The sequence below is a fragment of the Pristis pectinata genome, chromosome 25 (genome assembly GCF_009764475.1).
Source record: "Pristis pectinata isolate sPriPec2 chromosome 25, sPriPec2.1.pri, whole genome shotgun sequence".
In the NCBI taxonomy this organism is placed as follows: Eukaryota; Metazoa; Chordata; class Chondrichthyes; order Rhinopristiformes; family Pristidae; genus Pristis; species Pristis pectinata.
This window is the reverse complement of record NC_067429.1, coordinates 15,300,471-15,588,828: the sequence shown is the minus strand read 5'-3', so window position 1 is coordinate 15,588,828 and position 288,358 is coordinate 15,300,471. Positions and strand designations below refer to the sequence as shown.

The 288,358-nt window shown below is 40.6% G+C and overlaps 4 protein-coding genes and 1 long non-coding RNA gene across 6 annotated transcripts; 1 reads left to right on the top strand and 4 right to left on the bottom strand.

The window, feature by feature from the left end:
* Positions 1-69,988: 69,988 nt before the first annotated feature.
* LOC127582825 (cyclin-dependent kinase 6-like) lies at positions 69,989-90,523 on the bottom strand. Its single transcript, XM_052038391.1, has 7 exons — positions 90,303-90,523; positions 86,718-86,853; positions 84,111-84,278; positions 81,114-81,223; positions 79,260-79,310; positions 77,056-77,191; positions 69,989-70,078 (listed from the first exon to the last, which is right to left on the bottom strand). The coding sequence occupies exons 1-7, from the start codon at positions 90,521-90,523 to the stop codon at positions 69,989-69,991; spliced, it is 912 nt and encodes a 303-aa protein (XP_051894351.1).
* A 1,691-nt stretch (positions 90,524-92,214) lies between these two features.
* Positions 92,215-114,209, bottom strand: LOC127582921 (all-trans-retinol 13,14-reductase-like). The gene is made up of 11 exons (XM_052038573.1): positions 114,013-114,209; positions 113,139-113,321; positions 110,775-111,016; positions 106,800-107,001; positions 105,239-105,436; positions 105,015-105,134; positions 102,777-102,915; positions 101,125-101,234; positions 100,285-100,451; positions 99,505-99,664; positions 92,215-95,086 (listed from the first exon to the last, which is right to left on the bottom strand). Exons 1-11 carry the CDS (start codon positions 114,173-114,175, stop codon positions 94,941-94,943), a joined length of 1,830 nt encoding a protein of 609 aa, XP_051894533.1. The 5' UTR covers positions 114,176-114,209; the 3' UTR covers positions 92,215-94,940.
* A 10,087-nt stretch (positions 114,210-124,296) lies between these two features.
* LOC127582998 (protein HEG-like) lies at positions 124,297-193,963 on the bottom strand. Of its 2 annotated transcripts, none has more exons than XM_052038674.1 (12): positions 193,705-193,963; positions 159,383-160,129; positions 156,014-156,127; positions 148,631-148,740; positions 147,531-147,589; positions 144,045-144,187; positions 140,704-140,838; positions 138,421-138,463; positions 137,392-137,429; positions 133,894-133,981; positions 132,237-132,414; positions 124,297-130,351 (listed from the first exon to the last, which is right to left on the bottom strand). In XM_052038674.1, the coding sequence occupies exons 1-12, from the start codon at positions 193,790-193,792 to the stop codon at positions 130,229-130,231; spliced, it is 1,866 nt and encodes a 621-aa protein (XP_051894634.1). In that variant the 5' UTR covers positions 193,793-193,963; the 3' UTR covers positions 124,297-130,228. The 2 variants fall into 2 exon arrangements, with proteins under 2 accessions (XP_051894634.1, XP_051894635.1); XM_052038675.1 differs by having other exon boundaries at positions 159,383-160,093.
* Positions 193,964-235,853: 41,890 nt separating this feature from the next.
* LOC127582948 (uncharacterized) lies at positions 235,854-267,861 on the top strand. Its single transcript, XR_007958190.1, has 3 exons — positions 235,854-235,944; positions 260,600-260,646; positions 267,744-267,861. It is a non-coding gene; the product is annotated as an uncharacterized LOC127582948 (long non-coding RNA).
* LOC127582947 (zinc finger protein 281-like) lies at positions 255,793-279,775 on the bottom strand. The gene is made up of 7 exons (XM_052038603.1): positions 279,593-279,775; positions 274,465-274,862; positions 270,399-270,524; positions 267,741-267,861; positions 267,456-267,539; positions 267,169-267,287; positions 255,793-265,591 (listed from the first exon to the last, which is right to left on the bottom strand). The coding sequence occupies exons 2-7, from the start codon at positions 274,816-274,818 to the stop codon at positions 264,032-264,034; spliced, it is 2,364 nt and encodes a 787-aa protein (XP_051894563.1). The 5' UTR covers positions 274,819-274,862; positions 279,593-279,775; the 3' UTR covers positions 255,793-264,031.
* Positions 279,776-288,358: the final 8,583 nt, after the last annotated feature.

Below are 288,358 nucleotides of genomic sequence, written 5' to 3'. Positions count from 1 at the left end.
ATATCTTTATTAGTCACATGTACATCGAAACACACAGTGAAATGCATCTTTGCCGTAAAGTGTTCTGGGGCAGCCCGCAAGTGTCGTCACGCTTCCAGCACCAATATAGCATGCCCACAACTTCCTAACCCGTACGTCTTTGGAATGTGGGAGTAAACCAGAGCACCCAGAGGAAACCAACGCAGACACGGAGAGAACATACAATCTCCTTGCAGATGGTGGCTGGAATTGAACCCAGGTCACTGGCGCTGTAATACTTGATTCAATAATGAGTTCACCCACCTTTTCAGTCCTGTTTAATACTTAAATCTCATTGGTTTGTTCAGCAAGATACCCAAATGCTCCCTTCACTTGCATGAGGTTATCAGTGCACAGTTGCAGCTACTTTGTGGGCAACAATTTTTAAAACTCAAACATACATGAACAAGAACAAGTATCCTGTGAAAGCTCACTGTCCAACATACCATGAAACCATACATTTATAAAGTACTTCATCATGTCTCCCAGGAATCTTCCTCAGTACCTCACATAAATTGAGCTATTTTGAAGTGCTTTGTCAGCAACTAAAGCTGATTATCACAGTCAGCAAAGTTCCAAGAGTAACAACGAGATGAATAGTCAGCTAATCTTTTTTTGGTGGTGAAGGTTCATTAGAGAAAGGGCACCAGATGAATTTACTGCTGATCTTCACAGAGTGGTAATGGACATATCCAGCTGAACAATCAGATCAAGTAAATGGGCCTCAATTTCAGCTTTACCCAAATGAATCCTGACCCAGCTAAAATTAGCAGTAGTTGCCTCTGCTAGCCTACACTTATCAGGACATGACACAGTCAGCGGTTCTCTCTGGCACTCTGCATCCAGGAATTGGAAATACTCAGCATTTGTGAAGAGAAAAATGGTTAATATTCAGGGTAAACGGCCTTCCCTTCAGTTGGTGGAGTCCTGAGAACATGCTGTTCCAGTACTCTCACAAAGAAGTGATGTGGTTTATGAATCACAATTCAAGGTAATGAGTTAACCTGCACCACCAATCAGCTGTGCAGCTTCTTGATGTATACAGACTCCCAGCACAAATTTTGAAATTCTTACCCTTGTTTTCAAATCCCTCTGTGGCCTTGACCTTTTATTGCTCAGCAGCCTCCTGCAGCCTTACACTCTCTATCTCTATCTTCTTGGACACCCAACTTTGGCAACTTGCTTTCAGCTTGGCCTCTTAGCTCCAGAGCTACCCACCCCACTTCCCTTCAATCCCCAATCCTCTTCACCTCTCCACTTGTCTCTTCTCCATGAGGTGACTCTGTTAAAATCCGTTTCTTTCACAAAGCATTTCCTCTCGCTCCCGATTTTGCCTCCTGAAGCTCAGTGTCAGTAATTCTTTTATCAGTAGTGCTCATGCTAAGTTTCATCATGTTCTAATTTTACAATGCAAGTCTTTCTGGTCGATGGTGATAATGGAGAAAAATTAACTTTTAATTTAAATGTTTGCATCCTGTTTAATGGCTGGAACAAGGATATCTTTCCCTGAGAGCAAATTCAGATTTAAATTGGTAAGCTGGTAAAATTTAATAATTTGATTTATTATTGTCACTGGTGAGCTTTCTTGGCCATGGCGTCTACACGGTTGGACAGGACAGGCTATTGGTGATGTTCACTCCGAGGAACTTGAAGCTTCCAACCCTCTCGACTTCAGCACTGTTGATGTAAACAGGAGCATGTGCAGCACCTCCCTTCCTGTAATCAATTGACCAGCTCTTCTGTTTTGCTGACATTGAGAGAAATATTGTTGTCATGACACCATGTCACTAGGCTCTCTATTTCCTTCCTATACTCTGACTCATCATTATTTGAGGTTCAGCTTACAACGGTGGTGTCATCTGCAAACTTGTAAATGGAGTTAGAGCAGAATCTAGCCACGGAGTCATGAGTGTATAGGGAGTAAAGTAGAGGGCTGAGGACACAGCTGTGTGGGGCACCAGTGTTGAGGATAATCACGGTGGAGGTGTTGCTGCCTATCCTTGCTGAATTTAAAACCATTAATTATTTATCAGTTATGAAAACTATATGAACTCTGATCTGTGTGGTCTCTTTCCATATAACAAAAATTCTTATTGCTTTGTTGTAATGTTGGGATTTCAGCTGGCTGTAAGTAGGATCCTTTATGCATATCTGATGAAACTATTGGATATTGCAGTACTAAGTTTAATAGCACTGTTTCCAAACAAAATGTATTGCAAGCAAGGTGTGTGAAATTAGACATAGTTATAAAGGTCAGTGGACAATGAAATAAGTGTCTTTCTTTTTATAATTGTCGAATACTTCTATTCTTGACACAATTAAGTTTCTTACAAAATGACATGTGATGAGTATAGCACCAACTGAATATATTGATTGTATTATGAAAATCCTTCATGATGCCCCATTAAACTGTTCACCCACAGCTTAACAAAACCTACAGGCAACCAATCTGTCATTGTGGTTCTTGTATTCTAACCAGTCAAAAGTGGGCACTTTATTGCCTACACCACAAGCCAGAATTCAGGAAGGCAACCCCCAGGCAGTTACACGGAGAAGTGCAATCCTCCTTTAATTATGACAGTGAGTCTTTGCTGCAGGCAATTATATTTCAGCCTGAAAGTTATAGCTTGCTGCTCTGTGACTGATGTTCAGGGAGTTGCATTAATTCCATGATATAGTGATTTCCTGGTAGCATTCAGGAGCCCTGTGGCTGTAGTTCATTAAGGTCCTGTGGTAATTTTGTGCTATAGTTTGCAATTAATATCTCCGCTGGCTTGAAAAGCATTTGGATGTGATAATTTACAATGGTTTATGGGCAATTTGGCCTCATCAAAGATTTGAAATGATTCAATCCTTACTACTCCAGTGTGAAGACTTAAGAAAGTTGTCAGGTTTGTCTCTAAGCAATGAAAATGCTTTTGGAACAGGTGTATAATGCGTTACAGAACTTTGTTTGTGTTCCCTTAAGGTTAGTTTATATTAGATACATAGGCTGGTCTTACCTCAAGGCTCAGTTTTATTCAAATATATGAGAATTCAAAATCTAAAATTTAAAGACCACTTTCCACTTTGCAAAATGAAGGTCCTGAAAGCTGTCAGGTGCAACAATTCATCAAAAAAGTTTTGTTGATATCATTGCAACAAGCACTTGCATTTGTATAGCCCCCTCAACAATAGCAAGACATCTAAATGTGCTTTTACAAGAACATTATCAAACAAAATTTAACTGGATTAGATGTAGAGATACATGAATAAATGACTAAATGCTTGCACAGAGCTGAGGTGCACACTTATCATTTCCATAGACGAGTTTCGGGGTCTTAACTTTCATATGCACAAAGTAGGACAGGTTTTAAACTTTCCCTATGTTAAGTAGAACATGGAACAGGACAACACTAGACAGGCCACATGGCCCACGATGTTGTGCCGATCTTGATGCCAATTTATATTATATGTCCTCCTCATGTGTATCATCCATATCCCTCCATTTCCTTCATATTCATGTGTCTATCTAAAAGCTTATTAAACTCCACCAAACTGCCTGCTTCCAATACTACTCCTGGTCACCTATTCCAAGCACCTACCACACTCTGCGTGTTTTTAAAAAACACCTTGCTCATCGCCTTTTAAACTTTCCCCTCTAACCTTAAAACCATGTCCTCTGGTGTTTGGCATTTCTACCCTGGGGAAAAGATTCTGACTGTGTACCCTATCTATGCTTCTCATAATTTTAAAAACCTCTAAGATAATATAAGACAACTTTATTATTCACATGTATGTTGAAACACACAGAGAAATACATCTTATGCGTAGAGTGTTCTGGGGGCAGCCCGCAAATGTTGCCACGCTTCCGGCGCCAACATAGCATGCCCACAACTTCCTAACCCGTATGTCTTTGGAATCAGGTCTCCCCTCAGCCTCCGACACTCTAGGGAGAACAATCAGAATTTGTCCAACCTTTCCTTAAAGCTCATACCCTCTAATCCAGGCAGCATCCTGGTAAGCCTCTTCTCCACCCTCCTCAGTCTCCACGTCCTTCCTAATATGGGGTGACCAGAACTGCAGTATGACTTCCTTTACTATGATACTCAACACCCTTACCAATGAAGGCAAGCATGCCATATGCCATCTTTACCACCTTATCCACCTGTGTAGTCACTTTCAGTAAACTATGGACCTGGACTCAAGATCCCTCTGTACCTCAATGTTATGAAGGGGTCTATCATTAACTGTATGCCTTCTTCTTTCATTTGACCTCCCAAAGTGCAACACCTCACACTTGCCCGGATTAAACTCCAAGTTGACTCCAAACTCCATGTTGACTGGCAGCCCTTAGTGCAAGGGGCTTAGATGGGGCAGAATTTGTTGATTATGTCTCAGGAGAGATTTTTGAGATAATATGTAGTGAGTCCTACTAGAGATAAGGCTGTACTCCCATCTTATCTCAGGAAGTGAAACTGGGCAGATGGTGGAAGTGTTGGTGGGGAAATACTTTGAGAATAGTGACCATACTTCTGTAGCTTTCAAGGTAGTTATGGAACGGAAAAAGATTGGTCCTCAAGCTAAGGTCCTCAACTGGGGAAAGGATGATTTCAGTAGTGTAAGAGAGGACCTGGTGAAAGTATATTGGGAGCAAATACTTGCAGTTAAAACAAGATCTCAACAGTGGGAGTCTTTTAAGAGTTAATAAGAAATTCAATCGACTATATTCTGGTAAGAGTAAAAGGCAAAACGGCAAGATTAGGGAATCTCAGATGACAAAGAATATTGAAGGTCTGATCATGGGGAAAAAAAAGGAAGCATATGGCAAATATGGGCAATTGAAATTGAGTGGATCTCTTGACGAACATAGAGGGTATAGGAAAGAACTTAAGAAAGAATTAGGAGGGCCAAAAGGTTTCATGAAATATCCTTGGAGGTAAGGATCCTTGGAGGTAAGATTAAGAAATTCCCCAAGAAATTCAATGTATATTACGAGCAAGAAGGTAGCCAGGGTAAGAGTGGCTTCCCTTAGGGAACAATGGGGTAACCTATATGTGGATCCAGGGGATGTGGCCAGGTCCTAAAGAATACTTCTCATCTACATTCACCAAGGAGGAGGTCATGGAAGATAATGAGTTCAGGAAGGGATATGTTGGTAGTCTGGAACAGGTCAGTATTATGAAGGTGGAGGTACTAGACGAGATCTATCCCAGGATAGTATGGGAAGCAAAGGAGGAGATAGCTAGGGCCCTGGTAGAGATTACTGCATTTTCGTTAGCCACAGTGAGGTGCTATAAAACTGGACGATAGCTAATGGTTTTCCATTAATTTATAAAGGCAGTAGGGACGGTTAGGTAACTACAGGACTGTGAACCTTGCTGAAATTAGAAACACAAGTCGATATGGTGGGGAAGAAGGCATATGGCACACTTGCCTTCATAAGTTGGGGCATAGAATATAAGAGGTGCAACTTTACAAAATAGTGGTTGGACCACACTTGGAGTATTGTGTACAGTTCTGATTGCCATACAGTAGGAAGGATGTGATTGCACTGGACAGAGTGCAAAGGAGATTCACCAGGATGGGTTGAAAGACTTTAGTTATGGGCAGAGATTGGATTGGTTGGACTTGTTTTCCCTGGCGTGAAGGAGGCTGAGGGGTGACCTGAGAGAGGCATATAAAATTATGAGAAGCATAGATATGGTAGATGGTCTGAATCTTTTTCCCTACAGTAGGGCATAGTTTTAAGGTGAGAGGAAGGAGTTTTAAAGAGAATTTGAGGGGAAAGCTTTTTGCACAGAATGGTTGACATCTGAAATCCACTGTCAGAGGAGATGGTGGAATCAGATACAATCACTGGATTTAAGAGGCATTTGGACATGCACTTTATAGGCAAGGCATAGAAGGACATACACCTAGTGGGGGCAAATTAATTAATCACACTCAGGCATGGATGTGATGAACCAAAGGGCCCATTTTTGTGCTGTATGACTCTATGACTATTAGTTCAATGCTATACTAAATATCTACAAAACCAGGTGATAAACATAATCTTGATCAAAAACATGTATTTCATTTAATAATAATAATAAATAATAATTAATAATAGTAGCTGAAGATGTTGGAATCACTCATCAGGTCTGGCAGCATTTGTGGACCTGAAATGATAACTCTTTCCCTCTCGGCATGGACTGACTGGGTCCACGTGGTCTGGTTGGGCCGAAGGGCCTGTATCAGTGTTATCTCCGGCTTGCTCTTTATGCCACCTGATTTGCAGAGTGTTTCCAACATTTTCTCTCTTTATTTCAGATGTCTACCATCTGGAGCTTTTTGATGTTTATTTCCTTCAAACCATTTTAGACAGCACTCTTGCATCCCCCTTTACTGATCAAAGTGAAATGAGTCCAGAAAGAAGCTTCTCTTATTCATCCACCAAAGTCCAGGCTCCTTCCAGTGGTAGGCACATTGGTATTCGTTTATTCAGTGAAAGGTGGTAGCAGGATCGGTGACAGGGGAAGAATCCCAGGATGTTGATGGGATGCTTCTGCTGTGGTGCTGGAAAGCGACTTGAGTTACGTAATTCAAAGAAATGAATCACTGTCAATTTGGAAAATTTACGGGTGACTTTAATTGGTCCAGAGGATCTTTCTTTGCACTTAAAAGTAACCTGCTATGTAGTGATCATTTGATATTGTACCTGCTTTTTCAGTAGTCTGTTCCTTATTCCAAACTTAACTCTTGGCTGTAATTTCCAACCATTGCAGTCTTTCTGCAAACAGGTTGGCATGGACACTATGGGCCCAAGGCCCCACATCTGTGCTGTATGACTCTGACTTTTATCAATACTAACAGATTTAAGGCACCTCTGGAATTTTTCTCCATTAGTTCTATACTCTAAATTTTCTTGCCAAACTGTTCTTACTGCTCTCTCTACTTCTACTGCATTGAAATAAAGATTCCAGGTGGTGTTACACAAAGCAAGTGTGTAAACTATAGGCAAACCTGGAACCTCTTGTTATTTTTCCCCTGAGCCTTCTGTAACTAACAATGGCTACCAGGGCTCCAGTGACTTGGGCAACAGCTCTACATCACACAAGGTGAGATTGAATATATTTTATGTTTTAATTTCTTCAGTGTGTGAATTTGGTTTTAAAATCCCATCTTCCACCTGCTTCCTGTCTCCCTGTTCACACTACTTTAGCCCCAGTCCTGCTCCAAGCTATAGTCTTGAGCTTTAGGCCTCTAGTTCTCCATCCCCTTTCTCACACCCCAGATCCTGTTGGGCAGCATCCTGCAACTTTCTCTCTCTGTTCTCATTACTGTGTCGTCCACAACTGAAGTAAATGGTTCCTCACACCCTCTACTGGGGAGGGGGGGTGGGGAGGTGGGGAGGGAGTCAATTCCTCACACACAATATGTATTTGGCTGATACCAAGGCTATAGGTGAGATGAGGGCGTTTCTGGAGGTGGTGTGTTTAGTGAGCTGTTAGACCTCAGGAAAGAGAAATGGAGAAGAGCAAGGTGTAAGGGGAAAGAGGGACACTTAGTTAATTCTAGTGTACCTGAGGGTATACTTAACGAGAAGAGCAAAAGGAGGTCAGTCATCTTTCACCTTCTGTTGAACACCATCACTTATACCTGATGCCCAAGGGCTTGGATGCAAATAACCAGGTGTTGCACCATTTTTGGAACTATGCATGCCAGAAGGTTGGCGAACAGGGTTGGTCTGGGGATTGGGAGGGGGTGGAGTTGGTAACTGGAGTTTACAGTGGGGGTGGGGGAGGAGATGAAGGAGTTGGACTAGAGAGGGGGTTGTGGGCCTGTGGATGAAGATAAGCCATTCACTAACCTGGTAAGCACCTTAGTCCAGTGCCATGCTGATAAGACCATCTTGTCCCGGAAATGACCAGCAATGGGCATTCTCAGGATGACAACATCCAAGTTCTCCTGTAATGCTCCAGTAGGAGACTTGCATAAGTGATGTTGTCATCTCTAGTGCCCATGATGTGGAAATCGCATTAGAGCCACTTGAGTTGGCAGACGGTGTGCAGTGGAATTTCTGGAGTGACAGAATTCCAGATTTCAGGAAATAAAACAGAAAGTGGATTTAAGTATCAGGATAGAGATATCTGGAATTCTCAGTTTCTCCAATTAGTCATGACACTTCACAGGTTTCAGTGACCTAGACCTGAACTCTGGGTTACTGAGGGTGAGCACTCAGCATCTTGTATTTTTTGTTAAACTGGTTTCTTCAGTTAGTGTGAGTTGAAATCAGGTTACTGTTGACCTCTCTGCTAATCATGTGACAGGGAAGGTGGAGCTAGAAGGAAGTCAAGAAATCAAAGTGGGACCAATGTTCTGGGATACATGGTCCATTGGCCTGAGTGTGGCCAGTTTCTAAGGTACATAGTCTATTGGCCAGAGTGCCAGCAGCTTCTGAGATAGGTAGTCCATTGGCCAGCAAATGCTTTCCCTGCATTCAATTCTCCTACACTTGACACAGTTCTCCGGTACTCTCACAAAAAAGTACTGGTCCACACATGTGTGATCACTCTCCTTCCACATTCCTTGTCCACCACTGGGACCACAAGAGGTAAATGATAAATGATCTACCTGCCATCGCTGCACAGCTGTAAAATATATATTAGTATTATGTTGCACTTTTGTCCAAGTATTTTTTCAAGCAGGGAAAGTGTGACAAAGTATTGCTGAGAATTATTTTTAAATCTTCTTCTCAGTAGTCTTGGTCTTTCTGAATCCAAAATTTCCTGTATGAGAGAGCTCTCTATCCATGGTCGGGATGGAACTACCTGAAAGGTGGTATGGCTTTACAAAATTGTTGACCTTTATTGTTTTTAATCAGGAACACTCCCTGGCCTGTAAAAAGTAAAAAGCAAGGAAACAGTTCAAACTACAGAGAGGAAGGAGATAAGCCAGAAAGTCAAACTGACTTGCTTAATGTGGCAATAAAATGACCTGAGTGAAGAAAATTTACTTGTTTTAATATCTATTCTGTATGTCCAGATAACCGTTTAACACAGGCAGTGGGCCTGTCTTAATATGTTGCAGTAAACTCTTCCCTCCTTCTGACAATTCACATTTTAAAGAGATGGCTTGGAATCATTCATTCTTGTTTTACCTCAGCTTCTACTTCTTTTGTTTTTAAAGTTTGGCAGGTTTTCTGCTCTGGACCTTGACCCTTTACTTTAGTTTCATGTAAAAAAATAAATTCAGGGCGGTTGCCGGGGAAAGCTTCCATAAAAGAGCTCAGCAGTTGTAAAAATCCTTCCATCTGCTACAGCTATATTTGGATCTCCTTTGACATTTGCTCTTAAGATGTTTGAATATTTTGCAGAAGAGCAGTTTTCAGCATCATTATATCATCAGAACTTATGGCAGGCACAAGTCAAAACACAGTCTTGTTCAGAAGGAAAGCCTGAAGCTAAAAATAAATTACCACAAAACACACAGAAATCTTGTAGCCACTTGTTTATATTGGATGAAAAAGTGGAATGTGTTTATTAAATTGTTCTAGGACCTGGCATTTTTTAATTTGCAATTAAGCAATCAGAATTCCTTGCAAGTTCCTTATAAGGAAGATGAGAAAATTACATTTGGGTACCGTGCCCTCCTCAATGCCATTTAATTATCAAAGTTTGGGCACTGTTTTTAAGCAAACTAGCCTGTATGAACCCACACATACCATATTAAAGCAGTGATCAGTTAGTATTGTCGTGATTGTGTTGGCTGAAGGAGAAGTAGCATGTATGTTCTTCAAATATTTCCATTGGATCGTGCACATGCATTTAAGCAGGGAGATAGTTGTCTAGAAGTTTGATCATGAAGCAATGTTTTTTCTCAGTACAACATGACTGAAGATGCAGTTTTCTCAGAGTGATATGATCATTTCTGTGCTGTTAAACTCCTTTTGGAGTGATGCCAGAGAAATTAGACAGCTTTATTCCAAGGAGTGATCACTGTTGGTTACTATTGGAACAACTAGTGTTGCTTCAGACTAGGAGCTCACTAAACCAAAAACCTTCATATATTTCAGACCACAACACTAACTCAATCCCTCCTCCCTGCTTCCTCCCATCCCTCACTCCTCGACCCCAAGCCCAGTTAGGTCTCTGATTGTTGGCTCTTCCTATCCCCCCAAGATCCAGCTTCATTCCAGACAGTGCTTATTCTGCAGTACACAAAGTAAGAAGATTAAAACAGATTTTGGAGAGTCCAAAGCCCCGGGTACCACTGTATTTTGCAACAACAGGTCCATGACTGAACTGGTCAACAGTGTGCTAGGCAGTGACCATTTAATATGCCTGTTATGGTACTAGGGCAGTGTCCTGTTTCAGTGAAAAATGGTGACAGAAATTTATCCATGGTTCTCTAATCATGTGCACCTACAATTATATGGTACTTCAAGTGCAGAAACACACCATTTGGTCCAACAGATCCATGCCAGTAATTATCGCCTACTTCACGTAATCCTGTCCATATATCTTACTTGTCCTCAAACAATGTGAGAAAATAGATGTGAAGTGTAGATCAGTCAAGTTCCACATCTAATGATGGAGCACAATGAAAGGCCAACTGCTATTTCTTTGTCCAACGCCTTATTGAATTTACATTCACACTCTCAAAGTGTTACCTGTGACTCTGTTGGGAGCACCCTTGACTTTAAGCTAGAAGGTCATGTATCCAAGACTCAACCCAGAAACCTGAGCAGCAGCACTGAGTCACTGCTTCAGTGCAGCATCAAAGCAGCACAGCAGCTTCAAACACCCCATCACATAGATGAGATTCCAAACAGAAGCTGATGGACGAAAAATACCCAATGGAACCTTCTTATGGAAGAGTGGGGGAGTTATCTCCAGTGTATCTGCAACACCCATCTCCAAATCAATCTCATCCAAACAGACTACTTGATCAGTACAAGGCTGTGGGAACTCACCATGCACAAGTTGGCTACCATGCACAAGTTGACTTCCATGCTCCCAACACTACACAGCCACACTTCTGTGGCTAGTAACTGCCCAGGAATGCCTGAAGCCATGAAAGACACCACACAATGTTACATCTTTTTTTTCCTCTGCCCATTCTGCGGAACCAAATTTCAACAATGTTCATAAGCTACCTTATTGCACATTTAATGGAAGTGATTAAGGACACATTTCTAGACAGGTGCCAGCGAATGGACTAATGGACTCATTATCACAGCTGAGGAAGTAAATTCAGCTGAGGAAAGAAATTCGGCCAATATTGGCTCATCCATCAGGAAGGGTTTATCCAATTGCAACATTCAATTGTTTCTTCCAGGATTTTGTATCCACTACTCTGTCTGAGTGTGTGCTCCTTGTGCTCATCAGATTTTGTTTGGAGTGGTTCCTGATATTATTTGGTGTTTGACTTTTACTTATTAGAACTTACTCCTGATTCCAGTCCCTCACCTTAATTTCCAGATCTTCCTGTTCCATATTAATTATGATCATACGTTACTCTGGAAGATCACTTTCAGGAATGAAATACAGATTCAGATCTAGAAGACCAAGGAACAGCCTTGTGACATTTCCCTACATTGCCTCTGATGAACATTCTACGCAAAAGATGTATTTCACTCTGTGTTTCGATGTACATGTGATTAATGAAGATATCTTATCTTATTTAAATGAAACAAAAGTGCAGATGCTGGAAATTGAAAACTAAAGCAGAAAATGCTGGAAATACTCAGCAGGTCAGGCCACATCTTTGGAAAAGGAAACACCGTTAATGTTTCAGGTGACAGACTCTTCCTCAGAACTAGGAGGGAGACAAAAGTTAAACTGCAGGGAGGGTGGGAGGGAGGGTGCAGTCTCAGATGGAAAAATCAAGATGACTGTGGGAATAAGCTGTAAACAAGGTTATCTGGTCAATGAGTGAATGGGAACAGTCAGAGAGTGAGATCATAGACAAAAGAATACTGATAAAAGAATATAGGAGTTGAAAAATGCAGAGCCAGAAGACAATCCCGACGGGTCAGGTTGGCTATGTCCTCTACTTCCAGACAAAAAAAAAGAAAAAAAGGAGCTAAACCAATGTCATAGATGGGTGACTGATACAGACTGAAATCAAATTACCTGAAGTTGTAGAATTCAATGTCAAGTCCAGAAGACTGCAACATGCCCAGTCAGAAGATGAGGTGCTGTTCCTCACGTTTGCATTGGGCCTCATTGTGATAGGGCAGAATGTTTAAATGTCTGACTGGGTAATGTGCAGAAATCCTAGAAGTGAGTCAGAGATAAACTGATGTTTTAGCATTTATCATATGATTTTAAGCTCACTGTGAGAGCTTCCGGTCTGCTGGTGAAAATTGAAGTCTTGTTTAAAGGAAAAGTAATCATTGGAAATTTCTTCAATAGGTTCTCCACACTGGATGCAGTAACTTTGTCTGAAGATCACAAGAGATCAGTCCATGTTTGAGTGCAGGACCCCAGCCGATCTTTGGCCGAAGTTATTGCCCATAAAGAAAATCCACAAGGAATTTCTTGCTTACTTTAATTTTTGTCAAAATAAGGACTTGCTTAAGCTGGAGTTACCTTTTGAGTGCTTGCTAATGATAATTTTCATAAGGTTCATTTTCTTTTCATAATATGGTTTATTGATTAACCTGAAAATTGAGTGTTTGGTCCGTAGTATCCTTGGTTCAATTCCTGGTCTGCCAAATCAGCTAGTCTAAACCAGCGTGACAGCCAGAATGCTGTAATGGGCTTCAGCTTCCCAGGGGACAAGGTTACTAGTCAGCATTCCCTGCTGGAGATATGCAAATATATGTGTTTGGAATGAAAACAACATACGGTTTATTTGCAACATCTCAACATTAGGAACACATTGCAAAAATCACCTTAAGGATTTCCTAAGACACCAGCACCCTAGCAGGCATGGAAGAAAGTTCCTTCAGAACATCTATACTAGATCTCTCATGGAATAATATCTCTAGGTGAAATTATTATAAAGGTCACATTTAAAAACCCTCCTACCCAAAGCTGAAGATTAAAGGAGTGCAGTTGTGACTGCAAAAGTCATGCCTTCTTATAATGGCTGTCACAAAACTGGTTTAACTTATATTTTTTACCTGAGCTACAGATACCAGATTGTATTGTAAACACATTCTTCTGCAGATCTGGTTCAGGTATGCATCATACTTCTGCAAGCACTCCCCAAACATGATGATGCAATGATATAAAGTGAAAAAAGGGCCTCATAATTGGGAAGTGACATGTGTTCGAGAGTGCTGTATTAATTAGTCCTCCAAACCAATGGGTAAATCAGAATAATTTGCTCTCAGTTCCCTAAAGGAATTATAAATACACTTTAAATATTCGAGGTATGTAAATACCAATGATGATTGAGGAGTCTGTGAACTAAATGATGTTGAACATTAGTCTTAGGTCCTCAGTTCCTCCTCCTAGATATATTCGGCTGAATTATTGTTATTTTCATTTCCTTTCGCAGAGAGTAGTGATTTATGCTGGGCTTTGTCTCAGCGAGCAATGGATGGTATTCAATCAACATGTGTCCGCAGAGAATTCACAGACACTAGAGCTATGTTCTCATCCTCTCCTCTCTTGACATACCCAGAATGTGTGGCAGCACAATGACCAGGAATCCTGGGACTGAAGCTGACTATAAATTCCTTTCACTCTCCAGACTGAATAAAGCCGTGTAAGGAATGTGGTTGTTCCATTCCTCCCTTTTCCAACTTGGATTAGAGAGATACAGCACAGGAACAGGCCCTTAGGCCTACCAAGTCTATGCTGACCACCAATCACCCATTTACACCAATCTTACATTAATCCCATTTTATAATCTTTCTAAACAAAACATCCTGTCCTCACCTACATCCCAAAGCAGCATTTGAAATGCAAGTTTTAGAATCCAGTAACCAAACCATTATAACGTCAGGCCCAAAATCTAATCTAACACAACACCATATTCTGAGTTATTGCTTATGGTCAACAGTCACCTTTCCTCCTCCCTGAAAATTCATGCAGCAGAAAAATAGTCTTAGAGACAGGAGGAAAAAAAGGACTGGCTGTGTCAGAAGATTGCATTAACTCTAAGGCAAAAACAGAAAATGCCAACTGTTAACCTGGAACATTAACCTTGCTTCTCTCCCCACAGATGCTACCCGGCCTGCTGAGTTCTTCCAGCGTTTTCTGATTTGGTTTTGGATTTTCTGCATCTGCAGTTCTTTTTTTGCCCCACCTCCAAAACTCATTAACTTGGGGTATAAGCTGCTGAGGAGAGGGAGCGAGAAATATATTAAATAGTGTTATCCCAGGGTCACAAAGCCTATCAGTGTGTCTGGACATATTGTGGGCTTGTTGGAAAGGAGAGTCCGAAGATGTATCTGCTTTCTAACAATGTAATAATAACCAGAATACTCAGTCTGTAGCAGGGGCTTGAACAGTCAACATGTTAACAGATTAAATGTTTTGTCTCGCTGCACACTGCCACGGCAGCACAGTTAGTAGAGCTGCCACCTCACAACTGCAGTGACCTGGGTTCAAACCTGACCTTTGGTGTGATGTCTGGAGTTTGCACATTCTCCCTGTGATTGTGTGGGTTTCCTCCGGGTGCTCCAGTTCCCTCCCACATCCCAGTGATGTCCAGGTTGGTTGGTTAATTGCCCACCGTAAATTGCCCCTAGTGTGTAAGTGAGTTGTAGAATCTGGGAGGTGGGATTGTTGATGGGAATGTGGGAAATAAAATGGGTTAGGTTAGGATTAGTGTAAATGTAGGTGCTTGATTGTTGTTGTGGACTTGTAGGGAAAAAGGGCCCGTTTCTGTGCTGTATCTCTCTGTAACTCTATGATTCTTAACCACTGCCTCTTTTGATATATGTGTATAATGCTTAATGCATTTGTGAAGACATTATCCAGTTAAACTTCACACTTGGAGTTACTGACATGGACTGAAGTTTGTAAATCTGTTAATGTCGGCTTGAAATCATTTCAGCACAAAAGGAGGCCATAAGGTTCATTGAAACCTTGGTGGCCCTCTGTAAGAGTAATCATGTTAGGCCCATTCTCGAGCTCCCTGTGGCCCTGCAATTACTTTTCCTTCAAATATTCTCCATTGTAATGCTTCCAAATTTATTTGTATAAAGGCTCTTTCAAATTTCCCCATTATTCTTTTAAATTCTTTAAAATCTGCCTTTCTCTACATTTCCCTTTTTCAATTCTGACTTTTTGCACCTCTCCGTTGTCATCACTCCACCTCTGAGGCAAACACTTTCAGCTGCCCTAGTCATTGAAATTCCTACCCAAAATTCAGCCCCAATCTCATTTTAAGACGGTTCTTCAAATCTACTTTTTGAGCAAAATCTGGTAATCTGGCCTAACGTGCCTGTATATGGATTGGAGTTAAATTAGCTTTGATAAAATTATCGTGCAGGGCCCTGGGATGTTTCACAGCATTCATGATGCTATACAAATGCAAGTTCATCTTTGTATTGATATCATGTCTTCTCCTTATTCTTTGCCAGGATCCTAAATTTCTGGAACTCATTATCTGAAGTCAACTCCATTCCCCTGCCCCCCTTGAATTCTGAAGGGCAAAAATAGGTTCAGCATCAATTAATCATTATTCCTTCTTCCTCCTCCTCCTCTCTTTGGGTCCAGAAGAAATCCTGCACCATGGCCTTCCTTCCCTCAACTTGCTCTGTTAACATAAAGAATTATTTTTCTATTGATTGTGATCAGCTAGAAATGCAGGGCAATTTTTTTTTATTTAGTTAATGTTTCAACATGTTTAGTAAATGCTCAACATTAATTAGGCAAGCAGAGAAAAACATCAATTTTAAGTCCAACACATCGAATATTGCCCAAATAAAATATTATTCCAGGTCAAAGATTGTTTGAACTGATATATCTGAACATGACTTTAACAAGCACAAGGTTTAACATCAAATAGCCTGCATCACAGATCAATACATGTATTAATGGGATTGACCAATGCTGCAGGGTTATTTTCCCAAGTATTCTGGAGATTTTACTGCTGTTGCTAAAACAAATTAAAATATGAACCTGAATGATTTCTGTTTCAGTGTAGGTGTTTAGGTATGGACTTTATACTTAGTATATGTTCTTATCTTTGTTGTACCTTAATTTTTGGTAATGCTTATAATTACGTTTTAGATTTATCAATTTTTACAGTGATACTGTAAAACCATGAGTAGTCTAAGCTTTTTAACATTTGTATTATATGGGATAATTCCCCTGTTACTCTGGATTCCTTTTCTGCCATTATGATTATAATTCAAAATTATTAATTCAGCATGGCATCAGCATAGATCCTTGTGGAAATGTTACTTTCTATCTTCCAGTCTAAATAACTAACCACAGTTCCATCGCACTGTTTTCTCTGTTTCAGCCATCTTTTTCAGCTCCACACACATTAACCTTTGTCATAAAAACTTACAAAAATAGGAACAAGAATAGGCTACTCAGTCCCTCAGTCCTAACCCTTCATTCAGTTTGATCACGGCTGATCTGCCCCAGGCCTTACCTCCTCCACTGTGCCAGTTCCCCATAACCATCAATCCTCTGATCTTTCAAAAATGTATATATTTGCTCTTTAACTACCCAGTGATCTAGCCTCCATAACTCTCTGGGGTAGAGAATGCAGGAGATTCAACAACCTCTGTGAGAAGAATCAGCGAACCATCGTCAAGAACGTTGAAGGCTTATAGAAAATCTGAACATATGATCTCTACTGGATTAGCATTATCTATTCCTTCTTTATCTCTTTAAATAATTTTCAGGTAAATAAAATAACCCAAAGGAATAATTTCAGCAATTTTTGTGAACCCAAATTTCAAATATGGATGGTATTTTTCAACTCTATTTTGCCCATATTAAAACAGGAAGTAGGGAGGATATGTTATAACATTGGCTTAGCATTTTAGAAGGCCATTCCCTTGGATGTGCATTACTCAGCATCTAAACATAGAGGAAAAGGCAGTAAGCACATTTTCCAATTTGGACAATGGTCCCCACTAGAACCAGGGTACTAAAAATACTAGGTTAACTCTGAGCTGGAAAATTAGTGGAGAGCATAAAATATATCACCCAGGAATTTCTGTGAGAGGTCCAATTAATTTCATTGACTATGCCTCTCATATTTTATCTGTCCAATGAGCCTAAGTAGCTGCTGCTCTGAGAAAGTCCAGTCCAGGAAAGAGTTCTGCAGGTAGGAAGTAAGGAAGTTCTGGGTTACAGAGTCCTGATTTTTCCTTGGGAAAACATACCTGCTCTGTTTAGCAAGTCTTCTGAATTGTCTCAAGGTCTTATGAATGAAAAGATCCAATTTCCATTTATTTAAGACATATTGTGAGACTGACATGTCAATCACCCTGTGTTGAAGCAGTCATGGGTAATATGTACCTGGCAGAAAGTACCAAATTTAACTCTTATCGCATCAATTTCTGCAAGGCCACAGGAGTGAAAATTGTCACTGTAGATTCATTATGCCTGGAGACAAAGCTAGACTTCTACTTCCAATTGTGCAGGATGCTAATAGCTAAATTATTAGGTTTATGTTGAAAGGGACAGTAGTTCATAACTTCATTGGAAATAGGAGTCAAAGGTGCCTGCAAAGAATCCTGTTCAGAAGCACAGGCTGATATCGTGGGAAGGACCCCAGTGGATTCTTGCTGAGAAAGAGGGAAGTTATGACATTCCACTCCAATTAAGACTTGAAAGTACCGATAACAGACCCTAAACTTAAACAAGAAATATTTAATTTCCCTAATATCTGGCTCTGTGGAATAAATGATGTTGGCTTTTAGAAGAGCTAATTAACATTTTGTGTAAGAATTATAGAAGGGAATTGTCCAGTTGCCAAGAAAAAAACAAATTTGTCAGCCCAAGGGAAGCATAATAATGTCAAAAGGTCATAGGAGACTACTTTATAGCAACTCCTTATTAAAGTTTATTACTCTAGTTGGAAGATAAATGCTACAACGAAGACGATACATCGATAAGATACTGGCAAGATGCATCTGGGGGAACATAGAATAAAGCTTGTACAACTTGAACATAAAGTTTACATTCTTGCAAACTCATAGTTTACCATGTGCATACAAAACATTGAGAAAATGGGTCAAAATGCAGAGGGGAAGCATTCCATTAATCTAGTGCCAAAATTGCATGCTCACACTGTAAATTAGTGACAATCAAAACATTTCCAATTTCAACCTTCAGAGTTAGAAAAATGAGCTTTTGTTAGTCATGGGGCTGGAAAGCATTATACATAAAAATCAATCACTGATGTAGTGAGGAGGGAGATAGGTAAAACATAATAATTTATAAGATGTTCTTGTGTAGATACATTTTAGTTATTTTACTTGTATGTTGCAGTTAGATATTATAAATGTTTAATATTATTTCTCTATTGGTAGCCCCCTATGTAACACAAAACTGCTTAGCCATTTAATTGTTGCATCTAAGCCAGTCTGAAATGTAAAAACTTTATTTGGAGATTATTATTCCTTATTTTCATTAATTCTAGCCAGTTCCTTCTTTCCCCTAAGTGTAGCAATAATCTATAACGTACCACAAAGTTATTTTAAATATTCAACAGTAAAAATCACTTGTCTATCTATAAAATAATTAACATTTTATTGAGAGCTGGAGCAAACTCACAATACACTGTGGGAGCTGCATTTCGCATCATAAACTTTACATTTAAAGCACTCAACCTGAGTAACAGAACATTAACGGTTGTTCTGATAATTTCTTCCAAATGTGTCAATCAAATGCTGTCAAGGTGTCCACAGCACCAAGTTTAAAGCACTCAGAAAGTGCTGCCGTTTCACTCTTACTTAGAGTGACTTGAATACTGCATTATGTTATTAACCACAGGGTTTTACTGTTATAAAAGCATACATTTAAAGTCATTCAGCAGTTGTGTCATGTGTGTTCACACCAGCTACAGTGGAAAACTCCACAGGAAGAAAATAACCTTGGCTGATCCTGCAGCCAGCTCAAGAAAAGGAGAACCCTGAAATCAAGTTAATTGGCTTCTGCTTTGATGGATGAAGGTCTCCAAACTTGGTAAATGTAATTGCATAAACATTGACAGCTGGAATTTTGGTGATAGTTTCTCTACATTCTCCTCTGATTTTAACCTTGACGCCAATTTTTCTTGAATTCTCTGATATCACCATCCCATTCCTCAGTAATCCTCCCTTTCCTTTATAAATTCCTTTATTATTCGTGACCATCCTACACCCCATCAGGATGGCTTCTTCATGCCTGTCGTCTCTATTACTAATGTCACCTCCGCACATAGCCTGGTTTCTGTAATCTCCTGCATTCCCCACTCTGTTCCTCTCTATCCACCTATTTCCTCAACTCATTTACACGCAAACTATGTACATGGTGGTAAAAATTAAAAAAAAAGCAGTAGCTGCTGGAAAACTAAAACAAAACTAGAGAATGCTGGAAATACTCAGTAGTGGGAAGAGAAACTGGTTAATGTTTCAGGTTGGAGTAGTTTGAGAATGAGAACATAGACAAAAGAATGTAGAAGTTGCAAAATGCAGAGCAGGGGAACATGCCCAGCAGGTCAGGCTGAGCATGTCCTCCACTCTCAGAGGAAACAAAAATATCTTAATCTTACCACTCTCTAACCATTCCTGTTCACTCCTTGACTAGGTAACTTTGTTTACTGCCTATCCCCATGGTCACCCTGATTTTACCCTATCAGAGACAACCCCTCTCCCACCATCCCTACAGCTTAACAAGCTTCTTTTGTCACCTTCCCAGTTATGACGGAGGGTCTTTGACCTGAAACGTTAACTCTGTTTCTCTTCCCACAGATGCAATCTGTCTTGCTGTGTATTTCCAGCATTTTCTGTTTTTATTATATACATGGTAGCCTTTAATCTTCCTGGCACAATACCTGCATAATACCAGCCACTATAACTGAATCATTATTAATATGTCCTGACCATTCCTTGAGCTCCACCTATACCCAAGTATAAAAAGTTTCTTCCATCCAGCTCATTACCCAGCACAATCCCACCTTTGATCTAAGAACATGGAACTTTTGAGCATATCTGGCACATCTATCTAAGCCAGCTGTGGACAGATATGGTTAGAGTAATACCAAGGTATAACAGGCCTAGTCTTCTGTTGCCAAAGTTGTCCACTCTGGCATAATTCTGAAGAGAAAAAAAGAACATTCAGCTGAATTTCTTGCTGACCAGTCACATCCTTGAGACTCTCAGCTGACCCTCATGTCCTCCTTCAACAAAGGGACCGATGGATTTCACTGTCTTTAAGACAGAGATCCTCCAAATAGCTCTTTCTGCTGCATCAACCTTTCCATCCTGACCACCAAACTAAATATCCTTCCATGTCCTCTGTCTTATAGTCTGTCCCCTCCTCTTCAGTTTCTCTCTTTTCTTCTATGTAATGATACCTTCTGTTCTGAGACCATCTATGTTTGTTTCCCTTCCCTTCCTTAACCTCAGCTGTTACCTGACCCTTACTGGCATCAGCCACAAACACAGTCAACATGTCTGTAAGTGACTCTCGGTTTGACTAGTCCACACCCCCTGCTCCAACAGACAGCTGGCTGAACACTTTGTCCATGAAGACTATCAATTGGAGACAAAACTACTGCAGTGTAATTATCAGCCGCCGCGCCCCATCCCTCCCTGGCAACTGCCTAGGGTTGATCAAGACAGTTTACAACTTCAGTATTAAGTCTTTTGGAAACGATCATGATAATTACTGATAAGGAAGATTCTCATCCACAGTAACTCTATAGTCATCCAAGATAATTCTTTAACGATTCCAGAATTTTCAACTCCATTTCTCTAGCCGGAATATCCTGCCACCTGTTGTTGGCTCTTAGGTCCAAGAAGTGTTGGCAGCCCTCTACCAATCATTGGCAAGTGGCCATTCTTCTGTTGTGAGGTCAACCAAGTGTTAGACTAGATTCTACAGAAATCATGAGTGATAGAGTGCCATTGAAATTGACAAATGTACATAATGTTATTTGGGCACGCCTTCCTGCTCATTATTGCCAAATGTTTCTAAGTACCTCACAGCATCTTAAACTGCAGTGTGTTCTTGTTCTCTGTCTACTATTGAAAGATGCAGCTGCATTTTACACAGATTTGCAACAGTGTTGTGTCTGTATTCAAAGCAATCCTATTGGGATGACATGTTTGCCTCACGAGGATGTGTACAATAACATTTCCAGATAGCTCACATCCTCTCGTTAATGTTTCTTTTGCAGGCTGGCTTCCCGTGCTAACTCTGATCTTGAAGGAAATGTTGTCTGAGGCTCAGTGGTTCCCCTCTCCCCTCAAGGTGGGAGGACTGTATATTAAAGTCCACTTTGGAGATATAATCTAGGTTGGCACTCACACACAGGGTTGAGGGAGTGCTATGTCGTTGGAGGTGCCAGCCTTTGAGTTTAATTCAAAGCCTGTTCATCCCCTGTGGTAAATGTAAAGGATCCTGGAGCAATATTCAGAGAACAGCCAGGAACTCTCCTGATGTCCTGCCTAACATTTTCCCTCACACCCATTCCTGCAAAACAGATGTTCTGGTGATTTATTTCATTACTGTTTGAGAGAGACTGCAAACCGGGCTGCTACATTTCCCAAATGAACTGCAATTCAAGATTATTTTTAAGTATAAAATGCTTTTGCATGTCCAGAGATTGTGAAAGATAGCGTACAAATGAAAGTCTGGGTAAAAAGCAGGGTTTTGGGACTAATTGGAGAGCTCTTTCAAAGACATGACGCAGTTTCCTTCTGTATGGTATCTTTCCATAATTCAATGAATTTTTCTTTTTTGTCGGAGCAAGGGGAATCCTTTTTTTGTCTCAGCAGGGTGGAAGGTCCACTGCAATATTTGCAGTTCTTTGTTCCAGTTCCTTTCAGTGTAGCTTTTACCAATGAGTTAAATATTCCCTTGCAAAATTATTCAAAAGCCTAAGTAAATTGTATTGTAAACTAATTTCTCTGATACTTCACTTGAAGCAAATGAACACAGCAAATTGATTTACTTTAGGTAATGGTAAAAAAAATGTATTTTACTGTGATTGGTTTTGACTATTCCCTGAAACATGTAATGAGGAATGTTTGAATAATCCCCCTCAATTACTGTCACTTCTTAAAATTGAGACTCATCGACAATATTTTAATTTTGTTTTTCAGTTTTAGAGTATTTCCCAAATCTGGTTCCTCACCGAGAACGACTTGTTAAATCTCACCATTCAAATGATTGCAATTTGCACCTGATGCCTTGAAATTCTGCTAAGCAATATTAGTGATAAAAGTGTTAACATGCGCATTTGAAATTTCTCCGTCTGCTGATTTGACCAAGATTTTCACCTGTTTAAAATAAATTTAGAATGCAGGAATTTCAAATAAATGCAATTAAACATTTGAGAGCAGAACGGTGAAAAAGAAAATTAAACTCGAATGTCCCTCTCTCCATAGAAATCAAACTACTTAATTATTTTCCCTTTTGATAGTACAGCAATTAGAATGAATAAAATGATCACCAACAAACAGGAACTCAGTGGCTTACATGCATCCAAGTGGGGCCTGTTGCATAACTCATGAGGTCACATTCTGCACCACTACAGTTATGGTGAGAAGAGATTTAGGTCGTTTTCTCACTGTAAGTGCATGGTCAAGTGTGATTACACAATGCTACTGAATAATTAAAACATGTTCTGAGGGTCTTCTTTGTGAGAAGCATTGACCATTAACAGAAAGTTGAAGTCTATACCTGTTTAATTATATTCAAGTTTCAGGTACTTGGTAATCAGATTAATCATGAAACCATTGAAAATGTATAACACAGGAGGGTATTCAGCGCATTTATGTCCATATCGGTCTACAAAGAGCTTCCCTACCTAATTACACCTTCTGCCACAAGGTCCATGGCCCAGAAAGCCACAATGTTCAAGTACACAGCCAAGCATTTTGATGAAGATTTCTGAGCAGAGTCAGTATGGATTTATGAAAAGAAAATTGTGTTTGACTAATCTACTTGAGGATGTGACTAGTAGACTAGATAGGGGGAAGTGATGGATATTGTACATTTGGGATTTTCAGAAGGTTTTTGATCTTATTAAACATACATAATTTTACAAAATTTGACATGCTGGTTGCAGGGAGGATGTTTCCCCTGGAAGAGGAGTCTAGAACCAGAGGTCACAGTCTTAGAATGAGGGCTAGCTCATTTAGAATTGACAAAGAAATGTCTTCATTCAGAGGAAGGTGAATCTTTGGGAGTTTGCACCCTGGAAGGCTGTGGAGGCTCAGTCATTAAGTTTATTCACAAGATCACAAGACAAGGGAGCAGAAGCAGGCCATTTGGCCCATCGAGTCTGCTCCAAGGAAAGGGAACTAGAAATGAGAAATGGGGAATGGGGGAAGAAGAAGAAGAAGAAGAAAAAAAACTATTCTAATCCCAATTACCAGCCTTATCCCCATATCCCTTGATATCCTGACTATTTAGATATCTATCTATCTCCTCCTTGAACGCCCCCACTGATCTGGCTTCCACTGCTATACGTGGCAAGGAGTTCCACAAATTCACCACCCTCTGGCTAAAGAAATTTTTCCTCATCTCTGTTTTGAAACTGTACCCTCTAATTCTAAGATTGTGCCTCTGGTCCTGGACTCACCGACCAAGGGAAACAGCCTAGCCACATTTACTCTGTCCTTTCCTATCAATATTTTAAATGTCGCTATGAGGTCCCCTCTCATTCTTCTGTACTCCAGCGAGTACAGTCCAAGAGCCGACAAACGCTCCTCATACGTAAGCCCTTTCATTCCTGGAATCATTCAGAACGGAGATCCATAGATTTCTGGATAATAAGGAAATCAAGGAATATGGGGATAACACATGAAATGAAACTGAGGTAGAAGACCAGCTATGATCTTGATAAAAGGTGGAGAAGGCTCAAGAGGGCAGATAGCCTGCTTCTGCTCCTAATTCTTATGTGGTCACAATGGAAGCAGGCTCTCATAGCACAAGAGATATGGACATAGTGCAGGAAAATGACATTGAGGTAGATCAGTCATGAACGTGTTGAATGGCAGAACAGGCTCGACAAGACAAATGGCTTATTCCTGTCCTACTGATAAGGTAAGATAAGATATCTTTATTAGTCACATGTACATGGAAACACACAGTGAAAAAAATCTTTTGCGTAGAGTGTTCTGGGAGTAGCCCGCAAGTGTCACCATGCTTCCGGCACCAACATAGCATGCCCACAACTTCCTAACCTGTACGCCTTTGGAACATGGGAGGAAACCGGAGCACCCGGAGGAAACCCACGCAGACATGGGAAGAACGTACAAAGTCCTTACAGACGGTGGCCAGAATTGAGCCCAGGTCGCTGGCGCTGTAATAGCGTTATGCTAACCGCTACACTATTGCTTATATTCTTGCAAGATCCATTCTCATTCTTCTAATCTCCAATGAGTGTACGCCAATCTTCAGACTGTCCTCGTCCGATGAACCTTCATCCCAGGAACCAATTAAGTGAATCTTTGTTCTGCTATTATCTCCAAGGCAGGTGAAGGAGTTCTGTTGGAGAAATCTACCCAAGTGTTCTGTATATTGCCATATTAATCCTTGACTGACTTTTCTCACTGCTTCGCTGACAATTGTCTTCAAATTGTGAATCATATGAAATGTCAAGATTATAAATCCAAATCACATTCAGTTTTGTACTAACCCCAATGATGGGGTGAGGTGGAGTTAAAATTTCTCCTTGAGTCTTTTGCAGTTGAACTAATGTCCTGGATTTGATGGGCATTGAAAATTGTTGCCCAGCAGTGTTCAATCTTGTTGCCACCTTTTTATTTTCACCTGTAAATGTGTGACATATTATGTCAAAAAGTGAATCTTATGGCCTTAAATTGGAAAACAGCTCAAGTCATTATCTTCTGCTAATATAAGAATTCTATGTTATTTTCTGCTCATTCCTCTGGCAGAGTGACAAACCTATGCTGTGTAGCTCGGTCCTAGGAGTAGATTGCTTCTGATTTGATGTCTTATTTTTCTGCTAGCTGAAATTGATTCACAAGAACAAAAATTATTTTACATTATAGGAGACACAATTACATTTTTTGTTAGCCTGAACAACTATTGCAAACAGGCATTCAACCTACCCAAACACATCTAGTGAGTTAGAATACAGGGACCTGGGAACTCTCCATATTTGACCCAGAATTTCCATAATTAATGAAAATTACTCACACTGTGGGGACTTTGGAGTGGATTGTGAGTCAGTGGGATGGTGAGTCCCACCACAGAGCAACAGTGATATCTCCTCTGTCATGGAACAAGCAGACTGACTGAAGAAAAGTCACAAGATAAGGCAAAAGGAAAAGAAGGTGAAACCGACAACAGTTCAGCCTCCCCACTGCTCTCGGGAGAGAATTCTAAAGATTTAAAACATTCAGGGAAGAAATTTCTCTGCATCTTTGGCTTCAATTTACATTGCAGATCTTCACAGTTTGCCCACTTTCTGGAAATGAGGTGCAAGATCAATGTCAGGTGGATCTTGGACCTCACCAATCAGGCACAGGAAGTGCACCCTGTATCTCCCCTGTACCCAAAAATAGACAGATATGGGTTTCTAGGCCATAACACTCCACATCATTTCTGGTGAAATGTGAGCTTTAGTTGCAGTTAGTTTAGTTGGCATAATATGTCACACATTTACAGGGGAAACTAAAAAGGTGGCAACAAGATGTGAACACTGCAAGGCAACAATTTAGAGCACCCATCAAGAACTATATATTGTTATGTTTCAGCACATTACTTAGTTGTTGTTATATTCCATCACTCACTGGTACACTAGATGGTATAAATATGATACAAATCTGTATCACCGAAGACCTCTGCTGCTTTTTCTCACCAATTGAAACCTCCAACAGGCTGTACCTGATTCAAAATGGCCCATAGTTCCCTACAACATATTGTAGTGTCATTGTTTATAATATTGTAAACATCTGTTGGCTCAGATGTGGAATCTCTGAACAAAAAAATTCAATAAATTATCAGAATCTTCCTTTGCAAGTAAAAGCAATACAGATTCAAAATTATTGATGCATAAATTAGTCCCAAATTCAATGAAGCAAACTAGACATTTGCCCTCTGTTGGCAATCGGCTGTTCTTGCAATGTGAATGACCCAGCTTGATGAAGGTGTGGTAGTGCAGGCAATTATATTAGATTCCAAATTCAGTTCCCTGGGAAATTAATAATGCAGTTACAACAAAATCTGAATTTAAACAGAACTCTTAAATTCTCTCCTGTGATTCACCACCATATAATCTCATTGATATTTTTGTGCAAGTTTGTTCCAGCAGATATTGTTGGCTTTTTAGTCAAGCTCATAACATGTGCCAAATGTCATAGGAGACTGTGTTCCAGAAACTTTTGTCCACGGACAAACATTCTGGCCTTCTGTTCACCACAATACTTCTGTTGTTGATTTACTCAACTGCTCCCTTATCTCCATCTTTGTTACTCTTGACCCCAACAAAACCTTTACTTTCCCTCCCCTCCCACCCTTCCTGCTGGTAGGGAAAAGGGGCAGCAAAAGGGGCGCAATGCTGAATGTGACACACAGTTGGTATAATAGACGCAGCCACGTGAAGTGCTAATGAGCTGGTCAACTGAAACTAATCATTAGTCACCAAGACATAGTAGTCTGTTGACCAAGTACTGGTAAATAAGGTTAGTGTAAATAGGTATTTGATGGTCAGCATAAACATGGCTTGTGTCTGATCTGTATGACTCTATGACATTAATTGAGCAGAGGTAACTTCCATCCATTTTCACAGCTTTAATTGTTACATTATTGTAAATGTTATATAATTGTAAGAGTGAATAATGAACAATATATTGTTATGTTTCAGTATATTACTTAGTTTTTGCTGTACTACATCACTCACTGGTACACTATATTCTAAGTACTAAGTACATATTGTATCACTCAGCCAACACTTGGCATGACAACTGAGGAATAACCAAGTTGCTGACGCAGTCCAGAAGCCTACCTAATAAACAGTGCCCTGGAACACAAGATGTTACATCCGCTAGTCCTTCGTCGCTGCTTCCAGTCCTGTCACCAATACACGGAGATTATTGGTCACTGAGACTGAGGCCTTTACTGCTTCTGTTGCTTACTCTTCCTCCATCCCCCTCTGCAATGTTCTCCCCTATTCAACTAGGCCTCTGAAGGCTGTATTGGCAACTTGAGTCAGTGTTCCAGCATGACAACAAGAAGAGAGGTAGCACCCTTACATTCAATGGGAGGGAGGGAAAATCAGCCCAAGAAAGGTTAGGCTCAAGAATGAGTCACAGCAGTCACACTTTAACACCACATACTAGCTGATGTGGTCACAGGATGATACAAGATGTGGAGATGGCTGTGGTTGCTGGATCATATTTTGAGCAGCCACAAATGTTTCAACGAAAAATAAATTGAGATAAGATGCATTCAAAAAGTATTTCTTAGAGGTGTCATGGCAGCTGAGTGGAAACACAGTAAGTGCTGGAGGTAAATAACAGAGACGTTTGCTCTGCTTGGAGCCGGCATCGACTTGATAGTCCAAACAGTCTCTTCTCTGGCATAATTAGTAAGTAAGAAGAAAGTACAAGGGTGGAGAAGCAAAAATGTATGATAATATGATATTAAAAACAGAAGGTCTATTGATCCCTGTTAGCCTTGACAAAAGGTTGTCTAGGCCAGGTGGAGGTAAGTGCCAGGCACCCATGCTCTAATCAGCAACTGAGTCACTCCCTTCAGAGCAGAATGCTGCAGTAAATTTTTAAAAAAATTGTTGCCTGTCTCCAGGGCAGAAGTAGTTGTTGAGTTACATCAGCTTGTATCATGTAATCATCTTGACCTTCCGCAATAAAGAGTAACAATCAGCAAATCTCCAAATTTACATTTTCTTCGAAACAGTTCAGAGTTACCCCCTGTGGAATCCGTGCCATTTGATTCAGTTTCAGTTTGATGTGACATCTTTAAGGTGCTGGACTAAAACATGCTTGTCTGTTTGTTACCCACCATTTCATGGCTCACTTCTACTCTTATGCCATCTTACTAGACTCAGTGCTGTACCCTAACTTTTATCTTCCACTGTTATATCTTAACTCTGCAGTCTTCTTGGCAGCAAGCAGCTTCCTGCCATCTGACCCAGCCACTGCAATTCAGGCTGCAAGTTTGGAAATGATCCTTAATAATGATTCCATTGGACATGATCCAACTCAGCCACTTTTCTGGGGAGAAACAATAGCTTGTTTTGTGGTTGAAGCAGGAGCCAGTGCAGAATGACTGGGCTTTTGGTGTAAAGAAACAAAAAACTTGCATTTATACAGCACCCTTCCCTTCCCTTTCAGGATGTCCCAAAACATTTTAGGTCCAATGAAGTAACTTGAAAGATAATTTCTGTTATTATGCAGAAAACACGGCAGTTATTTAGAGCACAAGAAGTCCCATAAGCAAGATTGCTGCAATGACGTAATAATCCTTTTGAGGGTGAAGTATTAATATTGCCCAGAACACTGCTCTTCAAAATAGTCCATGGGATCTTTTATGCAGACATGGCCTCAGGTCAGTCTCTTCTGAAAGACGCCACCTCTGACTGTACTCGGCCAGAAGGACAATTAGTAAACTAATTGCATGCAGATTTCTGTAAGTGGTTCATTTGCATGATTATATACAGCTTCCCATATAAATCTGGCATTGTGCAGTGAACAAACCTTATAGAAGAGCTGGAGGTCTCCCTTTAGGGGAAATCTAAACAAATGTGAAGACACAAGGACATGGATGATTCCAGCTTTATGAAAGGTAATTCAAATCATTGTCAGCTTCAGCCAATCCTAGAAAGGGCAGGCAGTAGGGAATGTGGGAGAACAAAATGAAATTCAGATGCAAATGAAGGAGAAGTCCTGTACCTGATGATGCATTTCATGCTTTTCAGAATGTATATGATATTGTGTGAGGTGCGAATGTTTACCATGACACTCTCCTTGTGAGTCAGCAGTGTGGTTCTCTTCTAATGGGTACAATATACAAAAAGCAACAAACGAGCTGCTGGAGGAACTCAGCTGGTCAGGCAGCATCTATGGAAGGAATGGGACAGTCGAAATTTTGGGTTGAGACCTTTCATCTGGACTCATCTGGATTCCAGTGCCTGCAGTCCATTGCGTCTCCATACAAAAAGTCACTGCTGAATTCAGAACTGGCTGTGATGTGCTTCTGTTGGAGTTTGGTTACTGGGCAAATTAGAGCATGCAGGGCAACATCGTCACTGGTGAACCAAAAATGCACTCACAAGGTCATTTATGGGCAAATCCAGTTACACTCTTTCTTGAGGAATGGGTGGGTGCAAATCCGCATGTAGTGCAATTTTGCCCGTCTATCAGTTCTCCACTGTTCCTTTTCTTCTGGCCTGTGAGTCAGAAACCTGTGGCTGCTAGCCCATTCCAAGATAAACACACAATCCAGACTGATATGTCAGTGCAGTACTGAGGGAGCTTGCTGCACTGTTGAATATGGAACGTAGAACAGTACAGCATAGGACAGGCTCTTCGGCCCACAATGTTGTACTGACCCAATTAAACCAATGACTCCTAATTAATCTGATCCTTCTTCCCCCCCATATTGACCATCTCCTGCCCTTCTCTGCGTATTCACTTGCCTATCTAAGGGCCTCTTAAACACTCCTGTGCTATCTGCCTCCACCACCACCCCAGGCAGTGCATTCCAGGGCCCCACCACTCTCTGTGTAAAAAAATCTTGCCTCACACATCTACTTTGCACTTATCCCCTCTCACTTTAAATACATGCCCTCTCGTATTAGACATTTCAAACCTGGGAAAAAGATACTGGCTATCTACTCTATCTATGCCTCGCATAATTTTTATAAACTTCCATCAAATCTCCCCTCAGCCTCCACTGCTCTAGACAAAGCAGCCCCAGCTTGTCCAAAATCTCCTCACATGTCCTCCAAATCAGGCAGCTTCCTGGTAAGCCTCTCCTGCACCCTCTCCAAAGCCTCCACACCCTCCTGTGATTAGGTGACCAGAATTGAATGCAATACTCTAAATGTGGCCTAACCAGAGTTTTATAAAGCTATAACATGACATCCTGGCTCTTGAACTCAATGCCTCGACAAACAAAGGCAAGCATGCCATACACCCTCTTTACCACCCGATCAACCTGTGCAGCCACTTATAGGGAAACATACATATGTACCTCATGTGAGGTGTTAAATCAGGACTCCCTCTGGCCTCAGGTAAAAATAAAATCCTTGGCAGTATTCTGAAGAAGAGTAGAACATCTCTCCAGTAATATATTTCCACTCTATTCCAGCTCTGTTACGGGAAGAGATTCAAGGATGTGCAAAAGCCTCCCTGAAGAAATGCAACACTCCCATTGACTCCTCGGAACTTCTGGCCTATGATGATTCCAAGCAGAGAATAAGCATTCATGATGGGATTGAGAACCTCGAGGCCATGCAGTGAGAGCACACAGAGGTGCTGTGTAAGTGGTAGAAGGAGTGCACCACCTCATAAACTATCCACTCACCCAACCCATCAGCCACTTTCGACCTTATTGTGGAAGAGCCTACAGTTGGCCTCATTACCTACCTCAGGAATCAGAGAACCAGAATGGAAGTAAGTCATCCTCAATCCTGAGGGACTGCCTCAGGAGAAGAAGCAGGAGCCAATATTTATCCCCTATCCACTAATATCCACAGATATGGTTATTTATCTCAGTGCAATGAGCATGTGATTACGTTTCCAATAACCAATACATCTCAAAATTACTACATTGACTGCAATGGGACAACAATGATTACAGCCCTAAGGTTCATCAATGTAATTGTTGTCCCCCAAAGGAAGATGTCCCATGAACAAATCATTTCCAGATTGTTGGACGCTCTCTGAAATATGGCAGTGTCAAACCATTTGCCATAAACAAACATATGCCCACACATCAAGCCATATTACACATGTAAACTGGTTCAAAGTTAACCAGTAGGGGTTACTCATTGAACCTGTACTGGCTCTACGCAAGAACTGCTCTCATTCTCCAAAGCCCTACAAATGTTATCAACATAATATTATTCCTCCATTTTAATACAGCACTGAAATGAATGTCTGCTGAAAAGTTATGTGGCATATCTTATTGCCAGGGAACCATTATCACACTGCCAGTTTAGAGCAATTGACCATAGCCTGGGGCATGGTGGGGGGGTGGGAGAGGTGGGGGGTTAGTGTGGAGGATGTCAGTACACTGTAGGAATATGCAATTTAAAAATTTCTCAGGCACATTCAGTATTAGTATAATTTAATTGAGCTCAACTGTCAACCTTCTCTTCATCCACTGGGAATTAATGTGGATTATAAATAAATCAATCCACACATTATCCAATTGGGCACAAGCCTTGTGATTTTATTTATTCAGCACTAGAACATTTTATAAATTTTATTTATATTGAGATAAAGGAGATTTTGATGAGGTGAAGCTTAAGAAGAATCAGAGGCCAAGCAGAAGAGACATTGGAAAGTAGAGGCTTGAGGTGATGAGGGTTTCAGTGTCAGGTGGGATATTTTATGATGTGAACCTGGGTGTTTGAAAGTGCTGTTGTAATTAATAGTGGGAGGGTTTTTTTCTGCATCTGAGGATGAATCCTGGAAGAACTGACATTAGAACAGGGTGAGTGAAAGAATGGTATGTGTACGTGTGTGTGTGCGTGTGTGTAAGGATGGAGATGGACAGACTTTGTTGGGGTACAGTGGTACTGTGGTTAATTTCCTGGACTAGCAATCAGAGTTACTGAGACAAGTTCAAATCCCACCATGATAGCTGGGGAATTTAAATTCAAGCAAATAAAGAAACCTGGATTTTAAACAAAAACAGTCTCAGCGACAGTAGTCATGATTGGATTGATATAAAAACTCAACTGATTCACCAATGTGTTTATTCTGGGCAATATATGACGTCAGAGTGTTAATTGTCTCCTTGGTTTGGGGCAATTAGAGATGGACAACCTATAGGGGCATTACCATTGATATCCACATGCTGTGAATGAATAAATCAACAAAAGGCATAACACCCTGCTGTGCCACTCTGCCCCAAGTTCACCTGGCATAATGGAGCCAGAAATCCTATCTGCAATGGCTTGCCTCAGCAGAGTGCTCCATCTGGTGGACTGATTGATGATGGCCAAGCTTCAATTCAGTGAAAAAGCAAATAATAACTTGCGTTTAAATAGCACCTTCTCATAGAGTAATAATCCCCAAGAGAAATCAGAGGGTAGAGAAACTACAAAATTGGGTTGGGATCTGACACATTGGTTAGGGTTCATGTGAGATGATTTGACTACACTACTCTTTGGAGATTGGCCAGCAATGATTGGTTGGTCTGAAATACTCTTGTAAATACCTCTAACCCTGCATTGTATACCATGCTTGGTTCACGGTGCACATCTCTCTTTCTCTCTATGGATGTATGTCCCATTTATGCTGAAAATGAAGTGGAACTTGCCTCTAACCCTAGAACTTGGAACATGGTTAAGAGTACAGTTTGTGAGAGGGCACAATTTCCACCCTCAAAATGCCCTCTGTGACACTTCAGTTCTTAAAGATACAGTCCCAGAGATGCTGACAGTCCCTTCTCACTTAGCCAAAGTAACTTTTGTTCTTAATATATGCCTGCAGGACATTTGATTCACACCTACCATCCTACATTTCAGCACTGGCCAGTGATGAAGAGCTGGAACTCCTGGGCAATGCAACTGCCCCTGCCAAGGGCCACTGAGGACTATTTTGGTACTTCCCTACAACATCCTACACAGTGGAGCAGGGATCTTCCTGGTCTGGCTGATCCAGTACTTAATTACATTGAATATTTAATCAATTCACCTCTGGTGAAGAGACCATGGCTTTAGTATGTCCCCCACATTATAGCCAACACTGTGCTGGCTTTTCTGATTTGAAGACGGTTGTAGTCTTGTATGGTTGGCCAACGTCTTAACTGCAGTTCTGAATTTGTACAATAGACTCCTGCATACAATAATCACAAGTGGCCTGATGTGATCTCATCAGGTTGGCTAGAACAACAGTGACATTTTCACCAGTGTTTCTTTCTGTTCAAAACATACTTTCTGTAAAATAATCTTATAGGTAGTTTTATGCTAAAATTTCAGACCCTGCTTTCACTATTTTCATCCCTGCCCCTCCCATAAATCTGTAGTCATTTATCTGAAGCCATTAGAGTAACTTAATGATTAGAGATTGAATAACTTAATGACTGAATTGTTTTAAGTAAACAAAGCTGCAGGAACAAGTTCAATACAGCTGTCAAAGACAATCTTACTACCTCTCCTGTCTACACAACACCACTGCATCCAGGCAAGAGCATTCTGCCTAACAATCACCATGGTAACATGCCACAACCCAACAAAAAACAATTTGGAAACTTTTACCTCAAGATCGTTTTTAAACTGTGCATCCAGAGTAACATGAACCAATCTTATTGCTTTCATGTTCAGGCATATTTACTTTGAATCAATGCAGCTTAAAGCTTGTATAAACTAATAAGTTTTTAGCTTTCCTACAAAAAAACACCTTGTTTTAGATGCCAGCAGACACTGACCCACAAACAGGTCCATACTTCCCAGAAGCGCAGCACAGTGGCTCAATTAATACAGTTACTGCCTAATAGATCAAGTGACCTTAGCAAAATCACTCCATGTCACTGGTGAATGTTGCAAATTTTGTGAATTGTGTGTCACTTTGGTCTCCTTACCTAAGATAGGATATACTTGCCACAGAGGGATTGGAGCGCAGATTCACTAAACTTGTTCCTCGGTGGCTTTGCTGTATAATGATAGGTTGAGTCGTTCAAGCCTTTGTTCTTTAATTTTTAGAAGAATGAGATCACATTAATATTTACAAAATTCTTACAGGGCTCAACAGGCTGCATGTAGGGAGGATGTTTCCCCTGGCTGAAGAGTCTAGAGCTGGGGTCATAGTCTCAGAATAGGAGGTAAGCCATCTAGGCTCACATGAGGAGGCACTTCTTCACACAAAGGGTGGTGACTCTTTGGATTTCTCTACTCTAGAGAGCTATGGAGGTTCAGTCTTTCAGTTTATGCAAAACAAATCAATGATAGATTTCTGGATATTAGGGGAATCACGGGATATGGGGATAGTGTTAATAAATGGGATTAAGGCAGAAGATCAGCCACAAATGACAGCACACACTGGAATAGCCATATGGCCTATTTCTGCTCTGGTTACTTATGTTCTTGCAATCTTTCAGATAAATTTATAATGGGCCCAAGGCTTTTGGAATAAAAACAGAAAACACAGGCGAATTTCAGTAGGTCAGGCAGCATCACTGGCAAAACTTGTTGCTGCCCTACATACAGATCATCTCTTAACCTAAAAACAGGAATCAGGAGTAGGCTTTTTGACCCCTTGTGGTTTTCTACCATTCAATAAGATCATGGCTGATGTTTTACCTCAGCACCACTTTTCGGCACTAACCCTATATCCCTTAACTTCCTTAATATCTAAATACTTATCAGTCTCTGTCTAGAATATACTTAACGTCTGAGCTTCCATTATCATCTTAGGCCGAGTATTCGAAAGGTTCAATACCTAGTGGAAAGAAGTCTTCTCTGCTCTGGCCTTTTATTTTGAGATGGTGACCCCTTGGTCTAGACACTCTAGCCAGGGGAAACACCAACCCAGCATCTATCCCATCAACCCCCTTTGTTATCCCAACCTAATCTTCAACGCTGAGGCCCAGTTTGACAGCAAGACCTTGCAACTGTAATGCCATCACTTGGTGGAGGCGGGGAGAGATACAAGTCCATGTCCCATGAAACAGCTAGAAGAAATAGTGCAATGTTAACAAATTATTTTGGACACAAGGACACAAGAAAATAGGAGCAGGAATAGACCACTCGGCCCCTTAAGCCTGCCCCATGGTTCAATATGCTCATGGCTGATCTATGCTGGCCTCAACTCCTCTTCTGCACCAGTTCCTCATAATCTCAGTTCCTCAATCTTTCAAATATTTATCTATCTCCACCTTAAATATATCTAATGTAATCTATTTTGTAATATAATTTATTTTGCAGCAATGTCAATGTTACATTGAGGGAAAATGTAATAACCAGAGTGTGCATGGTTTTGATTTAATTTTCAATTTATTAATTAACACTTACGGATAGTATTTAGAAACAATGAACTACCGAGTGATACTAAACTAGGAATGTATCACACTTGTCGTCGTGGTGGCTATCCCTCAAGGTTGAGGATGATGGTCTTCGTTCCGTTCATCTATTTATGGGCTCTCAAGTGGCTTATGCTTTCGTGCCGGTTCTTGACTAGGAGCTTCCAGCCATCACATTGCCTGGTCCTGTCACCCTCCCCCGATCACCGAAAGACTTGAGAAGTAGCCCACAGAGCGAAGACGCCTTTGCGTGTATTTGTTTAACGTGTACTTGATGTTGCACTGCAAAAAGCACACGATACTTCACAAATCAACCAACTGATTCCAATGGCGTGGAAACCACGACAATTGGAGCTGATGGATTTGTTGCAGCCTTCATCCACCTTCAGAGCCGTTGATTTGGTAATAACTTCGTCCGCCTGTTCCGCCGTTGAGGTCTTGGTTGGATTGTTCTTTGTCAGGGACCTCACCATCGACCTTACCGCCATGGGCGACCCTACCGGGAGCATAGCTCCAGACGGCATCGCTCTCGGGATCTCAGGACCACACAAGCTTCTCCACCACTACAAGGTGACAATCCATGGAGAAGGTATCACACTATGGCCTAGGATAAGACAATATATGGTTTGGCTCGTTACTTAACACTAACTACATTTAGAAAAATGCAACTACTCAAAGAATCAATTAAAACATATTTAATAATATTTAAAATTGCAAATATTTGCAAACTAAAACACCAAAAAACACTTTGAAACATCTAAGCGAATACAATTAGATGAATAAAATGCATACTGCCTAATACCTGCATTCTTCCCTCAGAGACCTTAGGAGTCAGTTGTGTGATTGGTGGTTGAGATATCCAAGAATTTAGCTTGATGGGCTGAAGGAACTTATTGTGTTATATTTTCATGTTATGTACATTAACATACATTAATGTAATGGACTATACCAAGTGTTAAAACTGTGGAGGAAACTGCATTGCTGAATTGAGTGCATATCACCAGCATCAATAACACAAGGAAGTCCACAATACCTGGCACTTAAATTAGTGAAATTATCACAATATATTATTTGTATGCCTAGAAATTCAACTGCATAAATATGTTCTTATCAGTGAAAATTAACTTTGATTAAAATGTGATAACATGGAAATTTGACTGGGCACGTCTTTGAATGACCTCTACTTTAGTCACACATTGGATGATGGCATTCCTTATGCAACATTCCTTCTGATACATCATGGGGAAACAGACCATGTTGTCTTAAGAGTGGCCACCATTGGGCAGTCTTGGGGACAATTAGGTCTTTGGACTATTATGTGGATTTGACACCCACTTACAAATCTTAGCCACCCCTCTCTGCCCTAACAAGACTACATTGACCCTGCAGCTGACCCCTGAGATCTGTGACAGAGTGCCTGATTTCCAACCCGCCCCATTTCGCATGCCCAACCCTCACAACATACTTGATCATAAGTACAACCTTTGATATCCTTTCTAATATTTGGCCCTGACCTCAAGAACAAATCAATCCAAACTCCACTCTGGTTGCCCCACCCACTACCCAAGGCAGAAATTGATCCAGATCTCCCTGCTCCAATCCAAGGTCCTGATTTTTCTTCCCAACCTCCCTCCTGCCATCTACCCCAGCTCCACCATCACCTTCAATGGCCTTATGACAGCCAAACTCCCTCCACCCACACAACCCAGCCTCAGTCCCAAGTGGCATCTATTCAAATGCAGTAACGTGCAGGGTCCCACGCAGTTTCCCCAGAGGTTTGGCACTCCACTGCAATGTCAGTCGACAGCACCCTTATATGCACACTATAATTAATAGGCAATGCCACGGAAAAGCAGTCAGCAACAGATTATTATTATCATAGAGCTCTGAAAGGAAAGACTCAGAGTGGAGTGACAACAAAGATCCTTTGGGTGGTTGGCTGCTGAGAAGATTGTGGTACCTCAGCCACAGTGGCACGGCCTTGTTGGATCTCTGAGTATGTTGAGGAGTCCTGATTAACAGCACCTTGCGCTGTTCACTTGTTTAAGGATTTCCACCTTAAATAAGACCTACTCTGATTGATAATGTGCAGCCTAGTAAATATTCTCTGATTCACAAAAGGCTTCGGTCAAATCTGAAAGATCAACATTAATTGTGATGAAGAATGAAACAGTTAATCAAAAGGATGGGTATATTCTGGGTGACTTTGGAAAGAGAGTAAAAGATCTGGTAGATAACAGTACACTGTAAAGGCATCCCATGATGTGATATACTCAGAGAAGGTGACTGGCATTAACCCACAAAACAAAAGCATTAGGTTTGTTTTACTAGCTGTTCTGTTTAACCATAAATATTGTTATCGAAAATGAATTCTTTGAACATAAAAGGTAACATCAATTGTTGACCACACTTGCTCTGAATCTGAACCCTCAAGGAGCCCCGAAGTCCCACAGGTACAAGAGCACGAACTGATCAAAGACTACATCACCCAGATTAGAAGATTCCCAAGTTCGATTCTCATTCTGTGATGAGTTAATGAACTCTGGCTAGCCAGAAATCAGGATTGATATGCGAGATTAACATTCCTGGGCTAGTGATGGGTAAAATTGGCCATTCTTCTCAGCCGTTTAGTGACCTGCTGAAGTGTCTACATATGTTTCCGTGTCCAGTGAAGGCATCACTGGGACTCCTGGCAATGGTGCCCAAGACCAATGTATTGTTTATACAAACTCATACTTGGATGAGGCGCAGGAGAACAAGCAGTTCCTGAACCAGTAAATGTCAGCAACGTTAGGACACCAGTAAAAGTTTGAAAAATGCAACTTTGAAGCCATGTTTCTCATGATTGCAACAATTAACCACAATTTAAAGGTGAAGGCTGAAAAGGTGTTTGGGGTACACAGTGGATGACCCTATTTCAGAGGTCATGGACAATGCAAGCGGTTGTGGTTGTACACTTGCATCATTAGGATACACGAATGGAGCCCAATCACCACTCAATACCAACAGGAGACCACAGATTATCAAAAAGGGTATGTTGCTGAGGCAACAGAATAACATTTAGAATGCAAGTGTGCTGAAACAAAGATTAAAGAAGATACACTTCATTGTAAAGCTTCCAAAATGAACCTCCAGTGGCTGGAGGTTTGAGAGCACCTCAATGGGTGTGTGGATGTCTGTAGCAGTGGGATACTGATGACTCCTTTGGCCTCTCCACCCTGAGCCCAACCTCAGCTGCATTTGGCACAACTGACCGGGCACATCACACTTCCAGCATCACCAAGCTGCTGCCCAGCTCTCCTGGAGGCTGGGTTCAGCAGGGATGGCAGCTGCAGATGCTGATTAACTGAGTGCAGTCAGGTAGTTGACGCGGGACAGTGACGGTGTTTGGAAGGTGGCGAGGGAGTGATTCGTGAGCATGGCAATGTTTGAGTTTAATTGCAGAGCATCATAATAAAGGGATCATGGCCTGCGACCTGGGATTTGAGGAATAGGATAGGTAAATTGTTGACGTATTGGAACTGCATCCTAATCTGGCACTGAGCTAGAAGGTTTATATTATCCTGGCACTACCCAGTGCTCCCTGATCTCTTGGTCAAGGTTCCCCTGCCATGTTCCAAGATGAACATTAGATAGGGAATAATGTCACCCCATGTGGCCCAGCACAGAAATCATGTCAGGCCTGAAATGATTAAGATTAAGATTAAGATTTCTTTATTAGTCACATGCACATTGAAACACACAGTGAAATGCATCTTTTGTGTGGAGTGTTCTGGGGGTAGCCCGCAAGTGTTGCCATGCTTCCGGCGCCAACATAGCATGCCCACAACTTCCTAACCCATACATCTTTGGAATGTGGGAGGAAACCGGAGCACCCGGATGAAACCCATGCAGTCACGGGGAGAACGTACAAACTCCTTACAGGCAGCGGCCAGAATTGAACCCAGGTCGTTGGCACTGTAATAGTGTTACGCTAACAGCTACACTGCGGTGCCTGCCTGATGCCTCATGTTGGCTGAACTTCTGGGGTGAGATAATGAATAGTTATCATTGTTTTTCATTCCACAAAAAGAAATACATTTTCAATTGGATAACAATGAAAGAAGCACTTTACAACAGAATTTCTGGGTACTAATTTCTTCAAAGACCTGGGTGCTGAGAATAAAGCTTTTTGAGACTGTAAACACACAGAAATCATGCTTCATATCATTCTGAACATCAGATATTTGAAAAGGTTTTAACCACATTAGTTCTGAGGAGACAGAAGACCAGCCAATCTTGAAAAATAATCCTGTGCAACAAACGTAATTTCCATTCTACAGAGTCATTTTCTTTATGGATGAGACCATAGAGGGTTCTGGTTATGTAAGGGTTAAACAATAACAGCAAGCTGCTACTCTGATTGGTCATGGAAACTGTGAAATGAAATCTCTGACAGACTAAGCAAGTACAGGCCTGTCGTTTAATCCAAGCAGTGGGTGGGAGTTGCATTTAACTCTTTGCTTAGAGGAGTTCAAGATTGCTATTGTACAATTATAGCTAAGGAGTCTTGGCAATCAGGCACATCTAGCCCCCATTACTGTGCAAGTACATAAATAGATTGCAGAGCACTTAAAACACAGCAAATAAGATGTGTGAAGTTAGATTTGGACAAATGTCTTAATGAAATTATCTTATTTACTTTTCAGTCCCCTGAATTCTTCATGTCTATAACTTTTAAAACAGAAATCCCATTCCCAGTGCTGCCAGTGCATTGGCTTCAGTGAGGTACATGCAAGGTACATGCATTGGCTTCAGTGAGGTACATGCAAGGTACATGCATTGGCTTCAGTGAGGTACATGCAAGGTACATGCATTGGCTTCAGTGAGGTACATGCAAGGTACATGCATTGGCTTCAGTGAGGTACATGCAAGGGTGTGGGAGGGTAATTGAGTGGAATTGTGCTGACATTCATTTCAGCCTGGTGTGGTGAGGAAATCAGACAGAAGGATATGGATGAACACTAGTTGTCATGGGTTCGTTGGCTTTGTTGATGTGCCTTCCATCTCAAAAGCCTTGCACTCTGGAACTTCCCTCCCTAATCTCCTCTGCTCTCCATCTCCTTTAAGGTGCTCTATTAAATCTGGCCAAGTTTTAATAACTTGTAACATTTCTTAAAGTGGTTTGGCATTGTTTTGTTTTTCATCATGCATTTCTGAAGTGCCTTGGGATGTTTTACTGATATATAGAGCCACGTTAGAGTTGCTGTTGGAATTTACATTAATCCAGGGTTATAGATGAACTAGGCTGAAGTTCGTAGGGGTACTGTCTGTGCTTGATTCCTCATGACACTAGGCTAGCGAACTATAAGTTGGCATTTTTACAAACTTCCAAGTTCTATCTTACAATCCCAGAAGTATGAAAAGGGATTAGAATGGTTGGTTCTCTAAATTAATCATTTTTCTTTGTTCCAACTATGCACTGAAATTGCGAGCCTCCATTTAGGTCAAACATACTCAATGTCTCAGATCATAAACTCATTTCCCAGACACACTGAATGGATGTGACAACCTGTGCCAGTGTATAGGAAGGAAACCAATGTGTTAGGAAGAAAGCTGTTTGTACCTAGGCGGAGCATTGGTAATGGAAGACTATACCTCCAAGGAGTAATGTGCACATTCTAGGAATAGTCTATCTTGAGATGGGAAGATGCTTCCATGGCAAGAGGTCTAGTGTCCTACGTCATGCCCTGCAAATGTAAGCGTAGAAATTCAATCTGATAATGCTGATGTTACTCCCAGAATGAAGCAAGACGGTGACCCTTTTCGGGTTGTTTCATGTCATTCCAGGAACTGATTATATCTGGCTGTAAGTCACTCTTATATCCCAGATACACATCATATGTCAGCTACACTTGGAGTGACATCACCAACACTTCTTTCGGAACATTATGGGAAACAAGCTGATCTGGCAGTCACCAACATCGCGCATTTGTGAGACAACTTGATCTTCTCTCTGCGATGCTGAAGTAGGACCCTTACCTTCCATCTGTCAAACTCCTCCCACCCCTCAGCTCACAGTCCTGTCCCCTTCTGTGCCATCACCCCCTCCTGCTGAGCCTTCTCCGATTATTCCAACCCTTCGCACATCATCACTTGAAAATAAAAACCTGCAATAGTCAGACATTTGCATTTGAAGCCTTTGGGCTTAAGTGCAATTGAAACTTGTAGTGGGACGGGTGGTGGGTGGTTGTGCCCAAGGTCAAAAAGATTGTTAGCATCCTGTTACACTGCTCCTCTAACACACCCATTTGTATTTGGATGCTTCAGAATTTCTAGATTAGGTTATCATAAGGGCAGGCACAGTAGTGTCGCGGTTAGCGTAACATTACCAGCAACCCAGGTTCAATTCCGGCCACTGTCTGTAAGGAGCTTGTACGTTCTCCCTGTGTCTGCATGGGTTTCCTCCGGGTGCTCCGGTTTCCTCCCACATTCCAAAGACGTACAGGTTAGGAGCTATGGGCATGCTATGTTGGTGCCAGAAGCATGGTGACACTTGCGGGCTGCCCCTAGGACATTCTACACAAAAGATGCATTTCACTGTATGTTTCAATGTACATGTGACTAATGAAGAAATCTTATCTCATATGCAGCATGAATTGCTGTCTAAGTATTGTAAGGCCTATTCAACAGGCAGTGAAATGCTACTGGGCAGATCTTTTACTCTACATAAATCCTTCTGCACAGTGATGTAGTGAACTAATTCTCATTTATCTTAGTGCTGAATTGGAATTTGTTTCCACAATGATTGTGGTACGAGTGAAGTCACCAATTAATGCACAATCTCTTACCTCCATTTGGCTCAACAGATCTATCCCGCAGCCCTATGATTGCTGCTCTTTCCCCCACCTACCTCCTCACTCCACTTTTGCCTTCTGGGTCCTCCTTTTTATTCTTAAGGTCTCTCTCCAGTTTCCATGTCTCTGTTACTGGGTTGGGAATACACATAAAGTCTTAGCCACAAACAATCTGCTGGAGGAACTCAGCGGGTCGAGCAGCATCGGTGGGGGAAAGGACTTGTCAGAGTTCCAGGTCGAAACCCCACAAGGAAAATGAGTCAACAGCCCACAGTGAGTGGTGGTGGTGGGGGTGGGAGGCAGCGAATGGGGGTGGTGGTCTCCTTTCATCTTATTAGCCTTCTGTTTGTCCACCTCAAATGGGGAACTGAGCACAGAGAATGACTGGACTAAGAGCCTCACATTCTGTTGCTCCTAAGCTTAAAAGGGAATGCTTATGGAGTTAATTTGCTTTTCAGTCCTAAACAGTATACAAATGTTATGTAAATATCTCCACATAATCCTTACTTTCTGCACTTGTGTATTTTGTGCTGTAAAGCAGCTTGATCCAAGTTGGAGAAGGACGTATGTTTTGGTCGAATCTTTTGCTTAATGACCTCATGGATTGGGATCATTGCCCACAGGCCTCAATCTACAACCATGACGTCACCTCACACAAGCCACCCCTTCTCAGCTTGCTCATTGTAGAGAGCAGAAATGAAATGTTAAGGCACAAACAAAAGGGAAGACTGAGGTCTCAATGTGTGCAATGATTTACTGTTGCAATGGTCACAATTATGCAGCAGTAGAAAAATGTGAAATACCCCATGTTTTTCTCTCTCTCTCTACAAATCATTTCTATTTTTGGTTTAGGATGCAATAATTGAGCAATTGAATGCTACATTACATCAACCAGGCTTTTTTTTACTGCTAACAGGAGCAGTATCAACATAAAGTAAAAGCTGTACGCATAACTGTCCTGGTTTATACAAGGATTGAGCATTCGGAGACCAATTTTAAACACAACAATAATTTTAGCAATTCCTGCATTTTAAAGTCACTTTTTGGATGTTGCTGTTTGACCTTCAATACAGTTGCAAAAAAAGATTCAGTGTAAACCAGCAGGAGTTTACTTTTAGATCCATTTTTCAGCAGATGTCCTGATTCTCATCCATCTTGCAAAGGCTATTAAGAGTGTGTTGGTGGCAGTGCCATTACAGTGTTTCAAGATACATGGTGCATGGAAGCACTGTTATCAATGCTCTGTTTATTTGACATGGCTAAAATGTCATGGGCAGTTCATTGTGAGGCCAGCGATACAACTTAAATTCAGGACAGCAGTGCTTGTGGCTTCCTTTAAAGCCAACTTGTAACGGAAATAGACCTTGAAATTCAGGGCTGCCTGTCAGTTGAAAGTGTTCATCACAGCTGCACAAGTTTAATCGGTTCTCAGCTGGGCTCCCGAATGGAAAACAAAATGGAGAAGTTCAATGTCAGTGAAGGGAGGGAGGGAAGAAGTGTCGACCTTCACCCTGCTCCACTTCACTGCAGCAGCAATTAATTGATCACAGGTTTGCTCTGACTGGCCTTGGTTACGAGGTTGTAGGGAGTAAAACCAGGGGAGATACTGAGTCACCAAAAACCACAAGAGACAAACTAGAAAGAGAAGCTTGTTGCTTTTTTATTATTTCAGGCTTCCAGCACCTCAAGTATTTAGCTGTTGTGAGAAAATTATGCAATATTTCATCTAAAAACATCCACTAGAACATCTTCAACAAGAAACACAAACTTTCATTTCTATAGCATCTTACATAATCTCAAGGACATCTCAAAGCAATTTACCAGCCATTGAATATTTTGGAATTATAGTCTCTGTTGTAGTGAAGGATACACAGAACAAGGGTGCTTTGATCTAATTAGCTGTTCTTAAAGGCGCCATTGGAAACAGCAACTAAAAAAGTTAGCTTTTAAATAACTTACATGTTTAAGAGGTGATACCATGAGGCTTCAGATGAAGGTACTGGGCTGACGGCAAATATTGTTCACCCGAGCTCTTCCCTTTGACATTACCCTTAGGGCAGAAATTGGTACTGCTGGTCTGCACGTTCTATTCTAATGAAGGTGGTGGACCAATTACTGCTGCATCAGAGACTGATTCGGACACAAAACAATTTCTAGGACCCTCCTGATCAAACTTTAAATAGCCTGCACTTTCTACAGCCTTAAAATTCCATCTTAGGTTTGTCATTGTTTTTTGTTTAGCTTAGTTACAGAACCAATTTGCAGTCTATTCTGGAATTAAAGGAAATCTCAAGTCAAATTTAATGGCTGTAGCATAGATTTTTTTCAAATACAGGTTACAGTGCTACTGGTGTTCAGTCAATTGAAATCAGCCAATATCACATAAACTAGGCATCAAATTTAGAGCCTTACTAGCTCAGTTTCACACCAGGTGGTACATTTTCTAATTGAATTATCAAGGATTAAGGATTAATCACTGGATCAACTAGTGAGATACTAACAGCAAACAAATTTACAGTTCCTGGTGTTGACAGGACCAGCAAGCAGAGGCCTTTAATACTTACTGTAAGTATGGCCTGTGAGAGCGTGTCTCAACTGTACGATTCAATGGAAAAGTTTCACTTCAGAGTTTTCCACTTATTTCAACCACTCTTGAGGATGACTGAAATAATGGATACACAATCAGATACCTGAGATTCACAAGAATTCTTCCATTCCCAACAACAATCATACTGATGCAAAATATAGATTCTTTAATTGACTCCCAACACTTTAAGTTAAAAAAGTAATTCAATGTTGAAACGTACATATCATTCAAATAGAATGTGGGTGTCATTAGATTTCAAATTTGGAATTGATCAGGAACAGTGTTAATTATACCAGAGCTGTCACATTGCTACATGAGTTGTATTGTAGACTTCAGCAAAAGCAGGGCATGCCACTTAAATATCTTTTACAAAACTCTGACATGTTATTGTGTATTGCTCCAGATTCCAGGATCTGCAGAATTTCTTGTGTCTCCGTGTTACTTTTACAGCAAGTGATCCATTATTAAGGTTGTATTTCTTCTGAATGTCAGCATTTGTGTTACTGCTGGCATGAAATGATCCATTTGCTGGCACATATCTTTTGGCATTTACATGGAGACAGATCCTGTTGGCATTGAAAGTGTTCTTAACTTGTGTGGTGTATGCTGGGTGCCGGAGGTACAGTGATTGCAGCCAGTCCTAGCTAATGATTCCCCAGACTGCGACTCTCTTCTTTAATGGCTTATTGTTTAAAAATAATCTTATATTGTGAGAGAACCTCCCCTTTTCTCCCCTTCTTCCTCTCTGCTCTGTCAGCATTCTATTCACCTGCTTAAACATCTGCTCCTGGTACAATTGATGGACTATGGCTTCAGTATGTGTTTTCTCCAGGATTTACTGAAGTCACTAGCCACTTCCTTAGCAACAGCTTCCAAATTATAATCTCTATCAGCTAGAAGGGGGAGAAGTGCATGAGAAGTGACTCATCTACGAATTTCCATCATGTTGCAAAGCATCCTAACTTACACATGTAATTCCTGTTCATTGTCACCAGGTCAACATCCTGGAATTTCTGATGAAGCAGGATTGTGAGGGTACTTTCACCACATGGACAGCCAATCCCCATCCTACCATTACCAGAACAACCCATTCCCCTCCAAAACAGCCACCTCAAAGTCAATAATAACACCTGGGCCTCTTCTGTGACCCCCATATCCTGAGAATTCATCCAAAATGGTTTACAGAGAAAGAACAGCCAAGGAACCAGACTGATAAACTATGATAGGGTCTTTGCTAATAGTGCTGGGAAATGCCAGTGCCATACCTAACGTCATGCCTGAGCAGCCACTGAAGTGTTTTGGAGATTGTTCTTCTTTGCTATTCTTGTTTGCAAGCAGTAACCTACATGTTACTTCTGGGCCACAGAGCACTGGTTGTTATAGATTCTGACTTTCTTAGCACAGTTTGTTAAGATCTTTAGGCAATACCTTTGCTTTCACCCACCCGGTTTCTGCCAGTAGAAGTTCCCAACAGTCAAAGAGCAAAGGTCAGCGACACTGTCAAAGCAAAGCTGCAGAATTTTTAAATTGACTTCTGCAAACGATTCAAATTAGCTGACACTTAGAAGAAATATGTCAGGTAGATAAAGTTGCTTAGTTTCTGTATTGGCCTTCTGTATTGTGCCTGTAATGGGCAATTATATTGTTGGGGGAGCTTGGATCAGAGTGAATGTTTTGGCAGTATGTAAGCATGTGAACAAAGTGGCCTGTCCTTTGGGCTGACTGAGTGTAGTTAGGATATCAATGCTGGGGATATTAGTTTGGGAGAGGGCATAGATGTCAATAGATGTGGAAGATTTTGTGGAGATGTCAGTGGTGATATCTCTCTCCAGTGCTTTGAGATATCTGCTGCAGGTACTATGTGCCAGGTTTGAGCTCTTGATCTTTAAAAACTCCTTTTGTGGGCTATGGTGGTGCCCTGAAGATGCTGGTGAATTTCATTTTCAACATCTACCTTGGTTGAGATGTGGTTCCCAAGGTATGGTTCATGTTTTCAGGAGCTCATTGTGGGACCTTTACTGCTGGTGTGTCTGGGGCAGGTTAGTGGAGGACCTTTGTTTTTCATAAGTTGAGCGTAAAGTCCATTTTCTGGCATGCATCAGTTGATGATACCTTGGAGTTCAGCTTCTGAACGTGTGTATGTGCAACTGTTATCTGCATACTTGGTGAGCAGTTTTGGGCCCCATTTCTAAGGAAGGATGCGCTGGCATTAGAGAGGTTCCAGAGGAGGTTTACAGGAATGATCCTGGGAATAAAAGGGTTAATATATGAGGAGGGTTTGTTGGCTCTGGGTCTGTACTCGCTGGAGTTTAGAAGTATGAGGGGGGATTTCGTTGAAACCTACTGAATATTGAAAGGCCTGGACAGAGTGGAAGTGGAGAGGATGTTTCCAGTAGAGGGAGAGTCTAGGACCAGCGGGCACAGCCTCAGAATAGAAGGATGTCCCTTTATAGATGAGAGAGTGGTGAATTTGTGGAATTCATTGCCACAGATAGCTGTGGAGGACAAGTCATTGGGTATATTTATAGTGGAGGTTGATAGGGTTCTTGATTACAAAGGGCGTCAAAGATTACTGGGAGAAGGCTGGAGAATGGGATTGAGAGGGAAAAATTAATCAGCTTTGATCGAATGGCATAGCAGACTCGATGGACTGAATAGCCTACTTCTGCTCCTATGTCTTACGGTCTTGGTGACTGAGGCTGGAGTGAGCTTAGTTCTGGAGTGACTTTGATTCTGGTGTTAGGATGTGGAAAATAGTTCGTTTGGTATTGTATATTGTACGTAAAAGTAAAGGGAAAGTTAACACAAAAATTAGGAGAGCACAAAAGAGACAGAAGAAATAGTAAAGAAGGTACTTCAAATTTAAACATCTCCAGCAATATGCAATGTGGTTAAAATTAAACACAGTTATTCTCTTAGCAGGCCAAAGAGGTTGATTGGCTATGCAATAACAATCATTACATTGATCTTAATTACCAGGCATAATTTTCTGTCATGTTTAATGGGCAGTTAATGTGCCAATCCAAGTCAGTCCTTAAAAACAACAGCAAGGCTCAGGCAGAAGTATTGTTTAAGAGAAGCAACTGGATGAGCGACATAAATCGAGAAGTAGGTTCTGGAGACTTGCAGCTCGCAGCACTTCTGTTCAGCCCTGAACTTATTGAATGATATGCCTGATATCGGCTGACATTGTTAGCAGACCATTATTTTTCAGCAAAGGTCCAACCCCAACAGTACTGAGGCAGATTTCCACTGATTAGGTGCAATTGTCCTATTCTGCTTTACACTGTGATTACCAGTTATTTATGACATAATTGTTGTCAGCTTTGTGCATTGGACATGCAGCCAGCAGAAACATGATTGAAATTAGTTAAATATACTTCATGTAGGATATTTACAGTCTGCAGAGAGGCCACTTTCAGTGCATCAATTTCAGTATGCAACTCGAGTTACAAAGATGCAAGAGTTGTGGTGTTCAACCCACCAAATTATTTCTAACTTGCCAACCAAACGAAGAATAATGCTGTATATTATATTACTTGATTACATTGCATTCCTAACATTATTGGAATAATTACCATCTTTTACAGCTAGTTCAGAGGTAAACCTTTGTTAACAAATTGTCTTATCCTGGCATTCATATACTGTTGGCAACTTGGCAATGCTTCTTCCGTGTTTGCATTGCGACCATGAAACCTGCAGAATGCAGGGAGTTCCCACAGCAATAATAGCACTAGGGCCATGAACTCAGCCATTGATTATTCATCTATAATTCTTATATTTTCTTAAGCAGAATGATGGGATCAAGTGGGTGTTTTGTCTGCTGCAGAATATTCCAATTAGGGGAAATCTTCTACATGACTGGTAAAACACAAGAAGAGGTCACCCCTAAAAGCTGATCAGTTGTTACGTTTGATGCACTGCACACACCCATCCTTGCAGTCTGTAAATGAATGGAACATCTATTTGTTGCACTGCATTTAACTTTGCCCTTGACTGATTGCACAACAGCAACTTCTACAGAGTCCATTCAGATGAAAGGCAAAGTGGTTAGGAAAGGCAAAGTGGTTGACACATTAATTAAAGATCTAAATTAAGGATGTAAGGAAATTCAATCACGGAGTGAATGAAATATAATTCCCCCCTGCTTAAAATAAAGAGACAGATTGAGAAAAGATTTTCTCTTGTTGCGGCGTGCTGTGTTTAAGATACCAACCCAGCACCATCCTCACCTCTAAATTTGAAAATTAGGGATTGAAGTCCACTCTCGGGATTTGAACATGATCCAGGCAGAAAATGCAGCTTAGTGTTAGAGAGTGCTGCACTGTCAGAGGCGCAGACTTCTGGATGAGTTGTTAAACCCAACCTCTGCAGTGCCTTCTTAGACTGATGCAGAAACAAAAATCTACAGAACCATTTGAATGAGCTCTTCCTGTTGCCTTGCCCAACGTTTATCAGTCAATCAAAATCACCAGAGTTGAAATGATAAGAATGTTTTTGTTTGTGGGAGCTTGCTGTGCACAACTTGGAGCATTAGTGTCGTACAGCGCAGCAACAGGCCCTTCAGCCCACCATGTCCATACTGACGATCAAGCACCCATCAACACATATCACATTTATCAGCACTTGGCCCATACCCTTCTATGCCTTGGTCATTCAAGTGGTAGTCAAGATACTTTTTAAACATTGCAAGAGTACCGGCCTTCATCACTCCCTCAGGCAGCATGTTCCAGATTCCAACCAACCTCTGGATGAGAAAAGTCTTCTTCAGATCCCCTCTAAACTTTCTGTCCTTTATCTTAAACCTAGGTCCTCCAGTTTTAAACACCTCTGAATTGGGGAACAGCTGTTCACTTTCTATCTTCTCTATGCCCTATCAGGTCCCTCCTCAGCCTCTTCATCTCCAAGGACAACACTCCAACCTACTCAGTCTCTTCTCATATCTGCAATGCTCCATCCCAGGCAACACCCCAGTGAATCCCCTCTGCACTCTTGCCAGTACTATCATACCCCTCCTATAGCATGGCGACCAGGACTCCACACTGTCCTCCAACTGTGACTTAACCAATGTTGTATATAGTTGTATGATAACCCTCCTGCTGTATTTCCCACACTGCAAGACTCACCTTTTCTTTCAGCAGTAAAATGCCTTGGAGTTTTTTTTATCCAAAATAAACTTTATTCATAATAAAAGACAAACTATATACAATAATAAAACAATAATAAAACAGTGCAAACCTTTACACTCATGTACAGATCAATTATTAGTGTTACTTTTTACACAAACGACAGCACTGATGCCACTCCTGTGGCTCCCTGGGGTGCTACCCCAATCCTATATTTACAATATTTAAGGGGCTTTCTCGCCTGACCCCGCCCCTCCCTCTCCTGTGGCAGAAGAACCCTAAACTGTCGTCCTTCCCCACCGAGCCCTTGCATTGGCTGCACCCAGCTTCAGTTCGTCCCTCAGCACATAGTTCTGCAGCCTGGAAAGTGCCAGTCGGCAGCATTCCCCTACGGACATCTCGCAGTGCTGGAAGACCAACAAGTTTTGGGCAGCCCGAAGGGCGTCTTTCACCAAGTTGATGACCTTCCAGCAGCAGTTGATGTCCGTCTCTGTGTGCGTCCCCGGGAACAGCCCGTAGATCAGAGAATCCTCTGTTATGCAGCTGCTGGGGATGGTGAATTTATTTTTTTATTTCAAAATAAACTTTATTCATAATAAAAGACAAGCTATATACAATTATAAAACAATGCAAGTCTTTACATTCTTGTACAGATCATTCATTAGTGTTACCTCTTTATATAAAAAACAGCACCAACGCCACACATGCGGTTTCTTGGGGGCTACCCAGTCCCATATTTACAATATTTAGGGGCTTTCCCGCCTGACCCCGCCCCTCCCTCTCCTGTGGCAGAAGAACCCTAAACTGTCGTCCTTCCCCACCGAGCCTTTGCGTTGGCTGCACCCAGCTTCAGTGTGTCCCTCAGCACGTACTCCTGCAGCCTGGAATGTGCCAGCCGGCAGCATTCCCCTACGGACATCTCGCAGTGCTGTAAGACCAACAAGTTTCGGGCAGACCAAAGGGCGTCTTTCACCAAGTTGATGACCTTCCAGCAGCAGTTGATGTCCGTCCCTGTGTGTGTCCCGTAGATCAGAGAATCCTCTGTTACGCAGCTGCTGGGGATGAACCGTGACAAGGACCCTTGCATCTTTCGATGCTCATAATGTGGTCTCCTCTATAAATAGAGGAGACCAAGTATAGACAATGCAACCGTTTGGCAGAGCATCTGCGCTCTGTACAGAATGGCCAGCTTTAGCTTCCAGTTGCATAACTCTCCTTCCCATTCCCACACTGACCTGTCTATCCTCAGCCTTCTCCACTGCCAGAGTGAGGCCAAACTGAAACTAGAAGATCAGCACCTCATGTTCCACTTGAGTAGCCTACAGCCCAATGGCATGGACTCTGAGTTTTCCAATTTCAGGTGACCCACTCCTCCTGAGTTCCTTTCCCACTCCTGCCAGTCCACCTGGGTTCTCTATTCACCTTTTCCATTCCCCCTGCCCCCCCCCACCCATTACCCAGACTCATCGCCCAATCCCATCTGGTCCCACCTGGCCATCAATTCCTCCTTCCCACCTCCCAGTCTGGTTCCACCCATTGCTTACCAGCCTCAGTCTCACCCCTCCCTCTGACTTCTATATACTGGTTCTGTATCCTGCCTGTATGCTCTCAGTCCTGATGCAGGGTCTTGACCCGAAATGTCTCTTTGCCTCCGCAGATGCTGCCTGACCAGCTGAGTTCCTCCAATAGTCTACTTTTTTGCTCCAGATCCCAGCATCTGCAGTCTCTTGTGTCCCAATAGATCATCTGTGATCATATTAAATAGTGGGGCAGGCTCAAAGGATCTGATGGCCTATCCTGCTCCTATTTTCTTGTGTTCTTGTGCTCTTTTAATCATAGAGCTGCCAGCTCAGTTCCAAAACAAGGCAATGCACCTGTTGGTTGTACAATGAAATTTTAAGAAATCAGTACTCGGCTCAAGCACTAGTATGAAGTGAGATGAATGTCTCTGGACTTTACCCATTTTGAGTGTAACTTATGATGCTGGAGGAACTAAGCAGGTCAGGAAGCATCCGTGGAGAAAAGCAGGCAGTCAACGTTTCGGTCAGGACCCTTCCTCAGGTCTGAAGACAGGAAAGGTGGGGGGGGGGGGGGAGCCCAATATATCGGAGGGAAAAGCAGAGCAGTGATAGGTGGACACAAGAGGGGGGGCAGGGTGGGCACAAAGTGGTGATAGGTAGACGCAGGTAAGAGATAGTGATAGGCGGGTGCGGGGGAGGACAGGAGAGCAGATCCACCGGGGGGGAGGGGGGTGGGTAAAATGCATCCTGCCTATCACTATCTCTTACCTGCATCTACCTATCACCTCCCTGTGCCCACCCCACCTCCCCTCTTTCGTCCACCTATCACTGCTCTGCTTTTCCTTCCTATATACTGGGCTTCCCCTTTTCCTATCTTCAGTCCTGAAGAAGGGTCCTGACCCGAAACGTTGACCGTCTGCTTTTCTCCACGGATGCTGCCTGGCCTGCTGAGTTCCTCCAGCATCGTCATGTTTTTCATCTAGATTCCAGCATCTGCAGTCCTTTATTTCTCTTGGGTGTGACTTACCTACCTGCAAACGAAGTGTTAATAAAGGATGACTATTCTTTCTTTGCTTGTAATTAAGGAGAATGGCAGAGGGACAGGAAATGCAGAAATTGCCTGCACCTCACATTCTGAAAGTACATCATTTACTTAAAATTTGCTTTCATCAGAAGTGAACACATTTAAAGGCATCCAGTGAAAAAAATGTACCATTTGTATTATAAAAACATGCAAAATAGTAAATGAAAATGATCATTTTATTAAAGGTAAGTGGATCATGTTGTACAAGACCTTGCCGTTGAATTGTTCCATTATCCTGGCCTTACTTCAGCTGTTCAGACATGACAGCTTGCTGTTGGCCAACATTAAACCAATTCAGTTGCTTGAAGAAGTAGTCACGTGATCACTGGGGACTGGAGTCTAGGTCTCATTCGCCCTCTAGTGGTAAGTACTGCAGTCGGCAGTAACTTCCACAAAAGCGATGGCCTTGAAATTCTTGTGCTCCCACATCGATGCCCTAGATTGGTGCGGTAGCAACTACTTCAAATTTCATTTGCGCCCAAGACCCAAGACTTTGCATACAACTCAGTGGCACATCTTATTAGGACAAGGATGGGGATGAGGTAGTGAAATGGGAGCAGGAAGGTCAGGAGGTTCCAGCAGCTGGAGGAAAATGACCGGGGCGTTTAGTTGGGTTGCAGAGGAGGTGGGTGGCAGTGGGGACAGGAGTCTGGAAGGACTGGGGCTTGTGCTTAGCAGGGTGTAATGTTCAGGAAGTATTGTGGCCTTGGGGCAGGAGCTGTGATCAGGTAAATGGTTGGGGGTGGGGATTGGTATAGGTATTGGTTTATTATTGTTATTGGTTTATTATTGTCACTTGTACTGAGGTACAGTGAAAAAATTTTCTTGCATACCGGTCGTACAGGTCAATTCATCATACAGCTTTGTAGAACAGGTAAAAACAATAACATTACAGAGTAAAGTGTCACAGCTACAGAGAAAGTGCAGTGCAATAAGGTGCAAGGTCACAACAAGGTAGATCGTGAGGTCATAGTCCATCTCATCATATAAGGGAACCGTTCAATAGTCTTATCACAGTGGGATAGAAGCTGTCCTTAAGCCTGATAGTACGTGCCCTCAGGCTCCTGTATCTTATACCTGATGGAAGAGGAGAGAAGAGAGAATGACCCAGGATTGTTAAATCCAGTACCTGAGCAGTGAGATATTTGGAGGAGAATGGTTGTGGCCTAGGAGGATGGTCTCAGTGGGCATGAGAAGGATGATTGGAGAAATTTTAGAGACTCAGAGGATCAAGTGTTGGGCAGCAGGGTTTCAGCTTCGATGGGTTGGAGGCTTCGTCAGTGGGGGGAGGCTGACGTAGAATGAAGGTCGGGGAACAAATGGATAAAATATGAGTAAGGTATTGGCCTATTATGGGGCCCACTCCAGTGAAGGTAGAGTGGAATTACAAATGACAGTGGTCAGTCCTTGGACAACTTAGTGTAGGTTTCCACACAACACTCCAAAAGGCACGTTACAGAGGGAACGACCTGCTCCCATGTAGGACTGACATGGAGATCCTCTCAAGGTTGATTCATTTCAGGAAGTGCCCCGTCACCTTCCCTGAGTTATGCAAAGAGACCCTAACACATTTTTTAACACAGTCTTTAACACATTTTTTTTATGCCACAATCTCTTTAGTCCTCTGCATTATTACAGATTACCCCTTTCTCATTTATCAGGATCCCACCCCTTCAATGTTTTTCCATGGTTCACTTGCTTATAACTTACGGGGTAGAAACTATTCTATTCTTGTAAGTACTAAATACATGACATAGTCATATTTGTGTGTTGGATTATTTTTCATATTTTCTCATGTATAGAAGAAGGCCATTTGACCCATTGACGTCACTCTGTGCCTTTGTGATATAATTTGACATATTGACAATAGCAACATTTAAGAGGCATTGAGACAGAAATATGAACAGGCAGGGAATAGAGGGATACAGACCATGTACAGACAGATGGGATTAGTTAGCAAGGCATCATGGTTAGCGCAGAGATGGTGGGCTGAAGGGCCTGTTCCTGTGCTGTATTGTCCTATGTTCTATGAGTCTATGCCCATCCACTGCTACGAATTCTGCTGCCTCCCATCAACACTAGGACAATTTACAGACACCAAGTAACCTACCAACCATTACATCCTGAGGATACAGCACCCAGGGATACCAATGTGGTAACAAGGAGAATATACAAACTTCACACAGACTGCATCAGAGGTCATGATCAAACCTAGGTCACTGGAGCTATGCACTGTTCTGCTCTTCGTGCCACAGTTCCATCCTGGCGTGGAGATGTGGATAATGGAACACTGTTAATACAATGGAACAATGTGTTGGCAACAATGGAAAAAAATTTCAGCATGCAGCAAGCATACGCCACCATTTTACATTTAATACATACAACAGAGGACAAACTTCCAGCTTGTCTCACTAGATTCCTCCAGGTCTAGCAAAAGGTCATCAACTTGAAAAGTTAATCCTGTTTTGATTTCTACAATCACTGCCTGCTCTGTTGTATATTTCCCAGCATTTCTGTGTTTAGTGTGATATCATTTTTCCTCCATTCATACATCGTCTGGTCCAAAATATTATGAATCATGTTGAATGTTTGTATAACATAATGCATCTTTCTGAGTCTGTGTATGAAGCTAACATATAGGCCTCCTGGTAGCAGCAAGGATATTGAGGAGCAGATCAGGAGGCATGTTTTGGAAAGGTGCAAAAATGACAGGGTTGTTATCATGGGAGACTTCAACTTCCCAAATATTGATTGGCACCTCCTTAGTGCCAAAGGTTTAGATGGGGCAGAATTTGCTGTACTGTTCTATGTTCTAATGTGTGATTTCAAGCTTCTGCCCTTACAGCTTCTGATCTGAGAAAAGGTTCTAAATTGAATTGCAAACCGCTTTAACATTTGGGAAAGTTGTGTGTGTGTGTGTGTGTGTGTGTGTGTGTGTGTGTGTGTGTGTGTGTGTGTGTGTGTGTGTGTGTGTGTGTGTTCAGAACAATGGCAGTCTGCACATGTTCACTATAATTTTTCTACTGTAAACATGCTTACCATCAAGCTGATAATCTAACTTCTGTAGTCCTTTCTCTATAGTGACTGAGTTGAACTCCCTGGTGTTCAAATATAAAGTGCACAACTAATTCCTGGTAATGATGAATTGAGAGAATGATAGTAGTTGGATTTCACCAGTTAACGAGAAGATGACTTGCTGTTGTCCAGGAATCCTTTTATCTAGGCCCCAAACATATTCAAGTTCATATTTTTGTATAAAAATAATTCTTGTTTTCTACCAGACATTTTTAAACCTGCATTTGCAATTGTTGTAACAGAAGAGCAAGAGAGGTCTCACAGAAACATCTCTACTTCTCGCACTTGAATGATTCTGAGTTTCTAAATGAACAATTTTAGAAAGGATTTATTTTATTCTCGTCGGCATTTATTGTCCATCTTAAATATTCTTCAGAAGGTGGTGGTGAGCCGCCTTCTTGAGTGACTACAGTCCTTCTTGCATAGGTGCTCCCACAGTGCTGTTGGAGAGGGAATTCCAGGATTTAGACCCAGTGACCATGAAGGAAAGGCGATATAATTCCAAATCAGAATGAGGTGTGACTTGAACTTCAGAATTCCCATGCACTCACTGCCTTTGTACTTCTTGGTCATAGAGATCAAGGGTTTGGGAATGTATTTTGTAGATGATACACACTGTAGCCACTGTGCTTTGGTGGTGGAGGGAAAGATGAGGTGCCAAATAAATAGACTGCTGTGTCCTGCATGCAATTGAGCATCTTGAGAGTTTTTGGAGCTACACATCCAGGCAAGTGGAGAGAATGCTATCCCACTCCTGACTTGCTCCCTACAAAAAAAACTTTGGGGTGTCAGGTGGTGACTCAGGAGGTCTCCTGCTCTTGTAGCCACAGTATTTATTTGGCTGGATCAGTTGAGTTTTTAGTCAATGGTGACAACCAGAACATTGATCGTGCGAGCATCAACCACAGTGATGCCATTGAGCGTTACGGGTAGGTGGTTACACTCTCTCTTGTTGGGGTTGGCCATTCCATGTTATTTCCTTGGTGTCAATATAACAAGCCACTTATTAGCTCATGCCTGAATGTTGCCTAGGTCTTGCTACATGCAGACGTGGGCTGCATTGTTTCCTGAGGAGGTGGAAGAGAATTGAACGTTGCATGGTCATCAATGAAGACCCCTATCTCTGCCATTATGATGGAAGGAAGATTAAGCAGCTGATGATGGCTGAGCCTAGTTCACTGCCATGAGGAACTCCTGCAATTGCATCCAAAGTCTGGGATACAACCTCAACTACCTTCCTTTACTCCATGTATGACTCTGATTGCTGGAGTGTTTTTAACTTGCTGCCCATGTTTCATTTTTCCTTCCAACATAGGAGGTCATTTGGCCCTTTTAATCTACGCCAGTTGCCAGAACAACTTCAGGAATCCCATCAATCCTCCTCCCACAGTTATCCACCTGCAGCCTATTCTCTCTCACCTGCCCATTAGCCTCCCCTGATTCTCCTACCAGCCACCTACACTAGAGGTAACTTACTGCAGCCAATGAACCTACCAGCAGGCCATCTTGAGTTTCCGGTTGCAGGCCATTTCAACTCTCCTGCCCATCCTCGCACCCACCTGTGTCCTCGGCCTCCTCCACTGCCAGGTTGAGGCCAAATGCAAACTAGAGGAACCACACCTCGTATTTCACCTGCGTACTCTACAACTCAAAGACACGAACATTGCATGTTCCAAGTTCAGGTAATCCACACCCCCTCCGTTCCTTTCTCTCTCCTTCTGATCCACCTGATCCTCTCACATACACCCTTTTTTCCCAACACCCCAACCTGTTACCCAATTTCCATCCCTTTCCTTCTACTTATCACTCACACACTCAATCCACCGAGTCCCCTATCCCATTCACCCCCACCTCCCCTGTCCCCATATGCCCACCATCCCCCTCTTATCTGGTCCCACTCATCACCTCCCTTTCTTATCAGATTCCATAATCTGCAACGCTTTGTTGTCCCAATTTATCACCTCCCAGCCTCTGTCACTATCTCCACCTCTCCCTCCCACACCTGAATCCATCTACTCATCTACCCTTTCTCACCTGGATCCACCTGTCACTTGCCAGCTCTTGCCTCACCCTTCCCCCTCACCTCTTTGTACTGGCTATCCCTTCTTTACACTCGCAGTCCTGATGCAGGGTCTTGACCCGAAACGTCAATGATCCCTTTGCCTCCGCAGATGCTGCTCAACCCGCTGAATTCCTCCAGCAGCAGCTTGGTTTTTTTGCTCCAAATTATAGTATCTGCAGTCTCCTGTGTCTCCAGCCTACCAACACGTCTCCAGGATGTGGGAGGAAACCAGACTACCAGACTGCCCAGAGGGAACACATGCATTCACAATGGGGGCATGCAAACTCTACACAGGCAGTACTCGAGGTCACAGTTGAACTGTGCTTTCCCCTTATCAAGAGCAACTCCTGCAGTGATGCAATTTGACTTCATTTTACCAGGGCTCCATGATGTCATCAAACCGACATTATACAAATTCCAGGAGATGAGAAACAAAGGCGAAATGCAAATCATTGTTTTACAATAGATTTGGCTGTTCTTCGATTGCATTCACAATTATATTTCAATCCACTTTCTATCGAGGCACAGCAGAGATCCATCACATTCCTCGACTGAATATAATATAAATAACTGAGATAATACACAAGCAGCCATTCGCTCACAGGGACTAAATTATTAAGTACAAGGCTCAAAATCATATTACATTTTGGAAAAGTAAAATGTACTATTGTGTAGAATGAGCAAGGCTGGACATAATTTCCTTCTATACCTGTCTGTAGATTGTTTATTTTATGTAGATTATATACAGCCTTTGATAGTCTGCCTCATCAGATTAACCTTGAGAAGAAATCACTTATCCAAAATTTGGGTTCATGCTGATATATTAAATCCTGAGGTATAATTAACTCGGATCTGCAATCTCAGATCTGCCAACTATGAAGATATTAACAACACTGAAAAATCTCTGTTCAGCTCAGTGGAGAGTTCAGCTTGGGATCTCAATGCAGTGGAGCAGAATATTAATATGGAAAAGTATGTTGTAGGATTCCGATTCACATCAGTGGATGAATCCCTACATTTTCTTAATCTCATGCTCTTCAAGGACCCTGAGGGGGACATCAGCTGAGGGGGACATCAGCTGACCCTGAGGGGGACATCAGCTGAGACTGAGGAGTCATTCGCCCACCTTCACTTGGTAGCCATTTACAAATTTGAGACACTGGTGCACAGTGCAGAGGCATGGAGAAAGTAGATAGTCCAGATCTTTTTTCCATGGTAGGGGTATCAGGAACAAAAAGGTATAGGTTTAAGGTGAGAGAGGAAGGAGCTTTGAAGGGGATTTGAGGGGAAAGTTTTTTTTACACAGAGAGTGGTTGATATCTGGAACTTGCTGCCAGAGGAGGTGGTGGAGTCAGATACAATTACTACATTTAAAAGGCATTTAGATGAGCACTTAAATAGGCAAGGCAGACCTAGTGCAGGCAAATAGGATCAATGTATAGGGGCAAAAGGGTCAGCATGGATGTGATGGGCAGAAGGGCCCGTTTCTGTGCTGTATGACTCTATGATGCTATGACAAGTATTTTGAAAATAAATGTAAGTGAAGATTTATTCTTAATTCTTGACATTAACCCTGCTTGTCTAAAGCAGACTTGCATCAATCCATAAAAAACCCTTGAGGTATGTATGGTTACATCTAGAATATTGCACAGGGGCAGCGCACTCAGTAAAATCAGCATTGATCATAAATGTTATAGAAACAACTATCTAAGATCAGTGCAATAAAATAGGAATGGTGTCAGACACTGCTATATCTGACTGATCAGTGGGATGTTGGTTGCATGGATTTATGATGGAGGGGAGAAATTAGCCTTAGTTTCACAATTTTACCTTCAATATAGTCAAGAGTTGGAAACAGCTAGCAGTAGTGGTTGCTGAACTGGCAAGTCCCGTCATTGTTGCCAACAGTTAACTGGGAAAATAATTTAGCACCATCTGAAGAGGTGGGGCCAGGATGACCACCCATCCCTAATTGGATTGCATCGTTCTGAAATGCAAACTTCGTTTGGTCCTCGGCTGAATGACTCTGGGGCAGAATTTGTTTGCATTTCCTGCAACATGGGACAAAGTTACCACTCAACAAACAGTCCAAGCATAGCAACCGCATCCCAGTGTAAAGCCCCACTCTTGCAGCATCATTCACAATGCTTATACAACCCAGAGTGGTCCAAATACCAGAATAAACATCCATTGAAGAACAAGACACGTTGGTAAATAGATAAGTAAATTTTAATTTATTAAATATAAATACAAAACGTGCACATTCACAACACTCAGGTCATCAATCATCCCTTGATTTTTTTAAATGGTTTGTGATTTTAGTATATTGAGGAAGTGCTCATTTTTATGGCAGCACATATAGAGACACAAGGGACTGCAAAGGCTGGAACTGGAGCAAGACACTAAAATTTGGAGGACCTTAGCAGGTCAGGCAGCATTTAAGGAGAGAAATGGACAGTTGACAATTTGGGTTGAGACCCTTCAGCTGGACTGAGGATCTCTGCCTGACTTACTGAGTTCCTCCAGCTTTTTGTGTGTGGCAGCACATATATATCTAAATTGTTATCAGAAAATTGTTATTAAAATGTTATGCACAAAGATATAAAATGTAAAACGTTTCAGGGAGAGGGAATAATGTCCATGGACTGAAATACCAACAAGGTGTTTATTGACCTGTGCCCATCAGTAACTAGGCATTCCTGGCGTAAATTGTATCCGATGTAATGAAAATGTGTATAATTTTGTGTGATATACATATTTTGTATGTGTAAAAACCAGGCTAGAAAATGACAACGAATTGCACCTGACAGGATTTGTAATGCATGCATGCAGAAATAGTTCATATAAAGTGCAAGTTATTCACCAACCGCATGCAGCAAAATAAAACGTCATCATTACAATTCAAATTACGTGGTTCTTCAGTTAAAATGTGATAACTTTATTATGCCTCTGGTACTTTGTGTAGAACACTTGATGGCAGTGCAATACTAGTTTAAAATGGAATGACCTCTGCATACAGTGTAAATTAACTCCGGATGCAGGACCTTTCAAAGGCATATGATGACTAATAAAATATAGGAGCTTTGCTCTGCTTCTCTTGACATTGCCCTTTTGTACCTTGCAGCCTGGGTAGGCTGGTCACAGAGAAGCAGAGAGGTATGGCTCTGAGGACCATCTTGAACCTGATACTTCAACGCAGCGGAACAGAAGTGCTGCAGTGACCTTGCCAGCCATTCCAAGAATTTAAAAATGTCACTCAGCTCAATGCAAGAACTTCTCACCTCCCTTTATCATTATCAATAAACTGAACAGCCTGAACTTTTGATTTCAGTTCCAGGAGAGTTCCAGATGTCCATTTCTTCATTTTCATTTATTTGTTGGACGTGGACGTCTCTGGCAAAGCCACATTTATCGTCCATTCCTAAATGCCACAAAGAGAGGGCAATTAAGTGCTAATCACACCGTCAGGTCCAACAGCACATAAGGAACAGACAAGGATGCCAGGTTTCCTTTCCTTAGGGGCACTGGAGAACTACACAAATTATTAAGATAATCTGGTAGTTTCATGGTCACTATTACGGATACCTAGGTTTTCATTTCAAATTTATTTAATTAACTGAAATTAAATTGCCAAGTCACCACCCTCCTGTTTCCAAATCATTGACCAAGCCTCTGTATATGAGTCCAGTAAATGAGACACTCTGCTCCCTTCTGTTCCTGGCCTGACTGCTATATCAGAGAACTTGTATCACCCCCAAGGCAAGGCAACAAAGGCCTGTGTATTTCATGTCATTTTTGATTGAGCCTGAATGCATTTGTCCCATGAGGGCTGATTTATTATTTTAAGGATTGACATTGCATCTTTTTAGATTGTGCTTACAGTCCTTCTGCTGTCTCCTACTATTGTATGTACAGTCTTCACTGGAAGCAGTTCTTGAAGAATTGTTGAGTCAGGTTTGCTTCCTCTTACATCTTAGATTGGGGAGGCAGTGTGACAGAATGAAAATCTGTCCTTCTTAACTTCATAAAATAAATGATGTGGACATCTATAAGAAGAATTTATAGTTTGCTCATATGGCATTAATTTATAAACAGTCTTTTCAAAATTAATCTATTTTAAATGACTGCCCACCAACAGCAGAAAGCTGTGCATTTAATTTAGTACTTTACCTGCACTCCTTCCTTTGGGAGCCTCCCATCAGGCTCACAATCCTCAGCTGAAATCCTGCCACCTCCTGATCAACCAAAACCCCGTTCTACCAATCCCACGACCCAGCTCAGCCAATGAGCTACGAAGCCTCTGTGTGGTATGACCCCTTCTCAAATTCAACAGTCCTGGTGGACCCCAACCATCAACGTCCCTCCTGCTGCGAACCCCTGGACTTGGCCTCATTCCTGGACTTACCTGCCACTTTCCTTCAATGTTTTAGGTCTCAAGTGCTACTAAATTTTTAGGCAGAGGGTCCATGACTAAACTGGTCACTATTATGCAGATTAATAGCAAATATATGCTAATGAATTTCCACACATTCACTCATGTATAGCCCTAACGATTGAGCAGGTTTGTGGAATATTGTTAGTGATCTGTGTGTCTCTGCAATAGGAGCTACTTGTTAGAACCACCAGCCCAAATCAGCCTGTTGTTTCAGCAGTTAATTGGTTACCCATTTTGTACACATCAGCGTATTCAGGTTGAACTAAGTGCACACAGTTATTCAGTTGTTTGAGTTACTAAGCTCTTAAAGTGGTAGGCCTTGAACATTGTGCACTCCATTACCTATTCATGGGGTTTATAATGGGATCTTTGAATCTATTTTTTGTTGGCAACTTTAAGTATTATCATTATTTGTCACTTTGTTATAGTGCTTTGAAATGACTGTGGTAAGTTTGGGTTTGCACTTGAACTAAATCTGCGCTTTAGCATGGGCTGCTGTTTAAAATTACTTCATAAAATAATTGATTTGAGGTATTCAGTCCGAGCCATGTGTGCATCATTAGCCACAGAAATCCAGAGTCTCTGCTAGACACTACGTTATTTCCTGTGTGTGTCTTAGTAGTAAAAATTACTGACTGGTGGAATATCCCAAATACTGTGCCTATAAGTTCCACCATGCTTTAAACTGTGTGCTAAAACAGCACCACAGAGGAGACCCACGTTTAATGGTTTCCATACATACAATATTAAGTGCATCATATTTATAGCAATCACAATACCAATATCAATACAAAGCTGAACCTTTGTGTTTAGAACTGTACAAGCATTGCTTTGCATCAAAATTTGAATAAGCAAACTTAACCCTAGCGGCACAATCTCACTTTGGAAAAGACTGCACTAGGTCATGGGGATGATTTGGGACCTTTGGCCACATGGCAGGTGGGAGATTGGAGTGGGCATTATATGCCTCTGATGACTGATGGTGCAATGTCTCCAAGGAAGTGGGCACCCTGGTCAAGGATCAGTAGGGTTGCCCCGACCCACACCACCCCACCCCAAAACTAAAATAAAGAATGACTTGCTGTGTTATGAAGGCCATTGGCATCTGTGATGATTCCAACTTTGTCAACCATCTCAGCAGTTTAGGAATGGGCTCCTTATGCTGGAAAAGACCCTTTCATTCAGGCGCACTCCAGCACTGGTGTCCTTGCTATCTCTTAAACAAATTAGCACGGTACTGCACTCCCATTTATCTCATGTCTGTGTGCCCTGCAGTCACCAGGTGTAAGTGCACAGAGGTGCTGATCACTTTCAGTAACTACATGTTGCCTTAGAACATTGTGCCACACAATAGAATTTCTAAACCTTTGTGTTTAAGTTCACAACAGAGTGAGAACATGAACTGGGCACAAATAGAGTCTTCAATTATAACAAGTATTGCTACATGCCTGATGTTGCCATGGAAATAAATGCCTTATGCCAGATGTGAAGATAGTTTCCCAATCACTAGAGAAGGTGACATCTCATTTCAGCGTTGCAAATGGTGCATGAGTGTGCAATTAATTAGTCGCCACACCTGTTAGTGTTCATTTACTGGAGGATATATTATCAGGCTGCAATTGATTCCAATGAGTCTTGTAAATAGAATCTGCATTTAATTTCTCACTGAACACCAGGATTTACCTGTACCACTGGAACAAGCTGCGATTTCTGTCACTCACTACTTTTATTGCAGACTGTTGGTTATAGTCAGTAAAAGGTCAGCTGATTTATGGATTGGAACGAAGGGCCGTGTTTGATTTTTGGCAGGCTTTGTGAAATTCATGTTAATCCTTTGCTCACTACAGGCAACCTTATGAGCCCTCTGGGTAATGAATAAGTACATTAACACCACTCTGGCCTTCAGAAGCAAAATATTCAGAGTCTAAGTATTAGTGTATTTTTCCAAAGAATAGGAGAGATAAATTTACATTCAGTGATGTAAGACATTGCCCACTGTTGACCTGGAAGAAATTGCCTTCATCGGACGGTGCATTGGGTACAAGAGTTGCAACTTCATGTTATAGCTGCATATGACCTCACCTGAAATATTGTATGCATTTCTGGTCGCCACACTATAAGAAGGATGTGATTATGTGAGAGTGGGTGCAGAAAGTTTTCACAAGGATGTTGTTAGGATTGGAGGGCTTCAGTTATGAGAAGAGACTGGATAGGCTGGGACTATTTCCCTGGAACAAAGGAGACTGAGAGGTAACCTTATAGAGGTTTATAAAATCATAATGGGCATAGATAAGATGGATAGTCACAGTAAGGGAGTTTAAAGCCAGATGGCATAGGTTTAAGGTGAGAGGGGAAAGATTTAAAAGGGATCTGAGAGACAAGATTTTCACTCAGAGGGTGGTGGGTACATATGGAACGAGCTGCCAGAGGAAGTGGTGAAGAGGGTAAAATTACAACATTTAAAATACATTTGGACAGATTCATGGATAGGAAATGTTTAGAGGGATATGGACCAAATGAAGGCAAATTGGACTAGTTCAGGAAGGTACTTTGGTCGGCATGGAAGAGTTGGGCCAAAGGGCCTGTTTCCATGCTCTGTAACTCTAAAGCTGCATGCCAAATTCTAGCCATTTCTGAGATACGGCCTTCTGTTCTGGTAACTTTAATTGTAGTTGGGCATCAGTTCTGGACAATCACTGGTATCCTGTAACAGTGATGTCATCAAGCTGGCTAAACCGCCAGTCACAATGAAGAATTCTGGCACCCAGCAAACCAGGAAGCAAAAAGGAATGGTTTTTAATTAATTTTTCAAGCATATTACAGATAGCAAAATAAAGATTGGAATTAAGATAGAAGGTGAAACGTTATAAATTTATAATCAATTTTCATTTCTCTTTAAAAATTTTTAAATATTCATCTGAGAAAATCATAATCTGAATAAGTGCAGTTAGTATTTTTGCTTAGTAAAATGACAAGATATTAAAAACAGCTTTTCATTTCATGGAGCAGGGTATATAACTACCTAGAAATTAGATAGCTTTGTGTACAGTGATCCATTGTTTCCAAAATAAATGTGAATGAAACCAGAACTGTCTTCATAGAATGTTGAGATCCACGATTGTCAGTCTGGGTTCTCAGTGCATCAGCTGTATGGAAAACTATTCCAACTGTATGTCCTACACATCTGGATGCCACTTGTGGCACTTTCCATTGCGCTGGAGTGGTCCCTCCTGTCTGCAGGCTACATCTGCACAGGCAAGCTTCTAAAGACACCTGCGGAGCTTCCTTCTGTTCAACCTAAAGGAGAACTCCTTGAGCAGGTCCTAGCCCAGTGCTGGGAACTCGAGACAGGTTCAAGTTATTTACCTCCTGGCTCTCCTTTGACTGCACTACACCAATCCCTCACGAGCTCATGACCCTCACCCAACCCCATGCTTACCTTGTTCCCTGTGCTTCCAACTGCATGTTCTCCACCCCCACCTGTCACTAGCTGCTGACCCTTGACCTAGCTTCTCCCACCTCTGGACCTATGACCTTCTGACCAGAGGCCTCCCTTCCTTACCACTTCCCAGGCCAGGCTCTGGATATAATTGATTCCTTAGGAAACTTTGCACTGAGGCAGCACACAAAGGCCTCACTTCATACAACTCAGTCGTGCCCAACGCTAGGGCCTTGGGCAAGATTAACTTTCATGTAAGCAGGCCCAACACTAAAGCTGTCATTAGTCTATAGTCAGTGCGGTGACCATTTAATGGGAAGAGGCAACATTTTCAGGGCATTTCACAACAGGAATAGTTTGTAAATTATTGTCAGGTTTTCAAGATTACATTGGACAAGACTGCAAAACAGCCCAACCCTTGGAGAGGCAGGGAATGACTGAATTTAAATTGGCATCCCTGTTATTCAGAAGCTACTGCCTGTTTGATGGTGGTAAGTGCTGACGGCTTTGTAGTAATTACTATCCAAAATTTGCCTCATACCCAGGGCACAAAGTCAAGTAGAACGTAAATACAAAACAGAAAATTAGGGAGTGAGATGAGAGGGAAGGGACAGAAGATTAACAATTGTTAGCTTTGATTAAAATTGTTTAAACATTCTTGTAGTTAGGAGATATTTTTGAAAATAAAAAGTGCCTCTTTATTAAGACAATGGAAGTATTAATTTCATCATTACCCAAATATGTAGACCCAGAAAACGGCTATTTCTCTAGATTTTCTGAGAACATAAGGGTTGAATATAAATTGCTAATCTGAAAGCTTATTTTTAAAATAGGCTATCCATGAATTGGAAAATCTGAATAATATTTCAGAGTTGATTCTTACTAAATTCTGATGAATCAGAATGATCTTCTGCCAAACCCAGTAGTTTCTCAGCCAAAATGCACAGGAACAACCCATTATGTTTTGGCATTGTTCAATGATAAAAAAGCAATCATTTCTTACCTGGTTTGTTTTGATGATAATTTCCACCTTGTACATTAACTCCAACAGATAAGAATCACAACAATAATTTCATTCAATAAGTCAACTACACCACCTTAAAATGTTGCTCTCTGTTGCATCAGCCATGGTTTATCCTTGAGGCATCTGAGATACTTGATAATAAAACAATCCTTAAACTTATTCAACACACAAAGGAGCTGGAGGAACTCAGTGTGTTAGGCAGAATCTATGGAGGGAAATGGACAGTCGATGTTTCAGGTCAAGACTCTTCATCAGGACCGGAAAGGAAAAGGGGAGATAGTCAGTATAAAATGGTGGTGGGAGGGGGTGGAGCAAGAGCTGGCAGGTGATGGGTGGATCCAGGTGAGGGGGGTGGTAGGCAGGTGAGGGAGGGGGAGAGTGGGAATGATGTCAGAAGCTGGGAGGTGATAGGTGGTAGTAACAAAGGGCTGAAGCAGATGGAATCTGAGAGGACAGTGGACCACGGAATAAAGGAGTGAGGAAGGGAAGTGGTGGGAGGAATGTGTGGGTGATGGGCAGGTTGAGAGGGCAGGGGAGGGGAAAGAGATGGGGTAATGGGACTGGTGGTATTTTCTTCTGTCATTGAGATGCTAGCAGGGCTGAATTCATTGGCCGCCCTGGTTATCGGTAGGATGACAAGTCGCCTTTAAACCACTCGACCCTTCAGTTTATGGTTCTGTCTGCTTCCCGTTGTGGTATCTTCAGATACAAACACACCATTCAACCTGCTCAATAGTCAGTCTGAGGTATTCCTGTCCCTTTTTATAGACTTGGCTCTAGTGTGGCTTTATAAAATCTTCAATGCAAAATGATTGCCTGTCTTTAAAAGTATGACTCTTCCAGTCCATTCACTGTCATAACACATAACTTTCAAATGCAGTCAAGAGTTTAGCTGCCAAGAAAAATAAATGCAGATCAAATTACTCTTTCATGTATCTTTTACAAGTTTATTTGAAGTTACTTTCTAGCATAAAATTGTTTAGAAAACATCTAAGAACAAAAAGTTGTATATTCCAAGTAAACATTGCAATACGTCAACACATTTTCACATATGCACCTCTAAAGAAAGCACAAAGTCTGTTTACGATTATTAAATGTATCCTCCGAATTAATGGACTCCAAAGCCACCCTGTGACAGTGTGTGAGAAATCCTAAATGACCTCAATATGTGAACTGGAAAGTTTTAAGTTGTGGGAAGTGATTTCAGGGCCTGATCAAAAGGAACCAGGGTAGAAAAGGGGATATGATTTTGAACTGCTCTGTGAACAGAGCAAAACACTGAAGTGGTCAGCATGAATACATTTGCAGAAGCCATACTTACTAACACTATATTAGCATCGTTCCATCTTCTTTCAGCTTCTGTAGGAAACCTATGTATTTTGTTAGTTGTTCTAAAGGATGCAAACCTTTTTGAACCTTTCAACCATCGAACATTCTGAGGTTAATTTACCACCAAGCAAGGGTAACCCTGGAAACTTGCTGGTTTCTTGGATGTGAAATTACAAAGGTGACAATGGAACAGAATGAATGTGGAATGTTAGGCGGGTATCAATGGCCTTTGACAAGCTCTGCCTGAAACGCCCAGTATACTTCCACCTTCTACAAATATCTTCATTCAGCATACAGTATATCTATACAAAGCCACCTAACACATCCCTCAGCCCCTCCCTGTTCACCGTTGATGATCTGTGAGGTCATTTATTAAACAATCCAAGATATCTTTATTAGTCACATGTACATCGAAACACAGTGTTTCACATCTTTTGCGTAGAATGTTCTGGGGGCAGCCTGCAGTCTGCTACCTTTAAGAGTCAATAAGCTGGAATATTTTCCCCCATACTTACAGAGCTTGTCATTATGGTGATTTTACTGATATCCAAGAGGGAATGTTTTTCATTTTCTTCCCCTCTTTCTTGAGGTTGGGCTGTTGAGCACCCAATGAGACTACAATGAGATCGGTTAATGTGGGTCAAAGCAATGTATTGGATGTGTAATCTTCCTACTTTCAAGGACTCAGTCTCACACAAAGCTTTTTGCTTAAGTATTTTACGTGAGCACATTTTGAAACTTACGCGCAGAATAATATTTTCCACTTTTACTGAACATTCTTCCAACTTCCTCTTATTTTTATCAAGAATCTTTCAGGTAGATTTAAACCATACTTGGCTGTGTCACGGTCATTGATTTGGGGAAGCAATCTCCAGCCAAGACCACAAAAGGCAAAAGAAATTAGTACATCACGAAGAAAAACAATCCTTGCACAGCTCAAGGGGGAGTGTGGCTGCAGCGTCAAACACAGGTGCCCCAACTGCAACATCTATTATGTGTCTGATTGCACTGAGCTTTAAATGTTAAATTCTCTCCCACAAAGGGCACCTAGCAGCACTGATCAAGAACAATTTCACTGTCTGATGTAGTCTATCATTCTAATGGCAGTGTACTGTTTCAGGCCCTAACACGCAGAGTAAGGGATGAGCTGGCATTGGAGGATCTTATGTTGCACTCATTACAGATTTATGGCAATTGTTGTCATATATCGTGGCTTTGCCTGTACTTATTTTCACAAAATGTTCATCAATGGCTTACTTGTAGATCCTGTTTAAGTGGTTTTAACTGAATGGAGAATTAATGAACAAAGAATGGAAACGATGGCAGCTTGGAAGTGAAGATTAATCATATTTATTTATGATTACATTTTTCATTTGTTTACTGAAATTGTTCACTTTCCCCACATTTAAGTGTGCTTAAAACTTGTCTTTCAGTAATGTTTTACTGTTGATCAGTTATTGACCCATGTTCTTTAAGTCTCTACAACAAGTCTCATGTCTATTCCTCCATCATCCACTTGCGACCAAAGGCTCATTGTCAGAGTAAAAACCTGCTCCCGTCACCGGTGAGTCAGCTGCTAGTTGTGACTCACTAGTAACAAGAAAAAACTACCTGTGTCTCTTCAGATGATCATGCAACACTCAAAGGTGAACAAGCATGGTGGTTTAACAATAACAAAACATTCTGGGCTAGAAATTCATCTTTAGTAACATGTGGAAAATATGATAACATTAGAATCTTGAACTCCACTTCCAATTTTTTTTCCATGGATCAAATTGAATGTTTAATGCATGTGACCAAGAATGAATTTCTGCCTCGATGTCTGGCGTTTTAACTCTGAATCACAAATAAACCTAAAAGTTAAAAACTCAAAACATCTGGGTTTTCTTCAGATTAATTCCTTCTTCCTCATCGAAAGAAAAAGAAAAGTGACACTTGATTTTCTGAGGTGCCATTCACTATTTAAGTGTGTCCCAAAGTGTTTCACAGCCAATCAAGTCCTTCTGAAGTGTTGGAGCATGGGGAACAACTTCGGTGTCCACGGATTGAGCTCACTGTCATTCTTCTCCCTGTGATTTCTGTAGCCAGTGTGGTTTTTAATCAGAGGGGTGTGCCTCTTCTCAGTCCAATACAGGGCGTTCTTTTGTTCACACGTGAATGCAGTCCTAAAAATGTTCCGGCGTGTCCCTGAAATATGGATGGGCAAGAGCCTCGTAGGTGGAAGTCCTTTGGTCTGGACTAAAGCGCAGGCACTTCTGAAAAAAAAAAGCACAATTAATTCAACCCACTTGGAAAAATCAAGAGGATAAAACTGACATATCTTGAGCATGGGCAAAACCAATAATCATTTCTCTCATAAGGTCGATATACAACATAATTTGGGATCACAGGTAACAAAATATTAAATATGTGTGTGGTATGTTTTGGAGCTCAATGGAGAGGAAGGTCTGGTGCCTTTTGTGTCAACAAAGCAAGTACCACTGGGCTACAGTCATTGTTGCACAGATAAGTGTGGTCGCTAAATTGTAACACAGCAAGATCCCACAAGCAGCAATCCCTGTCTGTAAGGAGTTCGTACGTTCTCCCCGTGTCTGCGTGGATTTCCTCTGGGTGCTCTGGTTTCCTCCCACATTCCAAAGACGTACGGGTTAGGAAGTTGTAGGCATGCTATGTTGGCGCTGGAAGTGTGGCAACACTTGTGGGCTGCCCCCAGAACACTCTATGCAAAGGATACATTTCACTGTGTGTTTCGATGTACGTGTGACTAATAAAGATATCTTATCTTATCAGATGACCAGTTGATTTGGTTGAGGTACAAAAGCTGTTTGCTATAGTGCCATGAGATCTATTAAGGCTGCTTACAATGGTTTCCCATCTAAACAATTTTTCTTAAGAAGGGCATCTCAAACACATTTCCCTTTGGCTTAAATTATGTGCCAAGGCCTCAGAGTGTACATTTTGTCTCATTGGGAGGTGAGGGTGGGCCACATATAGGTGATAGAATTCCTAGTGTCCATAAGCCTGTCTGACTGCAGGACCAGTCATGATTGGAAGTAACTCACTTATTACAACAGAGAAGGAGGCCATTCCACCCATTAGGTCTATGCCAGCTCCTTGCAGATCAATCCCATCAGCCCTATTCCCCCCCCTTATCTCCCCTGTAAGCCAGCCACTTGTTCTCTCTCACTTGCCAACCAATTCCCCTTTGATTTTTTTTGCCACTTAGCTACACTAGGGAAACTTACAGTCGCCACTTAATCTACCAGCATATCTTTGGGATGCGAGAGGGAACCAGAGCAGCTGAAGGTCACAGGTAGTACATGCAAACTCCACACAGACAGTAGCCAGGGTCTGAATTGAACTCAGGTCCCTGGGGCTGTGAGGTAGCAGTTGAACACAATCTTTGAGAGCTGGGAATTTTAATGGAGATTGTAATGGTGCAAATTGCATTACATCTAGTGGAAGAGATGGAGTTAATGGCGAGGTGATTAGCTTTTCCTCTTGGGAGACTTGGGAGTTCAGAAATTGTAAACTTTTCCAGAAATTTTGGATTAGTTTACTAATGTGCATTTCTACCACTGTAATCTTTCTTACTGAGCAAATCTTAAATCTTTGGAAAACCCTAATCCTACAGCAGCAGGACATTCCAATAATGAGCGGTTTTAATCGCCATTTGACCCCTGGCCAACTCCATAAAATGAGGCCTGCCGCGTGTGGTAAAAACGTTAAAACCTGATAGCCAGTTGGAAACGGGAGCATAAAAAGAGCCAAGTTTCGTGATCAACAGGAAACAGATGTTTACTTACTGAAGAGAAATCCAGAACTCTCTGCCTCTGGTGTCTTACTTCGAAATTTGTCCCAGTCCGGCCCAACCCCAACACCAACACCAACCGGAACTAGAAGCAGGCTTGCACTGAACGGCTCCTGAAGGTTTCTCTGCCCTTCAATATCATGGCTGCTTCTGCCTTAAGTCCATTTCTCAGCCCTATCCTTGTATCCATTGATTTCCCCTATTGTTCAAAGTTGATCTGGGCCCTGGATGCCCTCAAGGAAATCTAGATTTGCAGCTCTCGAAGAAGCTTTTGCTCATCTCAGTCCAACAGGGCCCATCTCTTATTATGTGACTATAGATGGAAGCCTGGGACAGATCCTGAAGGTGGAGAGGCCTGACCCACATGTGTCAACAGGCCTGAAGCTTACAAACTCTCTGTACTTTAAAAACAAATGTCAAGGGCTAAGTTTGATTTTAGTATCTATTTCACAGAGTCATAAGTGGGCCCTTTGGGCCACCAAGCCCATACAGATCTATTTGCTTGTCTACACTGATTCCATTTGCCTGCTGTGCCTTGTTTACTTAAGTGTCTAAATGCCTCTTAAACACAGTGATCGTTTCTGACAAACACAGCAACTGTAAAGATTTCCATCTTGAAGATATCTTTATTAGTCACATGTACATCGAAACACACAGTGAAATGCATCTTTTGCGTAGCGTGTTCTGGGCAGCCCGCAAGTGTCGCCACGCTTCTGGCGCCAACAGAGCATGCCCACAACTTCCTAACCCGTATGTCTTCGGAATGTGGGAGGAAACCGGAGCAGCTGGAGGAAACCCACGCAGACACGGGGAGAATGTAAGAACTCCTTACAGACAGCGGCCGGAATTGAACCCAGATCGCTAACACTCTTTATATTATCTAAAGACTACCTTTGGCAGGTACTGGAATGACTCAGGATTTAGTATGTTTCAATACCATCCTCTCTCCAGTTTCTAGGTTTGAAAGGATGGAGCCAATCTGCTCAATCTTTCCCCATAAAAGAATCTATTTATCTCGGGAATCAATGATTAGCTTCCCTTTGGGGACTGTAAATTTCTTCCATTAATGTTTATACCAGAATGGTGCAATATTCCTCACACTACACAGAACAGTACAGCACAGGGACAGGTCCTTTGGTCCACAGGATGCCAATCTAACCTAATTCCATCCGCCAGTACATGGTCTGTATCCCTCCAATCCCTGTCAGTTTGTGTGTCTGTCTAAAGAAACAAACACTACTATCATATCTGTTTCCACCATCACCCCTGGCAGCCCATTCCAGGCACCCACCACTCACTGTGTAAAAAAAACTTGCCCTGCACATCTCTTTTAAACTTCCCTCCTCTCACCTTAAATGCATGCCCTCTGGTATTTGACCTTTCCACCCTGGGAGGAAGACTATCTACTCCATCCGTGCCTCTCAACTTTATCAACTTCTATCAGGTTGCACCTCAGCCTCCGACACTCCAGAGTGTGTCCAGCCTCTCCTTACAGCTAATACACTCCAACCTAGTGAATGTCTTCTGCACCCTCTCCAAAGCCTCCACATCCTTCCTATAATGTGGTGACCAGAAGTGCACAATACTTCAAATGTGACCTAACTAAAGCTTTACACAGCTGCAAGTGACTTCCCGACTTCTACACTCAATGCCCCGACCAATGAAGGCAAGGCAGCCATGCCATACTCTTTCTTTACCACCCTATCCATTGGTGTTGCCACTTTCAGGGAGCTATGGATTGGCACCCCAAGAACCTTCTGTACATCAGTGCTCTTCAGGCTCCTGCCATTTACTGTATACTTTACCATTGCTTTTGATCTTCCAAAGTATAACATCTCACAATTGTCCAGATTAGACTCCACCTGCCATTTCTCCACCCAAATTTCCAACTGATCTATACCCTGCTACATCCGTTGGCAACCTTCCTCACTATCCACAATTCTACCGATTCTCATGTTGTCTGCAAACTGACTAATCAGACCACCTGCATTTTCATCCAGATCACTTTAATATATCACAAACAACAGAGATCCCAGCACTGGTCCCTGCGGAACACCACTGGTCATCGACCTCCAGTCAGGAAAACACCTTGTCTCCACTACCCTCTGTCATCTATGACCAAGCCAATTTTGCATTCGACTTACCAACTCATTGTGGATCCTATGTGACTTATCCTTCTAGATCTTGTCAAATCTTTACTAAGGTTCATGTGGCCAACATCCACTGCCCTTCGTCACTTCCTCAAAAAACTCAAATGTGTGAGAAAGGTTCTCCCCCACACTCCCCACTGAAGTACAACAGGAACAAGTGGAAATCTTTAGTTGCTGACGACACAGTTATTAGGAAGCAAATTTAGAAATAGCATTATTTTTTGATCAAATGCATACAATCTATTCAACGGTTTCACTGACAGGTCCAAACACCTCATGCTGTTACTGCCTGGGGTCTGGAATACACTGCTAGAGGCAGACACTGAGGTACATTCCATTTTGGCATTCAAAAGAGAAATGGAGAAGTACTTGAATGGAAAGAGTTTGCTGAGGGATGGAGTGTGGGACTATTTGAATTGCTCTTGCGGACAGCTGGTATGGAAGTGATGGGCCAAGTGGTCCTTTCCTGTGTAATCTTTCTGCAATTTTCTACAGTTGCTTGTGATGATTGCTTTCACTGTGTTCCTAGTGTTTCATCTCCTGAATCTCCTTACAATGCAGGATGGAGCCCTGGATTCAAGGGTTAACTTGCTAGTTTATTACAGAGGCTGAAATATGGCTGACTGCCTCAGAAGGAGAGAGTCATGCACGCTCCCAAGCCTGGGTGCGGAGTGTTGACCACCAGGATCTGCCTACAGTGACACATTATTCACATGTCACCAACTGCCTGTCTTGGTCTATCTACGTAGAGAACACGGCCAAGAAAGTGCACCATCGCCTCTACTTCCTCAGGAGGCTAAAGAAATTCGGCACGTCCCAGTTGACCCTCACCAATTTTTATAGAAAGCATCCTATCTGGATGCATCACAGCTTGGTGTGGCAACTGCTCTGCCCGAGACTGCAACAAACTACAGGGAGTTGTGGACACAGCTCAGCGCATCACAGAAACCAGTCTCCCCTCCATGGACTCTGTCTTCTTCCTTGGTAGCCAACATAATCAAAGACCCCACCCACCCCAGACATTCTCTCTTCTCCCCCCTCCTATTGAGCAGAAGGTACAAAAGCCTGAAAGCACATACCACCAGGCTCCAGGGCAGCTTCTACCCCACTGTTATAAGACTATTGAATGGTTCCCTTGTATGATAAGATGGACTCTTGACCTCACGAACTACCTTGTCATGGCCTTGCATCTTATTGTCTGCCTGCACTGCACTTTCTCTGTAACAGTAACACTATATTCTGCATTCTGTTATTACTTTTCCCTTGTTCTGCCTCGATGTACTGATGTGATGAAATAATCTGTATGGATGGCATTCAAAACAAAGATTTTCTCTAGACCTCAGAACCATGTGACAATAATAAACTGATTTACCAATTTACATTTAGGGAGCAGCACGGTAGCGTAGCGGTTAGCGTAATGCTATTACAGTGCCAGCAACCTTCTGGTCGCTGTCTGTAAGGAGTTTGTACGTTCTCCCCGCCTCTGCGTAGGTTTCCTCCGGGTGCTCCGGTTTCCTCCCACATTCCAAAGACGTACGGGTTAGGAAGTTGTGGGCATGCTGTGTTGGCGCCGGAAGTGTGGCGACACTTGCGGGCTGCCCCCAGAACACTCTACGCAAAAGATGCATTTCACTGTGTGTTTCGATGTACATGTGACTAATAAAGATATCTTGTCTTATCTTATCTAAACAGCCCATTATCCTGTCATCAAGTTAACATTACCATGTGGAGCGTGTAACCCCCAATCCCGTTTTTGGTCTGTCATCAGTTCCAGGGAAAATCCTGGCAATCGGATGGAGTGTTTCAGTTATGAGGAGAGACCGGTGAAGTTGGGTTTGTTTTCCTTTGAATGGAGGAGCTGAGGGGGAACCCGATACAGGTACACAAAATAATGAGAGGCACACACAGGGTAGATAGGTAGGTAGATAGATACCTTTGCTTCCTCAAAGCAGAGGTATCTAAAACTGGAAGGCATATGTTTAGGGTAAGGGGTGAGAGGCCTAGAAAAGATCTGAGGAAGAATTTTTTCACCCAGGGGATGGTTGGAATCTGCCTGAGAGGGTGATGGAAACAGAGATCGTCACAACATTTATGAAGTAACTGGACGAGCACTTGGATCACCAAGACACAGAAGGCTACATACCAAGTGCTGGTAAAGGGATTAATATAGATGGGTTCTCGATGGTCAGCATGAACATGGTGGGCCGAAGGGCCTGTTTCGATGGAGCTGGATGGCAAGGAGACCATGAGGAAGCTGCCCTGTAACTTACTGCACCCTGATCCAATGTGTCATATCTAAGGCAGCCAGCGATTTTGCAGAGGAAAATCTGGTCCCACTGCATCCTTCAGTGACGTAATCCATTTTGTGACTATTTCTTTTATGGTCAACAACGTTATAAATTACAATGACAGGGAAATGAGAGGGAAGTTTGCAGTGGATTGCTCAAAGGGTAATGTGGCTCAATGGGGCCCTCCAGTGTCTAAATAGGATATTGCAGCACCAAATCAACCTTGCAAAAAGCCTGATGACTTCATCATTTCAACAGTGCTCGATTTTTCGCCAGTGTCGCTTCAAAAGATGTCTCTTCCTCTCCCACACAAACTGACCTTCAATGTATTCAATTCATCATATGATGCTGATTGATTCTGACAAAGGCTCAGTACACTGGATTAATTCTGTTCACGTACCAAAATATAATAAAATGTTGGTATTAATTCTAGTTAGGGTGACTTAACCAGCTGGGGATGGGGAATTCAATGGAATGTGAGTGGTTTGCAAAGCACCCAAACTACTTCTGCAGCATAAGAAACATTTCAAGGCACTTCACAGCGGAAAAGAAATAATGGCATTGTTAGAGATTTAGAGAATGGGATCAAACAGCTGGTGGAAAACTGAATTTCAGGAGGTACAGCTCTTGGCTATAGTAAGGTAGTATAGTATATGGGAATGAATAACTACCTGGGGTTGAAATGCCTGAGAAGGAATACAACAACTGGGGCTGTGGCACTATGACAGTCGAAGTCCAGTAAATATAAACACAAGGAACCCAAAAATCCCTTCTAATCCAGTCAAAAGCAACAGAATGCTCAAGTAAATCATGCCAGGAAGGGTGAAGACAAAAGATTCTGCAGATGCTGGGATCTGGAACTAAAAAAAGAGAACCCTGGAAGAACTCAGCAGGTCAAGCAGCATCCGTGGAGGCAAAAGGTGCAAGTCTACATTTCGGATCAAGACGCTGCACCAGGACCCGGTTTAAACACTCAAACTCACAAGTAGTAGGTCTTTGCCCAGTGAATCAATCCGCGGTAATAAATCTTCAATAGGCTTCACCAGCCTGGGAGTGAAAGAGTTGTAGGGCAGTGGGGCATTTGGAGGCCATTCCTCTTCAGCCGGAAGACCAAGAGCACTGAAAAGACAAGGCCAAGGTTACTCCAAGAACTAGTAGCTCATTAAATATTAAACACTCTGTAACAGTGTGCTAGTGGACAATCCAAAGACAGATGCTCCTTGAATTGTTTTCGTGCTGAATTCACGCACTGCAAATGCACAACCCCCATCTACTGCCTGCCTCCCACCTTAGCCTAAGTGCCCAATGCACTCTGGTGTTTGTCTCTGCCAGTGCACAACTGAGCACTTTTACTTTAATCTCTCGGCAAAGAACGTGACTCAGTTGTAACTCTGCCATCTGTTGACATCAGGAGCAGCAGAATCTGGGAGGAGCCTGTGGTTTGGTGTCTCTGTCAGTAATTCTGGTGATTTAATTGAGGGTCAACTGCATGTCCACCCACAGAAATAAATGAGGAAATTTGCCCTGCGCTACTTGCATTTTTAAATGCAACAATGCACCTATGAAGCACATGCAACCTCTGTTCCCACACCACATATTCCAGGTGACTTGATTTTGGGATTCACAGAAATGGATGTTGCATTTTTGGTTTGGACCTACAAACCCACTGGCTCGGGCATCCTTCATCCTGCAGGAGTCCAGGGATGTGACTTCCACATGAGAAAATACACCACAGAAATTTAAAACACCACCCGCCATTTTAGTGCTCAATACTAGGGATCGGCAGCAGCATAGCTCAGTGAGATTTCAGTCACATCAATAACTGTACTGTTGAAGTAACAAAGGAAATTTCAACAAGTAGCAGGTAGACGGGATGGTGAGGAAGGCTTTTGGCACACTGGCCTTCATCAGTCAGGGCACTGAGTATAGAAGTTGGGATGTTATATTGCAGTTACACAAGACGTTGGTGAGGCTGCATTTGAAATATTGTGTCCAGTTTTGGTCACCCTGCTATAGGAAATTTGCCATTAGGCTGGAAAGAGTGCAGAGAGATTTACAAGGACGTTGCTAGGACTCGGAAGACTGAGTTATGGAGAGTGGTTGAGCAGATTGGGACTTTTTTCATTGGAGCGCAGAATAAGCGGTGATCTTATAGAGGTGTATAAAATCATGAGGGGCATAAATAGGGTCAATCTTTTCTCGGGATTGGAGAATCAAGAACTAGAGGGCCTAGGTTTAAGGTGAGAGGGGAGAGATTTAATAAGAACCTGAAGGGCAACTTTTTCACCCAGAGGGTGATCAGTATATGGAATGAGCTGCCAGAGGAAGTGACTGAGGCAGGTACTTCAACAACATTTAAGATATATTTGGATAAGTACGTGGATAGGAGAGGTCTAGAGGGAAATGGGCCAAACACAGGCAAATGGGAATCTTGGCCGGCATGGACCAGTTGGGCCGAAGGGCCTGTTTCTGTGCTGTATGACTCCATCATTTGGAAAGGAAGAATTTTGCATTCACATAGCACCTTTCATGACTTCAGGATGCCCCTCTGAAGTATGATAATGTGGGAAACTACACAAACTATTAACAAACAAAGTCCTACACCCAGTAAGGTACTAATAACCAGACTTTTTTGGTGATGCTACTCAAGAATAAATACCTCAGCTTTCTAGGAGACAGAGCCAGAATACCTTTCATCGAGGGCCCTCAGTTTAATGCTTCAGAAAAAAAACAGCACAGTACTACCTGGACGGTCAGATTTCTTGTGCTCAAGCTGTTGGAGTGGGACTTAAACCCATAAATAAAGAGAAGCTGTCAGCATCTCTCTGGAGGCAAGACAGGTTCATGTTTTAGGCTAGGAGCCTTTGTTCAACTGTGATCAAAGAACCTCTGTTAAATGAAATTTACCACAATGGCAAAAATGAAAAAGTGCACAATAGAATTGTTGCACTTTACGATCACACAGTCCAGTATATCTATAAAAGTGCAGTCCAATTAACTTCCACACCCCAAATATTTCCTACTAACCTGAGTAACTAGTTGAGGGTTACTACAAGTCGACAGCACTACATATAATCAAAGGGGAAATGAGAAAACCCCACCAACAATTTGCTTGTTAGATTTCATTTGGCAAGGGTTCTAAAAAGATAAAATTGTTCAGAATCTGTACACTAGCCCTGGTACTTACTCAAATATTTTTTGAAGCTGATTAATATCTGAAATTCCACAAAGGAAGGGTCTAAAAATAGAAAAAGAAGTCAAATGATCCTCTCACTGTTAGATTTTCAGCTCTAGAGATATTAAAACACATCTTTCCATGCATCTCAACACCATCAATTCCCTGAGTAATAATTGAGCGTTCACTGCTCTCTGCACTGTCATCTCATTTAGAGCACACCATGTAATTTATTTCTTCGAACTATGCTTTATCTTTCACCTCTGTTATCCACTCAGCAGTTAATCTTTTTTTAAGAATTGGATGCTCTGCTTGACAGCAGAATTCCAAAGGCTTGATTTCCACTCACTACTGCAGTGTTAATCTGCTGTTAAGAGCACCATCATGGTCTAGATTCTGCTGGTGTAACGATGGCTAAACTAACTGTCAGTGTCTGCCGTCAATACACTGCAAAACTGACAGCAGCTTCTGGACTCTACACAAACATGGTTAAACAAGAATATCCTGAAGCTGCTGTCCATAGTTCCCTGCTCGTCCTCCCCCCTCAACCTGTCCCCACACAGTTCACCGTCCCTTGCAGCAATTCAGCAATTAATGAAAATTTCACCTTCTCACAAATAATTCTCACTGTAAGATGCTTGAAAATTTGCTTTTATGTAAAAGATGTGAATTTTTAATTGTATATTAGGCATAATTTCAGTTTGGTAAACTCTCAGATCTTAAACAGAATTATGTGCATGGATTATAGTTCTCTCACATAAATATTTCAAAATATAAAGGATTTAACGTATTCTTTTCTTCAGTTTCTACCTCAGTGTCGTATGTATTCAAATCTTCTGAATGCAGTAAAAGTTTAACATTTTGTTAAGGATCCCGCTTTTTTCTTTCTGGTTTGCGGTCTGTGAGAAACATTCAATGAGATTGGCTGTTCAGCCTACTGAACGACCACAGTAGCTGGAAAACCAGTGATCCTCTGCAGTGGATTCCTGACAGCAGTAGGGTCTTTCCACAGGGATCACCAGAGCTACATCGGCAGATGTGTCTGGCATCCGTGACTGCAATCACCATCAACTGCAAAATCCAGGCCTTTTGGAACTTTTATTCTTTAATAAGAAACTGTGGCTGGATTTATTTTCAAGCAAACCCTCTGGGAAATGAGATGTGAATAGTTCAACTTCTTTGCCTTACAATCGGAGAAATTAGCTCCACGATAGTGCTATGCACAAATTCAGGTTTCACAGAATTAGGAATCATCTCCCTAAAACACTGAGCTATATTTCTTTTCCTGCTCTGAAAGAGCAGAGAGTGGGACGAGGGGAGCGGATAAGGGTTGGTGCTTGGGAATGGTTGTATCACATGGGATTACAGTGCAGAATGAGGTTCCAATGTGGGACTCATTAAGTTAAGGTGGTGGACAATGATGTTACATGTAGATTGTGGTATGCTAGATAATTTAGTTGTGGTACAACAGAGAACAAAGTGAAATGGCTTTACAATTTGGCATAGAATGAGGTTACAATAAGACAGAAAACTGATCAAGTTGTGGGAGGGACTACATGATTTCTTATTTATCTAAGGCTGGGTTATGTAATGTTATGGCAGAGAATGGGGCTGTCCAGTGTTCCAAAATGGCAAAGGTTGAGGTTATGATACAAGGGGGAATGCAGTTACAGACGGTCATATATGACAGAACTACTGTGAGAATGGGCCTTCGTAAGCACCACCCACCTAGGGTGGGAAGGTCATGAGGGTCTGTACATAACATAATAAAAGTCTTTAAAGCATCAGTGTTATTATACAGCGTTAAGTTCTCGAAGAAACAACTCTAATTCTGGTCTAACTCCCCATATCTGTTAGTCAGCTTACCTCAGTTGGAGGATTTCAGCAAAAATGCAGCCTGCACTCCAGATGTCGACAGCTGCTGTGTAGCGTGAATACAAAAGGACTTCTGGAGCCCGGTACCACAGCGTAACAACCTAAACAAGAGGCTGTTGGTTAGAAATACTCGACTGCAAAATAGGCTCTGAAAGTTTATGCGTGTTTTTGTTGACCTATTCCTGCACAGGATATGGGTGTCACCCCGGTGTCCATTAAGCTGGTGTTGCTGAGCTACCCTGAGGCGCCACTGTGTGGTGAAGATACATCCACTGCCCTGGCAGTGGGAAGGTGCAGGGTTTTCAGTCAATGATGATGAGGGCAGAACATCACATATGCCCAAGTTGGCAAAGTGTGTGAGTTACAGAGGAAGATGGTGGTGTTTCCATGTCCCTGCCTCCCTACCCTAGGCAGTATGTATTCTCCTATAAGAGAGGTGACCATTCAGTCCACTGAGTCTATGCTGGCTCTCAGAGCAATCCCATCCATCACATTCTCCACTTATTGCTTTGTACCCTATTGTATCTCACCTGTCTATCAACTCCCATTGATTCTCCTCCACCCAGAAGTAATCAATTAACCTATCATCACTTGCTAACTCTTGCTCCACCTCTTCCCCTCACCTCTTTAAACTGGCTATCTCCCTTCTATCTTCCAATCCAAAGGAAGGGTCTTAATCCAAAATACTGACTGTCCATTTCCCTCCACAGATGCTGCCTGACCTGCTGAGTTCCTCCAGCAGTTTGTTTGTTGCTCCAGATTCCAGCATCTCGTCTTTCTCAGTGTAACCAACCAACCTGCATGACCTTGGGTTGTGGGAGGAAACCCAAACACCCGGGGAAACCCACGTGGTCACAGGAAGAACATGCAAACTCCACACAGACAGTAGTGGAGGTCAGGACTGAACCCGGGGTCACCGGCACTACCTGCGTTACAGGCTTCTCAGAGTCTGTGGAAGGAGCATTAAATGGCCATTGTGCTCACATGCCTGCGGCCAGTAACTTCAGAGGTCCAAGATGTTGGGCAATACTGAATATGTCTTATACAAGGTCTTCCCTTCACATACTGTGCCAGTGCAGAGTGACCAGAAGATAGCAGGCAGGTTCAGGCCCTGTGAAGAAGAGCTGTGGGTCCAAAGCAGGTTGAGGCAAGGTTCATCAGCAGGAGTTTGGTGGAGCCTACAAGTGTCCCTTGGTAGTGGGTCGGTGCCACTGACTGATGGACTGGGGGGGGGGGGGGGGGTGTCAAGTGATAAGTGCATCTTTTACTGGGGGGACAGGAAGATTGGTGCTCAGGAATGGTTGCATCAGATACATGTGTTGGATTCCTGGCGTTGGTCTGGGACCTGCTCAGCGTAGTCCTCTCTTAGTCGGTTGAGTGATCAACAATTGACACGCTTTGGGTCAATGCAATATAATTTCACCACGCATGTCCATCATGGAAAATGGCCCATTTACCCAAAGGCATTTCCCCAGGTGAAGGTGCCTTGAGGAGCAGCAGTGCAATCATTTTGTGGCCTGGGAAATGTCCACGCTGCAAACACTGGGAAAAGGCAACTCCACCTGACTGAATTTTAATCACATCAGCTTCCTTCTGGGCTTGTGAGGGGGATGTCACCAGTACACTGGGCCCTCATCATTCACTGCCTTACTTTCTGTGGATCCAAGGTGAGCCGTGTCTTACTGGGATTGTTGGTAAATATTATATATTCCTCCAGGACCCTCCCCTGTGGTGTCTGGTGAATCCTGTTTACTATGAGATGGATTGCTTTTGATGTCTTGTGCTGGGCAGGTAGTGTCCTGAGTCAGGGTCAGGAACATTGGAGGGGCGAGGGGGAATCAAAGTCAAAATCGAGTTTATTGTCATATAAACAAGTATGTGTATGCACAGGTGCAATGACAAACTTACTTGCAGCAGCATCACAGGCATCAAATACACAACATTCACAAGAGAAACATAAATTAACTATAAATTATACACTTTTTACAAGAAAGAACACAACTAGAACCAAATAATAAGTCCATTGTAGTGTAAAGTGATCAAAATGGTCATGGTGTTGCTATACTGAGGTAGTGATTAGGGTTGTGCAGGTTGGTTCAAGAACCAAATGGTTGAAGGGAAGTAGCTGTTCTTGAACCTGGTGGTGTTGCACTTCAGGCTTCTGTACCTCCTGCCCGATGGTAGCTGCAAGAAGATGGCATGGCCTGGATGATGGGAATTTTTGATATTATTGCCATCTTGAGGCAGCGGCTCCTGTAGATACTACAGATGGTGGGGAGGGATGTGCCCATGATATATTGGGCTGAGTCCACTACTCCCTGCAGCTTCTTACGTTCCTGTGCATTGGAATTGCCGTACCAGACCATGATGCAACCAGTCAGGATACTTTCAACATTATATCTGCAGAAGTTTGTTAAACTGTTCGTGACAGGCTGAATCTCCTTATCCTTAAAACTTGAGTAGGCTTGACGATGGAGCCAGGGGCCGCAGAACGGGCTGCGTATGTGGCTGGAGCCGGGATCAGGGGCTCCGGGGAAGGGGGGTGTGTGTGTGTGTGTGTGTGTGCGTGCGTGCATGCATGTGTGTGTAACTAGGGTTGGGGTCCTGAGCAAGGTGAGAAGCTGAACCTTACATAGAAGCTGTTATACTGTATCCATGGAGAAGTTGACCACTGTACATAGAAGATGTTCTATCCATGGAGAGGTTGACCACTGTATGTCATTGCAGCCTTAGTGTCACTGTCAGCAACTTTACTGATGTCCACATGTTTTGTTATTTGCAGGAGGTCTGTGCCCTGATCCCTTGCGAATACCAAGGACTTGGTGTAGTCATGTGCTTCAACCAGTTCACAGCACAAATCAGCATTCTCTCAATGCCTCATGTTTTCGGAGTGGAATCCAAACTAACTTCCCAGAGCTTCACAGGGTCTTGTGTGTCAGGCACCAGCAAAACCACACCACAGAACGAGAGAACAGTCTAAAGACTTACCACAGGCGTCAGAGCCATGTTGAAGCTGTACACTCGTGCCAGACCAAAGTCTGCCAACTTCACCTGGCCGCTGCTTGAAACCAGAATGTTCTGTGGCTTCAAATCTCGGTGTACCACACGGTTTGAATGGAGAAAATCTAAGCCTCTAAAGAGCTGATGTATCATATCCTAAATGCAAAATGGGACAATGTTAAAATCAGGTTTAGGAAAAATATTACTCTGCATTTCCTCAATTCATGTAGAAATTTACACACCAGCATCTTTCTGACTGTTCATGTGTCAGACGTTAATAATTATTCACTGAGGTTTTTACTTTAATGAGAACTCAGTCAATGCAGCTTTGAGTGGCAGTGTGGTGGCTCCTGGCACTTATCCAATCTCTGGTTATTAGAACAGTACAGCACAGGAACTGGCCCCTTCAGCCCACAATGTTGTGCCAAACTAATTAACCTAGTAATTAAATGCCTAACTGAAGTAATCCCTTCTGCCTGCACAATGTCCATGTCCCTCCATTCTCTGCACATTCTTGTGCCTCTCTAAGAGCCTCTTAGGCATCCCTATCATATCTGCCTCCACCACCACCCCTGGCAGCGCATTCCAGGCACCCACCACTCTCTTGGTAAAAAACTTGCCCTGCACATCTCCTCTGAATTTATCCCCCTCTCACCTTAAACGCAAGCCCTCCAGTATTAGACATTTCGACCCTGAGAAAAAGGTACCGGCTGCTGGATACTTGCTGGATTAATCTTCACCATTTCACAGACTGTCCCCTACTACGTGTCTGAGCCGCACTGGATGATCAGCATTTCCAACCGAGATCACAGAACATCTGAAGAGATGGGGAACGTGTATTGTGGTGGCTGGTCATGCTTGTGTCCAAGGAGTAAAGGGAACCTACTTATGTTGGTTCCCAGTACCAGGCTAGGCTCTGCTCAGGGATGTCCCCTTTAAACTGGTTGTGAGTGACCAATGACAGACATACTTTGGATCCATGCGATTTAACTGCCTGAAAATTCCTGGTCTCCTGCCTGAGAATTCCTCTACAACACTGGTGAGGTTGGCCTTTGAGCGCTGTGTGCGGTTCTGGTTGCCACACTATTGGAAGGATGTGATTGTGCTGGAGAGAGCACAGGGGAGGTCCACCAGGACATTGCCTGGATTGCAGGACTTTGGCTATAGGGAGAGATTAGATAAGCTGGGTGTGCTTTCCTTAGAGCGAAGGAGGCTGAGGGGTGACATGATAGAGTATATAAGATTATTAGAAGCATAAGTATGGTAGACGGTCAAAATCTTTTTTCCATGGTAATGTTATCAAAAACAAGAGGGCATAGGTTTAATTGGAATTGGATTGTTATTGTCACGTGCACCGAGGTACAGTGAAAAACCTGTATACCATTCATACAGATCAATTCATTACACAGTGCATTGAGGTAGTACAGGGTAAAACAATTAAAAAAAAGCAGAATAAAGTGCAACAGCTACAGAGAAAGTGCAGTGCAGGTAGACAATAAGGTGCAAGGTCATAGCGAGGTAGATTGTGAGGTCAGGAGTCCATCTTATTGTACTGGGGAACCATTCAATAGCCTTATAACAGCGAGATAGAAGCTGTCCTTGAGCCTGGTGGCAAGTGCTTTCAGGCTTTTGTATCTTCTGCACGATGGGAGAGGGGAGAAGAGAGAATGTCCCAGGTGTGTGCGGTTTTTGACTATGCTGGCTACTTCACCGAGGCAGCGAGAAGTATAGACAGAGTCCATGGAGGGGAGGCTGGTTTCGGTGATGTGCTGGGCTGTGTCCACAACTCTCTGCAGTTTCTTGCGGTCACAGGAAGAGTAGTTGCTATACCAAGCCATGATGCATCCAGATAAGATGCATTCCATGGTGCATCGATAAAAATTGGTGAGGGTCAAAGGGGACATGCCAAATTTCTTTAGCCTCCTGAGGAAGTAGAGGGGCTAAGATGAGGTGATTTTTTTTTACACAGAGTGTGGTTGATATTTGGAAATATGCTGCCAGAGGAGGTGGAGGAATCAGATACAATTACTGTGTTTAAGAGGCATTTAGACAGACACTTAAATAGGCAAAGCAAAGAAGGATGTGGTCCTAATACAGGAAAATGGGTATAGTGTAAATGGACAAAATGGTCGGCATGGCCATGGTAGGCTGAAGGGCCAGTTCCTTTGCTGTATAACTCCATGACTAACACAGAAAATGCCTAATTTGTGCAAATGCAATTCATGGCAACAACTGACTAGTAAATTTCGAGACTTAAAAGGTAGTGATCCATGACTCAGGAAATCAGGGCAATCCTCACTATTCTCCCAAAGTACAACACCAGAGATCTCCAAGTACCTGAAGCGGCACTCCAGCACCCCAATGGATCTCTCGATGGATGGACCTGGTTGACTGAGGATGTGAAAGGCATCATCAGTTGGTCATTACTGAAGCTAAATGGGCCACACTTGGGAGGGAGAGGGGGAGGGCAGTACATCCAACAGTATGGGATGCATTTACTGCCGATTATCACTGCTTGACCATTTTACACAGTCTTCCAATACACAAGGACTCTGGGTTGAGAAAACTGTTCCAAATCCACGAATACCGACTTACCTTTACTTTGTTACGAGGAAGCCCTGGCTCCTGAACTTTTGCAAGGAAAACTGATAAATCCTGTTCAATCAGTTCAAACACTAGCGTCAGTTTCATTGTCTGATCCGTCTGGTGACCAAGCTCGACATCAAACAACCTGAATAACAAGAGGGAGAGTCTTCAATACAGCAAAACTTGATTTCGTCTCATTTTGTTTGGACACTGAAGCGTGATGCGATATACATAAGGCATCATGTACATACAAGTTGTTCCTTGTAATAATGGCACAGTGTAAGCTTTAGGTAACAGACGTTTAAACATGCTGATCGAATGCAGATGTTGTCTAGAAATGAACCATTAAAGCTAGAAATATAGTTGTGTTATGAACCAATTGTTAAACCTATCTTAGGGAGTACTCTCACTTATTCAGCTCTGTTGTAAGGAAATGGCACAGGGTCTCAGCCAGTGGAGCTGTTACTCCACAGCTCCAGCGATCCAGGTTCGATCCTGACCGCCAGTGCTGTCTGTGTGGGATCTGCACGTCCTTCCTGTGACAATGTGGATTTCATCCCACATCCCTCAGCCATGTGGTTGGTATGTTAACTGGCCACTGTAAATTGTCGCTGGCGTGTAGTGGGTAATAAAATACGGAGTTGATGGGAATGTGAGAAGAATAAAATGGGACTAGTGTAGGATTAGTGTTAATGGGTGCTTGATGGGCAAAAGGTCTGTTTGACTCTAAGAAATAAGGATTAAATTTTACACTTAATTTTTAGCACAGACCTCTGCATCCCATAAGCAGTTCCTCTCACCCATCCATCTCACCCTATCATAACATCCTAACATTTCCTTAAGTGCTTTTCCGTCTTCTGCAGAAGTCTTAGCTTACTGTTGAACTCACACATTGATGAAAAAGCTCTTGATATGCTGCTGAGATCAGAGTTGTACAAAATGAATTGGATCTGTCACTACCAAAATTTCAAGATTCTTTTGCTGATCACATGCTGGCCAGATTAATGGGGCAGTATCATGCAAGCCTCGAACGAGGGCTGAACACGTGCTGGTAAAGTTTAACCAACATCTGCTCCAAATTATTGAAATAAAGTAGGCTTTGTGCCTGCTTCACCAGTCAGTAAGATCATGTCATTCCCTGCACCTTAAGTCCAATTTCCTGCCTGATCCCCACATCTGGAATTCCTTAGTGTTCACAAATCTACTGATTTTAGCCTTGGATATATTCAATGATCACGGCTCGCTGGAGAGCAAAGAAGTTTCTCTTCAAACCAAAATGGCCAATTCCTTATCTGGACTAGGCCTGTCGTTCAATACTCTCCATCCGAGAGACACTAACTCCTGTCAGAAATCTATATAGCTCGGTGTGATTATCTTTCACTCTTCTGAACTCCAGGGTGATGGATGTCACCACAGAACAATGAATGAGGTTTATTCTGAATCCTTCCCAAGGAATGTGCCTCCATTTCTTTTGATTTGGTAACTGGAAAAACTCAAAAATGGGATATTTCTACGTAAACTGTGAAGACTGGGCAGAGATTCAGATTAAGAATTCAAGTTGTGGAAAAACAATTTCTTTGCATTATGAAGCACAGTCAAATAAAAATCAAAATGATTCTAACTAACCTTCATGCACCCACAGTCAATTTAAAATGAGAAATTTCAAAGAAGTTAACTTCTATCCCCTGAACTAATAAAACATGCCCTTTTTACAATATATAATAAAACTGCAATAATCTGGCACCTTCAGGACTTTGAAGTGCCAGACTAACAGATTTTCAGAACTATTGGACTTTACTTCCGATAATAAAACAACACTTTTAATTCACCTTTTTTAAAAGTATAATAGCATAATAATTTCCAGTGAACCCACAAGAGTTCAAAGGGAGCATAGTAAACAGGACCTGGTGTGTGCAAAGGGAGCATGGAACCAGGGTCCTGGTGAATTTAGAAGCCTGGGAACTGGGGCCTCAGTGAGTTTAAAGGGAGTGTACGAACCAGAACCCCAGTGACTTTAAAGGAAGTAAGGGAAAGAGAGCCCCGATGAGTTGATGTCCCTAGGGTAGGGATATGTTCGGCACAGCTTTGTGGGCCGAAGGGCCTGAATTGTGCTGTAGTTTTTCTATGTTCTATGTTTCCATGAGTTTAAAGGGAGCGTGGTAATGGGGCCCTGGTGTGTTTATAGTGACCGGAGGAACGGGGACCCAGTGTACTCAAAGTGAGCATGGGACTGAGGATTCAGTGAGCCACTTGCCAAACCATCGGGATTTCCCATCAATGGAATTGTGGAATATTGGCATTTTGCTGCATTTGGATGGTGGAATTGAAGAAATTATTTTCCTGAAACATCAGGGGCAGTTGAGAGAAGGTTCACCAGTTTGATCCCTGGGGTGAAAGTGTTGTTCTTTGAACAGCTTGAGTCTATATTTGTTAGAGAGTGAGAGGTGACCCTGTTGAAATATATGAAATTCTGAGGGGCTTAACAGAGTTGATGGTGAGAGATGCAGATTTTTGGACTACAGGGGAATCAAGAGTAATGGGGAACAGGCAAAAAAAATGGAACTGAGCCAAGATTAGATCACCCTCAATCTTACTGAATGGTGGAGAAGGCATGAGGGACCTACGCCTGTTTCTATTTCTTATGTTCTAAGTGAAATACGAGGGATGATGACCCAATGGGTACCTAGCAGTAATGCATGCTTAATTTAAACACATCGAGGCCCATTTCCTGTGCTCCCTTTAAACTCACGTCTGCTTCCACTCCCTTTAAAATCATTGGGTCTGTTTCAACACTCCCTTCAAACTCACTGGGACTCTGCTTCCTGCACTCCTTTTAAGCTCACCATACCCCATTTTCCGTGCTCCCTTTAAATTCACCAGAATCCTGGTTCCATGCTCCTTTTGAACACACTGGGGCCCTGATTCCTGTGGTCCCTTTGAACTCAGTGGGTTTATGGCCTCCTGGCTCCGCTCATTAGGACTATATTGTTCCTTCGGCATCACAGGGTCTGAACTCTGGAATTGTCTCCCCGTCAGCCTTGTGGCCGTACCTTCAGCAGAAGGACTTCACTGGTCCATCTCCATCTTCTCAAGGGACACTTAGGGATGGGAGATAAATGCTGATCTTGTAAGCCACAAGTTCATCCCCAGAAGATGGAAAGTCACTACTGCAGTGCTGGCATCCTAAATTCACACAACAAGCTCTCATAAACTGTACAGCAACAATGTGTGTAGTGGTGCTGGCAAGTATACAAATAATAGGTTTAATATCTCATTTTAATACCTCTGAAAATGTAGCACACCTTCAGTACTACAGTGGATTATCCATCTTGATTTAGTGCTCCCATTTCTGAGTTGGGACTTGAAACAATCACTTTCTAACAGAGGCAGGGATTCTACCCACTGGTTCACTGCTGACACTTCCACCAACTTCATCGCTCAAAAAGCACTCCTGACTGGTTGATAAATGCTCGCTGTGGCCTGCAAGTCTGACTATTCCATCTTGCTGCTCAAAAAGGGGTGCATTAATATTAGCAGTAGGGGAATAAAACAGGAAAGAAAGTCAGAAAGGATTCAGTATGTTAGTAATCTTACCTGATGATGTTTGGATGGTCAAAGAGTTCTAATTGTTTTAACCAGGCCACTTCTCGAATGACAATGAAAGGGATCCCCTCTGGCGTTCTTGGAACCGCTATTCTTTTCAGAGCCACACATTTCCCGTTATTTTCCAGGTCTCTCGCCTTGTACACTTTTCCGTAAGCTCCTTCCCCAATAGCAGCCAGGAGCTCATATCGTACAGAATGACTGTTCTCCATTCTTAACTGGTAATTAGTCGAAGAGCTCTATGTCACCACCTGACGTAAACAAACCTCATTATCAGTGAAATCCAAAGCCACATCCAACTCGCCATTCAAATCTTTGAAAATGTTTTGGAACAACAATGAAGTATTTAGTGGAATCAGGTATTTTACATAAAGACTATCAAAAAGTAGCTTTTGCCTCTTAAAGCTGTAGCTGTAAGATAGCCAAAAAATGAGGACTCATACAAACTAAGAGGTGAAAATCCATAGTGAAACATGTATAAACCAATAATAAACCAATACCAATTGACACTGAACTTCTAAAGATAGGAAACACATGAAATCTGTTTTACTCAATTGATTGTTTTTATTTACGAGAGTTGTCAATCTTTGGTAAGATTCCTGAATCGCCCCCAGTCTCAGCAGTGAACTGCTGTAAACACACTATCTCAGAACCAAGGCAGTGTCATCAAGTCCAGAGCAGAAATGTTCCTCAACCTGCTCCATTAAGTCTCTTTGATCCCCAACTCCACTCAGCTTGGTTTGAACACGAACAAGCCATAGACACTGCAACATGAGGGTTCAGCAATTCAAGGAGTGCTGTCAACAACTGCAAAGTCTGACAACTGCCAGCTGGAGACAGAGAACCAAGCTGCTGATGAAGATACAAGAGGTGGTGTCTTTTCAGGGTTTATCAGTGTTCCAAGACAGTGTTCTCAAATAACAGGCACCAACTAGGTTCAAAGTCTCAGTTTAATCACCTCTGAAAAAAGCAGTATGCCATCATTTAATTTTAATTTAGGCCTTATGTTTGCAAAACTTACAACCACACATTCTAGGTATGTAATGCTTGTGTAGGTTAAAAGATAGTGCTACCATGGAGTTCACTAGACTACCAGCAAAGTGAATTTTCTCTCATAAAATTATATGGGGAAAGAGTGAACTAGATGGTTTCTTTTCCCTGTATTTAATGTGGATAATCTGATTAATATCATGAATTTAAGAAGGATTGGGAAAGCTAGATACCAAGAAATTGTTCCCCTTGCAGGCAAGAACAAAAATTGGGTCATATTAAACTGGAAAGAAGATTTACAAGAATGTTGCCAGTTACAGGGAGAGGCTGGACAGCTTAGGACTTCTTTCCTTGGAGCGTAGGAGACTGAGGTGTGATCTTACAGAGGTGTATAAAATCATGAGGGGCATAGATAGGGTGAAAGCACTGTCTTTTTCCCAGGGTTGGGAAATCAAGAACTAGAGGGCATAGGTTTAATGTGACAGGAGGAAGATTTATTAAGGACTTGAAGGGCAACTTTTTTTTACACAGAGGGTACATGGAAGGAGCTGCCAGAGGAAGTGGTTGAGCTAGGCATAACAAGAACTTTTAAAAGACATTTGGACAGGTACATGGATAGGAAAGATTTAGAGGGATATGGACCACATGTGGTCAAATTGGACTTGCTTGGATGGGTAATTGGTTGGCATGGACCAGTTGGGCTGAAGGGACTGTTTCCATGCTGTATGACTCTATAAACATTCCCAGGTTTCATGGAGGAAGCGAGTGGAGAGGATCCACAGGTTTGGTGAGTAAGTTAGGAAGGGCCTCATCACTTTGGATTTCATGAATTACCTCTCCATTTATTACTGCCTGTATTGCAGCTTTCAGTACTAACAATGAAAACATATTAACACCCATAATCATATTTTAATTCAAAATCACCATTCATATCTCCATTTTATTTTTGCAAAATATATTTTGGAAAGATGTGAAATAACAATACTGTAATTTTCATGGTTTAAAAGCGATCTGTGCTCTGCAAACGCCAAGCAGCTTACAATGCACGGAAATAAACGTTTTGTTTCCACTGCCTTTGTTGAACGAAGTGCTCCAGCTGCAGGACAATTTGCAATCTATTTAAATGCAGATTCCTCAGTGATTTTAATGCTGGACCTCAAATTTGCAAAATGCAATTTAAATAAACGAGTCGTGGTTTCAATCAATCTTCAATAACATTTCTTTTAGAAATATGTTGACACATCCTACCCCAGTGATACTAATAGTGTTCAAAACCGACAGCTTTTATTCAGTTTCTGCAAACTTTTCAAATTATTAGTAATTCTGATATTTTGCAATAATTTCAATACACTAAAAAAAATCAGGTACTGCCGTTTGTCTTGAGACTGCACCAAGACGTTGCAAAGGAATTCAACTTCATACTTGAATTAAGATTTGCAATTGATTTTGAAAGGCTAACTGTTCTCCAAACCATTCATTTTTATCATTTTGCATAAGTTACAATTAAAGGGATTATTTACATGCATTATAGACGTCCTGTTCACTAGATATAAAGAAATTACTTCCAGAACCTTACCGCAATTGTTGGAAATAAACCAACTTGCAAATTAAAACATTGATTTAAATGTTCTTACAGATTCCAACTTAAAGATTTAACTCGACTTCTTGATTTTACACTATGCAATTCCAAGAAACCTGATTTGAAAATGAAAATTCCAATATACAGAAACTCCTATTACTGATTAAAACCCCGAAACTACCGTTGCAAAAATCACCGTGTCTTTTCACTTTGGCGACGATGCAAATTAGCTTCAATAACCTTAAGATTCTTTACCCTCCTCACCGACTCCGCCCTCTCACTACACGTGTTTAACCTCCCTGAAATCTTAATTAAAACACGTATTTTTCTTTTACGTTAATGTTAGTCCTGTATACAACAGTGGTGTTTTGTAATTACACGAATGACATTTTGGATATTTCTGCTGAGATGATAAAATATTAAGTAGTTTCATTGCTTGTATCGTCAGTCATCTGCCCCCGTGTTTGCTTAAACGTATGACTGTGTTGAATCACATCGTCCTCTTTTGCAACAAACAATCTGCTGGAAGAACTGAGCGGGTCCAGCAGCATCTGTGGAGGGAAATGAATTGTTGACGTTTTGGGTGAAGACCCTGCATCAGGACTCAGTTTGTTGCTCCAGATTCCAACATCTGCACTCTCTTATGTCTCACCCTCTTAAGTGCTGGAATGAGAAACTTTGCCTTGCCAACAATTTATCAGGCACCTCTTAGTAAGACAGTTGAGAAACTTGGTTGTTGTGAACTGGGTAGTTCAGCTCTCAGTAAAAACCCAACAAATGCAAGGCAACACACCAAGGAGCTGGAGGAATTCAGCAGGTTAGGTTGACTTCCTCCAGCTTCTGTGTGTTGTGCCAGATTTCCAGCACCTGCAATCTCTTGCATCTCCAAATGCAAGGCAACCTTTGGACTGGGGTAATCAGAGTGGGCTCCTACCCCTTGATTTTAAACTGCAATCACTTAAAGTTAACCACAGATAGTGCAAAGCACTTTCATGGTGACCACCAACACTACATCAATCAAATAAATCTGGTATTCTGCAAATTTTTCCACCCACTGTAAAATTAAAAAAATATGCTTTGCACTGCCATATAGTTATATATAAATGGTGGGTGTAGATTTGGTAGTTGTTTAAATGTGACTTTAAATTCAATGCTTGATTGCAGAATGGGGTGAAATCGCACTTGTCTTTGCCATCATCCAGGACATACACAATAAAAGGCACCACCAGTGTAAAGTCAAAACTATTGTATTGAATCTAAACTTGTGGAGTACCATGTACAGTATCAGTCTCCTTAAGGAAGGACATTAAATGACTTGGAGGCAGTTCAGAGAAGGTTGACAAGACAAATCCCTGTAATGGGAGTTGTCTTGTGAGGAAAGGTTGAAAAGAGGCAGAACTTGCATTGTTGGAGTTTACAGGTGTGAGAAGGGATGATTGAAACATAAAACACTTTGAGGGATCTTAAACAGGGTGGAAGTGGACAAGGATGTTTCCTATAGTGGAGAAAATCTAGAATTAATATTCAAAAACAAGGGGTCACTTTGGAAACAATGTAAAGTAGCCTGTGTTTTTTTTGGAAAGTATCTAGTGGAGCATCTGGACAATTCACGAGATCTGTGGCTGCTTCTTTCATGCGTGAGCTATCCCAGCTTACTTAACAAAAGAGTTGATTCTCAAGTTTAATTTCCCAAACAACTCAATTCTTTGCAAATTATCGCACATTAAATTTTGCATTAATAATCTGAATTGTGAATTGGATTCTGAGAATTGAAAGCAAAATAAAGTTACAGTTTGCATATGATGATGGATAATCTGGATTAAAAATCAGTTGTGTGCACACTGCCAATAGATCCAGATTTGTTATGCAAAAGGTTACTAGTTCCCATTATTTTCTGTACATAGGCTCAAAAAGCCACTTGTCTCAGTGGCAAAATTGTAGTCCCACAAACAAATCTATCTGAGGCCTTTGACTTCCCTCAGGAACTGAATGTCAATGTTGGTTATCGCTAAAGCAGAATTAAAACCTTAACAATGCATTGTTAAGGTTTCTCTGCACTGTTAAGCTTCCTTTTTGGCCTTGTCTTTTTTGATGTTCTTCTTAAGGTTCATGATATCCCTGTACAGATTGCGGTGAAGAACTCCAGATGCACAAATAAGGGCTCCATGGTTAGCTCCAGAGAAACCACATGAAAATACATCCTGACCTGAAATGATAAGGGTGAGAGTCAGTAGGAAAATTTTTCACAGTACGACCTTCCCTTGCATCTGTTTTTATGCATTCACTCCTATTTCTTCACTACACTGCAAACGAACCATTGTTTTTAAGTGGTTGCTTTAAAATTGAGAAGTTGGACATTACATGATAACAAAATGTTGCATTGCAACTCATTTTACATCATTTTGTGAACCATTTTGACAATCTGACTAAAAACTATATTTTTTGTTTATTCATTCACAGACCTCATTGACAAGGTCAGTATTTATTGTCTATCCACTTGAATTGAGTGTCTTGTTGAGCTATCAGCCATGGAGAGACAGTTTATTATCAACCATATTGTTGGATCTAGTGTCACTATCAACCAGAGTATATAAAGATAGCAGATTTCATTGTCACAGTCTGTTAGTTTTTTGATCAACACTACTGATACCAGTTTTTTTATTCATATTTTATTTAGTTCCTCATTCTTATCTTCCCCAATAAACTCTCATCTCCAGATCAATGGTCCAGATCTCTGGATACTGTTCCAGTAGCTTAACCACTGTGTCCAAATTCCAACTATCTGTTTCTTAAATCATTCAGATCTTCAAAAAAATAGACCATGAATGCATATGTTGTTAATATCCAATATATTACAGGGCATATCCATGGAAAGCCTTCAAAGACGAAATTTTGAGAGTGCAGAGTTTGTATGTTCCTGTCAGGATTAAAGGCAAGGGTAACAAGCATAGGGAATCTTGGTTTTCAAGGGATATTGGTGAGCTGGTTAAGAAAAAGAGAGAGGTGAATAGCAGGTATAGGCAACTAGGAACAGATGAGGTACTTGAAGAGTATAGGAAATGTAAGAAAATACTAAAAAAGGAAATCAGGAAGGCAAAAAGAAGACATAAGGCTGCTTTGGCAGATAATGTGAAGGTAAACCCAAAGGGTTTCTACAGGTATATTAAGAGCAAAAGGGTAGTAAGAGACAGAATTGGTCCCCTAGAAGATCAGAGTGGTCATCTATGTGTGGAGCCTCAGGAGATGGGGGAGGTCTTAAACAGTTTTTTTGCATCAGTATTTACTCAGGAAACTGGCATCGTGGATATGGAAGGAAGGGAAACAAGCACTAGTGTCATGGAACATATAGAGATTAAAAAGGAGGAGGTAATTGATGCTTTACAGCGAATAAAGGTAGATAAATCCCCAGGCCCTGACAAGATATTTCCTCGGATCTTGAGAGAGACTAGTGTAGAAATTGCAAGGGGCCTGGCAGATATATTTAAAATGTCCTTAGCCACGGGTGCAGTGCCAGAGGACTGGAGGATAGCTCATGTTGTTCCATTGTTTAAGAAAGGCTCGAAGAGTAAACCAGGTAATTACAGGCCTGTGAGCTTGACATCAGTAGTGGGTAAATTATTGGAAGGTGTTCTGAGAGATATGACATACAAGTATTTGGACAGCCAAGGGTTGATTAAGGATAGTCAGCATGGCTTTGTGTGTGGTAGATCGTGTTTAATGAATCTTGTGGAGGTTTTTGAGGAGGTCACTAAGAAAGTAGATGAAGGCAAGGCTGTGGAAGTTGTCTACATGGACTTTAGTAAGGCCTTTGACAAGGTCCCACATGAGAGATTAGTTCAGAAGGTTCAGTCAATGGGTATTCATGGTAAGGTTGTAAACTGGATTCGAAATTAGCTGAGTGGGAGAAGACAGAGTGGTTGTGGATAGTTGTTTCTCAGATTGGAGGCCTGTGACTAGTGGTGTGCCTCAGGGATCTGTGTTGGGGCCATTGTTGTTTGTGGTATATATCAATGATCTAGAAGATAATGTGGTAAATTGGATTAGTAAGTTTGCGGATGACACTAAGATTGGAGGTGTAGTGGACAGCGAGGAAGGCTTTCAAAACTTGCAGAGGGATCTGGATCAAATGGAAAAATGGTCCAGAAAATGGCAGATAGAATTTAATGCAGACAAGTGTGAGGTGTTGCATTTTGGAAGGACAAATCAAGGGAGGACATACACAGTAAATGGTAGGGCACTGACGAGTGTGGAGGAGCAAAGGGATCTGGGAGTTCAGATACATAATTCCCTGAAAGTAGAGTCACAGGTAGACAGGATTGTAAGAAAGGCTTTTGGCATCCTGGCATTTATAAATTAAAGTATTGAGTATAGGAGTTGGAATGTTCTGGTGAGGTTGTATAAGTCATTGGTGAGACCAAATTTAGAATATTGTGTGCAGTTCTGGTCACCGAACTACAGGAAGGATATCAGTAAGATTGAAAGAGTGCAGAGGAGATTTACAAGAATGTTGCCGGGTCTTCAGGAGTTGAGTTACAGGGAAAGATTGAGCATGTTAGGACTTTATTCCTTGGAGCAGAGAAGAATGAGGGGAGATATGATAGAGGTTTACAAAATGATGAGGGGCATAGACAGAGTTAATGCGAGTAGGCTCTTTCCACCTAGATTAGGAGAGATAAGTACGAGAGGACATGGCTTTAGGGTGAAAGGGGAAAGGTTTAGGGGAACATTAGAGGGAACTTCTTCACTCAGAGAGTGGTGGGAGTGTGGAATGGGCTGCCATCTGATGTGGTAAATGCGGGCTCACTCTTAACTTTTAAGAGTAAATTGGATAGATACATGGATGAGAGAGGTCTGGAGGGGTATGGGCTGGGGTCAGGTAAATGGGACTAGCAGAATAATGTTTCGGCACAGACTAGAAGGGCCAAATGGCCTGTTTCTGTGCTGTAGTTTTCTATGGTTCTATAAGTTCAAGAGCATGTTTTGCGTGATTCATTATTGAAATTGGCTTTACTTGGAGGGAGACACATTGACGACCATTTCTAGCTTGTTTTGTGTCACTCCAGAAATTTTCCAGTGATTCACCCCTGACCTATGTTATTCCCACATATGTTGTGCACAGGATGCCTCTGCTCCTCATGCAACGTTCCTTCTGGAGCACCGTTGGGAAACAGACCAAGTTGTCCTGGGACAACCATATTTTAATACTGCAGTGCTAATTGGGGCCCCTACATGGAATATCTGCTACTTACCTTTTATCTTATCCCCTACTCTATCCCTGATCTCACTCCTGATTTTATGACTCCCAGTACTCTAGGCCACTAGCATTCCAATGTTTATGCTCCAAGGCCCTCTGATCCCTCAAATTTTTCAAGGGTTCCCAATCCTCCAACATGTCTATGTTCCAAGGACACATGACCCCATGAGGTTCCAAAATCCCCAATTCCCCTCCACCTATGTTCCAGGCCTCTGATACCACTCATCTCTTTGACCACAAACTTGGCCCTTGTCCTTGGCCTATGGCCAACAGGCCTGTCACTGCCAGTGCTAGTGCCTGGATCCAGCCACAGTCTTGGGCAGCACATTTTCCACAGCAGTCCTGAGCTCCATTAAACAATGGGTCCATGACTCAAATAATCATTAGCATGCCACTACAGCACCCACTTGGGTGCATTAGAATTTCTGGGCCAGCAAACTTTCCCATTATATCCAGATTAAATTTAAAACAGTGAACTTGATTAATCATCAAATGGGAAAATTCCAAATCTGTTCAAGGCCACAACATTTTACTGGGAATCAAGCTCAAACAATTTAAAAATTCTTCATTAAACTGCAAACCTGAAAATGACCGGCAATCTTCCATCTTCTTGTCTGTTGGCCCTAACTGACGCTTCATAGCTGGTACTGCAGTACCCTTTAGAGAGTATGCATTATGAGGAGAGACTAAGGGAGCTAGGGCTTTATTCTTTGGAGAGGAGGATGAGACGAGACATGATAAGGTGTACAAAATATTGAGAGGAATAGAGAGAGTGGACAGCCAGCACCTCTTTCCCGGGGCACCAATGCTCAATACAAGAGGGCATGGCTTTAAAGTAATGGGTGGGAAGTTCAAAGGAGATATCAGAGGAAGGTTTTTTACCCAGAGTGTGGTTGGGGCATGGAATGCACTGCCAGAGGCGGTGGTGGAGGCAGATGCATTGGACAAATTCAAGAGATTACTCGATAGCATATGGAGGAATTTAAAATAGAGGGATATGTGGGAGGAAGGGGTTAGATAGTCTTAGGCGAGGTTTAAAGGTCGGCACAACATTGTGGGCCGAAGGGCCTGTATTGTGCTGTACTGTTCTATGTTCTTTATAATGGGTGAAGTTGTGCACTGTGTGTTGTTATCAAGAATGTAACTCGCAATCCTTGATGACCACAGTTGTACTTCAGTTTATCACTGTCCAGTTCTGGGCACCTCACTGCTGACAAATGTCCTCACTTTTTACTTCAGATTTACTTTGCACCCACTGGCTCTTAGTGTGATGTTGTTCAATTGTCAATGTTTTAAGCCAATTGGAAAAATCTTACAGCCTCCGGATTGGATGATAAATTCTTTTTACCGTAGGATGTAAGGTAGCATACCTGTTAAGTAAAGGTTTTTGATTGGTGTTTTTGCTCTAAAGGAGGCAATAGTCTCTGGAGCGAAACGGGACAAATCATGACTAACACCGTATATCTCTCCACGTGAAGCAGCAATGTAGAACTGATTGGTAAGTGGAGAGCCAACCTTGATGTACTCAATCTGGAAAGTATTCAAACATGAAGACATTAAGTTAGCCAGAAGTAATTGGAAAGTAGAAATGACAGCTGCAGTTTACAAGTATTTGTACACTTGGCACAGATAGCAGAGTCATAGAAGCTTATAGCACAGGGGGCAACCATTTGGCCCATTGCATTTATGCTGCCATGAAAGAATTTTTGGTCCATAGACCAGCAGATTACGGCTCATCCAAGTACATAATATGTAAAATGCATTATTGATCTCTGCCTCCATCAACTTTTCAGCCAGCCATTTCCAGAGCCCTGCCACTCAATGAGTCGATCAATTTTTTTTCTCAATCCTCTCAAACATATTTACCAATTAACTTAAGTCACCTACTTCTCTGCTAACAGAAAATATCTTCTCTTTTACACAAGTATTTTTTTTCTCGTCCTCAGTAAAATCTCACAAAAAAAAATCCCAGTTTAGGATAATTCTCCCTTTAACTGTTAACCCTTCAATCCATGCAAATATCTTACTTTAAAATGAACTAATATAATTTTTTACCCTTACAATATATCTATGAATGCAACTTGCACCATTTAATATTTTATCATTGCAAACAAGCTAGTTTGTTGGTACATAATGCTAGGTAAACATACCCTGTCTTTGAGTTGTGGAAAGTACTCAGTAGTTTGGTCTATCAAATTCCTGGCAAGAGCCATCTTTAAATTTTCATAGTCTTCTCCTCGCTTCTTCACACGTTCATCTTTCCATTTTTCAAACCACTCGTAGCATACAAAGGTCACTATAACCATACTGGATTTGCCTTCAAATATAAAGTAGCATTTTTATTAATTGAGCAAAAGTGTTCCTTTGAACTGTATTTTAAAATTAGCAGAATTGACCTTGGGGATAATCTCATGCATTGAAACTTAGAGACTTGCATGCCCAAGGATTTAGTCATCCCTGGCAAGTTCAGTCCTTCCTCAGGTTGGTGAAGTTACTCCCGTGTGGCCTTCTGAAGTTATGTTTGTGGTAAGGGGAACATGGTATCTATTTTAATAAAGCTAGGAATATAATGGTTGTAGTTCATTCCTCAATTGCCATAATAGTGTTGAGTCTTGGTGACATGGGGTTCCATGCATCCCAATCTGAACACCTAGTTACTTTTCATGTGCGAGCAGTAGGTATGAACATAGTGGTTAATTATCACTGCATCTGTACCTGTTCTTGTTTTCACCCAAAATCAATGGATGGCTTCCATATATCATAGACTAAAACCTGGGCAAGATTGTCTGATATTTCCTTTCCAAGTATTTATAGGGTTCCTGACGCCAGATTGAGATCAACAAATCTTGTGAACAAGACATTAAACTAAGGATCTTTTGAAATATGTTCAACATTATGTCATGTTTTCTTAACAAGCTATTGGGGAGAGACAAAAATGCATCGTGCAATATTGGTGTAAAGTTTTTACATTAATGCCTGCTGCCAATTACCTGCAAATCTGTCATTCCAAGTAGGATCTTTAGCTGATGGAAAGGAGACAAATTTCATTGGACATCCTTCAGTGAAATCTTTATTCTTGAGTGACAAGTATTTCATGAATCTGAAATAATACCAATTGAAAGTACAGCTGGCAGTTTATTCAGTTAACAACCTTGGAATCTGCACAGTGCCTTGTCATTTCAAAATCTAAAAGAAATCATTTATTTCTCTCAATCTATCAAATCCTCAGGATATTTGAAACACATTACTTTCAATAAGCTTTGATGTATGGCCACTGTTAGTAAGTCACCTCCAAGGGTTCTCCTCAATGTGTCTGCTCATAAGGAAGATGAAAATTGGGATATCAGGATCACAGGGACAGGAGATGGCCACACAATGCAATCATTGCTGATCAGCTTCTATCATTCCCCTTACACGAGGGAAATATCAGTCTTGGTAACTTCTGAGCCATTTCCATTTTGTTTTGTGGTTCTCAATAAGATTATGGTTTTACATAGCTTATTTCTCAGTGTCTAAGAAAGCCACCTCCGTGTTCTACCCCATTGCTCAAGGTTTTCAGTTAATTGTGGGGTATGAGTGTGCTTGATTCTACAAACTAAAGCACTGGCCAGTTTTGTCCATGAGTCCTGCCACCTGTCTGTCATTATTTTGAGAATGGCATGCCAGAACAATGGGAGGTGGCTGGGTGGGGATTGTGGAAAAGAAACCAAATGAAATACTTTCTGGTTCCAAATCTTGACAGGCTCCAGCTGCAATACTACGGTAACAAGTACCTTCAGTGGTATTTGTATGTAGCAGAAAAGAGGGTGGTAGGTGTTGCCTGCAATGGAAGCTTTACTTGACCTTAATACAAAACTAGCACTAAACATGTATGAGGAATAGAGCAGGGTTACTGATATTCTGAGAATGACCTGGAATCTCCAATGATTTATATATTTTAACCTTGTCCTGCTGTGAGCAACTGGGAGGAAAATTGTTGACTTATTAAAATAAAATTTTTCCCATTTGCTCCTTTCATTTTCTTCGAACACTTTCATCTATTGGTTATAAAAATATTAAACACAGGAAAAAGTAGCTGGTTAACTGGGTAGAATGGATGGAACTGTGCAGTCATGATGAATCCAATAGAAATATGCCTAAACAATGTTGCCAACCCAAGGATGGAGAGAAATGGACAGAATGAGGGAATTCAGCACACATTTTACATAATTGGAAGGAATACAAAAGGTCCTGTTGATGGATTATTTTATCTACATTTCTCCCTTGCTGTACTTGCTGTTACACATACTGGCACATCAATGCAGAAGTGCATGTCTTGGCTCTTGAACTTTGAAAGTTCAACCATTCCCTGCACTAATCTAATTTCAATTCTACATATTCCACATAATTTACACCCCCATTTATGAAAAATAACAGATTTAGAGAAGTACAAAATAAATAAATCAGAGATTATGGATGTAAGTTGTACAAATAGACAAGCACAAAGGTGTGATCAAAACACACAGAGTCACATATATCCACAGGAACAGTGTGCTATACTTGTGAACCACATTCATGTTATTTCACAACATTGAATCTAACAAATAAAGAATTATCATTCACTGGAAGTTTTGTCATAATTTAAAGTACTAAATTGACTTACAGATCATCAATGTTGTTTTCCTTGAAGAACCAGTAATTTGCTGCTTTCAACCCCAACTCTTCCTTTGAACCATTAAGGCCGACAAATACACTGAATCCTGCCACTCCGTGGTGTGCTGAGCTCACCTGTGCCTGGATTGCTGTAGAGCCGACAGAAAGATCAATTATCACTGAATCTGTCTACTGCTGAAGGAATTATTTTCATGCTTCCAGATATTGGCAAATGTTAACGGGAACAATTTTTTCTGTTGCAATGATCTGATGCCATCAAAACACTAATAGATGATCAAGGAATCGTTGCGAGTTCCGGGGAACTGGCTAAGATGGAACTCAACCTGAACAAGGTAATGAAGAATAAAGGTTGGTCTTCTATCGTTGCATATCTTTAGCGTCTTTCACTGAGAGAAATAGCTACTTCCACACTAAGTTCTTCTTTCTCCTTTTGTTAGTAATCATATGCTGTTGTTATTTGTACTAATATTCATACCATATTTGTGTATTAATCATGTGCTTCATTTTCAGAGTGCAAGTTAGTTATTTGTACCAAGATCATGCTTCAGGTGACTGCTGGATCAAGTAAAGCATGCACCCTGGAATTTCCCCACAGACTCAACGACGCCTCATTCATAGTAAAACAGCAATAAAATGCCCAAAGAGTAAATCGTGTGAAGAGCTACAGAGGCTTCTCAAAACTTCCTCCACCTCTCTTCCCACACAACTGCAAATGGTTTTCCAACCTTCTCATTGCTCACAACCTCCTTTGACCACACCTTTCTGCCACTGGGGAATACATATGATGACAGATAACCAATCTTCTCCTCGCCACTCTCAAATTCCTGACACGGGGAATGCCATTTAAGCAGGCAGATTTGTAATTCAGATTCCTTTTTATAAAACAGTGAATTGAAAATTGATTTTAAACAGTGCACTTCATCACTACCAGTCTCTTTACCATAACAATTTTGTTATTTTTTTTCCCATAGTATAAATGGCTCCTCTACTAGACAGTGTTCTTCATATGCTTCTACAACTGGGACACAAGAGTCCAGCCAATTGCTATCATTTCCATTACTCAATGAGCCCAGTTAGACCGGCTTGCCAGCCTCACACTATGACCCTTCTGAACAATAACCTGTCTAAAGTCGAGTTTATTGTCATATGCACTGGTGCAATGAAAAACTTACTTGCAGCAGCATCACAGGCACAAGCATCATATAAGCAGCATTCACAATGAAAACATAAACTATACACAAATTTTACAAGAAAGAACACAGAACAAAAAAAAAGTCGATTTTAGTGCAAAGTGCAAAGTGGTCATAGTCTTGCTAAACTGTAGTGATTAGGATTTTTCTGGTTGGTTCAAGAACTGAATGGTTGAAGGGGAGTAGCTGTTCTTGAACCTGGTGGTGTGGGACTTCAGGCTTTTGTATCTCCTGCCTGATGGTAGCTGCAAAAAGATGGCATGGCCCGGATGGTGGGGATCTTTGATGATAGATGTTGCCTTCTTGAGGCAGCGCCTCCTGTAGATACTACCAATGGTGGAGCGGGATGTGCCCGTGATGTATTGGGCAGAGTCCACTACTCTCTGCAGCTTCTTACATTTCTGTGCATTTGAATTACCATTCCAGACCATTATGCAACCAGTCAGGATACTTTCCACAGTACATCTGTAGAAGTTTGTTAGTGTGTTCGGTTACAAGCCAAACCTCCTTAACCTCCTAAGAAATTAAAGATGCTGGCGTGCTTTCCTTATGATTGCATCTATGTGCCGGGCCCAGGACAGGTCATCCAATATGTTAACACCCAGGAATTTAAAGCTGCTGACTCTCCACTGCTGATTCCCCAGTGTAGACTGGAATCTTCCCCCTCAGGGAGACTTGCTTATTCTCCTTCATTACTGAACTATTACAAGTTACTTGATTTGAACCTGGCCAGGTGATTGGAATATTTTAAAATAAATAGATTAGTAATAAATCATGAGATCAAATACCCAAAATCATTCATATTCATTTTCTAAATATGTGCTAGTTTAACTGACCCTTCAGTCAAACAGAACATAGGAAGAGAAAGTATGTTATAGCTAACAGACACGTCATCATTATTTAACATCAAACAATTGAATAAGCGAGAAAGATTCAAATAATCAGTCATGTCCCAGTTGATCCCAAGTTACGGGCTTTGTTATATTTGCTCATTTCTGTATATTTCACAATAAAAAAGAAATTAACTATCCACACACCTGGTTTACTTTGCACTTCACGTGGTAACAGTTGCTCATAGGTATTAAATATTCCCGCATCAGAAATCACAATAGGAGCAAACAGGTTTATTTCATCTTCCCCCTTCTTCACAGTAACACCTACCAAGAAAGGATAAAACTTGATTGGCAAAAAAAAATAAAAGAAATACACTTTGTTTGTCTCACTTCTCTTCTAGCAATGAAAGCATTGAACTCATACCTACCGTATGCTTCACCATCTTCATTTACTAGTATACGTTGAACAGGTGCCCGCATAAGGACATCTCCTCCACTTTTCTTAATAACTGGGATTATGTGGAAGGCAATCTCACTAGCCCCTCCTTTTGGGTACCATGCACCTTTTTGGTAATGCTGGACAACTAAGGCATGCATCACAAAGCTGGCATCTCTAGGCATGACTCCTGTGTAAGGAAAACACATTTCTAGCAAGAGCAGTACACATTGAAAATATACAATGGGTTTACCAAAGGTTCACAGTATCCAAAGTACAGACTATTTACTGAAATGCAATTACATATCTGAACCAAAGTTTCGCAGCTTTTTTTTCCCTGTATTATCCATTACCCCAGATCATTGAGAAACAACTGTGTTTGCATAATGTAAACCATGTACAATTAGCAGCCAAACACATACAAATTTAAGAGAATAAGTCACACAGCATTACTAAGGTTTACTCCACCCCCAACCTCAACACCACCCAAGCTAATGACACTGCAGTGCCTTGTAGGTCACTAAATAATTCAGTAGCATTTGCACTATTTATTTTTTGTTTGCACTATTTATTTTGAAATTTATAGTTTTTAATGTCTTTGCACTGTACTGCTGCTGCAAAACAACTAATTTCATGTCATACAAGACAGTGATAATAAACCTGATTCTGATAATTTATCCAAGCCATACAGGTCCTCCCTAGGTTACAAATGCCCGATTTATGGACAGTCCATACATAGGAATGAGTGTTTGGGAGACCGTTGGGATGGATTTGCCGGCTACTGTGGGGCTGCAGGCATCTTCTGCCCTGTGGGCACTTGGCTCACAGCAGTATCATTGCATCGTGAGGAAATCTGAATGGGTGAGTTAAACGCACCAGTTTAACTACACTTTGCCCTTGGTTGGCCCATCTTTTATTTAAGTATATTGCCGCAATTCTGACTTGCAAATTGTTCAGCTTACAAGCAGTTTTCAGGAATGGAACGTTGTCGTAACCTAGGAATGAGTGTAATGAGTTCTAAGAACTACAAGGCAGAGGTAAACAGGTGAAGAAAGCAAATGTCAACTCATGAAAGGAAGACATCATTGAAAGCTGTAGTTATTCTTGCTAAGCTTACTCCTCACATCGAGTCACAGTGAGTGAAAATCCTGCTCAAGTAGGGATAACACTTGTGTCTATCTACAAGATTCAGAAACCATCCCATTAAGAGGCACAGTTAAGTGGTGCAGCTAATAGAACCACTGCTCCACAGCACCAGAGACCTAGGTTCAATCCTGACCTCAGGTGCTCTCCCTGTGGAGCTTGCACATTCTCTCTGCATCTGAGCACAGACAGAGAGCACCCGGGGTCAGGATCAAACTTGTGTCCCTGGAGTTGAGGCAACAGCACTTACCGCTGCACCATCGTGTCACCTTGACGTATGTATTCCACATAGGTCAGCAAAAGGATTGAATAGGTCCATCAGGATTAAACACACCAAGAAAAGAATGTTAAAGTTAAGTTTTTTTACATAGTGAAAAGCATTGCAGACAGACATAATGTAAGCATATTACCATAATCCCCGCAGAGGTAACACATCACGGTCCGAAGGTCATTATTTTTTGTCAGGTTATTAACCACATCTGAAAGTGAGGTAGAAGCCAGCTTGAAAATTGATGTGAACCAGTGGATGATTCCAATCCTTATGAGGAACCTGGCCAGTTGAAGAGGGATCACTTTTATTATGACTAACAGTGGTAATCTTTTTCCAATCATCTACAGAAAAATAGCAAAATATGTGTTAGAAAGATCACATCCCTCTTCCAAACACAAAACAAAGGAGAGGAAGTCTATGATAATTTCCATCTGCTCTTCAGTATATTTTTTATTTGTTCACATGATGTGGATATCACTGGCCACGCCAGCATTTATTGCACATGTTCGGTCACCCCTGTTACGAATGAACCACATTGATGGCTCTGGAGTCATAACACAAGCCTGAGCAGACAAGGACTGCAGATTTCCTTCCCTCATGTCATAAGCCAGCTGGATTTTTAGGACCTCAGTGGTTTTGTGCTTATTCAGTCTAAAATTTAAATTTTATTTAAATTCTATATTTATTTAACTATTTGAATTTAAATTCCCCAGTTGCTATTGTAGGATTCAAACTCACATCTCTAGATCAATGGTTCAGAACTATACCAGTTAATCCAGTAGTTTAACTATTACATGACTGATGTTTATAACGGCTGTCTTGTGTGAAAAAAATACTTTCAATTTACAGATACTTAATGATTTTTAATGTGCTACTCAAATCCAGTCCATATTTATGAGGTGAAAACTTTATCTTTACCTTCTATTTTGTAAAGGTCTAATGTGAAAGGGGCAATGCATATGTGAGGAAGGAATCAAGGAGGGATCTTTGGGAATTTCTGGAGGTGACTGACGTTTCTCCACGAAGCAAGCTGGGGACATTCTAATATAAATTGTTGTTGTCAGATGGTTAAAACAGTCGTCACAAAATAGAAGAAAGGACCATGTATACAGCCTTCACCAACATTTGCAAGTTCCCATATGCAAGAATGGTTAATGTTCTGTAAAATTTTCTGAGAATGTTGAGAAAATATAAGCAAGGAGATTAATAATGACTTAATTGAAGGAATGAATCTCCAGCATTGATGGATCACAGCACGAACTAGTCCTACATGAGATAAAGGACAATACCCCAACATAATATTACTCAGGAGACAAGAGATTGCAGTTGCTGGAATCTGGAGCAAAAAACAAACTGCTGGAAAAAGTCAGGCAGCATCTATAGAATGTACAGTCAACATTTCAGGTCAAGACCCTTCACCTGGACTTGAAACATCGACAGTCCATTTCCCTCCAATAGATGCTGCCTGACCCACTGAGTTCCTCCAGCAGTTTGTTTTTTTGTGTAACATTACTCTCCTTCCTTAAGCAGCAGCCATTTAATGGGAAGTTAGATTGCTTTACTAAGACTCAACATCCCAGAGGCCTAATCAGTTGGGAAGTGGCTGTGTAGTTGTATGAGATAGCACACAATGGGTCCACTCTTAGATATCTGCAATGGCATTCAAGCCTTCAACAGTGGGTAGAAGAGCCGACTACTACTATAGTAATAAGAAACAACTAGAGGTCTAGGTTAAGACAGTGTAATACTTAAGTGATGAAACTTGTGGGGAGTGAGATCCTGGTATGAAATGAAACAATCAATTGTATTCTCCACTGTACCTAATTGGCTCAGTACCAATAAGTTGGATGTTACAGAACTAGTGAAGTGGAAAATGAAGGTGATACCATAGCAAGCAATAGTCCAGCTGCAATGGGACAAAGGAGGACATAATAGGTTGGACTTGGCCAGGACTATCAATATGGTGTTGTCTCACTGAAAGAGAACAGAAAGATTAGAAGGGAGATGGGTCTTGAAAACTGATTTAAGTGCTTACCGAACCCTGAAACAGTACAAGATTTCATAGAGAGTGTCTTGGACCAATACTAGCAAGGAGACATCTGGGATTCAGAGGACAAAAGGAAGCCATAAGTCTGACCAAAACTGATCACTCCATGTCTTTGCGGGTAGTGAACAGTGCAAGGTTGTGAGTGTTTGTAATTAAAAGTTTAAATGAAGCTTTCACCAGTTGTCAGTGGTGCATCTCTAATACAAGAGTGAATTCAGCACAAAAAAGGATGACAGAGATAAAAACCTACACAATATATCTTGAGAGGCTACAACTAAATTAAAAATTATTTCAACATCCATTGATTCTGAGGCACAAGTCCGAATCCCACCACAGGAGCTGGGAAATTTAAATTCAAATAATTATATAAATCTGGAGTTAAAAAGCATGTTATCAGAACAGTAATTGTTAAACTACCATTGTCTTTTAAGTCTTTCTGGTTCAGTGATGTTCTGAAGGCAAGGAGATCTGCTATCCTTAGCTAGTCTGACCTTTATGTGACATCAGACCCACTGATACTGTTGCCTCTTGATTCCTCATTTCAATTGATGCTGGCTTCACCAGCAACATCCACATTCCATGAACCAAACAGAAAATAACTACCACCCCACTGTAACTCTCTTCTCCCTAAAATCTTAAGTATGTATTAATGCTCCCCAGCTTCCTGCCCTTCCATCAAAACTCCATCCCTCGCTAGTCCAAAGTCATTAATGACTTCTTGCTAACTGGTCTGTTATCTCTCCTTGAAGCATCATTTGACAGTGGCCATGCTATCCTCCTCCATCAGTTCACCTTCGTTGAATCACTTCATACGATTGCCCCCAGAAGATTCATATCTATACATCAATAACAGGTGTGGACTCCAGTGTCCCACCCATACTACTGTACCTATCACCAAGTATGATGATTTTTGGGGGGGGAGTTATGCACGGGTTTGAAAATGTTATAAGAAAGAGGGATGTTACGCAAGAATAGGAAACCATTAAAGAGAACTGTCAGCTACCATAAAAACCATCCCCAAATCCTTGAAGTAAACAACTTGCTAAATTCTGGGAAAGCTGCTAAACACAGTTTTCGAACAAAGCAGAGAGGCCTTTCTGTACTTTAATTAAATAGCTTAGTTCCCAGGAAACATTAGATATTTTAACTGAAGCAACAAACAATCTGCTGGAAGAACTCAGCAGGCTGAGCAGCATCTGTAGGAGGAAAGGAATTGCCAACATTGAGTCGAAACCCTCCATCAAGACAATACCTTCCCCCCCCCCCCCAAATGCTGCTTGACCCACTGAGTTCTTCCAGCAGTTTGTTTGTTGCTCCAGATTCCAGCGTCTGCAGGCTCTGTATCTCCAGATATTTTTACTGATTGGGATGACAACATTGAGTTAGGATAGCATAAGATTTGTTTGTAATTTTGAATTTTAACCCCTTATGCAGAAGGTAATACTAGCCATGTATCACTTTATTTAAACAAAGCAGCTTTTCTATTGCTGCATTAAAAAAAAACAATTTTAACTTAGTTGCGGCCACTCAAGAAGAATGTCAGCATCCTCACCTAACTGACTTGGTCACATTTATTGCTCACTGAATTGGAAGCACACAGCAATACTTTGAGGAGCTCAGAAGAGAAGTAGGAACACTACTCAGAATTCCTGCATTAATTAGTGGACTGGCTATGGCAAATCATTAACTAATCTTAACACAAACTATGATTAGAATTTTCTGCCGGCAGTCTCAGGTAACAATTCCCTGTTTGTGATTTAGGCAGAGGAAATAACCCTTCCAAAATAGATGGTTCACGGAGAAATGTCACATAACTACAGAGAGGTTTCCTTCTCTCATTAATGCCACCATGGTAACTCCACTGGATTTTATGTCCCAGTGCAAACCTTTAAAGAAATCTCATGCAATCCAACATGTTTAGAAACTATTAACATTTTAATCTCCTAGTTAAAGTAACTCATTCAGCAACTTATTACATTCAAATTTCTAAAGTATGCAGATTATGGTGTTATGATATTTTAAACAAATACTTAAGAAATAAATCCAGTTTCTGGTGGAAAAAGTCACCTCTATAAGCTTCAGGTATTTATTAATAGCTTCTTTTTCCTCAGGGAACTGCGTCTTCAAATGACGTTGATAATTTTCCTCCCCGCTGCATAACTGATATGTGCGTAAACTCTGATGTTCCCCCAGGATTATGTGGTCAAAAACATCATCCATTTTCACCCATTCCAGTTGTCCATCTGTGATCTGGTCTAGTAAAGTCCGCAGTAAGGACCCCTCGTGGAGTCTTCCTATGTAATGGATTCCTGAAACAAGCAAAATGGGAACAGTCCCGATACTAATGGTCATGCAGAGAGATCACTATCACTTCAATCCACAATCCATACAGCCAGGTCATTACCTGATGCAAGCCCGCTGGACCCGACTACTTGTCAGATCAGCCATGATTATACAGGCAGATTTGAGGGGCTGAGTGGCCATCTCCTGCTCCTATTATGTTTTTATGTCAACTGCACGTGGCAACGCAACTTGAACAGCAGCGTGATAAATGACCAGCTTATAACTCTTTTGAATGGCATTTGTAGAGAAAGGCACATCAGCCATGATACCAGGTGAAGTCTGTTCTGAATAGAGCCAGGGGAACATTTGGATTAATCTACACCATTGGAATAGCCAGAAAATGCTGATGTCTTGTGCAAAAGGTTGGCACCCTCCACCAATACCTTCCTCACTTAACACTCACCTGAAACAGCAACAGAAATTATCTACTTTATGTTCTGGACTTAAACCCATGGATTTCCATTTAAGGGGCCAAGATGCAACTTGAGTAAAACTGTTGTTCTATTGGCATTCCATTTAATCAGCGTTCAGAGTCAGAGTAATACAGCAAAGAAACAGGCCCTTCGGCCCAACCTGTCTATGCCGACCAAAATGCACAACAAAGCTAGTCCCATTTGCCCATGTTTGACCCATATCCCTCTAAACCTTTCCTGTCCACATACCTGTCTAGAGAGATCTAGGTGTTCTTGGGCACAAATTGCAAAAAGAAAGCAAGTGTTATATTGGCCTTTATTTCAAGATGACTATGTGAGATGATATTTCCATCTAGCTACCTGCTCAATTTTGAAGAGAAATGATATGGAAGCTTTATATGGAATTAATCTTACCTTAGACAAAGGTGATTTCCACTTCTTCCAGACAGTTGACAAGAGTGAAAGGACTAGAAATCTACCCTGAATGGAAAATTAAAACCTGATCTACCCATGGCCAATTTGAATCCAAACCAAGCAGGAGTATTTATAATTTTATTTTGCTACCCAACCCATTTCATTATTTCTGAACCCCAACTCTCTTGTAATAAAGACCACTATACCATTGCCTACTTTTTGCAATTCGTGCACAAGAGCACCTGGATCCCTCTGGATTTTGCTCATCTGCATTCTTTCTCTGCTTAGATAACAGTCTGCCTTTATGTTCCTTTTACCGAAGTGCATAACTTGCACCTTCCCACATTAAACTCCATTTGCCAAGTTTTCACCCACTCACTCAACCTATCTATATCCAGTTGCAGACCTCTAAAACCCTTATCACAACATGCCCTCCCACCTAGTTTTATGTCATCAGCAAACTTGGACACCTTGCACTCTGTCCCCTCTCCAGATCATTAACACAAATCGTAAATAATTGAGGGCCATGAACTGATCCTTGGGAAATTGCACTAGGAACATCCTTCCAGCCTGAAAGAGACCCATTTATTCTGAATCTCTGTCTTCAATGCGATAACTAATCTGCAATCCATGCTAACATACTTCCCTTAATATCATGAGCTCTTATGTTATGCACCAGCCTTTTATGTGGCACCTTCGTCAAATGCCTTCTGAAAATCCAAATAAGCATTTACAGGTTCCTTCTATCAACTCTACTCGTCACATTCTCAAAGCTGCCTGAGGGAGTGGAAGTAGTTGAGACGGGTACATTAACAGCATTTAAAAAGGTACTTGGACAGGTACGTGGATAAGAAAGGTTTAGAGAGATATGGGCCAAATGGGACTAGCTTAGATGGGAATCTTGGTCGGCATGGACCAGTTGGGCCGAAGGGTCCACTTCTGTGTTGTATGGCTGCATTAGTAATAGTGCCTGGGCTTAATAGTAACTCATTGGTGGACAAGTATTTTGAGACTATGAAGGAGTCTACAATAAAAGCAGAGTTTCCTTCTGTAAAAAGATATAATTTTACTTCCCTTCAAACTATCCATTTCTTGAATTAAGTGGAAATCTTCAAATCAGCAGCCAAGAGAGAGGAAGCACAATGTTTCCATTGGTAAAACAGTTGAAGGAACCCCAGAGTGAGAGAGGAGGAATGGATTTAAAGGTCAAAAAAAACTGTTCTCGTTTTGTATAAAGTAAACGTCAAGCATGAGCTCTTACCGATATCAAATTCAAAGCCTTTTTTAATAAATGTGTGACAGCATCCCCCAGCTTGGTCATGCTGTTCCAGCACCAAAACACGCTTGCCAGATTTTGCCAATATTGCTGCAGCAGTTAGTCCACCAATTCCACTGCCAATCACAATGGCATCCAGCTGTTCTGGCACTTTATTTGCAGAAAAACCTAAATAAAGTCACAAAGGCCTATTAGAAACACTTAAGGCAACTTTAAAGAGTCTTTGGAACCATAAACACAAATAACCACTGATCCACAATGGGAATATTCCATTAGTATTTTCAGCACTCAACAAATGATTTTCTACAAACATGCCTACTGGTCAGAATGCAGGGCCTAAGGTCCAAAGAACAGGAAGGAGTCAAAGCTGAAAAAGAAACTCATTAATTTACACTCCTTCCTCCTTTTCCAGGAATATTATAAATAAAACTTTTAATTTCTCTACAAGATTTAAAGTCCATTCAGTTCTCATATACCAAATTTTTTTTGAACTTCTAAAATGCTCATTGTAATACTTTACAAAATATCTGTAAGAGATTATTAAATTTTCCTCGGGACCTCTTATTTCTGACATTTTTAAAATATCACAATTGATTTGTAGCACAAACAGAAATAATCAATGTCTAATAAACCTAAACTTAAGGGGTTATTTAAGGACATAACCAGCAAGATGTCAGATCTGGGTGGAGTTTTAACTATCTGTTAAGGAACCTAATTTAGGAATGTCACAAGTTTTTAAAAAACTGACACCCTAAAGAATTGTGTGCACCTTATCCCTGCTGCAGTCTCCCAAAATTACAAGGGCAAAGTTAAAAAAACTTGTTGTCGGAGTGCGGGGTCTGAGCATAATTTATAACACCTTTGTGGAGAACTTTCTTCCTTGCTTCTTCATCTGTCACCAGAGGCTCTGGGGGTCTCCTTGTATCCACAGCAAAAGGGTTCGGACTCGCGGTTGGACGGCGAAAAGACCTGACTATAAAGTACAGAACCAGCAGCAACAATAAACCCACCGACAGCCACATTACCCCTCCAGTGAGCCACTGACAGTCTACAGCACGGTCAAAGTTTACTTCCTTCTAGATTTAAAGGAGACCCGAGAAATTAAAGGGGAAGTATCAGGTTTAAACTATTTCTCTCGCCAAACAACAACCAAAGGTCGGAAATGAAGGATAGAGGTTTAAAAAAGGTGTTAATGAACAACTAGCAAGATAACACCAATTTAGACTTGCTTGCATTTAATGGTGTAACACCTCATTATAGCATTTGTGTCAATTTAGGTTACTGTCTGATTTTGAGAATCTAGTGGGGTGTCATACTGCAATATTTTGAATACTTTTGTCCACATTGCCTGTTCTTGTGTGGTCAAGTTTCCCAGAAATGGTGAGCAGTCGCTGTTGGACGCCACTATATGTGTCTGGGCTCTTTTTTGTTCCTGGGGCATTGTATATATTGAAGGGGTGGAAGGAAAATTGCAGACTTTGTAGAATTTGCAGTAAGTCTGTGTAAAAGATTTGTCTCTGAAATTGAATTGTATCATAACCAAAAACAGTGCCTTATGTTTCAACTTCACGGCTCTTTGTTTCTCTCCACAGGTGCTATCCTATTTGTCGAGTTATTTCCTGCATTTTCTACATTTAGTTGTATGCTTGGATGCTAAACAATTGAACTGTCTCATTTTGAGAATCTGCTTCAGTCTACATTTATAATGTCATCAGCAGTACAAGTGAATAGAGCACTGTGAACATTAAGGAAAGAAATTCAGGAACAGAATCAAAGTGCAGAGGTGTGTACAACCAATGGCCGATACTCTTGAGCAAAAATCAATTTGCTGAAGAAACTTGTGCATCTGGGGTGGGTGGGAAGGAAGTATCAACATTTTAGGTCAAGACCGGGTCCTGATGTCGGGTTTCGACCTGAACTGTCGACAATTCCTCCCCTCCCAGGTGCTGCTCGACCTGATGAGTTCTTCCAGCAGATTCCAGCATCTGCAGTCCCTTGTGTCGGCCAATACACTTGTCCTGGCAACCAAAGTTGAATTTCTTCCCACCTGAGTTTTCCTTAACAAGTTGTAGAGATACGATTGAAAGGATCAACAAAGGTGTCCAACCAGAGGAAAAGTATGCAAATTTTTAATTTTGATATGGATTTCTGTTTAGGGCGTTACAAACATGATATGAGGATTGAGTTACAGTTCATAAAATTGAGTGTCTAATGTGAATTGTCTCACATGCCAGTTATGTTACAAAACTCTCTTCCCTAATTTCCCATAATGCACCTGAGAGTGCCAGAAACAAAAACTGAAAATAAAGTTGTTTGCATTGGGGTAAGATTGATGAAACAGCTGGTGTTTCCTTTCCTAAGATGTTTATATGTTTTTATTTGGATTCAGGAGAATGGTTCAGGTACAAGATGAACATTGAATGGGTGGAAAAATAATGGAAAAGTATATTATTTTTAGAAGCTGTGATAAATGCCAATTGCAATAACATGGAAAGATACCCAATGTGGTAATTATTCAGAAAGAAAAACACACAGAATTCAAGCTTATTTCTAATTCTGAACGCAAAGAAAAGTCCAGGGATTTTTTTTGTAAAATCCAAACAGAAAAATCATTCCCTACTGTGTAATGGAAGCAGCAATTTAGCAACTAATTAACATGTAATTTGTGATCAGAAGCAAAAAAGAGATCTACCACCCACTGTGTGAATGAATTGGTCTGCTGATTGTTGCCGGGGGATGGAAGAGGAAGGAGTCCTTCTTCCTACACGGTTAAAGTCAGCAGGCCACCTTATTCATATAATCAATCTGACAAACACGTTGGGATTTATTTTTAATCTAAAAATGTTTGCTCCCTACTGTGTTTGTACTTTGCATTTTTTTTACTTTCAGCATCAATGCGATAGCAGGAGCCAGTAGGCAATTCCACAAAATGTTCACGGTTTATTCTTTATCAGTTCTCTTAAACAATTCCTTTCTCTTCCTGTTTGAAATAAGTGAGCAGGGAGGTTGCCTGCTGTTGGTATTACCATTGTCACTTTTATTGCCCTATATAAATGAAATCACTCTCCACATGAAAAATCCCTTCAATCCCAGCACATTGAATCTCTGTCCCCTGGACCTTGAATATTTGCTAAAGGGAACTCATCTCCAGATGAAGGGTTTTGACCCGAAACATTGACTGTCCATTTCCCTCCACAGATGCTGCCTGACCTGCTGAGTTCCTCCAGCGTTTTGTTTTTTGCTCCAGATTCCAGCGTCCACAGTCTCTTGTGATCTCCCACTGTTTATATGAGCCAATCATGATCTTGTAAACCACTATCAAATACCCAGTCAGCTTTCTTTCCATGAAGGAGATCAACCTTAATTTCTGCATTCTAACCTGCAGCTCATTCCTGGATCATTCTCTTCAATCTTTTCTGCACCTTGTCCAGCTGATCCTATTGTCCAATGACTAGAATTGGGCACAATAGTCTAGTTGTGGCCTGAAGGTTCAACATCATGCCAGCAGCATCCCTCTCCCTGACAATCCCCGACACTGCTCCGTTTATGAAACCCATGCTCCCCTGTGAAAATAAGAATATCAGAAGGAGGAGCAAGAGAAGGCCATTTAGACCTTTATGCCCAGCTCACCTTTAAGTAAGAGTCATAGAGTTATGCAGCACAGAAACAGACCCTTCGGCCCAACTCCTCCATGCCAACCAAGATGCCCATACAAGCTCATCTCATTTGCCTGTGTTTGCCCATTTCCATCACTGATCTTTATCTCAGTGTGATTTTCCTGCACTAACCCCTAATTCCTTGATTCCATTTATATCCAAACAGCTAATAATCTGTCTTGAATGTATAATTTGTCAATCTTTGTTACTAATCATTCTGTCAATATGTCCTACCAAAGATCTGTATGTATTTACACTCAAGTCTCTCTCTTCCTGGGGTCACTTTAGAACTGTGACAAGGGTCTCTACATGAGTCTCACTCAAGTTGTGTGATGTCTCGGCACATAGTGCAGTATTTTCTGAGATACACTGTAAACCGTCCTTGAACTATCTTGTCCTTGACAGCCACTTCCTGCTCCCTTGACTTCATTCCCACTTACTGCCCACCTAATTCTGCTTGCTGCCCCTATGTTAGCTGAACTCGTTCTTTGGTCATTGCCCCTACTTTTCCTTTACATTTGCTGTCATCATTTCTCTCCCCTATAACCCCCATTTCACCACCCTCCAAAACCCTTGCAAACTGCTGCCCCATCTCTTTTCTCTCCGAAGTTCTTGAATATGTTGCCTCCAAAGTTCGTGTACATCTCCAGGATACCATGACTGGGCTGCTGCAGCCATATCTGCACCACTTACACAGTACCATTATCAAAGTTTCCGATGTCATCCTATTTAATTGTGAATGAATTGATCTATCCTTCCATGTTCTTCTCAACTGCCAACAGCCTATGACATACATGACCACACTGTCCTCATACAACCACAATCATCCATTTGAATAAGATTACATTCTTAGCTACCTACTCGCAGACAGATATCATCAGCAATGGCTAGGTTCCCGGTATCTACACCATTACCACCATCTTCCCAAAGATCTCCTGGCTCCCTCCGCTGAATGTTTCCCCTTAGTAATGTCATCCACATCAAGACATCACTTCCCAGGTATGTAGATGGCAGCCAGGCCCCACGCACTACCAACCCTAAATTGTCAGATTACTTGTCCAATGTCCAGTGCTGGAAGTGCAAAAGTTTCCTCCAACTGAATTTTGGGAAAACCACGTTTTTATCTCCCATCACAAACTCTGTTGGTTGCCATCAACTCTGTTGTTCTCCCAGAGAGCTGTCTGAAATATTTGTGTCACGTTCAGCTCCAGGTGAATGTCAAACCTCATCCCTGTACTATTACTATGATGGCTTATTTCTACCTCTACAACGCTGCACAACTCATCCTGCCTCAGCTTATCTAATACACTCATCAATGCCTTTGTTACTTTTATACTCTACAATTCCAATGCAGTTTTGGTCAGCCTCACTTGTACAACATTCTTTAAGCTTAAGGACATCTAAAACTCTGGTGCTTAAGTCTCATCCACTCTGTGCTTCAAACTACACCAGCTCCAAGTTAGGCAACAGCACAGTGTTGAAATTTTCATTACTGTTTTTAAATCCTTTGATGGTCCCTATCTCTGTGATTTTATAACCATTGGGAACTTCTAATCTTGGCCACTGATCTTTCTGAATGACTCCACCATTGGCAGTCATGGCTGGAAGCTCTGGCATTCCTTCCTTAAACCCGTTGTCCTACCTTCTCTCTCATTTCTTAAAGCTTTCTTTGACAAACCTTTTGATCAATTGCCCTAATAACTCCTGCAGCTCAGCAAACTGTCCCTGAGGCTTCAAAGGTGCTATGATAAGAGCCCAATATAAATAGATGTTAAATCTTTGAGGCAGTAGGTAATGCTGCTGACTCACAGCTCCACCAACCCAAGTTCAATCCTGACCTCCAATGCTATCTGTGTGGAGTTTGCACATTTCCCTCCGACTACTCTGGTTTTCTCCCACATCCCAAAACATGTAGGTTACTGTAGGTTACCCATGTGTACGTGGGTGGTGGGAGACTTAACACTATTGCAGCACCAGTGACCTGGGTTCAATTGTGCCGCTGTCTGTAAGGAGTTTGTACGTTCTCACCGTGTTTGCGTGGGTTTCCGCCGGGTGCTCTAGTTTCCTCCCACATTCCAAAAAGACATACAGGTTAGGAGTTGTGGGCATGCTATGTTGACGCCAGAAGAGTGGCGACACATGCGGCTGCCCCCAGCATATTCTCAGTAACGCAAAAAGACATTTCACTGTGTGTTTTGATGTACATGTACATGTCACTAATAAATAAATGTATTGTCTTATCCTAGCAGGGCAGTTCATGGATATGTGAGAGAGAATGGTTTACAGGAAAATAAATGGGGGAATGGTATTGATGGGATTGCTTTGAGAGCTTGCATAGACTTGATGGCTGAATAGTCTTGTATTCCATGTTATAGAGTCAGAGAGATACAGCATGAAAATATGCCTCTCGGCCCACTGAATCCATGCCAACTATCAAGCACCCATTTTATTCTTACATTTCCATCAACTTCCCCCAGATTCATCACCACCCTACACACTAGGAGCAATGTATAGTGGCCAATTAACATACCAACCTGCACATTTTTGGGAGATTGTAAGGAAACGAGAAATAAAAGCTCGATTTAAATTCTATAAAATTCATTTGGTTATCACTCCAATTATCCTTGCATTAATGAATGTGTGTCCTTTTAAAGACTGTCACATGTGAACAACTGCTGTGCATAGATTATAACAATTTTTAGGGAAATGATTCCAGGAAGTCTGTCTCTCTGTAGAGAAGCTACCAGCTTGTCTGTGTACACTCACATGCAATGAAGAAATATGGCATATTTCTGTGTAAGTTTTTTTTATTGTCCAATGAAGCATTTTCTTAGTTTAACTTAACAACTATCCTACAAAATCTGAGAGGGTAGTAACGATTAAAGTACTAATTACTTTCCAATGCAAATGCATTCATAGATCTTTATTAGTCACATGTACATCGAAACACACAGTGAAATGCACCCTTTGCGTAGTGTTCTGGGAGCAGCCCGCAAGTGTCGCCACGCTTCCAGCGCCAACATAGCGTGCCCACATAGCGTGCCCACAACTTCCTAACCCGTACGTCTTTGGAATGTGGGAGGAAACTCACACAGACGCAGGGAGAACGTAAAAACTCCTTACAGACAGCGGCCGGAATTGAACCCGGGTCGCTGGCGCTGTAATGGCATTATGCTGACTGCTACACTATTAATTTCAGAAAAGTCTTGGGCATAACTTTGGTTGCGATTGAATTGACATTAAAAATAAACTCAAAACTGCTGGAAATGTTCAGTAGGTGAGAAAGCATTTCAGGGTCAATCTTTTATCAGATTCAGAAGCTAAAAATCAAGCGTGACTGTTACTGAAGAGGGAAAGTGGCAAGAACAAAGGCAATGTCCATGATAGAGTGGAAACTAAGAGCCTGAATTATACATGGTATTGGGGGTTCTGACTGAGAGAGGGTGGTGAGGGCTTATTCGTTGCCAAAATGAGGATAGAAGAGAGAAAAAAAATTGCAGTAACTATGAGATACAAAATGTTGTAGTTGTGGGATATCTGAAATAAAAGGGAATGCTGGAAATACTCAGAAGCTCAGGCAGCATCTATGGAGAGACAAGACACTTATTTCACATTGATGACCTTTCTTCAGAAGTGGCCAATTCTGACACAAACTGGAAAGGCTGCTTATCTGAAATGTTGAATTCAACATGTCCCAAGGACTATTAATATGTTTAGTTGGAAGATGAGATGCTGTTCCTCAAGCTTCATTGAAAACGTGTGAGAGGCCAAAGACAGAAGTCAGTGTGGGAGTGGCATAGAGAATTAAATACGGGTCCAGATGAAGGGCCTTAACTTGAAACGTCAACTGTCCATTTCCCTCCATAGATGCTGCCTGATCCGCTGAGTTCCTCCAGCACCTTTGTGTTGCAAGAGAACTAAATTTACAGGAAACTGAAAATTCAGGACAATCCTTGCATCATGAACAGATATGTTCTGCAAAGTGGACACCTGATCTGCATTTGGTTTCTCTGGTGAAAGGCAGATCACATTGTGAGCACAGAATGCAGTGAACTAAATAAGAAGTGCAAGTGAATCACTGCTTCACCTAGGAGTGTTTTGGTTTCTTGATGGTGGGAACACATACAAGGTGTTGCATCTCCTATGGTTCCACAAAGAAGGTACAGTGAGAAATACATTACATTTACTGGTTCTTTTTCATCCACTCTGTTTGTAACACCTTTGAAGAACTTGAGCAAATTTGTCAAACATGATTTCCCTTTCTTAAAACCATGTTGACTCTGCCTTATTGTTCTTTAGATGTTCTGCTATTATCTCTTCAAATATGGATACCAGCATTTTTCTAATGCAGATGTTAAACTAACTAGAACATAGTTTCCTTCTCTCACTCTCCTACCTTTCGTGAATAAAGTATTACATGTGTTTTCCTGTCCTCTGGGACCTTTCAAGAATTTAGGTATATTACAATGAACACATCAATTATTTCTGCAGCCACTTCCTTTAAACACCCAAGGATGCAGGCCACCAGCTCTAGAGGACTGGTCGGCCTTTAGTGCCATTAGTTTGGCAAGCATTTTTTTTTCTCTAAAATGACAAATCACTTTAAGTTCCTCCTTCCCTATAGCCTGTTGATTATCTATTATTTTTAATGTCTTCTACTGTGAAGACTGAGCCACAATAATCATTTAGAATCCCTGCCATTTTTTTTAATTTCCCATTAGTAATTCCCAAGTATCTTTGTCAAAAGGAACCAAAGTTTACTTCGGCAGCTCTCTTCAATTTTGTATACATAAAAAAAATTATGTTTTTAATTTGCTAGTTTACTGTCATACTTTAAAAATATAAGGTAGGATAAGATAGTCATCCTTTAGTGGTTCCTAAAATCTTTAATCCTCTGACCTATCACTAACTTTTGCAACATTGAATGCCTTTTCTTTCAATCTGATACCATCCCTTGTATAAGTTAGCCATGGATGCTGGATCCTTCTTGGAGAGCCTTTCTTAGAGGAAAGCAGAGGATGCAATGCAGAGATAAAAATCAAGGAAGTTCCAAAAAACTATTCAACATTCATACTGGAATCTGAGAGAACTCTGACAACTGCTCAAGCAGGGTCAAGGTTGGCAGTCACTGTGAAGAGTCACCAGGAGCCCAGGCTGAAGCCCTGGACGGGCTTTGTATAAGGCATACCTATCTCACATGCCTGTGGTGCTCACTTCATTTGCACAGAATATAGATCAACAAAAAAGCAAAACTTAAGACACATATGCAACATAAAATCAGATGACTAATGAAATCTCATTTAGTTTACAGTAACTGCAGTTTTCAATGTAGAAGAGGTCTCGATGTCTATATAACCTACTGCTGCTTCTATTTTCTTTATAAGTTCACAGCAACTATATTTCAACATACATAAACATTTTATTTAACTCGATGTAGTACCACCAGGTGCCTTCTGGTGCACCAACGACCTATTCAAAGTCACTGCTCTCGCCTGCTACGAAGATACTTTCCTCCTGTTAAAGCTGTGTTGTGATTTTCAGAAAGGTGTTCACATACCATTCAGAAAGTTCACCAGAAGGATACAAGATCCATGGATATTTGTCCATCTGCTGACTAGTCGTTGAGTGAATACAGACAAACACAAATTACACAGTGAGATAACCAGCTCTTGCACAACATCGCTGGGCCACAGAATGAGAATTACAGCTTGATATCAAATCCCAAAGTCTACCACCCAATTTCCCAAAGATCTGGGTTAATTTCAGGTGCCAGACCGCAACCCTGTTCACATGAGATTATCAGTAATTTCCAAAATAGCAATGCCCTTGAAATATCAATATAGTCCCTTCAGTGCTAGTCACCAAGCTTCAAAACCTGGGCCTCTGTACCTCCCTCTGCAAATGGATCCTCAACTTCCTTATCGGGAGACACAGTCAGTGCTGATTGGAAGTAACATCTCCTTGTTGCTGATAATGAACACAGACACACCTTAAGGATGAGTGCTTAGCCCATTGTTCTACTCTCATGACTGTGTGACTAAGCATAGCTCAAATGCGATCTATAAATTCACTAATGACACCACTGTTGTTAGAATCTCAGATAGTGACGAGGAGGCGTACAGGAGGTAGATTGGCTGGTTTAATGGTGTTGCAATAACCACCTCGTGCTCAATATCAACAAGACCAAGGGATTGATTGTGGACTTCAGGAAGGTGAAGTCAGGAGAACACCCACCAGTCCTCATTTGAGGGGGTCATTGGTGGAAAGGGTCAGCAGCTTCAAGTTTCTGGGTGTCAGCTTCTTGGAGGATCTATCCTGGGCACAACACATTGATGCAATCACGAAGGCAGCATGCTAGCAGCTCTACTTTGTTAGGAGTTTGAGGAGATTTGGTATGTCACCAAAGACTCTTACAAATTTCTATAGATGTATGGTGGAGAGCATTCTGACTGGTTGCATCACAGCCTGGTATAGAGGTTCCAATGCACAGGATTGCAAGAGGCTGCAGGGGGTTGTAGACTCAGCCAGCTCCATCACGGGCACAACCCTGCCCACCATTGAGGAAATCTTCAGGAGGCGGTGCCTCAAGAAGGTGGAATTCATTACCAAGGACCCTCACCACCTGGGACATGTCCTCTTCACATTACTACCATCAGGGAGGTGGTACAGGAGCCTGAAGACCCACACTCAATGATTCAGAAACAGCTTATTCCCTTCTGCCATCAGATTTCTGAATGGTTCATGTACATATAACACTACCTTGTTATTCCATTTTGTTTTGCACTATATTGTAGTAACTTATAGTAATTTTATTTCTTTGCACTGTACTGCTGCCATAAAGCAACAAATTTCACATCATACAAGTCAGTGAAAATAGATCTGATTCTGAGTCAATCAACCAGCAACTAAGAAATTAGAAAATAAAAAGCTTCTGTTATCTTTTATTTTTGTTTATATTATTTTTTGATTTACTCCAACATTTTAATTTAGAGGAATGTAATTACTTCCAAATGCACATATTGTAAATGACAACATCTTAACTCATTTAACTTAAGTATGTCTGCAGTTGAATTGATGGGCCAAATGGCCTAATTCTGCTCCTATGTCTAATGGAATCACTTAACCTGAAGGCTTAAGAGCTCAGTTTTGAAAGTTGCATGACAGAAAAAGATAATCACTCCTACCATGGAAATATTCTTTATCCCAAGCCTCTAAGGGAACTCAATTACCAAACTAATCTTGCACTGGTTCTCTAACCAGATAACTGAAAGCTAGTTGTGGGCTGTTATGTAGTTTGGTTTGTGATTCCCAACCACACCATAGTGGGATTTTCCACTGGGCATGGCATTGAATAGAGAAAAAAAAGATCAAGTACATTAATATAACCTATTAGTACAAGCCCTGCATTCAATGATGACAACACTGTCTAGAGGTGCCAAATATCATTCACCTCACTGAAATTATTTGGACACAATACCTGCTATAGATTGAGATAAGAGGGACTGGAAAGTAATTCTTTATTTCAATTTAAACATTTTAAAATTTTACAATAGTAATCAATATCAATAGAAAAACACATTTCAATATTACAATACCAGTGATTCTTTAAAACAAAGTTACTTGAAATTCTCACGATTTTACTCCTATTTGGCATTAAATTGCTTTACAATTATCACAACTACAATGTACAAAAAAAGGTACAAGCAAAACACAGTCAGTCTGAATCGAGAAAGCAACTTTGGTCATTTTATTACATGCAAGTGCAGCAACTAAATCCTTTTGAGCAAAGAAAAATGCTTAAGCTCCCAGAAACACACACTTTCCATTACATTTTTACCGAAATGGAACAGGAAGCAAACACAAAAGACATCTGTGAAACAGACTCAAATGTCAAGTGGAAGTGTCTCCCTCATGTATGTGTTTGGGATTGATGTGGAAACTCTGCCATCACCAAAGGCTTCCTGATTCTTTTTGTGCAGGGTGATCTTCAAATTGAAAACCAGATTGCAAAACTAAATCCAGTCTCCTGTTGATGAGCACTACATCAATTGGTCTTTCCCTTTACATCTTCCCCCTACCAAAAAAAAACTGCACCTTAACTCAGTTAAGTTTTCTGAAAGAGTGATAAAAATCTAGACAGGTCTTTACAACATTCAAAATTCAAATACATGAACAAAGCCCATGAAGTCCTTTGCCTAAAAATTTGGTATCACCTATTTTTAATGCTGCAAAGCATGGTTTAGTGCAACTACCAAATCAGGGCCCTTGCAAAAAAAATGCATAAATGTCCAAAATCTGCTGTGAAATCACTTTAGAATGATTTAATCCCAAAGCACCTAAATGGGGCCTGTGCGATTTCCAACAGGATCTCATGACATTTCAATGCAGACAAACTGCTGCAGAGCAATCAGAGAAAGGCATCACCCTTAAATGGCACACTCCCCATATCAGCCAGGTAACAGAGAGACACATGATGGCTACTAGAATATGCAGACTGTAGGAAAGAGGGAGACAGCTCCCATAATCACTCAAAAGAGCATGCAAGTACTGGTTAACAGGCTACATGACATGAGGACGGTCTTGTGTACTAGAAGGCACAGAGACTCACCAGGTCCAGCAGAAGAGAAGCCTGGCAAGAGATGAAAAGCACAGAAATGAAGATGATGGAAATGGCCTGGACAGTAGCATTTGCAGAGAGACAGAGTTAACATTTCAGTCCAACTATCTTTTATTGGAACTGACAGAAGTTGGCTACTGTAATCTCCTCCAGCAGTGAGAATCTCCAAATAAGGAAGGTGGAAATAAATTTCATTACCCCACAAGATATGTCATGGTGATTTGCATTGTTTACATCTGCAGATCAGAGATTGTCGTAGGAGAGGGTATTTTATGGAGAGGTCTGAGTTCTTTCGGCCAGATGCCATAGATCTGGAAATACAGAGGTGTAATAAGCTGCCTAAGTAATCAGAGCAGGATTGGAAGGAGGCATTTATGCATTCATTGTGTTACTTTCAGAGCAGGTGGAGCTACAAAGTAAGATGCAAGAGGACTTTTAGATATATTCTGAGCTCCCCCATCAGATTATTGGTGCACTATGTTGATGGTTGTGACTGTTGTTTGGAGGGGATTACTTTTGCTTCCACTGGGGGCTCTGACTTTGCAGGCTCATTAGAAGCAACTTATCAACAACTTTTCCCTCGGCTAGGAATACAAGGCTGTGGAGGCAGAGCAAGGACCTCTCTCTGGGGGCTCCTTCTTTCACCAGCTTCTGCTGCTCCACATAATCAGGCTGAGTCTAATTGCTGCTCTTCTGACACCAGCTACTGGCTCAGAATTGATAGAACGTACAGCATGCAATACATGAAGTCTCCATGTCTACTTGGCATGCATTCCAATGAGGCCCTAAACTGATGCAGGTCAAGAAATCTCATCTTGAGGAGGGCAATGACAATCACCATCATCCTGCTACTTGCATTGTTCTCATTGTAGCAACACCAGTGGGAACAGCCGTGGAACTAAAGGGTATCCCTTGTACCCTACGACCCATCACTCCAAGCACTGTTGTCATTTAAATTTGACTCATGATCTCACTAAGAGGTCATACCTGTTTCTCAGAAACATGGCATTCAGTATGAGGAAATTCATCACGTGATTCACTAAAATCTGCATATTTAGGGAGTGGAAACCTCTTCTGTTAATGTAAAGGGATGTATTCTGCAGGGATAGCCTTATGGGTTTGAGTGCAACCAATGGCCACCTGCTCCTTTGAGAAGCTAACAATGCCAACAAACCCAAGAGATGCCACCTGTTCCTCACAGAAATCAATAGGAAGATTAATTTCTTCATGTAAGTGAGGCTAAGGGAACCTAGACTTGGAGGAGATCTGCTGTGGTCACTTGGAAAGAGCCTGTGGCAAGGAAGGGTCAACATGATTTGACCTCCATGAAGAACAGGCATAAAAGGCTCAAGATCTTCCTGCAGAATGTCACATACCTCCCTGATGGCAGATTTGGAAAGCCTGATCCTGTGAACACATTGCTCAGCAAAGTGGTGCAGAGAGGGTATTGGTATTTCTGCAGACAAGGTGGGAGTGCACTCTTTGCCACTTATCTGAAGGTCCTTAACCCACTAATTAGTCAGTCATGGACAAAGCTCTGCCTTCAGTAATGGATTGCAGTCAGTGGTGTCACCACTGAGGCCGCCATGGAATGAACATTTCAGGAACTAAATGCTGGACTATATGTCATCTAAAGTTTCAGTGCATTGTGTCAATTCTGGAAGGTGTTAGAGCAGCCAGAATCAGTCCTGAAACTGCCAAATCAGGTCTCCTGATGAGAGAACAGTATCTCTTTAAAAAGCAGATGAAAGGTAGGACAATATGCTTTTTACTCATACTGAGAGTGTTCCATGACTGCCAGAGTGTGGAGTTCTGAGCTCCAATTGTTGTTGACTGTGGAGATGGGTGTTAAGTAAACAACATCATCCTTTGGTGCATGGCCGATCTTGGGAAGAGTTCAGGCGTGCTAAGGTAAATAGCAATGCAAATGCCAGGTCCACTTATGTAATTTCATCCAGAAATGATTGCCAGTGCAATGTACACTGGTTGAAAATAAAACTTACATGAGTAGTACTTAAGAAAACTGTTACGTAATCTAAGTGCTAGGCATTTTGCTAAAACACTTACTTCAAAAGCTTATGGTAACTGATTTATCCCCAATCCACTGATTACCTACAATGATCTCTTACAAAACAACCATTCACCCAGCCCATCCACCAGCAACATCATGTCCTTCTTGACAAGCATCAACAATTAAACTTCTCTCTCATTGAGAATACTGGGTAAAGTTGGCAGCCAAATGACATAGAAAGAAGCAGAAGATAGAGAAGCAAAAGCAGGACATGTTCAACTGGTCTGTGCTGATGGATAAACAACTTTACCGACACAAAATATACATACGTTCAAGAGGAACATGATCTACTTAGGCAATGAAAGCTACAGTCCACTTCTTAAGCAAATGAACCTTGCATTTCTGATAGTCATTCTTAGTATTGCAAAAATATATCATTTGTAAAAGAGAAAAAAATAGGCACATCTTTACTATTTATAGACAGTTCCATTTTGATCTAGAAACAAAAAGTTTTTACATGCACAAGCTATCAATGTTTCCATTAATGTGCTTTGAAGTTTAAGCTATGCAATTTAAGCAATACAATTAAATAAGACACCTCAAATTGTCCACTGGACCACCATTGAGTTAGCTTCTGAAGAAACTTTGTCTACACCTGTTTAGCAAAAATAGGAAATGCAAACGTTTGGAATATAAAGATCCCAAGGACCAGTCAACATTTGCATACTTCAATCTTTGGAGCTATTTTCCTGTATGCCCCAGTCTGCAGAGGTTATTGGGCTTTGCTATTCAATAATGCTTTATCACCACATTTTAAACCACTAACAGTCAAATGCTACTAATGCTCATCATTGTTTAAACTATTCCTTAAGGATAGTCAGAGAGGAAGGAAAAAGAAAACCTGGAATTCCTAACTTTTTAATCCGTAGATAATTTTATCCTGGGTTATTTCTATACCAATTGCTGCAGTTTGTCTTGCGCTGCTGGTTTCTCTATTAAGCTAAATATACTCCAAGGCTGGCAGTCACACCTTTTCCTCAAGGTCTACATTGCTGCAGCCAGTCTCCCCGGGACAGTAAAAGGTGCTATCCCTACAGTAACTATGTACCATGGTGTCACATCACACAGGTATATGCCTATACTTGGTCATAGGGTCACCTAACCCAAGCTCATGTGTTAGCCAAAATGCCATGGCTAGCTTGTTTCTCCACAGTGCATCTAGTTCAGAGAAAGAACTGGATGTTACAAAAGTAATGGAGAGTGGCACAGTTAGTTTGGGTATCCAAGACCCAGAATTCAAAAGTAGCTCTGAGAATGAGAAACTAAATTTTAACCAACAAGCAAAAAGGGTGAACGTTTCTTACAGCGTTAGCCATTATGTTTATATTAAATTATCAAACATGTTAAGAAACCAGCTATCAAAGATGATAAACAATCAAAATGTATTTTTAAATACACATTTGCAAAACATAATACCACCCCCTTATGCCTGGGAAAATAAACTCAATATAGCGTTTTCACTGCAGAAATAAATTGATGAATCTATAATCAAGAGACTGAAGGTTTTAAACCGACTGCAGATTCAAACCAGCAGAAGTTTGCCCACAGTAGTCAATAAACTAAATATACATCTTGGAGCCAAAGTGTGGACCACAGTATTTACAACATATCTACATAATCAAATCAGTAAAGTGTGCAACTTTTAAAACAAAAAGTCATTTTTTTGGTGAAAATGTGCTCTTTTAGCTGGCTGGTGATGCAATAACATGAATATTGTCTGTCATGTCAGAAGGTGAACAATTTCCTCCTACTATTTTAAGTGGCAAATGTCTATTTCCTATTTTCTATGAACCAACCTCTCAATACAAGTTTAAAGATTAATTTCCTCATTGTTTGTTACAGTAAATATAGTGTTTCTGTGAAAAGAAGTCCCACCACATTGCTTATTCCAGCCCATCTAAAGAAAGCAGAGCAATACAAAAGAACTGGTGACTGAACATCCATTAAAACTAGAGAAATTATTTTTACCCCTGACTTCATTAAAGGAGGAACACTTAGTGATGAGGCTGGGCAAACACACCTTACCCCAACAGCTTAAGTACATTCAAACAAGCATGAAAGTGTTACAACTTTTCCTGTCATTAAAAGAAAGGTTGATATTTTAAGGATAACATTAAATCTTAAAGTAAAGGAGCAATTTGATATATTCTTTTCTTTATTTAAAAACACTTGTTTGGGATGTTCAGGTGAACATTTCTGAACATTCCAAAGGAGACTCTTCCACTGCAACTACGTGCAGAATGATGTTGAACTCTGAATGAATTACTTCCCTGACAATAGCAGAGACCTCTGTTTAAAGTTTGGAAATAAATGTAGTGATTCAGTATTTCATAAAAAAAATTAAAATTGCCCAAGTGCAAGATACTCTTTATATCAGGCAAAATCTCAACCTTTGTGTAAATGGAATTGTGGCCAGTTACTTTAAGTTTCTTTCCTCTTCCCTGTTTCGTGTGGTTATATCTGGACTAATGATTTGATTGATTTGCTGTTGGAGGGGGAAGAGAGGCAAACAACATGTTCTAAAAAGCTGACATTGGAAATCTGAGTGTCAATCTGATATTTTAGTAGCCAATGGGCTTGAATTCCATTCTCCAATAACATGGGCTTAGAAATTTGTAAAATTCATCTTTTCCTCCATTCCCTCATACTTGCTGTGCGGTGTGCATACAAGTACAAAGGACTCCAGCTTTTTTTTTACAATAGTCTGAGTGCATCTGCACTATCTTCATCTTTACAAGTATTCTGGCTTCTTTTCATCACTGACGTAATATGGATTCTCTTGTCCCTGACAGAGATAGGTGTAACGAGACTGCTGTTTTCCTTTAAAGGTCTTCAGGTCATCATTTTTCTCAGGCTAGAATAATAGTAGAATGCAAAGCAGAATTAGTCAGATTCACACGACAGGATTTGTTTTCACAAATAGCAAACAATATGCCTTTCAAAGACTTCAGAACTTATCACATTAAATGCAGTTGCACAAACTGAATAGAGTAAATCCTTAACTTTCATGAGGAAGACATTCCAGAAATGGCCAGGAATCCCCAAAACAGGAAATCATTTATGTGTAGGTATTAGTCAAAAACAGTATGTAAAAGTGCAACAGATAATAATTTAACACTGTTAATAAACTCACCTTAACATATACTGATAATATAACTAAGTCACATACTGTGCTGATAACTCTGGTGTTTTCTGCTTCAGTGCTGGCTGCTAGCTACCAGCTGCTATGGATGGTGAGGAAGCCATTTTTTTCCATTTTAACTGGCTTGTTTGTTTAGTTTGGATGAGAAAGAGAAGCAGAGGTGACCAACACCAATTAGCTGAAGTATGGCAAACTGCTTTCTCCATTAGTTTACTTGTATTACATTGCTGTTAAATTTCTCACAGTTGTTATATCTGTGGACAAGGTTGACCACAACTTTGTGGAACTGTGCAAGTTAAATATGCAAAAGGATGTACTGCCGTGACAATTTCTGCCTGAAATTTAAAAGATGCATTCTTCACAGGGGATTGGCTTTAGGAGCAGGGGTATATCACTGGACCCAAGTTTTGATCTGGCATTACATTAGACCATGCCTGATCTAAATCTTAACTCCATTTACTACCTAGGTTTTATAAATGACTTAATACCCTTGGTTGGCAATGGTTCATCAACATTAGATTCAACATTTTCAATTGACCTAGACACAGCAGTATTTTGGGGAGAGCAAGTCCATTGCCCAGTCTGTGAAGACATGTGCCTTGGTATCCAATTGCATGTTTCTTTCAATGGTAAATGCTGAAAACAGACTATACCAAGTGAAGTATGATAATAACTATTTTCAAGTCATTCCACACACACTCAAAATTTAACCAAGCACTCACTACAGTAATTCACTTAGTGATTTCTTCATTAGTCATACACAAGATGATGCTATTCCCCATTCAAAGCTCCTTTTGGATCACTGAGGGAACCTATACCAAATTGTTCTGGAGCAACTGTCATTGGGCATCCCTGGTACAACTAGGTTTTTAAGTACCTCTGTGCTGCACTGGACCTCTTATGTACAAGTCCATAGTTATTGTTAATCATTCTGGCCACTGCCTCATCCACCAAATAGAATGAACTTCCCCTCTACATTCCCAAATGGAGGAAACATTGGATTCTTTCTGGATGGAAGTTACATGGGCAAATGGACTCCCTATCTTCAACTCTCACTGGAACTTCAGTGGTCACATACTGAAGTCTCTACCTTGGTTTCAAAGCATAAGCATTTTAAGGAAATTGGGCTGCAATTCCTGAGAAATGTAAAGTTCATACTTTACAAGGAACAACTTAACTGCAGAAAGTTTGATTTCAGTGCCACTATTTTAAGTCGGTTTGGCTAATGAACTAAAAATATGCAGATGATTCAAGGAGCCAACAATGGATTCCATTGGAAACCAGAAGCCCATAACTGTGTCCCTGCAGCACATGTCCTTTTAAGAACACAAGCAATCGCAAGCAGCATTTTAAAGATAGTGCAAGGGAAGGGGGAAGCAAGAGACACTGGGCAAATAACATTTTGTCAAAAATGTCAGAAGGCAGTGCCATTCCAATTCTCTGCTGGTGAGTTAATTCCAGGGTCTTGTGTGGAAACCTAGACAGCATTTTGCTATTAGGAGAGTCAGTAAGGAAAGTGACTGTATAAAATGAAGAGAACAAAATTAGTGTCAATTTTTCACCTCAACCTCCAATACATAGTTTTAACTCCTCTCACCGTTCTCCCTCCATCCCGATGGATATCAGTTAAACTGCTGGTGCTACCGTTCTCCTGCATTTCAAGTTGATTGCCATCCCAGTGCATGGTGGCACGAGGGATCTTTGGCATCTCGGATTTGGGCCACATTACATAGTCATGCGAGCCGGATGAGGAGCTGTAAGCACCACTCCTTAATCTGCAAACAGAAAATCAATGCTGCTTAGTTGCAATTCAGTCTCAACATTCATTGGACCATGTGTAATATAAATAATACACTTTGCAAGACAGTGTGGAAGTCCTCTAATATCCAACTATTAGTTCAAACTCTTTTGAAACTTGAGATTTAACCGCTAATGTGAACCGTCTATTTAAATTATTTCCTCTTGAGTATCTTGCCTTTCCAAAATCCCTTGACTATGTTTATCCAACATGGGATTTAGAAATACCTGCAATTATGTTTTTTCTATTTATTCCTCCTCTCATTTCCATGGTTGAGTCATTTCATACCAAGTCAGGCTCGGTGCTTCTAGTTTAAGTCACCATTAACTAGAAGTACTTGTATTGAGAAAGGATTAACCAAAATAGCACCATTTTTTCAAGGCAGTGAGGATAATGCCAGTTAAGATATGGTGCAAAGCTAGGTGACAGGTGAAAGGACAAGCATCAACCAGATTTATACTCTTTTCAGCTCTGACACAAGGCAACAAGAAAAAGGGAGCTGGCCAGTGAGTGCTGCGAGCCTGCTCCACAATAAGACAACTTTGGATTTTTCCGTACCAGGCTGCAATTTGAGCAGTAATTCTACCTCTATGTCACTTAATTCCTTCAACAGAAAGCACATTGGCTTATGATTGTCAGGGAAGGAAATGATGTGAAAAATTGCTAAGTGTGTTAAGGGCAGGTACCCCGATCATACACTGCAGTGATTTGAAGTGGGCTGGCTTATAGAGTATCAGATGCATGCCCACATCCAAGTTTTACTCTGCTAAACTGGCAGTCAAGAAAAAGTAAGCCAACAATATCCATGCACTCAGGACCCAACAATGGTTGCTGTCACTGTAGGAGTTTGGAAAACTGGCTGCTGAACAGCTGCTTTACAGTATACTGGGTGATAGGGTCACTTGTGCTAAAGTCAAGGCCTTGAACACAGAGACATCAGTATAGGACGCTCATCCCCAAGGAACCACTGCATTTATTGGCACTCCTTCCTGCTTTGCAAAAGGGATGCAGAATCCCGCACAGTTTGGTGATATGTTGGGTTGATGTAAGAGGAAGAGGATGTTTGATAGAATGTCCAATTTTATCTGTGTATTTGATTGTGATATTTTTCTTGTGGACTACAGTTGAACTGTGAAGAATTGTTCCTTTGCCTCTGGCATTTAGTAACTCATCCGATGAACCATTAAAGGAACAAGAGAGAAACTTCATCCACTGGACTCAGGTTTCACAACTGAAAGCTATGACTTTGAATGACAATAAGCCAGGTAGGAACAACACACACAAAATGCTGGAGGAACTCAGCATGGCAGGCAGCGTCTGTGGAGGGAAATAAACAGTCTACGTTTCAGGTCGAGATCCTTCATCAGGACTGGACACCAGGCCAGGTAGGAAACCTTGTCCTCAAGCAGCACCTGGCAGAAATAAGTCAATTAGTTTGTGCAGGTCACATCCTTACCTGAGACATGTTCCCATTAAGGCCAACAGCAAGAGTAGGAGGATACCACCCAGGACACAGGAGACCACTACAAGTGCCAATAAATATGCTGGGAACAGAAAGACAGAAGACACATTAATATTCATCTGCATCAATTTATTATAAATGTGGCACATGTCCCTTCAATAGGATTTTAAGAACATTTAAGTATCTGATCATAAAGTAAATGAGTATTAAACATTAAAGGATTTAAAACACAAATTATTCACAGAATGAAAAGAGATAATATTCCTCTGATCCTAGTCAAACCATAATAAACCCAATTCTCTGATAAGAACTATTTCTCCCTGCAACATCGATGAAGAAGTATCAGAAATCCACCATAGAATGATGCAGCTATTTTTGCTATGTTAGTCCAGCATTATGACTGAAGTAAGCACACTGTAAAATGGAAGTATCCAGCAATCCTCCCTGAATTTATTGTTTAAACACACTGATCATCTTTAATTTCCTCCAGTACTAAAGGAAATATTAACTCGATTTCTCTATGGATCCTGCCAGACCCAAGCAGTGTTTCCCCTATTTTCAGTTTTATTTCAGCACAATGTGACCACCAGACTGCTTTTGTTCCTGGGCACAACTATTTCATGTCTGCCCTAGACTTTTATCAATGATCAAGCAGTGGATTGTGTTCAGCATTAGGATGTGGTGCACACACTCAGCTTGATTAGTGGTCGGGTCCGAGTGTGACAGAATAAAAAGCCGAAGTTGTCCTTCTGATTAATGGGTGGAAATGTATTAAGGCATGGGGTCTAAACCGTTGATAATCTCCTTTTGAAACAGGAGCAGGTCATGAGAGATGCTGTCCTCTGCAGCAAAAGGAGATGCCTGATGGCATGAACCTCAGATTGAGGAGCAAGAAATCTCACTGGTTACAGATAAAGGTTCAACATCTATGACCAGAACGGTGAAATGATAGAGGGGTGGAAGATCTGATAGGGATAGGAAGTGAAGGGAATGGGAGAAGGGACATGGAGGCAAGGATATTCTATTTGGTCCTTCACACCTCTTCTGGTATTCAATAAGACAATTTACCTCAGTGCCACTCTCCTGCAGTAACCCCACATCCCTTAAATATCCCTTAATCTATCAACCTGCCTCAAATATACCCAGCGACTGAGCCTCCATAGCTGTGTTGGGTAGAAATTTCCAAAGATTCACACCCTTTGTTGAAGAAATTTCTTTTCATCTCAATCCTGCATGGCTCTCCTCTTATTTTGAGGATATGACTCCTGGTTCTAAACATGCCATCCAAGAGTAACATCCATTTACTCTGTCAATCCCTCCAAGAACTTTGTGTGTTTTGATAAGATCACCTCTCACTTTTCTAAACTTAAGTATATATCCAGTCCACTTAAGCTCTCTTTAAAAGACAAGCCCCTCCCTCCCACCAATGATCTGGTGAAACAAATACAGAAAGTGCATAGTAGATCACGTAAGAATTAAACTCTCATCAGTCGGCTGATACTTTGCTGCATTTCATCTTTTCCATGTGTATCTGGTGGAGAGAGATGAGACCTGTACAAAATATCCCAGGTGCAATCTCAGCAAAGCCCTATGATTCTGGTAAGATGCCTTACTCCTGTATGCAAATGCTTTTGCAATAAAGGCCAACATACTACTTGCCTTTCTGATTGGTTGCTGTACCTGTGTTAATTTTCAGGGATTCGTGTGAGCAATGCATGCTTAAATAGAGCACCTGCAGAGAACAGTCTCTAGATCCCCAACTCCACTGGCCCCCATCACTATTCACTCCACCAACCCAAGTGGCCCACAGTACCACAAAGGAGAGGGAGAAAGCACTGCCCAGGTTTGAGGAAGCATGTCTGGCAGAACATAAAAGTGGGCAAAACTAACAGCTGTGGCTTCAGTCAGATTGCTGGTGGGTTTGCCAGTTGTATAATTACTACTGGTGTGCTGATTCCTTCTGTTCAGTTGGAGAGATTGAGCACTCTCCCATTGTCAAAAGGAGTGACAAATTGGAAGCTTAAAACAGCAAAGGTGGCAAAAGAATCAAAGGAGGGTTGACGGGCATGTGAGAGAACAACTTGCAGGGGTAATAAAGAAAATGGGAATGGGACTAATGGGACCAGCATGGACCTGATAGATCAAATTACGACACAGGAGGCGGCCTCATGCATTTACTGAAATATCATACATGGAGCTCAGATTCACCCACAATCTCTCCTCTTGGCCAAAGGCTAAAATATAACATAGCTTTAGCATTTAATCAGACACAAGAGATCCTGCAGATGCTGGAATCCAGAGCAACGCAAAATGCTGGAGGAACTCAGCAAGTCAGGCAACATCTATGGAGGGAAATAAACAGTTGACGTTTCGGGCCAAGACCCTTCATCAGTCCTCCACAGATGCTGCCTGACCTGCTGAGTTCCTCCAGCATTTTGAGTGTGTGTTGCTTAGCATTTAATCACACATCTTTCAGGTGCAATAAAGCACTTGCATTTGTTAACGATGTTTAAATGAATAGTGCAAAACTCTTACATGAAAGCCAAAAATTGTTCTTGAACCAACGTGCACAACCCTAATTGCTACCTCGGTATACCAACACTATGACCACTTTACACTACAATGGACTTTGTTTTTTTTGTTCTTTATTATGTTCTTCCTTGTATAATTTACGTTTGTTTTTCTTGTTGTGTATCTGATGCTATGTGCCTCTGATGTTGCTGTAAGCAAACTTTTCATTGCACCTATGTACTTGTGCATGTGCCAATAAACTATTTTCACTTTGAAAATTGCAACAGTGCAGTTTTTAAATTACTGCTTTGTTCATATTTTAAGTAGTTCTTGAACACCACAATGAGACTTCAAGTTGTCAGCTACAATTGGCTTGCAATCCTTGAGCCAACAGTCTTCGATCATGCTACCCTCTGAAAGGACCATTCAGGGTGGCACTGAGAGCACACTGAAGTCCCAGTGCAAACAGAAGGAATGCAGCATCTCCCAAATTACCCACTGAGCTGGCAGTTCCTGCCCCACCTGCAGCAAAATCTGTAGGAGCCACATTGGCTTCATCAGTCACCTTAGAACACACAAAACTGGAGTGGAGGCAAATCACCTTTAATCCCCAGGGAGGGCGCGAGAAAAATCCTCCATCAGTATAATCAAGGATCACCACAGTAACAAACAGTCATCAGTTACTTCCTGTATTTTATTTTTAAAAATGTATTTTGTTAATTAGACTCCTAAAACCAATTTGTGTCTTAACAGAGCCACACCACGTGTTCTGAACAATGAAACGATGTATCCTCTTTGTACAGAATCCACAGTAGTGCACCATTGTGTGATGTGTACAAAGTAGTATGCTTATGTTTAACATTATAGCTCTATCTATTCTTACAATATATAACACTGTCTTCAGCTGGTCACATACATGATTTGCAGAGTTTGAACTCTATTTTGCATCAGTTTGCAAAGGATCAAATGACAGCTACTTACATTGATCACAGTTAAATCCGCCATAGCCAAATGGACACCTAAAAATAACAAACAAGTGTTTTTTTGTGCTTACAAATACCATTGTGGACAATGTTTAAAAAATTAACCTCCATCCATCCTGCGATTTAAAAAAAACCTTTGGGTCAGTGCTTTAAAAGTCTCATAGCTCTCAGATAGAAATACCTTTGGTACCTGTATCCAATAATAATTCCACAGCCTCGGCAGCCAGAGGCAAGCAGCAATGCAGCCTAAAACGTCTCAACAAGTAGTTAGCACATATTTATCTAGTCAAATTACTGAATTGTTTTTCAGATGCATTGTGAAGGATGGCATTCAAATTGTAATTTTTCCAGATTTAGATTTTGGCAAAGTTTCCATTTTAATCTAATTTCACGGTTAGAGTAGCAATACATTCAGCAAAGGGAGGGGCAGAGTGTAGGTTCACAAGCATGTGTGAAGTATGATTTCAGTAAAATTCATCTCAGCAAAGGGATCAAAATGATCTACTCCTGCACTTTACCCATTCAAAAGGCATACCCACCCAACTGGAGAAATGCAATTAACTTCAAGTTTGGGACATCATTCTTCGCTGGAGGCTACAACCTCTTGGTAGGATAGAGAAAATTACACTGCATACCATGATGTAAACAAAACATGGTTTTAGAGAAAGCAAGATTGGAATAAGCCTTCATTTCCACCCATCAGGACAGATAATTAGATTTAATTAAGTGTTTGCAGAGTGTTCACCCCCAAATATTAATTTTTTGTCCAATCTTAACTCTTTTGTTAAAAGTACGGTTCAGCACCCATGCTGAGACTGGTTCCCAATGCAAGAAAAAGGGAAGCATGGCAGTTGCTTACCAAAATAATCAGAAGTTAAAGATAAATGTTGAAGTTTCTTTGTCACAAAACTATCCAGAATTAAATATCAGATTGCCTCATCCTCATGACCAGTGTGGGATCCATGAGCAGCAATACTGTAGGACAGGGCTTTCTAAACAAACAGGAATACATTACCATTCAACTTACTTTGCACATGCTCCATTCTGAAGTCGAAGTCCGCTTGGACAAGCTGTTTTAAAAAGAAAAGTAAATAAGTTGGTTGTGTCTCACTAGTACTTGCATCATTTCAACTGGTGCCTTGTTTATGCTAGCAGCCAGCAGTATCAAGTCCATAAAGACACCTGTGTAAGCTGTGTGTACTTTTTCAAACCACCATTATAAAAATATTATCAACAATTCAGAAGGACTGCTCAAAGGGTACGTTCATATCAACGTTATACAAAGGTACACACAGGAATCTATCACTGTAGGCTCAGCAAACTTACATTTGCTGAACATGTGCCTTTGGATTCAAGTCACAATCATTTCTTGCTCCATATAGTAAAAGAAACATTACTCAAAAACAAAACAAAATCTGCAAGACAGAGGCCAGGTGATGTACCAATGGAGCCCAAGGACTTCTGGAGACCAGGCATTCAGTTCTCAATACACTCAATGTTGTTCAAACCTTTTTATGGTGTCAGGCAGGTATTAAACCACACCATACTGGCAACCTGGCTGAGACAGATCACCTAAGTGATCTCAAAATTCTCCACGGCAGACCAAATGTGAAAATGTCAAAAATCTTGGTATTTTGTTGGAAAGATGCAAACAAGTGGCAAGAGGCAGCAAGGTACTGTAGCAGTTAGCATAATGCTATTACAGCAACAGCGATCGGGGTTCAATTCCCGCTACTGTCTGTAAGGAGTTCATACATTCTCCCCATGTCTGCGTGGGTTTCCTCCGGGTAATCCGGCTTCCTCCCACGCTCCAAAGATGTGCAGGTTAGTAGGTTAACATGGGTGTAATTTGGGCAGCGCAAGTTCTTTGGGTTCGAAAGGGCCTGTTACCCTGCTGTATAAATAAAGTTTATATGAGGTGCCTAAAGTTAGGAAGGCAGATAGAAAGAGTCTGCTTTAAATGGCAGTTGAAGGATCTGGAATAGAAGGCCACAAACATTAACTATAAGAGATTTAAAAGAGAAAAGGAAACTCCTTTACAGAGAGTGGAGGCTGCAGGAATCAGTTCTGTTGAACTTGCAGCAAAAGCAAATTTGGAAATGAAGATTAGATTGGATAGACAGATAGAAGAAGAGGGATTAAAAAGACATAGCATAGGAGCAGGCACCTAATAGTTTCAGAGTGACACTGGCAGAAATAGGTCATTGTTTCAGGAAACAAAGGTGTGGATTCCATTACAAAAATCAAGAGAATGGCAGTAACTGAATTGAAACAAGAAATCCCATGGTTAAATGTGTAATCTTACACTACGAAATTCACAGAGCAGGACAATCAAATCACTGGTTCACTCAGTCTGGAAATGAAAGTTATTTTTCCACAGGGTCGAGAACAAGTCACTTAGCTTTTTAGCTCTCAATATATTTCAATGACATTCACTGGGATGAGTCTGTTCGTTTGGTCTCAGTGAATGATCTCCTGTGTCTAAAATTGTTCTCCTGTACTGGCTGTGAAAAAGTGTTTTTACCTATATCTTTTAAGAACAAGTGATATTGCTTCATACATGGCAAGCTGCAACATGACCTTACAAAATAGTTGTCAGATCTGGACTCAAAACTAGATGGACCACATGACAAACAATGGAGATTAATAACAGTATAAATTTATGCAGCATACATTTTTTGCAATAGCATGGCCTCACCCCTTCCAATCTACAACAGTGCGACAATTCTCAGGATCTCTGCCACAGTTTTGGCCCCATGTCCAATCTAAATTGCTTCACAATTGGTGGCACGTGGTTTCAGCTGCTTGGATCGCAAGGGCTGGAATTTCTCCCCGCCATCCCCTTAATCTTTTTGTCTCTCACCTCCACTGAGTTTCTCCCTAAAACCTGGATCTTAGACCAAGCTTTTGATCACCTGCCCTAATCCCTATTTTGGCTGGATGTCAAGTTTCCTTTGCTGACACTCTTGCAAAACTCTTGGGATGTTTTACCACATTAAAGACGACATCTGAAAGAGCTTTTCATGAGGTTGTTACAACACAGGAGATGTTTGGCCTACCCAGACAGCTCCTTGTACTGCAGTCTGGTTAGTCCCCAGTCCCCATAGCACAACATATTATTTTCCCCTCAAGAACCTACCCACCTCTCTTTTGCAAGCCCTGAATGACCACTTCCACTAACCCAACAGGTAACAAGCTTCAGATCACACCCACCCACTGTAAAAAAAAAATCACATCTTAGTTATAAATTTACATATTAAAGCACAGCAACAAAAAAAATAACTTGCTTCAGTAAGAATACGTCACATACCTTGGCAACTTCGATCAGAAGCTGCAAACTTGTAGTAACCAGGTAGACAGCTACACACACGAATCCCATTATTCACCTTGCATTTAGAGGTGTTGGCATCACAAAAATTTGGGTTGCATAGACTTTCAGCTTTGGCTTGTTAGAGGGAGAAGTGAGGAAAAGAAGACAAATGGAAAATGATATGTCAGTTAAAGTTATTTGCTTTGATTTTGCTTTAATTGGTTTAGAATTTGGAATTTCTCCTTATGCTTACTGCAGCAGTTGTCCCACTTTGTTTCAACTGTTCCTTAGATACCAAGGCAAAACAAAAACCTCAGAACATGATCCGAGACAGTGCTGATAATTGGCTCAACAGATGATTCACACACTTTTTCTGAATAGGCTGGATATAAATTTGAGATGAGTGAATAGTGGTTAACATTGCACCATTTCACCAAAGCAAAGTTGCCCAGTAACTAAGCATTGAAAATGGTTTTTAAGAACATTTCCACCTCAAAAGCAGCAGGAGGGCTAATCAAACTGCCAAGAAGCATTTCCTTGCATCTTGGCTTGTTCTAAAACAGAATCGAAGTGGAAAACATTAACACACTAGTTTTACAATTTAGTGCTAATTGCACTGTCGGTTTAGTGCAGAGACCACAATTTAATTTGCACTGGATACTTTCTGGTTTGGATGACCTAGTCATGCATTACTACAAGAGTGAAAACTAATTCATCAGTGCATATTTCCCCCCCCCCCCCCCCCCACTAGCCACCCACCACAAAACTCAAATCAAATCAAATCCATGTGTTAGAATAACATGTTTGTTATTGTCTACACATTAAGTGGTTTGGTAGATCTTTTCCATTAGATTCTGATTTAATTTTTTAAAAATCCATAAGGCCATAATTAGAATGTCATTTTTTTCCCCCAAAATAGAATCCTAATTCTCTGCTTAGGAAGTACCCATTTACCTGTTATGTTTATTTTCTCATGGAAGTTATGTATGATTTGTGTTAATTTAAGTCAATGTTAAGTTATGTTTGTCATATTTATAATGTACTGGGCTGCTGCAAAAAGCTAACTTTCATGGCATTTATATCCTGGGTATATCTGCCTATGACAATAAGTTTAAACTTGAACTTGAAAGTTGAGACAGCAAAATTCATTTCCATTCCATCTTCTGGTGAAAAATGACAGAACAATTCATTCCCTGCCTTGTACATCAACTGATTAAAATTGCTGTCCAGTGTAAGAGCTCTGTAACAAAGCAAGCCACTGATGGCAAGTCAAGCAGCATGTTATGCTGTGAACATTATATATATATATACACACACACACACACACACACACAGTTGAGCAAAGTTAGTCCTTCAAAGACTCAGCACAGTAATTATCTGAGCCTTAAAATAAGTACATGCTAACAAGGGCTGCTTGGTGTTCTGGATTTAATACATGGCAGTATTCAGAGTATATTACAACTTCCATAATCTTTTAAGATGCCTAGGAAGGATGCATAATAAAATCTTTTTAAAATGATTCTAATCTTATGCCGTAGAGGGATCATGAGGGAAACGTCAGTGTACCAGTGAGGCAAGTAACACAAAAATGATAGTTAGGATACATTTTGAATGTGCAATCAGACACAGTCAGCCATGAAAAAATTTAATACTCAACACAATGGCACAGGAATTCAATCTAGTATCCCCACTCTCTCACGGTAACCTGACACCTCTAACCAGCAGTCTGAAAGCTCTTAATTCCTCTTTATGCACCTGTGGTTCTGTCAATCTTTTTTCAGCATTGTGTATCAGAATCCTGTTCCTTATAGCTCAGTCTGTTTGCTAATCTTTGTCTTACTACTCTCTACTAGTCAGTTGGTCTTCCAGCCCTCTTGGAGGAAAAGAGTTAATGAGCCTCAAACTCCAAAGTACTTCAACTAGGGCTAGTAAATCATTCACTTATTTTGTTTATCCCACAGACAAAGTCTCTGTAAAATGATGGGTATGCAAATGCTGGTAACCCTTAGCAGGTCAGGCAGCATCTGTGGAAAGAGAAACAGTTAACATGTCAAGTTCAGGATTCTTCATCAGAACTGGACCTTGGAATGCTGAGGGTTTTCAGCATTTTCTATTTTCATTTCAGATATCAAGCATCTGCAGTTTTTTTTTTAAATCTTCATACCCATAATTTTGCTTGTGGATTAAGTGTAACGGTGACTTTGGGGTTAACTTCCAATCAGTTCTGAATATAAAAGAATGAATTATTCGCACAGTATATTAACGCTTCACTCAGATTTAAAAGCACTCAGATTCAAAAGCGCTCAGGTTGTCACAATCAATTTCCCCAAAACAATGGAACGTATTATCCAAGCATCTCTGGCCTATACATGGTTTAGCACATTAAGAGGTCTCTCTGCCAGTCTGCGCTGCAGAAAGTAGCACTGGAGGAGTGACAGCCTTGCTCTTGTATGAAATTTCTGCACCATGAATGAATGAGAGCAGAGACAACAGAAAGGACAGGCAATTGACCACACCACCGTAGCACAATGGGCCAGTCAAGATAAAGCAAGTGAAAAATGTGGTAACATATTTCTAGGGGAATAGATAGTGTTCTTTGCAGTCATGAATACGAGTCCTAAAGGCAGGATTGCCTGTCTGGTGCCAGAGATAAGGACAATTCCTTGGGATTGCAGAGGAAATTTTGCAAGAAATATAAAAGCAGACCCCAAAAGGTATAAGCTGTTCTAAAAGGAAAAGATTAAAAAGTTAGAGAGTTTCTCATGGACTGAGACAGAGAAATTATACTGAGTGGCAAGGAAATGGGAGAGATATTAAATATCTTTTATCTGTCCAGGAAATAGTAGAGTAGTACACATTTGGTGAGAAAGAAAAGCTGAAAGAAATCAGAATTGGAGAAATTAATTGAATAAAGCGCCAATGAATTCCCATGATGTCATGACCTATATCACAAAGTTTTGAAAGGCGGCACTATGGAGATAATAACCAGTGCAGCCATTCTAAAATTCCACAGATTCTAGTATGGCTACTTTCCAATCTGTGGAAAGTAATATCCCCACACTATTTAAGGAAGGAGAAAGAACACAGGGAACTACCAATTAGCCTGACATCAGTAGGAGGGAAATGTTGGAATTCATTTTATTTTAATAATTAGAGGGTGTCTCATTAAAAACTGATGCCATGGCATTACAAGGGGAAATACTATTCCTTGAACCTCACAGCTAAAGATCTCAATCTTTGTAGGACTTTTAATGAGTCCCACACTACTGCTTTAATGCAATTAAAGATGTAGTAACCACATTTTAGGCCAACTCCAAAGAACCAATGGATACTCAACTTACAAGTATAATTGTCTGAAGCTGTTATCATTGAGCAGTTTGAACAATCTTTGATGCCAGCTCTAATATTTTGGTTGACAGATTCCTCCGTTACATTGGAAGAGGATGAAAAAATGTTGTCAACAAAGGCCATAACACTCCCCTTTCTGAAAAGAGAAGAGAAAAATAAAGCAAATGAAAGTACGTGTGAAAACATACCACAGGCTCATTTACACAAACAATGCACTGCTTATGTTTTTTTTGCAGGTCAAGGATTCCATTTGCCAACTATTTCAAGTTTGCTTGCAAGTTCACCAGAGGTTTTAAAATGTTATACATCAATGTTTCCAGGTATTCCAATTCCAAACTGCACCTCCGACTGATGTTAATTTTAATTCAAGATGAGATGACTTTGACCCTGCTGGACAACCTCAACCTCATTGTCAGAATGCATTTGAAAGCTTTGATCTGATGTTACTCCAGGAATCAGCAGCAGAGAAGCTTGGGAGACATGCGAGTGGTACAGAAGGTCAGAAGACAGCTGACCTTAACCACCTGAATGCAACTTCTTGTCTAAGGCTTGATTATATCTTTTAACTGGAAATAGAAATGATTTCAAAGCAAAGAATTCCAATGTTTGTTTTTCCTGAACTGGGTTCTTTAGGTTGAGGGGTCAGGGAAAAATCAAGAGGCAGCAAGCAAAAGCCATGCACGCAGGACTGGACTGAGCATTTGCAAACTCAGTTGCTCCTATGATTTTCAAGTTCTTACTGCTTTATTAAGCCAGTTTTCCAAAATAAAATCAGTCTGTTAGCAGGCAGTTACTGTATTACTTGTGTAGTTTTTGTTCTCCTCAGTTTATAATTTACTGGCTTAACTGACAACCATAAGTTTGTATTTAATTTGCCTCACATCTTGTATTTATTATCTGTTTCACCCCCTGCCCCATTTTATTTATTCGGAAGAACATCTCCTTCAAATTTACTACAGTGATGTCTCTCTGGTGTGCCTTAGCACTGATGCTAATGATTCTAGTCTGGACAAATTCCCTTCTCTATTAGGCGACAGACATCAACTCCAGTTTCTAAGTCAAACTACACCAGCAATACCTCAGAGTTTCAATGTCATTACCATCAGAGTACCCCACCAATAACCTGGAGATCATCATTGACCAGAAAGTCAATGGGACCAGCCACATAAAAGTAGTGGCTTCAAGAGCAGGTCAGAAACTGGGTGTCCTCTGGTAAGTAACTCACCTCCTGATACCCCATCTACAAGGCTCATCATGAGATATGGAATGCTCTTTACTTCCCCAGATAAGTGTCACTCCAATAAGTCTCAAGAAACTTGACATCATCCAGGACAAAATAGTTATTTGATTGTAATCCATCCACCACTGTGCACATTCATTCCCTTCATCTTTGGCGCACTACCCGCAGCGTGTACCATCTACAAAACGCCCTGTGGTTATTTGCCCAGGCTACTCATACAGCAACTCCCAAACCCATGATCTCTACCACCAAGAAGAAAGAGGGCAGCAAGTACATGGAAACACCACCAACACCTGCAGGTTCCTCCCCAGTTCATACACCATTTCCACTTCGAAATATATCATTGGTCTTTCGTTGTTGTTGAGTCTAAATCCTGGATCTCCCTCCATGTCAGTACTTGAGGAGTACATTTACTAGAAGGACTGCAGCAGTTCAAGAAAGCAGCTAACCACCCCCCTTAAGGGCAATTAAGGATGAGCAATAAATGTTAGCCTTGCCAGAGATATACAGATACCAAAAAATGAATAAATACAATTATCTTGGCTTGGGCCAGGTTTAACATTCTCCCATAAACAATGTAACAGGACATTACCAATCTTTATAGTTATTCTGTAAATCCACACATTTCAGTCAACTTCTGGAAAAAACAAATTCCTTTTTGGAAAAAAAAATTCATTGGGGCCATGATGATATTGTACTGACTTAGATTTTATTATCAACATCACAGTGACAAAAAAAAAGGACACTAACTCAGAGAACCAAACCTCACCATTCAGTTTACATTACAAAGAGTAAGTGTGATGACTGATAACAGTATATTGGCCAATAAATGGGAGGCAGGGCAGGTCACATGACTGGGCACACAGCATCATTTATTGGACAGCAAGTGAAGTCAATTTACACAGAAAACAAATTATTGAAGGGCAGAGGAAATACAAATTATGGCAGAAACTACAGCACTTTCTCCAAGCTTTGGAAAGGGTACAGAAGGAGGTTTGCCAGGATGCCACCTGGATTGAAGGGTATGAGCTATAAGGGGAGATTGGACAAACTTGGGCTTTTTTCTCTGGAACATTGCAGGCTGTGGGGAGACCTCATAGAAGTTTATAACATTATGAGAGGGAAAGATAGGGTAGGGAGTCAGATTCTTTTTCTTAGGGTAGAAATGTCAAATACTGGAGGATATGCATTTAAGGTGAGATGGGGAATGTTTAAACAAACGCGTGGGGCAAGTTTTTTTTTGCCGAGTGGTAGGTGCCTAGAACAGGCTTCCAGGGCTAGTGGTGGAAGTAGATAGGATAGTGGCATTTAAGAGACTTTTAGATAGGCCCATGAATGTAGATGGATCACATGCAGGCAGAAGGGATAAGTTTAATGTGGCATCATGTTCCTCACAGACATTGTGGGCTAAAGCACCTTTTCCTGTGCTGTACTTTTCTACTTTCTATAAGTAAAGCTAGGCATTTTCTTCAGAATGATACAATCTCCAGAGGATTCTTTGCCTTAAAATGACTGGCTCAATTTCAATCTTCCTCACTTACAACAGTATGGCCACCAAGCATAAATTACCTCCACTCCAGTAGTGAACAATGTTGTCAAGATATGCAAACTGAAAATAAAAAGCCACCAGACACAAAAGGACTGTTCAGCTGGACGAGGGGTGACACAGCCACGTACAAGGAGGCTTCCACATACCAAGTAATTTAACAGACTAATCTGCCTTTTTAGCATGCAGGAATTGAAGCACAGGGAAAGGAACTGCAGTAAAAGGCCTGGGATTTCCCAAACCTCTTGCAGTGTGTAGAAGGACCAACAATTGGACAATTCCCATACACGTGTTTGCCCAGTGCATATAATGTCAGGTGGTCAATTCTTCCAGTGATAGGAAGTGAGCTCTTTAAATTTTCACACAATGGCCAGCATTCTCCATTTATTCACCGAGCACCTGTAAGGTACTGTGGCCCAGACTACTACTTGGCAGCCTGCAGGTTGGGCTGTAACAGGGTGGAGGCCTTCATGTTGAGACAACACAAACCCTTGGCAAACAGATGCAAATTTATATGCTGACTACAATACAACTGGGTGAAACACAGCTGATTTGTATAAACATGTCAAAGTGCATAGGAATAGTGCCTGGGCTAACAAAATATTGCATCATTCTTGACCCGTGCATTAAAGGGGAGCACAAGTTCAGAGTTACACAGCATTCTGAGTCTCTGGTTTAATAGTGGGTACTTACTCAAGCTTCCAAACAATAGATTTGTAGTAGTAAAGGTCATTTTTGAAGAATCTTTTCATCTAATCACAATACAAGGGGAAGAAAAAAAAAAGTTTCAGGAATCAATCTTTTCATCTCTAATTGACTCTGCAATATCATTTCATACCCCAAGAAAAATAGTCTTCACTGGTATTTGTTTTAAAGCAAAAAGTTCTGGATGTTACAATGCTCCACATGTTCAGTTGTACAACTGGTTGCAGTGGTGGGAAGAAAAAGAAAGAGCCAGAAGTTTCACGTAACAATCTTTAATTTGATTTTCCAAAAGGGGTGGTAAAGAACAATTAAAGTATGTGAATTTTCTAGCATACCCTACGGCTTTAAAAATCTGCTTTTTTTTTAAGCTGTGCACATATTATGTATGTGTATATATAGAAATACATAATATTATATTATAATATGCATTATGTTATTAATATAAATATACAGTATATGTAAAAATCCAAAGATTTCAGGCATCAGTTCTCTATCCCTCTCCTCCCATTCAGTTCAATCATGTCAAGAAAGCTTCCATTTGATTAGAAAACACTTGCATCACTGGGCAAGATCAATGGCAAACGTAGCAGGATATATCCCTCAGTGGAGTTTAACTAGCCTAGGTTGGGCTGACTTGTAGCAGCCTGAAATGCCAGATGCGATTTACTTGCTTTTCAAGTTCCTCATCCAGTCTGTAATTATGGACAAGTTATAGGTCATTAAGTATATTCAATCGGAGACAGAAGGATCAAGGAGTATCAGGAAATCAGAGGGACCAAAGATCCAATTACTTACTTAAAGGCAAAATAAACTCAAGAGGCTGTATAGCTGGTTCTCCTCCTACTTATGTGAATAATTGAGTCATAAGCAAGACTTCAACACACGCTTGTGTTTGGGGGGGGGGGGGGGGGGGGGGGGAAGAATCTTCCTCACTGTGATTAAACTTAAAAATTCCTTCTCAGGAGGGAAAAAACAATCCCCAACTGTATTCCAAGGTGGTTGGCTAATTGGCTGCACTGGTGTGTGGAACAGGTATGTGATCAAGTATTGACTAGATATGAAGAAACAAAGTAAAACCAGTACCTTACCTCATCCTCTATTTTGGTTGAAGTTTCTAAGAATGCCTTTGTATTAACTTCATTCATGCCGGGAGTAAAGGTGACATTTAATAAATGCAATATTCCAAGGAAACTTCTCACTGGAAGAGAAAGATGGAAATAAAACAGACCATCTCACTTGAAGCAGCAATTAGTACAAGGATTTAATACAGGACAAGTAAAAACCATGGGCAAACAGATTGCCTTCCTGTGCACTGGTTTGAACGCACGAGGGAAAAAATGAATATGGGCTGCAAATTCCTGTTATTGTCATTTTCACAATGCCAAGGAAAATAATCCAATACAAAAAAAACACACCAATAGAATGGAGAAGGAAGATGTTCCGCAGATAGATGTTGATAGTTAAACAAAAAAAAATGTCAGCTCTGGCATTTTTAACTCTGGTGTTTATGACGGAATATAGAAAGGCTGTGAGCAACCAGGCTTAAAGGGAATGGGCAAAATGTGTGCAGCTTAAGTGGAGACAGTAGAAATTAATATCAGTTGCTTGCATTAGATCTGCAATATGGCTGTACATTGTTCTCTCCTTTGTAAAATCAGTTTGATTGAAGTCAAAAGAACCCAATTTTGGAAGTGGAATACAATGTGTAGCTCCTACCACAGTTTAACTCAAGTGAATGAGGATAGTTTCTTGCCCAGGGAGTAACTTTGACAGTACAGATATTTCTCTGGTAAAATCAATACCTTAACCAGCACAAGCATATGTTTGAACTTCCTCTTAGGCAGTTGTTCAGGATAGAGGATGATGTACTTCAGCATATGTTTTGTGAGTTCTGAGGTGACCAGCGAAGACAATGTGGCAACTGCAGACTCTTCCACAGATGGGGCACATGGGGGTGCAGATGGGTTTGTCAGGTGGTCTGCTCCTTCTGCTGCTAACACAATGCCTGTCTGCTCCTGATGCGCAGCCTAGAGGTTCTCATGGCCAAATGCTCCTTCTCCACTTTGAGTAGTCATGGGCAAGAAGATTCTCAGGAATCAGTGACGATGTTGCATTTCTTCAAGGAAAAAACTTTCAGCACATCATTGAATCTTTTCTGCTGTCCACATAGTAATCTCTTCCCATGACAGAACTCAGAATAGTGTGTCTGTTTCAGGAGTCTGGTGTGGGGCATATGACTGACATAACAAGCAATCTGCTGGAGGAACTCAACGGGTCGAACAGCATCAACAGGATCCTGATGCTAGGTTTCCACCTGAAACATCGACACAGGGAGCCTAGTGACATGGTATCATGACAACTAACTTTCCCTCAATGTCAGCAAAACAAAAGACTTGGTCATTGACTTCAGGAAAGGGGGTGGTGGGGGGGGGGGGGGGGGCACGGGGTGGTGCACATGCTCCTGTTTACATGAAAAAGTGCTGAAGTCGAGAGTTAAGTTCCTAGGACTTAACATCACCAATAGCCTGTGCTGGTCAAATCATGTTGGCGCCATGGGCAAGAAACCTCACCAGGGCCCCTACTTCCTCAGGAGGCTGAAGGAATTTGGCATGTCCCCTTTGACCTTCAATCTTTAATCAATGCACCAAAGAAGGCATCCTGTCCAGATGCATCATGGTTTGGCATGCACAACTGCTCTGCCCGTGACTGCAAGGAACTGCAGAGTTGTGGACACAGCCCAGTGCATCACAGAAATCAGCCTCCCCTTCATGGACTTTCTACACCTCACTGCCTCAGTAAAGCAACCAACATAACCAAAGACCCCACCCACCCACCCTGGACATTCTCTCTTCTCCCCTCTCCCATCAGGCAGAAGATACAAGAAGTCTGAAAGTACATACCACCAGGCTCAAGGACAGCTTCTATCCCGCTATTATATGACTATTGAACGGTTCCCTCGTGCATCAAGATGGACTCTTGACCTCAATCTATGTTATGACCTTGCACCTTATTGTCTACCTGCACTGCACTTTCTCTGTAATTGTAATACTTTATTCTGCACTCTTATTGCTTTACCTTCTACTACCTTAATACACTATTGTAACAAATTGATCTGTATGAACAGTATGCAAAGACGAGTTTTTCACTGCACCTCAGTATATTGACAATAATAAACCAATTTACCTCCCACAGATGCTGCTCAACCCATTGAGTTCCTCCAGCAGATTGTTTGTTGAGACACAGATGCTGGAATCTGGAGCAATGTGACTGACATGGCCTGCCCAACAAAATCAACTAAATAACTTGGGCCCCAGTACCAGGGATTTTGACCGGTGAGAGGACACAGACTTCAGTTCACATGTCCTCCCAGTGAATTTGGAATAGTGTACATAAACAGTATTGGTGGTATACTTCCAATGCCTTGAGATGCCCGCTATAGATAGTCTAGCTTTCAGAAGCACATAGAAGGTCAAGGATCACTGCTACCTGGTAGATCATGAGTTTTGTACCAGGCCCAAGGTCCTGAACTTCAAATACCCTTTCGTTCAATTGACCAAAAGCTGCACTGGTGCATTGATGAGGAAATTCACCATCACTTTCAATGCCTGCTTCTGCCAAGAGATGGCTCGCGAGATATAGTAAAGAGGTCCAACTTTTCCAGGGTCACGCCAAGAACCTTTATCATCAGAGAGCAGTGTGATGCAACAGAAGCAGATTGGTGGAGCACTTTCATCTTGTGAATGTTGTGTAGAAGGTCCACCCTTTTATATTCTTCAGTGAAAGTGTCAACAATGCTTTCAGGTTTGGCCTCCAAGTGTGTACAAGCACAAGAATCATCTGCATACAGCAGCTTGACCAGAGATATTTGGGTAACCTTTGTTCTGGAATGTAGCCAATGAAAGTTAAACAGCTTCCCCTTCATTCTGAGGAAGAGCTCTACTCCCACAGGAGGTTTGACGGAGGTGAGATGCAACATTACAGCAAGAAAAACTGATAAAAGTATTGGGGTAACAATGCAGTCAAGTTTGATTGAGAATGGGTTCTGTTGTGGGCCAGTTGGTTAATATCACGGCTTGCATGCCTTGGTAGACTGAGCATAAAATGGAGACAAATTTGAGGATGGTGTTCCACAGTCCCCGAATGAGAAATGCCAAGAGAAGGTTCATTATATAAGGGAAATTGGGTTCAGAATATTCTGCTTTCTCTGCTACAGTGTTACTTTTGTGTGTATTTAATATTTTCCCATCTACTTTGTCAACTAATGCTTGCATTGGACAAGTTTGGGGAAAAATACTGTCTGAAAAGGCATCGGCGTGGTTAAAAAGGACTAGATATGATGACTGGTGCTGCATCCTACATCAGTATAATGAACATCACATCCACTTTGTGGATTCAGTCCATCCAATGAGTATATCGCACAGGTGATTTGGGCAGCAGCTTTTCAGTCACTGGGAGGATATGATTGCGGAGGACCCTGACTATGACCTTCCCTACAGCAGACAGCAGGAAGGCCCCCCATGATTACCATAATTGGACTTATCTCCTTTCTTGAAGGTGGTCACGATTAAGGCATCTGGAGATCCTCTGGAATATCCTCCGCTTCCCAGTGGCAGACGAGGCTGTGAATTTTTGACTTAACCTCTTCATAGGTGAATATTAGATTCCAGTGGGTATTCAATCTAGTCCCAAGAACGTTTTTGTTTTTGAGTTGTCATATGGCTTTCTCAACTTCTTGTGGATCAGAAGTGACAGCAAGGTTGATTTAGATAGGCTGCTGTGGGATGCAATCAAGGATACTCACATCATGAATAGAGTCACAGATGATGAGGTCTTCAAAAATGTTTCTTCCAGTGGACATTGATGGCCCCTCTATCCTGAACGAGATCACCCCCACTCCTGGCTCTCAGCAGGTGGGGCCTTGGGTGGGCCAAAGCTGGCTTTTACTTGTGAGTAGATAGCTTCTCAGGTCACCCCAAAGCATTTTACAGCCAACTAATTACCATTACAATGTGGGCAAATGCATCATCCAACCTGTTATGGGTATGTTAATTGAGCAATGAGGATTGGGCAGCACCCCAGGATTTTGCAACTCTAGATAAGGTTATGAAAACAAGGAGACAGACTCTTTTTAGGCAAAACTAAAAAACTTGAGAGGTGCCACCTTTCTTGCCAAATTGGAAGCATCCCCACCCGTGTTGTCAAGTCCATCGAGGACTTTGAACTCTCCAAATCTCTGCCTCAGTAAAGGTGGAATATCTACCACCACTTGTGTTTAAGGTATTAAAGGTCTATTCTTCCATCACTGATCTTGGCAGAATCAAAGCTGACCTCAGACAGTGTTATTCCTGAACTTGGTCCATGAACGCTTGTTTGTCAAGTGGAAAGGTGAATATATTAAATACACACAGAAGTGAAACTGTAGCACAAAGACAGAAGGCATTGGAAACACTCAGAAAAGAGAAATACAATTAATGGTTCAGGTCAAAGACTGTCAGAACCAGGAAGAACAGTAAAACAAGCTAGTTTTAAAGTTGGAGAGAAGGTTGGATGAGGAATAGATCAGGCAAAGGGAATTTCTGACAGGGGGAAACCAAGGTTGCCAGGGGTAGGGGTTGGGGCAAGTTGTGGATGTCCTCCAGTCGGTGGGTTCATGGGGCAATTAGAGGGTGATTATACAGGCCATTCCTGACTTACGGACACTATATACGAGCGAGCTCCTGAAATATTCTTAGATTCAAAAGTCCGACTGATACATACATTCATACCTATGAATGGCAGAACTCATTCTCCCTCTCCTTCCCATCCACCTAGTTTTAGAAATTGTTGATTTTTTTTTAAAAAGTCTTGTGCTTTTGATGGGATTCATTACAATACTGTGGAAAGCTGGTTACCATATCGAGTGATTTTTGCGTATTTTCTGAGTTACGGACAAAATCGACTTGTGGATGTCTGTAACAAACAGAACCTGTCTGTTAACCGGAGGTGGCCTGTTTGGAAGCATAAAAGTTGCAAAATGCAAGGCTGTGGGACACACTCAGTGGACTAGTTCCGGGCTCATGAAAAGAGGAGAGATGAGCCAATGTGACAGATGGATGACCTACAGCAGAACTGGTCAGTCCTTATTCAGATAGAGAAAGCACGTTACCTGAAGTGGCAGAATTCACAATCATGTCCAGAAGGCTGCAACATACCCAGATCGGAATACAAGGTTGTCGTTCCTCAAACTTTTGTTGAGCCTTGCTATTACAGTGCAGGAGGTGACAGGCAGATAGGTTGGATTGAGAGTGGATGGAGAATTAAAGTGGCGGGCAACAGGAAGCTCACGATCTCTCAAGTGAACTTAACACTGGTCTGTACTGAATAGTAATCCTGATCTGCATTCGATTATCCAGTGTAGAGAAGGCCACTCTAGATTGGAAGAGTGCGTGATATCCACTGCTTCACCTGGAAAGACTGTTTGGGTCCCTGGATGGTGCCAATGGAAAAGGTGAAAGGACTGCTGTGGCATCTCCTGTGGTTGCACAAAATTGTCGCTGTAAACAGAAGAGTAGTTGATGGGGATGGGAAAGCAGATCAGGAAGTCACAAAGGGAAGAGCCCTTCAAATGTTGGAAGGAGAAGGGAAGATGTGTCTGGCAGTGGAATTGTGAAGGATGATCTGTTGAATGTGGAGGCCAGTGAGGTGGAAGGTAAGGACTGGAGAAAATCTATCCTTACCCTATTCAGGAGTAGAGAAGATGTGAGTGAGAGAAATAGAGGAGATATAGTTAAGGAATCTGTCCAGTATAGTAGACAGAAAGCCACTGTGGGTGGGTGGGAGGGAGGGAGGAATTTCAGGAGATACCCATGTGGAACAACTCTTCATTGGTGCAAATACTACAGAGACACAGAAACTGGGAGAATGGAAGAGAGTTCTTATAGGAGGCAGAGTGGGACGAAGTATAGTAAAGATTACCATGCGAGTCTACAGGCTTGTAATGAATATCTCCTGACAAAGACAAAGGCAGATCCAGAAGAGGTGGCGGGGGAGGAAAAGAGTCAGACCTGGAGATGTGAAGGTGAGAGAAGGGTGGAAATTGGCAGCAGAAGTAATGACATTCGAGTTCTGTAGAGCGCAGGAAGCAGACTCAAAGCAGTTGTTGATGAACCAGAAAGAAAAAAAAGTTGAGGGAGGGACTCCAAGTTGGACCAAAACAAAGATCGTTCCATATATTCAGCAAAAAACTAACTTGGGTCCCTGCTACACCTTCAATCTGGAGAAAGTGGGTGGAGTTAATGGTGAAGTTGTTCAACGCGAGGACAAGTTCAGCCACATGAATGAGTGTGTTGGTGGAGAACTGGTCAGGCCTCTGTTCAAGGAAGAAGAGGAGGAACCTTCTACCTTCCGGATGTGGAATGGAGCTGTAGAGGGATTGTTTGTCTAAGGTAAAGATGAGCCAGTTGAGACCAGGGAACTGAAAACTATCAAAAGTTGCAGACAACAATCTGAAATGACACGGATGCAAGTCGGAAGGGTAGTGAACCAGGGAAGAGAGGATGGGATCAAGATCGGAAAGGATGAGTTCTGTGGGACAAGAGCAGACGGAAGCAATGGGTCTGCTCATATAGTCCTGCTTATGAACCTTTGTCAGAAGGTGGACATGTGCCATGAACAGCTGGGAGGTTGCAAGTCCAGAAGTTCTAGAAGGAAGATCTCCCAAGGAAAGGAGGTCAGTGACCATCTCGGAGACAATGGTCTGATTTTTGGTGGTGGGATCATGATCCAGTGGGAAATATGAAGATGCATCTGAGAGATGGGGGGTCAGTATGCCAGGCTACAACGTTACCCTCATCTGCAGGTTTAAAGGTGATAGCAGGCTTGATTCTTGCTGAGCATAGTGCCGCAAAACTGATTGCCAAGACGGACATCCTGAAACCCATTTCCCTTACTTTGTACTCCTTCTCTTGGTGTTTGTCATTCAACACCTGGCCAAGGGATAGGGGAAGACCAGTGTTGGAATCCCTTCAGCTCCCAACAGGACAGACACATGATGTATGTGATACCATCGCAAAACAGATGCAGTCAGAAAAGGTGGGAATGTGTAAGTTTCTCAGTCAACACCAATGAATCAATATGCCATGCAGAGCAACACATAATAATATGAAGGACCAAGCTTGTGGGTTTGTAGGTTTCTTTTAAAAAAGAATAGTGGACCATGATACAAGCAAGACATGAGCACAGGAGCTAATTACTGAACAACTCAAAAAAAAAATTCTACAAAATTACTGCAAGATTAAGTCTACTCCCAATGAGGTGAAATTTTAAGCTCTTTTCATCTTAAAATCTTCTTGTTTACCCACATCCAACTCCCAGCAAGTTTGCACGCAGTTGTAATGCCCTGTCAGGAATGGCTTCCCATGCAAGGTTAGAATATACATCAGGACATTTGTGCTTGCTTCATTACAGATCTACAGCAATGAATTTCTTTTTACCTGTTACACAGTTACTTTGCAGCATATATTGCCCAAGAGGACAGTGACAGGTATACGATTGATAAAGATCCACACATTTACTGCCGGGTGGACAGGTGGTAGATTGGCATTGAGCTAGAAACAAAGTAAACAGAAAATCAACACATTACTAAGAGGATAAATTGTGCAAGAAAACAGTCGCAGACACAGTATGTTTGAAATTCACTGAACAGAATCAAAAGCTTTGGATTAGAAAAGTAACAGTTTACATTCTTATATTAAAGGATTTGTTGGACGTAATAATAGAGCAGTTCATAATCTTTTGTGGATTTTAACAATGGATTTACCCATGTTCCAAACAAGTCGTCAACTGTAGTTCAGAGCTGATTGCAAAGTGGATAACAAGTGTAGCCAGCAATCTTGTTCAAGGTTGCAGAAAGTAGATGAATTGCAACACCGTCGTGGTCTCAAAAATGAAAAGTTATACTTTGAGCACTCCAAAATGAAAAGCTCAACAACTATTCTCTTCCTGTTCAGGTCAACTATTGCTGATCATACAAGAGGGAGATTTATTAAAATCTAAGAATACACACTTTTATTGTAAGCCCACATGAAGCTTTTCACCATGTCCAGAGCCAACTCTTGCTACAAAATGAGACTTCTGTATGTAATATTTTGCAAGAACAGTCTACCTGATTAACTGTTTGTTCAGTGTGGAACAGGAAGGAAAAGCTACAGAACAAAAAAAGATCAGAATTTATTGTTGGTGGTTCCACTTTACCCAATGGAAAGATAAATTACTCATCAGCCCAAAATAAAACTGCACCACTGAACAAGATGGAAAAGTGATGTAGTCAAATTTGTAAATAAACCAGTTGCCTATTTACACAACAAGGAATTTCACAACAGTAACCATCACATTTTCCACTGGGTACCGAGGAAGATCAGATTACAAAACAAAAATATTCATCATCCCTCTCATTCATGCATTGAATTTCTTAATATTGGCAAGGGCATTAAATTTAACATGAAATTTTAACTACTCTTTTCCTCCTGCTCTCAATTAAAGTGTCACCTGCCACTTACTCCTTTCCATCAAAGATACTAGATTTAAACTCATGCTGGAGTCTTTCACAACTACTGTTACCACCACAGCTCTCTCCATTTACACAATGCCTTTGACAAGCATCCTTTGAAACACTAGAAAGAAAAATTGATGCCAAGCCAAGTGGGCTGAATAAATAAACCCTTGATCAAAGAGGCAGATTTTAAGGAGCCTCAAAGTTCAATAAGAAGCAGAGAGATGAAAAGTTTAGGTAGGGAACTCCAGACTTTAAGTTCTTGGGTTTTGAAGGCATGGGCAACACAGTTTAGGCTCAGGGATAAGGAAGACTCCTTTAAAAAGTACAGGTGATATTTGGGGGTTATAGGATGGTAAGAGTCGAGACTTGGAGGTACTTGAAAACAAGAGGAGTTTTAAACTATTGCTACACCATGTGCCGGTACAGGTCTGCAAGTGAACAGATGAAGGGTGAACAGGACTGTGTGGTAGTTGGAACGTGGACAGCAGACTTTTGGTAGACTTGCTCTGTGGAAAGAAGATTGCTGGCCAGCACTGTGTTGGAATCCACAGAATTAAAGTTAAAAAAGCCTTACAGTTTTTAAAAGTATTCTTTTATTCCAGGTTGATCTCCACAATTAAGATCATCCCAACACAGAATAGTTGGAAACTGTGTTGGAACGATCAGGTAATGTATCAAAGAAATGTATGGGCGAGGCAAGGGGTGTTTCAGAGGTGGAAAGAGATCTTAGTGATGGCAGGGATAGTTGTTTGTTGTTGAAATGGGATTAAATATGACACCAGTACTATGAACAATCTGATTCAGTTTCAGACAGTTTCCAGGAAGGATGATGCAATTGAAGGCTGAGGAACTTTGTATGGGGACATAAGTAAATGGGTTCAGTGTTCAAATATTCAGGTGAATGATAATCTGACGAAACAGTCCAGCCAATTAGAGATGGGTCCAAGAGTACTAATGATTAGAGTAAATGTCATCAGCATGGATGTGAAACCTAGCACCTTCATTCCAAAGTGTTCTGTGTGTAGGTTTCATCTGGTAAAATGCTGATGAATCACCGCAGTTATCAGTGAAGTCTGCACTATGTAATTGCCACTCTGCATATCATAAACAAGGTCATTATGGCTGACAAAATGAAGGTCATAGGATGATAAACATTTAACTTTGAGAGCACCAACACCTGGCAATGGCAAATTATACTGACAATCAACTAAGTCCACAGAGAAAGTTCAGTTCTTCTTACCCAGGTTTATTTGCGAGATGCACAGCCTTCAACCTTGTTATTCTCAATGTTGTTAGATAAATGAGTATAAAAGCACGTTGTAAGGCTTAACAAGACAAAGGAATACACATTAGATGGTAGGAAGACGAAAAAAAGAGAGCAGAACAGAAAACTTTGAGTGAATGTCCACAGATCTCCAAAAGGTAGAAGGTAGTTCAGAAGGTGCACTTGCCTTTGTGGCTATGGCATGAACGCTCATTATAGTATACTTACTGTGCTGAACAGTGGTCTGGTCATCAGGAGAGAAGATACAGAGGAAATTCATGAGGATGTTGCCAGGCTGAAGAATTTTACTTTCAAGGAGAAGATGGCTGGGTTTGATTTTTTTTGGAACAAAAGGGCCTAAAGGAGATTAATTGGTGTTTACTTTCCTCCCCCCCCCCACCCCCCCCCAGATCTGGGCAATCACTGGCAAGGGCAGAATTTATTGGCCATCCAAACTGCCCTCTAGAAGGTGGTGGCTTGCCAGTCTATATCAAAGGGCATTTAACAGTCACCCACATGTTGTGTGTCTGGAATCAGGCACAGGCCAGACCAGGCAAGTCTGGTAGATCTCCTGTTAAGATCCATTATAAAATCAGATGAATTTTTATGACAATCTAGTAGTTTGTTATGGTCATCATCACCAAAGTTTGTTCTTGTTTTTCCAGATTCCCAATTATTAATTGAATTTAAGTACCACAAGTGGAATTTGAACTCAGTCCTCTGAATTATTAGTCCAACAACTTAATCACGTCCTTTGACGGACACAGCAAAAACTAGACACAGATTTAAGGTAAGTGGTAGAAGAACAACAGGGCTAATGAGAATAAAAACAAAAAACAGCCAGAGACTTTTGTACATTCCAAAATGGAAAGCAGGATCAGCCTAAGCAGACCATTTTTGGTTGGGATGATCACAAATGGGCTTCTGTGTTTTTATAAACAGCTCCACAATTATATAACTACACTTGGTGTTAACTAATATCTACTAAAAATCAACCAGTCAGTTCCACAGCCAATTAGGCAAAAGTGAACATAAGCATCCTACCTGTAGATTGTGTTGTTGAATTCCTTGGAGACAGTGTGCTCCAACTAGAACTGGGAACATTTGTACTGAGAGCTGTTGTGCTAACCGGTACTGTTACATTGACTGTCACGTTGACTGGCACTGTTGTTGCAGGTCTGCTGCTTACTGTGGTGTTAGCTGTAACTATTACCGTTGTGTTAGTTGCATAAACGGTTGTTGGCAGAGTAGTATTTGTAGGTCCACTTGCAGTCGTTGAGTTGCTTGATGCAGGTCTGGTAGCAATGTTTGTGGGCTTGAATGTTGAAACTTGGGTAACATCATCTGTCACATTTGTAGGTCGAGTTGTGTTCATCACTGAAGTTGTAACACTTACCACAGTACTTGTTTGGTTAACATTGGAGCTTGTAGCCACAGTTGTTGAATTCAAGGTAGGGGTCATTGTTTCAACTGTGCTTGTATTTATCTTGTCTGGAGCAGATGTTTCATTGAAGATCAAATTAGTTGGGGTAACTGTTAGGAGACTTGTATTGGATGCTGATGTGGATGACATTAAACCTCCTGTAGGGCTTGAACTGATGGCTGACGTCATGTAACCACTTCCTGTACTTGAACTGGAGGCTGAGATCATACTGCTACTTGCTGCACTTGATTGGATGGTTGTCATAGAGGTTAGTTGTACTGAAGTGGGGTTTGATGGTGATAACGAGGTGGAATCAGTAAAAGTTGATGACCCTGAAGAGGAAATCACAGTGGACGTTTCTGTGCCTACTGAAAAGAAGAATAACTTCCATTTAAACAGTGCTTTTAAAAAAAAGCATCCCAAGCACTTCAAGAACTTTGGCACTGAACCATGCAAGGGGAGTATTAGAGCTGGTTGTCAAAGACTTAATCAATATGTTAGGTTTTAAGACGCATTTTAACGGAAAGAGAGACAGAGACATCTTGAGCTTTGGGCAAGGAATTCTAGCCCTTTGGGTCTGGATTACGAACTGGGCCATGATCACTGTGCAATAATGCAGCCAATGCTTTGTCCCCAACTCCTCCTTTGTACTTTCCCCACATAAAAAGACTTGAATGCATTAATCGTCTCTATTTGAGATGCTAAGGATGGTTATCCCTAATAATGCCTTATTTCATTCAAATTAAACATTTCTGCTCTTATAAATAAATGCTGTATATTTGCAGAATGTCCTTATGGTAGCTATGACTATGGCCAACCAAAATGCATTTGCAACAAGTCGGCTAAAAACAGATCTTTTGTTCCCAAGCCTATTATTAATGTAGTATTGCAACATTTTCCAGTTGCAGGTTTTGAGGTATAATTCAGTCTTAAACTCTGCTGGGCAATTGGTTCAGCTTATGTTTGTCGAATCCAATTGTATGCTTTGGATTGTGAATATCCTGACAATGCTTCAAGATTTAAAAAAGAGTAAATCGGTAAAAATCCCTTTCTATCACATGAAAAAGGGGTAAATTAAAAACAAAGAGGCTGAAGGGAAAAGTTGTGGAAAAATGAGAAAATAATTACCAGATACACCATCAAAAATTTAGGTTGGACCAAGGTCATTTCTAAAACTATTATGACTTGGGACTCACTCAAGAGTGTTCCAAATTATAAGAACCAAATAATACGATCAACGTAGAAACGATCTGAGCAATAAATCTATTTAAGCCTCTAGATTAAATTCAGGCTATACAAGAATACTGGCCATAGAAATTTCATAATTTTACTTTTTAAAATACCTTTGAAAATTATGCATGTTTGTCACCCTTTCCCATGCATCTATTGGAGTGTCAATCAGCAAATTTCCATTGCAATAAGTGATATTTTTGAATGGCAAGGGGCAGCACTTCATGGTGCATGGATGAACTCCATGCTTTTTGCAAAGAAAGTCATCTTACTTAAAAGTACAAATATGGGATGACTTTTTTAAAAAAACTCTTAAGATTATTGGCTTTCTACCCTATGAATAATTACTTCCACTTGCAAACTGGATTCAAAAGTAAAATATGAATGTATTCTATACAGTGTCTGTTGCCTCTGGCAAGACTTGTATCTTGGAAAATGTTGAGCTTTTAAAGGAGCAAATATAACCAAAGACAAAGCACTCTGACCTCTTCGTTGCTTTCTAAGCTGCCATTCATAGAGTGTGAACTGCAAAACTGTCCTGTTAAGTTTACAGTTCAATAGCAGGGCTACAAACAATAGCATTACTTTAGCCACACCTTTTAAAAAGCTAGTTTATCAAAAGGATCATTCTGTCTGATCAATTTTGGTGATGTGAAATTAAGTATAGATCATTCACAGTAAATTAAACTGCAAAATGCAGTGTGTTCAACTTTTAATTCACGGGTTATATTTCCTTCACACATGATCTACCATACCTCTTCACTATGCCTCATCTTTCCTTTCTTTATTGGTCTCTCTTGAACAATGAGATCTCGAAGCACTCTCTCCTTTGAAAAGTGGTGTCATGAACCAGCAACAAAAGAAACACACTGAGCATGATTCAGTGTTAAAACTATTTTATTAATCACTACTTATGATAATACGTAAAATAAAAGTTTAAAAAAATGTTAGTATGTTAGAATTCAAAAATGTTAAAACCTCGAACGTTAACCCCAAAACTAAACTCTTCGTGTGTGTGTGTGACAAAGTCCAAAACTCCCAGTTCCTGAATGGTTCTTAAAGTTCAGTTCCGCAAGCCATAAGGTGAAACATGAGCAAGGGCTTCTTCAACAACCACCGTTGTCTGAAGATAAGATGTAGATGTAGAAAAACATAGAGAGAGTACATACGAAATCCAAATGTTCCACGATGGAACCCAAACGACACTTCAGTGTTTACTCGTAGTGACTTCCTCACCCCGAAAAGCATCCGAACCGTGGTCGTCCACACACAAATACCTTGTTTCCTTCTACAGGTCAGCAACAAAGTGAACTCCACCGGATTACTTCAACTTCCATACATGGATTTCAGTGGCAAACACAGTTATTGTTCTCATCCATCGATAGAGAAACAGCAGGCTGTGTCCTCTCTCCCTTCTTCTTCTTCTTCTTACTTCTTCAACGTCATTACGTCCTTTATCTTCTATTGACGTAAGCACGCCCCACACACACATTCTCTATCTTAAAGGGACTTTCACTGAGTCCGTAACAGTGGACATTGGCCATTTTCTCTGAAGGAAGTAGAAAGCGTGTTTTTTAGTTGAGTCTAAAGACGACGAAAATAGAGGCAGGTGTCAGGTATAGGCAGCTGGGATCAAGCAAGTCCCTTGAGGAGTATAAGGAGTACACTTAAGAAGAAAATTAGGAGGGCAGAAAGGGGGCATGAGATATCCCTGGCAAATAAGATAAAGGTGAATCCTAAAAGAATCGACAAGTACATTAAGTGTAAAAGGGTAGCTAAAAAGACAGAGTAGGTCCATTAAGGATCAAGGTGTTAATCTACATGTGGAGCCGTGGAAACTGGGCAAGATCTTGTGAAAACTACTCATCCGTACTTACTGTGGAGAAGAACATGAAAACAAGTGATATCAAAAGGAGAGAAAAGTGATATCCTGGAGGATGTCAACATTACAAAGGACAAAGCGTTGGGGGTCTTGAATCACAAAAGTAGAAAAATCCCCAGGGCCTGACTAGGTATATCCTAGAATGTTATGGGAAGCAAGGGAGGAGATCAGTGGGGCCTTGGAAGAGATCTTTGCAACTTAGTTAGCCACAGGTGAGGTACTGGAAGATAGCTAATGTTGTACTTTTACTTAAGAAGGGAACAGGAATAAGCCAGGGAACTGTAGGCTGGTAATTCTTATATCAGTGGTGGGGAAAGTTATTGGATGGGATTCTGAGAGACAGGATTTATTTTCATTTAGAAAGGCAAGGATTGATTAGGGATAGTCAGCATGGCTTTGTGTGGGAAATCATGTCTAAAGAATTTGATTCATTTTGTTTTAAGAAAAGATTGAGGATTCACGAGGGCAGGGTGGTAGATGTTGTCTACACGGACTTTAGCAAAGCTTTTGACAAGACCCCACATAATGGGCTGGTCGAAAGGTTAAAACACATGGGATTCAGGGCGAGCTAGCCAATTGAATGGAAAATTGGCTTGGAGGGTTGTTCAGATTGGAGGCTTGTGGCCAGTGGTGTGCTGCAGGGATCGGTGCTAGGTCCTCTGTCGTTTGTTGTATAATATTAATTATTTGATGAGAATGTAGGTGGCATATTTAGTAAATCTGCTGATGACCCCAAAATTAGCAGTATAATGGAGAGTGAATAAGGTTATTTAAGATTACAACAGAATATTGATCAACTGGGAAAGTGGGCAAAGAAATGGTAGGTGGAATTTAACTCAGACAAATGCAAAGTGGTGCATTTTGGTAAGTTAAACCAGGACAGGATCTACATTGAATGGCAGGGCCCTGGGGAATGTTGTTGAACAGAAAGACCTAGGGGTGCAAGTACATAGTTCCCCAAAAGTGGCAACACAGGTGGATAGGGTGGTGAAGGCAGCATTTGGTACACTTGCCTGAGGCATTGAGTACAAAAGTTGGGACATCACATTACAGTTGTACAAAATGTTGGTTCAGCCACACGGAGTATTGTGTGCAGTTCTGGTCACCACACTGCAGGAAAGATATGATTAAGTGAGAAAGGGTGCAAAAAAGATTCACAAGGATGTTGTCTGGACTGGAGGGCTTGAATTATAAGGAGAGATTGAATAGGATGAGTCTGTCTTCCCTGGAGCAAAGGGGGTTGAGAGGTGATATGTTAGAGGTGTATAAAATTATGAGAGGCATTGATAGGGTAGATAGTCAGGAGTCCATTTCCCATGGTAAGAGTGTCTAAAGCTAGAAGGTATAGGTTTAAGTTGAGAGGGAGGAGGTTTAAAGGGGATCTGGCAGGTACATATTTCACACAGAGTAGTTGGTATCTGGAATGAGCTGCCAGAGGAGGTGGTGAAGGCAGGAACAGTAACAATATTTAAGAGGCACCTGCACAGGTACTGGAATGAGCAGGGCACAGAGGGAGATGGAATTAATGCAGGCAAGTGGGATTGGTGTAGATGGACATGACGGCTGGCAGCATCTGTGGACAGGGGAACAGAGCTGATGTTTCATTTCAGAAACCCTGCATTGGAACAAGAATGTTCTCGGACCTTTCCACTGATGCTGTCCGACCTGCCCAGTGTTTCCAGCATTTTTCTGTTTTTCGATAGCTAGACAGTATAACTTGATCAGTCCTCCGCCTGGTTGAGTTTGGGCAGACGGCTAGCTGTATCCAGCTTAGTCAACTCAATGCTTGGAATCCTCCTTCAGAGAAGGGAACAGAGGGCTATGCTAAAAGATGGGAAGTAGCTAGGGTGGAGCATAAATGCCAGTATGGACTGGCTCTGTGCCTTATATCCTACATAGGACAACAGAGCACGGGAACAGGCCCTTCAGCTCACGATGTCTGTGCCAACCATGATATCACATTAAACTACTCCTTTCTGCCTGCACATGATCCATATCCCTCCATTCCATCAAAGAACTTGCCCTGCACATCTCCTTTAAACTCTCCCCCTCTTATCTTAAAGCTATGTCCTCTGCTATTTGACATTTCTACCCCGGGATTAAAAGATTCTGACTGTCTAACCTATCTGTGTCTCTCATAATTTTATAAACTTCTATCATGTTTCCCCTCAGTCTTCTACTGATAAAGTTATGTATCAGTAAAGCACAACAGAGCTTAAATCTGTAAAGGCAATGCAGAGTAAAATACAAAGCATTTCCCTTCTTCTGTTACATTTATGATATTAATTCCACCTATAATCGTTGGATGGTTACAATGATCTCATTAGCAGACAGGACAAGTGAAACAACCCAGTATTTCCCAACCTGCAATTAGATTCTTTTGTACAGAAAAGGACACAAGATGTCAGTATTTTAGAAAGGTCTTTTTAACATTCAAATTTTACTTGTCGTGGAAACTACAATTATACCTTCAGCACAGAAGGTCTATATTTGTCATCTTTCTTCCCTGAACTCAGGGGCAATGATAAAGAAGATGGGTGCATGTACCTTTAATTAGCCAGAGAACTCAACATAACCTCCTCGGAGGCATAGAGGGATTATCCAGCATTCCTGAAATATTTCACAGCTGGTATCCTGCAGCACACCAGCCAGAAGAATTCAGTAACCTCCCCCTCTGAAGCAGAAAACATTTTCTGACACTGGGAGCTTCCCTTGCTCCTTTTCTGACTCAGTGATAGACACCAGAATCTGGCTGTGCAGCAAGAAAAATGTCACAGCTAAAAACTGAACACAGAGTGTGAGACAGTTGCATTGCTGGCAAATCTGCAACAAATGTGGCTGCCAGTGTTTGGTGTTGCTGATCAATGCACCACTTCAGCATCTACAAAGTCTACAATTACACCACTTAAAGCATCCCTCTCCAATTGTAATGGTGAAGAGGCCAATGCAAATGGCATGGGGCTCCCTCAATCTGTTCTGCATGTTAGCACAAGCAACAGGTGTCAGCAACACTGGGCAGTTCTTCACTTGAGAGAGGCTCAAGTAGCCTTTTATCATGCAAAATTATGGGGCAGATATCCTTTGCAAAAATAACATTAACATCAACAAAATTTGCCAGAGTTTTAAAATTTAAACCTGCCAAGCTTTGCATTCTAAAAAAAGAACTCAAAGCATTGGGCTGATTCGAGCTGGATTCAGCTGGCTGCACTCAAGCAGGCAGGGGGGCCGAGTGCGCTGCCCCGCCAGGAGTCTCGCTAGGCGTGGCTAGGCTTCGGCACTGGGTGGGCTGCAGACAGCCAACTGTGCAGGAGGCAGCTTTCGATAGGCTGGGGAGTCTAGTCTTTTATTACGGCCATGTAAAAGTGATATTCAAAGACATTTGAAAGCCATTAAGATTGCTACAAAGACATGAAAATAAAATGCATTAAAAAAATGAAAAGCTCATTAAAACATCAAATTATAAGAAAAAAATGAAAAAAATTACTTTCTTCTGAATTTCCAGGCTTGAAATTGTCACTCATATGAGCGAGGACACTGGCGATGGATCTAATGAGCACCTCAGGAGGCAGGATCCCCAGTGTAATATCAATAATGTAACACAAGAACGTGAAGGAAATTAAAATGAGATTAGTGTGGGATTAGTGTGAATAGAGGTCAAAGGGCCTGTGGCCAAATTGTCTCTCTATGACTGGAATGCTCGAACTCTTGTGGCTGGACTCCCCGTAGAGTCCAACAACGGGCTGGAGTGACAAACGCAACGCCATCTATCAGCGAGCCAACCCGGACTTCCAGGTAAAACCCGGACTTGTCCGGATCTGCTGCAAGTTGTTCCATTTGAAACTATCAGTAGCAGCGAACACAATGAGGCCAATTAAATTTGGAGTTCGTGGCCAAAATGTAATTTTACTCAGTTAATTGCCCTGCTGAGACTGAACATCAGATCAGTCCACAGAGCTGTGCAGCATTTGAAAAGAGAAAAGCCAACTTCAGTAACTGTGACAATGGAATTGAAAGATTGCTGTAAAAAGCCATCTGGTTCACTGCATCCTTTAGGGAAGAAATCTGTCATCTCTACTTGATCTGCGATCATTTGCAATGTCAGAGCAATGTTATTGACTCCTAACTGCCCTACACACCCACACACTTCAGGGCAATAAATGCTGACCCAACTAGTGACGCCTACAACTTGGCCACTGGGAAGAAACCAGACAGCTACTGCCTGAGGTTGCAGGAGCAGCTCATCAGAATAATGGCCAGACATTCAAGTTGTTCTTCACAAATGACCGCTCTATCCAATTGTATTTGTGAATTAAAGTAGAAGTGGTGATTGGGGTGGGAGAAACATGGTGAATGCCAGTAACATGGGGGAAAGAAATTCTTCAGTGATCTTTAGCAAATGAATGCAGGAGATTTCTGAAGTATAAAACTACAGGAAATCTGAACTAAGCACAGAAAGGTAGTCAGCAAGTCAGGCAGCATCTGTGGAGAAAGAAGCAAAGTTAACTTTTAAGGGCAATGACACTTCATCAAATAGTTAACTTAATTTACCTTTCCCAGAAAGTCAGTCAGCATCTGTGGAAAGAGGATTCCCAACTCCCTGTTCTGTTAGAGATTATCTTGGCTATATCCTCTTATGTGAAAAGACAGAGGGTAGTGGTTGGTCTTGAACCATGTGCTATCCTGTATCATCAGGTGGAGGGAGAATCCAGGCAGAAATACAAAATAAAAAGTATAACCTGTTGATGTTCTATTGACACAAGATAAAGACACCAATTTAAGTCAATTTATAACAAAACACTCCTTGCTTAAAATACTCAGCAGGCCAGACAGTATCAGTCATCTTCGGGTCAAAAGCTCTTCAACCCAAAATATTAAACTCTGCTTTTCTCTCCAGAGCTGCTGCCTGACTTGCTGAGCATTTTAAGCAAGGTGTTTTGTTTCAAATTTCCAGCATCTGCAGAATTTTACTTTTGAAGTAGATTCAAGTGTGATCATGAACTCTGGAAAAAAAACAAAAAAACTTTTATGGAATGTACATGAATGGTTGCCGCGCAGGTCAATAGGGTTGTTAAGGTGGTGTATGGTGCGTTGGCCTTCATTAATCGTGGGATTGAATTCAAGAGCTGCAAGATAATGTTGCAGCTCTATAGAATTCTGCTTAGACCACATTTTGTGTTCCATTGTATTGTGTGCCATTCTGGTTGCCTCATTATAGGAAAGACATGGAAGCTTTAGAGAGGGCGCAGAGGAGATTTACTAGGATGCTGCCTGGAATGGAGAGCACATCTTAGGAGGATAGGTGAGTGAGCGAGGGTTTTCCCCTCTTTGGAGCAAAGGAGGATGAGAGGTGACTTGATAGAGGTGTACAAGATAAGAGGCATAGATCGAGTGGACAGTCAGAGACCTTTTTCCCAGGGCAAAAATGGCTAACACGAGGGGCATAATTTTAAGATGATAGGAGGAAGGTATAGCGGGGGAGGATGTCAGAGGCAAGTTGTGTTTCTTTTATATACACAGAGAATGGTGAGTGCGTGGAATGCACTGCCAGCAGAGGTAGTGGAGGCAGATATGTTAGGGACATTTAAAAGACTCTTAGATAGACACATGAATGATAGAGAAGTGGAGGGCTGTGAGAGGGAAGGGTTAGATAGATCTTAGAGCAGGATAAAATATCAGCACAACATCGTGGGCCAAAGGGCCTGTACTGTGCTGTAATGTTCTACGTTCTATAATTTGCCAAAATGCCATTCTCATTATGGTGTACAGGTGCTACTTGAAGAATTGAATGGGACTTTGATATATTATTGTACCAGACACCCCAGTTTAGTTGAGAGTTACTGGCTTCAAGATGTTGTTTATTGCTCAGCCTCTGATTGTTTGTTTATACAAATAGAAACAAAAGGAACTTCCAGATACTACACTCTATGAATCTTACAGTGAATAATGTCATTAACCAAGCCTCTATAATATCAGAAGCACAGTGCTCCAAATTATCATGATGATTGTATTTCTTGATTGGTTAATTTCAAGTTAAATATAAAACAGCTGATGTATATGGAAAGTAATATTCCAAAGGAGATGACATAATCAATGGGGCCAATAGGCTGGGTAAGGGGTGGATCTGCAGTTGGTTTTGCAAGAGCTTGAGAGACACTATAAAACCTTACCCTTCAAAACTGCAGATACCCAACATCCAACTGATCCCCATTCATGTTCAGTTACATTGGGGCAATGAGGGGAAGAACACAGACAGTGGTGCAGAATCACAAAAACCAGTATCACATGTTAGAAAGACCAAAGGCTCAACCCATGTACAAACATCAGACATTGCACCAAACCAAAACTCCCATTAAGGGGTAATTAAACAGCCTTGGGATTTGATTTTTAAACCAGCCTGTTAGAAAACACAAAATAACAGTTTCAAAAAGCAGATCGGTTTAGATTTATACACAGAAAGTGAACAGAGTTGCCAGTACCCTGCTGACCTGTTCCATTAAGGGTACTGAACAAAGAAAAAAGGTAGATTCAACAGACGTTAGTGTTGAATGATCAGTTTTCAATTAAGTTTAAAAAAATAATTTCAGTTTGGTGGCTAACCTTAAACATGATAGAAGATGTATGTGAACCTCTGATAAATGAGAACATTTAGCATAAGCAAATACTGGCTTGAGGTAGGGTTGCCAAGTCTTCAGCACAACCCCAGAGTCTTTGGGAATTAAACGTTAACCTCCTGGGCACTGCTATGAGCAGCCTAGAAGATAAATTAAGAGAGCAAACATGGTTTACATACAGATTACACACTTTAGCTTATTGGTTATAAAAGGTTTACGAAGGAGAAAAGGGGTAGAAATTTGCAGCTGGACATATTGTATCCAATTCTGGTTCCTTAACTTCAAGGATGTGGAACTGTTGTATGATGCAGAAGGGGTTGGCCGGAGTGGTTTCTGGGATGAGGGACTGCGGCCACTGGGGTTGTTATCTGTTGAGCAAAGGTGGTTGAAAGGAGATTTGACAGGAGGTGTACGAGGCCAAGACTAGCTTCGACAGGGTAAGTAAAGGGAAGTTGTTCCCATCAGCAGGTCATTCAGGGATTGGGAGGGAAACTGCTGGAGAACTTTGCGCAAACTACACAAATGGGTGGAGGGTGGTTTGGAGGAAAAATTGAAAGGTAGCCAGGATTTGAAACAAACAGCCTGCAAGGATGGTGGAAAATGTCTATTGGAGTTTTCAAGAGGACATTGGATAGGCCCTTGATGGAAATTACTTTGCAGAATTATGGGCAATGAGACTGACTGGATCACCACCAAAAGTTGGCATAGAACTAACAGGCCAAATGGACTCCTCCCGAGCCTCAACTCCTTTGCTGCTCTGCACACAGAACACAAACCATGGATCTTCTACTAATGTTAAAAAAAAGCATTTCCTTGGTTCCTGGCTTCAAATAAATGGTCCCCTCCAAAAGCAGCATTCAGGCTTCTCTCCAGATAGAACTACATTAAAAATGACATCACCTCCATTTCAATCTTTCAGTACCAAACTCAGTGAATGGAAGCACTCATGGTAGTTGCTTACATTTCAATGAAACAACTATCACCATACAAAGGGATAGATATTAAAGTATTCACTTCTCCCCAAGTTTCAGCACTTCCCTGTCAATACATGGAAACACATTATAACATTCTGGTTAACATTCCACCTGCACTAAATTCCTGTTTTCTTAACCTTTAAAATTAAGAGATGAATTTATAGCAGCTGATATTGTCCAAGCTCATCTGAATTAATTCACAATGGGCAGCTGACACCAGTGAAACCACAGCACTGCACTGTTACCAATTTGAGGATGCATAAAGAAAAATTCAGTCAGTAATACTCACGTCTCACTTACCTCTGAATAGAACAAGGAACAGAGGACAAACTCTAAGCTTGACACTTCAGCACAGTGCTGAGAGGGTGCTGCATTGCCACATTTGCACTTTATTTGAATGTGACATTAAACCAAGGCTCTCAAGTGGACAATAGATCTTGTGGCCCTATTTGAAAGGAGGGCAGGGGTTATGTTCCTCCCTGGTTTCTTGCCCATTATCCATTGCTCAACCGACATCACGTCATTGTTTGTGGGAGCTTACTGTGAGTAGTTGGCTACACAGTTCCTACATTAGAACTGTCAATACACATCTGAAGTACTTCACTGACTCTAAAATTCTGTGTTACCTTACAAGAGAAATGTTACAAAATTCCATGTTGATTTTATATCAAAGCAGTCATGAGAAACTAGTCCATGTTGTGCAAAGACCATCTACTCTTCCCAAATGTCTCCAACTTATTCTATTAGCACACTGTATTTTCAACAAATATCTGGATATTATGGATGGACTTATTTGTTCAGCTGGCTTGAAACACCCAAGTGCTGCATATTGGTAGAAGAGTGGCATTGTTACTGCGACCATCTTTGTGGAGCATGAAAGTACACCAAGTACTGTGGCTGTCTTGGAGCTGTTGCAAAGTTTACAGTGACTGAACATTCCCAGAAATTAAAACAATTACAGACGTAACAGTTCATGAAGATGAGGGATTATGCCCACAGTACTTTCTGAAAGCATTTCTATTTACAATGCCCCTTAAGTAAGTGTGGCATAGTTTCTTGCAATGGGTACTGAAATATCAACTGGGATGTGCAAAATGTGCAGCACAAAATGTAGTGAAAATAAAACAAATGGGGTCCAGAAACCAGCATATTTTGACCTAGTGCATCAAATAAAAGACTTTAAAGGTTCTAGTCTGGTGGTGTTACATACCAGAGAGAAAAGTAATGGGACAATATGTTAAAAAAAACTCCAAAGGTTATGAATCCTAACAAACAGGTTACCCATTTAAGACACAGCTGAGGAAGTTTTCTTTCCTCAAAAGGATCATTATCTTCCACAATGTCTTCAGCAAAGGGTGCTGGAAGCAGCATCATTGACTAAAGACAGAGTTAGATATGTGAGGGTGAAAGGTTGCTATGGGTAGGTGGGAATGTACAATTGAGGTACAATCAGATCAGCTGTGATCTTATTAAATTGTGGAGTAGAATTGATGGTCAAATGGCCATCTCCTGCTCCTAAATGTGTATGTTCATTTGCATGTTTGTATCACGAAGAACACAGCACTGAAGAGGAAATGTACCAGCCACCATCTTGTACTCTGCTTTAGCCTGTTTTTACATGACATACATTCAACTTTAAAAGGATGAATTGGAAAAGCTGTACAAGTTGAGAGTCCAGAGGATATATGTTAGTAACTTAGATATGAATCTAGGAGATTTCATCAGTAAGTTTGCAGATAACACAAAAATTGTTTTGTTGACAGCATGGAGGATAGTCTTAGGTTACAGAATGATATTGGTCAGCTGCCAAGTTGGGAAGAGCAATGACAGATTGTATTTAAATCCTGATGTGTGCAAGATCATGCATTTTGGGAGGTCCATGAATGGTAGGATATATGCTACGAGAGGCAGAACCCTATGATGAATTGAGGAACAGAAGTAGCTTGTTGTACAAATCCATAGACCCCTAAAGGTGGTAACAGATAAAGGTGGTGAGAAAGGCTTTTGGGATGCTGGCCTTCATTAGCCAGAGCAAAGAATATACAAGTGTGGAGGTCATGGTAAAACTTTAAGACTTTGGTTAGGGTATAGAGTATTATGTGCAGTTTTGGGTCACACACCATAGGAAAGACATGACTGCACAGAAAGGGTGCAGAGGAGATTTTCCAGGATGTTATCTGGGATGGAAGGTTTCAGTTGTGAATCAATACTGGATAGGCCGAGTCTGCTTTCCTTGGAGCTGAGATGGGAGCTGATTTCGCTGTACAAAATTATGTGAGACATAGAGAGAGTAGATAATGAGAAATTTATCCCCATAACAGAAATGATGAAAACCAGAGAAGAGCAAGAGGGTTAAAAGTGATCTGAGGAAAGAATTTGTTCACCCAGATAGTAGCTGTAATCTGGAACACACTCACCAAGAAGGTGGAGGCAGGTACTCTCACAACACTTAAAAAGTATCTGGACAAGCACTTGAATTGCCAAGGTATAGAAGGCTACTGATTAACTGCTGGTAGGTGGGATGAGTATAGATGGGTAATCGACATGGCATGAACAATGTGAGCTGAAGGGCCTGTCTGTGCTGTATGACTATGACTTTATAAGTGCTAACTACCTGTACTTGACAATTGTTAAATTTATTTAAATAAGATAAACAAATTTACGTTTCCTATAAAAAATGAACATTGTATCCAACGTACCTACATTCTTCCACTTCTGGTCTCCAGCATCTTTGATTTTAATTACTCCATCCTTGGGAGCCATGGCTTCAGCTACCAAGATCTCTTTGGAAATTACTTACCAAATAGTTCCACCATTCCATTTGATTTCCTCCTTTAAGATCCTCCTTAAAACTTACTCTCTGACCATGCATCTGCCCTACGTGACTGAACATTACATTGTTTGATACCATTGTAAAATTGCCTTGGAACTCTACTTAATTACAGGTTTCTGTTTAATTAAGTGGAATGTTTTCTGCGATACTCATTAAACAAGACTAATGACAACAAGAACTAGTTATTGAAATTATCTCACTCCTTCAGGTGAAGGCATGCCACTGACACAGATGCAAGTTCCTGTGGTTTACCGTCAGCTGTTTGGTCTCTGGTGCAAATTATTTGACCCTCATATGAGGAAATTTATATGGGTGTGTGAGATGTTGACACAATTATCTTGTTTGTTACCAAGTTACACAGCACTAATTGTGCTGTAGAGAAATCCAAAAGTCTTATCTCAACTTCCTGCTTCTCAGAGGCACCAACTGCATGGGCTAGAGTGCAGAGGAAAGGAGATCAAGAAAGAAAAATAACCCAAAACTCACATCGTCCCATTAAAAATCTTTTTTTTCCATTCTAATTCACAATGCGCAAAGAACTACTCCCAATAGTCTCTGCCTATTGCATCAAAAGTAAACTATAAACATAAAGACCTACCATAAATTGGAGAACACGAGCTATAGAACGATACCGTGCACACTGCACAACATGAAGAATGACAGCAATGCCCCCAAGGTTCCTGGAATTCTAAATCTCAAATTGTTACAAAGATTCATATCTTACAAGTCACATTCCCTGGATTCAGTTTCTGAACTGAATGTCCCTCTCACCTGACCAATCTACTCAGTACAAATATTTTAGAAGTATTTACATATCATAGAATCTGTTAAGACCATGGACATTCCAAAATGCTTTCAACTAATACCACTTCTGAAGTATAGTGACTACCATAAGGATTTTTAAAAAAGTTTGACATCATTTCTTTTTCCACTGGTAAAAGTGTAAAGTATTATCTATTTACAAAAACTTGGTGTTTGAAATCAGGGGCTTCATTCTCTCTTGCACGTTTCTCAATTTAGTATATGCATTTTAAATTAATTGCTTTAGTTCTACCACATACAGGCCAGGGCAAGTTTATGATTGGAGATCATTGCGTGAGTTTCCAGGTGCTCTGGTTTCCTCCCACATTCCAAAGATGTACGGGTTAGTAGATAACATGGGTGTAATTGGGCAGCGTGGGATCATTCGGCCAGAAGAGCCCGTTACCGTTCTGTATAAATAGTTTTTTTTAAAAGTCTTAATTGCTCTTTTAAAGTTAACCACAAGATCCTTAAATCATTATAGCAGGCTGGTTAGGAATCTTAAGATGAGAGCTTCTGGCATTGTAATGCTTAGAATTATCAATGTAGAGGCATCTGACCTCAAAGATCTTAGCTCCTTGTTCAATCCTGACTTTGTTCACATATTTATGTGTTGACTACAAAGCAAATACTGGATTAGTCAACTTCAGTGAGGTTTCCTGCTTCCATCAGTTTAGCTGGCATCAGTAAATGTGCTTCACTGATGGAAACACAGTAGGCATTCCTGATGATGCAATGTAACTCTCAGACACTTATGCTTATTGTAATGGCTATGGGTCAATCTTCATTTGTCTTGCAGCCATGGAAATCAACTGCATAATATGGAGCTAAACGATTACATCATTTTAAAATCTAGAGTAATAGAATAAAAGCAATACTAATCACACAATACAAGTTATACACCAACCAAATTTTAAATATGTACTCCTTTGAACTGTTAACAGCTCCACAAAAGCAAAACCTGAGAACCAACCAAACCCACATTAACCAAGAAACTGTAGACCAACTTTGAACATCGCGTGACATTCGATCCCCAAGATACTTAGCAAATCACTTGAGTGGAATTGTCAGAAATGTTTACTTATTTTGTAACTTGTTGATACCAGCAAGAGGCTGAAAACAGCTTTCACCTTAATTTCCTTTATAAACATCAAGGAAAGCAAGTTTGTAAAAAAAGATTTGCTCAGGAGGTGATGATTTACACCATTCAAACTGGTGGAGGAAACAATCTACCACCAGTTCAACCAGAACTAGAGGCTTTCCTTTCCCCTAATTCTAATTAAAACTAAAGACTTGCCCAACAGATGCAAGACATGAAGGATATGCTTATTTTTAATTGAACAGGAGGTGTGTTTTGTAATGTGGTCGCTCAAATCAATTCCTGAGTTTGTATCCAACACTGTCTGAAGTGATACTTCTGAAGACCCCAGCCACATCTTTTTACTGAAGCTGCCTAGGTTACCAGTTTTAAAATCATCAACCCAGATCTGCAACTGTTTTGACCAGTTTCCTTCTGACAGGCACTAATGGTTCTGTTTGCTTTCAGATCTAAGCTTCATTCTTGGTGTTCTGGTTTAAATCTAAACACGGAAACAATTTTTTTTCAAGTAAATGCCAGAATTCCTGCCACTTTACCAAGATGTAATAGTGAAAATTTTAGTTCACTGTCATTCTGTGGCACACTTTGCATTGTTTCCTGGATTTTATTATTTTGCCTTGCACATCCTACTTTTGCAAAGTTACAAGCAACATTGTTCTTTTGGATAGAGGCAGCCAACACAGGCTCCAAAACTCCGTGTATCTCAGTCATCCAATGCAGCTCTTTGATCATACTGTTAATAGAGCTCTCTGACTGGGTGGCCACACCAATTACAAGGCGACTCAGGGGACACAAATGGAAAACACTGCATTCTGCAGAAACAGCATTTGCTGGAAAGCAGGCTTTACAGTCAGTGGAAGATGGAATTTGCAGTTTGCAAACATAATTCTGATGAAATCAAAGGGGTAAAATAAGTGAGGTGGGGATAGGGCAAATGGGGGGGGGGGGGGGGGGGGGGGGGGGGAAGTAGACCACCTCAACCTCAATTGTGGAACTGAGAAAATTTAACTCCTAATTTTCAAAGGTCACCCATTAGTCTCTGGCCCAAACCTGGTGACATGTGGTAGCTGAATGCAAAGTTATGGACAAGGTTAAGTTGCAAGAGGAAGGTCTTGGGAAACACTACTTGCTGCCAGGTTGGCTTAAAGGGAAACCACAATGGCTTCATTGTACAGACTACAAAGAACAAATTAAGCCCCACGAAGCCTCATCAGAGGACTCTGCTGGGTTCAGTCGAGTGTCCATCCTAGCTGCTCAGAGGAACCTGTGGGATGGCAGTGAGAACAAAGTTACTAAATTCTCATGGGCCATTTTAACCAAATGTCTGTTGATTTCTGCTGGGTGGACAGTTACAAACTAGCCTTCAGGACATTTAACATGGGACTTCCCCTTTCACCAAAGAGTAGAATATAGCGAGTGTGTGTGTTCATGACACAAATATAATGGTAAGGCTTTGTCATTGTGTCATGATCAAGGTGAATAGAATTTTCCCTTCAAAGTGTATCATCTTACTGCCAAACAAAATATTCTTAGCCTGAGGCTTAAAAACAGGAAGATTGATTTAGAAGATGTTAAGCATTTTGGAACTGAAATTTTGAGCAGAATTTTGATTGATAATAATAAACTCCTTCCACATCAGTATAAATTGCTAGCCTCTGTTAAGTGATTTGTTAGAAACAGATGGAGGAAGTTAAACGAAAGGAACATTTCAATTGTTGGTGTTTCATTTCTCTTTTAATAACAATGAGATCCATGCAATATTTAAAAGAAAGGCTGACTTGCATTTATATAGAACCTATCACAGCCATATCAGCTGCTACATAGCCTATGAATTACTCTTCAATGTAATAAGGGCAGGCACTGTAGGGTAGCGGTTAGCATACAGCGCCAGCGATCTGGGTTCAATTCCAGCCACTGTCTATAAGGAGTTTGTACGTTCTCCCTGTGTCTGCGTGGCTTTCCTCCGGGTGCTCCAGTTCCCTCCCACATTCCAAAGACGTACAGGTTAGGAAGTTGTGGGCATGCTACGTTGGCGCCGGAAATGTGGCGACACTTGCAGGCTAGCCCCCCCCCCCCCCCCCGAACACTCTACGCTAAAAGATACATTTCACTGTGTTTCGATGTACATGTGACTAATAAAGATATCTCATCTTAAAACAGAAAATGCTGGAAACACTCAGCATGTCAGGCAGCATCTGTGGAAAGTTAAGGTTTCAGGTCAAAGATCCCTTGTGAGAACCGGGAAAGAGAAAATAATAGTATCAAGCAGTAGGGAATGGATGGAGAGGGCATAGTACGCTCTCTCTTCCGGAGTGCCTACATTAACCCATTGACCAGAAGATCTCGTTTACAGCTTACCCAGAGTAACCCTGGCCTCACCCTCTCCATATATTCTCTTTGTCCTATCCATTCCTTCCCCACCTTCCCTGCAGCTTGACAGTAGTCCCTGTGGTGGTGTATGGGCATTACAGTGCCTAGATATCCTGCATGTGCCACAAAAGGATTGGAAAAAATGTCGATTGACTAGTTCTTGTGTGTTAGCTCACATGAATAAATGGAGACAAGAGACTACAGATGCTGGAACCTGGAGCAAAAAAAAAAACAAGCTTCTGGAGAAACTTAGTAGGTAAGACAGCAGATTGTGGAGACATATGGACAACTGACATTTCGGTTGAAACCCTTCACCAATCCACTAAATCATCAGACACCTTTGCTTTGAACTTCTAGATCTGTAATTTTACATTGGGTCAGCTTCAGTAGAAATTAGAGAATGAAAATGGTGGATGATCAAAAATAAACTTGTAACATGATGAAGTTATTGTCATTTCATCATTCTTTAAACTGTTGAATGATAACGATCTTCAGATCAATTAAGCAGATTCAGATTCCAGAATTGACTGTTTATTCTCAAGATAAGTATCATTGCATTGACTCAGTAAACATAATTAGGCCCTTCCATTAGTCAGTTTCTGCTTAGTGACTGGAAAGCCCATGATACAGTCAACTGAAAATGCCCATTTGTACATACAATTACAATGCAGAAATGCTATTAAACTTGACTGCATATCCATAGAAATGTGTCTTGAGTTTTTTTAAAAACATTATTAATTTTTTTTGGTATGTGGACATGACTGGCAAGGGCAGTGTGCACTGGCAAACCTTAACACCATTGAGAAGGTAGTGGCAAGCTGCCATCTTGCAGTCCTTCTGGTATTGCTCCTTCCATAGTGTCATTGGGGTGGGAGTTGCAGGATTTAGATTTCAGCTTCTTCCTATGAAAATTAAATTTAGCACCAGAAGAGATTTTATTCTTCCTTTTAAAGTCTTTTGTTGTTCTTCCTCAAAAGACCACTGCCACTATTGACCTCCTAATCACTCCAGTGGCCATTTGTTACCAAGAGAGCAAAGGCAACAGATGGGAGCAAACTACTCAAAGACATTGCAGTCTGGCTTGTCCTTCCTCACTCAGTAACAGCCAACCTAACCAATGTTTCCCTTCTTAGACTGTCCACACTGAAGCTAAAGCTTGAATTTAGGACCACCATGATCCACAAGGCCCAGTATTACATAAATCTGTACAGTTGACTACTGAACCATGTCAGTGGTAATGAAAGTGCTGAGAAGGTTTTACTCAAATTAACAAACAAGCTTGTTTCCCATTCAACAAGTGTAGGTCTGCTCAAGCACCAAATTAAAGCCCAACCAGCCAGGGCCAATCTGTAGTCAACCTGACCTCACCACATACAATGTCAAACCTGGCTTAAGCAATTTGAGGACAACTTTTCATACAATATTGATCAAGAGCAGAGGACCCATGCAGCAATATTAAGCAAATAATCCCGATCTGCAGAAGGCAGGCACAGTAGTATAGCGGTTAGCATAATGCTATCACAGTGCCAGCAACCCAGGTTCAATTCCGGCTGCTGTCTGTAAGGAGTTTGTACATTCTCCCAGTGTCTGCGTGGGTTTCCCCTCGGGGTGCTCTGGTTTCCTCCCACGTTCCAAAGATGTACGGGTTAGGAAGTTGTGGGCATGTTATGTTGGCGCCAGAAGCGTGGCAACACTTGCAGGCTGCCTTCAGAACACTCCACGCAAAAAGATGCATTTCACTGTGTTTCGATGGACATGTGACTAAGATATCTTATCTTATCTAGCCAGCTCAGTATGGCCTCACCCAAGCTCACCCTGAACATTTTATCAGAATACATCTGTGCAGCAGGTAGTTCACAGCTTCAGCAACCTGGACCTTGTGGAGTCTGCACACTCCCCTCTGACAGCGTGGGTTTCCCACGGATGCTCTGGTTTCCTTCTACATCCCAAAGACTGTTGGTAGGTCGATCGGCGACTGTAAGTTACCTCTGGTAACAGGAGGATCAGGGGGTAGTTAATGTGAGAGAAAATAGGTTGCAGGGAAAATCAGTGGGGGAAATAGGACTGTTGGGAATGTCCCAAGAACTGGCATAGACTTAAAGGGCTAAATGGTCTCGTTCTATTTGTATGAAAATATGAGAACAATAAACATCTGGCCTTGTGCCAAACACATGTAGTCAGGTCCTCAGTCATGTAGTCAGGTTCTAACAAGCAGCATAACATCCCTCCCAAGGACTGGGAATTCTACCCGGTAGGGCCACTGCAGCACAAACATGCTTCACTGCCAAGTACTGTTTATGTAAACTGATTAAAGTTAATAGCACAAGCTGGCTATGCATCAAGGTTCCCACCCAAATGAGCAACCAGAGAAGAAAGATAAAGAACAAATACAAGTTCCACATTCAAAGATTTTAGAAACCATAGTTTACATGTTAACATTAACTGAATTCCAGAGACTGGACCTTCTTTTAACTTCTACTTCAAGCATCCTCAGAAGTAAAACAATAACCACTGCCTTTGTCTTAGTATTTCAGGTAGCAAATGCTCTCTTGTGCGGGAAATATCACTGAACTGTACAACAATATATTTTCCATACTGGGTTGATTAACATAGTTACTGTGTATGTTTTTTGGAAACACCATATTACATTAAGATATCTTGCTTTTATATAAACATTACCCATGACTTCAGGAGCATCATGACAATTTACAAGCAACTAGATAGCACAGAAACACTGTCAATGAAGTGAAATGCAGCTACCAGGTTTATACGCAGCAATGAAAAAAAAAAGTGACCAGTTAACCTGGGTTTCTTTTTACCTTGGTGTTGGTTAAACATTGGCCAGAACACCAGCAATAATGTCCCTACTTTTCTCAAATATTGACATGCAAGTTTTGGTTTTATTCAAAAACCTTAAAGCAGACAGGCCTATTGACATATGGATGAAAAAAAATGAACTTGATCACATTACCAATAACTTTAGAACACAAACATTACTTTCTCTAGAATAATCAACAAGGAACAGCTAAGTGGTACATTCTCATCTATTAATCCATTTAATATTTTATTTCACCTGTGGGAATACATGACGCACGATTATGCAGATGCCTCAGTCAGCATTGTGACTGGATTTGTTAATTCACAAAATAAATCCATATGTTTGTAAGACCTTTTTCTAGAACTTCTCCTGTGTTGTGCCTTTGGTTAACTGACTCCCCCCCACCCCCCCCAAAAGGGACATGATTTCTAATGTGTTTTTAAAAAAAGGAGGCATTTGCAAAATTTTCATGGATATTTTCTCCAGCATTGTTTTAATAGCTGTGTAATCTCCAGGTGAATACTACATTTGTTTTGTGAATATCATTTATCTGCTTGAAATATTGCAACTCTTTCTCCTTGATTCAGAATTGTTTTATGCTAATTCAGTGATTTTTTTAAGAAAAAGGAAATTTCCTTCTTGTTCACAGTAGTTCATAAATGAGAACTTTATGATAAAGTGGAAAGGCCATTCAGCCCAACAGTTCCATGTTAGTTAATGAGCACCAAAATCAAGTTCAACAATACAAATGGTTGCATCCAAAAGTTCAAAATTACCAGCCTCATGATTTTGTTTTTAAATATATAAATGAATGCATTTGCAGAGTTGGAAACTATTACCATTTCTCACAGCAGGTATATTTCTGCACTTCTGTCTTTTCAAAGTTTAAAATTATTTGCGAGAAAGGAAAATGAGATTCAGTATCAAAATGTTCACAAATATAATGTCAGTTAAAGTCTGAAAAGAAATTATGCTTATGAGTAGAGCCACATTCTTGGATTATTTAATGGCATTTAACAGCCATTGGCTTACTTTTTAAATTTTCATAACATTGATGAACAGGGGAGCCAGATTGTACATAGTAGTATCCAACAATCAGCAATGATAGAAATGAGTACAGGGATAAATACCACCACAGTCAAGGGCAAGAGGAATATCATTGTTAATGCAGCACTCAGAGCACTGTTTTAAAGCAGTAACTTAAATCATGGGTTCAAGTCCTGGTCTGGAAGGTAATCTGAGTCACAAAAGAAAAATGCTACCATTGAGCCAAGCTGGCATTGGAAATTCAACTCTGCTGCATATATCAGCCAAAGTCACAAGAGTTTTGACACCAATGTAGCCCCAGGTATTACTTCCAAAATTGATCAGTGCAAACTTGAAATAGTTATATTGAGTTTCACCTTCAGTAATTGCAACTCACAGAAGCTGTAGATTTTAGGTCAAGTTGAGTTTATTGTCATATGTGCAAGTACGGTAAGGTACAGGTACAATGAAAAAGTTGTTTGCAGCAGCATCACAGGCATGCAGGTACATACAACACACAGAATACATTATACAAGTCAGTGAAGAGAGAGAAAAGAAAGACTGTGCAAAAACAAGACATCAGTGCAAAAAAGACAGTCAGAGACAAGTCCATGGTAGTACAACAGGTGGTCCACAGTATTCCATTACATTAGGGAGTGCAATCAAAACATCAAGGCTCCAAGTACAAAAAGCACATCACAGATATGGTTTTTTTTTCTTTAAAATTCATTCACAAGACCATAACAAGTACAAACAGAAGGCCACACAGCCCTTGAAACCTGTTCCACCATTCAATAGGATCAGGGCTGACATGACATTCCTCAAATCCACTTTCCCATCCTTTCACCACAACCCTTGATTCATTGCAGAAATCTATCTATCTCAGCCCTAAATATCCCAGCACTTTGTCTCCAGAGCTCAGGCAAGGAGTTCTGAGAATCTCAAGTTTCAGAGAAGTTATTCCTCGGAGTCTTAAACGGGTGCCCTCTTATTCTGAGACCACGCCTGCGGGGTCTGCACTCTCCCACAAGAGGATACATCCTCTCATTGAGTTGAAATTTGAGAATTTCTACCTAGTAATAAGCCAGGATGATCTGCAACTTGTAGTTGGTTGTGTTCCCATGCAGACAGCCCTTATCCTTCTATACTCTAAAGGCTGTGGGTCTGAGAGGTGTTGTCAGTGACCTTGGCAAGTAAGTGCTTTGTGTCAAACAGTGCCATTTATGACTCTTTGATGTTAACTTGAAATTCAAACAATACCGGGAACATGTTTAGCAAGATTCACATTTTTTTTAAAGAAAAAGTTGTTTCAGGAAGTGGGAAACAATGTACCAAAACAGAAGTAATTTATTTGATTAACATCTCAGAAGCTTCTTTTCAAAAGGATTAATGAAAGTTCAAGACTGCAAGTTCCTACTTTTTTCTAATTCTACATTTATCTATTCAAAAACCAGTAAGATTCAATAAACCATTGAAAACCACAGAGGAAGACATTTCATACATCAATGAGCTCAGAAGATAGACTTCTGATCAGGTCAGTTCAAGGAGCAGTACTGATCCATGTGCATAGCCCTTTTTTTGATCTCTCAAAAAAGGCTTTGACTCTCAATCTAGAGATAATTCAATGCCTCCAGGAATTGGTCTCCATTTTACATTTGATATATGATGGCATACAAGGTCTGATAATAACCAATAGGTCCACAACAGTCCCAATCTCCATACAGACTGGTGATAAGCATGGCTACATCATCTCCCCAACACTTTTCCCATGCCTCTTGCACATTCAGAGGCCAAGCTCCAAGCCATCATTGCAGGATAAGAAAGAACAGACCTTACACTTAACAGTCATAAACATAGGCCCTCTTCCAACAAGTCTTTTCTCTCCCCCCCCCCCCCCCCCAATATAAACATCCATGACAAGCCCCTGGAACACATGGTTCACTTAACCATATCTAGGAGCCACTCCTCAAAGGAAAGACAATGATGAAGTTCACCATCAGTGGGCCAGCACAGCCAGTGGCCATCTGAAGAGAATGTTTGAAGATCAAGTCCTCAAATCTAGCACAAAACTTGGTCTATTGGGCAGCAGGGATACATGCCTACCCATTTCTTCTGGGAGTTGGACTACCTACAGTAGGCAACACAAAGCATGCATGAGGTTTTGACTACCACCATCTGAAATGTAATAGAAAGTCATTGAACTCAGGAGGGGTGGGGGTGCTGCTGGTGCTGAGTAATGAGTAATGAACTCTAAATTCTAGCTTTGCCTGTGATGTGCCCATCTCGTGAAGGGATAATAAGAAAATAGTAGGTCCATGGCCTCACGCACCAAAGACGACACAACTTTGGTTTTGTTAAAGTGAGCTGCATCTCATCTGGTCTGCTGCCAAGAAATCTGTAGGATCCATCTCCCAGGTAGTCACTTTTCCCCGATCTAGGGCACAGTGGTGATCGGTTGGGAAAGTGGATGAGGCACAGCATCAGCCACAATTCCATTGAATACTAGAAAGAGTTCAAAATCCTACTTGTCCTTTTGTTATTGACACCAATCTACAGGACCAAAGAATCCTACACCAGCAAATCAAGAACTTCCAGGAGAAAAGGCTGAAGGTTAGACATTCGTGCACTCAACTACAGATGATCCATTATCCTCATGGGCTCAGTAGGTTCTATTGGCATCACACTACCTTTGTAGTTCCAATCTTCCTCAGTGTTTTGGCTTGCTTGGAAACCTGCCCAACTGAGAAACACCCATATTTATAATAAAAATTACATCATTTTTCCACTATACCATTTGCAATGAAAGCATGATTCACTAAGTCAAAAGGGATGTTAACAAAGGGAGAGCCAAATATTACATGAAAAAGAAACACATTTGTATTTCTTAATTTGACAGCTACTGAAACATCCAGCAAAAAACACAAACTGCTGGAGGAACTCAGCGGGTCAGGCAGCACCCATGGAGAGAAACGGACAGTCGATGTTTCGGGTCATCAGCTGCTGCCTGACCTGCTGGGTTCCTCTAGCATTTTGTGTTGATCCAGTGAAAAACACTGATATTCCTTCCAACAACCTTACACATTCCCACTAATCCAAGTCAAACTGAGTTTATTGTCAGGTGCACAAGTACGATGAGGTACAGGTACAATGAAAATCTTGCTTGCAGCAGGATCACAGGTATGTAGGTACAAACAACACACAAAACATATTATACAGTCAGTGAAGAGAAAAATATCCAGCTTTCATACTCTTTGTCCCATTAAGCTTCAAAAATTGCAAAAAAATTTCACTCAAGACCAGCAGTTACAAGCAGCAAAGCAAAAACCTTTACATTTAAAAGCATTTTTCAAATCAGTTAGCAGTTTTCTGACTCTGGAGTTGAGAAACACTGGACTCAAATCCACAGTGCTAAGGGAAAGCTGTACTGCTCGGAAATGCCATCTTTCAGATAAGACATTAATTCCAGGCATCCTTTGTTCTCTCAGTTAGACTCAAAGTATCCCAAGGCACCCTCAAAGAGGCGTAGAAGAGATGATCCAGTGTCCTGGTTAATATTTATTGCTGAAATCAACATCTCTAAACAGATTATCAGATCATATTGTTTGTTATGTTAGCTTGTGGCACGTTACATTTCGTACATTACATCAATTACCTCACTTCGTAATTACTTTTGATTCTATCGTGCTTCTGGACATTCTGAAGGGGACATGAAAGACTGTACATAAATGGAAGTCTCTCTTTACTGTTCAGAGGTACAGTGTCTGAATAACTTGGTCATATGCTCATCGGTAATAGAATCCAAACTGACATTTCAAATGTCAATCTTCATTTCAGTATTTCCAGTTTTATCTTGGATTTTTACAGTATTGCCAATTCTTTGATCGTTTATTTTTGGTCTACACTACTTACACGAACAAGAGAGTGAGAAATTGCCCACAGCCTTGTTTCTATGAAGTTCAAAAGGCTGTCAGTGAACTGTTTTCACAACATCATGGATTAAATATGAGACAGAGATGATCCTAACATTGTGATAGGTTGTTTCCCTCTGCTCAAAATAAAAGGTACTTTCTGAAGCTGCAGTTACCATTTCTCTTGTGACCTTGGTAATTACACACAATGCTCTAAAACTATTAAAGCAGAAGCCAACTGGGACAGTAACACCAAGACAATGACAGTTAAAGATCACCAGTCAAGGTTTTCAAATGGCGATCTTTCACTTAATTAACTAACCTTTTCTTTCCACCCTAATATAAAAACAAATTTACTGCAGAAGTTTGCATAGTTACTGATTCTAGAGCAGGTTACTTGGTCTCTGCAAATTGTCCCTAGTGTGTAGGTGAGCAGTGGCATTTGGGGGGGAGTTGCTGAGAACGTGGGGAGATAAAATAATGGCATTAATGTAGGATTAGTGTAAATGAGTGGTTGATGTTCAGTACAGACCCAGTGGGCCAAAGACACAGTTTCCCTGCTCCAAATCTCTTTGACTCTGGACTATTCTTGTACCATGAGCTAGAAGGTACAACATGAATCTCACTTCCAAGGTGCAAGCAGTCAGTATTCTTCCACAACTAGGGTACAAATATGGAATTATTACATTTCCACCACTTGAATTCTTTGATTTTAACTGATAAGGGCCGATAAATATAATAACACCTCTGAAGCCCTATTTGGGGGGTAAAAAAATGTATTTCTTCCCCCTCACCCCCCCCCCCCCCCCCCCCCCCAGCAGAACTTACATGTTGCTTATAGAGAATTACATGCAGCTTTCAGAACATGGAAATTTGTCTGTGGGCTGTCTGTTCAGTGAATGAGTTAAAGCCAGCAGAGTAAAATCATCGACAGGAATGGGGCCAAGGGCACAGAGGTGTGCATGACAATGCAAAGTTAGAAGTGAGATTTCGGTGGAGTGGTTCAAGCTGAAGGACTTCACTGAAGAGGATGTGACACCCACCAGAAATTTTGTGAGCAATCCTCTGTGTTTAACCCTGTAACTAACCTGCGTGCTAAACAAAAAGCAAAACACTGTGACTCTCCTCAGAATGGAAAATTTGGAAAATGAGCATGTTTTAACTTGCAAAGGGAAAGAGATCGAGAGAACACATATCTGCGGCAGGGTGGAGACCGAGAGATGATGAATGAGACAGATGTGTGTTGATTCAGGGAAGGGATTGAAAACCTGTTGTTTGCAGCTATCCTAGCTAAAGGAAGTGCAAATAGACAGGACAGAGAGGGTGATACCCTGCTGAGCGAGAGCAAGCACAACAGTTGCTGGAAAGAAAATATAGGAGAATGTTGGGAAAGCCCAACTTTTGTGGCAAGGGGAAAGCTAAGTTGCATCAGAAATCACCCAGGAATGGAAAAGGCAACAAAAAAATCTGCAGATGCTGGAAATGTGGAACAAAGACAAAAAATGCTAGAAACACTCAGCAGGCCAGGCAAGTTTAGCAGAGAAAACCTTGAGTTCCCAATAGTTCATTGTTTCGACTGTTCAATTCCCCCTGTTTGGTAACAAAGTCAATGCTTTCCCCAATTAAAAACAGCCATTAAAAGCTGGTTTTGAAGAATTCTATGGATTGTCACATTGCTGACTAAAATCTCCTCCAACACAACTGCCTGGCAAATTTCCACAGAGTAGGAGCCAGGCCACATCAATGAGGAAAGTTCCATGTTTCATTCCCAATTTGTGCCATTTGCAGAAGGGAGACCGTTATCCATAATTACCATTGACCCAAAACATTAACTCCGATTCTCACTTGGCTAATACCCCACCTCCCCCGATTAGAATTTCTAGCATTTTTGCTTTTTATCTCAAATTTCCAGCAGCTGCAGTAACTTTGCTCTTTTTAAAAAAATGTTTCTGATTAGACTGATCTGCAATATATAGTGTCAGCATACTGTTCTCTGCCTCAAATTCATTCCATGGAAGTCAGTGGGCTGAGTATCAGTAGCAGAGTACAGAGTACAATGTGCAGATGCTCCTATAAAGGGCTATTAACCAGGGATGAATTTCCAGGCAATAATCCCTTCGTACATACAATTCAGCTAACCATAGCAAGCACAGATTTAACACAACCATAAATCTGCTTGCTAAGTAGGATGTGGAAAACTTCCATAATAAACATTTTCTTGTTTGGATTACAAGAACAAATATTTTTTAAAAAGTACTGGAAATGTGTAAATCAGTTGTCAAATAAACAACATCCAAACCAGAGCACGAATTGACATATGCACAGCACTGATCCAACACAACTCTGAATACATTACACTAACCTTTGTTTTGACCAAAACCAGTTCTATCAATCTCACCCTCTTTCTGCATGTCTATGCACAAATGAAGAAAAATAAACTCTCTCACGATTCCACCAGCTCAGCTATTTTAACTAGGTAGTTGCTAAACCAGACAGATTTAGAAAAAAACTCCCAGCCTCAATCATCAGCTTGTGACTAGTTAGTTGCTTTCAGTAGCTTAGCGCTAAATTACTAAAATGGACCTTGTCTGCTTCAGATCTGGTTTTCTACTGGTGATCAGAGGGGTGTTAAAAGGTCTTGCAGAACAACAGGCAAGACTAAAACTAAGTGTGCCACATTCAAAACTGCAAAATCCAAGAAACCCCAGTCTAGCTTTTAAAAATCTCCTGGACACTGGCTTCAGCAGAGTTACATTTCGTGAGGTCCACAGTCACTGGCAAATCAGCCCACAGCTAATATTAGAGCAGTTTGTTTGGGGTACTTCAAATCCGTAACTATTGATCACAGCTCTGTAGAATAAAGGAATAGCATTTGGCATTTCTGCTCACCTATCCCCCATCCCTTGTGATCTGATAACTAGTTCACATTCAACTTCAAAAACGCAAGTCAATGAGGTATTATTTCTTAACAACATCTTTGGAAGAGAAACACCTAGAGGCAGCTTCACTCATCTCAGAAACACAGAAAATAAGAGCAAGACATTTAGCCCTTCGAACCTGCTCCACCATCCACACAATCACAGCTGATCATCTAACTCAATACTACATCCCTGTTCTTTCCCCATACTCCCTTCTCCCTTATGCCTTTGATGTCGAGAAATGTCTCTTTTTCTAGACAAATGGCACAGGTTCACCATCCTGAGCGAAGAGATTTCTCATCTCAGCCCTCTTGCCTCATAACCTGAGACACTGATCCCTCCTGCCAGGCACCACAGTCAGGAGAAACATCCTCCCCATATCCAGTCTGTCAATCTCTGGCAGGATTTTGTAAGCTTCAGTGAGAATCCCCCGTCATTGTTCTAAACTCTAGGTCGACTTAGTTTGTGTTCACAAATCTTGCCTTGAAAAGCTGTCCCACTATCCCAGGCCAACCTTCACTGCACTCAGTCTATAGCAAGTTTATTCTTTCACAGATAAGGAGACCAAAATTACACATTGTACTCCAGTCATGGTCTCACCAAGCCTTGAATAAATGTAACATGACCATCATTGCTCCTGTAGGCAAATCCTCTTGCTATGAAGGCCAACATACCATTTGTCTCTTTAGTTGCATATTTCCTTTCAGTGAAGGGCGTAGAGAACACTAAAGTTTCATGGGTAAGTGCTGACGTGCAAGTTAACACCATTTCAATAATATGCGGCACTTCCTACCAAAGTGGGTAACTGCACATTTATACACCTGATACTACATCTGCCATGCTTTTACCCACTTGCTCAATCTGTCATGCCAGTGATGCCTAAATACCAAAGCTGCATTATAGTGGGGCAAAAAAAGTCACCTGCCAGCCAAGCACGGTTGAACACACAAGCAGTAACTATACATTTTATGTGCACACAGGTATATTAAAAAATCTGTAGATGCATATGATGCACATTTATACCTGCTGTTTGTAAGGAAGTGGACAGCAGGAAGAGAATAGTTTCTCAGTCATCTCTTAATCAGAAGGTTATATGGTTGAACGGTTCCCTCATATGTTGAGATGGATTCTTGACCTCACAACCTACCTTGTTGTGACCTTGCACCTTATTGTCTACCTGCAATACACTTCCCTGTAGCTGTGACACTTTACTCTGTTCTCTGTAATTGTTGTTTTCAACCTGTACTAACTCAATGTATCTGCACTGTGTAATGAATTGACCTGTACGATCAGTATGCAAGCAAGTTTTTCACTGTACTTTGGTACAAGTGACAATAATAAACCAATACCAATAATGTTCAAGTCTCACTCCAGAGATCCAAGCACAAATTTGGATGAGATTTCTGTGGTGCATTGAAGAAACACTGTACTGATCAGAGGGGGTGATTGAGTGGTTAAATTGAGACTTGTCTGTCCTCAAGCGTGACATAAAAGATCCTATTCTCTACTTCAAGGAAGTGCAAAATATTCACTCATGCCTCGGCCAATATTGCTTTCAGGAAAAATATGTTCACTATCACATTGCCATTTGTGGGAGCTTGCTGTGTGTGAATTAACTGCACTCCAAAAGTACATTCTTTGCTGTAAAACACTTGGGGGCCAATTCGAAGTAATGAAAAGTGCTGTACAAATGCAAGCTGTTCCTTTATCTTTGTCGAATTTCGCAAGACCCTGTTATTGGTTTATACTAAAACATACACCTGTCCAAACTTGGCTATAATCAAAACTTCATTTGTCAAGCCCTTGAGGCACTGCAGAGCAGAAATCAGAGAGTGTAAACACACAAGGGCACTGGGAGTAATCCATTCATTTGCATAATTAAGACTTGAAGGTAAACTTTAAGAGCTTAATTACTTTCAGCAGAGATGTAGTAAAGCTGTTAAACACGCATCTGGGATTAAATGTTACCTCCCAGATGATTTAACTCCAATGTGCAATTGCTCTTTACTAATTCCAAACCTTCTGATCAGTTGCTTGCTCTCAGGTGAGGGGCCTAACAACCAAACTTTTTGTCACCATCTTAGTACACTTCTGACCTATCGTTCATGGCATCTATTCTTACAGGGAGCTTTCTTTCCTCTATCACATTGCACAGTCTTCAAATATTATGAGCAAAAAGTACTTTTATGAAGGTCTTTGACTGCCCTTACATCAGCAAACATACAACCCTGTTGGCAGTTCTGTTGAGCAAAATTTGCCCTCATTTTTACACAGAAATAAAATTGGAAGGTTAAAGAAAAATATGCATGCTTGAAACTGCTGACCACCACTAACACAAGACCATAAGAAAATCAGAGTAGGATGAGACCACTTGGTCTCCAAGCCTGTCCCACCATTCAACACAATCATGGTTCACCTGCCCCAGGTTTCATCCACTCTTCTGTGCCATTTCCCTATCCCTCAATGTCCAGATCTTTTAAAAATGTATCTACTTGCTCTTTAAATACCCCTGATGAACTGGCCTCCACAACCGTCCATGACAGAGAATTCCAGGGATTCTTCTCATAGAGGGTACATGAAGTCATTTTCAAATGACTCATTTCTTAATCAAAGGAGGCAATATTTGTGGCAGACTGAATAGTGCAACCGAGTCATCAGTTGAGTCAAAGCAGATGAGGCAGTGTTCACTGTATGAGCAAGTTTCTGAAGGCCACATTTTGGTGTGTTCATGTGGCTTGTGATCTCTTGACATCAGCAGGAGGGTTAGCACACCCATTTCACAGTTTTGCACTTTATGGACGTTTATACTTAAATTCAGAAATCAGGTTTTATTTTAAAAATAGCAGCTGATCACAAAACTATTTACAATCGTCAAATCTCATAAGCCCCATCGATTTCTAGAGAAAAGAATTACAGCTGGAAGACTGTGTATATGTATGACTTGGCTGCCCTGCTAGGATTTAAACATTGAAATCTAAACTTCGAGGTGTTTAAGCAAAGAAAATAAGCCCTTTGAAGGAAACCTCCAGCCATGGATGATGGGTTTGACTCCTCTTACATCTATGAATGAACCTCTGAGTTCTGGTGATTGTTTGAATTGGGTCCTTTGGAATTCCATCTAAACTAACATCTGAATGAAATCCTTTGAAATTTTTAATTCAGCAGAAGATAGAAGGGAGAAGGAACTGCACTTTACATTTAATCCAGGTCAAAGTGTCAAATGCAACATTAATAAACTCCATGACAAAATAGTACCACCATCTAAAAGGGAGTTAAGATTATCCCTCCCAATTTATACAATCACATCATGAAACTTCATACACCAAGGATGAGATGTGACCTATGAAGCAAATTGCTATAATTTCCTCATGAGTATACAGAGGTAGAACTCAATGACCACATATAGCAATTATATCATGCAACTAATTACAAAATGCCCTAACATTTGGGTTACATTGAGATTGTGATTTGGTCTTATGTTGCTTCATTTAAACATTAATGTAAATCCAGAATCCAGCCTCAATGGAAGGAACTATTAACTTCGGTGTGGTATCAAACTAGGTTTAAGTGTACATAGGGAATAAATACTCGTAAAATATATATTTTTAAAAACTTGCAAAACACTCTATATTTAAGCTCGTAACTCCCAATTAAAAATATCAAGATCTTTATTTGAAACTATTTTTGGGCTGCAATCCAAGTGAAAATTCTACGTGTGTAAGGCTAGGGCAAGTGCAGAGACAACACACTGTATATTGTTCTCCCAGGCTTTGCTGAATAGCAATGAACAGCAGCCCTTCCCCTTCAACTCAACCCAAGTGATGTTAAGATCTGTTCTACTGATCCATGATCACCTGTTCCCGGAGTGGGGTTTGTAACCAGAACAATTGTGCTGTATAAGTTAGAAGGTTATAACCACCAGGCAACCAGTCATCAAGTTTCAGAAAGCTTTTTAAAAAAGTAAAACTCTTCAAAATGCAATCGCCTAATCCTAACTTGTTCCCCCTTTGTTATTTGTAAAATTCATTGAATCAAGGCACTTGGAGTAACTGAGGAACAAAACCCTCCCCACCCCAAGAAAAAAAAACATTCTTTTCATCATTTCACACACCAGCCCACAGAATAGAGCCTCCTTAAACGACTGCCACAAACTACCTCAGCAACAGCTAGCAACCCAAATACCAACTAACACTGTCAGGTAGTTTCATGCTTCAGTGGAATGCAAACCAAGGCCAAGATCAGAGCAGGGCAACGCACCAGGATTGTCCAATTGTTTTGATTCAGCACAAAGACTCAAATGCAAGCCAGCCAATGGCATCTGTACGCAATGTTGCAATCGCCATGGTTTTAGATATGCTCGCCGTACCACTGGTGACCAACCAGGATCGCAACCATCTGTAGGATTGCATTGCATCACCACACTCCTCCCATTGTTTCAGCGTTTAAAAGTTGGGATCAGTTTTAGAATATGCCACAAAATGTGTAAATGAGGGTTTTCAAAAACCCCAATGGAACAAAACTGCAGTACAGTTCATGTCCAATTAGACTAATTGCAACATGGATTCTACATCTACAACACCGGCAGCCACATCAAGTTAAAAACAACACTTTATGCGGCTGAAATTGAACTTTAATTATTTCCTTCCCCAAGTTGTAGGAGCGAAAGACAATGGAGGCAGACGTGGCTGGCTCATTAACTACAGCCGACTGCTGAGCATAGTTTGTTAATTATTAACTGTTAAAAGCTTTATTCTTAAATATATTGAAAGAGAGCATCCGATGATTAAACGGAGCGGCAGCAATAGTCCAGTGGGCAATGATTCTCATACATTCAACAGCGCCCGCTTGATACAAACTGATCAACAAACCCATTTACTGGCTCTAGATTTCCAACATCAAGGCGCCGTGAGCCGCTGGGTGACTACTAATGAACTAGTTATTTATGAGAAATCGGATTAATGCAGAAAAATCGAATAGGACCAGGGGTTTCGAGAGGGCAATCCACTGTGGCAGCGGCCAAAAAAAACTCGTTGAAAGCCAGTGATTTACGAGGCGTCACTGCCGTTTCATTGCGTAGATTTTTCCGTCTATATTGCAAACGTTACTGAGATAATATATTTTTTTTAAAAAGGGACAGAAACAAAACTACAAGGCACGCAAGAGTTGGCAGGGATCTAGACATGCAAGGACTGGAAGAAGACAGTACGGCTGTGGAGCGCCTTGGGTGATTTGAGTCACTTCACAGTTGCTATGCGAACCGCAGTAATCACTGCAAGGAGATTAATGAAACTTTACGCCTGGCGGATTCCGTGCTCTTAAAAACAAAATAGCTTGGTCGAAGCACAAACAAAAACACAACAGAAACATTACAAACAAATAAACTTAAATAAAGTTTACTATAACTCTTTCTTTCCCCCAACGCTTTCTCTCCCTCGCACGAATTAATCCCCGGGGCACATTTGACATGACCTACCCGTGTTCGTGCTGTTGTTCTCGCCTTCCGCTGCAACGTAGCAGATGAGAATGAAGAGGCAACTCGATGTGGCGCCGCGCATCATCATCGCCAGCTTCTAATGAGACTGGAGGAGGAATTAAAAATAATTTAAATTGCGGGGCTATCTGTGTATCCAGCCGCCCCCGTCTGTTGCTGGCACTGCTATTTTATTCTGACCGCGATCTGCTTCGCGCCCGACGCCCGTACACAGGTGCTGAACAAACTCGGCTCTGGTCACTTTCAGCAGATGTAGCGGTTTCAGCGCATCAGACTCCACCCCCTGCCGGTCTTAAAGGCACCGCGCCTGTAAGATCTCAGCTCCCGTCACTCGGCGGACATGACTCCCCATGCATGTTGTTTTAGCCTAATACCTGGAGTTGACAAATCCTAATTAAAGCTGTTTCTGAAATTAAGTTACTAGAATTTGAACATCAGCTAAATTGCCAATGTGGTACAAAAAGCTAGAGGTTGTTTTATCTATGACTCTTTAAAAAATATAAATGTTTTGAAAAATATATAAATGTTCAGGATGAGAGGCGCAGGACTTAAAAGGGATCTCAAGGGCAACTTCTTCATTCAGAGGATGGTGCATATATGGAATGAGCTGCCAGAGGAAGTGGCTGAAGCAGGCATGTTAGCAACGTTTAAAAGACATTTGGACAGGTATATAGATAGGAAAAGTTTAGAGGGATGTGGGCCAAATGCAGGCAAACAGGACTAGCTTAGCTGGGCATCTTGGTTGGCATGGACGAGTTGGGCTGAAGAGCCTGTTTCCATGTATTGCTGTATTACTCGAATGACTCCATGCTGAAGGGTTAACATTATTTGTTAAATTTTGCTCCTCAATATTTAAACAAAACATTATGTGTGTACATATAGATACAGAATCATTGCCTAAAATAAAGGAGATATAATAAACTATTGGCAAAATATTAGATTGGTGGAGAATAAAGGGGCAACTCAATGTGACTCTGTGGTTCATCACCACCAGCTTCTGACTGCTGCTTCAACTGGAAGAAGAATAAGATTCCCGTCGCTGTCTGTAAGGAGTTTGCACGTTCTCCCGTGTCTGCGTGCGTTTCCTCCGGGTGCTCTGGTTTCCTCCCACATTACAAAAAGACGTACGGGTAGGTTAATTTGGGTTTAAAATGGGCGGCGCGGACTTGTTGGGCCGGAAGTGCCTGTTACCACGCTGTAAATAAAATTTAAAAAATAAATATGGTTTAAAGTACAGTGCTATCTGTACCCAGGTTATCCCTGATGCTGCTGATGCAAATTAATGGTTTGCAATGTAGTAGATGGACCAGAGGACTGAGAAGTTTTTAGAATTCAACAGAAGAAGACTTTAGTCTTCTTTGTTGAATTCTAAAAAGCTCATGAGAAGGGAGAAAATGAACCTTGAGAGAAAATTTGCGTGTAGCATAAAAACAAACAGTAAAAGTTTCAATGGATATATAAATAGGAAAAGGGTGGCTAAGCTAAATGTGGGGCCTCGAGAGAATGAGGCCCATGAATTAGTAACAGCAAACACAGAAATGGCGGATGTGTTGTATAAATTTTTTGCATCAGTGTTTACGGCAGAAGACATTGCTAATATCCTTAAGATATCTCTCAGGCTAATTTCAAATAACATGGTAGAGCTTAGAAAATCCCAATTTCAAGGGATAAAGTACTGGAGAAACTCAGGGAGCTATAGGCAGATAGGTCACTAGGATCTGATGGACTACACACTAAAGATGAAAGGAAATGGCTGCAGAGAAAGTGGATCCATTGGTTGAAAGACTATTAATGAACACAAGACTTTGAGAACAAGTACATTGTTCCCTGAAAGTGTCAACACAAGTAGACAGAGAGACAAAGAAGACATTTGCACTCAGTGGCTGAGGCATTGAGTATAGGAGTTTGGATGTCATGTTACAGTTGTACAAATCGTTGGTTAGGCTGCACTTGGAGAATTGTGTGCAGTTCTAGTTGCCATTCTATAGGCAGGATGTGGTTAAGCTAGGGAGGGTCCAGAAAAGAATCAGAGGAATGTTTCCTGGATTGGCTGCCTTGAGTTATAAGGAGAGATTGGATAGTCTGGTACTGTTCTCCCTGGAGTGAATGAGGCTGAGGTGTGACATTATAGAGGTTCATAAAGTTAAGACGGGCATAGATAGATAGTCACAGTCTTTTTTCCAGGTTAGGGGATTTTAAAACTAGAGGGCACAGGTTTAAGGTGAGAAGGGACTGATTTAAATGAGATCTGATGGACATGTTTCTCACACAAAGGGCACTGGGTATATGGAATGAGCTGCCAGAGCAGGAGGTAGAGGCAGGTACAATTACAACATTAAAAAAAACATTTGTACAGGTACATGGATAGCAAAGGTGTAGAGGGATATAGACCAAATGCAGGCAACTGGGATTTGAGTAGATCAGCATCTTTGTCAGCATGGAGAAGTTGGGCAGAAGGGCCTTTTTCCATGCTGAATAACTCCATGAATCTACCTGTGGATTGATAACTCGCCGAACTCTGGGAGGGTACCAGAAAATTGGAAGACAGCCAATGTGACTCACTTGTTCAAAAAAGAAGTACAAAAGGCAGGGAACTGCAGGCCCATTAACTGAGCAGCTATTATTGGCAAGAAGCTAGAGATAATTATCAAAGAGGAAATAGCTAATTGTTTAGGAAAGCTAAATATAATTAAACCCAGTCAACATCGTTTTATGAAAGGTAACTTATGTTTGACAACTTTGCTCAAATTCTTTGAGGATATTGATAGAGAGAGCTGGTAGAGGGAATCCTGTAGATGAAGTATATTTAGATTTCCAAAAGGCATTCGAGAAGGAGGCTGGTGCCACCAGGAGGCTGGTGTAGAAATTAAAAGCCCATGGGATTGGAGGAAGGGTGTTAGAATGGATTGGAAACTGGCTGTCTCATGGAAAACAGAGAGTTGGAATCCTATTCCGACTGGGAGGAGGTAACTAGTGGAGTACCACAGGGATCACGATTTACATTAATGACCTGGGGGAAGGAATAATGTGGAAGGTTTCCAGATTTGCTGATGATACGAATATAGGTGGAAGGTCATGTTGTGATAAGAATACTGTGATTCTGCAATGGGATTGAGTGTGTGGGCAAAAGACTGGCAAATAGAGCTTAATGTTGGGGAAGTGTGGGGTCATGCTCTTCAGTAGGAGAAATCAAAAGGCAGATTATTATCCAAATGGGGAGAGACTGCAAGTGAGAGAAGTACAGAGGGATCGAGTTGTTCTAGTGCATGAATCACAGAAAGTTAGCAGTCAGGTCAGAATCAGAATCTGACCTTCACAGTAAAGGGGTTGGAGTTTAAATATAGGCAGGTTTTATTGTAATTGTACAGGATGTTGGTGAGGCCTCACCTGGAATATTGCACACAGGTATGGTCCCCATAGCTAAAAAAAGGATATAGTGACACTGGAGGCTGTACAAAGGAGGTAGACCAGGCCAACCCCTGGGATGAGAGGGTTGTCCTACCAAGAGAGACTAGCTTGGGCCTCTATTCCTTGCTGTAGAAGAATGAGGGGTAACCTTATTCAAACATATTAGGTGGTGGAAGTTGGATCATCAGAAGTATTTAAAGTGGAGGGCGATAATATAGATCGAGGAAAAAAGTGGTACGGACAAATAGTGCAGAACAGGAGTTGAGGCCAGCATAGATCAGACATGATCATGTAAAATGGTGGCACAGATTTGAAAGGTCTGATGGCCTACTCCAGCTGCTATCTTCTTGTGAACGTAGAACACAGAACACTACAGCACAGTACAGGCCCTTCAGCCCACAATGTTGTGCTGACATTTTATACTGCTCTAGATCTATCTAACCCTTCCCTGCCACATAGCCTCCTATTTTTCTATCATTCATGTGTTTGTCTAAGAGTCTATTAAATCTTCCCCCATAACCTCTGCTGGCAGTGCTTTCCATGCACCCACCACTCTGTGTAAAAAAACTTACCCCTGACATCCCCCTTACACCTTCCTCCAATCGCCTTAAAATTATGTCCCCTCATATTAGCCATAGTTGCACTGGGACAATGTTCTCAGGTGCTGACTCTCTGGTGTTTGCACGTTCTCCTGCACTGGTTTCTCCCGAGTGCTCCAGGTTCCTCCAACACCTACAGGGTAAAGTTTATTGGCCACTTGAAATTGCCCCATGTGTTGATTGGGGGCAGGAGAATTTGGAGAGATTCAATGGCAAGTGACAGTGTAGGTTATGGGGAATGGGACTGATGGGAATGCTCCATGTCATAAGAAAATATGTAAATTACTAAAGATATGAGAAATTCTCAATTAAGCCACTGACATCATGTATTATTCCTGCATCACAAAGTGTGGATTTTATATTTGAGAAAGCGATATCATTTTAAATAATCTTCAGTTGCCTCTGGCTTTGGGACTGGATTTTAATTAATCCAAAAATTCCAGCAACAATACTTCAGGAACATTTTTAATTTGTATATGAGAAGGCTGTTACCAGGCAAGTGATAGGTTAGGTTCCAATAGTCTTAGCCCTCCGAGTACGTAATGTTTGAGGGGTATGCCGTTGACACAGATTGCAAATTCCTGCTTGCTAATCAATATCCAGTGGAAAAGGCATATGGGTGAAAGGTATAAAGATTTGCATTTTTGTAGCACCTTACACAACCTCAGGGTGCCCCAAAGCACTTTACAGCCAAAGTGCTCAATGTTGCAAATATAGCAGCCAAACTAGACACAGCAAACTCACGCAAACAGTAACATATTGATGACCAGTTAATATGTTAGTTATAGGATAAATTCTAACCACAATGCCTCTCATCCCTTTACTTGAGAAGACACCGAGGGCCTCATTTTAACATCTGAACTGAAGGAAGATATCTCCAATAGTGCGGCACTTCCTTGGTGTTGGTCTAAATTTTGTACTCAAATCTCTGGAGTGGGATCAAATCTACAAAGGCAAAAATGTTACCCACAGAGGCATGGATCCCACTGAGATGTTACATCACCAGGTAAAGTCACACAGTGGCACTTCAGGTGGTGCATCTGTCCTACATCTCCAGAGACCCAGGTTCGATACTGACCTCCCAGTAACCAGATGGGTTTCCCACAGGTGCTCTGATTTCCTTCCACATCCCAAAGACCTGCTGGTTGACAATTTACTTGATTACTATAACTTATCGCTGGTATAGGTGGTTGATGGGAGGTTCAATGTGGGTGTTAATGGGCATGTGTGTGTGCTTAGGTTACCAGGATCTGGGATTGCTCTGAGAGCCAGCATAGACTTGATGGTCTTAAAGGCCTTCTTCTATGTTGTATCAAATATGGAAATTAATCTGTTAATAGTTACCATCTAGTTCATATATGAAGGATGTTCACTCAGACGAGGTACCAGAGAACCACAGGTGCCCATGGTACTACATCAGAGCTACACCTGGCATCTTCAGCACAGATAGGATAATCTGGAGAGAAATTCTTCCTTGTAATCCATTCATTCATCCAAGAACAAGAATAAATATATTTAGTGTCTGAATAAAATCTACACTCAAATATGGAACAATCTTTTTTTAAATTTCATATCGAAAAAGCACTTCAAAATCTTTTGTTCCTCTGGTGGATCCCATAATCTACAGAACACTTGATCTAGTGTGAAAATAATAACATCTAAAACAATCAGACTTTACTGAAAAATTCTGACCATTAATATTCAAGGATTTTTATAATATTTGGAGTTACTAACGATACACAGCAGATTAATAACTCGGAGAATCAGCATCCTTTGTATAGCCAATTTAGTCTCAGTAAATTTAACATTATCGTTCATAAAGTTTATGCACCACATCCTTCAAACTTTAACCCATCAGTATCTGTAAACTTTTACTCTTGCCTGCTTAGAATCATCAATAAAATATGCTCAGAATTTTAAATAGGCCCACAATCTTTTGAAACTTGTCAACACAATGTGTGCTTCTAAGCAAAACCCTTGATTTATCATAGTTGAGTCCATTGTAAGCTTAGGCTAATAGCATCATGATGTAAATGCCCCATTTTCCTGAACAGAGTGTTACTATTTCTGTCTTGAGTGGGTGGACAGGAAAGTGTGTATGTGTGTAGGAATAAATGAATGAATGAATGAATGAATGACAGGGTACACTATCTGTTTCTCTTCATCACCCAAGGTGCAAGTGTCTGGAAAATCAAAGTTACCACTGATTTGAAGTCTAATTGTTTCTATCTTGTCGAACTGGATTGGCAGGCAATTAGTACACAATGGAGTACTCCTTGGGGGATTTGTGCAGAGCTGAGATTTCAAACTCCACAATCAGCTGGACTTGAAATATATGAGAAAATAAACTCCAGAAGTGAGAAATGTTTTGAGAAAAATGGGAGTTAGATTTACATATCACTGATGCATTTTTATTCATCCTGTCGTTACTCAATTTAGATAAAATATTTGTATAAACAATAGCTCACTGAATCACTTTGCTCTATCACTGACAACAAATACTGCCAATTATCCTTGTGGCCATTGGCTCTGGGAAGGAATCTGAACCATTTCTTCCTCACAAACTACACTTGAATTGGAGAACTAAACAAAAACAAGAACACATAAAATCAATAAAATGGCTTGTAAAAGAATATAAAAAGGTTGTGCCAACCCCTTATGAACAAATGTTTCAGAGTAGTAGCTGCATAATATGAGGTTTCACTTTAACTTTGGGTGATATGTTTATATGGACAGTCTGGAATTGGCTGCCCATTACACACGGCACCTGACTTCCATTATAATCTATAGCATGCAACTAATTTAATCAGTTTTACACTGTTGTCCCCAGAGTAAAAATCGTTATCAACATGTCCAAATTTTTGTTTTCTGATTCTAGGATAAGACGCACGTGTGTTTCAGTCCTGTAGAATCTACAATTCACGATAATCTAAAGAGATAATCAAGTTTTGAATGCTTACATTGTGTTTTATTAGATACAAAGAAGGATTCTAAAATCAACTACAAAAGGCTGTTTTTCTTTGATAAGACAAGATAAGATAAGGTATCTTTATTAGTCACATGTACATCGAAACACACAGTGAAATGCATCTTTGCATAGGGTGTTCTGGGGGCAGCCCACAAATGTTGTCATGCTTCTGGCACCAACATAGCATGCCCACAACTTCCTAACCCGTACGTTTTTGGAATGTGGGAGGAAACCCACACAGACACGGGGAGAACGTACAAACTCCTTACAAACAGCGGCTGGAATTGAACCCGGGTCACTGGCACTGTAATAGCGTTACACTAACCGCTACACTACCGTGCCTGCATTGTTTTTTTCCAGAATAAAAGTGATGGTGGCCATCTTTGTGGCATGGTTCATCCTCATGCACCTGACATGATTTCCACACTGGTTGCAATTGAGTCATAGTGTTGTACAGCATGGAAACAGGCCCTTTGGCCCAACTAGTCAATGCTGACCAAAGTACTTACTTGAGCTAATGCTATTTGCCTGCATTTGGCCCTTATTCCTCTAAACCTTTCCTATCCTTGTACGTGTCCAAATATCTTTTAAGCATTGTAATTGTACCACTTTCTCTGGCAGCTCTTTCCAGATATCCACCACCCTCTGTATGAAAAAGTTGCCCCTCAGGTTCCCTTTAAATCTTTCCCCTCTCATCTTAAATCTATACCTTCTGTTTTTATACTTCCCTATCCTGGGAAAAGACTGTGACCATTCACCCTATCTATGCCCCTTCTGATTTTACGTGCCTCTGTAAGGTCATCCCTCAGCCTCCTACACTTCAGGAAAAAAGCCCCAGCCCGTCCAGTCTCTCCTTATAACTAAAGTCCCGGTAACCTCCTTGTGAATCTCTTCTGCATCCTTTCCAGTTTAATGACATCCTTCCCATATCTGGGTAACCAGAACTGCACACAATACTCCAAGTGTGGTCTCACCAACATCTTGTACAGTTGTAACATGAGGTTCCAACTGTTGCCCTCAGTGCTCTAACCGATGAAGGCAACCGTGCCAAATGCCTTCTTCACCACCCTGTCTAACTGTGTCACCACTTTCATGTCATTCCCCATACAACACTCTTTTTAAAGCATTGCTGGAGAACTTAGACTAGGTGACCATGGTCTGACCATTGTTGAGCCTCATTGAGACAACTGGGACTTTGTAGCACAGCACTGCATTATGAACCATGCAAATTTCTTACTTACTTTTGATTCCTTAGCTTCTTGCCCACTCTGAACACTGCACCAACAATTCTATTCAGCAACTCACCAATGTTGCTCTCAACTCAGAACCCAAGCCCAAACCCAACAAGCTAATCTGGCTGCAGACTCTGCCAAAGGTGAGCCAGGAGGTGATTGACAGGGCAGAGAGGTAGCTTGGGAGGACGTGTGCTTCTTCTACTGTTTGCACTGACATCTATCTGCTCCTGATGAATGCATTCGATGCCATCCCGAATGTTCCTTTTCAATTCTAAGTAGTCATGGACCAGTGATTCCCATGAGTCAGTGGGAATGTTTTTTTTTCAGAACTGGTGACCTAAAGAAGAGATGGTGGGTGGAGAGAGCACCTGAAGTCCAGCAACTTGTGAGCATCTTCAAGAAACTATGGAAACTACAGAGACATTTCCTTACTGTATACCACAGGGAAAGTCCTTTCCAGGGCCCTCCTCAACACTTTCTTCCCAATGGCTTAACAACTGCTTGAAGGTCCTATTATAGACTCTGGCCATCTAGAGGCACAATGGATAGAATCTTTACTATGCATCAACTCCAAGAAAAATGCAGGAAACTGCAGCAACCACTATATCGATTTCAAAAGTTCCACCACCCACTACCCCACCACCCTCCCTTCCAGTTAAAACCACTAGCTTTCCACACCCACTTACAGGATCCAGATCCGTCCAATCAATACCATCACTCCGACATCACCAGTCTCAGGACCACAGGACCAATCTCTCCAGACGATTTCTTCCTGCTACAGGCCCAAATTTTGACAAAGGCTCTGATCCGTCCACACAATGTCCACCCCTGACCCAAAGCCCTAACTGGGCCTATGGCCGCAAGCACTGCATCTCTCTGCATGACAACCTGAAAGCAGACTCTGTCATAAGTGGAGGATTTTCATTCCTGAAAATGTGCAACTAAAATTTGAAGCTGGATACCCAGAACCAAAAGAGTGGTTAGCACCCCACTGCAACACCAGTCTAGCACATCCATTTGGGTACACAATTACCTTAAGGGATTTGGGTCTTGATCCTAAGAGTTAAACTGGGGTTTCACAAGTTGCTGACTCCACTGTGTGCTTTTCTTCTGGGAGGGGGTGTGCAGCAGTTGACAATGAGCCTACTGGAAGGGTCTCATTCATAACCTTGTGAGGGATTGTGTGTCTCCAACAGAAACAGAAAATGCTGGAAGAACTCAGCCAGTCAAACATCATCTGTGGAAGGAGAAACCAGTCTATGTTTTGGGCCAGGGACCCATCCTCAGAACCCCTTGCTCTATTTACTACCAATGCATTGCTGGATTCTAACAGTGCAGCAAGAATTTGGGCCTTTCCTCCACTCCCCTGCCTGCTCCTCTCTCCCCACTAATGCCAATTACCTTACATGGAATGGGCGTAAAATGTGCCAGAGTGAGGCATCAGATCTAGAATTTCAGGACAAAACTACTTAGATCAAAATGGATTGACTTCGCCGAGTGTGGATGAATCTGTGCCTGCTCTAATCGGTAGTAAAATTGTAATCCCCAATTTTTAAAATGATTGTATCAGGATTCCTGAGCCCAGTGGGATGGACCCAAGTGAATCCAATCCAGGGGTTCATCTGAAACGCCAAGAGTAGAAACTCCATGAGTATGAAGTTGTCCAGTTGTCCTCCTGCTGCACACACACACAATACTGCGTTGGGTATCTTGCCTTTAACAGAGATTCCCATTGAACATCCTGTTGGAATGGGCCAGAACCACAGTGGATTTTTGGTGTCCCCCTCCCCCCACCCCTTTCAAAGGATTAGAAAAGGAAAGAGCTGCAGTTTCAAAGGAAAGAGCTGCAGTTTTAACCGTTGTGTGCACTCACTTGAGTGTAACCAATGCTGGATGAAGAACAGAAAAAGCTGCAACATTTGCTGCTAGGCTTGGCACAGACTGTACAAATTCCTGCCCACGAACTAAGCCGTGCTCTGAAAGACATCTCTCAAGTTTGGAGGTTTATTTCATGATTCCTTATAGCTTCCAGACAGTTTAACTGACAGGAAGAAGAGAATGAGAGAAACAGGCTTTCACTCCTTCATTATGTGGTTTTCCTCTCAGAAATCCTCAGTATGGACCATTATATGTGGAACTCATTGGGAAAGGAGTTAATCACCCTTTCCAGTGATTGCCATAGTCCGGTTACACAGGTCACTTAAAGGGAGGATTATGAGCTCATGTTCAATATCATGGTGTGAGGTTATATTACTGAGTAATTTTTTAAAATAAGCTCTGAATTTATCATAGAGCAGCACACTTTTTTCTCAAATTAAATAAAATGCTTTTGTTCCTGAAGCTTATTGATACTAATCTTGCACCGCCAGTGCCTAGAAATCAGCTCATATAATGCCAGGCTTTTCTAAGCCACACAGTTCAATTTGAACGTAAGGTAAAACGCAACGACAAAACTAGGACTTATTGTGTGGATAGCAAGGTCTGCAATTAACTTTCTGGGTCTATGTGTCTGACATGCAAATGTACGAAGCCACCAAGGCACAATCAGCGGCATCCAATGTGTATCTAGATGCTACTTTCATGATGTTCAGGGATGCATATGTGGCCTGCACAAGCACACGTTTGTGCGCAGCGTATAAACACACACACACGCACACACACACACACACACACACACACACACACACACACACACACAAAATGTCTCCTCATTTCACAATTTCAGTGTTTACAGCACGGAAGTCCCACTATTCTTGTGGTATAACAGAATTTCTAAGATGCTTTGCAAAGCTGATCAATCAACCTTAGCTTTCTCCAAGTAAAATTTCACATTGAAATTGTCAAAACTGTCATTTTACATCAGTAAGACAACACACCGAAACCTGCTGCTTGAAAACCCCTCACCACATAAGGAAGAACTATGTGCAAACATTTCAAAAAGCAGCATTTCATTTATCTAATCACAAATCCATTAACTTTGCAAGACTTTCAGGTAAATAGAAAAGCTGAGAATATCATCGATGCATTTTAGTGATAGAAAAGATAAGCAGTGTAATTAATATTTGTTAAAAACAAAGAGCCAAATTTAAGAGAGGGTTGGGGAGAGACGAAGAGACAGGGGGGAAGTGAGAAGGGCAGACTGGTGAAGGCAGGGAGGGCAGGAATGTTTCAGGAATCCTCACAAATCAAGCACCCTCATGGAGACAACAAACCTGTGCTTTCACTTTAAGTACTGCCATAGAAAATCCATTTTGTATGAAGCACCATCTCTTCCAATTTTGCACAAACAATACCACAGAATAAGTGCTAACATAAAAATGTTAGGAATGTGAGGATACTCTGCCTGTTTCAGAGAGCTTGTTATGCTTCAGCTATAACCACTTTGTAAAGACACATTTCTATCACAGTTACCATGTTTATTTCAACCTTGTTTAAGTTTCTTTGCCTAAATAATTTGCATGCCTATATTTAGTTTAATTTAATTTTTAGTCTGTCATTTTCACTGCCTTTGTGTAGAATGTAATAAGGAAAATAGAAAAAATATACTTTGCCATAAAATTGCTGAGCTTGTGGAGAAATAATTGACTTTGAGTCACCAATGCCTAACATTTTTCAGAGGCCTGAGCATGGATTGATTGCTAATCTTGAAAAGATTTTCAGTGTCTCCAGCCTGTCATGGTCAGGCTGTTTTTTGACATGGTGCACCTTGCTTTGATGTATTCTTTCTTTGTTAGGCCCACTCTAGTACCGTTGTCCTATAGCCCATGCCACTATACAGTATTTTCCCAACTGATTACCCTGTCGTCAGCTGAAGTCTGTGATTACTTGTGGCTTATTTGCTGACTATTTACAACAGGCTGGTCAAACACGTTGGCCCTGAACCCTAAAACTCCAAATACCTCAGTGGTGTTTGCAATTTCTTCCTATTTGCAGACTTATCCTGTGGTTGAATCTTTAGCCACAGAAGTCTGAAAAGGCCTCTTGCAAGCATTGTTATCTCTTTAGTGGATAAATAACTAAACTAGGGTAACAGATGGTACTCTGTCCCAAAGGCTTAATATTATGCACCTAGCCAGCACATTAAGGAAAATCAGCCTTACAAAGTAGGTATGCAGTGTAAATGCATTCCATGCTGAAAGCTGGTTTCATACTGGGAATAGGCTCTGAAAAGGGAATGTGCCAAGATTGCTTCAGTCCCTGGAGCCAAGCCATGCATCTTCTGACTTTGAGCAACAACTATACTCAGCTTAGTTAGTTTATCTTGGCCACGTCACTATCAGGGGGCAGTGTGTTCCAGGTGGTCGATTGCTTAATCGGATTGTTAATGAGAGGTCAAAACAGGAGGCTTTATTGTTGGGTCAGATTCTAGATGCTTATCCCTGTTGGTGGTTTTATTTCACACTCTCCTCCAAGCTGCTGCACTGTTGTGTCCTGCAAGGGCATTTAACACTTGTCCACAAAAATTTCCAGGAGACCAAGCTGGAAGGTTCTTCAAACCTTTTTGGAAGGAGAAGTCTGGATTGTCATTCATGAGGAAAATGCCACATCTGATGCGTTGTCTTTCTGCGCATATGCAACCACTGCGTCCTTGCCATTGGTTTCAGGTCTCATCACCTACTTTCCAGTGTCACCACACTACAGAACCTCTGCCCCTGGTGTTGGAAAGCTCCAAAGACTTCTCAATACTTCAGATCAACCAGAAACTACCCAAGCAAAGCCAATTATACATTCTATCCAACTGCTTCCATTCCTAGCCTACTCCTTTACTATACTTCCATAACCCAGCAACCTAAAGCCGCTAATAATGCTAATGGATGGCACTTTCTTTTTTGAGTAAGCTTTTGCGTTTTCCAACAGAGGACTTGGTACAGAGATGCTTTAATTTTGACAATTTTGAAAGATTTTCTATTTCCTATTTTATTTTAGGGGGAAATATTAATTTCAAAAAGCCCATTAAATTTAGAATTCCATTCTTCTGAAAAATTGGATTCAACTTTAAATCCATTTACAAACAACACTGATGATTTAAAATTTTCCACTGGTTCATTAGAAGGAGGAACATTTTACTGCAGGTTTGCAATCATAATTTTTGCCTGTTGTCTAGAATAAGTTATGATATAAAGATTCAATTTGCTGTCACCAGTTCAGTAAGAAGTCATTTCAGCCTTGACTGGGTGGCACAATGAGTTCGAACAGTGTTTTACATCTCTAATGTTGGAGTTCGAATTCACTCCAGACAGATACAATAAAAATCTTCCAGGGGGAGTTTCCTGGATCTGTTCCCAGACACACTGGATGTAGCAAAAGCTATTTTATATACATATATATTTAGAAGAATGTATATAAAAGTTCTCAGAAAAAGGAAGCTCAAGTTATCTGAACCAGGTCATTGGAGGGCATACAGTACATAAGTCATTGTATGCCCTCTAAAACAATTGCTTTATCAATCAGGTCCCAGGATGCAGTTACTCAGGAAGTGGTCAGTAAGGTCTGGTAATTATAGTGAGCAGATTGGGATTACCCCAGAGATTACCTGCAATGGGTCCTTTGTGGAACCAGCAAGGGGATGTGGGTGGCAATCGTGGGCATGAGGGGAGGCTGTGGGTTGTTGCAACTCCCCACCCCACTCTACCTTGGGCTCTAACATTAAGGTTGGTGGCTCCCTTTCAACTTAATGAAGTCAAGTAAATGATGACACTGCTGTTCTAACAGTAGGCACTAAGAGAAACTGGTTTATTGCTGTCACATGTACCGAGATACGGTGAAAAGCTTTTGTTTGCATGTCATCCAAACAGGTCATTCCATACATAAGTACATCAAGGTAGTACGAAAGGAAAAAAAAACAGAATGTAGAATATAGTGTTACAGCTACAGAGAAAGTGCAGTGCAGGTAGACAAGTAAGATGCAAGGTCCATGACAATTGAGAGATCAAGAGTTCATCTTTATTGTATAAGAGGTCTATTCAAGAATCTGATAATGGCGAAACAGAAGCTTTCCTTGAGCTTGGTGGTACATGTTCCCAAGCTTTTGTATCTTCTGCCTAATGGGAGGGGGAAGAAGAGAGAATGACTGGGGTGGGAGGGGTCCTTGATTACGTTGACTGCTTTCCCGAGGCAGGGAGGAGTGTAGACAGAGTCAATGGAGGGGAAGCTGGTTTTCGTGATGGGCTAGGCTGCATTCACAATGCTCTGCAATTTCTTGTGGTTCTTGCAGGACAGCAGTTGCAAATCCGAGCTGTGATGAATCCGGATAGGATCTGGATAAAATTTCAGCTTCACCTTAGCATGAGAGAGCAGTTCTGTCACTGATTTCGCATAAATGGTTCTGAATCAACTCCAGTTTTGATTTAGGCATTCATCATAAAACTGCCAATATTTTGGTGATAAAAGAGGATTAGAATAACTGGTGCAGGAAATGGGAAAAAAAACACATTAGAGTACATGTGTTTGCTCTGACACTGGATACACTATTTAGGCACAACAGTGGAAGCTAAAGTTTGTATATCTTTGTTTCACAGCTGATAATGCAGTACCCTTGTAATCTTATTGAAATGGCATTTGTGCCCCTGGAGGATGTTAGTTTCCACATTCAAGCACTGGGTTATTACCAATTAATTAGAATTGGAAGTTCTAACACATTTCTGACAGGAATGTAGCTGTCAAAAAAACTCTATCTTGGAATCTGTTATTAAATAAGAATTACAAACAAGGATTAAGTGGGAAAGTATGACTCTACTGTTCCTGATTCTCTAGAAAATAAAAGCTCCTTTGTTGATGATAAATGATTCATAGAGTTTTCTCCAGGTATAAACGTTATTGCTGCAAACAATCTTTGTTCCAGACTACATAACTGATGTCATCGTAGCACAAAAATGTAGTCTGGGAGGCAAGAAAAAAGCAGCCTCTTTCTTGGCAGTGGAAATTCATCTGGCTAAAAGGTTAATGATGCAGTAGGATTTTCTGGTGACTGTTGTAAAGTTTAAGAGCTGCTGGTCTGGTAATTTGGAAATTCTCTTCAATTTATGATATGACTCATAACTGTTGTAATGTCAACTGGCTCTATTTTAAGTTGTAATTGGGTTATACCACAGCTGCCATTATCTAATAGTTGTCCATTTCAGGTCAAAGTAATTACATTCTCCAATATATGGCATGGGAATAATGTCTCTAACCAGTGATGGTATGACACAAGCTTTGTTCAGTTGAAGCAATATGACTTAGATGTGCTTTCAGTCAAACGTTCTTCATTTCTCTTAAAACAAAAATCTTTCAGTTTTCTCCTGCTTGAAGGAAGATATTGGCACAAATGCACTGCCTTTTGTATGGTTTGAATAAAGTTGATGAAAAACCGTGGCCTTTTTTGACCTTGCCTTTATTCCTTTTCAGATTCTGTTTGCTCCACTTTGATCCTCAGCCAAGTTCTCCATGATATCTGGGTCTCTGATCCCTCTGCTGGAGGCTAAAATAATTCCACAGAAGTGAAGGTAACACTGGTACCCTTCTCTGTCCCTGAATGACAGTCCAGTACAAGCCTGGATCCATGTCTTAATAGTCTATTGGATCATTCGTTGCATTATAACTAAATCTAACATGAGAACCTTCATCTGGACTGGAAAGAAAGAGGGGAGATAGTCAAAATAAAAAGGTGGAGGAAAGGGGTGGAGCAAGAGCTTGCAGGTGATAGGTGTTGGAGATGGTTGGCAGATGAGGGTGGGACTGATTTCAGAAGCTGGGAGGTGATAAGTGGAAGTGACAAAGGGCTGAAGCTGATGGAATGTGAGAGGAGAGGACGGTGGAGCACGGAATAAAGGGAGGGAGGTGGGGAGGGGAACCGGTAGGAGAAGTGTGTGGGTGATGGGCAGATGGAGAGGGAGAGGATGGGAGAGGGGAAAAAGGTAGGGGAAAGAGGGGAAAGAGGGGAAAGAGAGGCCCAGTTGGATCAGGAGGTGAGAGAAGAAAAATTGGGGAAAAGGAACAGAGGGGGGACATCGAATTCTCTAACGTCTGGTAACCTCTCCCCCTAAGTTAGAGAATTCGATGTTGCCCCTCTGTCCCTTTTCACCTATTTTTCTTTTTTCTCTCTCCTGATCCACTTCAAATCCAGCCTCTCTGGTTGCAACAAGCCCAAGTCCATTCAGTTCTAACAACCTTGTCTGCACCCTATCAGCTGACATATAACCAGCTTGGAAATAACATCCATTTGGATACCTTGCTGGGAATTGCAACTTAAATTATGACACAGACTGCCATTAACCCATAATGGCTAATTATATTTGCAAAGATAATTCTTCTAACTGCTAAAAATTAACTAAACTGCAACTCTTGGAATGTTTACAGTATAGCTCTTGAGACAAAGCAGAGTTAATCATCCCAGAAGTTATTTTGCTTGCCCCGTCCAGATTTAGTTTAGAAGATTTATAGGCCTAGAAATTCTTTCATGCTGGGATGGGTGTTTTAAACTGGCAATGCAAATGCATATTGTACTTTAGCCCAAGGCATGTATCCAAGTAGAACAGGGGCCTTGCACATTAAACTAGCATAAGGGCCTTTTCTCTTCTCATTGCAGAGTGAGCAGACAAGCTCAGGTAAGTCATGGATGGCAAGGGATTGCTTGGGTGCATTGGGAAGGGAGAATGATTGTATGCTGTTTGAGCATAAATTAAGATTGTAATGGGGCCAGGATTCAACATCCAGGGTGGGGGTTGGATCTAAGGGAGATCCACAGCAAGGGGTAAGTATGTACTATTAAAGGGGATCTATCTGTTGTTGACTTTGAGCAGTCGAGTCATTAGACCAGCTTGGGCATGTTGAAGCATTACTTGTTCAATAAAAAGGCCTCCTTCTCCATGAACAGAATCCTAACCATCTAATCTATCTCTTGAGTGCACAACTTACCAAACTCCACACCTGCTCACAGAACCAGCCTTCTTATTTCAGACTGGTAGCAGAGAATTATTTTAATTAAAGATGAAATTGATAAGCCTGGCCAAGTTTATTTAAATGTTGTGTGAAATAAGAAGCCTAAAAGAGAGCTGACTGAATAGTTGGCTTAGAATAGGATGGGCCTAAATAAGAATGGTTGGTAAGACAGACTGAAGGAAACAAATGGAAGATAATAATGTAAAGAATTTAAGAGGTTAAACAATTGTCTTATGCTTATAACAAAATTGAAAGTTTTTTTTTCACTGGAGCAACATGATAGTGACCATTTCCAGGACATTTTGCATCACTCTGGCTATTTGACCGATACTTTTCATTGCAAGTCCTCCATCCCTGGCTCTTCCTGCCACTCCACAACCACACCATCCCCCCTTGCCCCTCACAACCTGCTGAGGTGCTCCACTTCTTCAAACCACTCAAACTCTTGAGGACCCTCTGATCCTCCTGAAAGTTCTGGGACTGTTGAATCTTCTTATTTGTGGCAGGAGGGCATTCAACTGGCTCCTCATTATGCAATTGGTGAAACAGTTGGCCAATTTTAACATTGATTTTAATGAGGTAAATATAATACTAAATTAACTGGGGTGTTAGTTATGTAGTTTCCATTAACTTAGAGATCAGAAAAATATTTATAAAAGCCCATCTTGTATGGCTTTATTGTAATATCAGCTTCTTTGAAGTTCAAGGCATTGAATGCATATTGTGTACAGGCTAACTGTCAAGGCCATAGGTTAAGTTACTAACCAGTGGCCAAGGAAAAGACTTATCACCAGGAACAATTGAATCTAATCCCTTAGAAAAGTTTGTTTTATGAGCAAATCATTTATGAGTAAATATCTGTTCACCACAAGAATAAACTCATCAGATGCAATTTAGAGATTATCTGTATGAAGCACCTATAGTTCTGATGAAAAGAAATGTCTTCATTTACACAGCAGTGAATATTTGGAATTCACCATCCAAGATAACCCTGAAGGCTGGATATATTTGACAGATATTGATAGGTTTTTAGATATTAAGGGAATCAAAGAATGTGGAGTTTATGCAGGAAGGTGGGTTAGAGGCAAAAGATCAGCCAAGATCTTATTAAATGACAGACCAAGCACAAGGGGCTGCTTCTATTTCTTATGTTCTTAAAAAAAACTTGTATTTACATAGAGTCTTTCATGATTACAGGACATCACATAGCACTTTGCAGCCAATTAAGTTCTTTTGAAGAGTAGTCATTGTAATATAGAAAACATGACAACCAGTTTTGTTCTCAGCAAATTCCCACAGTATAGTAATCACTTTTATTAAAACAACGTTCATTTAGGAATAAATATTGGCCAAGATAACAAGGATATACAGTATGTTTCAACAAAGTAGGGCTGTGAGATCTTTTTCTCCCACTTCAGAGGGCTGGGGGGAAGTTAGTTTAATGTCTCACCCGAATGATGGCACTTACAACAGTGCAGCATTCCATTAGCCTCATCATAGATTTTCATGCTCAAGTCTCAGAGCCAGGACTTGAACTTAAAACCTTCTGACTTCGAAGTGGGAGCCATTTATCCCTACTCATTGTTTTCTATCTGTTAACCAACTTTTGGCCTATGCTGGTATATTATCCCTAATTCCTTGTCCTCGAAACTTGTTGACCAACCTCTTGTGTGGGAACGTATTGAAAACATTCTGAAAATCCAAATACACCACATCCACTGGTTTCCCCTGATCTACTCTTCTAGATATATCCTCAAAGAACTCTAATAGATAGGTCAACTATGAATTCACCTTCATAAATTCATGTTGATTCCACTCAATTGTATTATCCTTTAGGTGTCTTGGTATCACATCCTTTATTATAGATTAAAGGCATTTAGAACAGCTTTCTCAAATTGCATTTGATGAAATTACATAACTCCATGAGCCAATGGACATTTTAATTACCTTGCAATGCTTTGTTGTCTTAGGTTTGTTCGTATGACTTTGCTTGCGCTAAGACCATTTACTTAAAAGTCAAAGAAAGAAAAATGGTTAGGTCTCACGTAGCTTCATTTAAATTCAGAGTTGCTGCTTTAGTTGGCAGCATTGATTTCTGGTCATGTGATATGATTTATATGTTCTTATTTGGTGACAATAAGCCTCAGGCATTTGTGCCAAATTCTGAAGCATCTTTACAAATGTTGGAAGTTGAATGCAATGAACTGGACACAACATACAGTGCTTTACAAAATCAAATACATAGTTGGAGATGAAAATAGTCCTCCACTGTTCTTTCATTTGTAAGCTTTTTGTATGTTTAAAATAAATCAAATATAATTGTACAAAGATAGAGAGAGAAAGAAAGCACGTCGAATGGAGCGTAAGAAATGGAAGCAGACAGCCCTTACACCTGCTCCACCATTCAATAAAGTCATGAATGATCTGTTGCCTCAGTGTCACTTTCCTGCACTAACCCCGCATCTATTGATTCCCTTAATACCCAAAATAATATTGATATCTGCCCTGAATGCACTCAGTGACTGAGCCTCTATGCCCTTTTTGGGCAGTGAATTCCAAATATTCACTAACTTCTTCTCACCTTTGTGCTGAATGCGATTGTGGTCCTGGTTCTAGATACCCAAGCCAAGGGAAACATCAACTCCACAACTATCCTGACAAGCCCCATTAGAACATTCTATATTTCAATGAGATCACCTCTCATTCTTCTAAGCTCAAGAGAATAGAGGCACAATCTGCTTGCTAACTCTTCAAGCAACAGGCCTATCATCCCGGCAATCAACTTGATGAATCTTCTCTTCACTTCTTCTATCATAAATATATCCTTCCATATTTCAATGTAGCCTTAGTAGGGCACTATATAAATGGAGAAAGAACCCTCAATTGTTGTACTGAAGTCTTCCTGCAAAGACTAACAACATACCATCTGCTTTCCTAATTGTTTACTGTACATGCATGTAAATTTTTAAGGATTTGTGAATAAGGACAATCAGGTCTCTCTGAACACCATCACCTTTCATTCTCTTTTTTATTTAAAAAATATTCTGACTTTATAATCCTTCCACTAAAGCAGATGACCTCAGATATTTTTCCACATTATATTCCATCATCCATGTCCTTGCCCATTCACTTAATCCGTTAATGTCTCATTGAAGCCTCTCTACATCCTTTTCCCAGTCCACACTACTATCAGCAAACATAGATGCATTACATTTAATTCCCTGAAAAGTCATTGATATGGAGGAATAAATGGGTCATTTTGGATTGGAAGGCTGTGACTAGTCAGGTGCCATAAAGATCACTGCTGATTCTTCATTTCATCTGAATGTCTCAAAGTATTTCTTTTAAATCTGGTTACAGTTGTCATCTAGACAGTATTGAATGAGTTTAGAATTTAGAAATATATACAGTCAAAGTATTTTCAAAGTAGGCATAGATTGTCAGTGATGAATGGCTAATCTTCAAATAATCACAAGAAAGACCTCCAACATATATTGGTTTTTTTCCCCAATTCTGTGGAATAATACAAAGCCCTGGGTTGGTCATTGCTATTCAATGTGAAGGTGTAAGATTCATATGGAAGGAAAATGGTAAATAACTTTTATAGGTCATGTCAAAATGGCCACTCAGAAAGAATCAGAAAAGCACCAATTTATGACACACTGCAAGATTTGTATAAGAATTAATCATTTCTGTTAACACTGCTTGAGTATGTTCAGAAATAATCAACCATGTTTTAAAATCCACATGCAAAGAGACATTCAAGCAGCAAAACCTATCTTCAGACAATAAAAGTAGCCAAAATCCATAGCCAAAACATGGTTCTTACTGTGTGTGTATTGAACATACATGATAGAATTACACAAGGAGTACTGTAAAAGAGACCAACATCTTTGATGATTTAAAGGATTTTCTTAAGCTAGCTTTATGAAGCTGTCCTTTGGTCTGAATTGGCTTGTAACCTTCATAAAATACAGAGAGAGCCATTAAAGTGTTGTTGAAAGGAACTATTATAGCTGCATAATATATTATGTTTGCACAGACTCTGTAGTTTGTAATGAACAATTCTCCACTCCACAAAATTGCCCTTGAATTCACAGCAATTAATACTCATTCAGAGGCCACAGTGATGGACAATACTGGCAATTAACGGGTCACATTTCCACAGTTGGGGGTTGAGTTTGAAATGCACTGATAATATAATGTAAAGGGCTCCGTACTTTGCTGGTGCAATACTTCACCTGATGCTCGGTCTCCTGAAGAGTAATCCATTATCTTGAAGATCACCAAAAGGTCATGCTTTCTCAAACCATCAACTCTGGTCTGGAGGATTCCTGCTTTAACAGACCATGAAGTTTAAATGTTTAGCATTCAACAAATAATTCTATTTAAGAGGATGTTTTTTTAAGGTTACTTTTTTGTTAAAGATCAATTTTATGTGAACATGGACATTTTAAGTAAGTAAATGACATTAGAAACAATTGGAATTTTCCTTATGAAAAACACAGTGATGCTGGAGGAACTTAGCAGCCCAGGCAGCATCTGTGGAGAAAAGCAGGTGGTCAACGTTTCGGGCCAGGACCCTTCTTCAGGACTGAAGATAGGAAAAGGGGAAGCCCAATATATAGGAGGGAAAAGCAGAGCAGTGATAGGTGTACACAAGAGGGGAGGTGGGGTGGGAACAAGGTAGTGATAGGTAGAGGCAGGTACAGGGGAGGAGGGGAGAGCAGATCCCCTGAGGGATGGGTCAAAGGTATGGAGAAAGAGGGAAAAAAGGTAGAAAAAAGAGGCTAAGAAAGGAAAGAAGAAGCATGGTCGGGGGGGGGTGGGGTTGTGGGGGAGGCGATTACTGAATGTCCCTTCAACTCCCCCTCCCACACTATCACTGATAAGTCTGTCCTCGTCCTCCTCCACTGCCAGGAAAATTCCAAGTGCAAACTGGAGGAACAGCACCTCATTTTCCATCTTGGAACCTTGCAGCCTAACGGCATGAATATTGAATTCTCCCACTTTAGATAACCCTCCCCCCCACCATGTTTCTTCTCTTCTTCCCTTTCCTAGCCTCTTTTTATCCCTCTCTCTCCTTACCTCTGACCCATCTCCCAGGGGATCTGCTCTCTCCTCCTCCCCGCACCTGCCTATCACTATCTCTTACCTGCATCTACCTATTACCACCTTGTGCCCACCCCACCTTCTCTCTTGTGTCCACCTATCACTGCTCTGCTTTTCCCCCCTATATATTGGGCTTCCCCTTTTCCTATCTTCAGTCCTGAAGAGGGGTCCCGACCTGAAACATTGACCGCCTGCTTTTCTCCCCGGATGCTGCCTGGCCTGCTGAGTTCCTCCAGCATCATCATGTTTTTCATCTAGATTCCAGCATCTGCAGTCCTTTGCTTTTCTGGAATTTTCCTGAAATGTGTGGACCCTTGTTGTGCAAACACTAGCTGTTGTGTTTACTTACATTAAAACAATGGCCGTGCTTTGTTTTCTAGGAAACAATTTGGAATATCCCGCAGTTGTGAAAAAAATGTGCTTACCCTAATTTTGATCAGGACAGGTCAGAAACAATCCTGTAAATTATGTCCATTTGCATCTCATGAGGTATTTCTTTTTTGCCACACAGGTCTGGATGATTTAGGTGTTAATTATGTTAAGTGATAGTCATCTTGTGTTTGTGCTTTTCTCGAGTCTTCAGATCTCACGGCCAAAGGTTACTTTTGTTTTACAAACATATCACTGGGAATTTTTAACCGTATTCAGTGATGTTGGAGTCCTGCAGTAGTGTTATTCCTGACCTTTTACTTTACTTGTCATGACTACTGCTTACTCACAGTAACTTTTTCAACTTGGCAAACTTCAGTAATTGCACCCCTCTTTCTAATTTGACATGATATTTTCACTGAGATTAGAGTGATTCTGATTGTTCTCTATCTGTATTTAAATCATTTAAAATACTGAATGTCCTTTGCTGCTTTCGTAATGTGCACTCTTTCTATTACATTCTAAGACGTCATGCTACTTAACCCCAGGAGTCGAATGACTCCACCTAAGTATCACAAGGCTCTGCAAAGTCAACCTCACTACATCAAAGGTCAGCTTTGTACAATGACGATTTACTTATCTTGGTGAAGCATGGGATCTATATACTCTGACCTGAAGTACTGAGGGGTAGAAATATCCATAACTGTGGTTTTAAAATGATGTCTCCTTGATGTCTTGCAGCCTAATTTCTGATATTCAAATTTGTGTCCATCATACAACTTCAGTGGTCTTTGAGGCATTAATGGCCCTGTTGAATAGCATATTAAATCATCATACAACAATGCAGCTGACAATAATTCCTAAGCTATTGTGTTTTATGACCAAGATTACCTTATCACTTCTAATTTCCACACACATTAGTCCAGATATTACTCACTTTCATTAGAATCATTGTATTAAATCATAGAAGCTTCTGGAATGGATGGAGGCCATTCCTCCCATAGTACCCATGTCAGCAGCTCCATCCTGGGCACAACCCTCTCCACCATCGAGGACATCTTCAGGAGGCGGTGCTCAAGAAGGCGGCATCCGTCATTAAGGACCCTCACCACCCGGACATCCCCTCTTCATGTTTACTACCATCAGGGAGGAGGTACAGGAGCCTGAAGACCCACCACTCAATGTTTCAGGAACAGCTTTTTCCCTCTCTGCCATCAGATTTCTGAATGGTCCATGAACCCAGGAACTCTACCTCGTTATTCCTCTTCTGCACTATTTATTTATTTTTGTAACTCATAGTAATTTTTATGTCTTTATGTCTTGCACTGCTGCCACAAAACAACAAATTTCACAACATATGTCAGTGATAATAAACATGATTCTGATTCTGATTCTTTCTAACTTTTGGTCTCGAGTCATGCAGTTTACATATCTCAGGTGTTTTTCCGGGTATGTTTTAGATATAGTGAAGGTCCCTGTCCTTACCACACTTTCAGGTCAGGAGCTTCAGACCACATTGGGTCAAAAAGATTTACCCCAACTGTCCTCTAATCCTTCCTCCAGTTTCACTAAAGCTGTGCTCTCTTCCCATTCCCTCCCAACCCCCTAGTTATTATTCATCCTGGTAATGAAAATAGATTCTACAAATTCAGCCTAAGCCTCTCATAATTTCCTCCCTCTGCATATTTGTTTCTTTCACTTACTAATTTTTAGTAAGTTTTGTTTTACTGAATTCTATTCTGGCTCCTATTTTTCTCTTTTAACCTCCATTTCTTGCTGAAGCACTGGTTCAAAGATGGATGCATTCCTATGATCAGTGTATACCTTCATTCTCTTAGATGTCCTTAAAAATAACATATTATAAAGAAATATAGAGGTTTTCTGGTTTAAAAAAAATCATGAGATGATCTGGAGCAACAAACAACCTGCTGGAGGAAATCAGCAAGTCAAGTAGCATCTGTGAGAGGAAAGGAATTGTCGATGTTTTGGATTGAATCCCCGAATCAGGACTCTCATGTGATGATCTACTCTTTACCACGTGAAAAACCCTGGGCTCTGCAATTGTGGAGGACATACCATAGAATAACCAATTAAAGATGGGCTCATAGAGTATCCGCAGACAACAGTGTGTAGCCAATTGGGGTGGCAAGAATGACACACATCAAGCGGTCCTTGGTACAACAGTCAATTTGCTCAAAATTGAGTCCATTACTGAGTGGAGGAAATAAAAACTACAGCAACTTCTTCTGATAAAAACAACACAAGTTCACCAGAAACTTTTAATGAAGAGAATTTGATATAAATTATGTGCATAAAATCAACCTCAGTCTTCTATATCAGTTTAGTTTTTCTTTTGTTGTATGTTTCCTAACCCGAGGATATCCCAAAACACTTAGGTGATGAATTACCTTTTGCAGAAGCAAACATGAAAGACAATTTGTGTACAGTTGGGGGCTAATAAATAGAAAATAAGATAAACTTCCAGATAAGTAAAGAACCGAAAATGTTCAGAGCACAGAAGTGTTCTTTAACTCTGTTCTGTCTTCGAGCAATCCAATACTATTCCCCATCCTACATGATTCCCAATGCTCTGTGATCATCTCAGCTTTAACTAATTAGTTTCATAATCATTTAAAGCTTGGATTTTACCTCAGCCACACTGTGGTAAAGTATTATGAGGGGTAGTTTTTCCCAGCTTTCCTACTTAATTTGCCGTTTTGATATGACAACCAACACCTCATCTGAGAAAATGAATTTTCTCCGTTTACTCTGATCCCATTGGCATTCAATAAAAATCCATTACTCTCACACTCTGCACCTCTACTTGTAATAACCAAGATCCTGTTAACCCTTTTATAATGAATTTGAAACCCTAGATTATTTACTTGTTTATCTGTTTATTTACAGCCTTTCGTGACTTTTCATTTCTTGTTTCGTCTGCCAGAAATGTGTTATCAGACACTTACGCATATTAAATTGGATCTGCTCTCTGACCATCCACTGTTCTAACTTGTCTGTCTGCCTGACCTTTCTCAATTGTTTTTGCTGTTTGCTTAGCTTTGCATCATTGACTAATTTCGGGATTGCTTCCTTTATTCTCAGTTCCCCAACATCTCCCATACTACATACAGGCAATGGATCCAACATTGTCCAGAATATAGCCTTTTCCCAATCTAAGCAACATCAGATTCTTGCTTTCAATTTGTCAACCAACTTTCTACCGATGTTATATTTTCTTCCTGCTCATTTTTCTGTATTTTTCCAACATCTGTGGAAATCTATAAACTCCACCATCTCCTGCATTCCCTTTGTTACCTCTTCAAAACAAAATCTCAAACTAACTAATGAATCAAGATTTGCCTTGAATAAATCCATACCTGTTAACTTTGATTAGTCCATGCTTTCCAAAGAGATTCACTGTTCTTTTTCATTGATTTATGGATCCTAAGAGCTGGCTCTCAATTGACATCTGGAGTTGGTTGCTTATTCTTCTCTTTCTACTTGATTCTTGCATTGATTACTTTCTAGTCAAGCAATATATTTTACATTCTTGAGGATTTATAAATAGTAGATCTAAATGTTATAGTTTGGGACTTTGCATATTTTGTTAAGAGCTAGCAAGATCCTATACTATGAGGAGTAAACTGGATAGGATATTGAATTTGAATGTTCAGCCTTGGTTGTATTGAAGTGTGGAGCAGGCTTGAAGGGCCAAATAGTCTTTTCCTGCTTCAGCCACCATCAACCCTCACCAATTTTTATTGATGCGCCATAGAAGCATCCTATCCAGAAGCAACACAATCTGGTATGACAAACTGCAGACCTATAGTGAAGTTGTAGCAAGAGAAATCTTAAAAATGTAGATATATTTGTTCAACATCGGACAGAGATTGAAGGTACAGGAAACATAGTGGAGATGTGATGAATTAACAGAAATCCACACCAAATCTTGAGACACACCTCAAAACACCCTGCCTGGAAACAGTGATGAGATAAGGGTAAGGGGAGAAACAGATGAATGCACTACAAATATGGGTGAAAGGTACTAGATAGCAGAGGATAGTCATCAATAGTAAACAGAGAAGGGGTGAATGTACCAGGCATTAGGGGCACAATATGTTTGAGAATTATGGTACCTGGTATCACTGTGGCCTGGAAGTATTAAGAAGGGCCCTCTATCTCAAACAAAAACAGAAAATACTGGATGGAAACACTCAAAGGGTCAGGCAGCATCTATGGAAAGAGAAACAGAATTGACATTTCAGGTCAAAGCCCTTACGCCAGAACTGGGAAAGGGAGATACATAAACTATAGTTTTAATTTGTAGAGAAGATGTGGGAGGGATGGATAGGACAAAGGGAATATCTGTGATAGGGTAAGGTGACAACTGTTGTGGGATGAGTTACAGAAGTCATCTAGTCAGATACGTTAATGTGGGTATTTAGAGGGTGATGAAGAAACACAATGTGTTGCTAAAAAGCAGGACTGTGAGACATGCCCAGCAGGTTAGGCTGTGCTAATGGAATGAGAAAAACTGAGACAATATTTCATAATTAAAATTCTTCATAAGTGTCAACAGTGTTTATGACACAAAGCCATAAAGTCATAATGGCTGATAATTCACCTGAGTTGAGAACTAGCACTGAAATCATAAACCATGAAGCTGACCTTATCTATTCCCAGTAAGGGATTGGTGAAAATTGTCAAAGACGTCAAATAGCTAGAGCTGAGTGGGAAATGGGTGCATGGCAAATGTACTTCTTATTTATTTGTTCACAGGATGAGGTCATTGCTAAAATGCCAGTATTTATTGTCCATCCCTAATTGGCTTGAAGGGATAATTAAGAGTTAACTACATTGCAAAACTGGTCCTAATTCTGTTAGAAAAGTTTACTTAAAATTGGTAAGTCAGTTGATTTCAATTTTATCAGAAAATTAAGTAATTTTAGCATGAACAAACGTGACAAGGCTTTGTTATAGTACAACTGAAGGCCAAATCTCCTATCCTTCTTGTTCCTACATTCTCTGTAATTCATCAACATTACCAATCCACGATCAGTTCTTCAGATACTTTGTTACAGCCATAAAAGACAACTCCAATTTCATTAATACCAAGGAGCTGTTTTATTTCCAAGTTCTGCTGGCACAACAAATGTGAATTTATTTTATGTCCTCATTACTTTTATGAAGTGTTTCTACCTTGTAAATCCACTATGCTCTCTCACAGGACTTTATTAGTTAACACTGGGTTCTACATTCATGAGAATACATGAATACATTAAAACAGGAGCAGGAGTGGACTAGCAGGCCCTTCAAGCCTTCCCTGCCATTCAATATGATCATGGCTGATCGTTTTTGGCCTCAGCTCATTTTCTGTGCCAGCTATTACTGTATTTTTTCTTTAGGTGAGATAACCAAAACTGTGCATGATTTTGCATGTATACAACACCCTATACGACTGTAACAAAACTTCACTTTCTTAAACTCAAACCCTTCATAATGAAGGCCAGAATGGCATTTTGCTTCTGATCTACTTGTTGGACCTGCCTGCTGTGATTCATGCACTAGAACACCAGCATTTACAGCTCATTTGCAGCTTCACTCCTTTTAAATAATAATCTTCCTTTTGATTCCTCTCACTGAAGTGCCTGACCTCACACTTCCCCACATTAGACTGTATTTGCATTTTAATGAAATCTATCTACATCCCATTGCAGAATGTCATCAGCACAACATGCCCTTCTGCCCATTTTCATATCATCAGCAAACTTGGAAATGTTACATTTTGTTCCCTCCTCCAGGTCATTAATGTAAATAGTAAACAACTGAGGACTAAGAACTGATCCCAGGGGTACTCCACAGATTATATCCTTCCAGGCTGAAAAGGATCCATTTATTCCAACTCTCTGTCTTCTATGTGATAGCCAGTTTTCAATCCATGCTAGCATGCTTCCTCCAATACCTTGGGCTCTTAATTTTTTAAGATAAGATAAGATAAGATCTTTATTAGTCACATGTACATCGAAACACACTGTGAAATGCATTTTTACGCAGAATGTTCTGGGGCAGCCTGCAAGTGTCGCCATGCTTCCGGCACCAACATAGCATGCCCACAAACTTCCTAACCTGTATGTCTTTGGAATGTGGGAGGAAAACCGGAGCACCCGAAAGAAACCCACTCAGACACGGGAGAACGTACAGACTCCTTACAGGCAGTGGCACTAACCGCTACACTACCAATTTGTGCACCAGCCTCTTATGTGGCACCCTTGTCAAATGCCTTTTGGAAATCTAAATACACTACATCTATAGCTCCCTCCTCTATCAACTCTCCTTGTCACATCCCAAAAGAATTTGAGTAAATTTGTCAAATACATTGACATTTGATTAATTTCAGCTTTTGAAATGATTAAATTTTTAATCTCTTTGATTATTGCCAACAATAGATGTTAAACTAATTGATCTGTAGTTCCCCACCTTCTGCCTTCGTTTTTTATAAACATTGGCTATTTTCCTTCTGTTATCCTTCCAAAATTTAACAAGTGTTGAAAAAATTCAACTAATGGATCTATGGGTCCACTATCTCTGCAGCCACTTCCTTTAAATCTGTTAATTTGGGCATATTTGCTGTGTCTTCAAACATTGAAGACTGATGCAAAGATTGATTATCATATCTTTGTTTCCCAGCCTTGTTCTCTAGGGGTCCCACACCCACCTTAGTTACCTCCTTTCTACTTATATATCCATAGAAACTCTTACTGCTTGTTTCGATATTACATACAAATTTCCTCTCAAAATCAATTTTCTCCCTCCTGATGAGTTTTTTAGTCTTTTGTTGCTGGATCCTAAAAACTTAGCAGTGCTCTTGGCCACCACCAGCCCTTGCCACTTTGTATGCCCTACTTTTCAATTCATTATCCTTGACCCTTTTCGTTAACCACAGATTGTGCTTCTTTCCCATGGAGTCCCTCCTTCTATTTGGGATAAATTCCTGATGAACATAATGGACCAACTGTTTAAATTTCTGCAACTGTTCATCTACTGACCTGTCTCTCAGCTTATTTTCCCATTACACCTTAGTCAACTCCACCTTCATACCATTATAATTGCCCTTATTTAAGTTGAAGAAGGTAGATTGGTCCTGTGGTGTTCACCCTCAAACTGCACCTGGAATCCTATAATATTGTAGTCACTACAACCAAGGGGATCTTTAGGTTCCAATCACTACCCTACAATAAACACCACTGTTGCCAGTACAGTGGGTGCAAATTAATGGACATCCTGCTGATCAGGAGAAGTCTGCACGTGAGAACATTGATCAGACACAAATTAATCTAGAAATTTAAGTGTATAAAAACATAGAACCTCAGAATTACATCTTCTTAGCTGCACTTCTTAATCCTTTGCAGTATTGTCTATTATTATTCCCATTGGATGCTTGTTTCCCAATTGGGAGTTGAGTAATAGACATAAGCCAAGAGTTCCGGAGGTCTCTATAATATTGGTGTTCTATCCCAAAGAAGGTAATGCATTTGAAATTATTTCTTTGATGCCTTGGTGATACCTTTGTTAAAGGCCTGTTAAAAGTCAACCATAAAAGTGGACAAGAGATTGTGTCTGGCTGTTTTATTGGATTTTATTTTCACTGCTCTTTTTAAAATAGTGCTTTCTTGTCCTGCTTCTATCCTGCCTCTTCATACAATCAGGAAAGGTCAGTTGTATCCCAGATTTGGATGAAGCTACAGGGAAAAGAAAGCACAGATTTGCATTTATGAGGCTCCCCTTGCAACCACTTGATATCCCAGCGCACTTCACAGTCAAAGAAGTACTGAGTTTTGAATTTTAGTCATTGCTATAATATAGGGAAACAGCAGGTAATTTGCCCAGAGCCATCTCCCTTAGACAACAATGGATCAATTAGAGACAAAGCTTCCAAGAGGGGTACAAGGAAAAGCAATGCACTTCCACTCTAGAGATTCCAACCCGACTCCACACATTTAAGTGCAAAGATTTAGCCTTATATTTCAGTGTTGATACTGAATGTGCAGTGTACTGCTAAAGATGCAGTCATTTGGATGAGACCTTAACCAAGTAGCCAGCCTGCTCCTCACATGGATGTCTCTGATCTATGGGCTGTTCCCAGGGTCACACACCGAGACAGACATCAAGTGCTGCCTGAAGATCATCACCTCAGTGGAAGATGCTCTTTGATCTGCCTGAAACTTATGGTCTTCCACCCCAGCGAGATGTCCACAGGGAATGCTACGACTGGCCCATTCCAGTCTACAAGAGTATACGGTGAGGAGGGCCCTGAAGCTCGGTGCAGCCAATGCTAAGGCTTTGTGGGGAAGGACCACAGTCTAGGCTCCTTGTGCTACTGCACATGGAGGGGCTGAGTTGGGTGGGGAAGCCCCTCGAACACTGAAAGGTTGTGTCACCCCAGGGGGCCACAGGAGCGGCAATGGTGCCATGGTTTAAAAAAAATTACTGAATATATTGATCATATGATGCTAAGAATGTAAAAAGCCTTGCACTGTTTATTCTTTTGTATATATATTTTTATTATGAATAAAGTTTACTTTTGAAATAAAAGAAAGCTCATGACGCAGATGTAAAAGATCCAACAGATCTATATGAGAGGAACAGAGACGTCCCCAGTGCCGTGGCTGGTATTTAACCTTCTGTCAACCAGATTATTGGACCACTGTTGTATTGCTGTTTGTGGGAGCCTGCTTTGGCAACTAAGCTCCGGCTATTCCAACTATACAACTGTGAGAATACTTTCAAAGCACTTCATTGGCTGCAAAGGCTTTCAGGATATCCTGAAAGGGACATGCATGTCTGTGTATGACTATTGAGTCAGTCAGATGAATTTTGGTATGTTTTGATTTAGCTACCTGAATTAGAATTAATTGTGTGAAATGATAATGTTGCCTTTGGACAGAAAAGGTACAAATGTTAGTGACAATATCCAGAACCATGCTAGACATGCAATGATATCAATTTTCATGAGGTTGTTGGATTGGTAACACAGAGGTCCTTGAGCTAAAATGACATTAGCTCATCCTTTCATCCCCAAGAGCTGATTAAACTGAAAACCATATCCCAAGAATCAAAAAAACTGAGCACGGTGCCATAGAAACAAGACAAAGTGCTGGCTGCATTGTCACAACTGGCTTGTGATAAAATAGAAATGCTTCGCTTCTCCCTTTAATCATGTTTTCTTTATATAATTCTTCCCACAAACATTTTGCAATCAAATGTGTTATGAGGCATATGTGTGAATGCAATTCATCAGATTTATGGGGGTGAGGCAAGAGAGGAAAGGTGAGCCAGTCCTTAGATTCATAGCATGAGGCGTACGGGATGCTCATATTCAAATGTCAGTAACATCGTTTAGAATTTTCAAGCATTGTTCCAGGCATGCAAAAATTTTGATGGGTTTTTGAATTAGGCAGCATCTATGGAAAGAGAAACGAACTTAACATTTCAGGTCCAAGACTCTTTTTTCAGAGACTCTGTATAACGGGCCTTCAACTGGAAATGTTAACTCTGTTTCTCTTTCCACAGATGCTGCCTGACCTACTGAGTGTTTCCATTTTTTTTATCAATACAGAACTTTTTTTGTTTTCTATTTTGCTGAAGAAATGGTTGAGGGAGTGTGGGATATTAGTCTTTCTGAATTTCAACAATATAACTTGGGAGATGCTCAATGTACGCCAGTAACTCCTCCAGTGAAGATGAGCTGACCTAGACAGCCCCTGTGTAAATGTATCTTTGGACCTCCAGTGATGAAAGATCTTTTACTGTTTGATGTAACTTAGCATATCAAAATTAAAGGTCAGTTGTAGTTATAAGAGACCCTTGACCATTGGCCTTTAATATCCATATACTGAGTTGCATCATTTCTATGTCAGTACACAATCTTTCATCACATTCAGTTACTTAAAAAAATTAAATTCTTTTCACAAAAAGAGAAACATTAAATGGCAATCATGACATTACCTGATGGACATAAAAACCCATCAGATTTACTGTTGCTCCTACCTGATGTGACAGATCTATGGCTCCAGATCCACAACAATGTGGTTGACTCTTAACAGTTCTCTAACAAAGGTATCACCAATGCATCAAAGAAAAACTCTGAGCCCGGTGGAAATACCTACATAATCACCTTCTTGAGGACAATTAGGTATGAATAATAAAGACCCCATGGATAATTTTTTAAAAGGCAGTACTTTTAAACAATGCAGCTTCAGAATAGAGAATATCCAGAGAGAGGCAAAACCTGTCTCACTCATTTGACCATCAACTTCTTCCACCACATATCTTGTTTGAAATACCTGGGTGTGAGAGACTGCCCCTTGGACCTCCAGAAGCATAGAAAATAGGAGCAGGACTACACCATTCAGCCCTTTGAGCCTTCCCTACTGCTCAACATGATTCTGTCAAATGACTAAATGCTTAGTTAAAGAGTTAGGGTTTAAGGAACATCCTTAGGAGAAGTGGAGAGGATTAAGATTGGAATTGCAGAGTTTATGACCTTATCAACTTAAGGTACAGTCATCGGTGTTGGAGTATTTAAACTCAGGGATGTGTGAGAGCCCAGAAATGGAGAAGCATATTATCTGGGAGGATTCTATGTCTGGAGGAGATAACAGAGATAACACAGGATGACATCATGAAGTGAGTTGAAAAGAAGAGTGAGTGTTTTAAAATCAGGACGTTGCTTAACTTGGAACCAAGGTAGGTCACGTGGACTGGGATGATTCATGAACAGGACATGGCTTTGTTTTGGGCAGCAGAGCTTTAGAGAAAGTAGAATGATGATAGTTCACCAGAAGTGTACTGGAATAGTTGAGTTTAGGGGTAACAAAGCTATAGAATTTTATTATATTGGCAGGTGAGCTGAAGAGCAAAAAGGTGATAAACACCTCTCCCACCACCAACTTCCCCCCACCCCATTTTCCCACCCCACACCACCCCAGCTCTCTTGTGAACACTTAACTGCAGTGTAGCCTGGTTGATACAGCACAGGTTTGGTACAGTTACAAGAAAAGAGCCCACATCATAGAAATTGACCATGACACTCATCTTCATTGCCACTGAGAGAGCAGTGTAAAAGGACAGGTTCCTGAGATCTTCCTGTCTATGGCCACCAAGTAGGTGTGAACTACAAAGACTGGGTAGGGAGCAATACATGGTGGGGCTGTATCACCTTTAAGTGCTGTCTGAATTCTCTTTGCCAATGCCTATTTTTTATACTATTTGCTAATGTGTTAGTTTTCCTCCCGGATGATAGTACTTAAAAGGATGTGGTCATAGAGAAAAGGCATTGCTGTTCTTAAGAGGCCTTCAGTTGGATAGAGATCATGCAAAAAGTTTGTCACTGAATTCCCATCAGAAAGAGTGAAAAACAACTTCAGGACTAAGAAGTATTTCTGATCTGCAGAAGACACTGACAGTGGCTTCAGCTGAGAAATCTCAGTGCAGCTAGCTTGTACGCATTGCTTTTTGTTTAATGACACAGTGAAGCAACTGGTAGAACTGCTGTTTTACAGCTTCAACAACCTGGCGTCAATACTGACCTCCGGTGTGGAGTATGCACATTCTTCCTGTGACTGCATGGGCTTCCACCGGCTGCTCCAGTTTCCTCCCATGTCCCAAAAACATCTGAGCTGGTAAGTTAATTGGCCATATTAAATTGTCCCTGGTGTGTAAATAATTGGCAGAATATGGGGGAGGGGGAGTTGATGGGATTGTGGGGAGAATAAAATGGGTTGGGGTAGGATTAATGTAGAAGATGGGTTCTTGATAGTCAGTGTGGCCTCTATGGGCCTAAGGCTTGTTTCTCTGCTGCACCTCCCTATGACTCTATGACATATTAATCTTTCCCAATATACACAAGCAACTCTCATTGTCTGTGTAAGGTCCTCCCTCTTGCTATTCACTGACAAGTTCCTAATTAAAAGAAGAGCAACACTTTATTCCGAGTACTCAATCTTCTCTTCAGGTTGGACAGCATGATGGAATCTGAAGTTTTGACCAGTGGAAAAAAGTTACAAACTGCTCAAGCTTTGAAACCTTGAAGGGAGAAGAAAGCTGGAGGTTAATTTGTTTTATTTATAGCAGTGTTGAGGTTATATTTGCATGTGTGAGTTTAATCAAGAGGTGCAATTAGCATAGGTTATGAATCAATTGAAATAACATCGCTGATTACAGCTTTACATTCCTTGGTAATTTGTAAATAGACTAGGTTGAGACAATGGCACCTGAAGGTAACAAATGGAGACCAATGGAGATGGAAGGGAGCCAAGGTACCTAATGGTCCTTACCACTTGCTGTAGGAGTGGAGTGGAGGGGAGAAAGAGAAAGGAGAGAGGTCATGTTGACTTATGCAACATTAGTTGAAAAGAAAAGCTCCGGTAATCTTGAGTTTATTTGGAAGATACATCTTCTGGTATTAATCCCTTCAGATGTTTTAAATCATCAGCCTAGAATTAGGTTGTGATATGCTTAATATGCTTGTTCCATTGAAAGATAGTGGTTCAAATTGTGCTAGTTAAGGCTGATAGTTCTGAGTGGATCCTTGGCAATCAACCATTCAAACTGAAATCCCACAGTTAAGCAAAAATCAAATTGCTGAAGGAACTGGCTGGAATTTCCAGGTTTTATTAATGAAAAGCAAGGGCCCACATTGTTAATGACTAGTCCTGGTTGTTCTGGGATAGTCATAAGCATCAGTCCATGTAATTTGTCTATGGTCATTTAATTTTGTAATGAATCATTACTACTGAAGAATTTTTATATGTTTTGCATGTTGTTTTTCAAGAGAGTTTTAGTTGCACATCAGGCAGCAAGCAGAATGACCCTTCACAAGGAGACTTGAGTTTATGAGGTTTTTACTGGAGAGATTATGCACTCTGAAGATTTCTGGTAAGGCCTCTTGTTAATGTTACAAACTCATTCCTAAAATCAGTGGGTGCAGTAAACATCCTTTCAGGTCTTAACTGCAGTGACATTAGAGTTGTATTTTTTGTTCAAGTTCCTGTGAACTTTTTTGCTCAGGATTTGCTCTTGCTCTCCTAATACTGTTTACTTAATGGGAGTGTTGAGATAAAAAGGAACATTTTGGCAGCCAACATGATAACATTGTGTTTGAATATAAAGTTGATTACATTGAATATCAAAAATGAACAAGATATTTAAATTGCTCATTGAATTTGCACATTCTGTACCAGCTCCAAACTCTCCAACCTCCCACTGACTTGATGGTTTCTTTCCTGAGGGCATTCATACGTTTCCTGGGTATTATATGTTGTTGTATTGGTCATGTTGGTATAGTGCCAGTATTATCTGTGCGTAACGTGAGAGATCTAGCTGGTTATACTGACCACTCATTAGTTTGTAGCATGAGAAAAACAAAGGCTTCTGGATGTACTTGTAATTGACTACATTCCTGAAAAAAACCTGAATGGCCTTTTGGATGGGAGTGGGCGTGGGGGGTGGATGGGCTCTCAGAGGAGAGCATCAACAGCTATATCGGTGGCACTCTGACTGGCTCTGGTGTACAGCAGGGAAGGACAAAGTCCAGACAAACAGTAGTGACATGGGACTCTATTGTCAGGGGAACGGGCAGACATTTCTGTGACAGAGAGTTTCTGCGAGATTCCAGGCTGGTGTATTGCCTCCCTGGTGCCAGGTCAAGGATGTCTTGGAGTGGATACAGAACATTCTGAAAGGGGACAGTGAGCAGCCAGAGTTGTAGTCCATATTCATACTAACATAGGACATAGAACAGTACAGCACAGGAACAGATCCTTCAGGATACCATGCTGACCATGAAACCCATCTAAACTAATCCCATATGTCTGCAGTGGTCTGTATTGCTCTCATCTCTGCCTGTTCATGTGTCTAAATGCCTCTTAAATGTTGCTATCTCATCTGCTTCTACCATCTCCCCTGACAGCACCTATCACACTCTGAGTGAAGAATTTCCCTCATAAACCTCCTTTAAACTTTCCCCTTTTTCATCTTAAACCTATGCCCTCTAGTATTTGACATTTCCATCCGGGGAAAAATGACTCTGATTATCCATTCTATCTACACCTCTCATCATTTTATATACTTTTATCAGCTCACCCCTCAGAGAATACGATCCAGAGAATACAATCCAAATTTGTCCAACCTCTCCTTATGGCTAATACATTCCAATCCCATCCTGGTGGAAAAAAATGAGCTGCTGGGGGAACTCAGTGGGTCAGGCAGTATCTGTGGAGGGATATGGACAATTGATGTTTTGGGTTGAGGACTCCTTACCAACAAAAAAGGCACGGAGGTGTAGGCAACAGAAAAGAACTCAACAGCATGGTGGGTCTGGAACTCATTGAGATACGAGCGCAGGGGTACAAAGGTGAGGACTCTGCTGAGGACAGACCACTCAGTGTCAGAGAGGGCAAGGTCAGAGGAGATGGTGAAGATGTGGCAGGGTTAGAACTGGGGCCAGGCACAGGATCAGAAGAAGGTAATAGGTGGAGGAAGGCTCAGGATTGGGGGGAAGGGGGCTCGGAGGAGAGAGGGGAGGGAGAGGAGTTGGGGTGGGATATGTGATCGGAGGTGGGTGGGGGAGTGTGGCATGATCGGCAACAGGGGAAGATCAGCAAGCCATCTGTGCAGCATCAAGAGGCCCCAGCCTGGAGGAGGGCAGGGAGTGACAGGACCCGGGCACTCCTGCTGAAGCTCTTCTGCACCCTCTCCAAAGCCTCCACATCCTTTCTATAGTGTGGCAACCAGAACTGCACACAATACTCCAAATGTGGCTTTACCAAAGTTTTATAGAGCTGCAATATGATGTCCCAACTTTATATTTAATGCCCTAACTGATGAAGGCAAGCATCTCGTACGCCATTCTTTACCACCTTGTGTTGCTACTTTCAGGGATCTATGGACTTGCACCCCAAGATCCCTCTGTACATCAGTGCTCTTCAGGGTCCAGCCATTTACCTTATATTTTCCTCTTGCACTTGACCATGCAAGGTGCATCACTTTACACTTGCCCGGATAGAACTCCATCTGTCATTTCTCTGCCAAATTCTTTGACAACCTTCCTCACTATTCACAATTCCATCAATTTTTGTGCCATTTTCATATAATGACATAGGTAAGAGGAGAGATGGGGTCCTGCAAAGGGGATTTAGGGAGTTAGGTAGAAAGTTGAAAAGCAGGACCTCCAGGGTTGTAACCTCAGGGTTACTCCCTGTGCCTGGTGCTGGTGAGTGTAGAAATAGTAAGACAGGACAGATGAATGTGTGGCTAAATCGCTGGTGCAGGAGGAATGGCTTTAGGTTTTTAGATCATTGGTATCCCTTCTGGGGGAGGGGTGACCGGTACAAAAAGGATGGGTTGCACCTGAACTGGTGGGAGACCAATATCCTTGCAGGGAGGTTTAAACTAGTGAGGCAAGTGGTGGGACCCAGAATAACAGTGCAGCAGGTAGAGGCTGTCTTGCGTGTAGAAAATAGAACAGGCAAGTCCAGTGACAAGAGTAGGCAGAGTCAGGAGAGGAAGCATTGAGAGGGCCCGTAAGCTTACTGGTTGTGGCCTACCATCTTTTTCCCAGGGCAGGGGTGTCTGGAACTGGAGGGCACAGGTTTAAAGTGAGAGGGGAGAAGTTTAAAGGTGATCTGAGGGATAGCTTTTTCACACAGAGGGTGGTGAATATTTGGAACGAGATGCTAGAGGTGGTGGTGGAGGCAGATACTATTGCAATGTTTTAAAGGCATTTGGACAGGTATTTGGGTAGAAAGGGAGCAGAGACATATGGCCTTAATGTGGGCAAATGGGATTAGCGTAGAAAGCCATCACTGTCAGCATAGCTCTGGTGGGCTGTAATGGCCTGTTTCTGTGTTGTTTGTATCTAAGTTTGTATAGATCCTTTTCTCCTTAAATCAGCAGATTCAACCAAATTGTCAACTATCTTCCAGCGAAAGCAAACTGAGTGGTAGCTCAGGAGTTTATCTCATTTAAAATGCAGCTATTAACCAACAATAAAACCATCTTTTAGTGGTGTCAGCACTGTTCTGGGAAATTTAGAATAAGCTTAAATTGAATCACATTCTGGAGTGGTTTCTAGATGCAATAAGTTTTGTGTTCTATTTTCATCTCCTTTGTCATCTCATTATGTTGGGTAGACTCCAGCATTAAAAGGCCTTTAATTCTCTGAGCAATCCATCTATGTATGAACATTGCAGCCTATTCAACTGCAATCGGTTATTGTGGTCAAACCCTAATCTGCTGCCTGCGCTAATAAGTTGCCAGTGTCACTTGGTGGATAGTGATTTAAAAGTGGGAACTGCAGCTAATTTAGTTCATTCCTAACACAGGAAGAAATTTGTAGTCATCCCACAGCAGAGTAGTGGAGACAGATTCAATCATGGCATTCAAAATGGAACTGGATGTACTTGTTAGGAAAAAAACATTATTCTTGACTCAAAAGTAGCTCTCAGATCCTGATTTTCTTTCCTTTCAAGTACATCCAGTTCCTTTTTGAATGCCATGACTGAATCTGTCTCCACTACTCCGTCTGTCAGACTCCAGCAACTTTCTGTTTTTAAAAAAGATGTTTTTTTTAATGTCATTTTTTGGGTTGTTTGCCTGTCACTTTCTTTCTATGTCTTTTGGTTCTTCACCCTCCAATGGGAACAGTTTCTCTGCTTCAACTTTGTCTGTGCTCTTCACAATTTTAAATGCTTCTTTTGAATCCTCTTTTAACCTCCTAGATTCTCCTGGAAGCATTCTAGTATATATATTTGACACCCTCTTAAAGAGTCATTGAGAGAAACTCCAATGTGATATGATAATTTCATTATCAGAACTTGTTATAAACATTGATTTTACTAGGATACATACACCTGGACCATAGAGGGCATGAACGTATGCAGATAATCTTATTACATCTTATTTGAGAAATTTTGGAGGTAATTTTGCGAGTTTGCATTGGAGGTCGGGGTTTTGGTTTGGTGAATCTATTAGTCTGACCAGAATTCTGGTGAGCATTATAGCACTGATCTCTCTTCTTATAGAAAGAATACAAACTTTTAGCGTTTGTCTGTTAGGCAAAGCTAGGATAGAGATTACCAAGGGTGGCAGGGTAGGGGGATGGTTGGAAAGGATTCAAAGATATGCTTAAAGCCTCAGTGAACGTTTGCAACATCTCCCTTGCCCACTGACTCCTGACTCCTCAAAATGGAGTGCATTAGGGAAGGTATTGAAAACATAAAGGACATGCATTGGAAGCACACAGAGGCCCTGGATGAGCAGCAGAAGGAGCACTCCCATTCACAAACTACCCAGCCGTGGAAGAGTCTGTTGTTCCCACAGCCACCTCACAACCCACGGAACAGGAGTGGAATAATTCTTCCTCAATCCTAAGGGAAAGTGCAAGAAGATGACTCCTGGAATGATAGATGGAGACAGGGCAGGTGATATGGATCAGAACCACAGAAAAGTTGAGATATATTAAGAATGTGTTGAGCTGCCAACAAGTGTGGATTAATAAAGGAGGGCATGACAGAGCCATGTGAGATAAAAGTTAAAAATGCTGGAAATTCTGAGTGAACCAGGTAGCTTCCATGAAGGGGGAAATAGATTAAATGTTTCTAATCAATAATTTTCGAGTCAGCTCAGTAACCATCCTGATGAAAGTTTATTGACCTGAAACAATAGCTGCGTTTCAATTTCACAGATTCTGATCTACTGAGAATTCCCAGCGTTTTCTGTTTATATTTCAGATTTATAGTATTCACAGATTTTTTTCTTTTTCTATCATTGTTATGAGAAGCTGTACTAGGAGTAAGACTGACTGAGAGGTGGGGCAATACTTAAAAGTGAGAATGAAGGTATATCTTCAACCAGTGCACATGGAATCTTAAAATGGCTATGAGCTAAATTTGGCAGTAAACTGCACTTAGCTTAAACGGATGATTAATTCTGACAAATTGTACACTTGAATAAGAAGTTTATAATATCTCGATTAATGAATCCCTGTAATTGGATAAATAGGCCACAGTGAGTTGTATTGGAAATCTATAATTGAATCAGAAGTTCTGTACAGCAGGTAACTTGGTAGTGTTGGGGTGCATTGAAAATCTATTCTTAGATCAGATGTCTGTTTATCTGGAATTGAGTTATGCTGCAAATCAATGCTATTAATTTCTCTGGCCAAAATAATAAAGGAAATCTGTAAAGTCAGAAGTAATCTATGATATAAATCAGAAATTTATTCAGCAAGATTTTAAGTATGGAGTTGATGCACATCTAAATTTTTACTGTCAGAAACTGCTTTCTTCTTTGGTATATTCTATGTTATTGCAGAGAACTCTTGAAATATGCCAAAGCAATCTAGTTAATTATTAGGTGTTGATGTCCTGAAAGTACCATTCTGTGTGAGTAGATTAATAAATTGCTCAGTGTAGCAGAGAAAAAAATCCATCTCTAGTTTGGCACTAACACAGCATAAAGTCATTTTAAAGCAATCATTTTTGACCAGTATTTCCCCAGTGCTTCTCCATGTGCATTCTCCTTTGTGCAACACTATGCAGCAGCAAAGAAAATTGAAAGCGTGCGTTTGTGTGTGTGTGCGCATGCACATTTATAGAATATATAACATTTATATCATATACACACATATTTATAATTTAATTTCACATTCTTTCTTTTGCTCCCAATTATTTTTATAGTTACTTATTTTTTTAACTTCCCTTCCCAGTTACCACTGTAATTTATTGTATCACTCTTCACCCCTCTTTGCTCCAACTTAATCCCAGAGTTCATTCTGTCTGGCCACCGACAGAGGCAACACATAACGAGGTGGTTACGTCTTGGATGAAATGCACACAATCTTTTCTGACATTTGCAGAGAATTGCAGAGCTCATTTTCAGAGCTCTTGAAGTCCATTTGGCTATCTGAGCTGGAAATACTCTAGCTGCAGCTAGTTTCCCACTGACAATCTCAGTTGATGCAGAAACACAATGAAAGTGCAAGCTTTATGATCAAAACCACTTTGAAAACCAAATTAAGTTACTGATAGGAATTCAGATTACAATTCTCTCCACTGTTTTTTCTGCATAATTCTGGTGATTTTTGCAAACTTATTAAGAATTCAGAATGCTGATGATGGCAATTCAGACAGGGTGAGTAATTGAGCTCAATACTGTGAAGAGGAATCAATAAGCACTGTTAAACGATGCAATACTTAACCCAAAGTGCTCAACCATTTTATCTCCACTGATACTAATTCAATTTCTTAAGAGTCAATAACTCATCCAAAGCATATTTTCTACAATTTCATGATTTTACAGAAACAAATTGTGATAAAGGGCTCATGTTCCACCATTGATTTGATGGATACAGGTGGTGATCAGCTTCATTCTGAGCCAGAAAGGATCCAGGTTTGATCACAGGAACGTGACAAGTGAACCAACTTCAACCAAGACAGTGGTCGGGTCTTTACTAATGGATTACAGGAATGAACGTGGAATGGGCCAGAAATTTCTACTTCTGATCATCCTCTGTTCTCCACTGCTAAAATCCACTTGGGTGGCTAAGGTCAAGGTGAGGACAAACCAAAATCAGACAAACAACCAACATTCACTGTTTTACACATCTGTAAATTCTGGCTTTTTTGCCAAGTTCTGAAGTTTCCATTGCCTGTGGCACAATCCCCCCCTGCTCCCCCTCTTAGATCAAATTATTTGGAAAATAGGTGATAAAAGTTTTAGGAAAATTCAATGACGAGGGGAATTTGCTGCTTAGATAGGATTTCGATAATAAAATCTGTAATGTGTTTTAAAATATTGTTACTATTTAGAAGTTGAATCAATGGGCCCAAAGAAACACTATAAAAGATGAGGCATGAGCAATACATATTGTTATTCATTGATAATTCAAAATGTCCAGCAACTTGCAGAACTAAAGTTCCAAGCTTCTACATATAGCCTCACCGTTTGGCTTACTCTTGCCAAATCAGATTGACATCCATTCTCGCTATTCAGTAGCTACTGGAGCTTTATTGGATTTACTCTGCTGCCAATTATAGCAAGAAATAATAGTGTGGGTGACCTGGTAACTATGTGATTTATGTCCAATGCATGAATTCCCAGGCTAGCATACCAACAATGGGTCTTTTACAACTATGAAGCCTCACCCTAAATATAAATAGTTCTTGTTCTCCACTAAAATCTCATTATTTTTGACAATTTGTTCCTTCCTGCTTTGCCTCAAGGAGTTCCTTCTTCTTAGGCAGCTCCTTAGGATCAAGAATGACTTTCTTCCACTCCGTTTCTGTGGGTTCTGAGGAGGTGAATGAGGGCAATGTGGGAACTGCAAACTCTGGCTTGGGTAGGCAACTTGGTCGGCATGGAAGAGTTGAACCAAAGGGCCTGTTTCCATGTTGTATAAGTTTATGACTCTTCCACAGATAAGATAAGGTATAAGATATTTATTTATTAGTCACATGTACATTGAAATACACAGTGAAGTGCATCTTTTTGCATTACTGAGAATGTGCTGGGGGCAGCCCGCAAGTGTTGCCACTCCTCAGGCTCCGACGTAGCACGCCCACAGCTCCTAACCTATATGTCTTTGGAATGTGGGAGGAAACTGGAGCACCCGGAGGAAACCCATGCAGACACACAGGGAGAACTTACAAGCTCCTTACAGACAGCGGCCGGAATTGAACCCAGGTCGCTGGCGCTATAGTAGCGTTATGCTAACCACTACACTACCATGCCGCTAGGATATGATGCTGGGTAGGTAGTTTGTGAAGTAGTGTGCTCCTTCCACTGCTTACACAGTGCCTCTGGATGCTCCCAAAGCCCCGAGGTTCTCAATACCAAAAGCTTCTTCTCCACTTTGAGCAGCCATGGACCAGAGATTTTGAGTAGTCAGTGGTAGTTTTGCATTTCTTCATGGAGACGTTGAACATATTCTTAAATCTTTTCCTCTCTCTTCCTAGTAATCTCTTCTCATGGTGGAATGTCTGTTTCAGGAGTCCGGTGCTGGGCATATGTTTGACATGGCCTGAGTAATGTAGGTGATTGAGTGTAACCTGGGCCTCAGTGTTGGGGCTGTTGGACTGGGAGAGGGCACTGATGTTGATTTGCTTGTCCTTCCAGTGAATCTGGAGGATTTTGCAGAGTCAGCCTGGGAGTATCTTTCCAGTGCCTTGAGCTGCCTGCTGTTGGTAGTCCAGGTTTTGGAAGCAATTAGGAGGGCAGGGAACACTGCTGCCCAAAAGCGCATGAGTTTTGTGTCAGGTTATGATCTTCAGTACCTTTTTCCTCAACCAACTGAAGGCTGTACTGGTGCATTCAAAGTGATGGTGAATTTCATTAGAGACAGCTGCCTTTGTTGACAGGTGGCTCCTAGACACTTTTTCCAGGGTCTCGCCATGAACCTTTATTTGGTAGTGCAGAGTGGTGCAGTGGGAGCAGGTTGGTAGGGGATCTTTGGCTTGTGTATACTAAGTGTAGGGTCCACATGAAAGGTCAGCCCCATTTATGTAAGAGACTGTGATTCTCATATTGGCCTCATTAACCTCCTCAGTGTGCAAAACACAGAGTGGAAGGAAAGCATCTTCAATCCCAAAGCACAGCCTTAAGAAGAAGGGACTCCTTGAGGGAGGAATAAATGGTCAAAAGTAAGGAGATTCTGGGTGGAGGAAAAGATGTGAAAGGTTGGCAATGGTTTGGAGCTGTTCCTCTGAGTGTGCACGAGTGCAAACGTCATCTGCACACTGCAACTCGACTACTGACATTTGGGAACAGCAGTTCTGGGATGTCGTCCCTGTAGGCTGAGCAGCCTCCCACTAGCTCTGAAGACCATCTCCAGTCTTGCAGGAAGTCCAGTGGAGGTGGGATGTAATACTGCAGCAAGAAAGACTGCGAACACACTGAGGTGTTTTCCCATGTCAAATAAGGCAGCCTCAAGGAATATATTAATATCTGAATTCAATTACTTTCACCCATGTCTACAGCCATGGCAGGTGAATGCATTGCAGTGACCCTTCCATTGTCTAGTCTGTTTCTGAATATTATGGAGCAGGGTAGCAGATGAGTCATTTGAGGCATTAAGGTTTGAAGCTTAATTAATATCCTTACAGCCCCAAGCAGAGTGTTGGGGGAATAGATGTCATTTTCTCAGTGGTAATTACTGTGACAGTAGATTGCAAATTCCACAGCTCCCTCTCAGGCAACAGAGATCAATGAAGGAGCTGCAAGGTCCTTCATTCAACAGGGGATAGTTGCCATCTTTATTGAAAAAGACAAGTTCCTTGTGCATCAAGAAGTCAGCATCATGAGCTCTACATGGAGCAGGAGTTATTGAGTGGACTTCATGAACTGGGCACCCTGTTCCTAAATGTTCAAGTTTATTGGCATTGGCATACATACCCAGGGTATAAGAAGATAAGTTAAGATACGATATCTTTATTAGTCACATGTACATCGAAACACAGAGTGAAATGCATCTTTTTGTGTAGAGTGTTCTGGGGGCAGCCCGCAAGTGTCACCACGCTTCCAGCGCCAACGTAGCATGTCCACAACTTCCTAACCTGTACGTCTTTTTGGAATGTGTGAGGAAGCTAGAGCACGCAAAGAAACCAGAGCACGCAGAGGAAACCCACGTAGACACAGGGAGAGCATACAAACTCCTTACAGACAGCAACCGGAATTCAACCCGGGTCGCTGGTGCTGTAATAGCATTACGCTAACTGTGCCTGCCCATCCATGAAAATTAGCTTTTTGCAGCTGCAGAACAGTACATTGCAAACATGGCAAACATAAGTCAACATAAACTTAAACTAACAAACATTATACATACAAATGAGTAAACTGATAAATTGGTAAATTGCTTTATTATTGTCACATGTACTGAGGTACAGTGAAAAAACTTTGTTTTGAATGCCATCCATACAGATCATTTCATCACGTCAGTACATCAAAGTAGTACAAAGGAAAAGCAATAACTCAATGCCGAGAAACTGAGAATAACTGAGAAAGTGCAGTGCAAGCAGACAATAAGGTGCAAGGCCATGACAAGGTAGATTGTGAGGTCAAGGCACAACAAAATAAACATGAAGGCGTTAGTGCAAATTGAGAGGGACGAAAAAGAAAATGTTTCAAGGTAGTTGTAGGTGGATCAGACATATGACACTGTAAAAATCTGAGACTCCACAACCTAGGGCAATTGAAAGTGTGACAATAGGAAGCCTCTGAGGGGTCCATTAGGGGAACTGGTTCATTTTTGTCACCCAGAGGGGATGATCACCCACTAACCATTGTAATTATATCCAACAACCACACAGAATTCTGCACAGAAACTCAACAAGGCTGCCTTTGGGTATGGCTAAACACTAGGGATTAATGTTTACAGCCCATTTAAAGCTGTAGTTAATTTTTAAAAAGTTGACAGATTAATTTCAGAAGTTATAGCTCATTTATTTGTCAGTGTCACACCTTCATTTGCCCTACATTGTGGGGTCTCACATTTTTATGGTGTTATAAGTCTCATCCTCAGATAGGAACAGGGTACCCAGTTCATGAAGTCCCAAACTGCACTGACTTTGTCCTCCTGTTAAACGATCAACGCTCCAGAAATTTACAGCACAACAATCATGAATTACTCACATGGGACTCAAAAACCTTTGCTGCCATTAAAGCTTCCCAGCAGTTTCAGGCCCCAAATATTTCATGTTGAAGATGTAGTTTAAAATTAAGATCTCTAATTACAATGCAGCAAATTCTTCAGACAGCTTTGTAGAAGTCTTAACTTTTCCACTGATTTCTGTTCTTAATGATGCAGATACAATACTCAAAGATTTTCAATGATTCACTGAGTTTTCCTCACCAGGTGTTTGCAAGGCATTTAAGTTTACATGTTTATGGAGGGCATGTTATAGAGTGAACTCATGTGGCACTTATAAAAGTCCTCATGTTAAACATTTTTTAAAAAATGATCATTGGATAATTGGGGGAAGCCTGGACCCCAGCTTTTAAGTCTGTCCCCCAACCCTCTCACATAAGCATATGCAGCTCATGAGACCTTCAGTCCTGATCCCACTTCATACAATGCAATGTTTAAATAAAATGCACCAGAGTTTTAATTGGAATGGATCAAAACATTACATACGCAAATAGAGACAAGGGTGAAAATGTTTCCCAGTGTTTAAGATATACCTCTACTGGTTATTTGTTACTTTACAATATAAGGAAGGGTAGATGGACATTGAAGGTTATAGGGAATTAGTTGCCTAGCTTTTACATGAGAAGTCACATCTGTCACACATGTCCTTTAGGCTTGGAATTCTTCCATACTTATCTATATGTCACTCCAGACTCATCACAATGTGGTTGACTGAAATTCCCTTTGAATTAGTCTGACAATCCTCTCAATTCAAAGGCATTTAAGGATGGGCAATAAATGCTGACTTTGCCAGTGACAGCCACATCCTGTGTATGATTTAAAAAAACTCTTGGCCAAACCAACAATATGGAAAGAAGAAACTCATTTTTCAACTAACCAATTCCAAATGTTGAGGGAAACAAAATAAAGAAATAATAATTCCTCATCAGGGGATAGTACAGTGGTTCAGCTAGTACAGCTGATGCCTCACAGCTACAGTGACCCGAGTTCAATCCTGACCTCCAGTGCTGTCAGTGTGGAGTTTGAGTGTTCTCTCTGTTACCATGTGGGTTTCGTCCTGGTGCTCCAGTTTCCTCCCACATCCCATAGACATGCATGCTGGTAGGATAATTGGCCGATGTAAATTGCCCCTAGTGTGTAGGTGAGTGGTAGATTATGAAGAAAGTTGGGGGAGAGGATTGGTGGGAGGGAATGGATGAGAATGTGGTGAGAATAAAATGGGTTAAGGTAGATTTAGTGTAAAAATGTCTGCTTTTGGACCCAGTGACAAAGGGGCCTGCTTTTAAGCTATGTCTCTCTCTTTTGCTCTCTCCCTTTCTCTCTCTCTAATTCCCATCAAAACAGATTTGTTTAAATCAATGTCCCATTGCTGAGGTTTGGCACGTTTCTTCGAGTTTAAGACTGAACAATAAGTTCTAGTTGATGAGCTTGCGTCAGCACAGACTCATCATTAAATCATTGAATCATCCCACAAAGGCAAGGGACGGAGTGGGGGAGGAATGTGCAAACAGCAACAGAGCCTTTTTCCAATAAGCATCTAAACATAACTGTTTAACATGAGGTTTTGGCTGAGCACATGCACATTTGCTCCATAACATTTATCAGTTCACATGTGCCTCCAAAATGCTAATGTATACAGCTGATAAGAAACTCTTAGTAAATCGTTAAAGATCTCAGTTATTGCATCTGCATCATTAAGAACAGTTGGAAAAATTAAGACTTAAATTTATATTATGCATAATAAAAGAAGTTTTACGACTGACAAATTTAAAGACAGCTTGGCCCAAATTCAGACAGGGTTAAAAGAGATTAAAAGAGGGTTAAATTCCTCATCAGGGTTGGCACAGTGCGCAGCTGGTAGAGCTGCTGCCTCACAGTGTCAGGGATTCAGGTTCAATCCTGACCTTGGGTGCTGTCCGCAGGGAGCTTGCACGTTCTTCCTGTGACTGCATGGGCTTCCTCTGAGTGCTCCGGTTTCCTCCCACATCACAAAGACATGAACTTTGGTAGGTTAATTGGCCACTCTAAATTGCCTATGGCGTGTAGAAGCGAGGTAGAAACTGGAAGCAGTTGATGAAAATGTGGGAAGATCAGTTGATGATCGGTGCAGACCTGGTGGGATGAGGGCCTCTTGCTGTGCTGTGCCTCTCTATCTATGAAAGAATTATAGATCCGCCCACATTACAATCCCAGGCTTTTCATCATCTTCTTTTAGATCATAGAAATCTAATATATCATTTAGATAGGGTGATAGGCATTGACATGCAGTCAGAATCTTTTTCCATGGTTAGAAATGTCAAGTACTAGAGAACATGCAGAGGGGAAAAGCTTAAGGAAGATGTTCTTTACACAGAGAGTGTAGGTGCTTGGAACAGGCTGCCAGGGGTAGTGGTGGAAGCAGATATGATGGTGGCATTTAAGAAGCTTTTAGATAGACACGTGAATATGCAGGGAATGGAGGGATGTGGATCACATGCAGGCAGAAGAGATTTAGTTTAATTTGGCATCATGTTCAGCACAGACATTGTGGGCCGAAGGGCCTGTTCCAGTTCTATACTGTTCCATGTTCTATGATCTATATTATGTCATCCAGTTCCCATTGTACAAACTTTCTCCCAGTCATAGCACAAGTTTACACTGGGACACAATACCGAACTTCAAATACTGACCTTCAACTTGATGATGGTATCAAATTCTAGAGTAAATAGTGCAATCATCTGGAAAGTAACTTCAACTCCTTAACTATAGGGTTGGACTCAGTAATAAATTTCAAAATCTACTTGCCTATTTCAGTCAAAAATGGAAAAGGAACTTTTATGTACAGGTTGTAAATAGCTTTCTTTGATCATTGGCCTTTGTGGACTTGCATTGTTAAACGTAAATTTTACCATGACATTCTGAAATTAACCTTGCCTGAAATATTTCATCAGATCATTGGTGTACCTTGTGTTCAGTGGAGAGCCAATTCCAACTTGTGATGTTGTGCTTAACATGTACATCAATAAATTCAAGATCAGATTTACTGGAACAAGCTGAAGAACCAGGGGCAAGATGAAGAGAAGTTGTTTTACACAGTGATTTCTCACTTCTACTTGCAAGGGAGGAAGCAGACTCAGTTGTACCTTCGCAAAAGAAATTGAATAGAGACTTGATGGGGAAATATTTGTAGGTTTAGTGAATGAGCGGGGGAGTGGGACCAGTGAGATGGGCTGAATAATCTCATGCTGCATCATTCCATGCTTTTGCTTTTGTTGTTTGTCAGAGTGTTTCAAGATGTTAAAGCTTTTTAAAATAAACAGAGTTTGGAATGGAGATGATAAACACCACCTCTAAATGAAAGGAAAGCAGATGAACCTTATTTAAATTATGGCTTTGTTTAGATCTAATGCTATCTTGCATAATCTTGTATTCCAATATCAAGGGATTGTTGGAAAAGTCTAAATGAACCTCTTTGTGGGCTGTCTTCTGAGTCCATGGTTGAGGGGGTGAACTGTGTTAGAAGGTTGTAGAGACCAGAGCACAAAAGACAATCTAGTAGACGTTCCAGAGGAGGGGTTGTACTCTCAGAAGTGCCTTCTTTCGACAGGGCTGGGGGAATGGGATTGATGGGATTCCTCCGAGATCTATATTGGATTTAATAGGCCAAATGGCCTCCTCTAAGCCATATGAATTATGAAAAATATATAATGAAACTGACATGTTCAGCCAAAGCTCTACCTGCCCTCTCAGGTATATATTAATTGAAACCCATGGTACAATTCGGGAAAAAAAGGTTAGGGACTAACTCCATGGAGCCCTGGCTAATCTTTGTCCTTCGTTTCTCTTAAACAGATTATTTGGCCATTGTCATAATTCTATTTGTGGGATCTTGCTGTGCACAAATTGACATTCTTACATCACATTGGTGGCTGCACTTCACTGGCTGATTCAGTTTGCCTCGCGTTAAATCTCTGCCACTGGTGCTAATCCCCATGTACCATGTCTAAGGTGTGGTGACCAAAGGTGGCCACAATCCTCTGAATGTGGTCTAACTGGGGTTTTAACCAGTTATGTCACCTTATATTCCACACTTTCAAATCTAGTGTTCCATTTGTTTTTTTCAAATTTCTTTTTGTACCTACCAGATATTTTAATGATCCATACACAGGGGCCCATTGCATCCATAGTACTACCCCTTGCTCTCACTGTATTCCTCCAGCTCCTCACACCAAGATATCTGCTCTCCTCTAATTCTGGTCTCTTGATCTCCTCTGAATTCAATTCCTGCATCATTGCTGCAGCCACCAAGGTTCCAAGACCTAAAATTACATCCCTAAACCTCTTTGCCTCTCTATCTTTTCTCATTTAAGACACTCCTTGATTGTACCTCTGACCAAGCTTCAAGTTATCTGCCCCTTTGCAACATATTTTGTTTGATATTGATTGTGAAGTTCTTTGGGATGTTTTCTTACATTAGGAGGCCCGACGTAAATAGACACAGTTGTCATTGCTGTGGGTGAAAATTGTTACTGCTTACAGATCCACTGTTCAGTCTCGGTTCCAGATCTTCAGTACCGTTATTCAGCACTTATCTTAGCTCCTGCCTGCTCACACCTTCTATTGCTGCTACAGCCAGTTGAATGTCAGGGGACTGTTGAAAGGAATTCATTTATTTGGAGATGAAGAACTAGTAGAAGAAGGTTGACAGAGGTAATTTTCCACAGTATCTTTTGGGGGGAAAGGAATTGTCAATGTTTCTGCTTGAAACCCTACATCAGGACTGCAGATTTCCTCCAGCAGATGTTTGTTGTTCTAGATTCCAGCATCTGCAGCCTCTTGCATCTCTGTAATTTTCCACAGCCCCGGCCCTTGTCCAGAGTTTCACATATAGCAGTTTGTGGATTTGCTCAAACTTCTGAAACTGTTAGTCTACTTCAAAACTATGACTGTTTAAGAATGAGCCTTTCTGAGAAAAATGGAGCTTAAAGTATGGTGTGTGCATGGTGCAGTGAGTAGCTGCTTATTGTGCTTAAAACAGGGGTCTCGGACAAATATGGGCCTCAGCTTTCCTGCTCCTAACCTTATGCTGACAGAAACAAGTGCTATCTCAGCAGTGGACTCCTTCCCTGGGGTGGGGATCTGCAGTTAGACACCCTGTGACTCACCTCCCAATATTCCACAGACCTTTCACCATCACTCCACTTGCTCAGATGAGTGTAACTCTAGAAACACACAAGATGCTCAACAACACTCAGCCTGTTTGACTGACATCTTATCCATCAACCAAACCACTCACTCTGACTACTATCGGCATACTGTGGCTGCAGTGTGTACTATTTACAAAATGCACTGCATTTACTTGCCCCTATTACCCTGACAGCACTTCCTAAACCCATAATGTCTACCAACAAAATAGACAGGGGCAGCAGGTGCATAGAAACACCACCACCTGCAGGTTTCCATCTAAGTCGCACATGTTGAAAATATATCACTGTTCCTTCATTTTCACTGGGTCTGAATCCTGCAGATCTCTACCCAAAACCATGAAACCACCATCACCAGAAAGACTCCAATGGTTCAGAGTGGCTTATCTTCTTAAAGACATACGGGAATGGGTTATCAGGAATGCTCCTATCCTGTAAATGAAATGCTCTAATAACTGTTTATATAATATTAATAAGGAACACTTACTATGCAAGTCTTAGATACAGAATATTATTGTACGTAGATTATAACTAGGAATAGTATGCTGTATACAATTTGGCAATGATGTGTCACAGGGAACAAACAACCTATTATATACCTTCACTTCCTTTGCCAGTAATTTGTGTTAACTTAGAGTTGTGGCAACATCTCACGTCGTCACTAAATAAATGTTCGCAGGGGTTAAACTATTATCCATGTTTCAATAAAGGACTCGCATATCTGTCATTCAGTTTACTGCTTTAACTTAGACATGAGATTCTGAGCACATTCACAGAATATTTGAGCTTCTTTCCATGGTTTATGAAGCCAGACTCACTTTGATGGCGTTAAGGCGGCAAAGAAGCACGAAATGAGCTGCCTAGCCAATCAAATGCATTCCTTACTCAGATCACGTACCACTTACCTTGACTCAGTGTAACTCATTGCTAGCCAGTTAGCCATTGTTCTTGCTGTGAATCATTACTCAAAGGGACCAGTGACTCCAATAAACATATGCTTTACTGTGAATTGCTCCAGGAAGGCTGTGTTTAGAATCTGCTCAATAATGTTTCTGGAAACAAAATAACCCTCCCCCCCCCCCCCTCCTCAATTGACAGAAATATAAATTATTCAGAACTTGTGGTAACTGGGGCAGAATTATTATTTAAACATTGCCCAATGCCAGAAGATTCTATCTTTTATTTATTATTATTTATGTATCTAATGCCACAGGAGCATCAATGTGCTGTACATAATGTATGAGGGAGACTGGATAGGCTGGGTTTGTTTTCCTTGGAACAGAGGAGGCTGAGGCGGGACCTGATTGAGGTAGACAAAATTATGAGCAGATAGATGGTGAGAAACTTTCCCCCATGACGGAGGTGTATGAAACCAGAGGTCATAGTTATACAGTAAGGGATAGGAGGTTTACAAGGGGTCTAAGGAAGAATGCCTTTATTCAGAGTGTGGCTGGAACCTGGAAGGTCCTGCTACTGCTGCTAATCCCCATGTACCATTTCTAAGGTGTGGTGCCCAAAGTGGCCACAGACTCCGAATGTGGTCTAAACGGGGCTTTAACCAGCCCCGGTTGAGAGAGCACGGAGGCAGAGAGATTCTCACAATAATATCTAGACAAGCATGTGAATTGCTAAGGCATAGAAGCTATGGTTCCAGTGCTGGAAACTGGGATTCGTATATAGGGGTACTTGTTTGTCATCTTGAACGTGATGGGCTGAAGGTCCTGTTTCTGTGCTGAATGACTCTATGACTGTATCAGTAGTGATGGCCAAAGTATTGATGGTCTAAGTATTAATGATCTAAGAAATTGTCCAGTTTGGAGATTGTTTGTAGATTATATCAAAGTCACTGGAATTGTGAGACAGCAGGTCCACCAGCTATTTCACTGTACCACTCATATTGCACACACCACTATTGTCTTCTCACAGAGTGTGGTGAATCTCTGGAATTTTCTGCCCCAGCATATGATAGAGGCTAGATTTTTGGGGGTATTTAAAAAGGAGGTAGATACATTTTTGAAATATTAGGGAATGGATGATTATGGGAAACTGGTACACTTGAGCCATGACCATATTGAATGGTGGGGCAGGCTTCAGAGGCCTGGTGGCTCACTCCTGCTCTTATTTTCCTGTGTGACATCTGGGACACAAGCTCCAGAATATCATCAGCGCTCTCTCCTTTAACATATTTTTTAAACCTTGCTTCTTTCCAAGCTTTGGGCTTGTTTACTTTGATTCGATGGCAACATTTGTCTGATTATATTGCTAAGAAATGTTTTGGAATGTTCTGCCACTTTTTTTTTGTTTTTGTTGTTATTCTATTGGAGCAACTTTATCTGCCAAATGGAAACATCGCCCATCCTGTTCACTCCTAACATTTTACCCCTTGCCAACGATAATGGAATATGGCAGAGACGAGAGTTTTGAAACCGGAATCTTAAATTGTACAACAAAACTCACAAGCATGCAGATAAATCTAAAAGGAGTGTGAATAAACAGTCCAGCCCGTTTAAGATAAATTGCAAACACCTATCCTTTCAGGAGGTAAATAAAACCAACACAAAAGAAAGAAAGCTTTAAATTCCATGGTATTATGTTTACCCAGGTGGACTTCACAAACTCCCTCCCTTCCTTGTCTATTTCTCAGGAGCTTGTCAACTCCCTTCTTAAAGAGTTATATTTTCCATATCCACTGGCAACCTGTTGCAGAACAACACAACTTAAATTGAAGTCAAGATGCCCCAGGCTATAAGGTCAAATAACATTATACAGAAAAAGATTGGTAGGAGCAGATGGCAAAAGAAAATAACTGTATGGACAGAGAAAACTTTAGCAAAGAATCAAGCACATAATTGGAGTGCAGGTAACAGAGGCTTAACTGCAGTTTTAAAGTTGCACTTAATATTATGTCACTTCAGTTTTTTCCATCACATTATAGTGGTTTTTATTTTTCCATGTATATGTATTAGGAAGTATTTTTTTCAGATTCCTGTGGACTTCTGCACACTGATAAATCAATAGGTATAGGTATGTACTGCATTAGGCACCATACTCCTGGATTTGATGTTGATGGACTCAGTTTCCTGCTAGACTGTGGACTCAGAAATTAATAGCATAATAAATCATCATCAACGAGGTTGAGAATAAGTGCATATTTCAAAACGTTTAACTTGGGGAAAAAAAAATTAGGCAGTCCCTTAAAATTGTTCTTTTCACATGAGAGTGGTGAATCAGCATCTGAGCCCCTATACTGTACAATCCATGTGTTGACATCACGGAAATAAAGGCAAGGACCATGGCTGCTTGCATCTTATCCAGCAAAAGTGTCATCTCTCTTGGTGTGTTTCTGGCCTTATGCATTCATGAGCATAAATTCCACATGGATCCTGACGACAGCAAGCTCCAGTTCTCCCAACCCCTTCATTGCCACTCTGTTGATACGATGCTTGTCTAACATCAAATTTTTCAAAGGTATCAAATTTTCTGCAACATTTGGAAAACTAAAGCCATCATCTTTGAATCACCAAATGTTCCGTACGGTTGCCCTCCCAGTTGCACTCAGACTGAACCAGGATGTCAGCATCTACTCCATCCCATAGACCCTCTGCTACAAACACCATCTACTTCCAACCACACTTCTACTACTCCCATCTGTTGCTAAAACCCTCAGCTATGCCTTTGTCAGTTTACCTAAAATTCTGTTAGTTATATCCTAATGCAGACAAGTACTGTTCATCCATGTATCCCAACCCACATCATCTCCCACACAACCTCCCTTCGCTACCATTGAAAACTATGCCCTCCTGCCCTCATATTTTCATGAAGAGCCTCATTTAAAATGGGGTAGTGACAAATATTATTTTGACTCAATGCCAGTTTTATCTCTCCTTAAAGCATTTGCAAAACAACTAGGGGTGCCTTTCTACATTTAAAGCAACTTGTTTGATTTGCCATGTGTTGTACAATGCTAGTTACTTATGTTCAACTTGGAGGATTTTTCCATCAAACACTACTGCAATTAATGCAGTCCAACCCAAGAGATAAAAAGAAATTTAGGGAAATGCTTGACTAAAGTAGAACAAGCAAAACAATAATTCATTTATTCAAAAAAACACGGATCACATCCAAACAATGTGCCAATCTCTCTTCACAGATTATGTAGATCACTCTTACAGAATGAAAAACGACACATTTGTTGGAACATTTACCAGAAACACAGAGAGGTTACTCAGTGTAGTCTGGAGTCAGTTTTATCCAAGTAACTTTAAACAGAGGGAATAAACTGAAATAGAAAGATGTTTGTGGCTCTAATTCTAATTCAGTTTGCTATTTTCATCCTCGCTTGGTAATCTTTAACTTTAGTTCACTTTGTCCTGCCAGGGATTAGTGAAAAACAAAAAGACACAGGTGCTCTTTATAATCACCAATTTGCTTCAAACTGATAAGGGATCTCAATTTCAAATTGACCTCTCACTGGAGGCCCGCAAAGTTAAATTTGCTTTACTCACAACGTCTCTTACTCAAAATATTGAATTTAGGATTCAGCAGCATCGAACTGTAACTTCTTTGGTTTTTAACCTGGGTTTGAATTTTTTTTCCTTAGAGTCTATGTTTTGCTTTAAAAACAAAATAGATCAGCAGGGCTGTTTCTTACCAGTGTAACTAGTTCTTCAGACCAACCCCAATCACACAGTCATCTTGGTTCAAGACAGAATATCCAAATGTTGTGTAACTGAATTTGTCCAATGTGGTTTGCTCAATGATGTGATTTCATATGAACATCATCTTCCACCAATTCAGTTTCACACTAACTGCAGATTAATTGCAACTTGTGCAAGTCTTAAAATGTCCTTGTGTTTTTTAATTGGATTTCCATTCTAAATGAGAGCTAAGAATTTATCAGCAAAGTATTATTCAGATTCTAGTCAGTACTTCTGGCATATCCAGTTAAGGAAGCATATCCAGGTCAAAGGGTGCTGTGGAAATTCTACTGTGACTTGGGGTCTGTGTAGGTGCCCTTACTGTACTTTGAGTAAACAGTGAATAATTAAATACAATTATCAAGGAGCTTTTATAAAGGGCTTTAGTCCATTCATATTTACACTGTTTAATAGAAATATAGTAAGTACTGATAAAGTAAGTTCTAGTCTAATAGGTACCAGTGGCTGGATCAAGGGTGTTACCATGACATATTGTGCTTGCCTCTCTGGCGATACAAGGTGATAGTTAGACAAGAACGTGTTCCTAGCATTTTATCAGGAAGTGGACTCCACTGAAGTTGGATTTCCCTACTCCTTCCTTGCCAGAAGATTGCATCATTTCTGATCTTCTGACTGAGGAGGATCAGTTTGTCTCCTGCTGGAATGCAAACTATGTTTTTTTTCCAAGATCGGAGTTGAAGACCTTCTTGGACAGACCTATAGCTTCCTAGATTGGGGAGTATGTACTGATGACTGTAGCATACTGTCTCTTTGTTAGAGTGAGTCAGAGATCATGAGGCAATTTCTGTTCCCACAGGGGGAGGAGGGATGGGGGTTGCTGAAATTCCAGTGTAGTCCATCTGGATGGCAAAACCCATCCCATAAAGAGAGAGTCCCTCATCTGGTTTGCCTTTCCAGAAGGGCAGTGATGTTACATGGTCTAATTCCCCAGGGTATAATAGTGGGATGATGTACAAGTCTGTCACCATGAGATATACCTGTCTATCACTGTTTAGACTATCCATGGGGTTCCTGATATTTCAAATCCCAATCCTCAAATTGAGGGGAGGAAGTTACTGTGCAAGACTCCTGTTAATTTAGAATTGCCATTTGACATCAGCTACCACATGGACTGACAGAGTGAGTTCCTGACCCAATGGCAGAGTTTATCTTTGAGATGATATCAGGTTAGACAAGAACCAGAATGCCTCATGTGACTTTGGCTGAGCCTCTCATTCAAAGTGGCATTCTGACAGTATTGTGCTATGCAGTAAGCTTAGAATGGGTCACACAAGAATGCCCTCAACTGATCCAAGACTACACCATGTGATAAACCTCCCTTCAAACTACTAATGTTTTCATATGTGCAAGGTAGAAGAAGTGATTACATTATGGATATTTCCTCCCACTTAAAAAAAAATGAGCTACTGTAGCACTGGAGGAATTCAGTGGGTTGAGCAGCATCTGTGGGGGGAAAAGGAATTGTCAATGTTTTGGGTTGATATCCTGCCTGAGCATATATAGTCTCTTGTGTCTTCAAGCTAAGTGTTGTGTTCAGTGACTCATCATTTCTAGCTCCACAGCAGCATCTAGTGGTTGGAGTTGTAAAGAATCGAGGCAGGGATGTAAATTCATAATGAAATAAATCAAAAAAAGTGAAACTCTTCCTGAAAGATCATCAATGGGCCACAGGCTGAGTCCCCTTAGGAAAATGAATCATTTGAAACTCAGTCAAAACCAGTAAACCAAATGCCTATTTCAGGGCTGAAGATGATATTTACAGACAATGAAGATCAGGGTGTATGACAGGTTATGAGCATGCTTTACAAAGTTGAAATCAGATCTTCAATAAAACTCTCTGCCATTGACATTTAAATTGGGGTCACTGCATTTCAAAATGATAAACAGGATTCAAGTCAGTTATGAAAAAAGAGGCCCCCCAGCTCCTAATTCCAAGCCCCACAGTCTCCAGCCCCCTGCTCCAGATAGAGCCACAGAGTTACAGTCTTACAGCACAGAAACAGGCCCTTCGGCCCAACCAGTCTATGCCAACCAAGACACCCATTTAAGCTAGTCCCATATCCCTCTTAACCTTTCCTATCCATGTACCTGTCCAAATGCCTTTTAAATGTTGTTAATGTACCTGCCTCAACCACATCCTCTGGCAGCTCATTCCATATACAGACCACCCTCTGGGTGAAAAAGTTGCTCCTCAGATTCCTATTAAATCTCTCCCTTCTTACCCTAAATCTTTGCCACCTAGTTGTTGATTCCCCAACCCTGGGGAAAAAGACTGTGTGCTTTCACCCTATCTATGCACCTCATGATTTCATACACCTCTGTAAAATCATTCCTCATTCTCCTACCTCCAATGAATAAAGTCCTAGCTTGCTCAACCTCTCTCTGTAACTCAGGCCCTCGAGTCCTGGCAACATCTAAATCTCCTCTGCACTTTTTCCAGCTTAATGGCATCTTTCATGTAGCAGGGTGACCAAAACTGAACACAATACTCCAAATGCGGCATCATCATGTCTCGTACAATTGCAACATCCCAATTCTATACTCAGCACCCTGACTGATGAAGGCCAGCATGCCAAAAGTCGTCTTCACCAACCTGTCTACCTGTGACACCACCAGGTGTTTGGTTCCATTTCCTCCATTCCCCAACTCCCATAGAGTCATAGAGAGATAAACATGGAAACAGATCCTTCAACACACGGAGTCCGTGCTGACAACCAACTACCCATTTACATTAATCCGACATTAATCCCATTTTTCATCCTCCCCACTTTCTCGTCAGCTCCCTCCAGATTCTACCACTCAGCTGCACATTAGGGGAAATATACAGGAGCCAATTAATCTACCAACCCACACACGTCTTTGTGACATGGGCACTGTGAGGAAGCAGCATTATTAGCTGCACCACTGTCCCAGTTCCAACCTCCAGCTCAGAGCTCCAGATGTCCAGTTCCACTGCATCCAAGCTGCAGATCTGGGTCCTGGATTCCAGCTGTCTCTCCCACATCTCTTCCAGTTTTAATTTTCCTGCAAGTGCTGAACTGCTGATTGGTGTTGGGCTTTCTGGCCAGCAATGTTGTTAATTGGCTTTGAGCAGGATTGGAGAGAGTCACCTAAGTGGATTAGAGCAGTCTGCAGAAATTGTTCAGTTTGCTGGGATTGGAAGCAAGGAGGAACCACTCACTGCATCAATTCAGTGTGGCACAGGCTGGAGAGCAACGGGAAATGCTTGTTGGCATGAGTGGCTGGTCAGATTTTGTCCCACTCTCATCGTCTGCAGGACCAGGATAAGATCTTCATGAAGTCAGTCCTGTTCTGATTGAACAGGGATAGGAAGTCACTCTGATCTGTATAGCACCCTCAGTGTGAGGCAGGACCATCTCTTAAATATTAAAAGAATTTCAAGCATTTCACTGTGTTATTAAGGCTCATAGTCCAGTAGAATTAATGAAAGGTAGTGAAGGGTATTAGTGGGGAAGGTGGAGCACTGAAGGGCTTGGGGGAAGTTTTGTAAAGGTCAGCACTCCATTTTTTGAAAATAATTCACCAAGGGACGATAAACTCCTTTCAGCAGAGACGTTTGAAGAATTTAAATAGTGCAGCACTTGGGTAGAAACTGCCTTAACACCTTTTGGCTCAAAGCTCTTCTTGGTTTCAGTTAAGATTTTATTGGAAATAACATTGATTGTGCCAATAGGAATGACCAACACATATATGAACCAGAAGCAAAAAAAAAATTGGATCCACATCAGGATAGAGACATATTAGTCATGGGGCCAGGCTCTTTGATTTATAAATTAGTCAGGATGCTGCATCATTATTCTGAGTGTAAATCAAGTTAAGCATGGTGAAACCATTGATGTGAGACCTCTACATCTGTTCATTACATGATTCTATGCACTGGATTGACAAATCCTTTTTCAGACAGCAGGATAAAAATTTTAGAAGCCCTCTTATATTCTTAGTTTAGACAGCATCTTACATTAGACATGGAGGTGACATAGGAATCATGCTGTCTATTTTAATTGCTTTGGGAAATCAACAGTATAGTTATACCACAAATCTTGTTGATGACCAGACTATTCTCATTGGTTCTACTATCAGTTATTTAATGTACTACACAGTATATTATCATATAAATAAATTTGATCTTGAGGCTGGAGGAAGAAATGGGAGCTTATACAGCTAGAACCACAATTCCTTGTATTGCTTTTCCATCCTCAAAACAAGGCAGTGCCACAACACAAAATTGACTGGTTCAATTAAATTTCTAAACAGTAATTTTCCATCATTGACAGCCTGAGATGTTCATTGATGGTACAACTGTTGAATGCCAAGGAAAGTGGTTAAAGTCTCTTTTGATTGATTGGCACTTGGATGGTACCAATGTTTTACATAACTTAACACTGTCTGGTCATGTGATCTCCAAGTTTTGGTGGAGTTGGGTATTTTGAGTTGTGAATAGAACTGTAATCATCAGCAAACATCTATCCTTCATAAGGTTAGAAAATGGGGAAGGTCTTGATAAAACTGAGCTAAGAGAACCATTCTGGGGAACTCTTCACAATTTACTGGAGTTGAAACAATTTGTTTCCAACACCCACAATCTCCTTAGTCCTAGGAATGATTCCAGTCAGTTTTCCATACACTTTCTATCAACTTCAATCTCACTTGGACTCATTGATGCTATTGCACTGACTGTGCTGGTCAAACACACATGTATCCCCCCCCCCCCCCCCCCCCCCCCCCCCCCCCCCCCCCTATTTCTGGAAGTAAGCTCTTTGGTCCACGTTTGGCCAAGTGCTTCAACAAAGATGTCTAGTGCCAAGTGGTCTTGGCAGAACTGCAAACAGCCACTTGATAGCACTGTCAATGACCATTCCTTCATCTTGCTGATGCGGTGGAATTGGTTGCATTGGATCTGGCTTACTTTTTGTGGATTGCACCTTGAGTAGTCACAGGAGGAAAGTCACTGAGCTCAGGCAATTTGCAGCACTGTGGCAAGCTGTGTGTGTGCTCATGTGTCACAGGGGCACTATCCAAATGATAATACTTCTTAAATATTTTGCTCACAAATACTGTCAAAATGGAGGGAAAACCAAGTAATATGGTTGATGATAAGCCATTACACAGAGTATTTATCCCACATGAACATAGAATTGTAGATTTGTAGCATATTAAACAGTACTTCCTTTTAGAAACATTGACTGAGTTGCTGGAGTCATTCAGCACAAATTGTGCTTATGCTTTATTTAACATCTCTCACCTCATCCACGTATGGAATTTGTTGGCTTAATAAAGATTATACTTAATATATTTCCTATAATAACATCAGAACTTGATCCCACACAGAAAATGCATCTGCTGGAGTGGTAAAGATATCAATGAACAAAAACTCCCTAATTTTGAAACGTTTTTGTTAAATATAAAAAGCAATCAACAATAAACGATCAAACATTTAAACTTTGCAAAAGTATCCCATGGGTGAGCAAAAGATGTTTGGTATTTTGTGTCCAGAACCCAGAACCCCTTCCCAAACCACTAACACAATTTATACATTAAGCTCACTGTGCCCAAGGAGTACTACAGACTCGTCTTTTAAAGACATCCACCATGTGCATTTACGGTTGGCCTGTGCTCATGCATAATTGGGAATGAGAAATTGGACTAGGCTACAAATGCGTGAATGAGATGGGTGGAACACTGAGGCAGGTTTCCATTTACTGGTTGAGAATTTATCTATTCACTGCTAACAACTGTATAATACACTAAACTACCTTGTTAACATCAGTGTCCTATACTTGAGGGATGAACTTCAAAAATAAAATATAATCAAGTGATAGGTTGGCAGGAACATTTTATTGATGTCATAAACGGTGCACCACACACACTAAATTGACCATTAAGAAAGTTCACATGAAATATCTCATGATCTATACAAACAGGAAAAAAAGGTAAAAGACATAATCCATTACATAATTTCAATCAAGTGTGAAGTAAATAAGATACACTGCTCAATGGTAACAGAAGGGTCCTTGCATAATACAAATATATTTCACATAATGAGTGGAAGTAAACAGTTTCCTTACAAACTTGTAAAAAAAAATGCACAATTAAACACTTTCTACAAAAACTGCTATTGTGAGGTAAATGTGGTATGTTAATATATAAGGCTAATGGTTTAAATAGAGACAACAGACTTTCCTGGTTAAAAAATTTTGCAAATGTTTTTGGTGCTTTAATACTGCAAATGTGGCTTTAAATCCCCATTTTGTGACATGCTTTCTAAGTACACCATTACTGTAGAACCCTCACCTCTTCAGTTCCCTTCACTCATGTCCATGACATAATATTTTTACCTCTACACAGGTTGAGAACAAGTCATGTGCAAAAATAACAAACTTTACTCCCTTTAACTGCAATATGTGAATTTCTTTTTTGGAAATCTAAACTTGCACATTTATTGAGTCTTTTAGAAAAGGTGTGATGAACTGATTTGATGTGGCAAGCAAAAGAGGCATCCTCAACCATTTCTGGGTTAATAGACAAGAGTGCAATGATATTATTTTGTTACTGAGTTCCTGATGTAATTATCAACTTTTATTAAAAGAGTTACAATGTAGAAGGGAATGCCATAACTGGTGCGGTGGATCCTTGAGGGTGCAAGGCTCTCTGGCTGGGATACTGAGTGCAATGTGATGGCTCTACAGTTGGAAGAGTATAAGCCAGTGTGACGGTCATGCAGTAATTCATTGAGGCTGGATGACGATAGACACAAATGAGTTGGTGCTTCAGCTAAGAGATTTAAAAATCACTTGTCCTGCATATGTACTGTCTTGCTGGTTTGAAGAGAACATGGACTAAAGTCTTGCTTTGCATGCAATTTTACTGTGAAATTGTTTCAGCTCTTAAAAAGTAACCCCTGTTTCGGTGTAACAAATCACTGACTCCAGCTTTTTCACACCTCATGAGAACAACAGGATAAGTAGTCAATAAATTTGATAATTGCTGTTTCAACACTTGAAAAAATCTACCTATGAACATTCACATTATCTGAATTCTGGTGAAAGTATTAATAATTAATGTATAATATTTACAAGGCATACACTGTAATGGCTTTTGATAAACAATGTTTATCTGTGGCTCCACAAGAGATCAGCATAGTATCCATGCTTTCATACATACCCAGCTGTGTAAAGATCAAGGTATTGCTAATGCCATCTTAAAAGTTGTAATCTGAGAAATATCTTTAGTAGGAAAGAAATATGGTGCATTTATGAAAAATATTGCATAGATCTCCACCTGGATTAATTATCAACAATATCTGTACTGTTATTTTCATATTGCCAAGGGTTTTCCTGACTTGAGGACGACTACTAAATAACTCTTAGGGTATCAAGAGCAATCAGGACCATCAACTCTCCAGGATCAGTCTGAAGTTTCCGGGAATTAAAGATGAATCTATCAGACACTAACCCAAGAGAAAAATAAATCATCAGGCTAATTACTTTTATTCCCCCACAAATTCTTACAACTAACAAAATGAAGATTAATTGACTGGGTGGAGAGTTGGAGGTAGATAGTCATGCCATGAAACCTCCAGGAATTCAACTAGCATTTATAAACCAGATGTGATGTAAAAAAGGTTTTCCTCAAATCATTATGAAGTTGGTCCAAATGTGAACAGGAATCTAACAGTAATTTCAGAGTTCTTTCAGAATTAGTGTTCTTTAACCCCTTAACCTGCAAAACATTATTCAACTGCTTGTGAGAGTGAGAAAGGGAATGCTGACCTTAATTCTCTATTACCACCACGCTATATAATTAAAATGTTAAAATCTTGCAAATTTGTCTTCTTAAAATAAATGCACAAGGAAAAAAGTTAAATACTACAGACAGCTCTGAATATTTAAAAATGGAATCCTTTGCTGAACTATTCAGTGCTACAAAGGCAACCCCATATTAAAGGCTTTCAATATGAGAATATGATTTAAAATAACACAGGAAGTGGAATATCATCCAGATTTAAAATTTTTTTTGAAGTCTAGTGTCCTTTCATTTGAAATTAAACCCTGAAATAAATTCTCAGATCCCAAATTCTAAAACAAAATTCATCTGCTCCATATGAAGGTTAAAAACTAAGTGATGAACATAACCACAGGAAAGAGTGCAGCCCACACTTTATTGCCTTTTACTCAAATTCGTGCTCCAGATAGCCAGAACAAACCATCCTGATAAACAGTGTTAAATAATTTTCAACTTGAATATTCGTTCTCTAACAGCCCTTCCACGAGGTTCATTTGTCTGCAAGTTCTCGGATTATGAATCTTGTAGCTAGGAGGCCAGGTTTCACAGTGCCCCTTTAATTATCACACATTAAAAAAAGACGCATACAATATTCTGAGAGTATTACACATTGAATGAAATTACTGGTTTAAAAACAAAGTCTGATTTCACCATGGTATTTTAATCACTAGCTTTTTAAAGCCTTAAACAAGAAAGTTAATTTCCCACATAACTCAGCTACTTAGGAAGCTATTCATGTAGTTTGTTCAGTGACCTTGCAGAAAACAAAGTTATTTTAAGTCACACTGCATTACTGTCTTCCCTGTTTAGAAACAAAATCTTTCAGATGAAACCAATAATTGAAAAAGCTTTTTTTTAAAAATTGAAACAGTTGTATTGAATATTAATATAATTGATTAGTGATCTCATACTGGGATAATTTCCAGGCAACCAGTATTTTACAAGAATGCTTAATATCAAATACTGTGGAAATAACAGATTTAATTTTATCTGTGGTGATTTCACCTTGCAAAACCTGCCTGCTAAATTTAGCAGCAGTTTCTGGAGGAGATTTCCTTCAAGGCAATGCCAGTATTTTCCTAACTAACTACTACAAGTCCAAATTCATCCATATTATTCCCAAAATGTGTGAATGAAATACAATAATTCATTGTAGTAACAACATTGGTTCTAATAACTTGAACCTTAACAATTATGCTCAAAAAACATCTGACAAATTGGTCCAGTGAATTTAGAAGGGATAAATTTTAGGCCAGCTACGAGGAAATAAACATTTCCAGCTACATATTATATCTGAATAAATTTGTTCTTCCTAATGTACTTATTGCTACAGTTATCACTTCAGTAATACTTAAAAGAATTCTAACACTGGGCAGTTGACTGACAATCAACAATTACTTGTGATCGTTTTGATAACTAGGTTTTAACCACTCAAGATAGCACTACGGCCTGATTTGGGTTACTAGCAGCAAATGACACTGTAATGCCCTTAAACTAAACAAAATTGACAAAGTCTTGGTAAATAAAATACATAGAGCAATGGAGGAGTTATCAGAGCATGAGAACTAAAGAAAACCCTTTCTAAAGTCTGTGATTTTAAAAACAGCAGAGGTCTGTTGTACTAATAGAGCAGGAACAATCAACTTTGTTCCATCCTAATCAACGGAGGCTGGAAACAGGAATTTACTGTGCCACATTCATTATTGCTTTGAAGTCATAGGAGGCCTACTCCCTATGTTGATAATCAAATATCCTAACAATTCACTTTTGAATTGAAGGTAAAAATATAACAACACAAAAATACCAAATTATATTAAGTGTGACTACAATCTGAATGTTCCTGAAATCCAAACTCAATTTTATCAGTTGAACATTTTACAAAAATTCAATGCAAAATATTACTGACTACAGATCATTATTCATAGTCTCACACATACACACACTCTTAGGTTATATGTTCCTTTGTGTGTGCAAGTTGTTTTATGGTGTCAAACATTAGTATTAAAATGAAATGAAGGTGCGGGAAGAAAGATTCTTCTGATGCAATGTATTCTCTGTCATGAATATTAAAATATCAGAAAATTCACCTAATCTATTGGAAGCTTGCAATTAGCCAAACTGTTAGAACAGATAATCCAGTCAGATTTGACAGATATTTTACAGAAATCGAGCAGTTATATACAGTATCTGATTTAGTTTAGAATGTTCTGACAAAAGCAGTCTAAATAGAGTGCAAAAGATTATATATTCTGGTCACTTTAAAAACAAATCATCAGAAAATGTTTTGTAACTGTCATCCTCTATGGTATTGTGAAGTCTATGCACTGGATTCAATGATTGACAGTGTCCTTAAATAAGGAAGGCAAAATTACAAAACCAAGTTTTTGAATAGGTAATAATCAAAACTGGTGGGAAAACAACGAAAGGGTTAGGAACAGGCCTGTGTAATTTCAATCAGATAACATAAGTAACTGGAGATTAAAACTAGTAAGCAATGAACTGTGCAATCACGAAGGCAATAGTAGAAGTCAAAGTAAAACAAATACCTTAAACTACAAAGAACACTCCCATCTCACTTCGGACAACAACTAAAATCAGAAAACTGATTTGTAGACATCCTTCATTTGGTATAAAATTTGAAGTACTCACTTCAGAGAATAAATGATGGAATCAATTTAGGTTATTTTGGAGATTAATTTTTAGAGATAAGTGTGTAACAAAATGGAATTAACCATTACTGGTCTCTTTCGTTTTCTCTATTTGCATCATGGTGGGGAAAGAATAAACAGCAACTTTAAGTGATTTAATCTCATTAGATTCTAACAAAACATTTATTTTTAAATGGGTTTGTTTCAATCCTAGAATAGCCCCATGGAAAATTTCTTCAGTCAAGATGTCAAGACAATAAGGTAGGGCATACAAAGCTGGAAAACCATATTGATTTTTTTTTTCCTCACTGTTAGGATGACGTCATTGTACAACTACTCTCATAGTATGGCCTGTTCATTACTGCCATTGCAAAGTCAGGACTGCAGTGCCCTAGTCCTATAGAACTACAGCTTCATTCAGCAGTGACTGCATATCAGTAGGGGAAAGATATCCCAACCACAAGATGGAATTCTGTTCTAGCATAGAAGTTAGGTTTGAAATTGTGAAGTGACAATTCTTGCTCAAAATGAAATACTTGCTTTTGATTTTTGGTATATAAAAAATAAGTTTCTCATTTAACCCATTAATATTTGAAATACAAAGCTTTGTTGTCACCTTTAAATCACACACCAGTGCAGTCATGAAAATAAGGGTTCAACTGAAATGCAAGGGAAGCATCCAAAACAACTTATGGAGCTTTTTATAGATATATTTTACTGCAAGTCACAATTTCTACATAAAGCAAGTTTGATGTTTAGCTGAACACGACGAACAGCAAGAAAATAAAGTAACATTTCGGTCAATTTTAATAGACATTCAACATTGTTGGACTACTACAAATTTAGTTGACAGGCTATATTCAAAACGTACTGCAAACACCTTCAAAATCGACTACCCTTCCAATAAATAGCCAAATCTCTTTTAGAATAGTTTAGTTTTATACCATTGTCTTAGCAGCTTTAGCTCCTTATTTTTATAGTCAATAAAACAAATTTTTTCAAAATGCAATTTTGTTAGTTTAAAAATGTATTAAAAATTGTGGAATAAACCACAGCCCCCTCCCCCCGGCACTCATCACCCCCTCCATGCCTTCTTTACTTCACTTACTCAGAACATAGCTGGGGTTTTCAAATGAAGGACATGGATGACAACAGAAATAGAGTCAAAATAGGTTCAACATTCTAGTCAAAAAAGCTTTTTCTGACAAAGTATCATGGAAGATAAAGAAAACTTTAAAGCATATGTAATCTTTGCTCGGGTAGACCAATGCACAGTTAAACACAGGGATTTGTGTCATTTTTTTTTCTTTGTTGCCTCCCAGCTTCAGTTGCTGCAGCAATTACTGAAGGCTAGGAAGCAACAGAGAATTCTGTAGAGAATGAATATGCTATGATATTTTAAAAGATAAAATCTGGATCTAGTCACCTTCCCAGAACAAAAGAGTTAACGTTTTAAAGTGAAGAACAATTATCAGTTGTCACTAAATAGTGCCATACGATGTTGTTTTAAGGAATAAGATGATTATGTGGAGCTCTTAAGCCTCAAGAGAGATCACCGAAGTAACATACAGAAATCAGAGAACAGAAACATAAAGCCATAATTTTAGATAATTCACAGTAGCAGGACAAAAGTATTCAGAGTTATGATGCACGAATCTAAGATAAATGCAATGGGCTACCAACAAGAGTGTTCGCTGTAAAGTCACTGTAAAGGAAAGACAATAGGTTTCATCTAATTGGGCTTCCTTCATCTGAACCTAATTTGTCTGTGCAAATTTGAAGTCCTACAATGCTTTAATTTTGACAGTTTCATTACACTGGCTATAGGGCAAAGCTTTTCCTTCATGACGTGTTCTTTCAAAGACCAAATCAAAAATGTTAGGCCAACTCGACAGCAAAACACAGGCAGGGTGCTGACTCAATTAAAAACGGTGGTAACCTATATCCCATTTAGTTTGCATTCGTTTAAAAGATTAAACTTGCTTAATGGTGAAATGTCATAGAATTAGGCTGAGTTAGCAAAGTGAGCAGGTTGTGGCAAAAGATCATCACGTTAAGATAATTAAATAGGGAAAGCTTCAGATCATGATTATTGTTGCTTAGGTAATTTACGATCAATGCACCATCTGATGTCTGAAATTTTGAAGATCCTGAGGAGATATTCTTGACTCTAGACACACAAACCACAACCAGAGTTTACCTAGGATTCCATTTGTTCTTTCTGGATAAGGGAGATTTTCTAACTGACCCTTGAAATAATTCAAGTCAAATACAACTTTCTCCAAACATACAATATAATGGTTAGCAACTTTACAAGACAATTTCCTGAAACTACACAAACTATTTATGAATTATAAATAACGAAGCTTATGTACTGTAATCAATTACGGCCTCAGGCATTTAGGATGGAATATAGGATCAAAGTAAAATTACTTTGAATATATACAACTGGGCCAACCAGGCATTTGTCGGTTTAACTAGATTTGATACTTGTGACCATTTCTTGTTTTTCCAAGGTCTTACAACTCAAAACAAAGCAGCAAATTACCACACACTTTTAATGGCTATTATATTAGCAGGTTACCTATCAAACTGATGGGTAAATCTGAATTATAACACTATTCTTTTGCAACACTATGAAATGTATAAAGGACTTAAGTATGATCTAGCATACTGAACTTTTCAATATACTTTGCAGATTTCACTGTACAGAACTGTGGTTTCATCCTTTCACCCTGTACTTTACAATTTTCTAAAACAAAAGTTCTCTTTTTCCCTGTAAACATTGCTAACATTAACAATAGCGTCCAACAGGAATTATTACATTTACGCAATGTTGATTCATGCTACTTTTACTACTGATACTTGCATTGGTACCTGCCTATTCACGGCTTTTAAAATGTAGAATGAGGTAAATAAAGTGTTGCTCTACCTAATTTTTAAAAATTTTTAGCTTTTTTTTTTAATTACTATACTGAAATGAAATTGGTCAAATTATTAATTCCTTTTGAGTCAATGAGGCTGATGCCTTGTGGTTTCAAAGCTGTTTTCAGGGACCAAGTGCTTGAATGCACAGATGTACACTGTAATTTTTCTAACATCAATGTTCTGTTCCCCTTTCAAGTCAGTGCTTGTGGAATTTGATTCAACAGAAATCTCCCCTTACTGCATCATGTTTCCTGAGTTGTACTATAAACAAGAGCCATAGCTCAATAGAAATGATGTCTCTATTTTTCAATATTGTATGTTGAACATTTCCCTGATGTTCTAACAGCTATGCTTCTTCCATTAATGGTACAGTTGAATTAAAAAACAAATCCCACAAAAACATTTAACCCCATCCAAGTCATGCTATTTTGCTAAAACATTTTCCAATCCACTGAGAAAAAAAAATCAAGACTTAGTTAAATTTCTGCCTATCCACTGTGTTTAAAATTTATTCCTAATACAAACTGTTCTAACATGATTACAGACTGAATGCACCAAACAAAATGGTAAAATGTTGCATTGGAAGGGCTTCATTAATTTTTTTCATTTTTTTCTCAGAACCTGATATATAAACATTTGGACTGGCAATGTGCTTACACATGGTTAAAAACATGGTATCAAGCACTCAAGGCCCTCCAGCCTGGTCATTCTTATGACCTTACCTGTAACTTTGGCTGGTCGGAGTCTTGGCTCCCGTACTAATTGGCTCATTAGCATCAGACAACAAATTAGTGTACCCTGAGAATTCAGAAACTGTAGTCCTTATTCGGTGGCCTGCTTCTTCACTGGTGCCACTGCTGAAGGTCATTGGCACTCTACCGCCTGACTTGAACTGAGAGCCAAAGGCCTGGGCAAAATTCTCAATCTGATAGACCTGATGATTCAGGCTACCCTCCAAGTTCTTTTGTTGTTCCAGCTGCCCAACCAACTCCTGAGATGGCGTCAGCCTTTGATGAGCAGTTTCTGTACTGGGAAAGTGAATGCCAGGTTGGGAACTTCCAACCAACAAACCAAAATGTGGTTTTGGTGAGGTGGTTGGCAACACTGAGGTAATAGATGGACTGAAACCACACTCAAGTGCAGGTGTTGTGTAAGCCTGTTTATCAGGGAATAAGTTATGGCTGGGGAGACTTGATGGAAGACTACTGGGACAAAACTGCATCCCTGGGGTTAATGAAAACCCATCGCCTTGACTCGTTCTTTCTAAAGCTTGCTGGAGGTACTTAGAATATTCTTGGAGCATTCCTGTTTTGTCACTACGAGACGTATGTGGTTCAGAGCAAACGGCTTCCTCATGCATCTCTGGATTTTCTCCCGAAGAATGGATTGGCATATGTTGGTCAGCAATATCAAAAGGAACATCGTGCTGGCCCTCGTGTTTGTGGGAATATTGGTCTAAAAGGCTCTGAAGGACTTCATCTGGAATTCCAGACTTCTCATGACAAACTTTCACATCCACATTCATTGGAGAAGAATCCAGCAGTGTAAGTGAGGTTTCGTTATCCATCACACTGGCAACTGCTGCCTGGATTACAGACTGCTGAGATGCCATTTGTCCTATACTCACTGCATAGTCATTGTTACTGGAGGCAGCTTGCAAATATCTTTTTTTCTTAAAAAACTGCATAGCATCATCATAGTTGCAGTTACTAGCCTGTTCTGTTTTATTGCCTGTATTCTGCAGCAAGACGATATTATCCATGCTGGTGTTGCTGTTCAATTCCACAGTCCCTTGTTTATTAGCCATCAACTTTTGCCTCATCAGCTCCGTGGCAGGTATAACAAGATGTGCTGCATTGTTCAGACCTGTCCTTTGAGGGCTCTTCCGATTTACTTTTTTAATTACCAATTTAGGTGCTCTTGTTTGTAAATCCTCTTCACTTGTACTTCCCAACTTTATGCTGGAGGACCCCATTGGCATTTCAACAGCATATTCATGCATGTTATACACAGACAATTTATCTTTGCAGCTGGTTAAGCTACTTTGCAGTTCAGACATGTTAGATTTATTCTTTTTACGGACTGCCTTGTCCTTGGTCTCCTGAGATGTAGCTTTAGATTTTGCTTTTTTGCGTGCTCCTGTCGTTCCCTGAGATGAAGTGAAACAACCATTTCCAATTTGACCAGATGGTCCAGGTTCCATTCCATTTTCACTTTTTCCAAGGACTTCACCACATGTACGTCTGTGCTTTAATAACCTATCTGTTCTGGAAAAATACTGAAGACAAAAAAAATCGTATCTTATGTGCACATACATGGATAAGCACCAATAACGAATTGACTTGAACAAAAACAGGAGTTTCTGTTTCACACAATCACCTGTGCTCTCTCAAATATTTCATTATAAATTAATGGTCAAGGGGTAATTATTACTTGCTCTGAGAAAGAGTAACTTAGTTCAATATAAATTCTACAAAACTATAAAGCACATGGGAGGAGGACAGGGAAATGAAAAACGAAGGGGAAAAGAGACTACTTACAGTTTAGAGAAAATAGTTGCTAACATTTTAATTTTAGTTGGTTTTACAAAATGTGGTCTCATTGTGGTTCCATTGTCAGCACATCTGAGTCAACAGGTTGTGGGTTCAAACACTGTTCTACAGAATTGAGCTGATATTTCAATGTAGTGCTGAAGGCATGCTGCACTTTTGCTGCTGCTCTCTTTCAAAAGAGGCATTGAACCACAGTCCTGTTTCCCTCTCAAGTGGATATAAACTCCAGGGCTCTTTCAAAAGAAAAGCAGGGGAATCATCCCCAATGTCTCAACAGTAAATACCCTACAACATGACAGAAACAGATTATTTTGTCATTAGGGTAATATTAATTCAAGTTTTACTTTCTCAAATGTGTCATCACGCAGGACTCCAGTTCTGCTACTAAGCCTCAAACTGAGAGACCTCAAGGGAGGTAAACAGCAATAGAATCTGCCCGTCATTTGACAAAACAGCTTATGATTAAGTTGTAAACAGGTCAATTAGTTTATTCTGATGAGTTACTAAAGCAGAATAGGAAGCTTCATGTCAGATTTGGTCCAGAGCGACACAACCCAACATGAGCTGATTAGAACAGATATAAGAAGAGTCTCTCAGGTTTGGTGCCGAGCACCCTGCCAGTGTGTAGGTGGATTGAAGCAATTTCTCTCAGGGTGAAGGATTGCTCGTCACCAGTGCATCCAGCCAGGCGCAGGAAAAAAAGATGCTGCTGAAATCAAATCTGTGGAAATGTGAGTTAGTCTCAGGAAATCTCTGGGATATATTGCCAATGATTTTAAGAGATGAGGAGAGAGAAGCAAAAGAAAGCTTTTGCATGGCAATTAAGTTTTAAAATTTGGATTGGGGTCTCTTCTGTGCTGCATTGAGTGAGCAAGTGCTTTATGTTTGACAATGCATTTCCAGTAATGGCTGGTAAGATTGGGCATGAAAAGAATTAAACATCTTTGGGCTATGTTTAGGGTTCAGAGGGTCTACCATAATTGGCTCTCTCTATATTCTTTCCTATTTAGGTCAGAATGCATGGACAGCATTGATCTGAGAAAAGAGATCATTTACTGATAAGTCAAATACAAAATGTATATTTCCTGACTTTCAACAATCACCCCTTTTCTCAAAATTAATAACATGTTGAAATACTGCTTTTTCTTCTTGCTATAGAGCGGGCTCAGACAGTATACAGCTCCACACCCACTCCTCCCCCATCCCAGCAAAACTTTTTTTTAATTTGACATGTGTAATTTTCCATTTGCATTCTACATCTTTTCCATACACAAGAAGTGCTTTCTAAAGTTGACAGCTATACCTGTTGGCAAGTGTGGCACTGATAAGGCTTTTCTCCACTGTGTGTCCGTTTATGTCTTTCCATGTGATATTTCTGGATGAATCTCATATTACACTGATCACAACAGAACGGCTTCTCTCCTTCAAGGAACATATACATTAGCTTTACTTCAAAAGGATAATTAGCAAGTGCATATTGCATTTAGTGTATTGCATTAGGACAGCAAGTTTTTTTTCAAACAAATACCAAGAAAAATAAAAAGCACTGAAATAGGTTAAAAAAGATGCCAATGTAATCTGTGTACATACCACTGTGGATCTTCTCATGCCTCTGAAGGAGATACTTCTGAATGAAGCACATATTACACTGGCTACATTGGAAAGGCCGTTCACCTACAAGTATAAAATTATTTCTCAAACACAAGCTAATGGGTCAAACTACTTGAAATGATTCAGAAGCTCAATTAGAGAAAAAACAATAAATAATACTAAGCATAGTACCAAAGCCTCAACTCTGAAGAACATAAGAAACAACACTGAACAAAGTGGGAAAATTTATAGCTCATTTTCAGTACTATCTTTTTTATTCCTTACCAGTGTGAATGAGGACGTGGCGACGAAGGTGGTAAGAACTACGAAAGGAGGCACAGCAATGCTCACATATGTGAACCTTCGGACCATGTAAAAGATTGGTACCATCTCCACCTGCTGAAGACTACAAAGGAAAAGAATTTACAAGTAAAGCTGAATATCACAGTGAGATTAAAAGTCTATTTAGATGCACTGATGGCAATTTAACATCAAGTGACAATGCCAATTTTATTTTCAGTAATTTTAAAACACTAGTCTTTCTCCAATAGAAGGTAGATTACCGGTCAACTTGCTAAGTCATTGCACATGAGAAAGACTCAAAAAGATCTGCATGTGACTTCCATACTTTCAGAGCATCTCAAAAGGTTTTATATCCAACTCAGAACTTTTGAAATGCAGAAAATGTTGCAATGCAACAAGCCTAAATAATGTGCAACCTTTTGATGAAAGGAATAATTGAACCAGTATGTACAGACATAATTCATTTTGAGATTGTGAAATCATGCATTGTCCCCATTTCTGCTTTTTATTTTAAATTCCTAGGTCTACATATGTATCATGAAAATTGACCATCTAAATTTGTCATGTTGTAATAATAGCCACCGATGGGGTGAATATAAAGTGTATAATGGGAAGTGAACAGAGCAGCAAAACTAAATACATATATACATAAGTATGGTTAACAAGTGCATGGTTAATGGATACAAAGGTATCACCCAATGTTGATTCCAAATGTGATAATTTTCAAGTAAATCTCTAAAACATAATGCATCCAAAACAAGGCAAAATTCTCCTAAAAGTTGTGAATGCTCACTTTGCTTCATTTCCCAATCAAATTTTCATTTTTTTTCGTGAAATAAGCATTCGATAGTTTTTTTAATAGAATATGTTAGCCAGATTTTAGCAGTGAAAATACAAAGATACACTACACAGTAGTGCAGGGGGTGGCACGGTAGTGCAGCGGTTAGGGTAACACTATTACAGCGCCAGCAACCTGAGTTCAATTTCTGCCACTGTCTGTAAGGAGTTTGTACGTTCTCCCCGTGTGTCTGCATGGGTTTCCTCCGGGTGCTCTGGTTTCCTCCCACATTCCAAAGACGTACAGGTTAGGAGCTGTAGGCATGCTATGTTAGCGCCAGAAGAGTGGTGACACTTGTGGGCTGCCCCCAGCACATTCTCAGTAATGCAAAAAGATGCATTTCACTGTGTGTTTCAATGTACATGTGACTAATAAATAAATTTCTTATCTTGTATACAAGCACTATTACGATTAACTCAAATGAAGATTGTTCAGGAACATTTTTGTTTGCAGACTGTAGATTTAAAATAGTTGTCAAGAAATCTTGTTTGATTCAAGCCAGTCATGGAAATTACAGATACTTTCGGATTATATGTCTGCAATGTTTAATATAAAAGAAAATCCCCTTTTAACAGGCTGATCATGATTGTGTTAAAGAGCATATGTTCACATGCCTGTCTTTATATACACTTGCTGACATTATACTTCATCTAGAATTATAAATATCAATGAAGAGCAACCTACAAAGAGACAGGGTCTGTCAAGATGAACAAGAGAGAATATTAAGAAAATATTTTGAAAATGGTTTGTGGGCAGTACAAAATTACCTTCCTGGTAAAATGGTGTTACAGCTACAATGACAAGTGCTGGCAACAGTTTGAGAACTGGTACATTGTAAGACTAGTACTAATTTTTTTAAGATTAGACAAGTGCCATTGATCACAAATGAGTCACGTAAACACCACTTAAACACCTATTTTGTGTCCCACTCTCATACTCAGTGTTACTCAAATACTTCAACAATTAACAACTAAACTGTGGCAGTGGTGTGGGATCCAGATTGTTGCATCTTAAACCCACTAATTGATTCTTTAATTCATCTTGTGACGAAGATGTACTTGCCCCACCCCACTTGCTGCTGAGAAGGTAGCAGCAAGTTGGCTTTGTGAACCACAGCATTTCCAGAGTGGTGTTTTACGAGACATTGCTGTCCTAGCGATAACGAATAAGCAAAATATTTCTGAATTGGGATGGGTGTGTGTTTAGAGGGGAAATGAGGTGCTGCTGTTCCTATATGCAAAATCGAGCACATAACAGTCACTATTACAAAAAAATTCACAAATTAAATTCAACAGATTTGGAATCATTTCAAGACTTTGAGCATTTTGTTTTGCCACAACCTTCACAAGTTTTACATTTCAGGGGTTGCCAGCAAAAAAGCATCAACAGACGTGCATGTGTTCATGGGCTCAGGTCATGGCTGAACTCAACTCCTCCAGACAAACTTTATTTTGCCAGCAATCAACAGTGAAACAAAATGCTAAAATTGCTTTGAAATTGTAATCTGAAATTCCGTTACCACCTTTTCAACTACAAGCTTACTTATCTTATTGGGTAAATTTTGTGTGCAGGAACTCTGATTAATCATCGTGGTATAATGTTCAACTAGGGGTTCCCAAGTACCTTAAATTTAATAGCTACCCAGTTAAGTTCCAAAATCATTAATAAAACCTGTTGAAATCAGTAGGTAGTTAGCTCATAATTGAAAAGGCGATAATGGCATTTCAAGTGATTTTGAGAATATAACTGACTACAATTTCTGAGCCACCTTTGGGTAATCAATGCACTGACAGAAAACCTACCTTGGACGTTTCACTTCGTTTCCGCTTGGGTTTCGTATCCTGAGATTGGGAATTTTGTTTCTTTGCCCTCTTAACAGTCCCTTGTTTTGGAACAGTGAGGTAATCTTTTTCATATCTGACTTGTGACTAGAAGAATTTAAAATAAGAAATTGTTAATTTCTGTTCTCCAGGCCAAGCCCAAGAATACAATTTTTCAAAGAAAATATTGAAAATACAGAACAATTCAACAATTACATCAGTTAGATACCAATTTATTCCTGCACTGAGAAACAGCAGTTGCAAAGTTTGTTTTTAATCATTTTCTAGTTAAAGGCATTTCTTTTCTCCCTTCCTTTGACATGCCTCCATGCCACAGAACCCCAGAACAGAACTGTACAAGTAGAAGCAATCCCCGCATTACAGCTGTTTGGGTCACAGAAATTCGCCCTTACCGAATTCACAAATCACTACTAAAAAACTTGAAATACTGAATAAACTTCACTCTCACGGAATTTGTGTGAAAAAGGTAAATAAACACAATTTTTTTCCAACTTGCTTTCCTTGAGGCATGTGCAGATGACACAGCTTTTCATTATGGAAAATCACGATATGGCCTGTTTTCTCGGAATGCAATCCCCCCTGGTAATGCAGGGGTCGCAAGTAGTAAGGAGTCATTGGTCCTATTTATCTCATTAAAGAAAACGTAGTTAGCATACTGTGAATTCCTTCTTTAAACAGCCATAATCAAACCTGGAATTTACTGCAGGGGAAAAACTGGGGATATGAACTGGAATAATTGCATTACAATGACATACTATAGTCATTTGGTTTTCAGATATTTAGGGTGTAATTTGTTATTTTGGTTATTTTAACAAAATTTTGTCAAAACATACTTAGTTAGACAAAAACCCAAAAGAATATCACCTATACTGTCACTGGCTTGCATCTGAATAACAATTCACTTAAAATGTAAATTAATGGAAATTTCAATTTAAATAAAACACAATGTACGACATGCACAGTAACTTCCTGATCAGGTCATTTTGGTCCTGAAATAGACTAAAAGGCAGCAAAGAATGAATAGATTTAGCAAGTCTTTTCGTGGGTTGAAGTACTCTTTTCCTTTGTGACCTCCACTGTTAAAATGCACTAAATTACCAATTCAGAAATAGCACAGCAATTGAAAATTTAGACTGGATATTTATCAAATTAACTTTCAAGTAGCACAGTTGGCAAGTGTAGGACTACAGCAGATTTTGAATCCCAGTCTTGAGAACAGTTTGAGTAATAATCCTCATATATAAGTCAGGGGTCAATAACTATTCATTTGGAATAAGATCTGAAGAATGGCATAAACCAAAATAATTTTTCCCCACTTTCTATTGGCAAAACCAAACTTACTGGAGCTCCAAGCCCTGACTGTTATTCAGTCACCACTGCTGGACAGCCTAGTACAGTGACAGTTGGAGTGACACAACAGCTTGGCAGTGATACTTTCAATACCTGCAAGTCACAGCAGTGTATGAAGAGATGCCTGGTGCAATGTAATTGTAATTCAACATGGACCAGGGCCTTGAGAGCAGGGAGGGGAGAGAAACGGGAAAACTACAATAAATGTTAAAATATAAAAACAAAACTCAGGAAGTTCTCAGTAGGTCAGACTGAATTTGTGGAGAGAATCAAAGAATTCATTGACCTCTGATCAAGGGAAAATGTTTCTAGTTCCAGTGGGACAATATTTCAAAGAATGAAGACAATACAAGATTACTGATCATCACTTCATATAAATTTGGAAAACTGAAATAACACCAGGAACTAAGTAGAGCCACATCAACCCAACGTCAAATAAACATATGACCTGATCATGTACCTAAACACCGTTTCTGGGACCTCGAGGTGAACAAACTGGTTATTGCAATGTTCTAAGTTAAAACATCTCCCAAGCGTTTTACACCAAGGACTGTGACATGTGCTTTATAAATACAAGTTCTTTCTTATTGTATACAAGAAAAACATTATTATATACAGAACATCATGAAATTACAAACAACTTATTTAAAAGAACACCATTCCCCCATGCCTGCAATCATCACAAGAAAATTTCCATTTTGAATTTACTCATGGAAAAAGCTGTTGTTGGGAATGGAAGACTATGATCGAATAAGGACACCTTTCAAATATCAGGACAGAGTCTGGATAAAGTAGCTGGTCGGCCAATTGTAAAGAGTGAGTCCACCTGCAAGATAATGGTGTAATGCTCATAATAAATGTTTGGTTAAAAAAAAACTCGCACTTTTCATATATGTAGACTGAGCTCAGGGAATCAGAACAAATGGAAGAAATATAGTAAAAATATATTTTGTACAACAAGATGTGATAATCTGAAGTGCACTTCCTAAAAGCGTGGTGTCAACCTTTAAAATCATATTCGGTGCTGACTTGAAAGGGAATATTTGTAAGGGTGCAGGAAAAGATAAAGCATGGCAAGCTAGATATTTTAAAGGATAGGCACAAGTAGCCTCTCTCGTGGGCAGCACAGTGGTGCAGCCAGTGGGGCCGCTGCCTGACCCAAGGTGCTGTCTCTATGGAATTTGCATATTCTCACTATGATCCCACAGATTTCCTCCCGCTGCTCCGGTTTCCTCCCAAATCTCAAAGTAGTGTGGGTGGTAAATTGACTGGCCACTGTAAATTGCCCATATTGTGTGTAGGAGGGAGTTGATGGGAATATGAGGAAAATAAAAATGGCATTAATGTAGCATGAGCATAAATGAGTGGTTGAATGTTGGCATATGCTTGGTGGGCCAAAAGGCCCGACTTTGTGTTGTATTTCTCTATGACCTTTCCATGTTATATGATTCCAAAAAACCTGTCAAATCAGAAAGCTTACTGAACGCTTGATGTGCTGTCAGTCCAGTAGGGTATTTGGTCAAGCTGTTCCAAATGTTCAGAGACAACGGGCAAAGAACTTCAGTTATGATTTTATATAATGCGAGAGCAGGAGCTGTGTTCACATCATAAGATTTTGCCTTGAACTTATTAAGCTTATGCTGCAGTGCTAAAGAATGCTTTATTGAACTACGTTTGTCCCTGAGATGCAGATGCTTAACATAGCAGCACATATCACCCATCCCTAATTGTTTAGTGCACTAGTCAAATACTACGAAACAAAGGAATCCAGTCTCACATTAGACTGCCTTCAGGGATACCAGGAATAGATAATAACTGATACACTCCTCATGATTCCTTCATGCCAGGAACAAATGAATAAAAAAAATTGAACGGGGGAGATGTAGATTATCACTCATTTATACATTGTAAGGGTAGCAGAGTCTCTTTCTTTACTGAGATTAATACATGATTTGTTACTGTTGCATTTGAACTCAAAGTTCTTCATTGTTAGTCCAGAACCATAATCATTATACTACCATATCCAATATATGGAAAATATTGAATTTGCAAAAGTAATCAATTTCACACGGCCATGACACAGCCCATCTCCTCGAGGGACATCTTGCACAAAATGTCAATGTTGATACAGCCTGGTAGGACTGTTCTTCAGAGAGTGAAGTTACAGTATATTATTGAGTCAAAGTATCGATAACTATTTGACCTGTGCATGTTTGATAGCAAAATGGAATGTCAAAATAGAAAATGTGTTTCACCTCTTACCACCACATTAAGGGAGAAAAAAGATCAAAAACAAACCTAAATTAACGAGTTAAGGGACATTCCAATGATTCTACAGATGAATGCATCATATAGCATACCACTGAATGGCAACTATGATCCCAACCTGTGCAATCCACTAAAAGAGCACTACTGCTAGTGTGAATGGGCTCAAGAGTTATCAGCATGTGGAATCATATAATGATGGAGGTATTGACTTCAAGTAATAAAGGGATAAAACTGAGGAAAGTAAATTTAAATGGTCTGTTCAAAGTATTACTGCTTAGAAAGTTCTGTCTAGGCCAACGATGGACTTTCATTATTGCTACATTGCGCAAGTAGTAAATTAACTGATTAAATTCCATAACGACGTGCAACTATCAAGCTATGCAAGACTTTGAATGAAAAACATACTTACTACACCAGTATGAGTTAGGTTGTGGGTCAAGATGTTCTGTCCCCTGCCCATCTCCTCTTCCTCAAGAAGCTTATTCTTAAAAAATAAAAATCCATCATGCGCGGAGAACTTTTTCTCTTTAACATCCGAGATGGGCTGCACATATTCTGATGGGTACTTTTCTGCTGGAGCATCAGGATCTTTTTTGAGGATCAAATCCTGAGGTACAGATGGTGTGACAGAATGAGCAGCGAGGCTGGAAAAATTTGTGATTGGTGGGAGGTGACTGAACATGATCATGCCAGAAGAAAAGTTTGGTTCCATCCCACCGTTCCTGAGGAATTCGTTACCTAATTTGTCGTGAACAATGCTCATGATGTAGGTCTAAAATTATTCAAAGCCAGATTGACAGCACACTCCTAAAGTAATGAGAAGACAAAAATATTAGACATATGAAACAGCAAAGTCTACAACGTTATACGCCTGTTACTGAAAGGATTACAGACAAATTTTAAATGCAGTTTGATAGCCAAAGCAACCACTGCTATCATTTATATTGCATGGATAACTGATATCCTAATACAATGGCACAGGAGGATGTCAATATTGAGGACAGTAACAGAAGCTTGGAACCTTTTATCCATAAAATTAAATTAAAATGCCATCCTAGATGGAGAGGTATAGCTGCGGGAGCAAGTTCCTTTCATAAGCCACTCAAAACTTTGCTCTTGATGCCTATGACATCATAATCATGCAGTTTACAGTTACCTAGTAACAGATTCTTATTCATTGTTTTAATGAAGTACAAGAAAGTTGGTAGGGCTCAACGTTCATACTTAGCTTTTGGAACTGAACTTTCACTTGGTCAAATTATTTACCAAATAATGAAAAACACAGCATTTCAGCAGAAGATCGTGACTGTCAGACAAAGTAGGGATTACTTTACAAGCAATGGTTACCTAACTTTTATTCTAAGAAAATCAGCTTTTTCCCCCCACAATTTCAGCACATGCCACTGCCACTTCTCATGTTAGCCTTCTCTCTCTCTCTCTCTCTCATAACTAAAAGGGTATGTTCAAAAGATTAATATGCTCTTATTAAGGCTCCTGAAAGATGAAACAATAGATATTGAACCTCTAAGGAAAAATTACAAACAAGAGAAAATGTACTTCAAAATTAATTCAGGGATTGCATTACTGACAGCTTCCTACAAAATAAAAATCACTAATAGAAGCTACAACTGTTTATCGAATACTACAATACCTTTATTGATTTATGTAATGGAGAATCTCCTCAAAATAGGTCTAATTTCTATCTTTATGTTATTTCTTATACCTCATGCAACTTCCCCCAATACATTGCATTAACTTTTGTTGATAAGACATAGTGTAAGCAGTTTCAAACATCCCTGTGGACTTGATTAATATTACTCAATAAGGAAATAAGTCAGTTTGAAGTGTGACATGATGGAAGTCCTGATGGTTTTCTCTTTTTACCCTCAGCACAACATTTCAATAATTCCCACACATTTTTCACTTGAAGCCATTAATGTATTGCAGGCTTAATGTTTGATAATATAAATTATGCCAATGGAATGCAGAATTCATATTAAGTATGCCATATAAACCAATCTTGACCATTCTCAATTTAGAGTTCAGTATGTATGAGCATACAAAATAAAACTGTCCCTGATTTAACACAAATTGGGAATTTACTTTAAACAAAATTGAAGGATGGGGAATGGGAAAAAAAAACTTTTTTTTTACAGATGTAATATGGGCTAATCTGCTGAAGAATGAGTTGAAGCTAAGGCATAGTGTTGGGCATGATAAAGGGAGCACTCCTCTAAATAAGCACATTCTTTTCCTTAGAAATTCATAATGATATTTTAAATGTAGTGCTTATTTGAAGATTATGACTTTCTACACGCAGCTCTTTTGTCTCTAAATCTGCTCAATAGCATTCATCTCAAATTTTATTTTATGGCATCATTTCAATTGCTGCAGTCAACTATTTTCCATCCTCAGGCTAGCTCATCTGGCATGAACATTGCTCTTATGTCAATTTACAGGAAGTGGCCCACTGTTGGACTAACTCCGTACCTGACTATTCACACTAAAGTTGAGTATTTGATCAAGTTTCATGATGAAAATTCCAGGACTTGGTCACAGTTTTGCTATATCTTTTATTATATTAAAGACCTGCAGTTTATATAAGAGCTCGTACTAGTTACTGAACATTTACAAGATTAAGTTGAATCTGCAAAAAAAATAAGTGTGAGCTGTTGCTACAAATCAACGTGGAACCTGAATTGCAGTACTAGGAAGTGGATAAACACTTCTATAATTGTATACTTTTGCTTGTAAAATAAAATGTCCAGATTCTGTGGGTAAAATAAACAATCACTGCTCAGAATTATTAAGGAACAAATCACACAGGCAAATTAACACAAGTGAGGAAGTTGATCAAGATACCATTAGTTCTAATGGGATACTGCCAAGAAATTTGGCAGTCAAATATACAAATGCACATGATGTATGGACTACTTTAGTGACTGATTTCCATAACACTATGGACACAGCTAGGACTTTTCTATTCAAGAACAAAACAAGTAGTTAACAAGCAAGTCTCATCACTGCAAAACCTCTTTGGTACTGAAAACTTTAACAAGTTTGGAGCCTCATTCTTACCAATTTTAAGCATTGAAGACTTAAAAACATTTATTTTAAACTTTTCTTTCCCCTTTCTACATTTTGCTTTCTGGCCATGTCTAGATATTAAATAAATATTCTAATTTACACTTCCTGCTTCAATAAGATCCTTCAATCCAATTGCTTAAGGATATAAACAGTCGCTTGCCTGTGCACACAAGTCTCAAATTTCCAGTGGAGGACACCACCTGTAGATCCAGTGGAGTTTTGGATTTCTAAAACACCATATGTTCCAGTGCAAAAGTCCATGGTATGTGGACAAATTTCTGTAATGAAAGACCTGTGCATTTTGTCTGTCACTACTCACAAAATCTAGTCTACTGACATGGGTAATGTGATTGTACAGTCAGATTTAGGTGTGTTCCATGTAAATGGGATCAATAGAGGTGCATCAGCTAGATAGTTAAGGATATTCTAATACACATCGAAATTTTGGTCTCATTAAATCTCCAAAGTAAACTTCCTAACAAGGTCGGCATGATGGGCTTTTTCTGTGCTGTATAATTCTATGACACTAACAATAAATTAATTATTTATTCCCAATTAATGAAATTTAAGCAAAAGTTTATATGCTATTCATGGATTATTTTGCTCCATTAAAGGCACAATGATTTCAAGTTTTGATTTTATTTCCCACCATTACATTTTAAATGTTAAACCTTTTGTGTTATTATATGCTATGGTCTGAGGTATACCGTGCTTTCCCTGAGAAATAAAATCTGTTGAAATAGATCAGCTCTCATGATCACCAAAAGAACTAAAGGAAGTAGTAAAGAGCTACAGGGAAGGCACATCTCCTGCAGTAACAGAGGTCCTCCCCTGGTTCTGCACTTTCAAAATACTGTTCAGTGAAGGTATCCAATCACGTTTTATACACAATGTCCTTTGTCAGTGATTAGATACAGAAAAGAATGTGGGGATGAGAAAGCATTTTCAGTACAAAATACTTCTCCCATAAAAGAAAATAGAATGGGAATGTTCTCTTCTTCAAAGCTGTCTCGTGACATCAATTTCAGTAAATACCCCAGAAAAGTCCCACGTTAAGTAATAATGTGTGCTCTAAAATAACCCAAAAGCCAGGCTGGAGCAGGACAAAAATCAGGAAACTGTTTTTCTAATCGGGAACATGAGTTTTCCAATCTTTACCTCAGTTTTCTAGAATTATGCAGTTCCTAGATTTAGTTTTACATTTAAAACAAAGGAACAAGGCAAAACTAAGCATTACAAGTGTCTTTTGCTGTACTGATTATGATTCATGACATATGTAGTCCAATACCATCAAAAAGTTTAACATTTGGCATTTTATACAATGTATCAATTTGTTCTCAACCAAGTACAATCTGAAGTATGAATTGAGAAAGATCCAACAATGAAACCTGCAATATTGTACTTTTGATAGTTAGATTTCAGGCTCTTCTGATTCAGAACTGCAGTTATTAATCTTGCATTCATTTTGGACCTCAAGCAGTAAGGTTAAGAGACTAAAATTGACAAGAACAGGGTTTATCAAACAGAAAGAAGACTAAGAATATTTTTGGAATGCAATATAGATAATCTATTTAAAGAAAGTAATTAGAAATTTGCTTCATTTTACAAAAAGAATATATCACATTGCTTTTTTCACCAACAGAGATACTCCAAAGCAGCATCTTGTGAGGTCATTTTACTGACATAATCAACAGCGAGCATTCCTATGTCCTGTAACAACTACACAGAACACAACTAGCTCAACTATAGCCAGACCGAATAATTCCAGCTGATGGAACATCCCAAGATCAGCACTCACTAATCTGATTCCCATTGTTTTCTATGGAGCTGCTGGGAGAGTATTCTCTGTGATAGTTACACCAACTGTCCATAGGCTCTCCTTGGACACACCATTCCAACAGCAATATCCCTGATAGGTGCATTATTTTAAAAAAGGAGCATTTTGAATAAAAACCAACTTCCCTTCAGGTGTGCAGGATTTGAATGGTAACTGGCGTGCTTTTAATTTACCCATAGCAGATTGACAGGGAAAATTACCTGTTAAAAAAATCTTAATCAGGGCAAAAAATTAATTTTTTTGCACTTCATTTTAATGGTTACACTTGTTACTTTAAATATTTATCCGAAAATATGAGCTGGAAATGAAAACGGAATTTTCTTAAAGAGGCACGGGCCCGTTTTTTTAAAACTTCCAGGGTGGGTCGGTTGAAGTTAAGCCGATTGGGGGGGGGGCGGGAAAGAGGCGGCCGCGGGGCCGGGTTCCCTCCCGGGCTGGTGTGCGCGGCACCCGGCGTGGCTCCCGGGGAGGACCGGGGACTCTCCGCCGAGCTCCAGGCCGCTTTGTCCGCCGCCGCTGCCGGCCGACTCTCGGGCCCCGCGCTCGGGTCCCCCGCGCCGCCATCGCCGGCCGCCCGGCGGAGGGAAGCTGCCCTGCCACCCCCTCCGCCTACCTCGCATCGCCGCTCCCCCCGATTTAAGGCCCGATTCGGTCTCTAGTTTGTCAACATCCCTCAGCCGCTCGGCTCCTCCATCTTGCCTCAAGCTGCACGCCGGGTAATACGGGAGCTCGGATGGGGACAACCACGAGAAGAGCCGAGCGGAGCCGAGCTTTGCCGAACTCCCGCCCTTACCCCGCGAACTACGCATGCGCAGAGTTCTTCTGTAACTCAATGCGCTGCAGCAGCGGAGACGCAGATGCCGGGACCTGCAGCAGCAAATAATCTGCTGGAGGAACTCAGCAGGTCAAGCAGCATCTGATGCCTGTTCTGTCTGATAGGATATAAAAGAGGCTGATAGAATTTTTTTATTTCAAATTTTATTCATAATAAGAGAAGAAACAATGCAAAACTTTTACGTTCATGGTCATTGCATTCAGTAGTGTTAACTTATTTTTTAAAATCATAGCACCATTGCCACTTATGTGGTACCCTGGGGTGATACACCCTTTCATTGTTTGAAGGGCTTGCCCACCCTCCATGTGCGGTAGTGGAAGGAGGCTAAACTGTGGTCCTTCCCCACAGAGCCTTTGCATTGGCTGCAACGAGCTTCAGTGCGTCCCTCAGCGCGTACTCCTGCAGCTTGGACTGTGCCAGTCGGTAGCATTCCCTTATGGACATCTCACTGTGCTGGAAGACCGACAAGTTTCGGGCAGACCAAAAGGCGTCTTTCACCTAGTTGATGACCCTCCAGCAGCATTTGATGTCTGTCTTGGTGTGTGCCTGATGGAAGTTTACAAGATTATGAGGGGCATAGATCAAGTGGACAGCTGGTATCTTTTCCCCAGGATTGAAATGTCTAATACTGAGGGCATGCGTTTAAGGTGAGAGGGGAAAAGTTCAAAGGAGATGTGTGGGGCAAGTTTTCTTTACACAGAGAGTGGTGGGTGCTTGGAATGTGCTGCCAGGGGTTGTAGTGGAGGCAAGTACAATAGAGGCATTTAAGAGGCTCTTGGATAGGCAGATGAATATGCAGAGAATGGAAGGATATGGACGTGTAGCAGAAGTGATTAGTTTAGTTAGGCTTTTAATTACTAGTTTAGTTCGGCACAACATCGTGGGCCGAAGGGCCTGTTCCTGTGCTGTACTGTTCTATGATCAGATGTTGCTCAAGCCGCTGAGTTCTTCCAGCAGATTGTTTGTTGCTCTGGTGTACCACTGAACATGCTGATCATCAGCAACACACAAGATGCTGGAGGAACTCTGAGGGTCAGGCAGCACCTATGTAGGGAAACGGAAAGTCGACGTTTCAGGTTGAGGCTCTTGATCATGATGACACATAGGAGATCAAGGCATTTTTATTTCTTTCGAACAAAAACTTCCAAAATTCCCATATCAAAGTCAAAGTTGTCATTTGCACAAGTACATGTAAGGACAGGTGCAATGAAAATCTTACTTGCAGCAGCATCACAGGCACATAGCATCAGGTAAATAAGAAAACCACAAATTAAACATTCACAAGTAAAACATAAATTAAACATAAAATATCTACAATTTTTACAAAAAAGAACAGAATCAGAACAAAAAGAAACCAAGTCACATATTGGTGCATTTTGTTTAATGCACATTTTCCTGAACAATGCAATCAAGGAAGGTGTGATCTTCAAAAGAGAAAGATTAAGTGTTCCTAATATAGTATCCAATTGTTACTTCATCAGCTCTGTACGGTTCATGTTTATTTGTTATTGGTGCTTAGGTTATGCGAAGTAATAGTCACCATTGTCTTGTGGATGCATGTGATAACCAAGTGCTCACTGCCAAGTCTTACGAATAATAAAGTGGATGACTAACAAGTTTTGAAAGAACTGCCGTCAAGAGAATTTTGGCCAAGGCAAAGGAAGATCCTTCACTTTTTCGAAAAAAGTTCCTTGGGATCTTTGCAGTTATTTGAATAAACAAATATCTTGTTCTTATATAGCAGCGTTAACATTGTAAAATGGCCCAGGACAATATAGATCTCTGATAATCTGATAATGGTACAGCAGACCAAGGCTTGGGCAAAGGTTGAACATAAAAAAAAAACTTCAGATGCTGGAAATCTGAAATATAATCCAGAAAGCGCTGGAAATAGCAGATCAGGCAGCATCTGTGGAGAGAGAAACACTGTTGAAGTTTCAGGTCAATAATCATCATTTCTGATGAAAGGTCATTTTCCTGAAACAGTAACAAAAATGTAGGTTTTAAGGAATTCCTTGAAGGAGGAATGAAAAGTCCAGGAGGGTAGGTTTGGGAAGGAATTCCAGAGCTGTGAGCCTCAGCAGTTGAAGATATTGCTACTAATGGCAGGGCAATTAAGACCAGGGATGTCCAAAACTAGATGAGCACAGAAATGTCACAGCAGTGGAAGAATAAAGAAGTTTACAGGGATATTTCAAATATTTCCTTACTCCATAGAAAGAGACTGAAGGATTTGAAAACAAGCAGCATTTTTTTTAAATTGAGAGATTACTTATCAGATAGTCACCATAAATCAGTGTGCACAGGGATGAAGAGTGTACAGGACTTGCTGTGAGTGGGGTGATGGGAAACATAGTTTTGGATGGTTATAGAAAGGTGGAAGGTAGGAAGTTAGCTAAAAAGAAATGAACAATTTCTGGAAAATATATTTTAAACCACATTAGGAATTTTTTGTAGACCATTTACCCAATCAGCCTTGTAGCCCTAAAGCTAAATCTAGAAATAGCAAAAGATTGGATAATAGCAGATGGAGATGTTATCCACAGCAAGGATGCAATCAGATGATGTTAAGTAAGTGTGACTCGGCATTCTCAGTGATGGTATGTACATGTGATCTAAGGCTCATCTTGGGGTCAAATATGAGCTGAGGCTTAATATCTCAATTGACAGTTCAGTGCTTCCTCAGTTTTGCACTGAAGTGTTAGCATCGTATGAGCAATTGAACAACCACAAAAACATATCATTACAATCTTCACCCTGCAATTATATGGAAAGAGACTTCAACATTTCAGTATATATCACGTTTTCAAATTAACATATTGCTAGGATTATGTAGTGAATTGTATTGAGAATGGAAATAAATTTGTGCCAATTAAATCAAAATTTTGAAGACTTTCAACAGAATAAACTATTTGAAAACAGAAGTGTTTGCTTTAATCATTCAGATTACAAATTGTACACTTGTAACTAATAGAAAAAATATAATTTCATTATGGAATAAAGCTACCTATATTTGTATAGTGCCAGTAACTTAATAGGTGTTCCGGAACTAATTTATAATTTATGAGGGAGTGGAGGTTTGCAGTTTTGTGGTTGTCAGACGTAGGGAAAAAAAGGAAGAAATTTGTGGAAGACAACTATACATGTGGTTGAAGAGATGTATTTGATGAAAGTTTGTAAAGGCAGGTGGAAGATATTAAAAGGTATTTGAATCTGGGCTGAAGCTATTGACAAAACCAAACCCCTGAAGAATCTGCCTAGGATGGCAGAGGAGGGAATGGGGAACACACAGTAGATTAAAATTGAAGGAACTGTGGCTCACAGCCAAGAGGAATAATGTCTGGAAGAAGTTTGCAAGATGAGCAATTATGCTGTCAAGTTAATTAGGATGGGCTGATAAATTAATGGAAATTTGGGTAGGTTAGTTGACTTCTGAACAGATTGAAGCTTCTAGTGGTGGAAGGTTAGGTGACTAGAAAATAAAATATTGCAAACATTAAGTATGGATCTGCCAAAAGATTTTAGTAGCATGGGAATGAGGCAGGTATGGTGGAAAGCCATGTTTTAAAGGAGGAAGTGGCAGATCTTGGTGGTGTATGATTGTAGTGTTTGAAGTCCAATTCAAATTTTGAGCCAATCAAAGAGTTGAATTTGAATTAAAATCCAGAAAGAGGAAGGAATTAAAACTTAGGCAGAGTTTCATCCTATGAAGGAATCCCGAGGCACATTGTGGATGATTGTATGAATGCAGGAGAAGGAATCTTTGCAAGAATGAGCATGACATTTTGGCCAGGTAGGAATGTAGTTGGGTTGGGATAGTGCCAGCAAAATGGACAGGGGAAAAGCAGGATGTGGTTGCAGAAATGGGTAGTGCACTGTGCCAGTCCTACAAAATATTGTGGTCAGCTTTCATCAGGAGTGTGCCAGTTCTGTGGTCCAGATAAAAACCAGATTCAAACAGGATCTAGTGGACAAGAAATTAACATCTCCAGAAGTTGAATGGGAAGTGAAACTTGGAAATTAGAGATGGAATAGAAGTTGTAGCAGAGGGAAGATTAAAGATTCGCTTTTAAAAAAGTGGCTGAAACAACAAATTTCACATCATATAAGTCAGTGACAATAAATCTGATTCTGATTCAGGTAACTCTGGAAAGAGATAGAAGTGTACAAGAAGTGGATGCAGACTATTTGAATTAAGTGGTCAGCTGCTGAATTATATAGAAAATCTAACTTGGGAGATGAGACCCATGAATACTTGAGTGAAAAAAGAGAAACAATAGCTTGTGTTTTGTGTGGACAATGAGCTGGATGTAGTCAGGAAGCAGGGGAGTTGAGGTTGAGAAATGAATAAATAGGCTTAAGTTTCTAGACAGTGAAATCCATTAACCTCTTGTAACTGGCACCAGGCACATGAGGGAGGACAGGGAAAAGAGCTCATTAAAAGCATTTAGATAATTTTAAGGTGGCCTTTCCGAATTCTATTGTCAATATTTACACTGGAGGAATAACCTAACAGTGCGATTTTCACTGATTAAATTTAATGTAGATTTATATGTCAGGTTCAGACAGTTCATACAACTGTCCATTCATTAATATCTAATGGGCAAATTGATCAATTTAAATTGAACACATACGCTATAATAATAATCTGTAATTTACAGCCAAGAATTTTGTGTAATGGCACAGGAATGTGCCTTCAACAACCTCATGCTGTGAAACCCAAGATAAGTAAAACTAGAGTCAAGGACAAAGTATGTTAACAAGAAGATTGTGTACTCTTGTGACTGGAAGTATGACGTAATGTACATTAGGACTGCACACTAACAGCACTACTCTATTACAAAATGCATTAGGTTGCAGTGCTATCTATCCAAAGCACTTTAGTCTTCTGTCAAATTAGTTTAACCCTGACAAAAGGAATGAAAACTAAAGAAAACCAAGTATGCACATGTGAATCAAAACAGATTAAATTAGCTATGATATGATGGTTTGTGAATGTTTGAGCAGGTGTATGTGGGGAGAGAGGGGATTGTGATGCTGGGGAATGAAGAAACATTATCATTATATGGATCTGATTCTTGAATATTGGCAGTGATTCGTCAAGAGATTGGTTAGGTGTACTTAGACCCACTGTTCTTGAGTCAAACGATTTTGTGGCAAAACCGAATTGGACTAAAATACAAATTTGTTATTGTACATTCCATTAAGAGATTAGAAAGAGTAGTAAACACATTTTGTGAGTAACTTGAAACCAAATATTGACATTATACTTTTGTTTTTGAGCTGATCTCAGAAAATGGAAACCTGAAAGGTCAATAAAAACAGACAATTTGTGGGAATGACAGGGCAATGTTAATCAACAGTTTGTATTTCTAGCAATACAACAAGTATTAAAATTGGCAGATGTTCACACCTCTGATGTGATTACTTGCTGAAATTTTCTTTCAGGGGAAAATGGCTGCTGACAGCAAATTATGTCTGAGATCTTCTTTCCTTGGAATCTTCAACTCAAGCTTAATGTTTTGAGGTTAATCTTGCAAAAATATTTGGCTTACTCGGGTTCTCTGCTGAATAATATATAAATCATACTTGGTTAAAGCACTGACCTTGTGATTATTTCCTTAATGAACAGCAAGTTTATTAAACCTTAATCAGCTTATGGCAAAATGTGCTACATCATGATTCCCTCATTCAGTATTACTGCTTTGCTAGCAGAAAAACCTAACAGGATGAGATACCTTATCAGGATTTTCTAGAAATGTGATATCTTACCCATGACACTGTAGGGATAAATCATAATGTGGCCAAGGTCAGGAACAATCCTCATATAGAAAGCACCCTAATGAACCTTTACTCCATTACATTTCTAGTCAAACTATCTGCAAAACTAGACTATTATTTCAATAGTTATTGATCTGTAAATTTATCCTTATTGTTTAAAAAATCTATATTATTCACTTTGTTTTTAATAGACATTTGCAATGTGGAATATTATCTCTAACTGCAATTGAATATATTTATAAATAGCTGCATAATGTTTTGGAATAAATGATCTTGGGGAAATGCATGGGTTGTGGGGAAGGGGATAGTTATTAAGAATGCATACTTAATCTTGCACTGGTATTAAGATATGCCCTTCTAATGTGCCTCTCCAACAGCAGTCAGGTTTAAATGCCTGCTTACATTCCTGCCTAAGCTAAGGCTGATTAAAATTTTATTGTAAGTTAATTCTAAATTTAGTTTTAAGCTTTATATATGACAGTAATTTGAACTAAAAATCCTCTTTGCTTACTTTTGTTTTGAGGTCATGGGCTCATACAGTGCTGAAACAGGCTCTTTGACCAATTGAATGTGTGCCTACCATCAAACACCCATTAATGCAAATCCAACACTAATCCCATTTTATTCTCCTTACACTCCTGTCAACTCCACAGAGATTCTTACTACCCACCTATAAACTAGGGAGGCAATTATGAGTAACCTATCACCCCATGTACCTTTGGCATGTGAGAATAATCAGGACTATCCAAAGGATGACCACTGGTTACAACGAGAACATGCAACATTCAGAGGTTAGGAATGAACTTGGCTCAATGAAAGTGTGAAGCAGCAGCTCGACTAACTGCGCCATTGTGCTGCCCCAATGTAGTACACTGACAGCTAAAAGTGAGGAAGCTTAAAAAGCTGATCAAAGCGGTCAATCTAAACCTCCAGAAAAATGTTAATTCTTAAAATCAGGAAGCGATCTTCCCTCTCTGATTCCACCACTTTGAGATGCAATTCCAACCTGTTCTTTTCATGGCCTGGATGATGCCCTCTGGAGGCCATCGGTTGCCAGTTCAACCTGAAGGAGAATGGAAACAAGCCTTCAGAGGCAATACTGGAGAGATTTGTCTGTCAGGAGGAGCATCTTTTAGAAGGTTTATAATCATAAAATTTGCTCATTTTAGAAAGTGTTTGCAGTTGTAATTCCTGATGGCAAATACCATGCACATTCCTAACCTTGCTCACCAAATCAGTGATAGCATCCAGACAGCCGACAAGCACAATAGAAGTGATTGTATCTCCACTGATTAAATGGACTCTGCTTCCTGAGTAATTTGACTTTGATTACTCAAGCATATGCAGTTTGGTGAGCTCTGTGGAATCCTTCCACCAACCCATGACAGTGCTTTCAGTGCACAGTCTGGTCTAGAAATTGCTGTGCTATTTTTTGGCATTAAAGCAGTGTTGTGGGTCACCCTAACATTGCTTTCAAAAGTTGTGTAAGGAGAAAGAACTTCATTTGTGAATCTCAGAAAAAAAGCATTGTTGGGTTTCCCTGCGTAATGTAATGCTGAAACTGGTTTCAGTGTGGCATAACCCTATTGATGCGTTGTAGATTCCTACAGTTCTGTGCATGTGACACAGCAGGCATGATCTTTACAACCAGTTTATAAAGGGACACACCGTAATACAAGCAACATACTTCCTGCTGCAAGGTAGTGTTGCAATTGAATGAATGAATGCTGTAATGGTGGGAGGGAGGTGGGAAGGTGCCTCCAGGGGTCAGAGGGATCTGGACAGGGTGATAAAGAACATATTCTTTATGCTTGTGCAATTCACATACCCTCCAGAGCTGCAGCCAGGTGCTTCTAACAGGATGTTGCTAGGGGCGTGTTTGAATGCCCCACATTTTAGGGAAGCTTGCCAAATGTCTGCTCTGTCTGGTCCTGTGAGCTGAAGTAGATGAAATCTTCCCTCCTGAGTATGGAATTTTGGATGACATTCATGATGAAGAAGTGAGCAGAAAAGTAGATAGAGATTGGTAGCATATTGCAATGATAGAGGCATATTACAGTTTATTATTGACCAATGAAAGTGTGACGTTTGTGGATTTATTCCAGTGTCTTCCAGCCTTACTAAAGAATGAGCATTATCTAGGATAAGCATGAGAAAGGGAATGATCGTAAAATATGGTTTCAGTGCAAAAATGTTGAAGAATTTTATTATTAGCACGCTTAAATCTGACTGTAGTGTTATAGTGTCAAATCCATGCTCTGAATCCACCATTTTAAGCAATTTGGGAGAAGCCAAATCAGTTTGCAAACAGTAGGTGGCATTGTTGCATCTTCTTCAACAAGCAACAACATAAATATTGGCTTCTGGGACTAACCAGGCAGTTTGATCCTGTAACATGATCTCAGGATATGCCACTGTCTGGCAAACATTCAACACATAAGGTTATATGAGGGGACATGTTTCACTTATGAGGGCCCATTCTGCGTGGAAAACATATAAAATTGATAAGTTCCTTCACAGATTCTAATGAAATACATATTATATTTCTTTATGTATATTTGGAAAGGACTGATTTATATCTATATGTAATCTGAATGCTGTCCTTGAGAATCTCCAGGCTAAAGTGATATTTTAATTTTGGATGGCTCAAGTTCATAGTCACTTAGAGATGATATTTATTGATAAATTAACATCATCTAAAAGAACTTTCTCCTTTCCAATATATTTTCTTTAGACCCACACCAGTACTTACACTGTAGTTTA

Excerpts from the sequence above, each read along its gene's own strand:
- LOC127582825 (XM_052038391.1), bottom strand. The coding sequence starts at position 90,523 with ATGGAGAACAGTCATTCTGTACGATATGAGCTCCTGGCTGCTATTGGG. Across the intron at positions 86,854-90,302 it reads GACCATCCAAACATCATCAG|GTTGTTTGATGTCGAGCTTG; the intron begins GTAAGATTACTA and ends CTTGTTATTCAG. Across the intron at positions 84,279-86,717 it reads TTCCTCGTAACAAAGTAAAG|GATATGATACATCAGCTCTT; the intron begins GTAAGTCGGTAT and ends TTTTGCATTTAG.
- LOC127582921 (XM_052038573.1), bottom strand. The coding sequence starts at position 114,175 with ATGTGGCTGTCGGTGGGTTTATTGTTGCTGCTGGTTCTGTACTTTATA. Across the intron at positions 107,002-110,774 it reads AATACCTGAAGCTTATAGAG|ATGATTGGAAAAAGATTACC; the intron begins GTGACTTTTTCC and ends ATTTTTCTGTAG. Across the intron at positions 105,135-105,238 it reads TGAAGATGGTGAAGCATACG|GTGTTACTGTGAAGAAGGGG; the intron begins GTAGGTATGAGT and ends CTTTCTTGGTAG.
- LOC127582998 (XM_052038674.1), bottom strand. The coding sequence starts at position 193,792 with ATGATGATGCGCGGCGCCACATCGAGTTGCCTCTTCATTCTCATCTGC. Across the intron at positions 133,982-137,391 it reads CGGATTTAACTGTGATCAAT|CATATTTATTGGCACTTGTA; the intron begins GTAAGTAGCTGT and ends TTCTGTTCCCAG. Across the intron at positions 132,415-133,893 it reads TTAATGGGAACATGTCTCAG|ATTAAGGAGTGGTGCTTACA; the intron begins GTAAGGATGTGA and ends TTCTGTTTGCAG.
- LOC127582947 (XM_052038603.1), bottom strand. The coding sequence starts at position 274,818 with ATGAGCATTGTTCACGACAAATTAGGTAACGAATTCCTCAGGAACGGT. Across the intron at positions 270,525-274,464 it reads ACCTAACTCATACTGGTGTA|TCACAAGTCAGATATGAAAA; the intron begins GTAAGTATGTTT and ends AAATTCTTCTAG. Across the intron at positions 267,288-267,455 it reads GCATGAGAAGATCCACAGTG|GAGAGAAGCCGTTCTGTTGT; the intron begins GTATGTACACAG and ends TGTTCCTTGAAG.